The following is a 288,358-nucleotide window of genomic DNA, read 5'->3' as shown; positions in this document are numbered from 1 at the left end:
AAGAATTGCCTATTTTTCATGAGAGGTAGGACCTTGAAAGACAAGTAATGGTCATTCTGCTGCAAGATCATTTAACCACAAACTCTGAAAACCTGATATTTAGATTGAGCAATAATTTCAGGGATGCAGACTTTGGAAAATGGTTTGTGTTCCTCCATCTTACTGTGGCAAAATAAACCTGATGTACACACACATAAGATTCATACAGAAGAAATGCTGTAAAGGAGAAAAACAGGAGAAAAGGCAACATCTCCATCATAAGCAAACATGGGCCAGGAACAAGAAATATACCCAAACCAGTTCAGATGCAGGTAAAGCACTATTGTAAGTCTATTTTTGCATGTCCGTTTAAATTCTGTAAGGCTCCATAAATGCAGTTATCATTACCATTGTTGCCTTATCATTCTCGGTGATTGCTCTCTTTCAGTCAAGTACAAAGGCAGGCTGAATATAAATGTTTTGTCATAAAACTGCTATTCAAACAATAAAAAGGGTTATAATAGTACTAAAAAAATCACCCCCAGGGCTGCAGCACAGACTGGTAGTATGCATATTCAGGCAGCATAAAGAACTTTTAGCCACATACTTCTACCCATAGGACCCTTCCACTGAATCTGTACTTAATATCAGCATGCTGCCAAAAATGATCCAGATATTATCAGAACATTTTGGAATCTCATTCAATAAGAGGAACAAAATTTAATATTCTTGCATATTTGTACTGAATTCAGAAATATCAACAAATTTAGCTTAAGGATTTGTCTTTAATTTTTGAAAAGAAAACTGCTTCAACTATGTTTTCTGCTTTTATCCAAAAATGCTTTTGTTGGTCCCAGGTCTGGCCATGTAGTGCCACCCAGGGGCCAACTGCAACATGGTTCAACACAGCCATCTTGCCAAATAGCCTCAAAAAAGCATTATGCAACACATCCCAGACCATCTTCTGCACAGGCTTGAGTATTCTTTTTAAAATATCTTAGAGGCTTTGGTATCCTCTTTTTGTAGAAGAGAGACAAGAGAGGTAGGCTCAGATCAGGAAGTGAAGGGCAGAAGAACAAGTAACAAGCAAGGGACCACCAAAACAAAATAAATTAATTACTCCCATAGACTGACAGGATGATTATCTGATTAAAAAAAAAAAAAAAAAAAAAAAAAAAAGGAAGAGAATGAGAAAGAAAAAAAGAAAAAAAAAAGCCAAACAACCCCACAGGTAGAATTTAAAACAAAAGGTTTATCAGCATGGAAAGCCCACTGCCCTGGGTAAATGTGCTTCCTTGCAACAATAAAGACAAATAAAGTACTAAAAAAGGATAAAGCAGGAGATTACAGACCTAGCTGTGGTTTGATAAATGGCACTCTACTCCACTCTGCTTATTGTGTACTTCATACCTCGCTCTTGAATATGGAAGAGAATTTTATTAAAGATTTAGCCACGGTGGTGGTGGTGACTGGCTCACAGTAATTTTCCTACAAAGTAGTTTAATCTATCACAGGGCAGACAGTGCACCTTCTTACCATGTATCATATCTGTCTATTGAGTAAGTGCTATCCAAATCCAATTTCTTTTCATTTTTGGAACCCGTGATGCATATTCAAGATACATTTTCTTTTTGTCTGTGGCCTAAATTAGGTGCTGTATAAAGAAAAAAAAAGTGAAGTAATAAAAAAGACTGGACTCTGGAGGCTGTGTTTCTCTGTGGGCATTTTCTTTTTAATTCTTTTTTTTTTTTTAGCTTTATAGATTCAGTACAGTACTAATGATGCAAAACAATGCCATGTTTGGGTGCCACTGCACTCGTGACACTGCTGGTGTCCAAATCCTCGCCCCAGGTCTTACAGGTGAAACTTACAAAACCATTGCAATAAAGCCTTAACTTTCATTAACATTTCAATGCTTGTTTTCTGTATTTAATTAAAATAATGATAAAAATCCCTGTGCTTTATTTTACTGAATGAACCTTGGCAAGAAAAATTGCTGGTTTAGGCAATCAAAAACAGAGTCTAAGGATTTAGAAATATGGAAATTCCCTCCCTACCCCACCCCCCAAACCAAGCAGAAAATACAGCTTCTAACAGTCTCCTCATTTTAACTGTTGATTTTTACAAATAAAGACCCATTTTTGAAAACTACCATTAATACAGAATATAGTGTTGCTTCCAGATCTCAGCATAAAGCACATGAAACATAAAATATACAGGTACTTCAACAAACTTTCTAGGGGCAACTAAAGATGATGGACTTGGTCCTGTGTGGTTTGTATCGTCTGATTCCACACCCTTTGTTAAACCAACACCTAGGATCAATGTATGCATACCAAAGTAAGAACCTGAATGTTTAGTAACAGGTTTGAATTTATGCCTAATACTCTATGGGTGATTACCAGATGTGTCAGAGAAAATAAACTTTATATATATGACTAGCATTTTACCTAGAGTAGCTTTCAAACCTTGGAAATGGAAACTTGGATATGTGAGAGTCTTAGCCAATATCATCATACCTATTCCAGTTTGGGTCCATGGAAGGGTCTTTTCCACGTTGTATCAACAAGAATCTTTCTCTCAGCTTGATCCTTTTTGATATGCAACAGGCTGAAACCATTATTGCTAATGTGTTTGGGTTTTTTTCACTTGATATCCACAATATCACATTCTTTTCTTGAACTTTCTCATTCTTTTAATTAAAGCATCACTATCCTAGTGCCTATAGACATAAGCTCATGCAGGTCTGAGATTTCAGCTCCAGCAGAGACTACAAAATATGGTGTTTGCATACTCGGTATTAATGATTTTCACTAGTCTCTGCAAAATGTGTGCATGACTAACAATTTCAGTCCATATGTCATCTTAGACAAGACTATTGAAAAAGCATGTCAGGTTAGTGTACTCTGAGTTTACTGAGATCTTATTACTCCTTAGAAGTTGTTTTCAAGGTCTCTTAATCAGTTTCCTGCCTCTACAAAGACAAGAGAGGTTAACTGAAAGGATTGCCAAATTTTTCATTTGATCATGGAATTTCTTCCCTGATTCCAATAGAGATCATGTTTTTGACTAGTGAACCTTATACACTGTTAACATACACTTTGAATGAAAAAAACATACAGATTAACCCTTTCATTTTCTACTATTTCAATTTTTCCAATAATGTTAATGTTACAGAACCTCATTTATTCAGATGTAAATCACTCTGTGCCCTGTTTCTTCCAAGCTGACGGTTCGGTCATCTTTAACTGCTATGTCCACTACTGCTCCTGTGAAGGGAATTGTCCGAGATAGCACTTACGCAGTGTTGTCCTGCGAGAGCCTAAAAATACTTTCAATGGGGTTGAAAATTGGTGGAATTCAATTCTTGCCATTTTCCTTTAAATGGGAAATTCTGGGCTTTTTCTGGACTTTTTATGTTTATTGAGGTTACAGTTGTGGTGGTTTTTTTGGTCTTCTAGTGCCTTTCTGCCCAATGTCTTTTTTGCAGCAGCACAGATCCTCTACTATATCCACAGCTTCAGGGCATTGCCTAGTCTCTCTGAGCATCTTACTGGTCTTACTTTACTCTTACATACAAAAGAAAATTACTTTTAGTATTCGTATTGTTCAGCACCAGCTTTCAGAGAAAGGACTCAGCTCCCCAGACTGTAATATTTTAGCTTGCTTTTAAATATTTGCTCAGAAAAAGCTTCGGAAAAGCATCTGGTTTACATTTATATGGAATAGAATGCTCTTCAAATTTCTCTAAAACAACTAGGTATTTTTAGCAGATTTAACTGAAAACTACTAAAAACATCATTTGATTCTCACCTTATCAAAAGAAATAACACTACCACTTAATTTCTTTATTCTAAGGTATCTATTTCTTGCAGTTACTTACTGGAAGTGCTGTTTAAACCTTATTCTGTTGTCCTACACATCTTCAGAGAATTTATAATGGATAGAGATTTAACAACCTTCTTTCCCATCAAGGATATTTTCTCAGTTATTTGTGGTATTTTATCTCATTTTACTTGTGCTATTACATTTTCTTGAGGAAACATTCTGGTCTGTGGAGTTTGACAGAGGCCTGTATTATGTGAGTTGCGATCATTCTCCACTACACACTACTACCAGGTACTACACACTGTACTAACAAAGTACAATTTGCCATGGGCTTTCACATTGTCGAGATTTAACCCCCGCTAGCAACTAAGTACCACGCAGTGCTCGCTCACTCTCTCCTCCCCTGGATGGAGAGGAGAATTGGAAAAGGTAAAACTGGATCTCCTGCGCAGGTCCCTTTACCTTACTTTGGTTTATGGCAAAATGGGCCCTCAGAAGGATTTGGATTATTTTCTTCCCTTTCTCAAAAACTTCTGTTGTACTGCCCCACACAATGATGTTATTAATGTACAGCAGGTGGTCCAGAGCTTCACCCATTCCACTGCAGCGTGGATCAGTCCATGGCAGATAGAAGGGCTGCGTTTTCACCATTGGGACCACTGATTCCAATTGTACTGGATGCCCCTCCAAGTAAAAGTGAATTATGGCCTGCACTCTGCTGTAAAAAGGATTGAGAAAAAATGCACTGGCAGTATCAATTGTGGCATACCACTTGGCTGCTTTGACTCCAGTTCATACTGAAGTTCTAGCATGTCTGGTATGGCAGCACTCAATGGTGATGTGACTTCATGCAGGTCATCATATTCTACTGTTAGTCTCCACCATATGGGAGGTCATATGGGGCTATTAAAGGATGAGCGGGTCCTGCTGATCACTCCTTGGCTCTCCAGTCTAAAGATCAGCCTATGGATGGGAATCAGGGAATCTCAGTTGGTGTGATATTGCCGCCTGTGCACTGCTGTGGTTGCAATTGGCACTTAATGCTCTTCAACCTTAGCAACCCATAACAGAAGGATGCTCTGAGAGACCATGCAAGGTGGACAGCTTCTCAATTTCCTCCATCTCCAAGGCAGTTATTCAAAAAGCCCATTGGTACCCTTTTGGGTCTTTGAAGTACCCTCTCCTGAGATAGTCCATGCCAAAGATAAGTAGGGCTCTGTTGTTATGGGCCAAGCATGTTGTGGTTATTTGTACCTCCCTGGTATTGCCAGAAGAGCAGCATACTTTTTCCAAATAGTTTACTATTTGGAAATTATGAAATACTGACTTGTTTTAGCAGGCAGATAATATTTCTAAGAATCTGGTTTTGCATCCTTTGAGATGACTAAATTAATTTAAAGCATTTAGTTATTCACCTACTTGAGCTCTTCAAGATTTTGAAACCTAAGTTCCTTTTTCTAAGTTTTTCATTATGGAGTATTTAGAACTTTTCTTACCTCTCTGTTTTAGACCACTATATGGGTTTGGTCCTGAATCTCAGTTAGAACACTTATTTTCAATAATTAGATCTGAAGAATAAGTTGCATTATCTCTTGAGAGAGGACAAGAGGAATTAGAGCAATAAGAAACTATATTGCAGCAAGAAAGTAAGATTTACTGTGAAGGAATATCAACATTACCCATCATCAATCAAAGATTATACAAAATTGTGACTTCAATCTAGAATCAGCTATTAAACATTAGTCCAAAATTCAAACTGAACTTTAAAAAACCCAAGTGAAATACGGACATCAGATACCATTTCAACATAAAGCAAAGTTTTCACCATGGCATACATACATCCATAATACAATCATGTGAAACATGCATTACAATCTCAAGTAAGATTAAACTGATTTGACTATTTCACAAAGCATCTACAGGCAATAGATCAAACCCTGTAATTCTCCTAAATCAGAGCAGCTTTCTGAAAATCTAGGCAGCAGCACAAGTCCTCTACACAGGCTCTACCCAAGAAAACTTGCCACAGAAAAAGTCTTTCCATGCAAAAGTTATCTTTATAATAATTTTAATAGAAAATACTTGCAAAATATCTTTTTAAATTGTATTCATTTTCCCACTTAAAGCAAAAAAAAAAAACAGCTCTGTCAGAGATCTTATTTTGGGACAAGCATCAATGGATACGCCAGACATGTCCGAATAACGGGCTTCACACAGTCCTCATCTACTTAGGTCAAGATTTATATCTTGTCATGTTCATAGTGAACACATACTTCTTTATAACCCCCTTGCAGGATTCAGTTCTAAGTTTGGACCAGAAATACCAAGTAAGCCAAGCAAGACACTCAGGATATGACTGCTTAGCAGAGCATGCTGCCTTGAAGTGCGGGGGGGTCCACACTGCTCTCTAATTTTGATACTTCAAACTTCCAGTGAATGTTTGGAGCATTTAGTAACCAAAGGCTCAACATAATTAAAGAAATAAAATGCAGTAATTAAACATCACACACAGCCATCACACTTAGATGATACTCAAATAGTATGCATAATACACATATTTGTGTATCCCTCCGTGTTTGGTAGCCAAGATGGGCTCTTCACCATCGGAGTAAAAGCTAGGAAGAAATTTTAAAACACAAATATGTTGATGTTGCTTAGATTTTTCAAAGTTTTTTTTGAGAATTTTTAATATATATATTTTTCCCCTATAGGGGGAACATCACTCAGTTACACAAGCAGGATCGCCTTCTATGGTTACATATAAGCAAAACAAAAACATGCAAAGAAATTCATTCATGTTGAAAAAACTAATAAAATCAAGGAATTATTCACAGATGAAAGGAAGGTTCCTCTGTCCTTGAGCTCATTAAGAAAGTGAATAAGGAAATTACCTATTCTGCCTATGTATTCAATATCAGCTTTATCTAGAAACAGCATGGTTTCATTAGTATCTGTCACAACGTTACCATTATATTAGAAATGGCTTGAAGCCAGTATCCCAGGTACAACAGTCCCAAACCCTAGGAAATGCCAGATACAGGCTGTGCAACACAGGGCGCCTTTGAATCTTGTGAATGATGGTTTGCTGCTGGAAAATTTTACTTGTATTTCTTTGCCTCATCTATCTAGGACTTTTTCATATAACCCATGGCTAACAATGTATTTTATTTTTCTAGGCTAAATTACTGCAGACATAATGATATTCAGGAAAAAAAAAATCACTGAATTATATTATTGCTCAATATAAATATTTGCCCAGAAGTGTTTCTCTAATCAATATTTAAAGTGAGTCAAGGAAGTTTAATAGCTAAATCTTACTCTCATTACAAGTCATCATCCTTTATCTGATATCTTCTGAAGCTACAGACCCCTCAGAGGTTGGGAGAAAGCAAACAATTAATTTCACAAAATTTTCATAAGAAAAACTTCTAATTTGAAAAAAAATATAACAAAACTGGATTAACATTTTCATGCAGTCAGGATGGCACTTACATAATGCAGTTAATTTCTTTAATAATGAAATATGCTTTGATCCTATTATACGTTTCAGAAATAATTATATCCTGTCAAAATACAAAAGCAAGTGAAAATACAAAAGGTTCACAAACAAAAATCGTTGTAAATCATGAGCAACATCCGGATATCTATTTAGAACAAAGACTGTACTCAGGGACTGTGTGTATACAAGTAGTTGTGCACTCATGCACATATTGCTGTGGTGCCTACCAGAAATTGATCTGGTGTCTGTTATTTTTGCTCATATACCATTGTGACAGCCCTGTGCTGAAATCCAAGTGAAATCTGTATTTGCACTACAACTTTCAGTGTACCAATGAATAAAACATATTTCTGTTTTCTTTCATTTATGAAGATTTCTCCTATTTTGTAACAAGTGTTACCAAACCCTCCCATATAAATAAGATATTGAACACTTTTATGGCACAAGTCACTGATGAGAATAAGCATCAAAGATCTGGATGACAGACACTTAAAGTACTAAATAATTTCCTTATAGCTTACTTGCCTTTTTACAATGCCAGCTCTGAACTGGAAAACCAAAGCAGCAGGTGTTGCCTTAGGCACTGATGCAAACAAAGGCTTCTGCCCCAAACTGCTTACTAGGAAAGCACAAGACTAACAGAAACTCCTGGTACTGAGTGAAAGATAGGAAAGCAGAGGAAACAACAATATCAGTGGAATAGTCAATAGTTTCTAAATACCAGTCAGGTATTTATGAATTATTTATTTGTAATTTATTACAAATTATACTGTGAATGTGTTATTTTTAGGAACAAATGGTGAAAGTTGCCCAAGGGAATGAATGCCTAATTTTTGCAGAAGCTCTGTATCCAAATCAAGTTTTCTAGATAATTTTGTATAAATCAGCTGAATTTCTAGCTAAAACAGAATTATTTTTGAACCTACATAAATGCACAAACTATGATTCACTTCACTCTTTAGTAGATGAAGTTATTTTTTTTAAATTCAATGCAAAAATGTATCTGCATTACCTCCCCAAATTAAGAAAGCTGAAATGAACTTGAAAGTTCTAGATAAAGAAGTATTTTCTATGTAAAGCTTGATCCGCTGTGGTGACTTCTCCAAGATGGCACAGACCTCTCAGATCAGCAAAAATCAAATGAGCATTTTTAGTCTCAAGGGCCTTTTATTGTGAAAATGGGAAAAATACATCGGCACTCAGGTACAATTACTCCACTGCTTTGGATGACTACGAGAACAGTGACAAGCTTAACATAAAGACATGACAATCAAGAGTCAGAAAAACTAAATAATTAGAAAAAAATTATCTAACCCAAAACTAAATGCAACAAAAGCCACTTCATATCATCAATAAAGATAATTTTATTCATGTTCTTAGCACTGATTAATTATCGCAAGTGTGGTTTAGTAAAACATTTTAAGACGATCCTTTAAGAATCTTGAAGTAAATTATCTATAGAAGTAAGATGATGTAGTAGTGATATTACTAGACTGGAAACCTGGAAGAACTGCTGCTGACTACTACTCATTTTCAATGTGTTAAAAGTCATTTTGTATTTCTTAGTGACTGTAGCAGTTTTTACCTATGTCTTAGCAATGCAATGCACAGATTCATTCTTAACTGTGGCACACTTTTAGATGGTCCCATAAAATGTGCTTTGAAAATCTGAGTTCAAAACACTACTGGACTACAGTGACCAACATTGTTTTATGGCCATCTGCTTTATGGCCAACATTGATCTCACTATTTAATTTCCCATTGCTTAAATTCTCTGGCAATGGAGATAATACCTGCTTGCTTTTTTTCTACTTCTATACTTCTGTACAACACCAGACTTCCGAATATCATTACGTTGGAGGTTGGAAGGACCAAAGGACTACCAAAATATGTGTTGCAAAGATACATATATAACAGCATCATTCACCCAGAGCGTTAAAGTGGATCCCTGTTCTGTTTTTGACTCCCGATAAAGATGAGAAAAATCAATACTATCATCAAATAAGCATTATCAATTTTTTCAAGCTAACACCACTGAAATTTATTTAAATTTACACATCACAAATATTAGGCATGTTTAACTGCTATCCAGTTTGGCTTATGTTGATGTTTTCCAGTCAGACCACAGATGTCAAACACCAAAATAACTTTAGCTGTCAGAAACTGGGATGCAAGGCAGACGGAATAAGAGATTACACAAGAATATTATTTTTGCAATACAGGGAAGAATTAAGGGCTACATAGTAATATAAATGTACTAACAATACCAAGAACAAAGGAGGGAAAATAAAGGTAAACTTGGATTTTTGGCACCATTATTAAATTTGAATAAACTTCAAGAATCTAACTCAGTAAATAGTGACCCCAATAGTGAAAGACGCATACAGGACAAGGCAGAAAGAAACTTCAAGAGCAGAGGGGCAGAAAAGTGTCCCCTTGGTCTCAAACTATTAATTAGCAACTAGCAAAGCTGTACCACAGATTCACTGCTCCAGCATTCCTCCTCCAGAGGTTGCTGCTAGTCTGCCTCATTATCATCTGGATAGAAAACAACACTCTTTCCTGGGAGTTCTCTGAAACAGTCTTATTGATTAAGTTCCCACAGCGTTAAATCATTCTGCAGCTTTCACTCCATTCTGCCTACCTTCCCACCCCTGAATAATAAAAGCTTTGGTGGATTTATGGGGGTGGTGCAGTAGATGAAGAGCATTTGATAAACACCATTGCATAATATGGTTTCTATTTATGCAATGCCCTTAGATTCAGAACATTTCACGTGCCAGGACAGTATTTAAAAAAGCAAAATTAAACTAAACTGACTTTGTTCTTGTTTGTATACCACTTCTGCTACCCTTAAGAATCTCTTCCAAACACATCCAAATGTGTCTTTTCCTGATTGCAGTGAACTTGAAATAATGAGTTAAAAACCCTTAGTAAGGCAGTGATGGCTCCTTTCTCATTGTCCTTCAAGCTGGAGTTACCCAACAACTTCAAAATACATTTTGTGTTATTTTCCTTTGCAGGCATACATTTGGGATATGCAAATCTATGTAACACAATTACAAAAATAAAGCAAGAATGAAAGTTTAATTTCTACTAGAAATAAAACTGAATTACCTCTCATTGTGAAGGAACCTATCCAGAATCATGGATCCTTATGTCCCTTAAACAAGTTTAGGCTTAGATTAAAAGTTTAGGTTTAAGATTACAATATGGCTATGTTATTTTGGAACTTGGAGCTAACTGGGGATTTTTCTTTTTTAATAAATCACGCATTAAGGAGACACTAAGTGTTAAGTTTCCTTAGAGGACCCAGGCAAGGGCAGATGCAACTTATCCAAATGCACCCTGAGTTATCCTGAGGGGAAGCAGGGTGACAAATAAGACTCAGAAGAGATGTTCTTAAAGTGTAAAACTAATGATTATTATCCAGGAAAAAAAGGGTAAAATAACTGAAACCACCACTTAAGAGAAGGCTAAGACAGCATACGCTAGAAAGGAGGAAAGAGGAAAATGAGGCAGTACTTGTTTTTTTGTCGACATAACCAAGCAATAAAATTCAGTTGATAAGGATTTTCAGTTGAAAACAGAATGTTCCTCATTCAGGAGAAACAAACAAATAAACAAAAAACCCAAAAAACAAAACACAACAAACAAAGAAAACACAAAACTCCTCCTCCACTCCTCCCCAAAAAACAAAATCCAAACCAAACCCCACCCAGCATAATGTCTGTTATAATATCTAATCACTATGGCACTTTAAAAATCCTATTGCTATGCATAAAAATGTTTTTTAAGTGACATATTAACAAGACTTTATTATTAACTCAAACTCAAAATGTATTATTTTGAATTCAAATCTACATTTGTGAGGTGCAGATTTTACAAATCTATGTATTCACATGGACTAGAGTTCAAGATCTTTTTCATATTGCTGATCATTAACAGCCTCACTGATCAGTTTTTTTTCTGCCCATGGCTGGACATATGATTTCTAGTACTTTATTGCCAGCAGCAACTAGATTGACTCCCTCCAGACAAACAGCACAGAAACCTTTCTCTGTCCTACAATCACTTTTAAACAAGCTAGATGTTGTCATAAATGCACCTCTTAGGCATGTTCAGCTGAGGGAGGGCAGTGCCTGCTGTTCACCCAGCAGACCCAGGCCTGTAGTGCTAGGCGTGTGGTCAGGAGCAGGCAGCAGGAGCTGAGCCTGCAGCAGGGACAGTGTTCTTACTCTTCACCAACCGAAGGGATACTTTTACTTTCTGCATTTCTTTCTGCCTGGATATACCACTGAATCATTATTGAGAAGAAACATTATCAGAAAAAAGAAGAAAAATTGCTGATACTTTAACCTATCAGGCATTTACACTTTGTTTCATCAGATATCACTGCAGGAAAGAAATTAAAGTGAGCCGAAATAATTTCGTATGAAAAGTGTAACTCTGATCAACAATATGCTTTAAACACAATAAAATCTGTGGCAGAAACACGTATGCTATTTCTAATATCCCAGCTTATTCCGACTACAAATAATTACACCTTGCTACCCAATGATACCAACAGGTTTGATTATTTATTTGATATTATCCTAACCCTGTCCCCCACAAAAAACATTCTTGTACTGTGACCACACCATAAGTTATTAAATTTTAACCAGGACATATAGATTTACATCTTGTTTTCCATTTCATGTTGCTTGTGAATAGCATATTTTCTTATCTTTATCTAAAGTGCTTATTCCACAAAAGTTCCCCTAATATCAAACCAAATGCTCACAGAGTAAAATACTAAATAGAATTAATGAAAGCAAAACTTTTGCATTAGTTTATGCAGTTAGCTTTAAAAGGAAAACAAAAAAAAAATCCCAGAGGCATGTTCTGTACTTCTTGGTACTGTATGTATAGATGTATTCCTCTAGCATTTACAAAAATTTGTTGAAAATTATTCACTGGAAATATTTGAAATATTTTAAGCCGCTTGTTGTCTACCAAAGCATATTCACACTCAGCCCTTTGCAAATTCTTCTTTGTTTTATGAAGCAATATTACTGGGAAGACAGTTTTCAAAGCTACAGCTGTATCAGTGATGAAATATTTTCTTGATGAGTATGTCTTTTTTCACTTTGAGACATGCTCTCAAAAACTCAGTCTCTGGATCGGAAACTATGATTCATTATGGATTTGTCCTGGGACTTACAATAAGGTTCAGCAGAAAGTTCTATAGCCCAAGCTAGAGGTTTCAGTGGAATGCAATTACAATTTTTAGTAAAAGACAGAATTTACCAGGGGACCACCTAATAATTAAGACATGAAAAAGTCCATAAGGAAAAGATATAGTTTCCATAATTCTGTTCTAAGAATAAACATGAAACTGAAATGTTTCTGTTACTCTGCAGGACTGAGCATAATATTTACAATATTTGTCCATTACATTTTCTTAAATAACATTTTCCTAGTTCACAAATAAATAAAACAAGAAATGGAGAAACCCATTTTCAAACAGCAAGTACAGGATGATATTTATCCCATCTAATTTTATCCATCTAAAAGTTAAATATTTAGTGTAAGATAAGTTTCCAAGACCTGCTGAGCAGGCAGTGAAGAAAAACATGCCAGTGTTTAAAGAGCCAATTCTACAGTTTGTATACTGTCTGTGGAATATGACTATGATCTGTTACCAAACAGCAAGTTGTTCATTCTTTATCTCTTTCTCTTCTGGAGGAGTTACATGAACAAAAACATTTTTGGTTTGGATTTGCTTTTTTTTATTTGCTTGCTTTATTTAAATTTTGATCTGCTTTTCCATTGAAGTCAGTGAGACAGATTGTCCTCTGAACATGCCTCTCTCTCCATTGCCCAGTAAAATGCTTAAATCTGTGTAAGCCACTTAAGAGTCATTTTAAGTAACTAAAACATAGCGAATTTGACTCACTGACAAGTTCTAAAAGGCAGCAGTTTATTTACCAACATTTCAATTCATCAAATAGATCAAATTGACACTAAGTTATGCTGGTTTTAGTAGATGCCAGAAAGAATAGTTCTTGGTCAAATGTAATAATATCTTTAATAATGACCTTCTTAGGAAGTTAAGCTATCAGAACACAGTGAGGTCAACAGGATTATAAACAGTGAGCTCAGTGTGACTGATGCAAAGGACCACCTAGCTGAATGGTCACAGGCAGCAAAATGTACAGTTATAAATACAGTTATTTCTACATTCTAATGCAAGGAAATGTGTAATTGGGGAAAAAATCCCAAACATTTTTTATTGGAAAGCAGTATTATGGGCAATGATAAATATCTATCTCAGTATCATTTCTTCATGCAATGTTGTGACACTAACAGTTAAAAACATACTCATATACCACAAAACAGAAGCAAGGAAGAGACTTTCCATATGCAATATTTTGGTGAGATCACTCTCGTAACACTTATTCACATTGCAAAGAATGTGTGAAGTAGAAAACTTAGAAGAAAGCTGCCTAAGTGATGCAAGGTTATTAGAAAAAAAAAAAAAAAGCCAAAAATCTGGGACCAAAGGTGCTCTAAGGAGCTATCAAAAAGAAGGTCAAAAGTGTGGGTATCTAAATTTGAACAAAGTATATCAGAGAAACAGCTCAAAACATACTTTATAAATACTTTGAAGGACACTTTTTTATGCATAGGGAATGGAAATGAATTCTTTAAGTGTGAGCAGGCAGGCCAGACTTGGAAAGTTAAGGAAAACTATCAGTCGTATGATGCGTGTGCCCTAACGTGGGAATCTAATACTGCAACCAAGTTTAGGTTCTCTTTAAAGCTAATAGAAAGAACCAAGCATCTTCAGAGGTCAATCCATCTCATCCTAAGGAGAATCCTGAAATTATATGGAATGTATCTGTTCATACCTGTTTCTTTGCTTTCACTAGAATAGGAGCAGAAACGACTAGTTCGGACTGAGGTGTCTATGATTTCTATGTCCAAAATTAGGTGACATGTATCCCAGCCTGTATTACATTTTAGAGCCAGACTGAACACAGGATTTGAAGTGTTATCACCAGCAAACTGATAATCTGTATTTTTCTTTCTCCTGGGAAGGAAAGTTTATCCCCTTGCCTGGGTATGAGAGCGTAGAGAGAAAGAAAGAGGGAATCTGTCAGTAGCTTAGGGCAGTAGTGCATAATCACTAGATTTTTCATTTCAGCTTTCAACTTGAAATTACAGATCTAACTTCCATTTATGACTGCTATGACTGTACTGAGATTAGCATTTACCATATCACTTTCTACAGCTGGTATCAGTGAAAATATTTATGCACACAGTGAGAGGAGAAAAGTATCTGCCAAAACCTGTGGGTGCCACTAAAAACATTTCTTTCAAGTCTGTGCTTTTGTATAGTGCAACAGCACAATGGTACTCTGCTTACAGTTGGAAACACCAGGCACTTTCATAATCCCAAAAAGTTAAAGTAAAAATAATTATCACCCTGTTGTAGTAATTATATTTAGAGCAAATTAGGCGCTGTAAGTAGAATACAGCATCAGTCATGACACCTCAGTGGAGAGAGATGTTGACTTTCTAACGAGGACCCCCTGTAACAGATGTAGCTGTAAAATCTAGTCTTTAAGGTCTCCTTAGATTTTCAATAAACAGATATAGAGCACAAGAAAATAAAACCAAATAAAATATGAACACGCAGAGCTCCTCTAAGCTTAGCCTAAGGATAACAAACCAGTTTAGAGTTTTAAACGCTATGATGGTAGGAGTCCTTCTTAGATATTTGGAGATAGTGGGGTGCTACCAGAGCCAGATAACTAAAAACCAGTTGGACTGTGAAGTTTGGGCCAGGTCTTCTCAATATAAATTGCTGAACAAACTGTTTCTTCTTACCAGTATTTGGCAGAGAATACTTTGGGGGGGTTTAATTGCCATTGCTACAAGCTATAGAAAGGTTTGTGTGACAGTGATGGAATGCTGACCTCACAGAAGAAAGACCAGTTTTAGCTTAGTTAATGAATAATACTCACCATTTTCTGTAATTGTTCACCCCCTTTACTGTCACGAATGGTCTTATGATAATAATCATAGTATATAATCTGACGCAAGTGCTCTTAAAGAAATTTCTAGTAAAGGGCTGCAGCCTCTGTGGGAGGTAACTGTCGGAATTATCTTAAACCACTACCTGTCTTCCACTACAATAGAAAAGGCCTTTAATCGAAATAATCCTTTTTCAAACGAGCAACTTTTTTTTTCCCTCTGCAATTCACTCATCTTAAAAAGAGCACTATAGCTTTTGTGCATAACTTAATTCATTCTTCAAGACAAGTACAAAATTTGTCACTGACATTTAGCGCCAGCCGTAGGCAACGGATAAAATGAACTAGTTAGCAATTTAACCTGTAAAAAAAACAGAGTGGGATGAACAATTTTCTGCCATCAAAGCAAATGGCTAACATTTAGCAAGATTTTATTTTTATTTTTCAGCCCATCCCATCCTCAAGAAGAAAGAAGTCAGGCTAACATTTTTTCTGGGTCCTAAATCTTCCTCTCAGCCTATTTCTTTAATGGTTTAAAGTAAATGACTATCCAGAGGATAATTAGGCACTGTGCTGTCGCATCGTGTCAGGTCACAGCTGGATTTAGTCAGCATTAACCTTTGGGGAGAATTGGAATATCAGTATCATTTAAAATTAAAGACGTGTAAGCAGGCATTTCTGGAGATGTTAGAAAAGTAATTGTCTGTAAATTGTTTGACCTTGAGATTTAATTGCATGCACAACACATATTCTAGCAAGAACCCTGGACTGTGTTCATTCTCTTTCACCTCCGTACCTCTCACTTTGTAGAACCCATTAAGCTACCTGTAGATTTTTCTGTATAATATTAAAGATCGTTTTATACCAAGAACAAAAGCTTTTAAGCAAGACCTCTTGCAAACAAAACTGTTAAATTGCTTTAGTATAGACCTCACCTATTTGAATTTCAGTTGTTTTATATACTTAGAAATGTTTATAATGTTTGTATATACATAGAAAATACTTCTTTTAAAGAGCTATGCTCAATTTTTATACCATTTTTTTTTACTAACAAGTTTGCATATTATGCCTTATTCCTTTTTTCCCTAATGAGACAGCTTATGTTTTCAAAGTCCCTCAAGCTAGGCAAATCTCTCCATTGCTTCCACTGTTAATAATGAAACTTCATAATTATACAAATCCAAGGTGGCCAATCAGCTTCTCGGGCTGAGCCTTCGGGTACCTCATGCATTATTTATGTTGCACTTGGGCCTGTGAACTCACTTGCTTATATTAGAAGACTAATTAATATTTAATCACACATAGAGAGGGCACACAAAGCTGTGTTAGTCCCCCAAAGAAGTGCAAATAAGAGTGTACACAGGTGCTTGTTTGCTTGAGTGTGTGCATGCTCTATAATATGCACACTTAGACACACTGATCAGAAATACTCCCCTCAGACTGGGAACAAGACAAGTCTTTGAAGATGCTAACATATGATGCTAAAGATGCAGTTTTGATCCTAACTGCAAAACATTTTTCTCAAGTGATGCTGAAACCAGTTAAGACTCTCCATGAAAATGTTCAGGAATGACTTTCTACCTGTCTACAGACGTACTTCCTATACTCTTGGGGCTAGACTCTAGTCATACTGGCACTAAGTCATCAGCTTAAAGCAGTTCTTGTTTCTATTACAATCCATGAGAGAAAATAGTAATATCTCCAAGTACCCTCTCTTTTGGGTATAACCATCCCTTCCCTGGTATGGGAATGCTGGATAATCACAGCTGCCAACTTGTATGGACAAGAAAGGTCTTGAAACAACTGTAGTTATAGCAATGATGATGATTTAAATTGCAGAAGATGCCACTTGTTACTGCATTTTTTCCATGTAAAACTTGATCTCAGTTGATGCTGAATTAATTTAATTCTTACCTATCATTGTGCCTCTACCTGCAAAAGCCTCAGTTGTCTTGCTACCTTTTTGTTTACACAGACCATGACAGATCACACTACAGTATGAAACCTTTTTCATGGGAAAGGAGATCCATATCTGGAAAACTCTCTGAATAAACAATTCAAAGCAGTGAAAAAATTATGTCTTATTAAATTTCACTTAGCACAATGTAGTTTAATATTAAACAAAATGTTTCATCACATTGATACTACTATTATTTCAACCAATATTTCCAAAGAAGCCATTAACTTTCCTGAGTTACTATCCTCTCAGACCATGGCAATCTCTACCCACCATTGTGCTATAGCTTCTTAGGCAGACAATTAAGGACTTCATCTGAACTCCCTTTCTAAAATATTTTCATTTGTATTTTCACTAGCTTTGTCTCCCCATAAACAATAGAAAATAGGACATAAGACTTAATTCCAGCATCTGCCATTAAAGCATTACTGAAGCATTAATATGGACTCAAAATGCTTGATCTTATCAATAAATAAAATGGCTGTGATAACCGCAGCTGGAAGAAAACTAACAAAAAGAAATAAAAACAAAACAACAGAAAACAAAAATCAAAACCAAAACAACAACAACAAAACCCCAAACAAAACCAAACAAAAATATAAACCACAAAACACCAACAAGAAACCTTGGTGATCAGGAGAAAAAAATTAGAAAAACAGTGAGGACTCTGAAGGTCACTTGGAGTTCTGTGTCCAGACCTAGGTGCCACAGCACAAGAGGTGTGGTGCTACTGGACAAAGTCCAGTGAAGGGTCACTAAGACGATTAAAGGACTGGAGCATTTCTCCTATGAGGGAAGTCTGAGAGAGGTGGGACTGTTGTGTAGCTTACAGCAGAGAAGATGCAGGGGGAATCTTAATGTGTACAAGGTGCAAGGGTATGAAAAAGAGGGCACCAGGCTCTTTTCAGTGGTGCCTAGTGAGAGCACCAGAGGCAATGGGCACAAATTGAAACACAGGATGGTCCCTCTGAACAACGTAAACATCAGGAATCACTTTATTGTGAAGGTGTCTAAGCCCTGGCACAGGTCACCCAGAGAGGCTGTGGATTCCCTTCTTGGAGATACTCAAAACCACCTGGACAAGATTCTGGACAACCACCTCTGGGTGGCCCTGCTTGAGATGGGGAGGTTGGACCAGATGACCTTCAGGGGCCCTTTCCAACCACAACCATGCCGTGAGTCTGTGGCAAGTTTTAAGAAATTGTCTAAGACAAAATGTAGAATTTCTGTCTAATATTTGACACTTCATTTTTTCTCTATTTTCTTTTAACTTATAAATTTTACTTTTAAAATTAAAAAGTTTACACGTTAAAAGAAATACTAATTTTTGTTTTGCTGGGATATTTCATTTTGAAGACAATGCTGTGCAAAGTTCCTACTCTTCTCCCAACTTAGTTTTGGTTGAAACTATTCTTTCAACATGAATCAAAGATAGAAATGTTTTTAGTTACTCCACAAATCCATGTGAATAACATTTGTTGAAATAATATCTCATAGTTCTGGTAATATTGATCTAGGTTCAGAAACTTGGTTAAACTTTAAAGTGGTAAAGAATCTTTACAGCCTTGAATGAAGTGTGGTACACAAATAAAAAGTGTTGTTATTGTTAAACAATCAAGTGAAACTAGAAAACATTACAACAATTGTTCAAGTGAAGCAATCCATCCTTTTCCTTCTACTCTTACTTCTCTCTTAAATTCCAGATTCCAGATCTTAGATTTGTCATTACATCAACTTATTAAGCAAAACAGCCTAATAGTGCAACCTCAAAGCTCAGCTGGATCTCAGTGGTGCAAAATACTTCTTGTAAAACAACTTAAAAATGTAGGAAACTGTATGATTTCAAATGCTGGACATCAAAGTTCTTAAAATCAAACTGTTCTTAAGAAATCACAGACTGCATCTCGAGGCATCGCTTGTACTCACTACAGAGGACCTTCCATAGTAAATTGATAGCAATAAATAAGTTGGGCCACCATGCACTCCATACTGTTCCATGTATGCAATATATATACATATATATATATATATATATATATACATGATATATTGACATCAGTTTGTCAAACACCTCTGGCAACCACTGAAAAAACAGACATGCATATATTAGTTCTGTAATATGTTTTAAATTAAACCAAAATCAAAATCATCTTGATTTTTTTTCCCCCTTTCAGGGACAGAAATAGTGAAGGATTAAATGCATGCCAGGAACCTTTTACCAAACATCTGGCAAATTTATGGGGTTTTGCATCCATTTTCCAGTGCTACAGTCCCAGAGGTGCATGAAATGAGAAGAAACATTTGTTGTAGTTCCAGGGAGAGTTTGCAATTTCATAATCTTATTTAAGATACTTTCATTTTAAAAAATCAAACACTTGCAGCCATGTTTACACTATTTCCTTACAATGAGACACATGCAGATTTTGAAATATGTTTAATTCACTAATAAGAACTAAATGAATCACATTGATTTTCTTTTTTACATTTACCTTTCTTTTGCATTGTAGTTACTATTTTAACATCTGACTAAGTCTAAGGACAGGTAGAACACTGACTAATATCAACAGCTGCAGAGGTAAAATGAATTTCCTTTTTTTTTCAAAAGTCATCAAAAAGTGGGTTATTTTTGCAGTATTGTGCACAAATTATTTTCCAATATTGTGGTTGTTTGTTAATGCTTGCTATGCCACCACCTTCAAAGAACAAACTTGAACAGGTTACCTAAGACCTGTCTACCAAACAGGACAACAGAGGTGGAAAAAAAAAAGATTAAAAAACATCATCTAGCATTACTGGTTTCCATATTCCATTCCAGTTACAATATAGGATTGTTATATTAACTGTATTCTTTAATGGTCTGGTCAGCCTACCATTAACTTGACTCCCAGCTGACATACATCAGTATACTTTCATTGGTTTAAATATGGCCATACTAATTTTCATCTCCTGTGAATCTGCCCATCATTTCAATCAGAACAATTAAATGATTAGATTCCTAGTAGGAATGGTAGGTGGGTGAATACATAAGTTGTTGTCACATAGGCAACTGAATAGTGTTCACACACACACAGCACAGCCAAAACCATAGAAAAGATGTACGGCCTTTCTGAGTCTACAACTCACAATGCTCAAGAAATTCAAGAGAACTTTTAGCTGAGATTAAAAGCACAGATGTTGCTGGTTTACAGTAGTACAATATAATAATAATGCAACAAATGGTCTAGAATGGTATTAATTTTATGCCATAAAAAGATTAACGTACCTGTCTTTGAAAGAAAAACACCACTCCAGAAGCAGAATATGAGAAAAATACCATTTTTTAACAAAAAAAAAAGAGGATGAAATAGCAACCGCCACATTAAAGAAAACATCAGCTATAATACTACATGTGTAAACAAATGAAAACAAGTGAAAGCTCTTACTGTAGTTATGTTTTGTTAAAAATATCACCAGTGTTTTCAACTTGTCAAGTATTCTCCAGCTGTGTTAACAAACTCAGCGCCACCTAAGGGGTGCTTTTCTCCAGTCATTACTACTTTAGGGTTTCGGTGTGAAGAGGGATTTTAACTCTTTTTGCCACAAGGGGAACACTTTCTGCACTCTTCGGTAGTTTCAGAGCATGGCAGAGTCAAGAGTAACAAAAGTATCTGTAGCAATTCCATAAAACACTCCCTTTTAATAATGTTCCCAGATTTTCTTGGATATCAGTCCAAGGCAAATAAATTAACCCTGCCAATAATCAAAACCCATAACACACTCCCCTTTTGTTTTTTCCTATTTAATAGTCTTGGCGTACTGCTTCATTTTCTGTAACAACCTTATACCACTTAGGGGAAAAAATATATTTTAAAATAGTAATTTAATTATAAGATTTTTGCCATATAAATAAAAGTAGCAGAATATATATATATATATATATATATATAATAAAATCACACAGGGACAAATGCTCATCCCAGAATGCTCTGCATTCCATAGTTTCCTTATATTTTGTGTACTTCACCTTTTAAAGGTACAATAATATTGAAGAGATTTATCACAAAATACGAATAATAAATACTCAGAAACATCAAGTTATAGCTGCTCTGGTTACAGCTTGAAAAATTTCTTAAGAAGCTTAATAAAGAAAATACAGACTTTGAGAAGCATAAGTCAGTATGAAATCACTACAAATTTTGCTGGACTGAAAAAGGAAATTAAAAAAGAGAATGAGATACACAATGAAAGACAAAAGGCAAGAAAAAGAAGAGAGAGAAAAAAATGAAAGAGAGAGTATTAAACTAACTTTACTCATAGTCAAAATGTCATTCAGAAGTCTTGGTTTTATTCCTAGAAAGTATCTGTATTAAACCCATTTTTATTAAAAGTGGGGTTTGCTGCCCAGCTTGACTTTACCTTCTAAAAATATATATATGTAGACATACAATCAATTTTTGACTCCTGATCAGAATAATTCATTTCAAATCCTAATTTCATTCTTTTTTTTTTTTTTTTTTTAATCCAGGACCTATTTGGAGTTTCTATATAAATTTAGGTAGATCAAGAACTTGACTGCAGGTGCTCCCGGTGTGCATTATCAAGAATAAATTCTTAGACATAACTCTCAAACCATGGACCTTTTATATAATATTTTTCAGAGTTTTGCAGATAAAAAATAAATAATACAGCTAGGAAACTTTGTTGTAAATTAGATTTATAACATACTTGTATTTATACACTTGGATAAGTATGTATCAGGGAGGTGTGTCATCAAATCGCAAATCCTTAGAGTTGGAAGGGACCTCTGGAGATCATCTAGTCCAGTCCTCAAAGCATACACTCATCATGCATTATATATGTGCTTGTATTTATCAAAATCCTCAAAACTGCTTCAGCTATTAAACAGGGTTTTTTTCAGCAGTCAATACATCAGTAATATAATTGTCAGTAAACTTGATTTCCATCACTATCTACCTTTCCTAGTTTGAGGTTGAAATTCATCATTATGTAAAACGTTTACTAATCCAAATAAAGCAAATAAATAAAATCCATAGATAGAAAAACTTGGTTTATTTCTTTTGTCTGACTTCTGTAAAACTATTGACACTTCCTGATCCCTTTCATATTTGAGCTAAAAAGGCTGTCGATTAAAATTATCTCTGCAAAAGCCTTGTTTCTTTAAATTAACAGAACACAAACTGATTTCAGGCATAACTTCCCCAGTGTTTCATATGTTTATATCTGCTACACAGAAGCAAAATGTACAATAGGATACAAAAAAAACCACTTTGGAAAGTTGGAAGACTGAGATCAAATCTGCAATTTTTCACTGTTTTCCTACACAGTTGAAGTACCACTGATATTTGCTACTTGGATACATTTGCATAGAAACATTTCTTACTCTGCACTCCCTTGAAAGTCAATTGAAAGGTTTCTGTTGACTTCACTGAGGTAAGGATGAGGCATTAAACAGCCACAGTGTGCATGCACTCCCTTTTCAAGTTTCACTTTTACCACCTCCTTCCCTGAGAGTCTAGAGAAATGCAATAAAGTCTGTATCTTCTCTACAACCTCTGTCTTCAACAGTGGGAAAGGAAACAAGAATGAAACTGAAGTGGCTCAAACTATATCCTCTATTCCTGCCACCTAGCAGTACCATAAAAAGTCTTTTTTGCAGTATAGAGACAATACTCCTCTGCAGTTTACATTACAATAGTAATAAAAAAAAAGGAATTGAGCTGACTCAAAATACAACTGTATGAAAAAACCCTAACACATTTTATTCTAATGTACAACTCTGATACAACTGTATTTAATATCTGCTGTATTCTCTATCAAGTACAAATGCAAACCTTAGAACCAAAGCAAGTATTTCTTTGCAACATATTTTGTTTAGAACTGGTGAGACTCTCTTACACACTAGGCATAGCTTCACTGTATTTAATGTTTTAATTACAGAAACTTTCAGTCACTGTTTTTAAATCTAAGAAAAATCATAACAGTAAGGTTTAAAAGAACACTTTGCTTACACTGTTTCCATTGGTAAGTTAGCTGGTACAGAATGTGAAATGAAACGCTATTGCAATCAATGTCAAGAGTTGAACATTTTGGATTTTGTATACTAAATATCATTCAAGAGTTCCACTTTGAAGAAGTGCATTCCAGTGTGATAAAAACCGGTAGCCTTTTTCACAGTTAAAATTTTCCTACTTTGTTGCCAAGTATCTGCATATTAATAAGTAATGACATTTATTGAGAGGAAGCACTCCAAAGTAACACACTTAACTCACTGTCTTTATTCACTGCATCATAGTAAAAATGTACACTTACGCCAAAGGGAAGTTATTCCTTTAAACTGCAACCCTAAATTGCAACTAACATGCTGAAGCAAGGATGTCACAGTTATACATAATTACCATTTCTACAGGAGCCTGTTTCCTGTGGTGACAGTAGCATATTTAAAAGATAGAATTTTCAGTCTTTGATGTCACTTTTCTCATACAAAACTGTTTTCTTCACTAAGAGCCCCATTCAGTAGTCCAGCCTTATCCAGTAAAGCACTTAAGCATATGCCTACATCCTATTTATTTCAAAGGAACTTAGGCACATGATTATGATTATTATCCTGAAAAAGGATTGAACTTAAATATATGTTTCAAATGCTTTGTCATATAGGAACCTAATATAGGAGTATAACTGCTAGCTGCAATACTACTAATACTCCTGACTACCCAGAAATTTTAGTGACAACAAGCTTTATCACGTTTTACAGGTTTATTTTTCCAAATAATATTTTAGTATTATCTTGTCTTATCACAGAGCACATGCTGTAAGCTTATTACAAGCCAACAAAAACTTTGAAAAAATATTAAGCCTAAACATATTTGAATCTTTCATACTTTACCAGTGCTCCTTGTGGCTTAAAGACCATAAGCCTTAAATACCACAGAAGCTTTTTTTTTTCATATTTGAAATGAGAATGCTAAGAAAGGTATCTGCTGCTTGTACAACAGGTTAGAAACCAGAAATTCACAGAGAAGCCAGGAGAAGAGCCTTCCTATATCTGCATTTCTCTTTCCATCTTTTGCTTTTTCTTATTCATAACCACTGTAATAAAAAAGGTGTTTTCCTGGATAAATATCACAGAACAAAGAATACAGTGTGATTGGCTCTGTTATACTACCAATTTTTTTTCCAGCAACCTAGCTGTAAATACCACCCAGACTGTACAGCAATAGAAACTGTCACCTATTCCCCTTGTACAAAATACCTCTGTGCTTACCAAAACCTGAGGAAATCCTTTTTAGCAACCTGACATTGAAGTCAGCCTTTACAGGAATACTGAATGTCTAACACCACAGTATTGTTTGTTGGGGGGTTTAAATTAACATCTTCATTATAACAGACTCTGTTGATTTTAATATTTATACCCTAAGGTTGATACATCCGGAAGACTGTGTCGCCATTCTTGTAACAAAACTGGGTGCAGTTTTCCTCGGAGCTCTCCAATGATTTTCATGACTAAGGTAGACCATAGTGGCTGCTGAGGTATGTATAATGCCTCTTCTTCACAAGCTCATTATGTTTTCTCTCTTAGGATAATTTCTTACAGCTAGAGCACAAAATCAAAACTTCAGAAATAATTTTCCACTTCTCACTGGGCCACAGACTCCCCGTGAGGATCTTGAACTAATTGTTTTACTTAGTCTACTTCTGCTTTTCACATCAGAAAAGCAGAGATAAAAGCAACAGGAGCATTGAAAGGCTTTTAATTCATTAATATTGTCAAAGAACTTTCAGGTCAATGAACGAAGGCTGACACAGATTAACATATTTAAAAGTTTTCATAATTTATTTGTGATCTACATGTCCAGTTTTGAAGACCAGTAATTGTAACTGAGAGATATTAATATGTTTCCTCTACTTAGGCTGTGCACCAGAGTACTACATACACTTTAGGAACAACCTTCTTCTGATGGAAAGTTACAGCTAAATGGAATATAAATACATACCTCATATTTATACCCACAAACACAGTACACATACAGAAAATAAGTATTGAGATACCTGCCCAAAGAAAGAAAAAGATTATTCCCTGGTTGTGTTACAAGGCCATTAATTCCTCAAGATCAATGATATATGTTGTAGAAATGCTCTGAAATAAAATGCCTGTAATTAACTAAAATAGTATCTTATATAAGACCCTTTGTTTTATATATGTCTTCATATCAACGCACTGTGCTTAAAGGAAAATAAGATAGTTAGCAGAGGAAGAAAAGACATAATTGTATTTTTAAAAACAAAATCTGCTTTATTCCAGTTGCATTTTTTTCCTTGGGATTTTTTCCTTTTAAAAATAAAAATTCCATTTTCCTGCCTGAATTCAAAATGATTGACTGAAGCACAATATTAAGTAATAAATAAAACAGTCCCAGTGCCTGAAAGACTCCTGAATAAAGAGAAAATTATTTTTGGATTTTCCTTCTGATCAGATATGAAATATTCTGAAACGCCACCTCTATAATTTGATAAAAAGCTTGATATCCCCAAATGAAAATAGGATTCAGCACTTTCATTTTTCTGTCTCTAAAGGAACCTCTAGGTAAACTGATTTTAAAAAAATGAAAATCTCAAGCATAAAGGTGGGAGTAATGAAGCAAGTTTAAATATGCGCTGACCTTTGAAATGAACTGCATTCCATGTTGTTTGGCCAAGAAGCTGGCTGTGTTGCTGTACCCATCAATTTCCACAGTATAAAAGATGTGGGTTTTGGAGCTGCCCTGCTCTCTGGTGGATGTCGATAGGCATCGCTGCAAATACACCAGTGCTGATAGCAACAGCCATATGTTCATTGCTCTGAAATATTAAAAAGAAATCCACAAGGAATAAAAGTGTAAGCATCTTCTTTTGTTGTTGTTGTTGTTCACTGTAAGAATTTGCCCAGAGGTGACTGTATTTTATTTTCCCTTTCTTTGTTAAAAAAAAAAATAGGATCATACAGTCTTTTACTTAGTAGTAATATTAAACCAAAAAGAAGAAAGCAAAACAAAACATATTTCTGGAAGCTAGGGGTATTACACTGTTTGACAGTATCTAAAAGCAAGGTATTGTTATATGATTTTATTCATACAAACTTAAGAATGTATGCTATTTTGCTGCTTTAGTTATGTAATTATTTCCTTTTTCCACTCCTGCGTTATTATATAAGTTTCACTAATTTTAGTCAGTGATTTCCTAATCTCAAGCTGTTCACTAGACTTGAAGGTCAAATGACATTCTCTGAAAAACTTGAGTGTTTGATACCAAAATGGTAGACTGCTACGTGAATATACAGTAATTTTAATAATGACTACTAATCTAAATATCTGTATAGCTGTTCTAAGTCCTTCTGTAATATAATTTATCAAACACCAGTTTAAAAGAAAGTCTTATTATCTAATCATATATTGCCTAGAAAGAATGAATTCTAGAAAGATGACAGTCAAGATTATACATGTGAGAAGTACCATGGATATCTTAATTAGGCAACATTCATACCTGTATGAAAAATGATTCTGACCATGCTAACTCATAGTTCCTGTCTTTAAATATAGGCCAGTAGCAAGTAACAAAAGTATCCTGAGTGATATCCTGGTATTTCATCTGTGATGAAATAAGGGTATCTTTATAGTACCTGCGCTATTAAGTAGCAGAAAATCCAGCTAACTTTGCCACCTACATTCCCCTTCTTTTATGCACCTGTTAAGATCTGTATAATAACAGAATTTAAAACTAACTTTTAGATGGATGGGACAATATAGTTTTGCATGTTATAGGTGGTCATGTTCATTTATATGCTTGCAATATTTGCAACAATTAATATTCAATTAGTCTTTTAGAACAGCAGTCAGATATAAATTATCAGTGGGACCACACAAATATGTAAAAATAAACCATTGCATCAATCCAGTCTTCGAGGGTATACACCTGTCTTTCCTAGGCAACACCTTTCAATCACATCCTTCTTGGAAGTCCAAGAATTAACATAAAGCAGCCAGTGCATGAATTCAAACCCCAGACCCAGTAGCAGCTCTTTTTAATATTAGGTGCAAATTAAGGTGCAACAGAAAAAACAGTTTTTCTCATATCTTTCAGTGATAATAATATAAACCTATGAACTTTAATAAACACTGCCAGATTGAAAAAATATACTTAAGGTATCTGCACAGTTAAACACAGATCTTGAAGGAGATCCTACCACCTACATACTTCTGAAAAGGCCTAGTAAAGCCTATCTTATGGTGTCCTTATTAATTATGTTAAAGTGTTTCTGGATGCTGACTACTATCCAAAACACAGACAGAGCCTCACAGAGGTGGGGGATTTTTTTTTTTTAGCCAGACACATGCAGTCTAAATTTCTAAAGTTTTTCTTCAAATCTCAGTTAAATAAGTAGTAGGGTCACTACTGTTTTTCCACACCATGTTTTCTGGAACACCAAAGATTGAGGTTGTGGGAACTGCAATTTATTTCTACTTCCTAGCTAAGCAATCAGATTACAGCCCCATGAAGAGAAGCACAGCAATAAATGGAAAAGAAGCTATGAAAATTACAGAAGTTTCAGCTTCTGCCTGTAAGGACAACGCATGAGGCTAAAGGTTGTTTACCTTGGTGTTTCTTCTGCTAATGCAGGTCTAGGTCTACTTTGTATGGGCTATTTACTTAAGTGGTGACTGAGCCAGAAAAAGAAGACAGTGCAGCTCAGCTACTCTAAACATGATTCAGAATGGTTTTCAACCAAGGTCTCTTCCTACCAATTCAAGTGCAATCTGGAGCCAATTTGGTCTCCACAGCCAGCTTAGGGCAATGCTGGCCCATATTTAGAGTAAGCGAAAGGCTGAGGAGTGTACAGAGGAATTGGGGCTGCAGAGCGTATTCAGAAAACAAAACAAAACAAACTGATAGTTTATACCCACCCTGTATAATTCATACAGAATAAAACATTTTCAGAATAAAAGATCAAAATTGGTCTACCTAGAATGGCCCAGATCATATAAGCATTCTTTCAGGAAAAGAAAAACATAGGTTCATCTCCCTGCAGAAGGTCTTAGGGTAGAGCACCATATTTTTCAGTAAGGGAATGATAACTGGTATTGGTAAATGTGTTTTTTACCTCTTCTCTGATACTATATTCCTTAACATCCACTTTACAGCTTTTCGAAACTATTTTGCTAGTCCTAAAGTAGAGATCTGCAGAACTTGTTTTTTTAAGCTGATAGGTTTGGCAAATTTGACCTGACCTGAATGGAGCCACTCTGCCGTTTTCTGGGTAAAAAGATAGAAAAAAAAAATAGAGAAAAAAAAAATTATTTAGAGAATACAGTGTAAATATGACTGGGAGGCATTTCTTATATACTACTGGCTTATGCTACCTGTTACTAGAAATGGGGGGGGGGGGGGGAATGCAGGGAGATTTAAAGAGAAAGAATATAAAAGCAATAATCACTGAAAGCCTCTGCTATTCATATATACATTAGGAAGCTTCTACCACCAATATAAAATTAGTCATACATGACATCAAGATGATACTTACAAAACCACTTGATCAACAAATGGGAAAAAAACACCCTACAATTAGTAAAATTTTAGACGGTCATTTCTGAAAACAGGTGGTAATCCTGCAAATGTATATTTTCACAAAATAGTCAAATATTTAATAATTCTCCTTTCCAGAAAAAGAACAATTGACTGGATTCTTGCTCTCTAAGAAATTAGTAACCCAGCCTAGTAAGTGGAGTTGGTAAACCCACTCAAACACACTTCTAAAAGCAAAGTCAACAATTTAAAGAATATTTCATAGGTACAAGTAATAACTGGACACCTTCACAACCATGGTGCTGAAGTAAACCAAAACAGGTGTAGTTTCACCCCGGTTATGAGTTTCTGAAAACAAAGAGGGTGCGGAAAATACATCAGTTTGCCTTTGAAAAAGTTCTGTCTACTTCTTTGTGGAAACCTTTGGGTCTCACCCATAATGTGGAATAGGGACTTAAATCCAGCATGGGGTGAAAATCTACCCAAACTTGGACAAGATAATAAGGCTTTGAAAAGTGTGGTCACAAGGTCAGGAGAGGCACGTAATAGCTGAAACCTTAAATCGTGAAAGATTTCACCTGCACAAAGTAATTCCCACCCCAAGACTGATTCTATGGATCTCCCATAATGCAGTTTTTCTTGCTTTTCCAATTCATATATTGAGATAACAAAGAGACTGCCTCATCCAGACTCTCCAAAGGCAGTATTAACAGAAGGTAAACTGGACAGAGGAGGATCTGTGTGGCAGTAGAATGGGAGAATGGAAAGGAAGGGTCTGCTTTCAGCATGAGTGAAACTGATTTATGTTAGAGGCCTTGGATTAACTGATTAGGATTACTAGGATTGAGAACTAAGCACCAGGGAGGTGGGACTATTGCTTGAAAGCAAAAGAAGGTACAAAAGAACCACAATACCATGTGGTGAGAGACTTGAAATAACTTATTTGTACACCTGGACTCGCAGGGACCTCAGCTCATCTGAACCTAGCTGGTTCTAGTGATAGAGAGTTTGAAAAGGTCCATCATTAGATTAAGAGATCTGAGTGAAATACAGAGTGCTGAGGAACAGCTGACTGCAGAGAAACAAATGCAGCAATGGACCACCAGCATGCAACTGAGACTTTTGGGGGAAAGAGACCCAGGGCAAGACCATTAGCTCTGAAAGAGAAATGGATGAGAAAGGACACCTAACACTGAAAATCTTAACCAGCTTGTAAATAACAAAACACAAGACTCTAACCTTCAGACTAGCTCTTCCAGAGTCTGGAACCAAATCCTAACTTCCAAATCTTGTTGTTCCACTGAAACTGGAAGACACAAAGGAATCCAGTGTCTTAAAGCTACTGAGAAACAGCGACAGTTAAAGCCAAGAGCGTGTGTTCCTTCCAACAGCAGTGTTCTCTGCTGTGAACGTATTTCACCCCCATTTATGTCTCAATGAGGACATTACCAAGTTACAAAGGATGACATTTCTACCCATTTTGCTAAGAAAACCCTAATCACGCACACTACATATTACACTAGTAGAATTTTATCAAATCCAACATTAAAAATTTTCAAATTCAGATTACTGGTGTAAATTATAAATAAAGAATGAGAGGTATTTTTAGAGGCAGTTAAAGAAGAAAGGCAGTTAAAGGCCTGACTGCATACAATGTATCTTCAGTATCTGCCTTTATTCAACTTTCACAGTAAATACAATATATCCTGAAGTGGGCTCTCAAAGCCTAGTAACTAGTGAAATCCATGATTAATGTTATATGAGGTGACAGATCCTATATAGGTCAGTGCTTCAACTTGTCCTAATCTTCTGTTCGTCCAACAACAAATTCTGAAGAAAGTGCTTTGGTTTCAACAGGAAGGATTAAACTTTACTTACATATACTGGAAAGCAATTTAATTTCAGAACACATGATTTCACCTAACTTACCAAGGTAGAATATTCATAATAGTATTAAATTCTACAGGGAGAGGGAAAGGACGGATTTAAGTTTTTCCTCCTGGTGTGACAAGTACTGTAGTACTGTGCAACTGAAATTCCACATAATGAATGAAAACATAAAAATATTTTAAACCACACATATGCAAGAACAGAATAAACTTATTTTAATAGCATGATATAATTAAGGCCAAATAAAAATATAAATTAAATACACAATATCAATAAACCACACAATTTATTGTAGCCACCTCTCTCTAGGTAGTCAGTAGCTACTATAATACAAAATACTGGCAGGCTTTGCTCTTTTTTCAAATACAACTGAAGTTACCCCACAGGGTACTGCAAGCTGCATACTTGTTCCATTAACTGAATCTAAAACAAAAACAAAAAAAAACCCTCAATAAACCCCAAAACAGACAAAAACAAAAAAAGCCCACAACAAACCCCCAAAAACCTCTGATGTTATTTTGGTAGGATAGGAGTATGAGACACTATCAAATAAGGAAAAAAAAAAACAGTTTCTGTATTGATCGAAAAGTTAGAGGATTGATACTATGCTTATAACAGGTCTTTGCTCAGCTGACCAACTAGGATCATTGCTATCGCAGTAGTATTTCTATTGGTGTTTGTCACTTAATAATAGAAATTAAAAAATAAGGAATATTTTTAAATATCACTGAATCTTTTACAGTGTCAGTAGCAGATGAGCATCATGTTTTACAATTATTACTCTTGAGAGTATTCTGGGTTTGTTATATCAGAGATTTCAGTTTAAATTCTAAATGTGAATCATAAATCCTCCAACAAATGAGTAGCTTCCTGAAGTAATTACACAATGCATGCTTACGTTTCTGAATTATAATTTTACTACATAAGCCAATACACACCAAAAAAAGACTATTGGTGCTTACAGTCACACACAGAAAAATATCCCAATGTGAATCTAAATTTTTTAAGGTGGTTGAAGATAAATAGGTTTCAATAATATTTAATAGCAAAAAAACCCTCTAATTACCTCCAGAAACATTTCCAACAAAAGTTAAGGAAAAAAAAATTACATGTCCAGCAGAAGCAGATTTCCACTTTTTGTTAGAAGTGTCTGTTGTTTCGTAAAACAATGAAATCTAACTAGAAAAAAAGAAGAAATACTGAGGGTGGAGGGTTTTTTTAATGAAAACAATTGTCTTGCTTCTTGTAGATCCCCTTTAATTGTGGTGAGACATTCTTAGATTTTGAGGAAACATTGAAAAAAAGCTTAATTACATGCACCATTTTTAGAATTACAAACAGTTTTCTTACAGGCTTTGTATCATATGCTGAACAAGCCCAGTTTTGCTCTGGTTTATGAAATGTGACAAGACCATAGTTAAAGTTATCTGTGCTGCAGGCTATTCATGTTGTCTACTCAGACAATTGTCATAATGCCGTGAGTCCAGATACTGTACCTTCTTTGTTTTCTTTCATTTATTTGACTGAAGTTTTATAAAACCAGATACAGAGGCAAGATCCAAATTTATGGCAGTTTCTGCCCATTAAGAATAAGGACCAAACCATAAGGGTGTATTCAGGAGCATCTCCTGTGATGTCTTAGACCTGCAGACACAGTGAGTACTGTTGATTTTGAGTGTTTTTTCACCTTAGAGCCACTGAAGTGAAGAGTGTATAAAAATGTACACATTATTTTACTGCACTTTTACTAAGTAATACTTTTTTTTGTTTTAAAATGTATTGGTACTGGCAACCACTTTTTAAAGAATTATCTTAGAAACTGTCAGCATTTCAGCATTTTTCAGGTTTATCAAAGCACAACTGATTGTGCTAGAAACTGAAAAGTTCAGTTACTGATACAGTGTTTACCACACTTACAGAGGACATCACTGAGCAGAAATTAACAAATTCTGTAGATAGTTTAATCTTGAAAACAGGGAGTGGTGGAGTGCCTTTTGTCTCTTTAGTTGATACCGATTTTGTTGGAAAATAAGAAACACAATTACACACTTCTCAAAATATTTTACAAACCACATGCACAATAACACGAGAACAATAAACAGAAAATTAAATACAAAACTACAACTGTCTAGGATGTTTGGACTGGCCAAACTGTTTATTAAAGGACTGAACTAGTATAAAAGTTCTTGAACTGAAAGGGAGGAATTAGTTATGTCTAATCAGCATTTTACTGTGAATTAAGTAGTACTACTCTAGCCATGTGTTATAACAGTATAAATATGCACAGTTTATAAGAAGTGTTACTATCATCTATTACACTAAATGATATATTTGAGAGGAAAATGACAAGCTTTCAGGCATGCAGTCTGCAAGCAGAATTAGCAATCTTCCAAACCAAATAAAAGTTGAGAACAATTGCTTCAATTTTCATTTACTCAAACTTGCCAATTCAATTAACTAAAAGATCAGATAGTTCATAAATATGGGGTGGAGAAATATTAGAAAGGAAAGACAACACATTTGTTTGCTTCTATGGGGGGAGGGAAGAAGAGAAAGAGACATAATTTATTGTCTGTGCAGCATGGAAAGGTTATCCTGGGGTGGAAAAAAAATATAATGCGCCATAAAAACAATGTCTCTGTTGAGTCCATGTTTTTTAGTGCCCAGTAGAGTTATGAATTTTAGTTCCAGAGTTATCTTTTGAAGGTATTTTGTATGTTTCCCTTGAGCAGCAGGGCTGAGAGGTCAGAGATGAAGTGGCTGCTCTGGATTAAAGCTAATGTAACACAGCTATGTGAGCTGGAATTCAAAATTCAATAAGACCTGCATAGCTATCTTACTTCAAGGTTCTGTTTAATTGAAGAGTATGTTCATTCCCAGAAACAAAACTTACGCAAAGGCTCCACTAAAGCCATTTTCAACTGTTAGAATAGTGTGAAATAACCTTAAACCAGTCTGGAATGATACAAAAAAATTATTTAACTATGATGGTTATAGGACATTATAGAAAATGAAAAACTTATACCTGGTGTTAAGCACTTGCTTCTTTCTGCTCTGATAAAATTGAGAGAAAATTCAGAAAAACTCAAGACAATCTTTCACCCAGGGTAACGTCAATGAACTCCTGAGCCTGTTCTAAAGAACTTGCAGAACCCATACTAACCTCAGGGCCAGGAAAGATAAGGAATGGCTCAAAACTAGCTGTTGGTTTAGAAGAACATTTTCCTAGCTTATGCAGAGGAATAACTACGCTTTCAAACATGTTGAAAGAGTAGTCTGAAGGCTTTAAGATTTCTTTACTTAGGAACCACCAACACTGTTTTTGCGCAGGAAGTTTTCCAAGCTCACGTCCTCCAAGAGATCTTTCGGAGGTTTTTTAGCCAGTAAATTCCAGCTGCTAAACCCTGTCTCAAACATGCTATGCTGTAGAGGTTTAACCACTCACTAGGTGGTTATCCCACACTTAAAATTGCCCAAATTATGCTATCACTCAATGGATGATATAATAGATAAATTAAGTGTTCTAAATTACCTTGGCTGTCATGCTAGCTTCTGTGTGCTTCATAGCTAGTTAGCAATAAGGCTGCAAAAAAATCTTATGAAAAAGATACAGATACCTGATCGTAACAAAGGGGAGAAAGAACAGCTTCTCCCCTGAGAATTTAAAAAGACAAATTAATGTTACACATTTAATATATGGAAAATGTATCTGAAACTTTATATATGTATGAAAAAAGAATAAACAGAATAAATAGGAGGCACAGCAAAACTGTACAAACAAGGATCATATTAACAAGGAGAAAACATGTAAACGACTAAGTCATGCTTAAAGTATTTTTAGGTGGCTAGAACAAAGCGTCATGAACACTAACCATCATATCAAAAAATATATTTTCATCAAGCCCAGCAGTCTTAAAACCCAGTCTAAGGTGAACAACTTAAGCACTTCAAACAATCTTTTTGACAATTAAAAGAAGAAACTTCTACCTCTAAAGCCTCTTTCAAGGTTTTGGTTTGAATGTCAACCATGTATTTCTAGAATATCTTTCTCTTACCTTACAGTTCACAGATTTTTTGGTCTTCTTTATAGTAAGACTCAATCAACTCAGAGCCAGCTTAACTACTTAGATTTGCAAATTACTACTTTTCCTTTTTTTTTTTTCTTTTTTAAATAACTCAAAAATACTTTCGTGTTAATTGTCTTGGTAGTATGATATATAAGAACAATAAATGATTTCTACATTAGAGTTTGGGACATTCGTTGTCACTGGTAAGCCACTTGTTAGCATTAAGTTTTTAATAAGGATCCATCTATGAATTTTTTTCCCTTCTGTAAAAAAAAAAGATACTTAAATCTTTTTAAGAAGACAATATATTGCCCCCCATTTACCAAACAAAAAAATCTGGAACACCTCTTAAAACATTTATTTCTCTTACATTATTCCACCACCAAGGTGACAAGAGTCAACCATTCTATACAGTTCTCTGTGTGTGCTCCACCCCTGCAAACATTCAGGATCAGCTTGGACAGGGCTCCAAGCAACCTGATCTAGTTGAAGGTGTCCCTGCTCAATGCAGGAAGCTTGGACTACATGATCTTTAAAGGTCCCTTCCAATCCAACCTATGGTATGATTCTATAGCTTTCAGAAAACAGAGGCTGTGTGATATTGTAAAAAGTGTGTTAAACTTCCTAATCATCATTTTGAGAACCTGAACTTAAGTAAATCAGAGAGCATTAATTGTTACTTAAAAAAAGGAAACAAAAAGAGCAAATTTATTTTACATTACCATCAGTATGAGGAATGTCATCTCATTGGACATTCCATGGGAGATCCCTTTTTATATCTAACAAGCAAGGCAATAAAATTATATCCTTAGGCTAATAAAGAACCTCTTATAACTAGTTGCTCAAAACCAAATATACTTAAACATATTGGACTGGAAGTATAACTTGTATCTGGTCTGATCAACAAATAAGTGTTCCATATACAGAATACTTAAAATGTGATTGAAAAATATCAGAAAGGAGAAGATTCTGCAGGATATTAAGTGATTACTTAGTACATGAACTGGATCATTTGTCTGTAAGTCAGAAAATGAACTACAGGATACAGTTAACAAAATCAGAATGTGGATAAGAAAACAGGGATGTAAACTTATTCTTCTTTTTGTACAAAATACAACAGGAAAATACAAGTTAAAAAATAAACTGACTGGGTTTTGAAAATTATTGTAAAATAGAATTAGTAGCTCAGAGGGTTAGGCTGTCTAATTAGCAACAGCAAATGGCTTGCCAAGCCCTTCTTCCCTTAATGGGTTTACCATTATGATGAAGACGAGGACCTAAGATAACCAAAAATGAAAACTATGTGATATGGAACTTTTTAGCAAACAAAGTAATATTTTCTGCAAACTTTCCTATCATTGGTAAGAAAATTCCAAACAGAGGAGTATTGCTTTCTTGTAACAAAAAAAGCCCCAGAAAAACAACTTTTATTTTATTTAATAGACTCATTATTATAGATCATTCCCCTGAGAAATATTCTATATAATCACAAAGCATACCAAAATCTGATGCTTGCCTAAGAGTCATGAAGAGTTGGAAGTGCTTCAGAATCACCTTTAGCTCAACAGTGATTTCTACAGCCAATTAAACAGTGGAACTGATGGACTCTGAGAATGCCATATGCTGCCCTCTGCTGAAAAGATGATCATTATGACTTGAGGTCTTAAGACTGGAAGGCCTGACAGAAGGGAAAATTGAGTGGAGGATCCTGTGATTTCAGGGATATGGATAATTCCTTTAGGGAGAAAGGAAGATAAAATGCTCACCTGGGCAAGGAAAAATTTCACTGAACATATGGTGTATGTGTATAAATTATCTTGACAAGGACATGAAGTCAGCAAATTAGTTATTAGAAACATAACTATTGAGAATTGCATTGACTATATTCATAAATGTCTTTTAAATGGCTACCTGTCAAGTAGTTTAGTTCTAAGATGCGACTTACTTTAAAGACATTATAATACAATGAGAAGAGTCTTTCAGAGGGAAAATATTTTTTTCACCCTGTCCATACTGTATGTATTGATTGGTGCATATAAATGTAGATGTATATGTTTCAGAGTCACTGTGAGAAAGGTAGTAATAATGCTTGCTGTTAAATAAATAATAAAATGTTTACACACACTGTGGAATACGTTTTACTTTCCCAGACTCATCTTAAAAAGGGGGGGAAGATACATACTGGCCATTTTTCTAATGGATACTGTATCACAGCAGATACAGATGAACAATAAGGGAACAAGTGCTAAAGAAAAAAGTAAACTGTATATTACATTAAATAAAACTATCGTTTCATGGAGCAAAAGTCTGAGAATGGTATAGTTGAATTGTGAACTACAAGTCTATTGCTTTAACAGAAAAGATAATAGAAAGATCCTTAAATATAATTACTTTAGTAAGATTTTCTTCTAAGAAGCAATGCAGTGACCCTTCCTTCTAAGGTAAGACAGTATTGTGCAACAGTGCCATATAGCAAAGCAAATATAATTAAATGGTATCTCAGTAGCATTATAGTCATGTTTCTACTTTTATCTACAAAACAATATGTACCACCTAGACTAATGTATAAAATGAAGGCTCAAGTTCTGTCATAGACCATGTTTCACAGGATTTTATAAACACAGTTACCCATTTAGCCTAGATTTCCCCTGCTAGATCACTTTTTATTATGACTGTATTACATGAAGTTTTCTTCTGAATATTGTCATCTTTCTGGCACCATACATACTCCAGTATATGACACTAGAGGTATAATATACATCAGAAATTCACGTGTATGCTGTTGTCATGCATGTTGTGCAGTAGATTTTGAAGTAAACTTATAGAGCATACAACAGCAAAATTCCTGTATAAATGTTACACTCTATATCTGTTTCCCATAGATGACAGGTATTAATTGCTGTTCACTACCAGCATCTTAGTATGTGATCTATCTGCACACTATTCCCACTTTTACATATCTATGTAGATACTCTTAGATTTATACTCATGCTTCTCATTAAAATATTGGCATTTTTTCATAATGTTTTGATAATCAGGGATATTGTTTAATTTTCATATGTAATACTTTAAGAGGATTCTACTACTTGACAATCAAGGGAAAAAAATGTTGATGGATTTACCAGCAGCCATTTTTGGAATACTGTCATGTTTGACCATTCTTAGTAATACAGACTTGGTCAGACAGAATACTAATACATACAAGTAGAAGCTTTCACCTACATTTTCAACTGATAAAGTTTATAATGGTTATATTAACACAGAAAACAAGCTATTGTTGTTATATAAATTAATTGCAAAGAACAGTGTATATATATATGTGAGGTTGATGGGGATGAACATCATCACAAATCATGCAACAGCAGGAACTACATAAAATATTCTGGATATTGCTGTGTTACCCATAACTATAAATATCTCAGTACAAGGATGGAAATGAAAATAGGGGAAAGAAGATGGGTTTAAGCCATTTTTGTGCCCTACATCTGGTGACTCCTATAAAATTTCCAGTATTCATTAGAATAGCTGCATGACTGCCTTCATTTATATACTGCTTCTCAGAAGCTAGGTGAAGCAGAGAATAACTAGGGAGCCCCGACCTGTTTCAGCTTTGCAGAGGTAGGAAACTGAGGGATGGGCACTCTTTCTTTACAGAAAATTGCATACTAGGTGAGCTTTTTTAATTAAAGGACTAGAACAGGGTTATCTATTCAAGATTTTATATAGTTAAAATTATCGCTGTTTGGGCACTTACTTGGAACAGCTTTGCTAAAGATATGTTTTATCGTATTTCAAATAATAGCAATGATTAACAATCCTTTACATTTGTGTATACACGCATTTTAGATAGGTAACTTACCCCCCATCTTGAAAACATCCTGTAACTAGTGAGCTGTAGAAATAAATATTGTAAGATAAAAAGCAGGCTTCCCAAACTGAAATCTGAAGGCAGATTACTATTTTTAGTGGAAGGAATGACATGTTACAGTCAGGTTAAAACCCGCCTACAGCTTGATAATATCTGTGACTTCCAAGGTGCCACTGGCTCTTGGGTGCAGGGGGGCAGTGACTGGTCAATGCCAATGCTAGGAAGCTAGCAGTCTAAGAGACACTCAGTTATTCAAAAAAGAACACAAGAGCAGTCCAAAGGGAAAATGCTTATAGTTCTGGGAGAAACTGAATACCAGAAGCTCCATGGCAGCATTCTCCAAGATGTTCTCAGTACCAGCTATTAGCTCAGACATAGTGGAAATCTTCACACATACCTGAATAAATGATATCAGTGAGAAGGATATATTAAGAACTGGTGTCAGACAGAAGCTGTACAAGAGAACTTTTTCTAAAGTCAAAACAGAATGAGGCTGCTTGCACTTTAAAAACCTATTAGCTCCAGGAAAGTCAACAAGGGTTGCATCCCTTACAAGGAAAGCATCCAGGATAATGCACCTTTTAAGAATTGTTCACAGAATCCCAAGGGTTGGAAGGGACCTCAAAAGATCATCTAGTCCAACCCCCCTGCAAGAGCAGGGTAACCTAGAGTACATCACACAGGAACTTGTCCAGGTGGGCCTTGAATATCTCCCACGTAGGAGATTCCACAACCCCCCTGGGCAACCTGTTCCAGTGCTCTGTCACTCTTACAGTAAAGAAGTTTTCCTGATGTTAACGTGGAACCTCCTATGCTTCATAATAAACCCTGCATAAAGCCCTACTTCTTTGCAAAACCTCCAAACAATCAAAAGAGGAAGTATCAAATTCACTATCTATTAATTGATATTTGACAAAAGTTTCTAAATTATTCAAGAATAACAGAACTAAGCATGTTAGAAAACCTCACTCAGAATTGCTTTGGCACTAGGAAACTGAAAAATGCTAATATGGCATGGATTTTTGAAAGGGGATTTCATAGGAGCCCAGCAGAGAAGCAGACAAGTAAGAACAATGTCCATTCTAGATAAAGCGCTAATATTCTAAAACAAAATAGTACCAGTGGATATATTAATAACTATGACATAATAATTTCTTTTATAGAAAATTGGGCCTTACGAATCTACTAACTTTTTCTAAAGGAGTAGACGTGTATATAGACCAGAGAGGGTTGAGAGGGTTTGGTTTTTTGTTTTGTTTTGCAGGGAGGGGTGGTAAGGTGGGAGGGTTAGGGGGGTGGTGTGGAATATTGAGAGGGAGCATTTGTTTTTTGGGGTGTTGCTTTTTGTTGTTTGGCTTCGTTTTGTTCAATTCCAGGTTGGCTTTTCTTTTTTTTCTAATTTCTAGTCTGTACTCAACAATGCTGCTTATCAGAATTCTTGCAATTCCATTCAGAAAAATACCTGTATGTATTAATAATGAGGAATAAGGAGAAAGCAAAGGTAATGAGGCAGGTTAACCGTGGCTAACAGCCAAAATCCCACCCAGGGGGTCACTCATCTTCCCTTCTCAGCAGGACTGGGGTAAAAACATGAAGACAACCCAGGAATGAGAACACAAGTAGGTTGAGATAAAGACAGGGAGATTGCTTACTAATGAGCGTTGCAGGGGAAACAGACTCAGCTTGTGGGGAAATCAATTTATTGTCCATTGAAATGAAAAAGGAATTACTAATTCAGGTAGTAGAAAACAAAAGATAAACATTAAGAAAAAACCCACATTTCTCCCCACATTTTCAGGACCAAGTTCATTACTGTCCTCCAAACTTCTCTGTGCTGCAGAGGAGGATGGGAGGTTACTGTCAGCACACAGCAGTTCCTTTGTACTGCTACTTCTTTCTTTGTTCTAATGTGGGCTCTCCACAAGCTGCAGTTCCCATCAGGAAAATCATCTCTGATGTAGTTTTGCAGGAAGTATCTGCTCCAAGACCTGGAACATCTTCTCCTCCTATAACCTTGGTGCTGCCTTTGCTGTTTCTCTCTTTTTGCTGCCTTCTCTCTCCATCTGGTATTTTCTGCCCTATCTTAAATATGCCTTTCCTGTTAGGGTGATGAGGCACTGGAATGGGTTACCCAGGGAAGCTGTGAATGCTCCATCCCTGGCGGTGTTCAAGGCCAGGTTGGAGAGAGCCTTGGGTGGCAAGCTTTAGTGTGAGGTGCCCCTGCCCATGGCAGGGGGGCCGGAACTAGATGATCTTAAGGTCCTTTCCAACCCTAACTATTCTATGATTCTATGCCCCCAGCTTGAGGGGCTCAGCTTTGGCCACCTGTGGGTCCATTGCAGAATCTGCTGGAACCAGCTATGTAGGAATACACTGTCAGTTTTCACTGTAATAGAAAATTTAGAGTCTCACTGGGATTTGCATTGAGACCTGTGCTGTTCAAAAGATTCATAAATGATCTGATCTAACACTAAAGAATTACAAAGTTTGCTCACTTTGATAATAAAAATAATGATTGTTTCAGAGATCACGATACTGTGTGACGAGGCAATGAAGAGGCAGACTGAAATTCAGTCTAGACAGATAGAAATTGATAGAACAAAACAAAAAATAATTCTGTCTTTACATACTAGTGATAGACTCTGAAGTATTACAAATTAATAGCAAGACCTTCAAGTTATAACAGATCACTCCCTGTAAATATCAGGAACATGCTTAATAATAGTAAAAAGAAAGGCAAAGAGAAAAATGCAAGTTACTATGAAAGGAATATCAAAATCATAATGCCACAGAATAAATTAGTAGCACTATATATAATTCTGGTGGTCCTTCTTACCTCAAAAGGAATACAATATAATTGTAAAGGGTAAAGAAAACGGCAAAGAACGGATCAAAGTTGGTACAATTTCTGTACAATGACCAGGATTCATTAGCCTTGCAAAGAGATAAGGACATACCTTGTATTAGAAGTGGCATTAAGGAGGTGAACAGGCAAGTATTTTTTACTGTCTCCTCTGAGAAACAAGCAAGGGAAACAGAAGATTAAAAACAAACAAAAAGAAGATAAACCTTCAAACATCATTAAATTACACCTCTGGGCACAGAATCATAAATGCTAAATTTTACTCAAAAAAATCAAAATATTCATGGGGAAACAAAAATCTACCAATGGCTATTAAAAAAAAAAAAACAACCCTAATAATAAAAAAAAATCTCCCTAATTCAGGAGATCTCTGAGCTCCAAAGCACTCAACCATTGAAAGATATGCCAAGAAAGGATCACTGCCAGACGAGAACATGTACAATTTATTTCCAAAATGCACACCTTGGACATCGAACTATGATTCAGTGGCTCAAACGCAGCCAGTGACATTTCAGACACTTGAGGGTATCTGAGTCCTGGGGGTGAAAAGCATGAGATTAGAGGAAATCTGAGTCCTTTTGGAGTAACAGCTGGAGGCTAGGTTAAATGTGGTTGGGCTTTTCAAATAGCACTGGACACCTATATTTTGGTTATTAAGTCCTACCTTTAATGTTGAAAAAGACGCTCAGGTCTATAGAGGTCCAAATGTCAGTTATATATCCCTTTCCATTTATAGGAGTTAGGCAGCCAGTAAACACACTTGCTTTGTACGTCAATATGCTTGTTGGTGCTACAGCCAGTGGAAGAATCTCAGGTAATTTATGTTTATTGTCAAAGCCCTGCTTATCAGCAATCTATAGCAGCTGAATTTTATAATGATTACACCCAAATTACATCTGTAGTGATCCATCCATCTCCGCTGTGTGCCACTTATTATATTTATAAGTCCTCTTAGCATTTAATACTTTTCCAAAGCTTATGTTTAGAACAGTGAGGTACTTATTTGCAACAGATGAACATTTCAACTTCAGATATCACGGTTACCTTGATAAATTAATAGAATGCTAGTGGGATTGCATATCAAACATTCAAAATAGATTTATATCCACCAATCCAGAAGTAATTCAGACTCCCTTGTACCTTTAAATAACAGCACTGTGGTGCTTCATGAACATCCACTATTCTTTCCCAGGGAACTCCAGATTCATTTAATGCTCAGGATGAATCTGCTCTGATAGGAAACCATGACTGTAAGTAGAATTCTTATTTCATTTGCTGCAGCACCTGGAAATTGTGTAATAAAAACTGCACAACTGAAAAGAGGGTATCATGATCAGAACAAGTGATAGCTTCCCTGGAAAACTTCGATTGTGTCCTTCCGCTGGATGCCTTAACTATACTGATAAGGCACTTAAACCAAGCTTCTCTGTGGCATCATTAATTGTACCCCCATATATCCTGTCCCAACTTACTTCTTAAATATCTTTTGCAGAAATGCTGATAGCATAGCTGCAAATGTAATCCAGAAAAGTTCTACTTTCAACATACAGGAGTTAATACACAGCCTATAAGTAGCCTGAAGAAAAACTAGGTTCTAAGTTTTTCAGTTTGCATATGTGGAATTCTTTTATATGGATAACACCACTCTCTTTCCTCCCTTATTTCTCTATAAGATTGTAAAAATAGGATAATTAAGATTATGAAGACCTGGATAGCAAGTGGCATGAAAATGTAGCAATCCAGTTTTCAGAGCAAAAAATGAGCAACACAGAAAGCAGGTTACCTCTCAAACAACAGCACAACAAAGTTGAAATACAGTTCAACTGAGACCTGTATTTAATATATTTATATTTAATCTAAATTGCATAAATTGTGGTCTGGGAACTTTTACTGGAATTTTTTTAACTGTGAGGGAATGAAAAGGTCAAGACTGCCTGGTGAAGGAAAATTGTAAGAGGTGGACAGAAAAAGGAGTTAGGAAAGAGTACGCCAAAGGATGTGGATAAACTTGAGATTAGCTGGGCAAAAACTGGAAAAAAGAAACAAAAACAGGACAGAGATAAACACTCCTATTTTAGTACCTACACTAGATCAGGAAGCCTCTGCCACATAGACGGTACAGAGGGAAATTTGCTGAGAAGCCAGACAGGAAATTTGCTGAGAAGATGACAGGAAGTGTGCATGCTTGAAGAGGTCCCTGGGTCATGATGAGAAATAGGCCATAATAGGAAGCCACAGTAGTGGGTGAGAGATATAAAAGGTTTGGATTGACTGGGATAAGGACCCATGGCCAAGGTGATATGGGTGGAACAGACATGGACTGGGCAGAAAAGTCGATGCCACACAGGACTTTCCTCCAAAGCCCGAAATCAAAGCCAAGAATCTATATGTTTTGTCCTGTGCTGTCCATAAATATTTGTGAAATCCTGCTGGGAAGCATGTTCCTCTCTTACATTCATCTGTGTAGTGGTTGCACTGGCAAATGAAACTCTCATCTTTCTCATCTCTGTTTCAGCTCCTCAGCCTAAAACCAACTTCCAAAAAGGGTCTTTTTTCACAATTACTCTCAATTTCTTACAATTTCCAGTAAGTTTCCCTCACTCTCTTTAAAGTCTCAGTTTCAGAACATGCTCAGTTATCAACATCAAGCTTATCTAAGCACCAGCAGCCAGGCTATAGCTAGCAATGGCCGGCCCAACTGAAAGGAACTGCATTGTGACTCACAATTCCAATGCCCCACTGCTATTCTGGCTCAAAACTGCACTAAGGAGGAAATTTATTCTGAAGCATGCTCAGTAGCTCCGTAGGAACAGCAGAGGTGCTAGCAGTGATGACATAATTGAATGTCTGAGGTTGATGCACAAGGTCTTGTTGGATGTAGGAGATACAAAGGGAGGAAGTATAGGCCATTGTCATCTGTGACAATTACCCACTATGAGAGGATCAAAAATGCTTAGTGATGACAGAGTATTAGCATTTCAGTTCAAGGAATTCTGCTGACCTACACTGAGCTTATTTTTCAGTTTTTCAAAGGACAATAAATGTTGATGACAGGGAATAGGGAATAAAGAACCAAGTGTGGAAGCTTTGGATAGAGACCTTTTCTCCTGGGCAACCACGTAATATTACTGATATAGAAACTAGTCCCATGTCAAAGCACACAGACAATGAATTATTTAAATGGAAAATAAACAGAAAACAGGATCAATTTTCTTTCTTCTTCCTTTTGTTTATATTTTTTTTTATTTCTTTGAAATGATGGGGCCTTTTTAGCTGTAATGACTATAAGCTAGCTCAGGCAGACACCAGCATGCAAAATTTTGCTACAAATTCTTAGGCGAGTTGTAAATAACTGAAAATAGGCCAGTGATACTACAGGTTCTATAGTATACCTGTTGTATTCTTCCTTAAGAAATACTGTTCCTTTGCAAAGACCAAACTATCTGTAATCAGCCTATAATTCTGTCTTTTAGAAAGATAATATTTTGCCACAACATACATACGTATATACATATCTAACATTATCTCAAACACCATCCATTTCTAACTTCACTTCGATGCTTGTCTGTATTATTGGCATTCACTACAAGAGTTCTCAGAGATGGCATATTTGTACTGCAAAATAAGTTTAAAAGTCCTTAAAGTGTATTCTAAATATTAATAAGATCTATCTTTATAAAAATTTGTAAGTAGTCACAGTTCACCAAGAGAAAGAACACAGATGTGAGAATATTTTGTCAAGAAATGGGAAATTCTAATTTTTTAATACTGATCAGAAAAAAAAAGTGTAAAAAAAAAAAAGAACACAAAGGAAAAAAAAACCCACGCACAAAAAAACACCACACTAAAAATCTTGTCTCAGTGGCCAAGACACTTCAGAGAGAGGTAAGATCTCCTAGGTCAATGTGATTCTTTGCTTTAGTTAAGGAATAAAGGAGATATACTGAAGCACTCTGCTGAACTCATGCATCTACTCAGCTTTACATGGAACACTTAAATATACATACTGGCAGACAGCAAAATCACTTTCTGTCCATGCGGTACTCTCATGGAGAACAGGAAATGAAAGTTTGTCTTTCCTGAGACAAAGAAAGAAAGTGATCTAAGATCACAGATTTCCCACATCTGGGCTGAATGCTCTAACCATTGAATGCACCCAGAATGGATATGGATACAACTACGGTTTACATCATCAGACTAATCCTTCCCCTTCTTCCTCAGATTTTTTTTATTTTTTCCTGAAAGCTGCTGTTTGGATAAACTAATCCCAAACCATTATTTGCTTTAAACAAACCAAAACCAGAGACCCAAGGCTGTATTTATGTAAATAAAAAATGCAGTTTTAGGTCTCTTTTTGAAAATTTAACTTCTCCCAGAATTTGTGTCCTTAAAAGGACTTGGCATCAAGGAAGAATAGAATGCCTGATCTAGTATCACCAAAGGTGACAACAGAGCTGTAAACTATAAACACCTATAAGCTTACAATACCAGCTGTCAGGCAAAGAGCTCCCTGCAGTTTTTGACCATCTGGATAGTTCCAAACTTCTCTTAATCTCAGTCAAAAAAGAATGTGAACAGGGTTGTACAAACATGGGAATCTCAAGCAAGAGCAGAGACACTACTTAGCATCAGCTACTTCACTATTCAAATAATACATCTAATTTCTGCAGCCACAAGTCAAAAAATAACAGTGGTGAGCAGCTAAGTACTCACAAAATAACCATCAAGGTACTCTAAAACATAACCTACAAGAGAGAGAATCAAGAAATTTCACTTTCTTAGTATAATGTATAATTAGATTACAGTCTGTAAATATATATAGGAAGATAAATTTAATTTCAATCTCACAGAGAGAGGCATAACCCAGGGAAAAGCCAGAGAAGACAGACAAACTTAGAATTAACAGCATAATTAACAATGCGAAGCACTTCATTGAAAATTATGGTAGATACTCCTATCATTGAAGTATGCTTTTTGAAAAACAAGGTGGAGGGGATTTTTATCTTTAGAAAGACATGACCTAGTTCAAATGGGAAGAAACTAAGACAGCCATGAGGTCTCTGTTGTACAGTATGCCAGGCTAGATGATCACAGTACTCCCTTCTGGCTTTTTAATCCATGAAACTGTGTACATTTCCATTTCAATGAAACTGCATCTTTCAATGAGCATTTTTTAAAGGAACAGCTTTCCAGTGAGCTCTAGTTATGCCTTTAAGGCATAGAACTGTTTTGGGGGAGGCATGTGAAAAACTTCTGGATAGCACAATATGGTGTTACTCTGAATGGGGAAAGCATTCAGTCCTTTCTGAGCTGAAGCTGGGACCAAGTACAGTATACAGTAGAATCTGCTTTGTTTAACAGAGCTCATTTGAAAATTAACTATTTGTAGCATCACCCTGAATCAGTTTATGCATTCAGTTCCATCATTTCATTCATTTGACACTAGTTTGACGTAAATTAATTTTAACTTGGTTTCGTTTCCCAGACACTTTCCATTAAATCACTGCAGAAAAGGATGTGTAATGTAAAAGTGTTAGCACTGGAACATATTTGGATCAGGACTTCTGATTTAGTTTCCTCAAAAAGGAATTTTTGTTTTGTTTTGTGTACACTACTTGGAGATCTGAACTAGCATATGACAAATGGATAACACTGGGCAATTCATATAATATATTTCTTACTGTACCAGGACAAATCACTAGAGTAGACCTGGCCTTCAGAGACTCTCTGGCTATGCCAATCTAACCAGTCCACTATTGCCCCTCTGTGTTAAACCATCACTACATAATATTAGAGAGATTATAAAATATTTTTCAAAGATCCACCTCACTAATTTGAAGTTTTAAAGTCACTGATTTTGACGGCAATAAATTCAAAATAATATGGTTTTGGTATGGAACACAGAATGTTAATTATTCATATCTATTTCATTTTCTTACAGTAGTTTCCATTTCATTAATATCTTTCGGTGATTTTTGTTATCTTATTGCAGATGTGTAAGGAGTCAGTAAAAAAAAAGTTAATTCTGACAGCTGACACACAGAAGTAAAATTGCAGAACCTTTACAAGAAATTATTGTTTCTGCAGGTAATACAATAAAACGCACAGGCCCTCAAGTTCAATGACATAATATCAGTTTAAATGCAGTTTCTCAATAAACACAGTGTATAAAGACTTAAAACATGAGCATATCTTAAAGATAGAGAGGATAATCAGAGGAGTATACTACCTTTTGAGAAGATCTCATTATTTTGTCATTTAATCTCTGTCTTCAATTTGTATGTATGTGTGCACTACAATCACATTTAACCTTGAGAAAATCCTGTGTCTGGTACATGTTTTCAGCAGGGAGTCCTTATACTAGTAAATTTGAAAACCAGATCTGACTTTATACTTACTGTGATGCCAACAACGGTTCATGCAATTATTTGTCTGCTTTTAGCTTAGTGTTTATTAATAACTTCTTATACCAGCTATCAGTTGTTATCTTTTTGCTAATATTTTTCATCATCATGTCTGTAGAGGTCACTGTGATAGAAAGGGCAAATCATATAGAAAATATCTGCAGTCATGAATAAAGAGTTTGAAAATAATGCTATTTCCTCTTCATTGTTTCATCCAGAATGTTACCTTTCACAGTCTGACCTCAAGTGTGTAACAATACCTGATGAGAGCACAAAAATAGCAACAACCACATGTTTCTCCATAATTGCTGTTTGTCAGTCATTTCTTCAGCATTAACAGCACTGCAGACAACTCAAGGTCAACCATATCTTATGCTAAGGGACAAAGCCTTTTCTTATCAAAAGAAATGGGCAAGCCAATAAAATCTGTTGCCAGCTTCCAGATGAGTGCTTGATTCTGGCTCAGTTTTGTGCCCATGACTAAGGAAAGCAAACCAGTAGAGAATATTCTGGCAGTATAAACTGGCAACCAAAGCTAGTGAAAATTTCACTACTAGTATTTTCCCTTTTCATACATGCACAATCAACTCTGTGTGTTTGCACAGTATTTTACCACACAGAGTTAAACTAGTGCCCCAAGACGACCTTGCCTATAAACATGACCTTAACAGTGTTCTGTTTTCTATGAAGACAATTCCCTATCAATTTCTAGAGTGTATTAAAATGTGTAAAATTACATTAAGCATATTAGCAATTTTCCACCTTCAATCTTACTAAATTCACAATTGAAACTGATAAGAAATACTAGGACACAAATAGATTAAATAAGGTGTTGTTACAAATTTGATTAAGACCCTTATTAGGCACACAAGGACTGAAAAATTTAGGCAGGTATTGTCTTCGTATATGTGCATGCAAAAGAAACAGAATCAGGAAGAAACCAATTCAGAGAGAGTTTTGCAAAGAAAGTAGCCAGATAACACCAAGCACAAAGATAGCAACAATACATGTTAGGGATGTAAGCAGGAATTATCACTTGCTGTTTTCACCAGGCACTAGATAAAACTGTAGGAAAGAAAGTATTCTGTAGTTTCTCTTAAAGGCACTGGGATTTTATTAGTTCTTCATAATTAGGCATGTTTTACCAGAAAATAACTAACTCAATTTCTAAAACAAATACATGAAATAGCTATCAGCTCAGGTTAGAAAGGCATGAAAGTAGAATATTACTTTGTTCAAAGACAGGAATGCCAGTTTTAAAAGTCTTTACCTTGTTTTTTATGAGGAAAATAGTTTAAAATTTAATACTGAACTACTTATCCTTTCTGATGAGTAGTAAAGAAAAGCATTAATGTATTACAATCTTTTGAATGGAAGATTTTAAAAGAAAGGTTTGGAAGGGTCTAAGCCATGAAGCAATTGGCAAGAACATCAGCTGACCTTAGGCACCAATTGTTTCATCTCTTTTGGTGCCAAAATTGTTTTTCTTCGGATCCACAGTATGACCCCTGTCTCACTGCCAAAGCAGTCCTTGACATTAAGAGATGAAATTATGGTGGCAGCAGATTTTAGGGCATAAAAAATGGCAGATTCAACATCATAAGTCTCATAAGAGTAGTGGGCTAGGCTGATGGAATTTTCTCACCAAAATTGTTCAACATCAACCTACCCTTACTCATAAAAATTGAGCAATATTGCTTTTCTATTGCTAACCTCTGTGCAGACTAATTAATTCTAAAACTCATAAAAATTAACTGTTTTTTTTTTTCCTAGCTAAATAACTATCAGTAACAAAGATGTATTTCTCAACAGGCAGACATCAACTAATGAAACTTGACACCATGCTAAAAAAGTATTATAAATACCTTATGAAGTTCTACAGTGATTGTTTAAGTGATAAGTGCTACAAGCTCTACTTAGTCCAAGTTCTATTTTTAGAATTATGATGTGCATTAACCAATATTGTTTGGACTCCATACAACAGGTTTTAAGTTTTGTCATGATAATAATTCAGTCTACAATTAACAGCCAGATGAACTCTCAGCTCGCAGACTCTTTTGTGTATATTTAAAAAAAGAAAAAAAAACCTTCTGATGGGTGAGCATCTGGGTATCAAAGTATCATTACAACTTAATAATGTAGCACAACAAATGTATAACACATAAAATATGCTTATTACACGTGCATACTGTTTCATTTATTGTGAAGTGAGAATCTGCCTAGCAGAATCCTACTGTCCATTGCTATTTGACCACAGATCACTAAAGGTCTTAGTGTTACGTGAAAGGGAGTATAAATAAACACAAAACAGGAAGGATCAAAAAAGATGACAAGACAAACAGGAAAGAAAAAAGATTTAGAGAGAACAAAGCCTGAAACAACATTACCTCTAAAATTTCTTGCTTGTATAAAATTTAGTGCTTTGAAGTTTTGTTTATCTACATAGTACTCAGAGAAATATATGCCTAGAACCATGTATTTTGACTATATCTCATCTTTCTGTCACTTCTCTGCTTGGATCCCCAATTCACTGCAAAGACATGCTTAATTTTAATGTGTATGCAGTTCCAATGAAATTGCAATGAGGTGTTTGGTATATAGGTGGTTTTCACATTAGTTTCTCTGAAGAAATCGTCATGTCACATCTCTACACAAATATCTCCTACACTAAAGTAATGATTTAGTGTGGGACATTGAGGCACTTACATGCATACATTCAGTAGTTTAATAAATTAAACAACATGAGTAGCATGTTTATATTGTACTGCTAATCAGGTATGAAATATAGAATATCTTTTCTAAAGGACAATTATGTTTTTAAACACTTTCTATAACAGGAAAAAAACCCTAAATACAAAAAGCTTTTTTGTTACAAGTCTATTTAAACTTCTATGAGAAAATTCCTTCAGAAACAGGTAATGTAACACGGCTGTTCTCGAGTAAGACGAGATACTTGCTCAGCAGGGTGTCAGTTCTGCAAGGGGAGTATAGATTTCTCTATATGGCCTTTTTCACTATTCATTAGAAGTATGTAATACAACTACCTGATGGCACAGACAGTCCATTCAATATTTTGAATGGGAGGAATAGGAAAGCCATAAGGCCCAAAAGTATGATTGAATGATGTGATGCAGGGGCGTGCATTGCACTGCTAAACACTAATAAGAAGGTTTAAAGTCCTGTCTAGTCTCCCTTGTAGTTTGTTAAATACAGTAAGGATGTACCAGAATTCTTTCCTTGACTGCCTATTCACAATTACAGCATTAAACACGGCACAGCTAAAACTACAGGACTAGACAGTTCATCTACAAATGTTTTGCCTTTACAAATTTATTCTACAGCTAGGTAAGAGGCCATATGATTCTAACCATCACTAAAAACAACTTGGTGCTCTTACTGTCTTGTATGTCAGGTGGGCACCAGTGAGGAAGACAACAATGAATTAAGTACTCATGGTTTTATTCACAATAGAATATTTAATTAGGATGCGCTTAAAATATGTACAGCCATATATCTCTCATTATTTAAATAGATTGCTTTTTCATGGGTGTCAGTGTTTTTTTTAGACATTGACTATGAAGAAAATAATGCACAATTTGGGGTTCCCAAATATGTATTCCTTTTATCACATTAAAATATTAAATATTTTTTAGTCTGTGGGACTTAGATGTGGGAATACTACTGAATTTAATGGAACATGTATTAACTTTAGCTGATTTATAGGATCACAGAATGTTTGTGGTTGGAAGACACTTCTGGTTACCTAGTCCAACCCTCTTGCTCAGGCAGAAGCACCCAGACTAAATTGTTTAGCAGCATGTTCAGACAGCTTTTAAATACCTCCAAGAGTGGAGAACTAACAACACCCCTGGACAATGCCTGCAGGTGCCCAGGAACCCTTACAGTGTTTTTCCAGATGTTCAGAGGGACCTACCTGTTTCAGTTTGTGCTCATCACCTCTGCTCCTGTCACTGGGCATCACTGAAAAGAGCCTGGCTCCTTTTTCATTCCCTCACTTGAGATAATTGTACATGTCTATAAGATCCCCCTGAGCCTTCTCTGCTCCAGTATAAACAGTCCCAGTTCTCTCAGTTTTTCCTCATAGCAGAAATGCTCCAGTCCCTTCATCATCTTAGTGAACCTGCACTGAAATTTGTCCAGTAGCTCCACATCTATCTTGTACTGTAGTACCCAGAACTGTAGTGTTCCAGGTGTGGCCTCACCAGTACTGAATAGAGGGCAAAGATCACCTCATTGGACCTCCTGGCATCACTCTCCTAATGAAGCCCAGAATACCACTAGATCCCTTTGTAGCAAGGGTGCATTGCCATGCTCATGTTCAGCTTGACTGCAACCACATCCCCAGGTAACCTTCTGCAGACCTACTTTTATACCTCCAGTATGTAGTGGTTCATGGGATTATTCATCCCCAGATGCAGGATGTATCACTTGTCCTTGTTGAACTGCATGAGGCTCCTGTCAGCCCATTTCTCCACCAATGCTGATAACCTTTTCCTTCATGTGCCTGGAAATTATTTCCAGGATCTGCTATTCCATCAGTTTCCCAGGGATCAAGGTGAGGCTGACTGATCTGTAGTCCCCTAAGCCTTCCTTCTTGCCTTTCTTGAAGGTAGGAGTGGTGGTTGCTTTCTTCCCTTACATAGACACTTCTCCCAGTCACCATGATAATTCAAAGACCATTGGGAGGGACCTCACAATGACATCTGTCAGCTCCCTCTGTACTTGTGGATTCATGCTACCAGGATCCATGGACTTCTGTATGTCCAGTTTGTTTAAGCATTCTCTAACCTGAACCTCTTCCACCAAGAGTATGTTTTCCTTGTTCCAGACTTTCCCGTGGTCTCTGGGGTCTGCCACATCTGAAGGTCAGCCTTGCTAGTAAAAGACTGAGGAAAAGAAGGAATTTAGTACCTATGCTTCTTCTATGTCCTGGGCCACCAGATTCTCTGCCCCATTCAGTAGTGGGTCCACATTTTCCCTAGTCTTCCTTTTGCCATTTATGCGCTTACAGAGTCCCTTCTTGCAGCTTTTGGTATCCCCTGCCAGCTTCAGTTTCAGGTGGGTTTTGGCTTTCCTACATCTTTTCATGACTAGACAGTGCCTCTCTATTCCTGTCAGGTGACCTGTCCCTGTTTCCACCTTCTGTACGCTTCCTTTGTAAGTTTGAGCTTTGCAGGAGCTCTTTGCTGATCCATGCAGGTCTCTGGTATTTTTGCCTGACTTCTTGCTCATTAGGATGGACTGCTCTTGAGCTTAGAGGATGTATTCCTTCAACATCAACCAGTTTTCTTGGGCCCCTCTTTCCTCCAGTCTTATTCCATAGGTCTCTTCCAAACAAATTGTTAAAGAGCTTAAAGTCAAGTCTCCTGAAATCCAAGATTATGACCTTGTCTTTTACTCCACTCCCTCCTCTCAGGATCCTGAACTACATCATCCCATGATCACTGCAGCCAAGGTTGTCCTCAGCCTTCACATCCCTAGCAGAGCATCTCTTCTTATTGGCTCCTCTATCATTTGGGTGAGGAAAGTGCCACTGATGCTCTTCAGGAACCTCCTGAATTGGCTTATGTCCCACTGTGTTGCTCTTTCTGTAGATATCATGGTACCTTAAATCCTCAGTTAGGACCAGGGCCTGCAAATGTGAGGCTGTTTCTAGCTTTTTGCAGAAGGCCTCATCCATTTTTCCTTTCTGTAATCCTTACTGAAATGATAAACTCAGTCGTCTCATCAGCCATCCCTAAAAGAGCATGCATTCCAGCTGTTTTCTCACATAGAGTGCAATTCCACCTCCTTATCTTCCCTGTCTTTCTAAAAGAGCTTGTATTCTTCCACTGCAGTCATGAAAGCCACCCCATCACATGTCAATGATTCCAACAAGATCATAGCCCTGCAACTGCACAGACATCTAACTTATGTTTATTCTCTGCACTAGTGTACAGGCACATCAGAAAGGCACCTAAATCTCTCTCAGCATTCCTCAGAAAGGGTCTGGTGTTTTGATTTTTTTTTGTCATAATGGTGCCTTGTAGGCACTTCCTTGTTTACACACAAATGCTTGAGATAACCCCACTTAAGCTTTGTCTGGCAGAATTTGTGCTCCCTTTCATTCAAATCGCCCCAGGCATTTTGCTGTCAACCCTGACTATCACTCTCTTACAGGGCTGGCAGTAACTCTCACTCTCTGTGGTATGGTTAGTTGAAAGCCTTCCTTACCAGGTCAGGCATTCTGCTGGCAAAGATATTGTTGCCCTTCTTACAGGGGTAGGTCCCCATCTCTCCTAAACAGATGCTGATCCTCAAGCAGAGCCCCGTGATCATAGAAACCAAATCCTTGTTACCACCAACAGCTCTGTAACCAAGTGTTGATATGCAGTATGCTCACACCCCTTCCCCACAAGATTAAGAACAACATCAGGGTCCCCATACCCCCAGCTATTGCTTCCAGAGCTCTGTAGACAGTTTGGTACTGTCCAGGTTACCCCTGGCGGTATCATTGCTGCTTACACAGGAAAACAGTAGGAGGTAGCAGACACAGGTCTGGACAAAGCTTTGGCAATTTCTCCAGAGTTTCCCAGATCCCAGGCAAGCAGAAAAGTCTATACAGCAGGTCAGGCTGGCAGATGGTTGTCGCCTCCAACCCCCACTGCATGGAGTCCGAATACTATCACTCACCATTTCCTCTTGGTGGTCATGCACAGCTGGGGTCAATTGGCCCAGATGCTTTGCTTGAAAGCACATCTGGCTTCCTCTCAGCTTTGAGGAATTTATTTTTCGCTCCTGACAACATCAGTGTTTTCTGTAGCTGGGTATTCAGTGTGCACCCACATTCTTAACTCCAGAATTAATACACCTAACTTCCAGATGACAATTAGTTAATCTCCTATACAAAATCTGCATTTTTTTTTCTAGAGAAATTACATCACAGATTATGCACATGGAATATACTTAGTTTTTTAATTTTATTGATTAACAAGGAGTTATTAGGACACTTCCTGTATTATACTGACACTTTGAGTTACATTTATTATGATTTAGGATTTTTATAAAAGAGCTCCCATCACCAGACAGGCATTCATTATGAAAGTGTGAAAGTAACTGAAATAAACAAAATATTTTCCCTATGTCCAATATCACAAGCTTTGTTTTGTATATTGAGTATTCTAAAGAATTAATGCTTGATATATGAGTCAATTAGACAAAAAGAACCATTCAAATCACTTTATTATATATATGTTTTACTCAAAGTGCCCTTGAGAGCAGCTATAGACTTCTTGAGTGTTCCTTCCTATGTACTCTCAAATCCTTGCCAATGAAATTAGTCTTTATTGATTTCCTAGCTCACCAACAAAAATGTCAAAATAGAAGAGATAAATGAAAGTAGAACTGACCTCAGTTTTGTACGTTCTGTTCCTCTTTCCATATATGACAATTTTATTCACAAGGTAAGTTTTGTGCATTTTTCTTTATTTTTAGACGTCTGATTGTCCTCGGTTCAGCAATAGCAATAATTTTTCTCCTTCGTAGCAGCTGGTGCAGTGCTGTGTTTGACTTTCAGGCTGGGAACACTGCTAGTAACACCGACATTTTTAGTTGTTGCTGTTGTAATGTTTAGTCTGACCATGGACTTTCTGCATCTCATGCTCTGCCAGGGAGGAGGAGAAGCCAGGATGAAGCAGAGACAGGACACCTGACCCCAGCTAGCCAAACAGGTATTCCATACCATAGCATGTCATGCCCAGTACATAAACTGGGGGCAGTTACCCGGAAGGGCAAGATCACTGCTCAGTCAGGCTGGGTATCAGTCAGCAGGTGGTGAGTGGTTGTATTCTCTTCCCTTGTTATTTCCCTTATCATTATTATTATTGGTGGTAGCAGTAGTGGTTTGTGCTATACCTTAGTTACTGGACTGTTCTTATCTCAACCCGTGGGAGTTACATTCTTTTGATTCTCCTCCCCATCACTCTGGGATAGGGGGGGGAGGTAGGAGGCGGAGTGAGAGAGCGAGCTGCGTGGCTGGGCTTAAACCGTGACACTGATGCAGTATTTAAAGCACACTGGGATCTCACTAGAGTTTAAAGTATTATCTGCTGATGTTTGTCTTTTGTTAGTTTAATGCAAGGGCTGGGCACACGAAACCTTATCATACTTCACAGACCAGTGTGGAACAATCCTCCAAATTTTAGCTTGCATTATCACATGTACATTCCACATCTCAGCAGGCAATAGCAAGTGTAAATACATATGGCAGCCACCTTGCCCAAAGCCAGACAGAAAATGAATAATGATTTCTAGTAGTAGAAGAGCTATAGGAATACTGAACTTTTGCTGGCTTCTCTTGATGCGGAATGTCAAAGAAAATTTTAAGTGTAAGAATTCCTGGTGTTGATTAAATAATAAAGCAATAGAATAATGCTGAATTCACTTGAATTCATTGCCCTTATGTGTAAAGTACTCTATATTTTGTGATCTCACCATTTTGGAACTCATTCTTTCACTTGGTGCCATTTTTTTTGGAATTTGCACAGCTGAAGGAAAAAACAAACAAACAAACAAAAAACAATCCAAACCCAATAAGAACAATAAAAAATACTTTCAGTCTGAATTTATAATTGAACACTTTGCCAAAGGAAGCTGTAAGTTTTCATCTTTCAATTCCTGAACATGTATGGCATGGAATGCTCTTAGGAAAGAAGAAAGATGATGCAACTTCATTGGTATCAAACCTGAAACTCAGACATTGTTTTAACACATCTGAAGAAATGTGCAAAGAGACAGTGTATGGACATCTACAAAACAGCTTCCAGGGGGGAGCAAAACCCTGTTGTATTTGTAAAGCCAGTCAGTGTGTTTAAAATGGAAAAACAAAAAAAAAAATAAAACATCTTGCAAACACTAAAACAAATGACAGCACCAAAGCCTCCTAATGATATGCTAAAGAGAGACACCTAATGGATAAGGAAAATATAGCCAAACTCCTAAGCTTGCTTGGAATTTTGACAAACTATTTAATACCAGAAAATGACATATTAGACATGACAGATTTCTCAGCCTCTTAGAACTTCTGATCTAAAAAAAGAAAGCCTCAAAACAGCTGTCAATGCAATTAATAAAAAATGCACAATACTCAGATTTCATGTGGTAATTGTCTTGGGCACCACCTATCCTCCCCCTCATGCATATGCATATCACTTTTACTTAGCACAGAATACTCCACTTCTCATTCATGATCAGATAACAGACTGCTACATCTACTACACACACAGCAAGCAATACACCAGAGAAGTACTTAGTATGTAACCCATTTCTTCTTAAAGCTGAGGGCTTGAGAATGAACAGCAACATGTGATGATCATAAAGTTCTTCCTGGTTCACAAGATCGTGTACTGAAAATTTTGTAAAACACTGAAAATTGTATAATCAAAAGGAAAAGCATATAAACTTATTACAGCAGAACTGTTCTTACGACAGGAATGGGAATAAATAGACATGCACATACACAAAAAAGCCAGAAGTGTACAAAAAATATAGAACACACAAAAAAGCTTCTGCCTTTCCCTTTTGAAATAAAGGACTGAAGACAGTCTTATTTATGGAATAACATTATCATTCAGCCAAATGAATCAAGCAGAGGATGACCCTGAAAGAACTCAAGAGTTCTCTAGAAAACAACAATGTAACCAACTATACACAAACACATACACCCACCTACAAATATGTATACTCACCCTATATTCCTGCATATTCATACACTTGGAAAAATGAAGTGTTGCTACATTTTTTTTCCAAGAAAACAGCAATAAGTCTGGGTCAGTTCCCAGAGCTGCTACAACAACAACTTGCAAGTTGCTCTTTAAACAGTTTCTTCTTCCTCTTCCAGTACTGACTTTCTACCAACACTGTATCAAAACCAGAACAAACTTCGCAACTTTTGGTGTTTTTTTCCCCCCCACTGTTCCTTTTGACTCAAAAATACAGACTTCCACAGGCTAACGTGGTTATTTGATTCTATGTGTGGAAACATCTGAAACAGATAAAATCCCAACACAGATTAAAAGATTTACAGTTATCACCTTCCAATATTCTTCTTCGAGCTCACAGCAAGCCATCATCAGGCTGGAAGAGCTAGGGAAAAACCCAAACAAAATCACACTCGAAGAGCAAGAAAAGTAATTGTAGCAAATACACAACCTTAGGATTTTGAGGTCATAATGTCAAAATTATTTCTGGTAAATCCTTGGAAAAGTTAAAATGCATAAGATGGAAAATAACAGAAAGCTTAGAATAAATAGACTCTCCGTTAGAGTCTAAATTACATTTTTGAAAAAGCAGTGAAAAACTGTAAGTCCACTCAATGATATCCAGAGAAGAAAACATTAATTAGTCGATCACTTTCACCAGTAGAAGAGATAAGAAAAGCATCATTTTTCAAATGCACATTGCCCAAGAGCTTTAACTTAAATTATTTTGCTTTCTAACTAGAAATATTACTCTTTCTTTTGTAGAATAAACAGAATTGGAGTAAAAGCTTCAGCCAAACACAACTGACAACAAACAGAAGATATCACAAGAATAATCACAGAAATGCACAGGTATGTAAGAGTGCTCTTTTTCTTTTTTCTCAGAAAATTAATTTCAACATATAGCACATAAAATGCTTTCCCAAACCAACTTGTGACTGCCTGTTCTACTGTAAAGGGAACATTTATTTAACTGTTGCTTAGATGAAGAATTCTATAAAATGTGAAGAGTCTGGAACATGAGCAGATCTTTCATGTAAAGTTGTAATACATATTATAAAATCTATGCATGCATGTATCAGTAAATCAAATTTTAAATAAACGAATTCTCCTACCTGGTTTGTTTTTTTTTTTTCTTCTAGGACTACACTGTAGGCACTGCCTACAACAACCTGTGCAATTATAGTACTCTTTACCTCTGAAAAAGGAACTTCTATGTAAAACATAATAATGAAACAATGCTCAACACTTAAAACATCGCTCTGCATTTGGATCTCCTGGCTTCTATTTGAGGATGTCTGGAGTCTCATTCTCCTTGATGGATCAGGACTGGTACGTGAATTTCAGTTCTACGCAAATGGTAAATTTCTCTACAAGGTTATCAGATTGGGGTATTTAAATTCAGCCAAAGCAGCAGATGTTTTGTGTTAGTTCAGTGGCTATTCATGAGCACACATAACAGGTACCAGAGGACTTGTTATCAAAGATGATTCTAATAAAATGCTACTACCAACTGTCAACTTCTTACTATTTATCACTTCATGTTTCTAGACATATTCCAATTTATTTTCTTTTCCTAGATTAAGACAATTGATGACACAGCAATAATGTGAAATACTTTTAACTGAAAATTCTACAGATTTCTAAAGCAATAAAAAAGAAATCTGATGCTTTTAAAAAGCACACAAGATGTCTACTTGACAGTGACTTCAGGCTTTGGGGGGAAGGGGGAAGGTGTGGTGTTTTTGTTTGGCTTTGGTTAGGTTTGGGGTTTTTTGCCATTGATTATGAGGCACTGAAGGAAAGGAATGGATTATTTGAACCTACAAAAGTGAATAACCCCTTGTAAAACAATAATTTCAGAAAAAGATAAAACAGGGTAGACTATAAACTGTCAAATAATAGAGATATAAGGAACAGAGGAGAGTAAGGAAATAGGAATACAGTTTGTGCAGTGCAGTTTTCTAGGGTAAGAACAGAGAGAAGCAGCAGTAATAGCTTTCCATCAGAAGCTGTTACCCCTAGAAGCCTGGCTCCTGACCTGATTCTTCAGGATACAGAGCAGATTTCTACAACTAGGAAATAATGGCTATATTTAAATAAGTATAAATGAAAGAAACATCATATCTTTACTTAGACACCAAACTTAGCAGCATTTTTGTAGGCTTCAAGAGAACAAAAAGCTCCTTGGACCAGAGAATATTGTTCTTTTTTACATGGTTTCCTGAAAAATGAATACTGTTGCCTGCTCAGGTCCTCTTGATCTCTTTCAGTAACCAATCCCATCTAAGTCCAGTACATGGGAAAAGTTCTCAAAGCTTTAACATTACTATAAACTTTGTGAAAGCAGGCAGCTGGATAGAATAACAGTCTGATAGCTAAAAGAAAAAGAAATGAACACAACTTACACTTAGCAGTGCAGAATCTACTTTTCAGTCAATCCCTCTCTTTAAAACTGATTCTCTCTTGTCTAATAAAGGGTGCATTTATACTGCAACCTAAGTATTACTCAAAATATCAATTCTCAAATACACACCCAGAAGAAATAAGGATGCATTTAATCTTACAGAACTATTTCTTAAGCCAAAATCCTTTAATTCAAAGTACACAGACCAGTATGCTGCTTCTTCCCCTCCGTCTCTCCAGCAGGTAGACAGCCACTCTCTGATTTTCTCCCTTGCCCTGTGATCTGCCATGGCTGTCTGCACAGTGGGTAAGTACCAAAGAGCCCCAATACCTGCCATCTCCCGTTCCCCAGTCATCCTCCTCAGACTATTGAACAACCTCATAGTTAAAAGTGGCTACAGGAAAACAGGTATGTGATCATGCTTTGGAATTCACAAAAAAAAAAAATGTAATCCTGCCCATCTGCAAGGGGGTACCTCTCCCAAAACATGTCAAGCACTTCCAAGGATGATGCAGCATTGCAGTGCCACAATTTTTTATCTCTAGATTTTAACAGATATTATGCAGAAACAATGATTCAGTAGTCACACTGGGTAACTACATGCAGAAATGTAAATTTAAGTGTCCGTGGAAGTTAAGATCATAGTAACGTATATATGCCGAGTTTTAGGCACACACAGATTTTCGCAGCTGTGAGAGCACTGGGTTATTTCCTAGGATTTAGGCACTAAACTTCTACAAGTCTAGTTTTTATCATCAAGACAGGCAATCTAGTTCTCATTGCTCTTGATCATGAGGAACATGCACATAAACAATGTCCGAAAGATAGTATGAAGTATTTTGTGTCTCTTCTACCCTTACTAACATTGTACCAAGAAGAGAGAGAGGAAATGTACAGTGTGAAAGGAAATGTGCATTTTACTATTATGTTATTATTGTTTTCTTTGTATCAGAAAGTCAATCACCTATCCTTTGAATCAGATTTCAGGTAAAATTTTTTAGTTGCTTTAGGAACATTTGAATGGGATCAGATCAGAACTCCAACTGGTTCAATATCCTGCCTGTGAAAGCATTTCTGACAGCAGTCTAAGGGAAAGAAGAACATAACAAACATAGCAGAATTCTTTCTCTGGAATATTCTTCTAGCAATCAGTACTTGTGTTTGTGAAAGACTGAAATTTTGTTCATCTCCTGAACTTGAAGTTGTAGTCATAATATTTTTCCTATGAGCCTTACATTGCTGATGACTCATGGGGTACAGAAACGTAGCAGTTCTACACTTCTGCTTAAATGAGTGACCCCTCTGTTCTACCTAAAGGAAAGAACAGATGAGCAGGTGCACCAAAAACATGCTCATGAATAAAGCCAAGATGTTAACTACCACAGCCTTGAAAGATGACACAAGAGAAACCCATACTCAGGTACTAGAAAAGGTCAGACATTTTTCAATTTATTTCCCACTAAGTTACTTGGGGGGATGTGATGGAGGAAGAGAGAAAATTCCTAAGAATTGGACTTACCACTACCTACATTTTTCTTGATCACTCTGGAAGACATTACGCAGTCCTGTATACATGTTGAAAGCAGCAGTTGGAGAACAGTTATTAAAAAAATATGGATCATATTTAAACTTGCAAATTTAAATACAAAAAAAATCTATCAGACTGTGGTACGATACTAGGCTTGCACAATCTACTTAACTTTATTATCAATCTTTACATTTGAACTGGAATAAAAGCAAGTTCATAAGCAGTGTTAACACTAGTGAAAGAGATGACTACTTTGCTTTCCCAACTGGTAATAGTTTGAGTTTCCAGAATCTACTATTTTGGAACTCTATCTATTTCAAAACTAATATGGTGAGATACGCCAGTTCACGTTTGCAGCAGAGTACTAAGAAGATATCCTACAAATTTGGTCAGATCAAGGTAGCTCCTGAAGCACAAGTAGACAGCAGTATTGTGTCAGCACAAAACTGTGTCTATTTAACTGGTATGTTAAGAGGTACAACATATCAGCTTGGACAAAGCAATATATTAATTTAATGATATTATTTTCTGAGACCCCAGCCAGTGTCTTTGCACTTCAAATAATGACATAATCAGCCTGACTGACCCTCTTTTTAGGGTCAAGAAAAATCTTGTGGATTAATTATCACACTGTTTATTTATAATGGATAGGTAGCTTTTGTTATGATTATCTGGCATATCTAGCTGATTTCAGTGTTAATAATAGCTTGCTCTAAGAAGTAGTAAAATACAGTATTGATTTCAAAAAGACTATTATCACTGTGCTAATACACAACAATTCAATTAGTAAAGATGACTGGCAACTTTTATCTAAAAATGTTCCCTGCTTTCCTGTGAATATCTGAAGTATAAGTTTTACTTAATAAAAATCAAGATCAAAATATCCACAAGCAATCAGAAACATGAATTGTAAAACTTTAGAAACAAGAAAAATTTTCCAGAGAATAAATGCTCAGAAAGCTTGGTCACTTTAAGTATCAGCTGTTATTTTTAAAAAACTCTAAAATAAATCTATTTTTAAATAATTTGTCATATTTTTACCACAATTTCTCCTACCCATTCTGTTCCCCTATCCTGTCACATTTTTGTAGTCCATCTGCTTTACGGAGCAGTACAGAGGTATTCTCTATTGGCAAATACATAGGAAGTTGAATGACAGTTAAGCCGGAACATTTATTACCTTTTCCAAGTATCTCAGTAAGTTTCTTGCTGGCCTTTTTTTTTTTATGTTTCTTTATGCTGTATGCTTCCATTAAATAAAATTAAATTATACTTAAATACTTAAATAGGCCAATACCTCCTCCAGCTGAAGTCAAAACCATTTTTATCATTTCAACCAATGATATTGTGTCTGGTGTTCATTATGCTCAAGCCAAAACAAAATTTCTTCCTTCTCTTAGTGTACGAAGAATTTACTCTCAAATACCCGATTATTCAGATCTCTGTTCCAGTGAGTAGCCATCCAGCACACTAGGGTAAAACCATACATTTTGTCACAAATTTAAATGATTAGATCTTAGGGTTTGTTTGTTTTTTTTTTTTTATGAGAAGTATATTTTTCACACATCAGATCAAGGGACAATGCAAGAGCTTTTCCTGTCAAAGTGCAAGGGTGAGCCCTATACACTCAGAGTTGCAAGGGCTACTTACAGTTCATCCTTTGGTGAAACACATACCATTCATGCAATGCATCTTTGAAAATGCATTTTTTCCAGAAGGGATAATGATGAGAGAGGACCCTTGCATCAGTCGTTTCTCTCACATGGGCTGCCAAAGCCTCCTGGAACATTCAGCTTGTGTTGAACTGGGAGAGGTTATTTTGCTAATTTAGTCAACAAAGGATAGCCATATGCTAAAAAACACATCAATTGGAGCAGGGGATAAATTAGAATGTCTTTGCAGTGTTGTTTTACTAAATAAGGTTGACTAAAAGTGGTTACCTCTAAGCATAATTATAGAACAATTTTACAGCTTTTATCAACCTACTTGAAATTATTAGATCTAATATGCTGTATCATACCATTGCACAGTTTTAATTTTTCAAAAATAGCAGTTTCCATATTTTGGTAAGTACTGTTAACGTTATTAGAATATACAACATTCAATTAGACATGATTCATTACTTATACAAACTAATTTGATTTGATACACATGTTCCAATACAGTTTTCATAATAATCTATTTTCATTTCTGTAATTTAAGCTTTATGTGAGGCAGCTGTCAATTTACTTTTATTACTCCCTGCTTCCATTGTTCCAAGTTTAAACTTCACATGTCAAACTGACAACAAGGAAAGTTTAATGTACTTTTAAGTCATAGAAACACACCTGTCAAATTACAGTACAAAACTCTCATCAGGAAACCTAAGAAATCTCTAAGAATTTACAATTCCTTGAAGCTTCTGTGTGTGTGTGTGTGTGTGTGTGTGTTTACTAAAAGTACTATAGACAGTATGAAATATAAGGCTTTTTATGAAGTGGAAAATTACTTCAGTAGCAGACAGACAAACTTCCTTTCTTTTCTTGCCAGGCAGAAACTTGCCTCTGGAGATTTCAGATCTAGTCATCAGACGTGATCATCACTGTCCTACCTCATAAGACCTTCCTCTGCAGAAAGGACAATTCCTATTCAGATCATAGTATGGACATCCAGAGATAGGATCATCACAGCACCATTATTTTCAATTATTATGCAGACGTACTGCTTTAAAAGCTATATAAAGATACTGGGAAAAAAAAAAAAAACTTTTTTTTTCTTCCAAGTAGACCCTTCAGGATAGTTCATTTGTACAACCATGTCTGTTTCAGTGATATTTATTTAAGTGGTTGCAGTCAAAACAACGATTACATCATTTTACACCCAAGTCTTACAGATTAGGCCAGGGCATCTGCAAAATGAAGGTTAAGCTCATTTACTTCAGCAAAAGGCTTTGAGATCAACTGATGAAAAGTGGTATCTGTAGCCAGTACATTAATACAACTGTGCAATAGCTCATCTTCAGACAACCCGGGCTGATTTCCATATACATTTTTAAAAGCATTGGCATACTGGTTCTGACTAGATTTTGAAATGCCTTTAAAGAGAAAGGTCTTCCTTTCTTCACTATTCACATTTTTCTTAAGAGGATGAGGGGGGAACAACAACAAGAAGAAAAAAGAAGCAAAAAAACCCCACGAATCCAGAGCCATCAAACCTAATAGGAAATAGTTTTATGTTTATATTTTTAATATAGTTAACTAAAAAGTAGCTCTATGACACAGAGTCATCTCACACACTGAAGTAAGTATCATGGTTGATGAAATCTAAACGGATGAAGAAAAGCTTCAGGGCCATACAATTGTGCTGTTGCCAACTTCTAAGAAACAGAGCACTGGGAAGTCATAATACAGGTGTGCAAGGTAAACATGGTAGTGATAACATAAAATAAACAAGTTAAGAGAAACCATAGAACTCTATCCAAAGACCCCAGTGCAGAGCACCTTTCAAGAATGAATATTTTAACGTATTTCTCTTGCAAATCTAGAAGTACACTACAGTTATGAAAAGATTTTTCTTGGAGAGCATACTAAATGACCACTTTCACAGACTATCCCTGTTTTCTTTTAAAAATCAGCTCCTTCCCCACTGCTTTTCAGCAACCTCATCAGACAGATGCTCAACACAACTTCTTTTCACTGACCATTGGAAACACTTGTTAATCTCCACACTTGTTCATAACAACTTGTTTTTATACATTTGCTCAAGTCCTAGAGCATCTGAGAGTTTCCTGGAGATTTCAAATGAGAGTAAGATGTCACTGGTGTGCTTTAATGACATCCTAAAAGAGAAAACCTGCATTAGAATTCAAGAGAATTGGACTTCAGATTCTAAAAAAAGTAGGAAGATTTCCTTTTCTATTATGCAGTTGAGAAACAAGATACAAGGATGAGCCCAGCTCCTGAGATCATATAGATAAGCTGCGTAGAATGAGAAACCAAATTTGAGCCATTGCCTTTGTATGCTTTTTGCTAATGACATTTCCTTCCATTATATAAATATTACTACAAATTAAAAAAAAAAACAACAAAAAAACCAAACAAGAATCTGACAGATTTTTTAATTCAAAATACTTGAAGTCATGCTAAGTACCCAACAGTCATCCAAATTTTCTTTTTGGCAGTTACATTGAGGCAAAGAGCACAAAGCACTGAGAAAATGAAAAAGGAATATTACTGAAATGACACAAGAAGTATACTTTTGGAAACCACAGATGAAGTTTATTAGAAATCCACTTTCCAGAATTATTATTGTAGTTCTCAAATTACACTGGTTAAAGCTAGTATTTTGCTTTTCAGACACCTGCTTGAAAATGCAGTTTTCACTCAGAGTGCCTTTGCATGATATCCATATTCATATCCACAATTTCATTGATATGCTTTCTAAATTTACAGCCTCTGGACAAGCCAGGAGAAAAAGAGCATTCCTGACTAGCAAGGCAAGAGCCCAGCCTTGTTTCCCATCATTAAACAGTGTGAGTTGGAGAGCGATAGCTGACCTCAGAGAATTATACTCTTCTTTAATCAATCACCTTCATTCAAATACTGTCAGCTACAAATTCATGCACTGGTGGTAAAGCAGATACTCTGTTTTTAAAATTTCTGCACAAAAATGTTTGTGATATGGTTTAGCCAGAGGTTCCTGCTACACTTTGTATTGTATTTTGTAGTTGTGCCTTTCACTTCCCCAAGCATCCCTTCATATTTGATACTACCAAAACACAGTACACCAAAATATTGATAGCCAGACAACCAGCCTCCAACATGTAGAATATGTATCACAACATCTTAAAAGCACTGGTTCTTTCCACAACTATGCAATATCTTTCTCCCATCACTCTCTGAACAAACTCCTCCTTGATGTTTCTTAGTCTTTATAGTCTTCTCCGAGCCTGATCTTGATTCTAAAGGCTGTACACATCTGTGTTCAAGAGTTCAGAGCTCTTAGAGTCCTATTTATTTCAGTCCCATTTCTATGTCTCTCCTTGTTCAGCAAATCTTCATGGGTCTCCCTACCAGTCCCTTTGTCAGCAAGTTGCACTTTCAACTTTCTGAGCCCTGTTTGCAGTGTGCTGCTCCCCACAGCTTTATGACTCTTACAGAAATTTTTTGATCCACCACCACCACTCTCAGCTAAAGCTATTCCTTCTGGCAAAGAAACCCTCAAGTCTTAAGTTCTATTCATACAATCCTTCAGCCATACCTACAGAGTCTGTATGACCACTGTGTACCACCTCCGGAAAAAAAATTGATGTACCCAAGAGCCAAAAACCTTTCAGAACAACTGTTATTGGACCTGAGGTCTTTCTGATTAAGTATTCCACATAAGAAGCAAAGATAATAGAGAACACTGAACAGAAATATTTTGAGGATAAGTTCTGCTTTCCTTGTATTTGGCTCCCTTCTTCATCCATTTCCTACTGCCCTATCCTGTCAACTTCCTGGGAACCCAATAGAATTCTATTGCAAAGAAGTTGTTAGGAGTTGAAAAGTCCATCTGTAATACTAGGAATTAAAAGGGTAGCAGTTAAAATTATTAACTGCACTTGTTATTTGTATTACTACTGTTATGATTATTCATTGTATTGACAGAACCTAAAAAGCTCTTTATTTTACCCTCTTGACAAGTACAGAAAAAAACCCACACACAGTGATTTCACCAGATGTTGCAATCTTAACACTGCAAAAGACATGAGATACTACAAGAAAATAATGAAAAATGATAGCATGATAAGAAGATTTCAAGAACATCAGCAGTCTAACTGTTGGCAACTCATGTAGCAACACAGCAAAAGAGTTGTACGGAGTGATCTTTGGGAACAGTAAATGCTTTTGGTATAGTAAAAGCCTTCTGAGCTTCAAACAAAGCATGGGGAAAAGTTTAAAAAGAATGTCTGAAAAATTAGAAATTGAGCAATGAAAGCTTCAGTTTAATGACAATACAAAGTAGCCCTCAGGATGAGAGTCATACAGAATGTATAGATGATGAGGCACAAGAAAAGTCAGTTGGAAGCAGCAAGATGCCTTTGTGTGGTATTGAGTGTTCTTACTATTTTGTTGTTTTTTTTTTTCCTGGCGTACTATGGATGCAAAAAAGAACTGCAAAGTTTTATGAATTTTTGTTTTATAGATGATTGAATATGTGAACTTATACAGTACATTACCCTATTTCTAGTCTGACTTCGCCAAAAAAGCCCAAGCTGGGCTTACAGTATGAACATTTATTATTATTTTATTTTCTGTAATATATGCATAGGTTTATATACAGTTTGGAATTCTTGAGTCAGTTGTATGGAATTTTTCTGGCTAGAATGTATATGATCTACTTGTGAAATATTTCCTGGAAAGCATTAGTGAATGGAAATTCATTTGAGATTTCTATCAGATATTCTGATTACTGTCATTTCACTGGGATACATCTTTCAGTGGATAAACAGGTAAATCTGTAATTCAAATTATTATCAATAACTTTCCACTTGCAATACTTGTTGCTTTTGGCTAGCACTATTCTTTGTCAATCAAGTTAAAACAAGGACTCTAAAGGGAGACACCTTGACATATACATCCATTACCCCTTCTACAGTGTAACACTACCGCTGGCTTTCATGGGAATTGTACATATGAAAGGACTGTATTATTAGGTTAGATTAAAAGAAGACACTTGGAAATACTGAAGTCATCATACTACTTCAGAACCTAATATTTACAATGGTACTTCAGCCTGGAGCAATATAAATACAAGCACAAAATGCAGCTCCTGAAAATACATTATGGATTTTTCTTAACTTTTAATTAGATATCACTAAAAATCACACCAAGTTATAACTACTTTTTTGCTTTTTGACAGAAGAACAAATACAGAAATATGAATAAGATCACTCAAAAAAACTTGGTGCGATTTCCTAAACATGGGAAGCTACAAGCCAGTAAGAGGACAATAAAACGGTTAAAAAACAAATAGCTACCTGTGTAATCGCATAAAGATTCTTAAAGTTTTCTTTGGTAATCACTTCGTCTTCATGACCAGATTATATTAACTCAGACCCCCCGGAAACATCCAAAGTCATTTTTAATTCTTCAGAAACTTGAGTCTTTGATTTTGGCTTCAGGATTGTCATTCTCTTCCCATGCTATGACAACTCAAGGATAGCATGAACTGTCTGTCTTCCTCTGCCTTAGGAATGACATTGGGTCCTTCCCTCCTTAGGACTAAAAATGAACTGGCCTCCACTTTAACAGATTATGTAGACAACTTGCTCTTTCCCAGATACATGGTTCAGATGTAGAATCAATCTTCTAGGCTAGCTAGAATGGGCTAACTTTCTAATGTTTGAGCTTGCTTTTTTAATTTAAAACATACTGTTTACCTTTGTGCAGTTAGCCCTGGTCTTTAATTTGTGGTTTCCAGTAACACTACTACCACTTTCATTAAAAAGTTTTCTCACCCAACTGCTGTAGTGCCTCAAACAGATTGTACGATCTGGCTGGGGTTATGTGGAAAAGTTCAGATTTTAACTTCTTCTGGCCACCCAACCTGCTTTACAACAGGGACACAACCTAACATTTTGATTCCCCAATAGTGCTTCTACACCTTGAAACAGCCCTCTGAGGGCTGAAATCTTCACATACTCTTTCCAAGGTGATGACCTCACATCCAGCTTACTAGGTGACTGACAGTTAAGGCTACTGAATACTATATTCAAAGAATACTCCTACTAGGAGCATTATCCTTCTAATTAAAAACTTATTCAACACATGTTGTGTCTTTTCATATTACACTAGGTTGTACCCTGGACTAACAGACATCATTTTACCCACAAAAAGGTATGGAGCAGTGAATTTTAAGAAAGAAGAAATAACAAAAGGCCAGATAGCCTTTTTTTACCAAATGAACCAAAGAGAACACAGTGAAAATATTACTAAAAATCTCAAATATGAAAAGTCTGCTGCAAAGAGGAAAATTAATTGCCAGTAAGCACTGTGGAAAAAGTAATAGGTTCAAGTAATTTACTTTGAGAAAGTTTAAGATCAGAAAGCAGAAAAAACTTTCTAAAGGGAAGACCAGTGAAATACCGAAATAAATAACTTGGGTAACTTGTAAATCTTTACAAGGAGAGGCAAGTGTTCGTTAAAAAATACAGATTTTATAGATCCTGGCTTTGAAGGAAGAGTGTGAGAGTGGGCATGATGCCTTCTTGGAGTCCTTTGCAACTGTATGATTCTATATACTGAAGTGACCAAAGAAATGTAGCTATGTAGTGACAGTATCACTTCCTGTGGGATCTTGACTTGGAGTAAACGTCATACTCTGCAAAAGACTCAATAATTTTCATCATGTAGACAATTACCTGGATTCTGGATATAGCTATGGATCGTCTAGCCACATCGATCTAACCTGCAGCTTCTTTACTCAACAGTTTCATGATAATTACTTTCAGGACTGGACTATACATAACGTGTAATCCAGTCACAATAAATAGCATTCTGTTTACTAAGAGGGATTACATAGTAACTTGTTGTATGGCCTTAAGGAAAGACAACACTAGCAAAAGCTGCTAATAACACCAGAATTACAGATGTAGTCTTTGGTGGTGCTTTTTTAAAGGAAATAGTTCTAAAATATTTTGCTTCAAAAATCCAGATGTACTAAAAATTCTTAATCCAGTATCTGTACTTGACTATTAAGTTCGAATCTTTAGGGTTTTTTTAACCTTAACCCTAAAACTTACATTGGTAGATCATTAATCCTGTAAACATGCTTATTTCAGTCTAGTCTTGGGAGGATTAACACAAAATAAGTAGACAACTTTCTCTAGTCAAGATACTTTGTCTCCAGTTAACATTTATTATTGTTCTAATTGTGAGAATACAGGATAAAAGTATAGCTGTCAATCTGACTAGTGACTAAGTATGGAAAAAGTTAAATTTTCCAACTTTAATATTCTTGGCCTTTATTCTGTATTAAGCAGCATACAGAAGTAAAAAAGTTACATAACCATGCATATTCCCCACATTTAAATCACTTCATGTAATATCAGGTAAATTATCCAAGGAAAAAAGAACAAACCTACATTATGATTCACCTTTTGGATGGTGAGAACTAAACCGTTAAAAACCTAACTTGTTTTCTAAAATGCGTCTGTAGTAAAGACTATGGCAGCTGAAATAGGTATAAGAGCAACACAGCAGTCTGAGGTGTTCACAAAGTTTCTACGCATAACAAAGTAGCTCCCATTCAAAACATCGTAATTTGAGGAAGTTACAAACGCCTGTGCCTCGGGCGTAAAATACATTTAATCTCTCCTACAGATGATTGCTCTCTGACAGTGTGTACATTATTGCCCTTTTCACAACCTTTAAACACAGACACAAAGCTCAACTCCACCTCCACCCTCCAAGCCGTCAAGTTGCCAAAAAACACGGTTCCAAAGTGAAAAGAGCCCCCGGGTTGCCCCCTTGGGCTGTTCGCAGGGTACTCACCATGGCGGGCTAGTTTTGAAGACTTCCTTCCCCTCCCCCTGCACCTACGCACAACGAGGGAGAATGGTGAGCAGTTTCAGCATTAAATTTGAACTTCCCTGCTTTTGTTAGCATGAGTCACCACCTTAACATTATCTCAGCTGTAGACTTTTATCTGTGAATATCTAAGCCCTGTCTTGTGGAAAACTAATTACTGAGCCACTGAGAGGCTTCATAATGTCCTGCATTTAAGTCCTGAACATCATACATAATGCATAGGAAGCAGTCTCTGCACTCTGATTACAGAACACTGTCATTAAGAGAGCAAATTAAAGATGTGAATAATTCACTGCCTGAGCTTATTGTCAGTGCTGCATCATGAAATTAGAATTTCTAATAAGTACTGCAATTTTTTTAACCCAATTAACACAGAGAACATCTTGAGTCTGATTAGTACAATAAAAATTATTACCTTATTCTTTTGCTTCACAACAGCCAAATTAAATACTGTACTTAATTATGCAGCATTCATCGCTTCTGTGCTGGAAATAATAATAATAAAAAAATCTCCCTATCTCTTTAATAAGACTTCCAGTATTTAGAGTGCAACCGAAAATTAGAGCATATGAATCTCCAGCACAATTTCTTATGGCAAAGTTACTCTGGTTTTGGGCTTTTTTTTATGTTTATTTTTTTTTTTATTTTTAAGACTTTGAAAATCGGTTTTAATATCAGCAGCCGACCATGATGTCACTGCCGAAGACTTTTCTGGAAACAAAAACGTATTCGGAAAAATCCCCACAAAACGATCCTTCTGAGCAAGCTCTGAATATATATTGTGAATTAACTTTCTCTGTGTTGATGTGAAGATAGAAAAAAACCCCAAACCAGCATTACTGACTTGAAACCGAATACACAAACATACAAACATAGAAACGCATAAATACATACATATGTATAGGTTGTTTTAGAAAAGATGCTTAGGAAATATACTACGAAAAAGCAAGAGCCATATCAGTTCTCTTACCTCAGCTCCCTCTTGGCACGGGATAGATAACATCCTCTCATCCCAGAAAGGAGGAAAGTCCAATTCAACATCCAGTGCGTTGTTTTTCCCCCACACGGCTCCTGTTGCCATGTTAAATAAGGAAAATGATCACGGAGGATGCAGCTTTTGTCTCCAAATACTTTAATACTGCGTTTCAGTGTCAAGGACCCCAGGAACCCTAGCACATCTGGCAGCACACACCACTGGCTGCAGCTGCTGCAATGGGATTTTTCCTCAGCCCTATTTCATTTCCAGCTCCTCTTTCTTCCTCATCCTGGGAAAGTTTAATCACCGAGCACGGCTGGGGAAAATATAAAAAATGGAAAAGAAGAAAAAGAAAAAAGGGAAAGGTGGCATTGCAATCAGGAGCTGTCTTGGTTTTGTCCTAGAGACAGTGACTGCAGCAAGCACCTTGCATCTTTGTCTAGTTGTTTTAGCATGTGCATGCAAGAAGGAAGAAAAAAAAACAGGGCTGAAAATTATTCAGGCATAATGCAATAGACATAAAGAGACAAAAAGACAGAGGGGAAGAGGAAGAGAAGGGAAGAGAAAGAAGAGAGGGAGGGCGAGAGGAAACAGAAAGATTAAGAGACGGAGAGGGGGCTGTCAGTGCAGATAAATCTGCATATGGAAATCAGGGTTATCCTGGGTACAGTTTTATTTAACCATGATGTACTGTTTTTTTAATTAGACTGGAATTTAAAGAAGGAAATGAGGGATTCTTACAGACACAGGAGCAAAGGAAGCATTTTTAATCACAGGAGAGTTTTCACAGTAGGCAGTGGCAGCAACAGCAAAACTTTTAAGAGCAACTTTCTTACTAGAAACTAGTTCCATGCACTTGCTGCTAATTTACACCCAAAACTCACGCAAAACTGGAAGAGCATTAATTTTGAAATTATATCAAACCAAGGCCATCCAAAATAACGCACTACTTAAAAAAAAAAATATCCCGTCTCTGCTAGGTGCACGGTATGCATTTTAAGCAAGTTATGCCAGGTACGAGTTTTGGGACTTTCTCCCTGGCCTCTACTCTGTGGTGACTGTCATACCCAGCGTAGCTACTTCAGTAAATGAAAAGAACAATACCCAGATTGAATTTCAAGTCTACTAAACACCATTGTCCATGCCTGATGAGAATTACGTCTGTTTCCCACAGGAGCAGTACCTGACAAACCTGAGAAGGCTGGATCAGGCTCTGTAAGGCATCAGAAAAGACCAAGACCTCTTGCCCATGGAGCACAAGAAGACGAGGAGGTAGCAGCCTGACCTGGGGCACTCACTAGCAGTGGCAAGACGGTGGCGTTCAGATGAAAGGCAGCCAGGAGTCACCTGTGGTGGCTGGCCAGGCAGGGCACACCTGGAGCCTGGGAGCACAGAGAGAAGCTGCCTGAGCTCTACCGGCTGGCTGGGGGAGGCGGCTGCCACTAAACCCCACCTATACTTGAAGTATGAAGCACTAGGAACTAACAGGGTCCGGGGAATGCAGCTGCAGCATGGAAAGGATCGGTGAATAAGGGGCAAAGCTGGGGGTAGGCGGAGTTCACGGTGATGGAAGAACGGCTGGCCTGCCGGCAGACGGGGTCGTCCTGGGGAGGCCCTAGAGGCGGCATGCAGAGCCCAGCGGGAGCCGGAGGCACACACTGGTAGGACAGCCCCTGGTGGGCGGTCGGCCTGCCTGCTTCGCCGCTGCGGGGCGCACGCGTTGCTGCGCCCTGAGGTGGGAGGGCGGGCTAGGGCACGGGGCGGCTCCGGCGAAAGGAGCGAGTTAGCGAGCGGGCGGGCTGACGGCCGGACAAGTCCCGTCCTTCCCCTCCGGGGCGGAGGAGAGCCGGGTAGCGGGGGAAGGAGGAGCGGCCGGCGGCCAATCGGAACGGCGGCGCTTGCGCGGTGTTGGGGTGACGGTGGCGCGCGGGACGTAAGGAAAAGTATCCGGGCGCGGAAGCGGAGTGGCGCCTAACCAGCGCGTAGGTATGCGCTGCCCTTCTTACTCGCTCCCCGCTTCCCTATCCTGAGCTCGGCCACGGCCTGCTGCTCTCCAGCGTATCCCCCGGCTCAGGCCCGGCCCGACTCGACCCGGCGCGAGGGAGGAAGCGCTTCCGGGTAGAAGAGAGTCGTGCTGTGCTGCAGGCTTGACAGGAGAGGGTCGTGTTCGTGGCCGGTGCCCGGAGCCCGGGCTGGCGCCGGGGCTGCTGCTCCCGGGGCTGCTGCTTCAGGAGGCTCTGTCTCCGTTTTGTAGTTCCCGCTCACGGGTTGCAGCCAGGGAAGTTCTCTGGTATGGCCGGCAATGAAAGGTGTGGTACTTCGAGCCAATGATGGGTTCCGGTAGATCAGGATGTGGTGGACACAAGTGACGGGAACTGCTACCGTGATGAGCTACCTTTACTGCACTTCTATTCCCCGTGCTTCTCTCGTGTGGGGGGATTTTGGTACCCTAAACTGAACAGTCTTAGAAGCTTCTGAGTTAGGGTGTTCCCTTTGCTTATTTCTTAAGTCACCAGTTGTGCTAACATGCCTATGAGGGTCCTGCTGTAAACTGAAGCACTGAAGTAATTCTTTCACTTAAGAGTTGTACTGCTTCTGCTGCACAGCACCACAGGAATGTGAATGAATGGGGAAAAGTAGGACAGAAGTTGTTTTCTCTTTTTTCCCACTGAGCTTATTTTTCAGCCAAGCCTCTGTGTTACAAACTTCTAGCCATGGTGTAAACTGGTTTCTGCAAGAGCAGTATCAAGAACTGCCAAGTTAATTTAGCGTTTTAATTATATTGTGAAACCTGTAGCCCAATTCTATTCATTATGTTTTTTAAAATATTAATTCACTAATGTCAATTATATAGTTAATTTCTTTTGGACATGATCTTCATTCTCCTTTACTTTTGGTTGTTTTTTTTTTTAGATTTCTGAGGAGTCAGACTTTTTAAATATGAACTTCCAATTTTACCTATATCAAAATCAGCCATACAGTCGTTTTATGAGCTTTAAAACTTTAGCATTTCAGGGTTCTGTAATGATCCCATGGGATATATTTACTGCTTCTTTCCTTCTTAGAAGGACCTTGAGTTGTAATGTTGCCTTAAAGGTCTGGACAACTTCCAGCCTGTAATATATGATGTATTTTTTTTTTGTCATAGATACTCTGAATGTAGAATGAACTGTTGCTGAAAGTAGTTCACCTAGGCCTTGTGATGCATTCTTGCCTCTTATTTTACTCAGCGCTGGTCTAACCTCATGACTACTTAATTTAGAGACTTAAACCAGAAGAAAATTAACATACTTTGATCTTTTTGTAGTCACTGATATGTCTGCTTGATGGAGAAAGATACAATTGCACTAAGTGGGAGGATTGTGTGGCAGGGCATGAGACCTTGACTGCCTTTCTTGGTGTTATTATATCTCTGTTAGTTTGATGTTACAGTTAGTCAAATCTGTGTCCTCACTAGAGCTGAACGATTATTTGAAGAAACATTATGATTTTTTTAAAATTTACCTGTTTATTTTCCTGATCAGGTGGAAGCAATGGACGATGACTTCACAGCTTCCTCTACACCCCCATTTCTCACTGAAAGCTTGGAGATGGCAATGGAAATGGAGATTGAGAACTCAAAGCCGCCTTGTTTTTCCTGTGCTTTTGACAGCCAAAATGGAGGAAGGAGCTTTCCTGCAGAGTCTTATTTAGCAAGTGGGTCTCTGAAGAGGTATGGGGTTTTTTAATTACAAATATAATACCTTTCTAAGATGTGCTTTCCACTGGTGTTTGGTGCCTCTAAATGCTGTTTCCAAATCAGTTTGTTCTTCAGCTCTTATTATGATCCTGAGATCAATTTATTTGGTACCAAAGTGGGAAGGGCAATTGTGTTGATACACTTCTTTGAGCAGTGTTCTAGGTTCGCTTTTATTCACTTCTCTCTTTTATCCACATGATAGAAACAAACCTCCTCTGCCCAGCTTCCCCAGATGCTGGTACTGTCCTTTGTAGCTTTAAGAACCATCTTTCTCAAAGCATTCTACTTTTTTGCATTTATTCTGGATTTAAGGTTCAGAACCCAGATGAAAAGAAAGTATTTTCCATGAGATTCTAAAACGTTACTTTGGTTTAGTTAATACCTTCTTTACTGTCTGTGATCCAACTTGGTTTTCTGTGCCATTTGCTGAGCCTGCAGGTGTTGTCTTGTTTCTCCTACAAAAGCACATTCATTCTGTCTGTCCTCCTGTCAAGCCTCATATGTTGTGTTGTTACTTTGGGTTTCTTTAACCTTAATTTCACAGTCTTTTCTGTAAGCCTTAAAAGGGATTCCGGTTTTTATTGTTGTTGTGGTTGTTTTTTATTATATTGGGGGGGGTTGTTTTTTATTGTTATTGTATCAGAGCACATTCATTCAAATTTATGCCAGGTAGAGGAGTGAGAGAGCCTATGTCTGCATGAACATCAGGCATTTCATGGCAGAAATAATTTGAGTACTGAGTGAGTTGTCAGGAGCTTGTATGTAAACAGGTTTCCCAGGTCACTGCAGTCATGATAATAGTGTTCTCCAGTTGTTTATTCACCTTGTCTGCTTGAATTGTAATTTGGATAAGCCTGCACGTGGGGGACTCCTCTGTCTTCATTATCTAGAACAGGAGTAATTGGATGTAATTGCTAAAAGCTTCAAAATAGACCAATGTTTAGGCAGTTACCAAGTGAGCTACAGGTGTTAGGGGAGATTGAGCCAATTATTCAGCAGATGCTGTTTTTGCCTCTGAGAACTGAATTGTTAATAGTGTATAGTTCAAGAAGAATATGAATTTGGTTTACAATGTAATGAAAACCAAGTGCTTGCCCAGTCCATTTTTGTTGTTATTATTTTTTAAAATAGAAATATTTCTTGCATATTAGTGACTTCTTTTTCAGACATGCTCAAGTACTTAATGAAGGGTAGTGCGAAAATTCTGAAATAGTTTGCTTTGATGCCTTTGTTGATCTTAATATGCAGCTTGCTGTGATTTTCTTTTTTTTTTTTTGAAAGCACATTAATGAAATATTTTTATATTTACACAGTTCTGTTTTAACAGTCTATACAGATGTTTGATTTTTTCCACTTTCTTGTTTTCTTTATCTTTTCCTTAGCCAGAGCAAAAGGCAATCATGGTCTAGTGTTAGTTTGTTATAATAATGAAGTCACATTTTGTGACTCTCCTTAGTTCACCTGCGTAGAAGTGTGCTTTTATTAATATGCTTTTATCAATGTGTTCTGTATAAATACTAATAAATGTATATAAAGGAGTAATCATATATTATAGCATTAATCATCAGGCATGTCTCTAACTTGTCTCTAAATTGGAGAGACATCAATTTGATAGATGGATCACTTGGTGGATAAAGAACCAGCTGGATGGCTGCATGCAAAGAGTTGTAGTCAATGGCTCAATGGCCAGCTAGAGACTGAGTGGTGTCCCACAGGGATCAGTGTTGGGACTGGTCTTGTTCAACATCTTTGTCAGTGACATGGACAGTGGGATTGATGCACCCTCAGCATGTTTGCCAATGACACCAAGCTGTGTGGTTCAGTTGATATGCTGGAGGGAAGAAATGCTATCCAGAGGGACCTTGATACGCTTGTGAGGTGGGCTGATGCCAAGCTTATGAAGTTTAACCACGACAAGTGCAAGGCCCTGCACATGGGTGGGAGCAATCCCAGGCACAGCTACAGGTTGGGCAAAAAGGAAATTCAGTGCAGCCCTATGGAGAAGGACTTGGGGGTTATGGTGGATGAGAAAATGAAAATGAGCCGGCTTCAGTGTGCACTCACAGCCCAGAAAGCCAACCGTGTCTTGGGCTGCACCAAAAGGAGCGTGACCAGTAGGTCGAAGGAGGTGATCCTGTCCCTCTACTCTGCTCTCGCGAGACCTCACCTGGAGTATTGTGTGCAGTTCTGGTGTCTTCAACATAAAAAGGACATGGTACTGCTGGAACAAGTCCAGAGGAGGGCCACGAGGATGATCAGGGGACTGGAGCACCTCTCGTATGAAGTCAGGCTGAGAAAGTTGGGGCTGTTCAGCTTGGAGAGGAGAAGGCTGCGTGGAGACCTCATAGCAGCCTTCCAGTACCTGAAGGGGGCCTATAAGGATGCTGGGGAGGGACTCTTCATTAGGGACTGTAGTGATAGGACAAGGGGTAACGGGTTAAAATTTAAACAGGGGAAGTTTAGAATGGGTATAAGGAGGAAGTTCTTTGCTGTAAGGGTGGTGAGGCACTGGAATGGGTTGCCCAGGGAAGTTGTGAATGCTCCATCTCTGGTGGTGTTCAGGGCCAGGTTGAAAAGAGCCTTGGGTGATATGGTTTAGTGTGAGGTGTCCCTGCCCATGGCAGGGGGGTTGGAACTAGATGATCTTAAGGTCCTTTCCAACCCTAACTATTCTATGATTTTATGTAGTGTACACAAAGACAGATTCCAAACATAAATATAGATTGTGCTATCTAATGTAGCAGCTTCTTCTGTTAAGGACAGCCTGTATGTTATGTCTCAGCCCCCTTGTAAGGACGAAGATGCTTCAAGGTGGTATCTTGTTAATTTTTATTTGTTTCTAAAATATATTGTGCCCTGTGACTATATTATGGTTTTATCCTCTTGAAGCTAGGTGTTGTCATATTTTATGTCCTGTGTAACATATTGCTGTAAAACATATAATAGTCTTTTGAGAGCACTGCTCTTCCTTCCTATCTAAAGTATAGGTGCTGCTAATATATTGTTAAAACACCAGTGGTATGTAAGATGGCTGTAGATGTTATATTCTATGGGCTTATTACTGTGCAATATGAATATTGTTTGCTCTATTTTACAGGGTATTGCTGAGACTAGATCCTTCTCCAAATGATTATGAAGATGATGTAGTAGAATTGTTTGGCTTTCAGTTTGTTACTGAAATGGCATTAGTAGAGTCCTGTGGACTTCTCTTTGGATTACTTAGGTATGATAATGTATTTTATAATTAATTCACTTCTGTAATTATAGTCACCGTAAGGATGTAACAAACTTTTCAAGTTTCCTATAGTACAATTGTAAAAGACCGTGGGCTATGTAAAGCATCAGAAAGATCATGCTGTTTTTGTAACGCTCCAGTAAGTGGTGGATAAGACACAGATTAATTACAGAATGAAGTAAATTTTTCTACAGATTTTTTATCAGTGTGGTGCATCTCAGCCATCAGTAGATAAAAATTGGTAAGTATAGTTATTACAACAGTGTTGTGATTAATTTAAAAGGTTCTAGCTTCAGAATATGTGAATACACTATGTAAGATTTCCTTGAATGAGATTGTGCTACCCATATAATTGAAGTTGTCTTTTGAAGATTTTAAGTCCTTTTTTTTGTGTATAAAGAGAAGTGGAGGTTAAAAATCAAACAGTGTAAATGCTGGATGCAGCATTTCCTTCAATTGTTTGGATTAGGATAGCTTTGGCAATCTCTTCAGATACAGTTACTCAGTGTTTGACTAATTCAATGTAGATGTTTAATCTGGTCAGTGCAAATACACAGATCACTGATAATCCTCTTTGCTACTGATAATCCTCAGGATGTACAGCACATACAGAGAGTAGATGGGAGCAGAGCTTTTGTATGATTCCACAAATGCATGGTATATTCCATCATTCCTTTGATTGTAGTGGATACTTCTGTCTCTTTAGGGTATGACCAAGGGCATGATGTGAAACATCACCAATAGGGTCTGACTTACTGAAACACCATAGCATAGATCGCAGGAAGTATATCAAAACCAGTTTTATTTAGCTTTGCTTGTTTAATGCATGCTTTGACTTCACAGTGATTTTTAAAAAAAGTAATCTGATAATGAAGGAGATGGGAGGATAAGTTAGTAAAAGAAACACTGTATCTCTTTCAGCATTCAGTCTGATCTGTTTATTAACATGAAATCACTAGGCAGTTACACAGCAATGTGGTTGATCTGTTGAATTAAATTGATTTTTTTTTTCCCTTGTAATGTCAGCCGCTCTGTAATTGTAATAGAGATGAACATAAGACATAATATTTTTATTGTGATATTTAAGTTATTCAAGCTATACATGTTTTAAAACCACTGAACTGGTCTCAGTAATGGATTTCAGCTAACCGTTGTGTATGGGGGTTTGCTTGCTAAACTGTCTTTTGGTGTGACAAGTCCCTCTGCAAAGATATTCTCTCTTTCAGTTCATTTGTTCAGTCATGAAATGGAACACTTTTGTTTAAAGACCAATTGACAACTGAAAGTAGGAAAACTCATTTTTCCATTGTAGAAAATCATATGGGAGAAGTACAATTTGTAATTATTCTTGAGGACAAGGTGGTTGAAAACAGATATCATCTGTACTTCATAAACTGAACTATGTTTAAATACATGCTTACAGAAACCTAGTTTTTTTAATGTGTCTATAAATATTTAATGTGGCTATTTAGTATTTTAAAACATTTTAATTAATAACAATATACGGTAGAACAGCAAGTTAAAAACATGAATTGTGCAATAAAAAAAAATCTTACTTGTGGGTTTTTTATGTAATTGATGATGTGTGAGTCAAAATGGACAAGACCTATATAGCCATTTAAGTGGATTTACTAAGACAATATATCTTTGATTAATAAAGATCTTTGATTAATAAACTGTCAAAATATTTATTTGCAAACCAAATTATTTAATGATTAAGAGCTTTGAGGATCAATCTTTGAGGTACAAATGCATATTGAAATTAAGATGACTTATTTAACTGATGATATCTTAGTTATGCTTTGCATGCCCAGTTTGTGGTTGTATTTTATCAGCCCACTTTATTCTGCCTTTTGTTAATTCAGTGGAAAGTATTTCTTTTTCTTTCTTTTTTGTCTCCTTCTGGCTCCTTTCTGACACTGTCTCTCTAACCTTCAGCCTCAACAGCCCTCCTGCTTTAGACATCCTTCCTTTCTACATGGTTGAAATACTTGAAATTCAGCTTTGATTTCAAAATAAGACAAGCAAAGAAAACCCCACAACCCAACTAAATGGTTGAAAGTAGTCTTGGGTAGCTGACATGATTTTATCCCAGGGAGGGAAAAGCTAAGGGAGATAATTCTAATGTGTACCTGCCAGGTTATAACCTGGAGTTTTGGATCCTTGGGGGAATTTTCTGGGTTTTTTTTGTTTTGTTTTGTTTTGGGGTGTTGGTTTGAGGGGTTTTGGTTTGGGTTTTGGTTTTTTTTGTGTTTGGATTTTTATTTTTTTTTTTTCAGTAAGAACATTTGATGTGGGTTGGATCCAAGAATCCTTCAGTAGTTGCTGCTTTGACTGCATAAGAAACGAGGCAGAGAGCTTCTTCCTCAATTTATGCAGCATTTTCTCTCAAAAGTCTGTCTTGCACAGTTGCGCTTTTCATGTATTCAGTTTAGTACCATGTTATCTCTGTGGAGACTATACTTGAAGACCACTTGAAAATAACTGTTGCAGAACATGGCTGAGCACTTACCTATGTTACAGCTATTTTTAATTTTCATTTGCAGTGTCAGTTAGCAGGTCCTTTAAAAGTGCTTTCCTGCTCCTTCAAAACTCAACTGAGTTTTAATTTTTCTAGAGACACTCTCCTTTAGTATAATTTGCTGTTTTATCTTTTATGTTCAAGTTAAGCAGCAGAGCACCCTAAGCAGGAAAATCTGCTGACAGAATTTACTAGTGCTCATTCACAGTGAACTAATTTAGTGTATTCTGAGTGTATGCCATGAGGGCTAACTTTCAGGTTTATTCTGTGGTCAAATATAAAGTTGAGTTATGCTTGTGGAAAGGTCACCTACGGGCAATGGCTTTCAGGGATTTTGTGTGTGTGGTTGCTTTTTTCTTCCCCAAATATTTAACTAAGTTTATATCTGTTGTAACTGTGATTAATGTTTTTAAAACAAGCAAGAATTCTATTGCCATCACTTCACACTTGTATGTGTCTGCCTTCTACGAATACTTTCTCCTAAGGTACATTTCTGTAAGATTATTCAGAAATACAAAACAAGAAACATCTCTCATCTCTCATCTCTCTATTCTATTTAGACCTTACTAGAATGTAGTTAAATAACTTTTCTTTATATAAATATAAACTTCTGTATTCCTTTAATTAGGCAACAGATATACACACTGGAAGACTTAGTACAAACGAGTTCTTCTGATTTTGGTAAGTTTAACACATTTAGTTTGACACTGGGATAGGTATCACTGTCTTTTCATTACTAAAATATATTATTGCAGATAATGCTTGTGCTTTCTTTCGTGACCAAGGGCTCATGGACTGTGCAACAGAACAGCATATAACCAGCACAAACTTGCAGTAAAGGTACAAATACAGGCAGCCAAATGATGTAAGGTAGTGTGAAAATCGATAGTGAAAATGTTGAGAGTTGGTTTGGAACCAGATCTGCCTGTACAGTTGGTGGCCAGGGCAATCCTGACTCTTCTGACCTCAGTGGTGGGTTTTGCATTAATTTGACTTGAGCTTCAATGTCATCTCTAAGGTAGAATTTGGCAAAACTTAACTCATTTATAAAAATGGAAAGTTGTTTCAAAACTCCCAATAACTATTTTATTTACAGAAATAGTGGGTTGGGACTTTTTTCAGTGTTCTCTTGCTTACATTTAAACAAGTTAGTAATATTTGTTCAGTTTAAAGTTACTTACAAACTTAGTTTATCTTTGCAGCAGGATTGATAAAATAGGATTGCTACAAAATGCTTTATTTCAATTAAATACTAAGGCACGAGAAGTAGTATGTTTCTGAAGGATTATTGCAGCCTTGGGCTTATTGTAAGTTTGAAGGCTGAATTACTTAGCAAGTTGAGAAGTTCAGTAATTACTCAGAAATAAACTGACTATGGTATCTTCTTATTGCTGCAGTTACACTGCTACTATTCTAAGAGTAGGAGTGAATAATTTTATGCATTGTTATTATTTTGGTTTGATATTGGCATGCTCTGCCATGTAAATCATCAGTATGAATCTATCATCCAGCTTCTGTCATATGCTTTTGTTGACTGTATCTTGAAAGTCTAATTTTGCTGATGTTTAATACATAAGTGGAAATAACCTTATTTTAAATTACAGTTGAACCATATTTTTTTTTGGTAACTGGACACCAAGAAACTGTTCTGTAGTCCTTTTCCCCTTTAATTTAAGCATCTGCTTGGTTGTCTTGTCTGTATCCTGTTCGTCCTCTTGTCACATAAGCTGGTAAAATAAGTAACCGTTGGATTTTATGTTTTGCACCAGGCTTTTTTGTGACCTAGAGCAAGTCACTGATACATCTGTGACTCAGTTCCCCCTTTATACAGCAGGCAGTGTGATGTTAGGTGTTATTGATGTTGTAGATAAATGCGCTATTGCCACTGTTAAAGCCCCCAGGTTACCCCTCAGTATATCTTTGTTGTGCATATATATTTATACAGATATCGATATTGTACATTTAATTTCATTCCCTATCAGTCGTAATGAATTTTGGAGTCCTGGTACTAAGAACTGTGTAATGTGGAAACCGTATAAAATCTTTTCTTATGCTCTGTGTTGTTTTCTCTGGTTTTGAAAATGCCTGATCTGTTCTCAGCACTCTAGTGTTGCTGGTTTGTTCCACTTATTTCATTGTTCAATGATTTATGACACTTTATAAAAGATTTTGTAGTAGAATACTGTAATATAAAATCTTGCTTAAACAGATCTTCTGAGAACTTCAGATTATTTTTTTTTTACTGCTGCAAAGCAGTGGTAATGTCTATAAATAATTCAGTGATTTGAGTCTTTAAACCTATGGTTCATTACCATGGCAGATCCTATGGCTTCTGATGTAGTTGGGGGTAGGCTCTACACTGGAATATTATGGTACTTGTACCAGTTTATTTGCTTCTGTCAGTGAGTGTTGTTGCTTGAAAGATGTTGAGATAAGCATATATGCACAAAACTTTGTGGGGTCTGTAACAAGTGGCATAGATTAGCTTCAAGGTTACCTGGAGGGCATGGGGGGGAAATAAAGGGAACAGAGAGACCAATAAAGGAAAGACTCCCCAGTGGTGAGCTGGGGAGAGGAGCAAAGGCAACTGCCTTTCTGTGGACATGCAGCTCAGTGCAGCAGGTGGCAAAGGGTTTTTGCCACCCATCTCTTCTAGTGTGATAGACTTTCACTGAGGGCCTGCTCAAACTTATTTGCTGTTACCAGTTATGATGCTCCAGTGATTGGCATCAGAAGTGTTACAGGCTGACTGATTGCTAAGTATTGGGAAGTAGTCAGTGGGTATTTAAATGACTCTCTCTGCTTTGTTATGCACCAAATGTAAGCTGAAAGCTACATAGGAAGGTGTGGGAGTGTAAGCTGAAAGCTACATAGGAAGGTGTGGGAGTTAAGAGTGATTCTCACACCAGTGGCAGTAGCTTCCAGTGAATGTCTGCTGTAATAATGGTGTTTGAGCTTGCAGGTGCAAAATAAGGAAGGTAACATGAGAACAACAGCTTCAGAGAACAAAGGAAGAGAGACACATAGCTGCAATAACTAGCTGAAAGGATACAGAGCTGCAGGTGAAAGGCAGGCTGCAGGACTGTGAATGGATGGCTCTTGGCATTACACCATTTAAAGGGCTGTGCAACAATGCGTTGATTCTTAGGAAGAGAAGTTACAAAGCTTGTTTCCAAACAAATCTACCTGCTTAAGTCCCCCAAGAAGAAAGGATGCTGAGAAACTGTTTCACACATACCTTTTCTGAATGTGTCTTGGAAGCAGACAGAGAGCAGGGTGCTAGGGTTGAATGATTTCTTCCAGCACTTACTGCTTGCCTCTGGCTCCTTTCTTGAGGGACCGGATGCCTTCTTTTCTCTCTGTATGTGGATATGCACCTGAGATGATAAGATGAAATATGGATCCCTCTAGCAAGATGACATTGAGAACTGGGTGTTTGCCACCAGCTACCTCCCAAGTTGTGCTCAGGATAGGGTGGCTTTCCAGTGGTTTGGTTTGCTTAACGTGGAGAATGCATGCCCATGGCAGAGGGGTTGGAACTAGATGATCTTGAGGTCCTTTCCAATCCTAACTATTCTATGATTCTATAGTGTGGGCTCATCTGCTTTAAGCTATTGATCTCTTTTACTTCAGGTCAAGCTGCAAACTTGCATTCTGAAGCAGAGAGCATCAGGCATCAATGTATTCAGTTTTTGAATTATGTGAAAGTTTTCATCTTCAGGTAAGGTTTGAACACAATTTACTAACTTATGTACTGAACATTGTGTGGCTGCTTCTTACCCATTTTCTGATTGTATGTCTGTGTATGTATGTTCAGGTATCTGGAACCCCCTAAAGATGAAAGTGATGGAATACTCCATCCATATGAAGAACTGGAAGCACAGTTACCATCAACACTAGTGGAAGAGCTTCATGCTTTGACCATGCACATTGGTCACCTTTGTGAGCTCCCTAGTAGTGTCTTGGCAGCATTTACTATTCAACATCAGGCAAAGGTTAATGTCTCTTATAATATAAAATTATTTTTTGTGTAACAGTACATATTCAACTTGCTAAATTTTGGCTGAATAACGCTTCGTATTTCTTCAGGCTGAAATTTAAGTTACACTTTATATTGCAAGTTTAAAAAATTCCTCTGGTTTGTATTTACTTATAGTTAAAATTTCTGAGTTTCCCAGGGGAAGGGGTACTTTTTAAAACCTACATTCTGAAATCCTGACACAAAATAGGAAAAGATCAGGTATATAAAAAAGAAAAGTGGAGACACGGAAGCAGACACTGAAACATTAAACACTAGTGAAGTATACACCATTAAGATTTGTGCATACATATAATAACAAATGCTTTCAAATCTTTTAGAGAATAAAAAGGGGCTTTAGTCTTAGGTTATATAAACTAGTATCTGGAAGGGAATGACCTGCTGAGAAGCAGCATTTTGAATGTTCCTGTTTTGTTTAGCTTGTCAGTAGGCCCACTGTTGAACTGATGAAAGAAATAGTAATTTCAAGTAAACTGTGAGGAAGAGAATATTGACATTTTGGAATTATTAAAAGACACACTTTGGCATTTTGTGTGCTATCTAATACTTTTCTGGAAAGGAAAGGATGACTAAGGGTGCTTTAATCTGTCAAGCTTGTATCAAGACATTGTGTTTAAATTATAGCTTAGCTCAGATTCAAGACTTCACGAATATCCTCTACAGATAGAATTAGTTGTCATGAAGGTTTTGTAGTTTTGTTTGGTTTTGTATTTTTTTTTTCATTAACTTAATAGCATGTTTGTATGTTACAAAGTATTTGATCATAGATAACAATAATGTTCACTGCAGGCATAATGCATGCCCATCTTTGTGTGTCTCAGTAGAGGATCCAGAATTTGCTAAAGAAATGTGAAAAATAAACACGTCTATTTCTAATCGCAGCTCTTTCCCCCATCGTGGCATTTACTACATCTCTACTTGGATATTTATTGGATGCTATTAGAAATTCTTCATGTACTAGATGAAAAATTTATGAGTAAGTATGCAGATTTTTTTTCTTGAACTACTTCTTGTACATATGACTTACCTATATTTCTTATCTTCATTTATCCAGAATCATTTACTACTTTTGGTAGTTTTTAAGTACAGCGGTATTTGATGGGGTAAACTCAAATACAGTGAGGGCAGGTTCTTCATGAATCTTCATGTAATGAAGATGAAATTAAATCTTATTTAGGAATTTGTTCTTAACCAAGATGATGAAGTTTGTGCTCAACTGATGCTTACAACATAATATTTAATAGTACATTTTTGACATCACATTAAAAAAATGCCCTTGCAGAGACCCAGAATGCATAACAGTAAAGAAAAGTTTTATGAAAACAACGTAGGGAAAGTGTCAGAGGATGGACCAGAACAAAGAATCTCAGAAGAGAGAAATTGTATTGTTAACCATTTGGGACACTAAGAAAATACTGGGCAAAAGAAGAATGTTGCCTTAGTCAGAGGAGCTTGTAAAAATGCAGCAAGAGCTAAGGCAATTCCTATTTTATTTTTTTTTCTTAAAAAGCCTTCAAAAGAGCAAAAAGATTGGTAAGAGCAAGCTGTTCATAGAAGCTAGATAAAAAAGGTCACAGAGTACAATACAACTGAAGAACCCATCTTCAAAGTAGTTCAATTTGCTGAAGAACTGCTAAAATACAGAAGAGAACTTTGCTTTGTAAAGCATGCCAATGCTGGCAACATAAATTACAAAAATGTATTTTCTTTTATAATCATTCTGTCACTACAAACAGTCCCCCTTCTCCCTTATAATAAATTATCAACATAAGCTCCGTATAGGAATTGCAACAGTTAGAGTAATGTTGAGGTTTAGAAAGAACACACTGTATGTTTAGCCCAGGTAACTGGTACTGAATCTGAACTCTTGGATTAGCTTTTGCCTGCTCTGGGTGCTGTCACAACACAGCCTTGCTCAGATTAAAGCATCTTCTCTGTTTATGCATGTCTGTGCTAATGGATGATGTGTGGGTTGGCTGTTGGTTCTATAATTCTAAGTTTCTTGTATGATCTGTGGGATAACCTGTTTTCTTTTGCGGGGCCTTTTGGAGAAGGGATAGGGAAACTGTTGGAGGCAGTCTGTTTTTCAGAATTCTATATTGACTTCCAGATAAAGTTCTGAGTAATAGTGCAGTAATCTTGTCTTGTTGTGTAATGTATACTGAGTAGAAACTTCACACTACTAAGACAATGGTGGGATAGTAGGTTCAAGGCTTCACCCTGCATTTCCATGAATAAAATACAGGCTTCGTTCTACATATCTTCTATTTCACTGATGTGAAAGGAGTTGTACTGTTGAAAGCTAGTGGGATAAGATCTTACAGCCTTTTAATTTTACCATTTTATCTGTGATAATGCCTACAAATGCTCAAGTTGGAATATGTTCATGCCAGCTTTTTACATCAACACATCCATACGAAAGTGTTAGACCTCTCCAGAATTGTTTGTCATCAACTTGCATATCTGCAAAACATGTCATGATTTCAGAACATGCGCACTGGCATGTGAGAAAGAGGAACTTGCAGATAAATAAATCTTTATTCCACTGCAAAAACTGTGCCAATAAAGGGCTGTGCAGTGCCAAACTATTTTACTGTCAACCAGAATAATACCAGACTTCAGTGTAGAAAGGAAGGGACTAGCTTGAACTTTGCAATAACTTTCTCAAATTAGTTTGTAAATTACAATTACATACAGCTCAACATCCCAATTCTAAAATATATAGAATAAAAAAAAAATTCTTTTTTTTATTCATACAGCCAAACCCAGGACTAAATAGGTCTAATTTTCTTTTGTGTTTTAGGACAAGTTGTATATGCTAACAATTTCATAAATGTGACGGGGGAGAATTTAACCAGTATCAGTTTATTTGAAACACACTGTGGAAATCTCATATCTGATCTAATCAGCTTGTCTGTCAACAAGTATATGAAGGTAACTTTTTTTTGTTTATAATAGGACACGGGCAGTTATATGCTTGTATTAGGAACAATATGAATTAGATATTGCAACAATGCATAGATAACTTCTACTAGGTTTTAAATGTTATGTATGGCTTTATATCTCGATGTTTTAAAGAGTGTTATTTGTTAGGAGCTCAAATTGTGTTATATTTATTCATGACCATCTGGCAGTTGAATGAGAGAGTAATATTGAAATGCACTGTGTACAGAGCAGAAGTGAGTGCCACATTTCCTAAGTTCAGTGTTCCAGGTTCAGTGCCAAACATGGCACAGTGTAAAAGGTTTACAGCTATAGATGTAAAAAAAAATCTTTTCAAACTCTCTCAACAGGAACAGAAAGAGAATAGCTATAATCCTGGCAGTAAGCTAACTGGACACTTACAGAATGTCATATTACGATTTGTTGTTACACTGCTCCTATTTCTGCAACCTTTTCTTTCTGTTACAGTGCTTTTACATTTGTCAAGACAAAACTTGTCCTTCTCTTTTCTTTTTCATTCTTTCTATAGCTGCAGTGTTTTTCTCACTTGTTTTGAGCACTCCAAAGCTAGAGTCATAATAGCTCTATATAGCAGCTAGTAAAAAAGCTGTGTAATCTTTGTGTCATTATGAAAGCAGCTTTAGATGGACACAAGACTGAACTCTGAGAATGAGGAGCACTGACCACTGTATAATTTATGTTTTTTCTAGTACAAAGACATGGAAAATGGAGTCCCCTTTCTTTCATATTACTATTTGGGGGTGGGGCAGGAATAGCTGTGTTAACTTTTGATCACTGTTCTTTTAAACTATCTGTAGAGAGCTGTTATGGTTTTTTAAATCAGTTTTGATCTATAAAATTATTAGATAATACTGTAGCCTCCTCTCTTATCAAAAGGTAAATAGATGGGAGTAATTTTTTAAAAAGGTTCAAATAGCGTCTTTTGGCCATTATGCTTGACGATAGACAATGTCAGATGTTAAAATGGCAGATTCATTCTACTTCCACAGAGGCATGTTACAGAGAGATTGTTTTGCCACCACTTTTTCTTCAGTGCTTCCTGGGCTTAGGCCGATCTAGTTCTGTTTGAGATTAATTTCTGAAGTAGAGCTTGTGCTTGAGCTAGATTAAGTCTCTTCAGCTGGTGCCTCCTCTAGTATGCATTCATTGTTATAAGTGATTGAAATAATGTCACTCAAAATTTTTAGGAGCACAACTGGTACCCATAATAGATGACAGTGTCAGCTCATCACTAAAACATGTAAGCTTTTGGCTGAGAATATTCAGAAGTGTAGTTCTTAACATATGTGGGTATCTTTAGAAGGACGGAATATAAACACTGATCCTCCAGACTCATATTATCAGATCTGTTTCTTGAACAGCTTTGGTATCAAGGTGCATTACTTTGATCAGTAACTGAGGCCATTGTGCTCTGAGATACGTTTGACATAGAAATGTGTATTCTTGGATATCTTCTTTACATTTTCAGAAGGCATATATTTGGCACCAGAGCTCTATTGTCCCAAAAGTACTGCAATTTGAAGTTATCACCATTCTTACCAGGGTACTGAACTCAAGGATGTTGCAAGAGGAATTCAGACTATCTCTGAAGAAGACAATGTCTCAGTGATCCTTAGTCTATCCAGTACCTGTATAGTGTCTTACTTTGATACTACTAGCCAGTCTCTATCCTGGATGGATAGTGCACGTCTCCTGCAGAAGAGATCTTGCTGTCATTTAGAAGACCACAGTAGTAGATGAAGAAACCTAGATGCTGCAACAAGCGGTGCTCCATGTAAAAGGCCTAAAACTCACTTGTGAGATAGTCTATCTACCTAATACTTTTGTAAAACGCTTGTGTTACAGTGCATCTATAATAAGTAGACCTATCCTTTCTGAGGAATCTGTTTTGCTCTTTGGTGATGAGCCATAACCAGAATATTTTTGAGGTGCTTCAGTTTTGGGCAGTTAGTAGTTAAATAATGAATTTTTCAATAAACTTTAGTGGTAACACTGATGTTTATTCTTAAGATAATATTTGCATAAGATTAATTCAGGTTCTTGAGAGATTCTCACAACAGATCTTTAAGTAAAAGCATGGGGAGGTGTAGGCACATGAAGAACTCTTAAAAGCCTATGTGGAGTGTGAATAATAGAATTATTTTAAATATTTCAGTCTTCATGATACTGTAAAATAAATTGTCAGGGTTCACCCGGGCAATTTCATAGGCTAAGAAGGGCTCTTTACAGAGAGAGGAAAACTAATTATGTGTCACTTATAAACACATTCAATATTTATAATTAATTTATATTTAAACCTGATTTGGAGCTGTATGAAAGCAGTAGTCATGGATGATAAATAAAAGTTTGTGTACTTATAGAATATTGTACAGATTTGAAATTATTGTTGATATATTTGTTCTTCTAATTGTGGGAGTGTGGTTTTTAGTCATTTACTTGCACTTCTTTAATGTCTCTTTCACACACTGCTGCGGTCACTGGCATTGTGTATTTTGATTTTGTTTTTAATTTGCACTTTAGGTTTCCAAATTCAGAAATTATTTTAAGTACCAGTGTGATTTGAGAACAGCTGTACATGAATGGATCAGGAAGAGCATGAGGTTATAAAAATTCAGGTTTCACCTCATCAGATCTGGGTATCTAGGAGTCAGTTGTCTAAATGAGTCACCCTAGGTTCTTTATCCTGTCATGGAAGGATAGGAACAGTTCTTTCTCCTGAACGGGGTTAGATGAATTAGGCTCTCTAGGTGACTATTAGGAGTGCCTTAGAAGGGCTGATTATTCAGACTTGGACTTCTCATTGTTTAGGGATAAACTGAGTTTGAGCTGCCTTTTCTTGCTTCTTTCTACATTTCTGTCATTATGTCTCTGCTGAAACTAAAATGTGCTTAATTATGCAATTTCAGCAAAGCTTTTCTCAATGTTTTTTGCCACTTCTGAATACAGTTCAGTGGATCCATAGGTCTGAAGACAGCGCAAGTAAAGTTTTGTCTATACTATGATTAATTCAAATACAGTGCTGGTAGGTCTTAAAAACATTAAAGCACACAGAGAATTTTTATTTAGCAATTCCTTTTGCTGTTTTGTTTCACAATTCAGGGAATGTAAAGCTGAAGGATGAATCACAAGAAGACTGCTTTGCATTTGAAATGCATCAGTCTAAGTGAATTTTGTTAAATATGGAGTAGTAATCAAATAACGTATACTACTTGAAATATGCTGTTTTCTGCATATTAAAAGAATGCCTTGCAGTAAGTTTACTGAAAAGCAAATTTTGTGAAATGTTGTGGGAACATTAACATCCTCATGCCAGCAGAAACATATTTTACTAGCATTATGCCTAGTCATTAAGTATTTTCCAGTTAAAAATAACAACAATAATAACTATTAAATTATCTTAAATCTTTCTTATCTTCCAAGAACATCAAGAAAATCTCATCAATCATTTTATCTTTTCCCTACTGTCAGACAATGAATCAGTATTTATTGCAATTTCTTTTCATTTAGGTCTCAGAATTCCTTTTTCACACGCTTAAATAATTTTTGAAAGTGGCTTAGAAGAAACTAAGAAATAGCACACCTGTAAGTTACGTAGCATTAGGAGATGGTCTTTGTTGTATGAGATACATTAGAAATAATGCACCTTCTAATTTGTCATTTTAGCTGTATTATGTAACTGCAGCAAACCCCAAACAACTGAAATATTGGTACATAAAATGCAGTTTAAAAATTATACTTCTCTGAATAATTGTATTGCCTATTCTCTTTCAGGTGAGACCTTCTGAGGCTCTAAGTAGTCACCATTATCCCTGTACCTGCATTAAAGAATTATGGGTTCTACTTATTCAGCTGCTGGACCATAGAAATAAAGGGACTCACACAGAGGTAATGAAAGAATACTGTTACATATGCATGCGTGTTACGTATGCAATGCAGTTGCCAAATGTTCCCAGATTGCCATGAATGCATGACTTCACATATGATGGAACTGAAGTTCGTGTTTGTGTTAGGAGAACTGCATGCTAACTATGATGCTTTAGGTTTCCATCTTAAATGTGCATCAAGTCCTGAGTCTAGGTTTGGAGTGTACTGTTTAGTTATGATGTAGGGTACTGACAGAGCGCTCCTTGTGCTAAGGAAAGTAATGCACAGGAACAGACTCTGAAAGCAGTATGGTAGAACTAAAGGAAAGAATCTGCCTTTACCTATTGGAAAAAAGAAAAAAATATTTGCAATTTCTATGTTATGTCATGCAATGATTCATTTTCAGGCATTAGAAACATGGATACAGGCAGACTAATGATATATGTAGTCTCTGTCTCGGTCTTTGATACCCATACCTTAACTACTTAGACAAGAACAACCTGGGTTTTGTTTTTTGATCCTGTAGTTGCTGACTTATCTTTATGTCCATTATACTTTTATTGAAAGAGCCAATCACTATGTGTTCTCCTTCCTTATGTCAGTATGAGTTTATATTACTTTTTTTTTTTTTTATATCTCCTACCTTCTACCTTTTCTAGGCTGAAAACTCTTACTGTATCAGTCATTCTTTTTACAAGCACCATTCTCTACCTGTGGTCATCTTTGTCACCCTTCTCTGAACCTTTCTCCATACTAGTAGATCCTGCCTCAAAAGCAGACTACCAGGATTGCATGTAGTATTCCAAGTTAGGTGGCCATATGGCTTTATACATTGCAATAATGATGTTTTCTATTTTGTTCTTTTCCTTTCCTAATATTTCACTGTATTTTTCTTTCTTGACCTCTGGTTAGAATTGAGATGATGTTTCTCTGAATTAATACTAAGAAGTGTCAAAATCTGTTGAAATTTTTCTGAAATAATCTTTATAAAACCAGACCTGCCCTCTGTGCAATAAGTTCTGCACAGAGTTCACTTAGTATAGAATGAAGTAATTCACAGTAGAGTGTTTGTACTGATAGCTGTTTACTCATGAATGACAGATGTAAAGGTGGACAGCACAAGTGAAACTTCATAAGTGTTAAGTGTTTGCACTAGCACATTGAAGCATAAGATATCATCGATATCAGGACCCAGCTAAGGTAGGTGAAATGCAGGTGCAAAGAAGTCCCAGAGAGTTGCATATAATTAGGGATGATAGGTACAGTCTGTAAGAAGCAGTATGTAGGGTAGGCAGGGATCTGAGCAAAAAAGTATTAATCAGTTTGTCAGTGCTAGAACAAATTCAAAATAAAACAGGGATTCTGACCCTCAGTTTGCTGTTTTTCAGAATGATTCTTTGCTATATACTACTATATTTCACTTGGTTAGGTTAGTCTGCCACTAAAAGTTTTTCAAAACTCTGTTATGAAAGTCTTCATTAATGAACTCTAATTTCTCTCATCTGAGTGTTGGTGCACCATTCCATCTGCACATCAGCATTCCAAAAGCTTGTCTGTGAAGTTTTGCACCTTGTTCTTCCTTGTTACCAAAGCTTATATTTTCATGTTGCTTTCTACTGGCATTTTAGAGAGGACCTTCAAAAGTAGCTCCCAGTTTTCTCTGGTAATACTGAACACTGTTTTTTTGTTATTTTCTTTAAATGACTGCCATCTCGCTTATTCTCTATAAAAGCAAATTAATCAATAGGACAGTACTGTAGGCAAACTTGTTAACATAGGCTTTATTATTCAACACAGTTTAAATTTACTTTTGCGTTTTCTACAGAGTTTCTGGAGCTTGGTGAACAAAACTCTAAAGAATATCTTTGAAAGGCCAAGTAGTTCTGAAAGGATGTCTGGTTCTCAAACAGTTCAGTGTAAAGACCCTTTGAGTTTTAGCTGGTGGATTATTAGTCATGTGGCCTCACTCTACCAGTTTGACCGTAATGGAAACCTAGATGAAAAGGTAGGTATGCTTTTTTTCCTAAATATCTAAAAGTTGTTATAATTTATTGAGGTGTCTAACTTTGTTTATGTTTGTTGATAGACAAAAATTCATGTTCTAATAAAGGAATTTTCACACTCCTTAAGAAAGTCCTTTGAAGTCGGTGGTGTTAGGATGTGTTTTGTACAAGTCAGTAAACATTCCAAGAGCCCTTGACATATTGATGTTTCATACCAGATATTCAGTAGATTATTAAGACAACTTGAAATAACCCAGCTAGTTAGTAACACATAGACTTAATGATGTAGCATATGTTTTAAGACTGCCTGCGTGCAGGATAAATGGTTCACTGGTTTTGTTTTAGGAAGTGAACACATTAGATTATACCCCATGAAGTATAAACCTCAGACATTGACCGTGTAATTGTTAATCCTGCTTTTTTATTCTTTAAACCAGTGGCTTTGCTCTGGATAAACTCTAATAACATTCCCTTTGCATCGCAGCAATGGTATAGTGAGGCGTACATATATATTTTTGTATATAGTTTAATTTTCTGTGTTGGTACGAATAGACATTGTCTAGTAACTGTTGAATTCCAGCTTCAGTTTAGAAAGTTCTGGAAGTAGAGCTGCAAGTTATTTGCTTTTAGATGGCCTTATATTTTCCAACTAGATGGAGCAGGCTAGTTCTAGTCCCTGATGAATCAGGTTCTTGTCTGTGAACCTCACTGTAAGTGACTTGATGTTACCATGAATTCTGTAAGGGGCCTAGATTAGACCCACACATCACATTCCTATACCTGTAAGATGTATGAGGGCCATACTTGGTACTGATTTATTAAATTTGCTTCATGGACTTTGACATAGTTTTCTGCAATTCTATGGTCATGTAAACCTTGACTTTTAAGTCTCTTGCTAATTTTAAGTTTCATTCATTGGGAAGGAAATAGGCACTTGATGAGGCAGTTCATCCATTTTAAGAGATGTGAAAGCTGTCAATTTTTCTTAACTGACCACAGAGGGAGCTGACTAAAAGCCAAAGAGAAAGGTGCAGACTCAGAAATCTAGTGTTTTGGTTTATTGGGGCTATTTGTTTCATAGTGGTTTTCTCACTAAGGAGAATTAGGTCATGCTGTTGTCTGTCATCTGCCCTTCTGTTCTTTTATCTATTGCCTCACTGTAGTGTTTGGGGTTTATTTGGTTGGTTGGTTTTTTGTTTTGGTTTGTTTTTTTTCTTTTTGTATTTCAGCTGGATTGCTTATATTCTCTAGTTAGCCAAGCACCAGCTATATATTGCTTCTTCCGTGAATTTAGCTTAATTGCAGTTTCTTTTAAAGTGTTGTTTGTTATTTGTAATTTAATATTTTTAATTTAAAGCTGGAAAGGTCATACCCTTTTTCTGTTAAGATCTTTACCATGATTTCCTCAACTGACTTAGGAGAAAAGGTTAAAGTATTGGAACACATGTGTAAACTGCAGATCTATAAAAACAGAAGAGTCTGATCACATCAGTTGATCAATTTGTTTCGATAACTTAAAATCCTCCCCATCATCTTGGATCTTTAAAAGTATTAGTATATAAACAGAGAATGAAAAATGCTGAACTTCTGTGAATACTTTAAATCATAGGTAAAATTAGACTTTCTAATAAAGGATTACTTTCATTCTTTTTTAACTTGCAAATCCCCTAATTTGTCAAAAAAACAAAGTATAGAGAAGGTTTATCTCACTGCTCGAATACTTAGTTATAAAACTCATGACCATTCTGGGTAACTAGAGGACTTGGTGAGTGTGGGATACTTAATGCTTCCACTGCTTGCAGGTTGACAGATCCTTGGGATCCCACGGCAGGCTGCGCTTTATCATGTTGTTCAGACTTTTCTGATAATACCATGGCAAAATGAAGCAACTTCTTACGCATTCATATGGTGAAAAATTGCAGACCACATCTGGTGGTTACATTGAAGATTGTCCCAAGCTTCCCTTGCTTTTGCTCCCTTACTGTGGTAGTCAGAAAGGACCACAGTCTGTCATGTATTTCAGAGGAACTTTAGATAGAATTATTGCTTATAGAGGAGCTTAAATGGAGAGAAAGGTTATTCCCAGGTTGAATATAGAAACCAGAGTGAAGCAGATATTTATCCTGGGTTTCTTATATTTTATGCCCTAATCAAAATGCGGTGTTACTGTTTACTTTGATCATTGGAATTTTTTCCTGTCTCTTGTACTGATACATACTATGTATTTAGCCTCATGAGAGAATATATTTTGCCTCAGGCACTATATTATTTAAATAAGCTAAGCAGATGTAGAATGGGAAAAAAGAATTCCTGTTGTTCTTATTTTAAAGTAGGAATCTCGAGACACAATGACAGGAAGTAACTTGCCCAAGATTAAATAACAATTTTTCCTTAGAGCCCATTTGTGAAAAGGTAATTTCCAAATCTCTATCTGTAAATTGTGAGAACATCCTGTGCATACTCCTCTTGATGATTCCAGTAGTCTTTATGTTCAAACTGTTAGCTGCGCTTAGCATCAGAGTGTGATTGTGAATTTGTCCAGGGATCCCTGTTCTCTTGAGTGTCATTGGTGCTTACAAAAAAATTCTATCAGTAAGAACAGTGACTTCACACACAAGAATATAGTCTGTCCTAGGTAGTTGATCGTAAGCATTTCTTCAGGTGTTCTTCCTCCCTCAAATTACAACCTCAAACATTCTTTGAATATTTTAAGATAAAATAGTCTGATTATAAATTTGTGAAGTCAGTGGAATTACATCAGGGCTCAGTGTAGTCCTGTTTTGTTGGTTAAACATCTGATGTGATAGCTTCATGACACATGCTTTCTTTTAATTAACTGTGATCAGAGGTGGGAGGGTGATGTGTCATAATGATGGTTATTCATGTGCTGTGTAGCAAAAATTGCCTCTAAGCCTATGTCATCTGTGGAAGATTTTCAATTTTTTAATGTGGTCTGCATGGCCTTGAGGTTATGAAAGCTTTTAAAATTCTAAATAGGTTTCAGACTTTCTTCCTTTTATTTCTTACCCTTTAGCTCATATAATGTAATTTCAAACATGCAGTGATTCATATATATTGAAGATATATTTCATATACTTTAAACCATTTTTCTTAAAACTAGAAAATTTTGGCCAGGTTTCTTCGAGACTCTGTTCTAAGGGATATACGGTACATGTCTCTTTCCATAACCCCTCACTCAGGTCTCACTTCACTCTTCTGAAAAGCAAGATTTGTACATTTAAAAACCAAATGGGACCTGATGAGGAAATCCGCAACTTCTGAACATTGCAGGGCTCAATTTCAATATACTGGGGGCTAGGAAAATATAGGCAGAATTACCTGGGGCTAAGAATGCTTGCCTTGCGTACAGTAATGTGAAATGACTACATGGCAAGATATGCAAACACAGACCTCAAGATGAGAAGCCTAGTATGGCTCTTCCAGGTAGTCAGCTGTTAGTCCTTGAAAAAGTTGCTTCCTACAAACCCGTAGGGTCTTAGCTTACTTTTTTGGTTTTAGCAGCACTTTTATGCACTGTAAAGTCTTTAGGCTTAGTTTTAGGGCACCATGGAGGAGGAAGAAGGTTGTTATAAGCCAGCAGGTTTGGAGTAAGAAATGTAGATTCTGTGTATTCTCTGACAAGAATGAATTGTACACAGTTGCCATGCCATGTTCACAGTGTAACAGGGAATACTGTTAGGATGTAAATCTAGTGGGATTTGAATGACACAGGTCTGCTAAAATATCAAAGATGATTGAGGCTAATAAAAAAAAAAAAGAGTGCAGCAGGTGGTTGGTGTCATTATTTCCTGAGTTCGGCTTGAACCTGGGTGCAGTCTTGTAATAAATTCCTGCTGGCATCAGGAGTTTGCCCTAGATTACTCCAGGATCTTGTAAAGTGATCTGCATACTGCAGGTGAGCTGGAACTTTGGCAATAAACATCTTTTGTATAGATCCTGTGTCCTTGGACCATGTGAGTGCTAAAAGAATGTTATGAGCAAACTGATCTGGACATTAAGAGGTCTTGTAGCCATTTAGCATGACTCTCTAATATCTACTTATCTCTTATCAATCTGGCTTTAGAGCAGTTGACTAGATTTACTTGGAGTCTGCCGTATGACCATGACAGTGTATAGAAGTTCACATAATGTCAAGCTCTAAAATACAGTAGACAAAAATCTGATTAAAGTACTAGCTAGAACTGTCTGGGAATGCTGACTCTGCATTTCCTGGCTTTTACTCATTATTGGAGTGCAGCCTTTACTCCTTGGTTACTTCTTGATGCATCCTGTCAGGAGATGCTTCTCCTGACAGGATGCTAGCTCTGGTTTCTTGTTACAAAAGCTTAGGTGTCAGTCACAGCTTAAGTTCTGTGTGCCACCCTACACATGATACACTCTCCACTGCTATGGCACAATCATTTGTGTTCCTGTTCTATGACCTAGGTCAGGCTCTCCTCCCTTTTTCATTGTTTCTCTGCTAAACCTCTAGGTTGTTTCACTGATCTGGTTCACACTGTGTTCCACAAACAGAAGTATCAGAACAACTGAGCAGTGGCAGGCTGCAGCTGTGAAGGCAGGAAGAGCAGCTGGCAGGATGAGGAGGAAGCAGCAGAGACTCCTTAATTGATACAGCTCAAGTTCTTGAATTGTGAAATCACAGCTATAGTGTAATTTTCTGCAGATCTGTCCTTTCATTCATATTTTTTCCATAGATGGTCCATAGACTGCACTTGCTTCCATCAGTAAACTTTCATAAGTCTTGTGCAAAAATATAAAGTCACTAATAGTCAAGTTATCTTATGTAAGTGTTAGTACATCTTTTTAAAGAGTTAATCTTTAAAATTCTCTTGGTACTCTAAAGTTCTGTGTGGAATTGTCGCAAAGTCACAGCATTAATTAGTTCACTCAATAGCAGAGGAGGATGGGGCATGATGGTGTTGCCTGCTGGAAAGTAGTTATATTTCAATTACCAAAGCATAAGATGCTCTTTTTTGTTAACTATTCTGTAAATGTATAGAATTATCTTCAGAATAATTCATAAGGCTTAACAGTTGTGGTAGTTGAGGGAATGAGTATAAGGCAGGACACTGATGAAAGGTCTGTGTTCACACATCTAGTTATCTACACAAGCTACATATATGGCTTAGTGCAAGAGATGATTTTATTTTCTATTTTTTTTTTTTTACCTCCTAGAATTGGCAGCATGTTAGCTTGGTTGCCTTTCACATTTTTCCCTGGGAAGCAGTCTTAGTTACAAAACTTTCTACCATTTTCTTTCCTATTTTGCCTAAATATAGTTTTTCCCTTCCTTAATATACTTCACCTTGCAACTCTCTTACTTCACTAGCTTGGTCTAGTTGATTTGAATGGATAGATCTGTGTCTTCCCAAGCTGAAGAGTATGAATTATGGGCCATATTTGACATATCCTGTATTTTCTCTTATCTTTATAGGCCATTACCAAATGGCTAACTTCTTAATGAACTGGCTAAAAGAATTCTTAGTGTTTGGCATAGGGAAATATAAGTTAGAAGTGTTTTTTTCATTGAAAAGGGAAAAACAAGAAAAGGTGAGATTGTACCTCTTCCTCCTTCTTACCACTTATATCTTCCTTTTACAGAATGTTAAAGAAATTGTAAGATATACTGCTCATACAAATCAAAAATGCCTGAATGTTTTGCTTCTTTACTTAAAGCAAAGGTTGGGGTTGCAAATGAGTCAAGTTTAAATTGTATCCTCTTTATTTTTTTGCTCTTCATTTATTTTGAGGCCTAATTTTTAGGATATTTATCAATTACATTCATAAAACAGGAAAGTTACTTTCAGTGACGACTACAGTAAGCGGTCATGAAATGAACATTTCTGAAAATCTCTTGCTTCCTTATCTTCATGTTGTTATATAATGACTCCTGGGAGGAATACAAATGCTGTTTCTTGCTGATAATTATTATTTTTCAGAAACAGAAGGAATCCAACTGGAAATTTGTGGAAGAGCTCCTTAAAAAATCCACTGATGCTCAAGTAAGTGTGTAAAGGAAGAAATAATGAACAAGGAAGGTGTCAGGTATGCTTTCAGGAAAAGACAGTACATGAAACAAAGTCCACCTGATAAGTATATTTTGGGAATTCTAGTGTTTTTATCAAGGTAAATGAGCATCCTTGATGTAGGTAAACTATGGCAGCATACAGTTCCCTCCTTGTTAGCAGTTACACTTGCTTAAAAGTGGTTGTGCGTGATGCTAAATTGTCAGATAAAGGAAGAAGATAATTATCCTGGAAGGGTAGGTATATGGCTACTCAGACAAGATGTATTCAGAATAAGAACTGGATGCTTAGAAAATGTAAACCAGATATTGAATGTGAGGATATCAAGTTGAGGAGACATGATGAAGGCGATAGTCAGTTGCATTGAAAATTCAGCTATATCCTCATCACAGCAGGAAGGTGACTTGCCTTGCTGTGCAATTTGTCTTACAGGCTTGAATCGAGCTCTTACTGATAAGGTTCTAGTTTCTGAGCACTCATTTCATACCTTATCATTTTTCTTTCTGCAGAACTGTTAATGCAGTGCTTCATGGCCCAGAGGTCAGAATTGACCTCCTTTTAAAATGCTTTTAAATATGCTGTTCATCATGCTTTTAAATATGTTACGTTGCAGCTCTGTAAATTTGTTCTGAAGTTGCATGGTACAAATTGCAAATGCTGTATCAGCAACACCTATAAAAATAATTTCTTTAAATTTTGTATGCTTAAGAAGGGAATAAGCATCTTCCTCAGATGAAAAAAAATTCTGCAAAGTTCTGTTATTGAAAGTAGACAAGAAAACAGCTATTTCTTTTACTACTGCCTTGCTCATAGCAGCAACTGTGGTTGCAGCTAGAGTATGGAGCAATTCTTATTACAGCTACAGTTTTTACAAAAAGATATTTTGTAGTCATTTGGATAGTTATGTTAAAGTATTAAAAAGTTGAAAAATCCTGCTGTACATAAGCACATTTGTTTATGTAGTCTTTCAGCTTAAAAGGTTAACTCTTTTTGAATGATTTCACAGTATACAACTGAATATGCACTGTGCATATACATTAAAACTCCAGTGATAACATCACTTATTGGATGCTTACTATTTGTAAGAGAAACTGGAGAGATTTAGGCAAGAGACATGGAAACTATGAGTAGCTTATTAGATACCTTCCTTTGTTGCATTTTTTGTATGTCACCAATGTCAGAAACAGTAAGAAGACACAAAATATTTGTCTTGTGAATATTTTTTGAGTAAAGATTACTCTGAAATTGAGTATATGTAAAAGATACAGCTTTTTGATGCTTCTGTTAAACAAGTATTGAATTTTAGACAGTTTAGCAAGGCAGCTAGATGGCCAAGTTCAGAAGATTTGAATGAGTCAATCATGAAACAGTAATATGAGGGAAATACCTGGTTTAATTTCTAAAAACAATCGCTGTTAGAATGAAAACAAACCCTCATTTGCCAAGGATATGTTTGCAACTGTTACCAGTTGTCTTAAGAAGCCTTCTAGTTTATTTTCCTTGCTTGTGGGAAATGCTCCTTGGAGAGCATTAGTCCCCATTATGTGCATGCACAAGTGCATGTAGGTACTTCTGTTGAAAAATATATCTTGCTTCCTATCCCCAAACACCAGCCTTCTCAGGAGCATCTAGGAAGATTTTCTTTTATCAGTAGATAGTGCCTGTATCCTCTGCTGATCTGTTGGCTTCATGTGGCCAGTCTTACCTTTTATCTTATCCTTTTATACTCTGAGTATTTCTGAGACCAAAAATGTAAGAATGAGAAACACAATGGTATATCAAGAAATCAGTAATGAAGTGGAACATGGAGAAGCAGGAAAATGCAAAAGGGAGAATAGTGTGCTTTTGGATGAAAAGCAGGAAGGTGTTGATGATACTACCCACTAATGCATGACTTGTTTGTTAGTAAAACCTACCTGAGCCATACTTTTCAGCATATATACTACTGTTGCACAGTAATAGCTGTGCAAAAAATGCAGGATCACTCCTTTGCAAGAGAAGTCAGGAATTGGTGGTTAAAAACTTAATTTTTAAGTATATGAGAGCTTAAAACCTAATAATGTTTAGAACATAATATGTCCATCATCCTTTTAAGGCACTTGTGCTTGTTGCTCCCTATCTTCAAAAGTTTGTAGACTGTAAGTGTTCAGGAGGAGAATGGGAATATGGAAAGGAAGGGGAGGAAATGGATGTGAAATCAAGTATGCATTAATTCTGTATGTTCAAAAGCATCTGAAAAAGGTGCAGATCATACATTTGTAATGTAAATTGGTAATCTCTCTCCTACCAGTAAGTGTCAATTTCTCTTCATGTAAGCTTCAATCTCTGCGTTATGAGAGATGATAGACACTGTTGCACACCTGGGTTTTGAGGGTAAGGTAGCATTGTCACAGAGAAAGAATGATGATGAATCACCAGAAGCTGGAGTTAGTTTTCACATTCTTAGGACAGCCAAGTATTGGAATGACTAACCAGTATTAAACCTACAGCATATTAGTAGTTTCAGTAAAGCTGTTTAGTGATCCCTACCAGTTTGAGCCACCTTCATCCAACATATGCCCAAATTTGTGGGCAATAGACTTCCTGAGAAAGCTTCACTGTCCAGGTGAAGCTGACAGAGGAGTGCTGCAGTGCTTTCAGGTAGGAACTTTATAAGGTTATAGTCAGCCTGTTTCTGAGTAAGGATGAGATGTGAAGATGCTGTTCAGGTTAGGGGACCAATGGGGATGTGAAGCAAAAATATTCTATCTGTGATATGTAAATAAAGATGGGAACAATAATAGATATCTGGGAAAATACAGAGTGCTGCTTCCTTGGATACATCCTTTCAGTTTCAAACAGTTCATAGACTGGTGAGTTTCTCAGACAGAAACTGCTCTGTCTTTTTATAATTCTTGATGAATAGAGTTGAAGGCAATTGCTTGTTTGAAAGATCTCCCATTTGTAACACTAAAAAAGGGCATTTATGGGAAACTAGTTACATGAGGTATTCCCTACCTCTGTTGTAATTTGGATTTCTGTTACTGGGCTAATGACAAATGTATACCTGGTTTACAATGCTGTCTGTACTACAAAATGAAAATTATACTAGGAATATTAACAGCTGCATTTGTGTACTAGGCAACATCAAACTGACTAAATTCATGGCTTGTCAGTGTAAGAATTTATGTTTGCAAAGTTGTATTGTAAGTGAGAATCAAAAGCTTTTTTTGTTTGTAAGAACTAATAGCAGTCTGTCTTATTAGCCTTCTCTCATTTTAGAAAATAAATGCTTTGTGTTGTTTCATTTCTGCCTCAATTTTGTTACACCTTCACTATATTTTCTTCTTTAATTCTACTCTAAAGGAGGTACAGAAGTATTTGTTGGAGTTCTAGGAAACCAATTTTGTTACTACAGTAGGAGGTCATAAGAGAAAAATGTTGTGTTTAGATAGTACTATCATTTTGATGATATCTGGTGTTCCTCCCTTCTGTGATAAATTAAAAGCTGACTACCTCAAGAGTTCTGATAGTATATCCAGCAGTGCGAGACCATTTTAAGCAAAAGAGCAATGAGAGAATCTATTAATCCTAGGGATATTTGAAGTCTGGAGAACTTTCATATTAAATTTGAGATAAATCCTTCAGTACTATCTCGGTTTTGGAAACTTCTGAAACTATTGTTGGTTAGATAAATAATGGTTGAAATTTAAGCTGCTCACAATAACACTTTTATTGTTGAATTAATTTAACTGAAGCAGTCATTGTTTGTTGAATTAGATCCTAAATACAATCCTATGCACAAATTACAGCTTTAAGACTAAGCATTCTCTTTCTAAAGAGTGTATGTTTTGATTTGGTTGTTTGTTTTCTGAGGGTGGTTTTTTACATCTTTCATAACTAGGTAGCTCTCTAGAGAAATAGATATGTTCAGCTGCAGTTTTTTTGTTTTATATCATAACTTTTATTCATTAAAAAACTAGCTGTTGAAAATGGCTGAGGTTCTGACTGTTTTTTTTTTGTGTAATGTTATTTTGGGAAGACTACTAATTTAATAGTTACAGTTATGTTATACATAGAAACAATACTTGAACATCACCTCTCATAGGCATTTTTATTATATTTGCATTCTTATTCTGTAGGTCTTTTAACAAGTCTCTCTTGAAGAGGTTTTTTTCCTGTTTCAGTGGGGTTTGTATGTTATATGTGATGTCTTGTATATATAATTTTCTACGACAACTGAAACTGCCATTTCAATTTTCAAGTTGCAGAAATATCCCACTTTAGAAGCTATAAGCCCTATCTATATTAATTGTTCATGAGAAGGCAGGCATGTTTAGAAGTTATGTAGATGATTGGTGTAATTGTTTACAGTGTTCTGATAAAGTGTAGCAAATAATGTTTTCCACATGAATGTATAGCCAGGTAGAGATAAGTTGGTAAGTTATAACTGCTTTGTATAGCATGTGTAGTCTTGAAAACAAGGAAAGAAAGCAGCTCAAAGGCATTGTAAGCTGTAAGAAGTAGCATTGTGGGTAAGAGCTAAGTGACAGGTACTTAATGCTAGACTATCTTAAAACAACAGCAGCAAACAAGAACCCCCCAGACAAACAAACAATAAAACCCAACACAATGCAATGATACCTAATGATAACTTTCCCCATCACCTGGCATCAGTGATTTTTTTTTTTTTTTTTTTTTTAGCTGGATTAGCTTGGGGCATATAGTTCAGCACTGTAATCACAACTGAAGGGGAAAACTTCCCAGTATTTACCTGAGACATGGTTTCCTTCATTCCCCTCCCTGGGGCTATGATTTTGAGTCATAAAACTCATTCAGTATATACTTTTTTAATTAACCCTTTATTCCTCTAGCTTATTTTATGCTGTTAGAAATTCCAGGCCTGTATAGTGTTTAGGTGTATTTGAAAGCTAGAAATAGGTCACGGGTTTCTCTTGACGCAGAACAAGTTTGCTATTATCCTGGAGATGTTAGACTTACATGTGTAAAAGTCTTTTCTTAAGATAACTACACACAAGCTGGTCCACTAAACCATTTTTATAGCCAGTGGAGACAATAAAAGCCCTTCCAGAGTTTGTCATCCTGTATTTATCCCAATGTCTAAAACAGGCTAATTAAACATGTGATTTCAGTCTGAGCTGGAAGATCTTAATATCCTAGCTCCCATGCGAGTCCAGTTTTGCTGACATCAGAAGTTGGATGAGATGAATCCCACTCTCGGTATCCCACGATTACAACTTGAACACTTCACTGTGTTCAAATTGTTTGACATTTCCTATTTTCTTTCCTATGAGCCACTTTCCTTTTGTGTGCAAACCTCCCTCCTTCCCCTGCAGTGTTTAAGACTCTTATTTGCCCTTGATTTAGAGTTGTCTGGGTTCTTAGCTTTATAGCCATGTTGCACGGGGTTGAGAAGGAACATGATTCAGAAAGAAAAGATCCTTCTGTTTGGAACATTGTTAAGACAAACATGAGCTCTCAAATAGTTGCACTTTCTTTGTATCAGTGGCAAATAAGCTTTCTTTTGGACTTGCATAACAGAAGGGCTGAATTGTTAGCTTGCATGCAGTATAGCTAATGCCCCCCATATACCTTTTAGCAAGATTCTGCACCATGCAGTCATGTTCAAGTTAGATTCACAATATTGAGGTGGCTGTTATTTAATGTGTCTATAATTCTACGAATGCCTGAAATGGTGATGAACTGTTATATTGGCTGGATTGCAGGATGCAATTGTCAGCTTTTATCTTCTAGTTCGTTGCTTGTATTAGCAGATGCATTTACTCAATGTTATGTAAATTAAATTAAAGATTATATTAGGAAATTATTCTTCAAGAGTCTAGTAGTATCAGGTTTATGTGTAGACAAGGTGATGCTCCCCACCTACAATAAACTTCTTATTCCCTTTTCAAAGACTCCTGCGTTAGAGGAACACTTACGAATGCATCTTCAGTGCTGTTTAACTTTGTGTAGTTCCTGGGACTTGAACCTCTCTATTGTCACCATCCTCTGGGATCATTACAGCAAGAACCTGGTAAGTAGATGAATATATAAAAATGTATGTTGACAGTCCCCCATTTTTAGTAATTAATTCTGATTCTCCTCTAGCCAAGCTTGATGGCTATACTTTTGTAAAATATATTTACAATATTTAGTAAACAGCAGTGTCCCTAGATTTGCTATATTTGTTTAAGAAATCATGTTTAAATGTTATGTTCCATTACATCATGTAGCAATAGAATTAATTACAATATGGTTTTGACTCTTATTTTTTCAGCAAGACTACTGATTTTAAGATCTTGTAAAGATACTTTGCACATAGTTGCAATGGACTTTTTTTTTTTAATTGTGTGGATTGCATCTTATTGTGTTTGGGATATTAGTATTTATTATTACTTACAATCTCTCCTGTTTTATTTATTCTTTCAGAACAGTAGCTTTACTGTTCCTTGGCTTGGTCTGAAGGGTCTGGCAAGTATTAGTAAAACTTCTTTGTTAATGTTTGAGTTGGCAAAAAGCTGCTGTTGTGAACAGCAGGTCCCCACCTTGTACAAGTCCAGCAACAGTTACTTCATTTTTCTCTGTATTTTGGCACGGATGATGAAGGAAGCAGAGAGCAATGGCGTGCATCCTTGGAAACAAATTAAAGGACGGTATGGCCCCTATTTAGCTTGTCTTGTGTTATAAGACGTCTAGTCAGTCACACTGAATGTGGCCCTTCCAGCCACACAGCAAAGCAAGTGGGGGTACAGTGCTCATGAGAAAATAAAGGGGATGAGGGAGGGATCCAGGATAATTCATAATTTGAAGAAAGCAGTAATTCCCTGAAGTTTCTGGTGCCAGCTGAGGCTGTGACAAAGCCTAGGAGCTGGGTCCAAGAATCACCTTGGCATCCATAGCCTGTGGTAATTTACTTTGTCCCACAGGCCAGAATTTTGGTATACAGGCAACCTATGCAGTGGTACAACCCTGTTGCCAGACAGGTAATGTAATTAAAGCAAAGAAATTCTATTTGAGCTGCATGTAAGCCATGTGTTGTCCAAGAACATGCAGATTGGGTCTTGCTAGGCCTGCAGTTTAATTTATATTTCCATTTTCTTTGTTATGATTTCAAAAATTTCTCATTATATTCTTTTTGTGAGGGTTTTGATTTTTCATTTAATTTTGAAACATACTAATTAGGGTGGACACTCAGTCGTCATATAAAAACCCATAAAATATATATGGCCTAAGTCAAAATCCTGATGTTATATAGATTTATTGAATGCTTAAAACTTTTATTATAATAATGAAATTGTACTAATAATTAAAAGTGCTCTTTAATTTTACTTTTTTTTTATTGGATATAGAAGACTAAAATGTTTTTGTTTGGGGGGGTTTGTTTTGATTTTTAAAAATGTTAAGCATTAATAAAATCAGTCAAAGTTTTATTATGTGGTTTTTGTATGCAAATAACAAATGCAGAAAAGATACACATGTGAATGTACATCTGCTTACAAAGTTACTTGGTATATTTCTTCCAAGAGAGGGAAAATATACCTCATATTTATGTACGCTTCACAAGTTGCTACAGTCGGTAAAGTTTGGGTTTAAAAATTGTTACAATTACATATGAACAAACATGCTGTTGGATATAATTAGTAATTTTAATTAGCCTGTTCTGTTTTTTTTTCTGAAAGCAAACTATACTTATGTTTTTTGTGCTATTATAGCTTGTTACTTTCCCTAATTTAAGAGGGAGAATAATAATAGACAACACACACTGTGTCAGTCTGCTCAACCAGTATTCATCTTCTCTACCTTGAATAAATCAATTACACAAGTAGCAAAATTTAACAGCCTGCAGCTATGATTTTGGGATGAACTCTGTTTTCAGCAGCTAACCAAGCATTAATTGATGCATGAAGAATGTAAATGCCTGTCAGTAATAATTTACTATTAAACAAGATTAATTGGATTTGCTCTAAATTTTGGTGGCCAAATTTGATAACCTCAGCACCACTTCCAACTATTTTTTCAGGGAGCAGAATAGGAAAACGGCATTTATGGATGTTTACTTACTGTATGTGGAATGTGCTTTAAATTAAAGGTGAAAGATATACCCAAGGTTTTAAACACCGAAGTCAAAAAGTTAAGCAAGCTATTTTCACCTTAATCCTCTGTTGTAAGAATGGTGACATTTATTTAAAAGTTCGGATCTGAACAAAAGTCATAGAAAAGAGATATGTGTAAAAGCTTTGTGCTTCTTGCCAACCACTTTAAAGTTGCAAAGCAGCAGTGCTTCTCACCATCAACTATGTATGACTTGAGCACTGTCATATAAGCAATACAGCTTAAAGTTTCTTAATAACTTCTTGCTGGTGAGCAGATTCTCTTCCAAACACCTTAGTTTCCCTGTTTTCTTCCAAACTTGTGGTCCACACTCCATACAGTAGAAGTGCAGTACATGTCAGTAAAAAAAATAAGGGAATTTTTTATGGAAGAAGTTTGAGTACTCTAATTGTTTGCAGTTACAAAGAGATACCACTTAGCAAATTCCTTTCTTAGGAGCCCTTATGGGCTAAATTTCATTCATTTGAAGGCATGGTGTGGAGGACACCCATCAGAGGCAAGGTAGAGAGAGTCTGCTCATAACTTTGTGTGCAACTTTGTACTTTGTTGGAGAAGGGTTAGGCTGTACCTGTAGTTGAAAACTTAATCATGTACCTTGTATTAGGAGTAGAAAATAAAATAGCATTTTTGTTCCGGTAGTAGTACAAGAGGGGAGGGAAAAGGGGATGCTTAAAACTTAGGGGTTATTAAAGAGGATAAATGTAAACTAAAAGCATGGAAATAAAATTTTAATATATCAAGCAGATAGAAAATTGCGTAGTTTAAGAAAAAACTCTCATGTTTTTTGTTGGTTTGTTTTTTTTTTAATGTAGAATTTATTCCAAGTTCCATCGGAGAAGAATGCAGGAGCTGACAGAAGTGGGGCTGCAGAACTTTTTTAACCTGTTCCTCATGCTGGCAATTGTTGCGGAAACAGAGGATATAGTGAGTCGAGCGTTGGATCTTTTGGATTTCCTGACTCCATGCTCCCTCACTATGTCTCGAAGAGCTCTCATCTGGAGAGGTCATTTTGCTTTCATTTTGATTTATGTTGAGAAGAACATGGACATTAGTGTTCTAGCTGAGAAACTCTCAAATGCTTTCCGTGAGAAAGCAAAGGAGTTCTTAGTAACCAAAAATGACTACACACAGAAACAAAATCTCTGGACTGTACTTTCTACCTACATTGATGGTGTCCAAGAAGTGTTTGAGACCAGCTGCTACTTAAGCCTTTCTGAGGAGAAGTTGCTAAATGATGGCTTTACTATGCTGCTGCCTGCTTGTCGAGGAGCTGAACTGAGTATGGTCCTAAATTTTCTTCAGGTTGTTCTAGCCAGACTTCGGTAAGTTATTTAGTTAAATTGTGGATATAGACTGGTGTGTTGGTTTTGTTTTTAGGGTTAAATGGTAGTTCTTATTAACTTCTTGCTGAAATAGAGTAAAATGAAAATCTCTGGAGTGCTGTGCACGATACGTGTTAAATTTCCAAATCCAGCAGTACCTCACTATATTTAGAATCTTAAAAATGTTTTCTTACTATTTCAGGACACAAGGTTTGACATCCCTGATACTTTATTATGAATTAGTGGCTTTCTAGAAAATCATCCTGTTATTACTATTTCAGACAATACCACCTTTGTTTTGGCATAAGAAATGTAAAAATTATTATCAGTACTAAATTACTTAAATTAGGTGGGTTTGGTGTGGGTTTTTATTGTTATTATTATTCACTGAATTTATTCTAGTTTTCAGTCTCTTTTTTTTAATTATAATTTTTCACCAGGGTTGGAATAAAATACAACAGTTATGGAAATTTTAATACTTGTTTGGGGTTTGATAGGAAACAAGGAAATCATATTTTACCACTTTTAAACAGTTTTGCTTTGATGTACTTATTCAGTTTTCAACATCCACAGCGCCCTTCAATAAGCATATTTTTGTCTACTGATGCCTTTGAGACGTAGTCCTCCAGTTTGAAGCCCAAACTGCTTTTTTTTTTGTATACGATATTACGAGGTAGCTATTGATCTTCCATTACTTCAGATGTGCAAGACTGAAATACGTGGAAAGAGCTGTGAAAGGGTGCATAACAGGAATAGCGAGGCCGGTATGCAAGATCTCTCTTTAACTAGATTCTTTGTTACTGTCTAGTAGTTTGACTGCAGCTGTCAATAGCTCATAGATCCCAAGACAACTGTTTTTCTGGCAGTCTTTTGAAAAAAGATGAAGCACAAAACTAAGTTTAGTTGATTTATTATTTAGTATTTCAGTTCAACTGAATGTATTTACTGGAATAAATTGGAGGCTTCAAAAATGCTTTGACATTTCCTCCATTAGCTAACATACGGCATTTGTTGTGTTGTTTTTAAAGATGAAATGGGGAAAAATTTGAGACTGGTGAAAAAATTCCCTATATCATAACTTGACAGTATTTTGAAGCTTTCCAGAGCTGGGGGTTAAGTGGTCCTCTTGTAAGATAGGGAGGAGGGCATAGAAGTTCATTGCAGACTTCTCAGGTCATCACATACAAGGTACAGGACAGTATTTGTACCTTTTCTTACAAAAAGCAGGTCTGTTGAAATATTTGAATTGCTAACACGCTCAGGTACTAACTGGTATGAGAGAGATTGTTAGAGCCTTGTATTTAACAATTCTTTATTTCAACTTTTGTATTTATACACTTGGTTAATTTTACCTGCCTATTTATCCCATGTGCAGAGAAGCTTAATTCGTTAATGTTTATAAAAGGCTTTGATCTTCAGGTTGGATGGAACAGGAAAATGTTCCTGGTTCTCTCTCTCACTTTGACAGACTCACTGCAAATAAGCCTTTGTTGCTGTACAAGTAGAACAACACTGAAACCACTTTCTTGGTTCAGAAGGTTTGGATGACTTTGTGCCAACCAGATGTTAAATTACCATTGGCTTAACCAGACTGATTAGTCCTGGTCTGTCTGCAAACTTGCAGAAGGATGAAATAGTTCAATGCCACTCTCTCTCGTGCATTGGAAATCCAGGCAGATACAAGATAGTAGGCCTTTCATAAATGTAATTTTTCTGTACACTGCACTCTTAATAATTTTATAACTGCATGACAGGGAATTTGCAGGTAGGAAGTAAGTCAGATCACTGATTAAAGAGAGAAGCTGCTCCCTCTAGGCTGTTAGGAAATAATAACTTCATGTGCCGTTTTCTGCTAACCCCAGATGATGGCTCACAGGAGCATTCTTTATTGCTGATTAAGTAGCATTATGAAAATACTAACTTGGTTGTGTTAGCTGAATACCACAGTATTTAAAGCTTAAAATGACTGATAGTTTTAGTGGTCCCCTTTAACATCTTATTGGGTTGCTAAAATGGTATTCCAGGTTTCACAGTTGCTTTTATTTGAGGATATGGTAAAAATGGTATCTTTCATTTGTAAAGCAAGGTGTAGCCAAAAGCTCTTCTTTAATTATAGCTATTCATGCTGCTATGGTTAAGGGTCTGTCAGCATTTCCATTATCAACCTTTATTTTCAAGGGTTTTGTAACATAGCAGTGAAAACTTGCTCTGGGCTAAAACTTGGCATACAAGGTTTTGAAAGGATGCTTGTTTTCTTCCTGTCTTTTTTTTTACAAGGCATTTGAAAAGATTCCCTCACCTTCACCATTTTTACACTACTGTGTTTCGAAATAACCCTTTCCAGGTTTTTCTGGTATTTTTCTTGTCTGCTAGAAAAGTACTGGTAGCTTTTATTTGTTCTGGTTTTGATTGTTCTATTTACCCATGCTTAGGTGGTTTTAAATAAGCTTTTTTAATCAATTTCTTTTTTTGTTTTTTTTTTTTTTTTTAACTATTATTATTATCATTATGACAGTTTGGTGTCCATATATTGAAATAGAGTTGTGACTTGGCAGGAGGACTCATTTTTATTAGAGTTTGATACGTAGCAAGTTGAACATTGGAAAAGAGATGCTACTTGCTGGCACTTCCAAGTACTTGATTTTCATAGTGATATTCAGTATGAAGTGCAAGATCGTATTTAATACAGTCTCCTTTTTGAAAATGTGCAAAATAAACAGCAAGCAATAAAGAAACTCCCCAAAATAAAAATGCAGAGCACTTCTTTCCTATGTTTACTTGGAGCATTCAGCTTCAAGATCAGACATAATTTTTCACTTTATTTTTTCTGGTTTTAAGCAGTGTTTTAGAATGCAGGTTTTTTTGTTTGGTTGGTTGGGTTTTGGTGAGGTTTTTTGTTTGTTTGTTTGTTTCTATTTTTCTTCTTTAATGCAAGGTAAGTTCAGGGTGCTTGCCCATATGTGATTTTCATTTGTTCCAGATCTGTGGCACTAGTCATTTGAATGCATTATGACACAAAAAGAAACGCTAGGTTAATAAAAATACAGGCGTTTAATGGATTTGACAGAACTCACTGTAAAAATGGACACAGACTCAAAGAAATCTGTTGAGTGCCTGGAAACAGCAGGTTGTAGCATTGCAATATGTTATTCTTTAAAGAAGTGCTTGAAACATGTTCAAATGTCTCTTATTGTAATCTGGTATTGCTCTGACATGAGCTTTCTGTTATTGTCATCATCCTGGCATTTGAGTTTTGTAGCATTAGCACTGAGTTACAGGATTATAAAATGCTAGCACTTGCCCAGTTGTAAAATCATTGGTGTGCTCCAAACATTTTTGCCCAGTTTCAGGGAGACTTGCCACTGATTCCCATAGGAGAAATGAGAAGTATCACAAACATAATAATGTAATAAATGGTAATTATATTTTTAAAACATTTCTGGCATATTTATGCCCATTTGTACTATTCTGCCAGTGTTGAAGGACATGAAAAGTTACTGGAAAATTTGGTAAAATTCATAAGTGCTACAGGAATACTAATCAGGTAAAGCTGTCTCTAATTAAAAGTTAGTTTAATAATTGGGCTTTAGAGAACAGTGGAACTGGATGTTTCTATCTGTTAGAGTGTATCTAGCCTTGAGGTTGTGAGAGAAATGGCTATAGGAATGGATTATGCAATATATTTTTGCTATGAAAATTGATAGTAATTTGTAATTTTTGTGTGTGTTACTTGCCTGTGGGAAGCTTTCTGAGACTGAAAGAAGCCTCTCTCCCCCCCCTCTTACTGTGTAAGTCAGCAGATAAGCTCAGGAGGGGAATAGAAAGGTACTTCCTCCTCCTTTTCTTCCCCTCCCTCCCCCCTGTAGCTTTAGTGTCAGTCTTTGTAAAATGTATTTTCTTATGTTGAACTTCTGAAAACTGTATCTGGAAGAGTTTGGAAGAGCATGTGTCTTCTCTGAGCCATTCAGTCCCACTTAGAGCTAATGGAGCGTGATGTCCTGATAAGCACAAGGGGTAACTCTATGACTAAACCACTGAACTGACAGAGAGGAATTAGAAAGTCCTTGAAAGTTGCTATGAACTTTGTTTACCTGTGAGGGAAAAGGAAATGAGTCCTTCCTTTTTTACTTCACAACATGGACCTCATGCTTGGGGGACAAGTGTACCTTGCTGTGCTAACGACCTATGATTTAAAAATATTTTTAGGGTTGTTTTTTTTTTTAACCTATGGTTTAAAATATTTTTAGGTTGGGTTTGTTTGGGGTTTCTTTTGAAGTTCAGTTATTCCATTAATAAAACTGAGGTTTGAATGAGTGTAAAGAAAATGTAGTCTTTATATGCTTTAGAGCATGGGAAGAAGACACTGCTTTAAAATATAGCAGCATTTTGAGAGTTTTGCTGTATCTAAATCCTTAAAAGTAATTTGTTACCATCTTTGAGAACACTGGATATGTACTTAGCTACAGTAGCTGTCTCAAGGTGTGGCTCTGGTAATTAAACTGAATTTCTTTTCTTCGTACTTTATATGGGATTAAGGTTGGTTTTTTTTTTTCCCCAGGAATTTTTAGGGATCTAAGTTAAAGGTTTTAGACCTTTGTCCCTAGTATTCTGATCTTCGGAGTTGAATAGCTAAAACCAACATGTGTTTTGATTGTGTATGAAATAGTAGTGTGCACTGGAGCTGTGTACCTAATACTTTACGTACGGAAAGCTCCTGTGTATGTCTAGCATTGGTTCAGGTTTGCAAGAATATTTATATCTACTTCTCACTGTTTTCTTGAATTGGCAGGCAGCCATGTCAAAACCATGTGAATAATTGATTAAAATAATTTCAATATTGGTGTTTCAGATGTAATAAGAGAGCATCTGCCTTAGAAGGAAGGCAGCAGATCTGGTGAGTGCTGGAAGGAATGCTATATGAGGAGCAGTGAGGGCTTTGGGCTTGTCTAGTTTGGAGAAAAGGAGGCTGAGGGGTGGCCTCATTGCTCTCTACAGTTTCCTGAAAGAGGAATAGGAGAGGGAGGTGATGAGCTCTTCTCCCTGGTATCCAGTGGCAGGATATGTGGGGAGGGTTCAAAGCTGCATCTGGGGAGATTTAGACTGAGTATTAGGAAGCATTTTTTTTACCAAGGGAGTGGTCAGACACTTTAACACGATTCCTGGAGAGGTAGTTGATTCCCCAAACCTGTCAGTGTTTAAGAGGCATTTGGACAATGCCCTTCACAGCATGTGTTAGCTTGGTCAGCCCTGAATTGGTCAATCAGTTGGGCTCAATGGTCATTGTAGATCCCTTCCAATTGAAAAATTCTGGTCTATTCTAGAATCACTTGAAGACCAAACTGAAACAACAAAAGCTGCCAGAGGACCTTTTCTGACTGTTAAGCCCAAACAAAGCCAGTCTTGGTAGATGCCCAAAGCTAAAGAAACTCAAGTCTAGTATTCATACAGTGATCATGAAGATACACAGCTCTGTCCCCTGTTCTACAGATTAAAACACTTCTCTGTTTCATCCATTGTATCTATTTTATCTACCTAAAATTAATCCACATAAGCTTTCTGTGGCCTACCTGACAGCAGTACAAGACTTGCTGTTGTGAAGGAGTAAATCCACTAAAAAAGAGAGTAAAATCATACCGAGGTGTACAGAGAAACTGCTGCTTGGGACCCTGCAGTTGTTCAGGGAAATATATGTTCCCTGAAGGACATAAACTGCAGATTTGTTTTCTGATGGAAGTGTCACACATTTGAAACTATTTTCCCCATATTAACTTTCTTCTTAGTTTTCTTTCTTTTATTCTTCACACGAGGTGTGAGAATGGCTTTTCATATGGAATATTTTTTTTTGGTTGTGGATATTAAACAAAGAAATACTTTTGCCAATAAAAACATTATGTGCAAGTAGGCTTCTAATCTCTTAATTTTGATTGTTTCTTCGTTACCTTACAAGATATATATTTCTTCTCTCTTTAGGATATCTCTTGTCAGATTTAAGGCTTATTTAAAATGAACAGAAAGCTGAAGCAATTTTCTTTATTCCATTTCAGTCTCCTAAGGCCTATTTCCCCCTGGTGAGCTCATAGCAACAGGGGGGTTTAAGGGAATTCAGCTTTCTGCAAATTAATGTCTCACATCATGAAAATTCAGGACCTTTTTTTTTTTCTATATCTTGAAAAAGTAATACAGTGAGTGCGAGTATTATTTCTTGCCAGCGGGTGGAAGATGAATGATTTTGTCACAGTTTTACTGCTTGATGAGCAGTGTCCTGAGGGTCAGGCTTAAGTCTGTGTCACTATGCTGCTCATTACTCTTGAGCTAAATAAGGGCTGATTGGATCTAAATTGCCTAGCACATGGGCCGCAGATGAGCTCAGTGAGTAGGGGATGACCTGCTATTCAGGCTGGGAGTAACCCCGGTGTGCAAATGCTGCATTAGAACACCGTGGGAGAATGAGAGGCTACCGACCGCTGCCAGCAAAAGAAATCGAAATGTAAAAACTCTTTGATGCTGCAATGTTAGAATTTGAAATGTAGGAAGTGACAGGTTGATGGTACTTATCAGCTTTGGCTGGATTAGAGAACAGTGTCATCTTGCTTATATAATGACAGAAGAATGAAGCTAGCTCCCAACTACTTTGCAGCTCAGAGCTGCTGCTGTCAGAGTCAATGCTGCCTCCTACTGACAGTCTGTGCAGAAGGATATAGACAGTGTATGGATAGCTGGCTCGGGACAATGTTCTCAGGCTCTCTAGCATACCAAAGTGCACTTTGTGCCTCTGCCCATCTATTCCCATGTGTTTCTGGTCTATTCTCTTAGCAGAGAATCGTTAAGATGGACAAAAGAGTTAAGTGCATATTCTGGGACAAGAGTAAGCCATTGTCATCTTCAAGAATGGTTAGACAAGTCATTTATATACATATGTGTCTACTTTGCACAAAATATTTCTCTTTGTACTCTTTTCTCCGTTGCTAGCCCCTGTGAAAGGAGGTCATCTCTGGAGAGTAGAATTAATTTGTGTCTGTGTTTTTTAAAGGAAGTTGACCTTTAAAGAGGAGGAAGAAATCTGACCAAACTCAAAGGAGAATCCTTAATGCTAACTGAACACATGAATATACTTGTCTTAATGGAGGAAAATGAAAAGCAAGGAAAGCACCTGCCAGGTGCTGAATATAACAGCAGTAGTAGTTTGTGCAGCTCTGAAAGGCTCATTTCAGTGGTTCAGTAGAACAAGCTTTTGGGTTTTGTTCCCCCCACCTCCATCACTGGTGCTTTGGAATCTGGATTATAGCTACAATGAGGATAAAGAGCCAATTTCTTACTTTTTTCCAAATTAATTTTTTTAGATTCTGTTACTGACAGCTGTAACTTAACCAGTGCCAGCTACTCTTACTACAACTTATGGGACTGCCTCATTAGGAAAAGCAATTTGGTGCTCTCATGAAACCAGTGACTAAATGAAGGGAGCAATCTAAATACATTCTGTGTTTTCAGTTGACTGTTTTCAGATTATTTGGTTCTTCTTCCCCTGGGATGCTTTTGCTCATGATGAAATTTCTTCTGGGACATAAAGCAACTTCCAGTTTGCTTGTTCTGGGTATTGTAACAATAAAGTAAGAGAAAACAGTAGCCTTACAAGTACAAACAGTTTTTCTGTAAAATGATGTGAGTCTATGGGAATGAAGAGAAAATTTTCATAAATTACATAATTAGTATGAGGCTTCTTTTATTACCTTAATATTATCAGTGTTTGATGGTATCACTGAAACTAAGGAACTCTTTAGCACAAATAGTGAAAATGAGTTATAGAGTTTGAGTTTGTGTGTGGGCAAAATTATAGGATGTTTCTCTGTTCAAATGGAAAGCAGAATGAGGATTTGAATTACTTTGATATTTTGAAGCACAAAACAAACAAATATCATCTGCAAGAGAAATCGTGAAGTACTGAAATAGCTGTTTTTTTTTATTTCCCCCATTCTGTTTGGGGAAGGAAGTTGAACCTGTTTCATGCTTCTGTATCCTACTAGTTCTTGGAATTTCTGAGGTGGGAGTGTGAGGGTGGCTCATACTGTGTGTGCAGAACAGTGGCTCTGCTGAAGAGGGTGCTGGCTCTTCAATGGTTTTGTATTTGAGTCTTGAAATCTCTCTAGGAAACTACTTTGAAAATGCTTTTTAAGACATTTTCTAAAGGAAGCTAGTTAGTTGATACAGGGCACATAGCTGTGGGTTGTCATGTTTTATTTGGCTTGGAGCAAGTCCAAGTGTCATTAATTGCCAATATCTAAATGCTTCATCTTGCTTTCCAGTGGTACTAAACCAGGGACAGTGAAAATGTGCCTCCTGTGAAATGACCCTAAAATAGCAGACCACCTATCCCCCCTAAAAAAAAAAAAAAAAAACAAACAAAAAAAACCCAAACAACTGAAAAGAGTAGAGCATATTCTGAAGAGTGTACATTGTGCATCATCTTGTGGTCTTGTGGGGGTCCCTTCCTGATGTTACCGGGAGAGGAGCAAATATGGAAAAGTAAATGCAGTTTGTGGTTTACTTAGTTCTCTGAAAAGGTTAAGGTATTGTCTATTCTGTTTTTCTCACAACCAGAAATCCCTGTTTATCTCTAATCAGGGTTAATTAAAGCCTTAGGGCAATGCTGAGACCCTGCCAATGGCCGGAAGGTACAGGCATAATCAAGGCAGCATCCCCTCATGTAGGAAATGCAGAGGTAACTGCAACTGGGCTTGTTGCAGGCTCCAATAATACAGCTAATTCTTTCTGAAAATACAGGAGTGAACTTTTTTTTTTTTTTTTTTTGACAGATAGTTCTGTTCATTTATTCGTTTCTGGCTGTTATCAGAAAGTGGTATGAAGTTTCTGGTTTAATGTGTATGCTTGCAAATCCATGTTAAGAAAGAGAAACCTCCTGGTTCTCTATATGGTAATGCAGGGACTACACAGGCAGCCACAGCAGCCATTATACACTCAGCAGGAGCATTTGCTACAGCCAGGAGTGTGTGTCATCTTTTATTGAGGGGCAGGAGAAGGGAGGAACAGGCAAGTACATATGTGCTTGCCAGGGTAATAAGGTTTTCTTTTACTGCTTATTGCAGTCTTGTTTTCCTTACATAAAGTCGAGTATGAGAATAAAAACAAATATTTTCATTGGCATTCTTTGTTTTCCTGGACAGGAATATATTGAGTAGCTATTGGTGATGTGCATTTGAAAATACTTCAGTAAGTGTTCCAGGTATCTACTAAAAATATTTTAAACCTGCTAAAGATTTGCTCCTAGGGAATCCCTCTGATTCATACCACCCCAGTGTATTCAGTGGTGTTCTAAAGCAGCTTGACCTGGGGAGGAAATGCTTTGTGTGTACTTGTTCAGTGTGTTACATTCACATGGAGTTTTGTATTAGGTGGAAAGATGACATCAGAAAGTAAAGTACTGTGATCATCTCTTACATAATAATTAACTATAGCACAACCATGATTATCCATATGTCATAGGGAGAGTGATTATATTCAGGCAATCAAGGGATTTTACATTGTAATTATTAGACACTGGGGAGACATGACCCTGTTTAGGGTAACAGGGAGCTATGGTTAATTGATGTTAGGATAATCAAACTTTTACTGTTTCATTATTCTGGGACCCTAGGCTTTGTAAGAAAATGTGTGCATGTGCTTAGAAAAAAGAAGCCCCAAGCATATGAAAATATAAGCCTAAAAGTGATTCTTGGGGTTATGCTTTCTGTACTGAATTACTGCTATGATTAGAAGGGTTGAGTAATAATTTATATTGTCTGTAAATCATCCCCATTTTACATCACAGTGACAATTTAATACATCTTGGTTCTGAGCATTTGTAAAGGTATCTGTTTTCCTAAGACATCAAAAATTATTATTTTTTTCCGAGTCGAACTCAAAACTTGAAGGTTTCCTGTAGCCAAGAAATTTTTGTTGTTTTCTCTCTTAAAAGAAAGCCTTTGATATGTGTAAAGTCTGAGCATTGGGACAGAAAATACAATTGATGCAGTCCCCTTGAGCTTCACTGTTTTCTAGTTTAGAACATGAGACAAGAGGAAATGGCCTCAAGTTGCACCAGGGGAGGTTTAGGTTGGATATTAGGAAAAATTTCTTTACCAAAAGGGTTGTCAAGCATTTGAACAGGTTGCTCAGGGAAGTGATGGAGTCACCATCCTTGGAGGTGTTTAAAAGGCATGTAGATGCGTTGCTTAGGGACATGTTTCAGTGGTGCACTTGGCAGTGCTAGGTTAATGGTTGGGCCAATAATCTTAAAGGTCTTTTCCATCCTAAACAATTCTATGAGGACATAAAATAGAATTTCATTTCATTAGAGTTCATTATGAAGGAATTTACACTGCACTGCTGTAATACTGAACCTCTGGAATTTCTAATAGCCTGGATGATGTGCTGATTGAGTATAGCACTGCTACTGCCTCTAACTGAAAGTTTCTTTCTCCTTGTCACCGTCTTCTCCCTCTCCCTGCCTTGCTTGAAACAAGCAATTTCTGAAAACTGTTTAGCAGTCCTATCTCCATGTAAATTAATACTGTAAATTGTGCTTCTAGTGAGGGTGGAGGGAGTAGTTAGAGAGGGTGGGGGGAGAGAAGAATTAAAATCATTCCAATAAATGGTTTAATTTATGCCTCAGCAGTTAAGCATGCTCCTGGTTAACAGAAATACCCTTCAGCTACACAGGATTTGGGAGGGTTGGAGGGCACTCATTTGCACATAAATAGCCATTAACTGATAAATTCCCAGAGGTCTCCTGTTGCATGCTAGTGGTTCTGACCTACTTAGCTAGCTTAAATTTGTTTTACAGAATTATTATAATTCCATCCTTGGTACTTAAACTTTGTGATTAATGCATGCCTCACAATACAATTAAAGTATAATTACACAGTTTTACAGTTTGCTATCATAGTGTTATTATTATTAAAAAGAGCCGGATTTTGCAAATATTAGAAGAATTAGGGTTCTGATACCCATCACTTTGCTGTTAAGTGATTATGTTAAATAGGACCCCTTTATGTCTGAAGAATGAAGTGGAGAGAGGGGAATCATTAACTAACACATCAGATGGTTTCGATGTGATTGAGGAAGAGATGCGTGGTTGGGTTTTTACACATCTGTAGAGGATAGGTGCAAATACCTTTTGTTCATGGTTGCCAGCTGCCTGTGACATGCTCTAGCACATCTGTGCTTTAGTGCTTAAAAAAAAGTTTCATACTAAAATCTCATTTCTGCAATCTGTTAAAAATCATTTGCATGTGTTAAATATCTGATTTTATTATACTTCATTGAAGCTTTATATTACAGGGACAGATTTTTTCATATCTTATTATAAACACTAATGGCCAGATAACAGAGGTCCCATAGATCTGTGTAGTGTAGGTTAGGATGTGTGTGCAAAGATGATACAGATTTTTCTCTTGCACTCTGTAAACAGAGCACTGGTCTGTGAGGAATGCTTCATCTTTTCTGTTTGTGTGCATTGTTTACTTACACTGTTTGCGAATAACAGTGAGTCATAAATACTGCTATTTTTACCTCTGTTTTTCTGGACAAATTTGTGACTCCTGTTCATTCTTCAAGGAGTGATCCAGGTATCACTAATGTTATTTGACCCCAGAATCACTGCTGTACTGCATAATTCTTCTTACATCTTATTTTTTTCTTCTTTATCGATGCATCTGCACCAGAAAACTTAGGTCTTTAACAATAAATGCAATTAGCAAATCAAAGAACTTAAAAATATTTTAAAATAGTATTTCCCTGTTCCAGTGTAAATTACAAATCTAATTTTACTTTCTTTATCTGTGAATATGTGTTACTGCGTGCTTCACTGGTGTGAAATGGAGTGGTTGACACATTTTCTGAGCTACACTCTCTGTTCTTCTAGGGCTCTTAAGGTTACACTGTAACATTTATTTTTTTATTTTTTTAGCTATAATTGCACAATGAAAACTCCAAGTGGTGTACAGAAATTGAGTGTTGCACCCTGAAGTCTTATTTGATAGTGTCTTGGATTTAATTTTTGCTTCATTTAAAAAGACCTGTTGCTTTTCTGGTTTTCTGGTTTTATTTAGTTGGGCTGTTCATTTAACAATGAAAATATTTCTTATTTTTAATTGCAGAGACCACGAGGAGTAAAAGGCAAATAGAAATCTTTTTTCTTAGCATGACTCCTTTCACATTGGTAATTTTAGTCTGTATTTATGCAACAATGATATAATCTCTGCTTTTGCTATCATCATTTGCTGTCACTGAGAAAAGCACTGGTCATTATTACTGATGCATGGAAGCATGTGAACGGGTAGCCAGTAATTATGCTTGGAAGGATTTACTGCATTTCAAGGCTTCCTACTTGAATATTTGTGAATTGGTTTTATTTCTAATCTTTTAAAAAGTACTATATTGAAGTGATTTAAATCATTTTCATGTGGCACAGCAAAAAATGCAAAGGCACATTACCAGAAAGAACTGATCAGCAATAAGAGCTGTTCTGCAAACTTGGCTTGCAACAACTACCACACTATGTGGAGAAAACAGTTATCCTGTAATAATAAGACTAACGAATTCAGAAATCCATTGATTGAACTGGCTCTGGGTAGATTATGTGCAGGCTTGCTTCAAGGAGAGGAATTTATGAAATGTTTGCTGCATCCAGCAAGCACTGCTGCTATAATACAGCTGCCTCCTCAGTGGTTTGCTTTGATCCTGTGGAATGAAAGGACAGGAGGATCAGCTCAGGTCTAAATGAGATTACAGCTGGTTCGGCAGCTTATCTGGTCTAATGCCAACTAGTGTGGCTTTGCACGTCCTAAGGGGTTTACAACAGAAACTGTTTATTGAGTATCATCGGTTTACTCAACACAAGCAGGCTAATCCTTCCCAGCCTCAGCATGTTGTAGGATTGTGTATGAGCCAAACCAAAAGCTGGTGTAGCCAGAGCCTCCAGAGCCCTTTGTCTCGCTTCATATTGATTTTTTTTTTCACCTGTGTTAAAGACAGTAAAAAATAAAACCAATAGCCAGCCCTATTGTGAGCAAAAGGTTAATCTGACCTAAAAATCTTACAAAAGCATCTTTTAACCCTGGAAGGGATGGAAGCCTTTCTCTGACTTCTCAGTCAAGGGATTTTCTAGTTTAAGTTTTTGAAGAACAAAATAGAAAGACCATCTTAAACATTTAACTCTGCGTGTCTTGTGAGGTCTCTGAATTCTTCCAGCAGCTGCACAGAGAACTTTAAGCAGTTATTTCTGACATTATTAACAAGGTGTCATCTGTCTGTAGTAGGTTATGCTGTGTAGCAAAGGCATGACATACTAAACACAGGCAGAGTGCTAGGTGTCCCAGAGAGACAGGAGTTAGCAGGTGTCCCAAGGCTATTGCTGGTTTTTCACTGTAGTGGTTTTTGTGTAAAAACACCAGGAAAAGCCTTTATCAGCTTTTTCTTAAAAAAGCCACAACTCTCAGTGAGTGCATCTTAAGGAATTAAAAGAAATACCAAACCAGCCCATAGAAGCAGAATGTTTTAAAAAATTTGTGTGGCAAGACATCCCGTTGTGTTTTGATATGAAATATAATGGAATATTAGATATAAGATTTATTGAGCATGTTTCCTGTCTGAGGTGAGTCTTTTTTGGAAGACATTGCAGCATGTGTCAGACTATTATAAATCAAATATTTTTTATAGTATAGAGAAAGAATAGATTAAACTCTAGGAAGCCTTGTAGAGTAGTAGGAGTACATTTACACTGAAAAGAAACACAGTAAGATATTGAACCTGCATTGTTGGCATTATGTAAGAATTTATTAGATTCCTGCACTTGTATACTGTGCATATTATTGGGAGTAATTAAATCAGTTCTGCCCTGATGCGGGGAAGAGAGAATTTGGTGGCAGACCAACCTGTCATCAACTGCATGTGGCAGACTTAACCTGGGAACTGTCTTGGAGGCTGTTGAATACTATATGAAAGAAAAGACAGCACAAGTTGAGGAATTATGAATGGCTGTTTATTGTTTACTTCACCTAATTGGAATGAATGTTTTAAGCTATATGTAAGCAAAGAGGTTACCATGGATACCATGGGGGCTTTATGAGCATGATGTGGGGAAATTGCTAAAAATTATGTTTAAGGTAAATGTGAACTTTACTAATACTTCAGCCTAATGGACAAAATGTGTACAAGTTTAAGACATAGTATTTATCCAATCACTTGCATTTTATCAAATCCGGTCTTAAAGCAATAGGTTGCTCTCATATAACATTACACTTTTAGCACATTTGGAGATAAAAGCTATTGTTCATGATTGCTTAAATCTCTTTGTTCAATCATCTGAACAGTGCAAATCAAAGCATTTTGTCAGACTGTGAGAAGTTTTGCTGGATAATGCTTCCCACACACGCAGGTCACCAAATAAATTATCTGCACGATTTTATAGCATAGCTGGTGCTGGAAGTTAAATGGATGCCCAGTGGTAGAACTCGTAAAACATTTTCCTGTTAACACAACCAGGCAGAATTGACATTGTTGATGGTAGCTTTGATCTAATAAACTATCAGTTCTAACAGTGATTTTTACTGTGTTTCAGAAGGGATGATGATAAAAGTTTAGCAAGCCTACCATTCTTCCTGGATGACTGAAAATTAGCTCTACTGTCTGTATTACCAATGTTGAGAACAATGTTAGTAGGGGGTATTTTGTACCCAAAGTAATCTCCTTCAGTAAAAAGATGTATTACACAAACAGTATCCTTTAACACAACAGATACTCCATAAAGAACAAAATTGATTTTTCAGGAAGGAAATAAAATACTTTGTTTCAGAATTTGGAAACAATGTAGTTCATTATCTTGAGCACAAGTTTGCCTGCCTTCAAATCCGTTTTCTCTCTTGGAGAGAAAGATTTTCCTAAACCACTTACAGTATATGACTCCCAGCAGGTTGCTAGAGAGTATCCGTATGTGTATAGTTTTTTTCTTTTCTGCAAAGGCAGCTAGAGGAGCTGGAGCAATTCCTCTCTCTGATACAATCTTGTTTTAAATTAAGAGAAAGACAAAAAACGTGAAGTATTTTCTCAGGCTTCCTACCAGATAAATAAAAATGGCACGATAATGACAAAGTGTTACATGTGTAATGGTAAGGTTTGTTACTGGAAATTATATTTGGAATGTCTGAGGAGATAATTGTTGGTTTTAGTACTTCTAGTTTGTTTGTTTTCAGTATTTGGGGTGTATATTTTGCTACTGTTCCTTTGCATCCCCCTTGTGTAGTTAACCTCAGAGTCCATTTTACATCTCTTGGTCAGATCAAGAAACTTCAACTGAGATGATACCAACTCAACATTTGAATTTCTGCAGCCAGAATGCCTATTTTACCAGTTTCTCTCTGTCTTCTTGGTACTTGAGTTTGGGTAAGAACATGTTCAATGTAGAAAAACTGCAGTTCTAAAGCTGTGCTAGATAAAAAACCAAAACATCATTTGAGAGATGTGGTGAAGTTGACCTCAGTGAATTTGTTTCAAGCAATTTACCAAACTTTGATTTTATTTTTATTTTTGATTTATTTTTTCTCATAGTGTGGCTAAGAAGGGTTTAAATGTTTTTACATGGCCATAAATTTACCATCACCTCTCAAATTGTAAGCTTTTTCCAAAGCAGTCTGTACGCTTCTATCTGTTCAAACTGAAACACCATGAGCTTACACAGTGATCCGCTTTAGTACAGTATGTGAGCATCTGTTCTCCAGTATGGGGAGTCCATTAAACTACCAGGTTCTAAATTCTTAAGGAATCATCTGTTTAAGGTAAATCTATTAAGCTTTAAAATTTTTTTTAGTTATTTTTACTGTGAGGAAAGCTTACATTTTAAAAAGTGTAAACAGTAGCTAATACAAGATACTAACCTGTCCCATCATTATAGTTCCCTGTCAGCTGGTGTCATCCTGGTCTCAGAGTCCCACAGAAGAACTAAAGGCAGGATTTCTGAAATGACCATCCTTAAAAGTAGGTTTCAGTACTGGCCTGTCAGAACTAGTTGATTTGCCAGTCAGTCACACTGTGTAGTATATACTGTAGTATAAAATGTTTGTAGGATAGTCAAATGTTGGAACAAGTTTCTAAGGTTGTAGAATTTCCCTCCATAGGATTATTCAAGACTGGCACCACTTTGGGCACTCATTTTTTCAGTGCATTTCTACTTTATTTCAATTTCTCAGATAAACAAGCATTCTAATTCTTACCATACATTTTATTCATGTATGGCTCATAATGATGCAGAAGGTTTTGATATGCCTTCATCAGAGATTTGAGCTAGTAATGTGCTGTTTCAAATCTGTGATGACATCTTGTGCTGCAGTAGCCAGAGCCAGCAGATGGAGGGAGGTGATAACTTTTGTTCTGCTTATCACTGGTGAGGCCACATCTGGATTACTGTGTTTAATTCTGGGCTGCCCAGTACAAGAGAGGCATGGACATACTGGAGAGATTCCAGTGAAGGGCTACATGATTATGGGACTGAAACCTTTTCTTTGAGGAAGGGTTGAGTAGAGGTGGGACTGTTTATCCTGGAGCAGAGAAAGCTCAGGGGGATCATGTCAATGTATAGAACTATCTGAAGGGAGGGTGCAAAGAGGACAGAGACAGGGTCTTTTCAGTGCTCCCCAGTGATAATGAGCTAGAGACGATAGGCACAAATTGAAATGCAGGAAGGTCCCTCTGAACAGCAAGAAGCACTTTTTCACTGTGGGGGTGACCAGTCACTGGTACAGGTTCCTTGGAGAGGTTGTTGAGTCTCCTTCCTTGGAGATACTCAAAATCTATATGGACATGGTCCAGGGTAAACAACTCTGGGTGTCATTGCTTGAGCAATCCAGACAAGATGACCTCTAGAGGTCCCTTCCAACCTCAGCCATTCTGTGATTCTCTGATTTCTCAGTAAGAATGGAGAACATGGGTTTTGTACTCAACAGTATGTATTCAAGGCAGGACTGGTGCATATTATAAGAGGATATTGTTTCTTGTGTGCCATCTTTTTAGAACTTTGCAAACAAAGAGCTCACTTAGAAAGCCTAAGAAGGGGTTGGGTGGATCTTTTGAATATTTTAAAGAGAGATGGGCTTTAACAGAGAGTAAATGGTGCTAAGTCAGTTTATTTGTTATGACTCTTAAGTCTCTGGTTGTAACTCTATCCTGCTCTGATGGCAAGCAGGAAGAGCTGTCATGAGATACTGATAACAATGACCTTGTGTACCAGCAGTGATTTGCTGTTTTGAGCTAAATACATAACAACTAATGCTATATGTTCCCTATATGACACAAATTAGTATTTCTATTCCTAATAAGCTATAAACTTGAACAAAGGTCATCTAAAGTGATCTAGACTTCTTGTTCTTTCAAATATACTTTGTAAGCCAAATTTAGCCTTACATTTAGAAAGAATAAAAAATAATGATGTTCCTATAATTTAAAGTTAAGGAAATGCAATTACAATTTTTCAGTAATTTTCTAAGAAATCTGTTAAATAAAAGATGACCTCTGTTTAAAACAGACTAACAAACCCCTCAAAAAAAAAGGGTGAAGTGTCTCGTGGTCAGGGCTAATTGCAAAGCCTCCAGTTATTCCTACAAGCTCCCTGCCATTGATGGTGGACAGGGGTGTTTTGTGTTCTTCTTTTAAGTGCTCATCATGTGAGGTGATGTGCCCACAGTATGATAGAGGTTGAGGCATGTTTACTGTTCTGAAGTTTTGCATATGGTACAGAAATTTATTGGGGAAATTTGTCTTATTTTGGTCCAAAATAGTTGTAATGGCAGGCTCTTATAAAATTTGCTATTCAAAATAAGGCTTTTAAGAATTTAAATGAAGCTATTTTAATTTCTGTGAAATGGTAATGGTTTGGAAACGTTAGATTTTGTTTAGGTGGGATTTTTATATGCATGTGAACTAGGAAAGGGGAATAAACCAATTTAGGATAATATCAATTTCAGTGCAGCCTGTCCATTTTTTTCCTTTAGTTTTGACTATTTGTTCTTTCAGAGGATTAAAAAATTCTGAATCTGACCTGTGCTGGAGCTCTGCTTGGGCAAACTAAAGGTCTTTTTAACTGTTTGCTTTTTCTGTGTTGTTTCTTTGAAAAAATGAACACTGATTTACCTGTTCAAAGCAACAAGATGACTCCCAGTGCTTTGAACAGTGCAGAAGCTGGCAAAGCACTTGGCTGAGATTTGTGAATGGCTGAGCCCTGCTGCTGCTGAAGTCAGTTAGCTGGATTGGCACCCTTGGAACTTGAAATTTTGTGACAGCAGAGGGTCACTGTGTGTTTTGTGTGTTCTGGTTTATACTTTGTGTTAAAGACACAAGGAAAACTGCAACGGTAGTATATGAATTCATAGTACAGGGGAGAAGCTAACTGGCTGAGTACCGGTGAAGGTAATGAAGGAAAATTGCAGTTGGGCTCAAATCAGGTGTCTGTCTTCCCCAAGACTATTCTACAAGCTGAAATGGGAACTAGTTGCACTGAATTAAGGCAGATTGTGTTGTCTTTGCTGCTCTTGCAACCTTATCTTAGTTAAATATGCGTAGGAAAAAACAACAGCTCTCTGGCACAGATTTGCTAGGGTGGCTGAAGCGGATGTAATATCCCCTCCCAGCAGACCTGGCCCATGCAGGCTAGAGCTGTGTTGCTTGCATTTAAATTACGGTCATAACAACTTGTCTGTTCGGTGATGTAGTTAAACCCTTTGAGAAGGACTAAGGAGAAAGTGCTAAATAATATTCTGCAGCTCTGAATGTTTGGCTTTTTTGTGCCTTTGTGTTTAAGGGTTGTGTGTCAGTTCCTGTTAATGTCTTTACTTTGTCTTTGAGCGTAGTAGAGATGCTGGGGATTTCTTGTTCTCCCTGTATATTTTAAAAGTATTACCGAGCACACACAACATGCTGTCACAGTGAACACAGTGTTCTCTATTACTGTGCTTAGCTATTGAGAGGATTATATTAAACTCAGTAACCTTGCTGAAGCCCCTTTGTACATTGCTGCTATATTGATAATCTTCACATGATTCAACTGCAGTTGTGAACCTTTTATTCACAGCATTAACACTTTCCATCCCAGTGAAGTATAGAATCTTTGATATCAGGAGATGAGCTCTTTGATGTGCAGATATTGTATTTTGTAATTTTATTTTATTTTTGTGGTCCTCCAAGTTGTTGCCTTGGAGAGTTCTTCACTTGAGCATATATAGGTAATACTCATCAAGCCTAAACCATTCAAAAGAGGTAAAAAAATTTATGGATGAATGAATTAATGGTTAACTAAGGAACTGTTATACTACTTGCTTACAAAATAATTAATGTTTTAGGAAAATATTTGTGTTCTAAAAGAAATCCACAATAACATTTTAGATGAATTAAGAAAAACATTTCCTAGTGTTGCATCTAAAAACAAAAGAACAGTATTACCTACAAATCAGTAGATTCAAGGAACAATATAAGATGTGTTGACATTTTGTATTGGTGATCACAGTATAATCATAGAATCATTTGGGTTGGAAGGGACGTCAAAAATCATCCAGTTCCACCCCCCCTGCCATGGACAGTAACACCTTCCACTAGACCAGGTTGCTCAAAGCCCCATCCAACCTGGCCTTGAACGCTTCCAGGGATTGATGAATGCAGATCTATTCATGAAGAGCTTTCCTCTAAAATTTAGAGTTAAATGCATAGAAAATAATTGGAACTTATTGCTCCATGTTCAGATTTGCACATTGTAGAATCACAATTTTGGTGACACTTGTTTTACTGCTCTTTAAAGTAAATGGAATCCAGCCAGTAAAAAATAATTTCAAGCTTTATTTTCTTTGTCCATTATTTTATTTTATGCTAGTTCTTTTCTAAATATTTGTTGTTACTTGTAATTTAATAAGTGTTTCTGGTAGATTGCTAGCTTATTTCTCCATATATTCAAGACCTTCATCAAGCATCCAGTGGAAAATCCAAGTGTTTATATGACAGCTTTCACTTGCATCTTCCAACTGTGGCATTTCTGTGTCCTGGATCATTGCCAGTCTCACTGCATCCACAGTCATCTGGGGGAGTCAGATGGACAGCAGAGGCTGATGATAACACATTCCATGTCTCTCTTCTGCCATATAGTGCATGGGGGAAAGGTCGCTGCAGGAAGAATATGATGAAAGAGGTATAATGCAAGAGGGAGGGCTGCCTGTACTTGAGGGTCACTTCATTTGTGTGGTTTTGGGTTTGGGTTGGTTTTTTTTTTTCTTTCTCAATTAAACTTTTCAGCAGTTGCTGTCTGTCCACTTTCTTTTTTGGAGAATTTCCACATTTCTTTCTGCAACTCCATGAGTTAAAATAGCCTTTGTCTCTGCCAAGTCTGTTGGTGTCATTGTCAGAGCTTTTACTGCTCGCCAGTAAAGGGTGGAATGTTCAGGCTGGTACTGCTTTGGCCTTTGTGCAGCTTTTGCCTTCCTGTTGAAAAAAATAAAGGAGTATAATTAGTTTCAAGGGATTGCCATACTCAAAGATGCTGTGACCTAACAATCAGTTCTTACTTTGAACACTTGTTTTGAAAACTTTGAAGTGGATTAGCTCATGGTTAATTTTGCTAATTTTAGTGGTTCCTTGATTGAGCAAATAGATTAAGCAATGAGCAGTACCTTTGCTGATTATATACCTTAACATAATAATGTTTCCATATTGCTGTGGAAAGACAACTGTCTTAAATCCTGAGACTTCCAGTTTGGGGCTTTTTTTTCTGTGCTGCATGATGCTTGTAGTGTTACACTTAAATCTAAGGAAGAATTTAGTGAAGAACATAGATCTACCAAATTCCTTTGTATTTGTTTCAAAGAGCCACATATCTTGAATCATATTTCTCTAATGAAGTAGCTGCCAAGCTATGTATTATAGCATCTGTTGTTTAAAAAGAAATATGCTAATATTGGCTTAAAATTTGAATAGTGTATTTTTTCCTCTTTTGCTTATTGTGGGGTCAGTTGCAATGGTTATGTCGTGGGTCTTTTGTAAGGTTTTTATAATATAAACTTAAACTTGGAAAACTTGATAAAAAGTGCTTGTTTTGATTTACTTGTTTTAAATGTAATCAAATGCTTTTTAATTATGTGGTTGATGGACCTGCTTGTAAAAGATACATAAAACAAACAAAGAACCCAAACAGAAAACAGTAAAAATATAGTTGCATGTGAGATTAGTAAAAATTTGTAAGAGCGGGATTCTCGACCCATGGATAGTATAATTCTTTAGTTACTGACAACTTGCATTATCTGTACTAATGCACTTTCAGGTAATGTGAGGAATATTGCTGCTGCTTTACTTGCATTATAACATTTTAAAGGGTCTGTCATATTTTCCCTATCTTTCCTATTTTTTTTAGTGAATATCCCAAGTAATGTTTAAGAAATGAAACTTGGCTTTAGTCTTCAAAACAGTAGAAGGAAATAAAGTAGTTGTTTGAAGTGGTTAACTGTTCTTAAAATATTTGTGTCTTCAAAGAGCTTTATATAATTTCCTGAATAGGTTTAGTAATGGGTAAGGATCATTCAGTTTAAGGTATTTTCTGTTGATATTATTTACCTTAGGAAGGTGACCCTGAGCTAAATTGCACTGTGTGATTTGAATGCCCATGGGCTGCCATTTATTGGTTTGATTGGGGGAGATTATCTGGTTTTCTAATATACTTTAATTACTCCGCTTGTATGAATCGTCACATTAGAAGCTTCTTAACTGTTGAGTCTGTTCTGTCAATGATCTACTAACAATAGGAATATACTAGGCTCTTCCACTGAGATTTGAAGATTTATACCATCAATGAAAGAATTGGAATAGCTCTGTTTAAACCCACTGTATCTTCAATAGGAAAGAGTATGTCATCTGCTTCTATTCAGGCAACAATTGGTGTATGGTAAATTGAAAGGATCTGTGGCCTTTATAATTTGGTTAATAGGCATTTTTTTTTCAATTAAGGAAACATAATGCAAAATACGTTTTAGGATGCTTAAGGGCGATGTTTTCCTGATGTGTGTATGGGGAAAAGAAAAAAAAAAACACAATAAAATAGAAAACGGTATGATTAAGATTTCTGGGTGGAGAAAGGTGGAGTATCTTTTAGCAGTGATTAGCTAAGGTTTTACAGAAAAGCTGGAATAATTGCAATGGTGCCCTAATGTCTGTGTGTGTCTCTTGCAGCCTAAGCTAGATGCAACGGCATTTTTATTTACCTCTCTCTATATATCTACACACACATATAACCAAGCCCTTTAAATTGTGGTCTGAATCACCTCAGTCCTAGAGTGTTGTGGTGATTTAGGCCTCTTTTGACCTTTTTCTCCTGAGTACTAGGACATCTGCCTGCCTGCTACCTCTGGTCAGGTGAGCTAGGAGGATAGCAGAACTTGGAAAACTCCTTTCAAATGGTGTAGGGGTCCTTCATGATACAGTGGTCTGACAGCCTACAGTAACAGGCCCAGCTGAATAGAACTTGTTTGTCGTCTGCAGCATGCATGTCTTATACAACAACCCACTCTTGCCTCCTATGTGGGACTTTGTCTACTGCCAGCCTGCAGAAAATGCAAAGTGAAGAATTGAATCCAGTGTGTAGTGTGGGCCCAAAGATGTCTGATTCAATGTCAGGAAGAACAGAAATCTGTGTGCTTAGAACAGTAGAGTCCCACTGCTGAAGATAGGTACTTTAGTTTTTTTTGGGTTGGTTGGTTGGTTGTTTTTAAATGACCACAGTCCAGATGATTAGTTATCTGTTACCTAGTGACTAGGATATAATATGGGAAAGAAAGAGTGTCATAGGCTCCATTCTACTCTGCTCTCGTGAGACCTCATGTGGAGTATTGTGTACAGTTCTGGTGTCCTCAACATAAGAAGGACATGGAGCTGTTGGAGCAAGTCCAGAGGAGGGTCACAAGGGTAAAGGGGCTCTGTATGAAGACAGGCTGACATGTTTGATGTTGTAAAAGTCTGTGCTATAAAAAACTTCAGCACAATTGGATGAATTAAATCATTTGATTAAAATCCTGGATGTTAGAGTTCTGAAAAGCATCCCTCTTCCCTTGTTAGCCTTCCTTGCCTTGTCACACCAATCAGTGTTCATCATATTCATACATATCCAAGCATATTATTTGGACATCCTTTTTTTGCAATAAACATTTAAACATGCAGTTTATTGTGGATTATTGAAGCAAATTAAACTGAAGGAAGAACACTTAACCATGATTCAATAAATACTGATCTGATGGGGGTATGCTAATGTTCTATGATATTGCATCATGATTTTTCCAGTCATGTTTGTACAGCTAGCAGTACAGCTCTGTGGTGGTGATGATGCTCATTATGGCTTACACAGTGCAGACGATTTCGTTATAAACTGTGGGATTTTTTTTCAAATGTTGCTTTTAATGGATGGGAAAATTTATTTTTGGCTTTAAGTTTCTCATGTTGGTTGTATTTCTGAAAACTATTTCTGTATTCCATAAAGGTGGGTGAAAATTCTGTGCTCTTTTAAGTTTTGTTCGTTGGGGTTGGGTTTTTATAATTATCAAAGAGTAAAAAGGCTGTTGCTCAGATGTGAAGAAACTTCATATATACTTTGTGTGTGATACAGAAACTATATATACTTCATGTGTGTGTACTGGTGATATGGAAACAAGAGATTCGGATTTGAGGTGGGATTGCTGCTTGTCTGGTTCCTACTGCAGTCATACCAATGTTAATATACTGGGTGATATATAAAGGAATATAAGAAAGAAATTGTATCCCAAAGACCTTAGAAACAGATTTGAAAGGGGACTTGGATGTTTGAATCAAACTTGGATAGAATTTAGTCACCTTCCTTCATCCATGTTTCACTGAATCAGCCTGAGTGTGAAAGTGTCTGAAAGTGTGTAGGTGCCTCCATTTTAACCACTGAAGATCCCTAGGTACCTAAGCTTCTGTGCCCAGAGACACTAAGGCTATTTTCACAGGGCTTAGTTGTTATGCATCTAGCTTAGGCTCTTTGAGGCCATCAGCTAAATGCTTTCGGACTTAAAATTCTTGTAAGCATGCTGTCAGTGCACTTACTAAACATGATGATAACCAAGAGTTCAGTGCAGAGCTCTGCAACCCAGCATACCTGCATTTGTAACTGTGGCCAAGAGAAAGAAGGTTTACTTTTTTACACATTAGGTCAAGTGGTCACATCAGTCACCATTGATCAGGAAGCCAAAAGCTTTTACCATGAGATGCTATATCCATGGCTTGCCACCGGTTGCTGAGTATGGTTAGGATGGGGTGCTTTCTTCTTGGAGGAACTGGGCATTGTGGAACCACTGTGCAGCTACCACTTCCATGAATCCAGATCCATTTCATTTACATGAATCTGCATGTATAGGAGAGGTAGGTTCTACAGTTTGTTACTTGTAGTTTGGAACAGCTCCCTGATACCACATCTCTTAACTATGAGAGTGGGGATACACGAGCACAGGTTGCCTAGAGAAGCTGTGGCCTTCCATCCCTGGAAGTGTTCAAGGCCAGGCTGGATTGGGCTTTGAGCAATCTGGTTTAGGGGAAGGTGTCCCTGTCCATGGTGGTACATGTCTTTAAGGTCCCTTCCAACCCCAGCCGTTTTATGATTGCAAGCAGATTTGAAGCCAGATGCAACATTTTGTTATTGCCTTTGTGCATGCTGCTGCTGTAGTCCACACATAAACTAGTTTTTCTTTCTTAAACATTTTGAAATTTTCTGTATAAAATTATCTAACTAAAAATGTTTTCTCCTTCACACTTGTATTATGTTTTATGGCAGTATAAAAGGTTATCATTTCAGAAATGTATATTTATTTAATGTAAACTGCATAGAGAAGCACAGACATAAAAATAATTAAATACTTATGAACAAATTACTGAGTAGAAGCCGAACAGTGAGTTTGTCATCATGGGAGTTGGAATCCATATGGATTAACAAAGTAAGTGCTATAGTTGCAAATTTCTATAACTATCACGTAACTAAATGACATAATAGCCGACTAGTTGAATGTCCCTACTGAATTATTTACATAGGCATATAGAAAGCATGCAGGGGTCTTTTTCATCTTAAGCTTGGATAGGACTTGTTACTGGAAATGTGTGTGGCTTCTGCCAAAGCCTCCCTTCCAGTTCTGGTCATTGTGAGAATAACAATTCTGATGGAATGAAAAGAATTGACTAGTGGTATTCAAGAAGTACAGAGTTTTATGGCATTTGAAGAAAATGAAATTTGGTGAGTGCTTTTGAACTAAATTCTGAATTGCTGCTTGGTAGATACTGTTTGGTCTCTAAAGCTCAGTGGACTACTGCCTAGCAGAGATCCAGTTTTGTACTTGTAGCAGGCACAAATTTTGAGTGCATCACTGCAGTGAGATTTGTACAACCACGGAGAATATGACTAGATAGATTTCTAGAGGAAAGCCTGATCTTTTGCTGTGCAGTAGTGTTTTTTTCAGGTTTTTTTTTGTGTGGGAAAGGGAAGCAGAAACACCTTCTGAAATAATGTCAACTGGCACTTCTGTTCTGGATTTTGATTTAATGCCATGTTTCTTGTGTAACTTGCTAATCTTTTCAGCAGAAACAAATATGCTTTTCATTATATTAATGTGGGGTTTGATTATGGGGGGAGCTTAAGCTGATAACTTTATTTTTTTGTACATTTCCAAGTAGCTGACATCACTTCTGTGTCTGGGGCTTGTTGAGAAAATGTAAAGCTCTTCTGTCATCTTTGCTGAAATCAGAACTGTCATTTTATTGTTCATTGTGTCAGTTAATCTCCACATCTCTTTGGTTCTCTATGCTGAAATCTTCAAAGCTGCCCCACAGCTGAAGAAGCCTGAACTTCGCACAATCACTTCTGTTACAGTTTCCACCTCTATGGCAACATCAAAATAGGACCAAGGCACAAAGCAGCCTTTTGCTGCCAAAATATGAAAATGAGAAACAGCACTGATAATCTTACAGTAATGCAAAAAGGGAGTGTTTGGAAGGAGAATCTTAAAATTCAAGTATTATTCAACTTCCATTCATCTGCAGAGAGCACAAAGCCCCTATTACCTGTCTTTGAGTGCAATGACGCTTGGTTTCATTTCACTTTGCCTGAGTTTTCCTTGAAAGAACTGATGTTAGTAGTTGAAATTCTAAGCATCAAGGCCATTTATCATTTCAGAAACACTCATATATCTCTACTCAGTCTCCCAAGATTTATCCAGGGGTGTTGGTCCTGCAGGTGTTATTTTTTTTAATTATTTGCTTCAACATCAAAAGATCATTCAGGTCCTTTAAAAAGACTTTCCTGATCTTAATCTTGGCTATACTGGTGTCATGGTTTAAACTCAGCCTGTAACTCAGCACCACACAGCCATTCACTCCCCACCACCCTCCTCCTTTCCCCCTCCTGGGCTGGATAAGGAGGGGAATTTAAAGAATGTAAACCCCACTGGTTGAGATAAGAGCAATTTAATAACTAAAATAAAGTAAAATATAGTGATAATAGAAAGAATGCCAATAATAATAATAATAGGAAACAACAAAAGAAGAAATAAAAGCTCAGAAAATACAAGTCATGCACAATACAGTTGGTCACCACTGATACCCAACCCGACCCAAGCAGCAATCTGGCCTCCCTCCAGTTTATATAGTGGGCGTGAGGTGCTGTGGTATGGAATAGCCCTTTGTTTAGTTTGGGTCAGGTGTCCTGTTGCTGCTTCCCCCTGGCTTCTTGTGCCCTCCTCACTGACAGAGCATGAGACTGAAAAGTCCTTGATCAGGGTAAGCATTATTTAGCAACAGCTAAATTATCTGTGTGTTATCATCACTGCACCAGCTACGAGGAAGGAAAAACAAAGCCAACAAACCCAGCTGTTACAGCTGAAACCAAGACAACTGGCAGCTGACTTCTGTGGGTGCTGTGGCTGGCCTGGCATGACCTGAGAGCAGAGGAGCTGGGAGTACCATCCTGTGAAGAAACCAGTGTCTGTATTTACAGCCTGGGAGCCCTTGCCGTATGTGTCTTTAGCAATGCTGGTAGGAGGAGAGCAGTCTTTTCTCATGCTGAGGGGTTCTGAACCCTTGTAGATCAAATTAAATTACATTATACTAAGTCTGGATGCCAGTATGGAGCCAGTGCAGATTATAGACTAATAGTGACTTGAGTTTCCATTATATAGACAGGGTTCTGCATTTTATGTGTTTTACTTTTTCATCTTGACCTAAAGTTTCACTCCGTTTTAGTAATCCAGGCTTGCAAAAGCATGGTTTATGATTGTAAAAGCATGGTTTATGGTTTCAATACCTGCAACCAGATAAATGGCTGCAATTCCTTAGGTGTAGGATGTAGAAAATAGCACCTCATACTACTGCTATACCTATACATCCAGCACAATCCACATTCAGGTGGCACAAATATTCCCTTCTTTAATAAAACCAGGGTTTATTTGATCTGATGGAAAAATGAAAACACACACCTCTTTTTACAGAAATAGGAAAATCGTGGTTTAAAGCAAGTAAAAATCACACCAACTTACTGCCATTAAAACAAGGCAACTGGTGGTTCCAAAGCTCTTAACACACTGGAAAACAAGATGTATAGTTTCAGAAATGAAGTGATGTTTGATGATATGCTTGTCTTGTATTAAAAAGAATGTGGAAGCCTGCTGCATAAAATGTAAAATTTTATTTATCCATATTTTTATCAAATAAAAAATGTGCTAGTTGGTAGAAGTAGCTGGCTACATCGGCTGCAGCATATATTGATGCCTCATCGATTCTAAGCATTTACCTTATTGCAAGCATTTGTGTAGGTTACTATGAATAAACATAAATACTGATTTGTGTGAGTTGCCCTTCCACTGACACAGAGATATATTACCTTACTTTGGAAGTCTGTACACCCTTCTACTTTGCATAGATGGCTAAAGGAGATGCAAGACACTCGTCTTTGGAGAGGCAATTTAGAGGAGAGAAAAAGGTCTTTGTGCAATTTTGCAGCCTAGTCTGGATGTAAGTAGGGCAGATTCTGGTCCCAGAAGTTTTATTCTTTGCACATTCTTAAAATAAAACAGAAAAGCCCTTTGGTTTTGCTATTAAACTTTTTTTTTTTGTAATAGACAAAAATATATTTTTAACTTGCTTCTTTAGCCCTGCTTTTACTTTTTCTTTGTCCTCTAGACCTAGCTCACTTTTTCTACAGTCTTCCCTTTGTGCTTTTTGTAATAAGGGATACTCCCAAAGAATATTGCCTGACTTTTTATGCTAATCTTGCTTCTATTTCAGTTCATGTTGACTTGGAGAATATGCCTTGTAAATAGGAATACCAACTGACATACTAAATATAATCCTTAGTTTCTAAGCATTGATTGTTTTCACAGCATCCTTAAAGGGTAAGCTTCCTTACTATCCAAATATCATGGCTGGGAAACTGAGGCTCAAAAAGGCTGTATGATTTATGTGAAGCCACAGAGGGGATAAATGTTGCGTTTAGAATTCCTGGCTTCTGTTCCTGTGTTTGGATTCACACCTTCTCACAAAGAAATACTTGATTCCTCCTGATATTACATACCTTTCCATGTCCATTGAATGTAGCTGTTCGAAAAGTAGCTGGTACTCAATTCTCTCTGTCTGTCCTATTGAAACTAATGAATGCCTGGAGGTAGGCATAAGGTATCGTTACCTTTGACAGCCAGTATGTTTTATGTTTTAAATTATGTGTTAGGCAGGATTTTTGGATACTAATTCGATATAATGAGATGCGCTTCTAATATCAACCCTAGTTCAGGAAGGCCTTGCAGCCAGCCTACTCTTTATTTAAAACTATTCCATTTCAAATGTCCTAATGAGTGCTGTGAGTTTTTTCCCACATCCCCAGAAGGGAACTGGTGGCTGGAGTTTTTTCTGGTTTTGTTTTGGTTTATTTCAAATTAGGGTGAGTACAGAATAAAAATCTGGGGGAAGAGTTTTGTGAAACAGTTGCTACTGTGAGAATAGCAGTTAAGAAAGAAAATATTATAGTCTACAACTGTTAATGTTAAGGCAAGTCTCGATGCCTCTGCTGTTTGCCATTATCTTATAAATATCTTGACTCTGACTTTACAGTGCTGTTTATAGAATTTAATAAAGCAAATGTAATAATGCTGCCTGTGCTTTAATGTACAATCTCAATTGAGTTGACCAGAAGATAAATAGGAACAGGAATGATAGTGCGTTCCTACAGATTGTTTTTAATAAGCATGTTATTTAGTTGATCAGCCTGGTGCAGTAATGCCTCCTATCCTGCTCTACCAGACAAATTTATTAATGCTCTCCCCCCCATTTCTCTGAGAACATTGATTCCCTGCAGACATATCTCTATTAAACCTCTAGAAAGTCACAACTTCCAAATTAGATTAAGTAGCAGGAATGGTACTAGAAGAATCAAAGAAAATTGAGTGCATTATTGAATTCATGCCACATTGTCTCAGGAAGAGATGGGAGTTATGGGTAGTGGTAACTTTTGTCCTTACTGTACTAAAAAAGGTGTGGGCACTGCTGTCAAACCTAATTGTTTGCAGCAGGTTGCGATAAAGTGAATCTTTTCTCTTGCCTAAACTCATACATAGTGGGGTTTTACAAATGAGAAACAGATTTCAGAAAAAAGCTGTGCCATAGTTCACAATCATTTGCCGCTATTTGCTGGACACAGTTCTATTCTAAAAGCCCTACTGACAAAAAAATTAAGAAAGCATCTGGCTTTGGATTGTCAGCAGACTTGCTTGTCATGCTAGCAGTTGCAAAATGCAGATATTCATTTTAAAGCTGCCTATTTCTCATTTTGATCTGACATATTAAAAAGCATATAATTAATGGTTGACATTAGTAATTAACATTAACTTTATGGTGCTTAATATGCCATCATTCATCCATCAAATAACTGGTATGCATAATGTCTTTGCATGAAGGTTTTAATTGCACAAAATGATCCTTCAGTTCTCAGGCCCCATGGTTTAAGGTAGTTGTAAATATACTTTTAAAAGATGTGAAATTTTCACTTATTGAACGTAAACATTGTTTTTGTTTTTCTGTAGGAGTGTGCACGAACGTGTAAGCCAGGGACTTCAACTAGGGACCACGGCCCCAGACACACAGCTTCCATTAGTGGCTAAAGAGCACCACCTTGCTGTCGCCAGTGCTCTCTGGAGAAATTTCTTTCCCTACTTGAAGAGCCAGAGAATGTCACAGATGCCACCTTCCCCACAGCTTGCTGATACAGCTGCAGGTTAGCACTGACCCTCCCTACTACTTCCTGAACTTGGTCTATTTCTGGATCACAAACTATCAAGGGTTTTGTATTTTGGGATATTTCCACTTGTTACATGTAGTAACTTAAATTTGTGGAAATGCGAAAAGTAGATTCTCTGCTAAATATTTTGACAAGAAGGAATATTGTAACTGTGAATTATTTAATAGAATGCAAGCAGATTGAGAACTCCAAAGGGGTTTAAAGCTGTTCAAGTCTGAGTTCTTTTTCACTACTAGTCATAGGCTAGTTGTGAACTAGCAACTATGCAAACATTGCAAATTTTGTCAACATTGCAAACATTATACAATATAAATGAGAATAACTTCTTTACATCTAGAATTTACAACTTTTTGGTAAAGTTTGTTGCAATTTTATGTTGAACTGTTCATTATGGTTAATTTTTTAAAAATAATGTTTCATATTTTAAGACTATTTTTAAAAGGTTGATTTTTATTTTTTTTCCTGAACCCTTATGGTCATAGTCATAAAAATATTTTATAATTAACTGTAATTATTTATCTTGCTTTATACTGAAGGGTTTTAATCTTCAGTACAACATTTCATGTCTATGTGAACTCCACGTGCAACGAGTCAGCATGGTAGTGAATAGAAAGAAATACCTGTTTGATCTTTAACTTCAGTAGCTAGCATTGTATTCTGTCATTACAATGAAATCTTGTATCCATTTAACTAAAATTTAGAGAAGTGAAATATATAGTATTTTTTCCCATCGTGGTATAAATTAGGTGAAGCTACAAGCTCAGAACTACTGAGTTAGTAATAGAAAAGTGGCAAGACCCTTCATTTGAAGCAGCTCTTCAGTAGTTAGTAGGTAACATTAATGAAAGAGGCAGTGTGCAATAGTAGTGGCCTCACACTGGTGAAGCATGTATGGGAAACAGCAATACAAATCAAAGGAAGAGGTTGTTAATGTCAAAACTTTCATTCATTTCCTACAGTGTTATATCTTTTTATTTTATGTTAGCACAGTGAAACAGCAAGAAGAACAACCTATTATAAACTCCACTTAGAAGCAGGGGAGTGCAGTTGTGACCTTCTTTATAGAGATGTGTTAGGCAATACTACAGAGGAAGGCAAACCCTTCCCATGCTGTATGAGCTACTTGCCTTGGAGGTTGCAGCCCAGAGGAGAGAGCAGCTGTCACAGCTCTCCGGCTCCCCCTGCCAGGCAAATAGCCTGGGACTCACATTATCATTTCTGTCTCCTGTTTCTCCCCTACCCATGTCATGGCTGATGCTGCATAAACAGTGTGATAATCTGGAAGGAGGCTGGCACAAATTCCTTTGTCACCTAAGGCAGAGTGGGGACTCTGTACTACCCTTTTTTATTCTGAGGTACATAAAGAAATGTGAAGCCCTTCATAGCTTGAGGTAGTCTGTCCCTATATTATTAATAAAAATAGCTTCATTGTTGTTTCTGAAAGCCAATTTATTCTGTCTAATTCAAAGTCAGCTTCCCAATGCAGGCAGGTTTAGAAATCATTATTTTAATAAATTAATATTACATTTATATTTAACTTGAATTGGAGAATGTTGGAACAGGTGAGCTCCTTTATTTCATTGCCCTCTAAAGTCAGTTTTTCTGACTCATTCAATGCCTCTCATTTCCTATAACCTAATAACTGCTCAACATTTCAGATTACGTTTTCTTCTTGAGCTTAAATGCATTTATCATTTGCAGCATAAAGAATGTGCTATATCTTTTATTCTGGTAGTGTTAGATACAGATTCCATAGTAGAGCTAATAAAAACAGCAAAATTAGCAAAAACTGTGCAAAGTATTGTCCCACTTTCTTGATCTGCAACTGTTGTGTGAAGGTCTTTTTTACACAAATAAGCTTGCCCGTAGTACTTTATTTGCACAGTAACTTCTGATACATGAAAGTGTGTTCTAATAATAGGACAGGTACTGGCTTTTACTGAGTGAATTCTTTCCAGATATAGTTCTTCACCGCAAGAAGTGTATGAAAACAGCAAAGCAAATAAATAAAACTCAACCTGGTAAAGCACAGTAGTACTTGTATGTACAAGGGAAGAAATGCTGGATGGAGGCAAGAAAGAGAAGCTAAGAAGACAAAAAAAAAAAGCAAGTTTTTAGGATGTTTTGTTATTGCATAGGTGGTAGAGCTATGCCTTCAGGATTTATAATCTGTGGTTCCTTGAAGATATTTAAAATTGCGTATGTTTGGATCCGTTTTCTCTCCATTGGATGCAGTGTGTCATGTTGACTTACAAGCTCCTCAGGACAGTGACTACGTTTTAACATGTGTACAAACACTGTCTGTTAGAATAGTTGTCCAATTTTAATTGAGATTTCTGGTACTTCCAGACTGCACATTCTTAATTGTAATTAATTTAGAATGCTTTTCAGTGGAACAGGGATGTACTGAAAAACCATTAACATGGTGCAATGTTTTTCTTTCTTTAAAAATCAGGTTTTACTCTCTTAGCTTTGGATATACCCAGCAAAGCCCTATCGGATCTCCAGCCACAGCCCGTTCTATCAATGATGCAGCTGTTTGGATGGGATGACATGGTGTGGCCTCACCTGGTGTCAAGATATCTAAGTCACCTAATTCAAAACAGGTAAAAAACTGCCACTACTTGTTCTTCCAGTAACTTCGTTAGGCTTGTGGAAAATGTTGCTTCAAACAGTAATGTTTCATTAAGATGGTCCAGGTTCTTTGCATCTGCTTATGTTCTAGGATTCTTTAAATCATCTGTGATGTTTCACAGGGAACAGTGGGTGTTATGTGTGTTAGGGGGTCTGTTCAGGGTTTTATGTGTAAAGATACTAAAAATTTGTCAGGAAGATGGGTAAGTATTTTGAAAATGTTATTTGTCTTTTCTATTGCAAACCACTTATTTTTTCCCACTGGAGACAGCGGTGTTACTAACATCTAGAAAATGGGGACCTAGACAGTATCTTCAGAGAAGTACTTCCATGAAGAGTGGTAATGCCTCTTAAGTGAAATGCCTGAAGCCATAACCTATTTTTAATTTGCATAGTTATAGTTATCCACCCCTTCTACTGTTGCTATGCTTGGGCAAAGTTGTTACAGTGTGGCAAGGTAGTAGCCTCTTGCCCTGGCTGCAGTTGAAGTTGTGCTTGCTAAATTTAAAGGATTGGACTTGTTTTTCCCTTGTCGGTTACACTTAACACAAAAACTTAAATCTTCTCATAAAATGTCAAGACAAACATTGTCACAGAAACCTGAAGATGCTATATAGTAAGTATTCAGTGTTTAAATATCTTGACTTCTTCAAAACGAACAAGGCAGGAAGCCGAGGAGGATAGGTTGGGCCGAAATGCATGCATTAAAACTTTATTTTTGACAAGCTTGGAATGCTTTCTGAGTGCATATTAATATTCAGGTAGCTCAGGTTTCTGAGATCTGCTAAATGGATGCTTTAAATTAAATAATAGGTTTAGAGTATTTATCACATTTCTGTGTTTTACATGTCAATGTTGAATTTTCACAGAATTGTTTAGGTTGGAAGGGACTCTCGAGATCAAGTGGTCTAATTTGTCCAGTGCTTCTGTGCAAGCTTCTGCTTCAGTCAGCTAGAGAAGTTCGCCCAGGATGCTGTCCAGTCAGGCTTTTATATACCTGGGAAACTTTATTTACTTTAAGTGAGCCTCTAGGAACCTAAGATAGATGTATAGTGGTGGCAGTGGTTGTTGTGGTATTTCAGAGTCTTTTTCCCCTCACCCTGCTTCTTAATCAGGCTCTGAAAGCAGGGGAGGTGAGAGATGAGAGAGAAAGAGTGTTTATATGTCAGGCTGTATTTGAAAGTGAAAAATATTGCACATTTTTAGGGTGTGTATTGTACTAAAGAGCAAAGCTGTAAATCAGGATCTGGTAAAGTGATGGGCAAAGGTGAGGCTATGGCCGTCTTGCAGGGAGATGTGAAAAGGTTGAATTTGGTTGCTCATGTATTAGTTTGGAATTCAGGAGAGAAGTGTTTGGTCTTCTGATTTGCCGTATTTCTATTGTATGATCTTTTGTAGGGTGAGTTTCATGCAAGGTTGCAGATACTTAGCACGTGCTGAATGGAATAGGAGTTAAGCACATATAAATATCCATTTACAATTTGAATTTTGTTGCTCTTCAGGTGAGATCAAGAAAAACATTTTAATGCCTAAACTGGAATTTTGGTATCATTTAGGTGCTTAAGTCTAATTACCAGTTCCCCCAGTAAGCACTCAAGTAAGTGATTTAAAGTTACTTAAGTATTCATTAGCAACACTGATTAAGCACCTGCCATATTCTTATATATGTAGCCACAGATATATTGCTATGCTGGCAGAGGTAACGTTTACTTTGTTTGGAATCATGGCCAAAACATTCTGTTCCCAGGTGTTTAGGGGCACGATTGTATTACAAGTGCAGAGCACACACATGTAGCTATTACTGAGTTGCCCATACAGCCCTTCTGCCACAATTTCATCTAAAACTGCAGTTAGTGTTGGAGATAGCTCTCTGGGATACATTACTTGTTTATATTTGTAACACCCAAGTTAAGTGGGTCTTGCACTCTTAGGGAATTCAAACCTTTGTTTCCAAATAATGCTGTAGAAACCAGTAAGAGGCCCTTTCCCCCTTCTGGCAGGTTGTGCCATGGAGTAACTGGAAATGTGATCTTAAAGGTCTTTTTCAACCTAATTGATTCTATGATTCTATGTCAGGTTCTTGGATCCATGGTGAGAGAACTAGCAGGAAAAATCATGGCTCCATAGTTGAGGGTATTTGTCTTTTGCTTATATGTGCATGTTCTCATTGTTGCTGGTTCTCTGTCATATGTTCTCACTCATTTTTCTGAATCTCTTCCCTACTGGAAGCTTGAGACAGAAAGCACTCACAGAGAGGCAAATATTTTTGTCCCCTTTGTTGGGGTTGCGATTGTCCAGCCCCAAAGAGAATTGTCTCTTTCCCCTATCAGTTGCCTTAAAAACTGAGGTATTTGAGACTAGGCAAAGGTATGTTCCTACCTCATCATCAGAGCTGTAAGGTGCTAGGATTTCCTCATGAGTACCTAAAATAAGACTTTTTTGGTAGAATTATACAGAGGTATCATACTTCAAACACTGACATTTTCTTATATGCTAATAAGATGGCAGATTTTTGTGGCATGATTCATGTACTTCTTTACCTTAGGCAGTTGTAGAGCAAAAGTTATCAAAGTATCTAAGTGCTGGGATCTTAAGACTTCATTGTTACTGTGCTCTGATAATTTTCACATCAAACATTCTCAGTTGAAAAGTAAGAAGATTATTTTGTTGCTGATGCTGTTATATACCCTGAAAGCTCTGGGAATATGCACACAAGCATTGGCATTTCTTTTGCAGTTATGCCTAGAAGTTCCTCTCCAGATACCTGTTGTGTGATGTGTGATAGTATTATAACCAGTCTAAACTAACTTCAGGCATTTGTATGAGCTCAGTGGTTTAAAAGGACCACTTGCCATGATTCTGGCAGGTAGTTATTGTTCTTGCCTTTCTTAAGGATTAGGAGCATATTGCTCTCTAGTTTTAGGAAGATGCCTGAGTGGCTTACCTACCAGTAAGCAAGAGAAATGAGAGTTGAGACTACAGCAGGAAGTGATTTTGTAAGCCTTTGAGGCCAAGTAGACTAGCTGTGTACATCAAGATTACATAAGGCTGGAATTGTTTATATGTTCCTGCAAAGAGCATTAAGTCCATCCTGTTTTTTTGGTGCTGGAATTTGATTTTCATTTCTTATACTTTATTTGCTTGGATTTGGTCTATTTATTTTGTCTACAGTACCTTAGCAGGGATGTACAGTCAAAATATACAGTTGACACTGGTTTTAAGTAAATAAAACAGAAAAAAAAACTTTATTAATGTGAGAAGCAGAATCCAGTTTGGTTCCCATCTGGACCTGTGCTGATTTTCTGTTGCAAGCATGAGTAAAAATTCAGTAGAAAATAAGTAGATTTATATGTACATATATCAAGAAAAAGACTACAAGCATTTTTCATCAAAATTGAAGCACTTAAAACTGACCAGGGAGGAAATCTCTCACATGAAAGGTGTAACTATTTGGAAGAAATTTCACTGACCTGAAGCACACACGGAGCTTGTCCAATAGGAACTGGAATCAGGTTGCAGAACAGACCTGCTGTCCATTATCAAGGCATTTCTGCAGAATTAATGATGTGGGGCTGTTACGCTTGGGAGAAAGTGATCACAGCAGCTGCTCATGGTGGTAAGGCAAGTAAAGCTTTGGGAACACTGAACAGTAGAGTTCAGGGGTTGTGCACTGAGTGTTCATGGTGCCATTGACTCCAACCTGACACCTGTGTTTGACTGAAAGTATATGCAGCAAGTTTGCTGTGTGGGAATGTACATATATATGTATATATATACACACTTGTGTGTGTATGCATACAAAAATGCATACCTCTGTAAGTGTACGTCAAGTGTAGCAGTTTACTTTCTCGTTTCCCTTTTTGATCTGCTTCTAAGATGGCATATTGCTTTATTTGCTAAAGCAGACCTTCTCTTCGTCTTTTATGTGTTTAGAAGGAAGTAGACCAGCATAGCATGGGGCAGCTGAGCTAGCTTTGTCTGAAAGGATGGAGTAGCTAAAGCAGTGTCAATATGAAGTTCATGGTTGATTAAGATAACCATTTCCACACCAAACGTTGTCAGTTTAGATCATATTGTCAAATTATCCATTGTTAGAATAAGCGTTTCCCATTGTGTGAATATTCCCTTCTGTTTTTATGTAGTAAAAAAAACATGTGCATGTATATATATATGCTTTTATATTGCCATGTGTGGCATTACCAAATTTATCATGTTCTCTGTATTTGGGCATCAGGATATTGTGAGCAAAGTCTGTAGAGTACACAAAAGGAATGCCAGTTGGCCTTTCTGTTGCTTTATTTCTAATTGTTTCTGTGCCCTGTTTCTCTATGTCTGCAGCAAAATGAGCCACTCTGGCACTTTTTTGCATACTTTTGTTAGATCTCTACCTTTTTCTTCCTTTTCTACCCATGCAGTGCACTGTGTGAAGCTTTTTCTAGTATGGGATATACATCCTATGAAGCTTTGACAGTACGTTCTTGGTTTCGATGCGTTTTGCAAATGTTCATAGATCAACCAAGTGGTATGCTGGCCAAGACAGATGCTGAGGGAACAGTTGGTAAGTGTTCACATTTCCCTAATGTTTGCAGTAGCGATTCTATATTGCAAAACTGGCAAACATTTTCAGCTAATTACAAAATGTATTTTTGTTTGTATTCCTTTACTTTTACCTAATTACAAAATGTGTTTCTTTTCGCCGCTTGTGCTATTTATTGATAGTTTGCCTGCTCTGCATATGACAAATTTATCACAAACAAAGATAAAAGAGCTTGTTTCCTTGGAAGCAAAGAACAAAAACTTGCTCCCAAGGAGACAAGCTATTTTCCCCCCATGGAGAAACTGCTCTGAAAAAAAGTGAAAATCTGAAGTAAATAGTCAGAAATCATGCTGTGAATGCCCTAAAAGAAAAAAACAAGGAAAAAAAAATCAGTTGCAATTAATTCTTCCCTTTTTTGTATTGGATATTTTGCTTTCTTAGAGCAATACTTAATCACTTCTATAAAACAGTGCGGTTCTATTTATCTGTAGAATACATCTTCCAGCGACTGTTTTTCATACACATTTTGTAGATTCTGAAGAAAGCCATCAGTCAAATTAAAGACTTTGTTATCCATACTTAAAACTATTAATACTCTTACAACTGTATTAGAAAAATAACTAGTTTGGACACACATTCTTGTGTCTAGAGAGGTGCAGTCTGTTGCAGAATCCTTGTATTTTAGACATTTTGAAAGCATGTTTCATTTTATTATTTTGGGACTAAAATTGGAAAGCACAACTGTACGCTATATTTACTGCTGTGCTCTCTTGTAACAACCAGGGAAAGCCTATACGGAGCAGCTGACTGAAATGACAAGACTGATCTCCAAGCTCTCAGAAGTACAGAACATTCTTTCAAAGGCTCATGTAGAAGAGTCAGTTTTCAAGCAAGACCCTAAAAATGCTCTTGTCCAGTTCATTAAGGTACTGTACATCTCCTGCTAGCCTCACAGGGCAATTTTAGTGAAAAGGAACTTTATATCAGATTTTCACATGTACAGAAAGAAAATAATCACACAAACTTTGTAACAAATGTAGTGGTTTCATTTGTATTTATTTCAGTGTTTTTGTTTTCTTAGGCTGTTGGTAGAACTTACAGCAGCCTCCAGACACTCCCCGAGAAATCTGCCATGGTAGCAAAGACTTTGGAGTATTTAGGTGATGTATTAAAGAATGTAAAACCTTACCTCAAAGTAAAAGGACCTCCAGAAGGTCTGCAGCTTACATATCGGATCATAGGTAATTATTTTGCAACCCCTATTAGGAAACAGTTTTATGGAATCAATAAAATGTGACTTTTTATATTTTTATATATATAATAATTTTACATATATATATATGTAAAATTATTATATTTATATATATATATATATATAAATATCTAACTGTAACATCCTGGTGACTTTGCTTTTTTAAACCATTAGAATGGACAGTGTGTATATATGTATATATATGTCCATTCTAATGGTTTAAAAAAGCAAAGTCACCAGGATGTTACAGTTAGATATTTAATTTTCTTCCACTGATTTTCTTTGTGTTTTATTCTGCTATCTAATCTCCTTGTGGTTTTTGTTGTGTTGCTTTGCTTTTAATTATTCCTGTAAATCAATATTTAAGATGTTTTCATGTCTTTTACTACTGAAAACCACCTGGTTCCCCTAAACAAAAACAGAAACAATCACAAGACAGTGAAGCAGTGTTATGACAGGCTTTCTTTTTAGTTATGAAAACATAATGAAGGTTTAAAAGACAAAGAAAAAAGCCCATTCGGGTGTAATTCGGTCACTTCTTTGCCTTCTGTGGGCTTTTTAAATTATGAAGATAGAGCAAGAAATTTACCAAATCTAAACACCTCCCTCCTGTGTTCACACTGTCTTCTGCTGTCCCCTACATCACAGCAGTGATAGTAGAAGGAGTACTTCTAGCTGGAATGAGCAGATTTCCTTCAAAGCAGGAAGCTTTAACAACATTATTAGAAGTATTGTTAAGTGATTGTTCTCTTTCTCTGTGATTGATCATTGTGTTTTCTTTCACTCCACAAGATTAATGTTGTTTAGCGTTGGTTTTAGGGATGGTAACGAATTACTGTTACAGACTAATAATATCTTGTAACAGCCTACTTTTGCTCTTTCATTATTTTCAAAGTCTTAAGCATATTTCTTGGGATAATTCTGCATTTTCAACCCAACAAACATTTTCTTGCCTCTAATTAAATATAAACTTAAGATATCTGTGAGAACTGCTACATGGGAATCTTATTTAATCTGTATTTTGAATATTAACACTCATATGCTATATAGAGTTATTTTCTCAAGGAAAATTATATCTCACCTGCATTAAAGTTATTCCTCAAAGTTAGGGTATTTACATATCAATATCTTTTTACTTTTTTTTGCAACTCAGAAGGAAGATTTTAAAACTGGCTCAGAGCTATATACGTGAGAAGTTAATTATGTTGAAAACAAGATGCTCTTTGAGGTTCTCATTTTGTGAATTAGGAGTGACAAAGGTCTGGAGAAACCATACTGGTTTAAAGGAGTTGGCTGCCCCACATTCTTTTTAGCCTTCTGAATTAGATGCATTAAAGAGATTTTGAAAGATATATAATGTTTTCCTAACATTGAATTGCTGTGTGAGTAGTTCCTGATATGGCCACAGTGTTAGATGAATGTGAAGGGAGGGCAAAGGCAGTGTCACTGAAAAATGTGATGAACGCACACAGTAAGGTAAATGTTTTAAGTGCACGTGTGCTGATTGCAGTAGTGTTATGTATAAAGTTTAGTGATTTTCTCTGCATGGATGTGGGAGGCTATCCTTTCTTCAGCATTACTGTACTTTTCCTAAAGCAGCTTCACTTCCCTAGAAACTTGAATCAATTTAGTACTTTCATTTTGCTGAACTGTAAATGGACTTGAGTTATCTTGACTGGGATTTTTTAAAGGAATACTATGGAATTGGGTACATGGGACTTAAATTGCTTTGGCATTTCTTGCAGTTTTGGTGGTTTTTTTTTTTTCAACAGGTTGTCTGGTAAAGTTCTGGGCACCAATACTGGCTACTTCCAAAGCACAGCAACTCTTGTTCCGCATCGTGGATTGCTTACTACTGCCACACTCTGTGCTCCAGCAGGACAAAGAGCTGCCTGTGGCTTTGCTGTCTTCCATCCAGGAAAGCCTACCTCTTTATCTTCAGGTAAATGTCTGAACTCTCTTATCAGCAGACAAATGTGTCTTCAGGAAAAGATTAATATTGCAAAAGATGTTTTCTTTTTCCCTAATCAAAACAGGCGTTGACTGAATTTAAAGAAGCAGCAAGAGGAGCTTTCTCTTGGAGAATTAGAAAGAAAAATGCCACCCTTTCCTCTTGCTGCATGCAGTTAGGCTGTGGTACACTCCAGAGCTGCTAGTCTAATCGCTTTATACATAAAGCTTTTAGCCAGCCTGCTGTTTACACTGGTCTGATGTGAGAGATTTCTGAAGCAGTGGATCAAATAATCTTAGTATGTAGGAAGACACTTGTTGGGATGACAGAGCAAACCGATGTTTTAAATCATCCTTGACTTGGCTAGCTGTGGATAATTAAAGATGAACTGCTCTTTTTTTCATTGCCCTTAAGAACAAAAGAAACTTCTCTGTATGTCATGACACTGTTTTATCTTAATAGTTTGAGAATATGTTTTCCTGAATCAAGTTCCTGCTGCTTACATTTACATGACTAAAGCCTTGCCTGTTATTCCTCCTATTCTTCCCTCAACTTACCTGTCACTCTTGAAACTGTGAGGCTTGTAGAAAAAGACTCAATTCTTCTGGTAAGGAGGAGAAAAGAATATTTCTTTTTAAATAAATAATATGTTTCTCCTTGTAAATCCTTGGGTCTTTGCTTACTATTTTCCATTCGCTCTTAGTCTTCATTTTGATTGCAGTCTTAACTGATCATTTTACAGGATTGTATTGTGAAACAATACAGGGGTGACGGTCTAACCATCCCTTGGATTTATTCCTTTAAAAGTTGCACTGTGCTCGATGGCATGTCACATGGAAGTAAATATGATTATATAATGATGTGCAAAATATGACTTTCTTTGCTGCTCTGTAGGTATTTTAAGAAGCTATATACATGTAGGGCCATCTGGACACTGCTATTACTACAGTGTGACTGCCTGTTTGCTAATTTAGGATTTCAGTCAGAGAGCACTGTTTCTCTGTAGTCTGCACATACGGATGTAGAGTTAAGATGAAAGCACTCCAGTTGTTTTGAAGTCCAGGTGTTGTGGACCTTTGTTTCCTGTTTTCTTTGTCAGTCTCTGACTTCCTGACCTCACTGTCCTACTCTTCAGCAGTCTGCTGCATAGTCCATGTGCTTTCCGGCTAAGCTAGGTGATCTTACGGGACAAATAGTTTATTTTAGATAGTTGCTGCTTCTAGAAAACAAGTAATACTTTAATTTGACTAAAGCTATTGGGGAAAGAAGAGGAGAAGACTATTTCTCCTGTTTCAATATGGAACTTCTACATTTTATGAATTGTTTGTATTTACAAAGTTGCAACATTTTTAAAAGCTTCAAAATGCTTCATTCATTCCAAAATACTTTCTTCCCCTTTAATTGGGAAGTGGAAAAATTCTGATTTAGAATCAACTTGAAAATATCTTAATATCAGTTTTAAATTCTCTTAGGACTGCTTCTGAACTCTTGAGATCAAATGGATTCTAGGCTCTCTCTGACTTCCCAGGTTATTGTTTCACAGTTGGCTTCAGCTAAGTTGGCTTAGGGCTAAATTCATTCCCTTCCACCCTCATGTGCATTCCCATTTAATTTGCTTTAATGGTTCTGTGATTAGCAAATTGTGAGCTGATTCAAATAGTAACTAGCCCATCAAACAAACAAACAAAAACCCAAACCCCAAACCAGAAAACTGATAAAACACTGTATGTGGGAGGGAAAGCATGTAAATGTGGTGGGATTAAAAATTAACAGGGTTTGTTTAACTTCAGATTTATTTCAAGCACAAATAATTGTCAAATGCACTAATTAAGACCAGCCATTGCATTTCTCTCTCCTCAATTCACACTGACTGTATTTACTTGTTGTGTTTGTGTTTACTGTATATATAAATTTGGGCTATACAGGTCTGCCTTTTGACAGATCTTGGGCAACTGGGCTGTTCTCCACTGTATATTGAGCTCATCTAGAAGTTTTCTTCAAACTGAGTCACTGATGTTGCCTTGTCAAAATAGCTTAGTTCTAACAACTTTTAAACTAGTATTTTTTCTTTCTTTCCTAAAGGGTTACTGTCTGGCTGTTACTTCTTTCACTTGCATCATCTGTTTAGATAATATTTGATGACCTATGATCAATTTTGTTGGGATACAGTATCAAATTTGTCCTCAGAGTTGTTTGAATAATGGACTTCAGGATGTAAAGCATCAATAACATGAAGTAACATCCATTTTATCATTTTATTGAAGTGTTCTTAAATATGAGATAGTGAGATGTGTAAAATCAAAGACTGGGTATTTTGTCACTGTAAAAAGAAGTTGAGCTGATTTGTGTGATAGTGGATTGCTGAAGCCTACCATGGGAAATTTCAGATTGAGATTGAGCTTGGATGGATTTTTTAGGGAATTATTTTAAGGAATTTTAGGGCATATTTATTAGTAATATGGGAAAGAACAAAAGCGGTGTACAGGACTTATTTTGGAGAAGAAATAATAGTTTAAATATATCTTGTAGAATACAGTGTGGGTGTGTGGAATAAGTGTAATATACATAATGATGGGAAAGGTAGGATACCCTGCTTGATTTATCATCATTGATCCTGTCCAAATACAGATGGTTGATTGCTGTCTAAATACAGGAGAGTGTTGAAAGAGCTTAATTCTAAGTAGTGCTTGGCACATACATTTTCCAGTGATTTTAATGGGTCTGTGCAGGCTCAGCAGTTGTCAGAGATCAGACCTTAAAAGCCCTCCTGTGAGCCACATCTGTGGTCCGATATTTGAGCAAGCTTATTAATACATTTTGTGAATTATAGTATGTGTTTAATAGGAATTGTACAACATTAATTGGCGAACAGCAGATTTATTCCAACAGCAGGACTGATATTATAAGTCATCATTAGATAGCTTGGCATTTCTGCAGTGAATAGTTCCAGTAATCCATACTAATCGGTTCTTCGCTCTCCACAGGTGATTTACAGATATATGGATAAATCAGAAGAAAGAGGCAGCTCTGGCCACAAAAGGTTCCTGCAGTGAGCACACACAGGAGTCAGTTGCCTTTCTGCTAAAATGAGGAGCAGATGTTGTCATGCCCCTCTGCTCCCCTTAAAAAATTCTTTGGCTTTTTTTTCCCCTTCTCTTTTTAACCTCAGAAGATAGCTAAAGAACATAGTTAAGAAAAGGAGAGTGGCTCTATCAAGCCTTTAAAGTCCATCTGCTTTGTAGGGATTGTCCTAGGGGTCAGATGTGACTGATCTCAGATCTCTGGTCCAGAACTGCAGTCCAGTAGCATGTGTTTCTTTTCTGTCTCACATGAACAGTAGCTTCCTTTATCTCTGTTAATTACTGGTGGGATTTAAAAGAAGAAAGTTCCATGTTATTTCCTTATAATCACATCCCTGACCAGCACTGCCTTTGATGTTTTGCCATTATACTCAGAGATTTGCAGCTACTGTGCAGTGTTGGTAATTTAGAATCATAGAATAGTTAGGGTTGGAAAGGACCTTAAGATCATCTAGTCCCTTGTGCCACTTGGAATACAGCGTGGTCAAACCTTGTGCAGGTCTGTTGATCTTTGCGCTTTGTAAGAAAAAGTAAGAGTCCAAAATAAAGGACATGGTGTTGAGGGCTTTCTTGTCCAAAAGAGAAATCCACGTTCTTTTTCTGGAAACTTTTAGGGAACAGTAGAAGCATCAGGGTCAAATGTGTGATGATTCCTCCCCGAAGACCTTTGATGCTGTGGATGTGCCCTTCCTGTGTGAGGACTGATGTGTGGATTTTTCTACTATGTAGAAGAGAAGGATTTTTTTGCCTTGGGGGTGTTTTTATGGCTCCTAACAAAAAAGAAGGCAACTTCTATCACTGGGAAAAAGAACTGAATTTATATCTTGGAAGTTGTTAGTGCTAATCTTGTAACTTTCATTAAGAAAAAATGAGGATCATTCAAGTGAAAATTTTGTTATTACTACGTAGCTTTAAAAATTAGACCTTTTTTGAGAGGCAGCATCTCTGCCTGACCCATCAAAAAGGAACCTAGAATCTTTCCTAAAGAAAAGATTAGCTTACAGAAAAAAAGCTGGTTTCTTTTTTAATGTTTTTTACAAGTTAACAGCTCTCCTCACAGGATTTCAAGAGCCCTCTCAATCCTCATCGGATAACTAAAGAAAAAACATCACTGGTTAACTTGTGTCCTTTCTTAACTCTATAGTCCTGAAGAGTATCTCCCAGTAATGCTCTTGGCAGTGTGTTGTTTTGTGGGTGGTGGTTTTTTGTTTGTTTTGATTTTCCTTTAATCATTTCCTGCTTTTTCATGTTACATCTCTCCCAATCCCCCACCCTCAGAAATTAGAATCAGTTTACTTCAACTCAGAAAGTGAAAATGCTTTTACAAAGGGTTGGGTTAGGTTTGTTGCTCCATCTTCAGTCGAAACTATTGGAAGATCTGCAAAAATTATTCAGTGCTCCTTCAGATAATCTAAACTCTAATATTTTTTGCTGTTTATTGCACCTATTAAGGATAATTAGAATCATTTCTTACAGATAGTAACTCTTATTATTTAATAATAACTGATCTCTTCCCTCTTTTCTTGACACTGTGTGGCATTTGTTGATCCTCAGTTTGAAAAACTGTCTCATTTCAGTAATTGTTGTTCTTCATAGGTGTTACATTCTTCATGTATTCCTACAGGTGTCCTCTGTAAGGCTGTGATGTTCTTTGTGTCCCTTTTATCAGATAGATTCATACTCTTTCTCACCGATTTTTTTTCTTCCTGTAGTGTTAGAACAGTCTAAAGAGTGCTGGTTCTGATTCTTGGACTATGGACTATTTTCTGTCTTTTTTGAAGTGCTGTACTGTAGAAAGCACAGGCAGCAACTGTTCTTCATGCCTGCCGCAACATCGTATTGAAAACACCAAACAGCCTTACATACTAAATAATCTGTCATCTGTAAGTCTGAGCCTGCTTGCCAAGCAGTGTTTTTAAGAATTCTGATATAGTAGCAGCTGCTTTTCCCTACAAAATTTTGCCGCATGTACACAAAAGGAGAAGAGAACCTGAACTGTTGATCAAAGCCCCAGTTCAGGAAGTGTGGCTTTTATTGTTAGGACTCACCAGAATTACTCAAGAGGTCTAGAATTATGGGAACCTAGCCAGACCTGTCCATATTCAAGAGGGCCACCTATAGCAAGTCTTTAAGCATGTCTCAAAGCACCTCATTCTTTGAAAGCTCATATTTCCTGCGTTTGTTTACTGTGGAATCAAAAGTGAGAACTGCCCATTTCAAGGAAGTGCCAAGAACACCCTTAGCTGTGTCTCAGCTTGCTTTTTTTTCTGAAAGAATTATTCTGTCATGTGCATGCAGATAATTATAAATGAAAATGTTTTGGGGAAGGGAGTCCCATGTGAAAAGCTACAGAAATACTCCTTGTATCACAGCTTGTCGTGAGCTATTCATTCCTTCATTAGGGGAGTTAGCTTACCTCAGCAAGCACCAATATTCAGGCAGGTACTCCTCCTACCACAACTGGAGTCTGAATTGCAGTGCTTGTGGGAGTTTGAAGTACTGTTGAAGTTGCTGCCTAGGGAACTCTACGCTTGAACTTCTTTTATGCCATTATTCTTGTTGGACAAAACTACTGTGAAAACTGAATTCTCAAGAGGCTTCTGTTTGTGCCGCTGACTGTGACCCTTCTGATAGGAGATCACTGCAGGTTTTTATTTTTTCTTAGTGATTTGTTCTTCCTTTCAACAATCAAAGGAAGGGGAAGGAAACTCTTAACTTTCACAGCAGCTTGTACCAGTAACAAGAATACTCTTTTATCAGAGATGTACTGTGTATATGTGGTATAGCTACAGGTAGTGTTCAGCTAGGCACTTTCTGGGCAAGCACTTTCATTATAGATTTCTCTCTGGATCAATACAGCTTATATTGAATAAATGACAGCAGATTTAGCCTTATCTTAAACAAATTTAAAAAAAAAACTAAATCCCTTATAAATGGTGCCTAATTTACTCTAATTTGTTCGTGCTATGAGCGAGATTTTTCTTGTCAGACCACGATTCTAAGTGCTTATTTTTCTGCTATGTCGTTCCTGCAAAAAATTTCACATGGTGCTTTACAAACAGATGAGGTATTCTCTCTCTCTCTCTTCCTTCATAAATCTTACCTGTCTCGTGTACTTTGCTAGACCACATACAGGGTTGAAAAAGAGATCAGGAGCTCTTGGGCACAGAGGTTGGTTTCTCAGGTCTGAAATGCCAAGGTTTTATTTCAGATTTGAAGGGGAGCTTGCGTGTCCCAGAGCTCTTCGTTCGATGTATTAGTGGATCTGGTAGAAGATCTTGTTTTCTTTGCAAGCCTTGCCCTGGCTCTCTCTTCATATGTAGACTGTCATATCTGCAGCAAATTACTGATGCTTGTTTGTCTGTGTGCAGCAGTTTACAGAGTGTGTATTTACCCCACTTTAACAGCTTCAGTTATTAAAGATTTATTCAAAAGTATTGTTAAAAATTTATTTCTCATTTTCTGACATTTTCCTCTACAGGGCCTGTCTTTTATATGTTGCCAGTCCCAAACACAGGGTGCCTATTTAAACCAACTGCTTGGGAGCATTATTCAGCATTATTTTGGACGATTTCTCCCTTCCTCTCCATCTGTGCTTGGAGCCAACCAGCATCCAATGCTGACTGCTTTATGCAGTTCCATTACAGCTGCCCAGATGCTCCGTCTACGGAAGACCACTCTGCATGTCATAAAGTAAGGACCACTGAAGTAAAAAAGCATCACTTATTCAGATTTCACAGATAGCTAAGGGGAAAGGGAATGCCACTGTTGCCACTGTTTTCTTCTCAGTTAACTGATAGTTTGGCTGTAGGAAAGGCTTCCAAGGGTGCTGGGCAGGGAGCAAAGTACAGAAAGCATGTATACATTAGGAGAGTAAAAGTGGGAAGATCTGGTGACCAATGAGAGTGCCATTGAGGGTAAAGATCTTGGACTAAAAGAAAAAATGTTACATGGGATCACATGAAAAGCAAGTATTTTTCTAGAAGAGTTACACTGCAATATGGATCATCATATATTTGTGGCTCAGGCTGTATTTAGGGTCACAGGGTTGCAGTGCTTGCAGTTGGAAAAGGGAAAGGCAAAATTTGGTGTGTGGGAATGAAGAGGAAAATGTAAAGGCAGGAAGACAGTACTTGTTCGCTGTGCTGTCACTACTCGCACGATGTCAACAGCAGCTCTAAATGCTGATTCCCTGCTGCTGAAAGGCTGAAGCTTTGTTTTATATAATGCAGAATAAGGAGCAAGCTGTACTTTTTGTCTGTGTTGGGAGGCGAATTAAACCCCTGCTTTTATCCATGGTAATTGTATTTTTGTTGAAGAGTCTGTATACGTGTTGATTAAAAGAATTTCAGTGTTGATCTTAGGCAAATATGATAAGGAATCCTGTAAATAAAACCTGTCTTATCACTTATTAGGAGAATGAGTTAAGATATTGCAGTCTTAGTTCTGATGTGTTTTTAAATTATGAACACTCAAACTTCATCATCTTAATAAAGTTGGTTTGAATGTGTGCATGCATGTGTGGATTGAGAGTGGAAAGAAAGTTCTGAAACTGTAATGGCACCTGGTGACTTGTAAGACATTAAATGTTCCTTGATGATCTGGAGAGAATCTTGGAACTGAGCAGCAGTCTGATTTACAAACTGTTGGGTGCCCAGGAGGCAGCCACTAGGTCTGTGTGTAAATACATACAGAGTTCAGTAGCCACATATAAAAATATAGGAGTGTTACAACCTTCATTTGCCAAATTATACCAGTGCTCTGAAGCTGTGCAATGAAATACTCGTAACCCTGAAAGTCAGGTTTCTTTTGAAAGTTGTAGCAGCACTCCTCACTTTTGACAAGGATGGTGGGTTTTGACGCATTGCTCGGTAAATATGCGTGCCTTGCTTGAGTATTGGTGGAACCTAATATTCAATATCTAAAAAGGGTTTTTTTTAAGGTTCTGGGAGTGCTCTTGCTAACTGATGAATAAATGCTGTGTTCTTTTTACCTGCACTCTTCTCTCCTGAATGCTTCAATTTAAACTTACTGTCTTCAGATCTCAGTAATTTGTAATGTGAAATCAACAGTAGTTCAGATTCTTGTATCCTTTTGCCAAAAAATACCAAATCAAGCTGTTCAAATTGTAACCCTTACTATGCACGACATCAAAATTTGCTTTTCTTGCAGGTTAACAGGCCACCTTTCAATATTTGGGACAAATTTTATACTGGAAATGACTGTGTTAATTCTGGAGGAGGAAAAGCAAACATTGGCTTTCCTGTTACAACATACTGTTGACAAAAATAAAGTAACAGTACCAGTATAACAGCAGAGCTGTTACCACAAGTTGGGTTGTGAGTTGACAAAAGCACATAAAACTAAAAAAAGTAATTGAACAACAGTTGTATTTTGGATGTCATTTTAGGGTATTATAATCTTGAGTTCTCCCTTTACTCAATTATTTGATGAAGCTTTTCTATTTTAACTTGTGCAGTCAAACTTGGCTTTGTAAGTATAATTGATAGCTGTTATTTCTCACTTCCCTCTCCACAAAAGAGTCAGAAGGCATCGCTGTCCTCTGATATATTGGGAGTTATTGCTAAGACTAAGACAAAGAAGCCATTATTTGGGCTTAAAGACAGAAATCTATTAAAAAGCCTCCTGCTGAAATATCCCAGTTATTGTAAGGTATATGGTGCTTGCATTGAATGGAAATAACAAATTATAGACTTTGTTCTTGTTTGCTTTGTCTTCCCAGTGAAAACTACTTGCAGTTCAAAGGCAACGCTCCACCTCCTCGCTTGGCCTCAGTTCTTGCTTTCATTCTTGATGTACTTCAGAGAACCCAGAGCATTGAGCTATGTGACATTGAGTTGGTTCTCCCGGCTGTGTTGAAATGCTTGCTACTGGTTAACGAGCTACAAGGTGAGCTGCTTGTTTGCTTCACATACATCCCTGCACACCTGTAAGATTCTTGAACTGCAGAGCATCTTTCATACCAATATATAAGACTCTTAGAGGATGTGAATGGGATACTTCAGCCAGATAAACTGGACAAGCTTTGTTTTTTCATTAGCTGGGATATCTCTAAGAGGCAGAGAAATCCTACCTCTTTTTGCTCTCTAATGATCAATTTGTGAGGAGTCTGAAGAGCATTTCCATTCTTCCCATACTTCCCAACTCATTTCTTCCAGACTTAGTAACCATGGAAATTTTCTGACACCTAAAGGTTTGAGACCAAATAAGACTAGCATATGTTCTCCCCATAGAGGCATCATAAATGGATTAAAAGTAGCTTGTTGCTCTCTGAAGGCATATTTGAGTCTTCTTTCTTCTTTTAGCATGCTTTGTTTGGTAGTGAGATCTTCTTTACTTTTAGTTCCTTAAAAATGCAGCACTCTGTTCACCCCACAGTTGTATAATGGATGTGCATGTGTGCATAAGCTCAGAATTTCCACTTCTTGCTGCCAGCAGAGGCATTAAGCAAAATGGGGATTCACCTCTGACTTCTCCTGGGAATTTTATCTAATAAAGTACTTTTTGATTCTCATCTGTGAAAAGTTTCAAGGACAAGATATGCTTAGGAAATTGGCTGAATCATCACACACCTTTCTTCCCCCTTTTGCCATCACAGCCATATCTGCCTGAAGCTGTAAGAGTACCTTCTCTGCAATGTGCTGTGCAGCTGCAGCCACCAGCTCGTTGCCTGCCTGGGCAGGGCTCCACTGCAACCTTGTAGAAACATCCTTGCTGCCCAGTTCCAAAGGAAGGGCTGCATCTTGCAACTTAAATAATTATTTGGAAACAATTAAGGGGAAGAAAATAGTGGAGTTTTAGGAGGTTTCTTCCGCCCCAAAAAAAAAGGTAGGGTGGATTTCAGATCAACCCACCATTGAAAATAAGGAGTAGGTCTCTATAGCTTTGGGCAGGATATAATGCCACAACTGCTTTTCTTTCATTCGAATAGAAATGATTAAAGAATACAAACAGAACTGAAATTTAAATAAAATCTCTATTTCCACTAAGTGGTATCTCTTTGCTTTCACTTAAAGAGGCCATAGTGTACTAAAAAATCTGTGTGTTTAAATGATAATGGTGGTGAAAACAAGACTTTTGCATAAATCTGTGATTCATTCTGTTCTTTATAGCCAATCTAACTAACTGCTCTCACAGTCATTTCCCTTGCATCAAAGTAAGATAAACCCCATTTTTTTCTTCTCATTTAAAAATGTTAGTCTTCATGAAAGACATTCTCCAGATGGTCAGTTCAAGAGCTCTGTGTGAATCTTGTGATTTTTCTTTTGCAGTTAAAAAACTATCTACCGACATTGTACAGTACATGGTAGAAGGCTGCCAAGCAGGGTCAGGAGGAGAGCGTGCCACCCAGCTGACTTCTGTATTTAGGTAACCAGAAAATATGCCAATTGGCAGTGAAACTCCTGCAAGCCAATTGACAGCAAACATGTTTTTTAAAATAGCTAATTATCCTCAACATACTGCATTGTCACTTGTTTGTGGTATTTAAATAACACTACTTCTGGCACTGGTTTTAAACACAGCTTGGCCAAAAAGCCAGAGCAAAAAAAGTAAAAGAGAGAAACGTACCTGCTTTGTCATGGATCAGGTACTTTGTTGAAAGGTATGTAGTAGAGGTGTGGTGCTGCTGCAATGGGAAAATCTCTTCCTGAATGCTGATGATCAGTGTTGGGTACTGTGAAAGATGTGCATGCCTGATTTGAAGTGCATATAATGGAGCTTAAATCCTTGTATATTAAGCTTAGCTTTTGTTTTAATTTTTTATTATTTGATTTTGTGACCAATAAATAATAGATTATTATAATGTGAATTATACTTTTTCCTTACCTCTGCAAAATAAATCCTGTTTCTCACATGGATACAGCAGAGAATTTCAGAGTCAGTCTGAAAGACATTGAGCAAACTCAAACACTGGTGCTGTATTGGATCATGGCTAGATGAAAGCTCCAGAGGGACTCACTGAAAGAAGAATGGCTGTTTCTGGGCATGCCAGTCTGTACAGGATGTATCACTTACTTTCATGGGATGTGTCATCCTTAGGGTCTGTCTTCTGATTTGAATGTAATCTGTGATCTTGAAAAACCTCAGACCCTTGGGAGACAAATAGGTGCACTTCCATCCACCCAGTAGTGTCCCCTGCTTAAGATTCAGTGGAGATACATAAATGCAGCATTATTTCTGCAGACTTGAATCTAGATCGCTTGTTTTGTTGGTCATTTACTTTTTTAATTATTATTATTTATTAAATAATACGTGGCTTAGTTTTGCATTCAGACACATTGCCAAGTGAAGTGCTCTGGAACAAGGCAGCCCTGGAGAAACAGCAGCAGAGTCTGCCAATTTGCTTGAAAATAAATGTGTGGGGTTTTAGCATTAGCCTTCAAAAGCATGGGTTTGTTTAAAGAAAGTATTCCATGTAGAGTATTTCAGTGTAACAATATGAAAATTGCCACACAGCCAGATTGCTTGTTCTGATTAAACTCTTCAGTTGTTCTTGGCATGTTCTCTGCATCTAGTTTTGACCTCGCATTAAATGCCTCTGTGTCCCCCTCAGGCAGTTTATCCAGGACTATACTGCTGTGTATGATCACCGGGTTTTCAGCATACTAGAAACAGTGGCAGTCTTGGATCAGACATTAGTTACCAGCCTGATTTCCACAATCACACAGACTCTGAAGGATTCGGAGCACAAACAAGGTCTTGGAAGAAATACTGCACAGAGGTTTGATTTTTGTTATTGTTCTTTGACAATGAGCAGTAGAGGTTTATTCTCTTGAAAGGAAGCAGTGTTAGACAGCAGCACAGATACTCCAAAATGACTTTCAGGTGTATTTAGCCAGAGATCTCCCTTCAGTCAGGCCTTTCATGATTGTAAGCCATCTGTATGCTAAGTATTTTCAGTGATGTTTTGATACAAGGGTTTACAAGACCAGTAGAATTTATGAGAAGCCAGATTGCCACTGCTTACTGTACTGCATGTTGCAAAACAGACTAAAAAAGAATTCCTGCCCTGAAGAATTTTCCTGTCAGTCCCTGTTTTGGAGAACTTTATAGTTCTTATTTAAAATTACAGTATAATCAAGTATGTATGATCTGAGCTGACTGGAAAACAAATACCCATAGCTTGATTTCAAGAGTTCTGTCATACTACAAACATACAAGAGTTGTGGGCATCCAGGAAAGGCTGGCCTTCTCCCACCAACTGGCAACAGCAGGCTCACACTTCCTCTGTTTGCCTTCCAAGAACTTACTTAGGACAGGACTGTTTGACTTGTGAATCTGTGTAGCATTAGGAGGAAGCGGCACATGAGGTGGTGCACACACTAGGGCTTCTCATAGGGTAGATCCTAGTCCCACCTCAGGCTGGAGAAGCTTTGAGGCATATGTTGGCAGGGCCCAGGTTATGAAAATCCCAAAAGACAGAGTTGTGCAAGAATGCAATTCTTGAGACAGTAAAGGATAGTCACAGGGTTTTCCATTTAATGAAAAATATATTTAAATCAGGTGTAACCACACTATTCACTTCTTATTATCCTCTACCAAAGAATACATTTGCTTTTATTTAAGGGAATTCACCCAAGGTCAAACTACAGTACCATTATGTGCAGCATTTTCATACTACCTACATTTATATATATATGTGTGTGTGTATGAAAGAAATAAAGTTCAGAAGTTGTATTAGCTGCTTATAGCAGTGCTGTCCAGTGTTATTACTGCAAGGAGCTAGTATGAAAACTACAGTTTTGTTTGCTCAAGTTAATATTTCATGCCATAGATAGATAATTAGAATAGACCTAAATGTCAGAGGCAGTACTTTACTTTAACAATAATTATACTGTCTAGGTTGGAGAGTATTAGAATGAACTCAAGGTGAAAAGCCTTGTCAATACATATGCACTCTTCTGGAAAATCTACTTGAGTGACAGTCCCTCTCTGAATTCCAGGTTTATTTTAAAATAGTCCTTGCCCTTTGTTTGGAATGATGGTCTAAATCTGTGCCAGTGCCAGTCTGCAGCCCTGATGCCAGCAGCTCACATCACTGTGCTGTAGCATCAGTCACAGAGCTATTTCTCATACAGAAATTAAATAGCAAATGTGATGAAGTCTAAATGCCAATCATCTCATCTAGAACTTATTTGCAAACTCCATGTTTTAAAATAAAAATGTTCTATTTCACAGCAGTTTGCAAAGCAAGCAGACTTCTGAGCATCTTCACTACACTTCTAGCCATAAACAATGCAAGCCTTACTCTTATTCCCATCTGGTAATGCTGAAAATTTACAGCAAAACAAGTAGTTGAATAGATGGGGGGGGGAGTTACTGTGTTTTAATATCCCAATATGTAAACAATGCCTTTGGGAGTTATGTGCTTTTTCTCCTAGGATGTGTGAGATTGTTTAAATAACATGTTGCCTTCTTTTGGTTTCTTTTTTTTTTTTCTTCAACAGAGAAGCCTATAAAAGACTCTTATCTTACCTCGCAGAGGCTGGACAAAATGAGATACAAAAACTGGAAGATGATACAGGTTAGCAGTGTGCTGGTGACTAATCCTTTCCTCTTCAACATTCTGACACTGTCGATACCTAAAACTACACTCTACGACACACTAGCCAAGTCCTTTATCTTTACAATGGCAGCATATTTATCAATTCTGTTGGTTTTCCCTCCCAGGTTATGTATTAATTTTCATAATTTTAGTGTTATTTGAATGTTGTCGTGCATCTGAAGAGGATCTCTCAATAGACTATTGAGTGGTAATTGAAAGATACAGCAAATTTAACATGTAAACATGTTAAAATTTTTATATAAGCAGAGCTTGTATTGCAACTCATGAGAATCAAAGTAGTTTCACAACTCAATTCACACTGAGTGAGACCTGACCCTCTTAAAATTGTACTTTTGAAAATCTTATTCAGTATGTTCTTAAAGAAATCATAAATTTGTAATTTCTAATTTATTGTTTTAGTAGAATGAGAAACAACAGTGGTCTCTAGTACTGAACTTACGGAATGCAGTACATTCACCTGGAGTCGCACCAGTATGATAGAGCTGTTGTTAAGAGAAGGCTTGTGTATATGTTGCACAAAATGTATATAGCTGTCTTACCCTTCCACCTGTATTAAAACATTAAAGTATTTCAGATTCCAGTGTAAATCTCTTCTGTTGTCTGTGTGGGTTAATATAAGAAAAGGTAGGTTCATATTTCCCATTCTCTTCCTCTTCAATACTGTGTTCTTAAAACAAACCCATAATTTCTGGTGATCCCACAATCTTTTTATTAGTCATGACATTGTTAATTATCCCTTTAACTTACACCTAGTCTAAGTAAGTGGTGTGAGAAAAAAGAATTGAGGACAGACTTCCAAAGAAAGCAACTCGTTTGGGGAATTTATTCCATTTGATTATACGCTTGTAATGATTCCTGTTTGCCCGGAAAGCTGGATCTTTCAGATAGTTTGCTGTGTTATGGATTACCTTTTGGGACAGCTGTAGCCCCATAAAGTCTGGGTTTTTTTTCCCCTTAAAGTTCTCAGGAGACTTTCATTAATGGCTCTGGTATTCGGGTTTTTCACTTCCATCAATAACCTTATTTCTGTAACTGCTTACTGGACTTTGGGAGTGGTAAGTTTCCCCTTAAAGGGCAACAGCTGATGAACAGGCTGCCTGGTTTTTTAGTTATTCAAATTTCAACTTTACAATATTAATGGGAAGTAAAGATTCTTTTTGTGTCTAATAGCTCCACAAAAAATCACTGCGGATTCTTTCGATACAGTAATCTTATCAAGTTGAACTAGATAATCTTTTTGCCTAAATTGGCTATTGTTACTTCAGATAATGCAGTAACTAAAAGCCTCTTTAGGCTACTTAATAGTGCAGAACATGGACGTTCTTTTCATTATGAAAGTGACTTATTGAACTTGCATTGTAGCTGCTTGTGAGCTGCTGTACCTGGGAGGAGTTTTATTCATCTCAGGGGGATTGTGCTTCTAAAATGATGCTTTTTTTCTTTAAAAAAATAAAAAAGTAAATTAAAAAAAATAAAAACCTCTGCAAGAAAGATTAATACAGAGAGATGTCCTCAAAATTCAAGTCCCACTGCACTGTAGAATACAGAAGAGATGCCTGACTTTAGTATTAGTTCCCTAAAGTAAACTTGTGACTTTTAACAGATAGAGCAGATATTATAACAAAATATTTAATGATGTGTTTAGTACGTGTTTAAAAGACAAGGCTGAAATTGGGGGTGTACTGTGATACTCAGCACAGGACATTATACAGGACCCTGTAGGCAGAGCAGGAGACGTGTGAAAGCAGAAGCAACTCTGCTGTTTATTCTCTCAGGGATCAACATTATGGTGGTATGAAATTTGGCTCCTGGGCAGCTGAAAGCATCACATTAGGGGTTATTCAGCAGATAGTTAAGTGTGCAGTGACTTTGGACAGCAGGCAGCAAGAAGTTTGAGCAATCCCCTGATGTTAAACTTACTTATCCTCTTTGCTTCAGAGTTGTTTTCCTGCCAGTGTGTGTGTATAGGTGGATTGTAAGCATTTTAACACTGAACCAGAACCACAAGATGCCTCTGGTATTGCCAGGAAGTCACATACCCATCTCAGGGGCTCACTGAGAGATAGTCACCTCTGCACTGTGGGTGTGGGACTGGCAGTTTCAGACATCTGCTTTCAAGGCTGTACAGGGAGAAATCCAGGGAGCATCAGGACAGAAATTTTTGGCAGACCACAGAGTGAAGTTGTGTCACTGCTTTGACTGGTTTATTGTTTTTGGCACCTTTGCATCTCAGAAGCAAGAGGCCATGAGTTACCAAAAGCTTCCACTAGTGCTGGGAAGATGTCTTTCTCTGCCGACCCATTTACAGGATTATTTGCTCTGCACTAAGTGATATAGATGAGTTGCCTGTTTGCCACTTTACCCAGGTGAGTATCACAGCAAAGCTGTTAAGCAAAGCTTCCGTGAGTCTGGGACAAGATTGTTGATTACAGGGAAAGGATCATGCCTCAGATCTGTGATGATTTCCAGCAGATGAGGAAGGTATGTCCCTAGATCACCTCCCTGGAAATGTGTACTAAGCTTTACTCCATAACTACCAAGACTGGTAATTAATATGAGCTCTGTTACTGACTGCAGAGAAGACAACAGAAACTGCTGCTGGGATGTCACCACCCCTGAGCAGCAAGCGGTGTTGATCTTTGCTGGTGATGGCTGTGGTTCCAGGGGCACTCCAGCCAACCCTTGCTGTAGGGGCTTGCAGCAAATGGGTGAGGACTGTGCGTTTGTTAGGGATCAGTGACTCTTGCAAGCAAGTTAGCCTGCATAACGTCTTGGGAAGGCACATGCATTCCCTTCTTTCACCCAGCATCTGCACTACAATTTAACAACAATAGGAGGATATTTACCAGGATGGACATTTACTGCAGTTGTAACTGCTGTAATTGAAGGTGAAAAGATTCTGCAAATAAAGTACCTGATGAAACTGAGAGAAACCTCAACATGTACACATAGGCTTAGTCCTGCTCCCCTTTTTATATAACAAAAATTGGTGGTATTAAGCCATTCTGAACATTGATTAATTAATTAATTACAGGATCACTGTACATCAGTGGAGTTTTAACAAGTTATTACATTTCATTAAGCTTTTTCTTCCCCAAAGCCTGGTACATGGTCTGTGCCCATTACCTCCTTTCATTTAGAAACACTAATAATGTTGACAGGAGACCTGTTTAAAGTGCACTAGGCCTGAGCTTTGTCAGCATTTGTCTCTGTTGATGGCATTGGCCAGGGGACTGTTCCAGAGTATAAGAGGACTACTCTGCCCTTTCCTTTTTGCAACATATAGAAATAAGAGCTGAGTAAAAAGTATTTCATTTTTATATTGTCCTTATTCCAGAATTCAGGATAACACTCACCTCTGACCCATTATCATCCTTGGGATGTGAAACAGATGTCCAGTGCTTCAGGAACAACAGCAGGGTGAGGGAAGTCTGACTTATCTTTCCTTTAGTAACCTTAAAATGATAACTGAAAAAAAGACACCTTCTGTTCAACATTCACATGCAACTTCCATTAGTCTTGCAGAGCTGTCCCTCTATTTTATAAGAATTTCCCATTTCTTATTGTTATTAAAGAGCAGGAACATGGTAATTTAAATTACTCCTTGCTTTCATTTGCAATGACAAAAAAAAGGGGGGGGTTATGTTTCAATAAAAGAGCTTCTGAAATAGAAAAATTTATGCCTTTTATGCTGGAATAGAGTAGCAGACCTATGGAAAGAATAAGGTTCTGCATAGCTGTTGTAATTGCACAGAAGAGGAGCTGCCAATAGCATACACTACTTATAGTCATTTAAGGAACTCTGATAAGTGTCCACCTAAAAGCAATGCATTTCCCTCAGGAAACAGAAAAGAGGTTTTATTGCACTCTGGTTTTCCTCCTTTCAGTAGCTTTTGAAAATTATGTATGCATGGGTATTTCTACTGTAATCATATTTTATAATTTTTAACTATTACTTCAACCTCAAATTCAGTGTAATCAGCCCATCTGTTAGCAGTGGTTAGAAAATGATGGTGAAGATTAAAAATTTGATGCAGTGTCAAAATGTCCTAGCATAATTAAGCTTGTTTTGTGATGAATGACTAGGATATGGCTTTTGTCTACTTGAGCAGCTTTAAAATGGTAAACCTTTTGTAGACTTCATGTATGAAATGTGGAGGTATGTATAGCACAAAAAGAAATCATGAAAATTAAAAACCCAAATCCTGTATTCACAGTTGTGCTATCATTGCAGGCCTTGGGAAATGCCAGCAGAGTAATTCCACCTCACAACCACATTCCCATCAAACACTGCCTTGGCTCTACTCTCCTCCCCATACACCACCACCCAAAAAGGCATTAAAAATGCAAGTTTGCTAAATTCATTATTACTTTTAGAAAGGGCATGACCTGTGTGAGCAAAGGTAGAAAAATCAGCATGGCCTTCACTTACTTACATGGCTTGCAGGTATTGCTAAACATACTCAGTATAAAATACTTCAGTATCTGGAAGCACTGCAACATCACCTAATCTACCCACAGTAAGAAAGAGTTAATATTTTAAGCTTTTTAATTCTGGCATTACTGTGAAACAGCTATCTATAATCATCTCCATTGGAAAACCATTCTTCATGTGGACAGTTTTTATCCCTTTAAAATGCATCCTTGGGAAAGAGAAAATAGCAGCCCATTTTGCAAAAATAAAACTGGATAAGTAAGTCCTTTATATAGTCTATGTGCTAAACTTCCTACAAAGTCTTCCTCCTCTACAAGCGCTGCCTGCAGGGGAAGTGTTTTAACCTTGCCTGTATTCCACATTCTAATTTTCAATAAACAGATGCCGCCTCTTTTCACGCTTGTTTCCACATTGTTCCACATTCTGCCTGTGTTGTTTCTGCATGTGTGAATATTCAATTATCTATTTCTCCACGATTCTGCGACTGATGTACTAAATGTCTGTACAGGTTTGGGGGAGGGTAACGGAGAAGGCAAAACTTACTTAGAGGAAAAAGAGTTACACAAGTTTGAACTATTGTGAGAGCCAGATAGTTTCCCTGAAAGCTAAGAAAATCATGCACTGCCACTGGAAATGCAAGGATTACAAAACCACTAGCATGCAGAAGCACACTGGCTCCTAACATACAAAAAAGTATTTCTTTGGTCATCACTTGGATGTGAGCAGCTCGATAGAGACCAAACGGGCAGAAGAGGCTGTTGGTGCTGCTGCTGCTTCTGGCAGTTGTGTCCTTTTTGGATAAAATGCACAAAGCAGTTGATTGCCATTGTGGTTATTTATAGTTAAAAGAGGCTGATAACACGTCTTAGGACTTAAAGGTGAAGTATGCTATATAAAGGATGAAATACCACTCTTTCTGGAAAGAGCCCAAAACAGGAGCTCACAGCACAGCTCTCAAGACTTTGTGGCCCAAAAGCTACCTTGCAGATAATCTGTATATGTAAGGAATCCAGGGCACAGAACTGCACTGGCTCCCAAACTCCATAGTTAGTACCTGCTGCTGCATTATTCACGTGTTAGGATACCTCTTTCCTGGAGCACTAGCGAGTTCTCACTGGTTGCAACCTGCGCCGTGACTTGTGTTGACAGCTGCTCTCATGCTGTGCTGATCAGGCTCTAGTAATGGAACCATCAGATGTGCAAATAAATAGTCTTAATATGGGCAGTTTTAAGGCTCTGTGGAAGCCATTGCCTAGAGGACTCCTGCTAGCCCTTCTCCCCCGCCCCAGCCAGAACAGAGCCTCTGCTGGCACCAGTGTGCTCTGCTAACACAGCACGGGTCTCCTTTCTTACCTGGCAATAACTAACCGGTTTGTGCTTGCCTGGCAAGGGCTATGTGGCATTTTCTGACTTCAGGGGCAGCAAAGCACCCCCATCTGTCCTGTAGGTCCTGTGGCAAAAGCAAATAGACACAAAAACTTATGGGCTAAGAGGTTGCTGTGAAAGACTTCTCTGTAATCAGTGGAGCCTGATGATTAAGAGCTAGAGCAGAATCCTGACACCAATAGGAGCATATGTGTTATCCTGAGGCTCTGTGGCGGTGGTACCCTTAACTAATTTAATGCAATTGCACAGCTGTTTAAAACTGCTATTCACCAGTACAGACAATTGGGGGTAATAGCTGGAACAGTAAAAGCGTCTAAAGGGCCGGACAAACATGATAAATAACTTTGTTGCCATACACTCCTGCCTTTCAGTCCTTGTACTGAGGCACATGCTGCTGTGCTCTAGGAACCTGCCCCTCCACTTCTCAAACCCAGGCTTCTATTACAGTTTGCGGCTGGCACTCAGTACTCAGCCAGATCCATCACAACCTCTCCACTTCCTCCTCAGAAGGAGCACTTTAGAAATCATCCCATAGCTACAGCTGTGGTAAGCTATGAGGCCTAGGAATAAAGGCCTCAAAGCTAAGAAATACAAACCATACTTTGCACTATTGTCTGGAAGTGTGCTTGGCTTTGCAAAGGCTGAGAAATAATTCTCCCACCACCTGCAAAATAAGAAGTGTATATGAGGCCTGCACCGGAGTGAAAGCTCATCGCTTACCTGGTGTGGTATATCCAGGAGGAGGCTCAAAGCCCCAAGGATCTCTACACACATACTTTGATTAGTTTAGTCACCCTTCTCTTGAAAATGAGATATGCAAGTCACACATACGTACAGCTTTGAATACTTGCTATGCTTGGGCCCTGCAGCCCAGGCAGGGCAGCAGGCAGATTTTTGAACTCTAGGAGGACTGGCCCTTGCATGCTGATGTCCAGGAGACCAAAGAAGCTAAGACAAACAAAACATCCTGAGGTACATTCTAAACAGCTCCCATGGAGTCAAAGAGAAGTACTGCCTGCATGTAGGCAGAAGGGAGATGCTGTTAGCACTCAGTGTGCCAGGCAAACACTGGAGCTGCAGCTCCACACCATGTACTGAGAGTGAGAAAGGTCAGCAACAAAACCCCACAGAACTTTCTAACCTGAAAACTACTGGGAAAGGTGATGTTCTGCATGTACACTGCCCAGCTGGAGACAGAAATGGTGATAAAGTTCACCCCCCTATATCACTAACCAGCCCCTTAAAAGCTGCATTTGATTTGGAAACATTGCTCACCGGGCAAAGTCAAACCTGTTCCTGTCCAGCAAGTGCAGGTTACTGCTGCAGCACATTCTGCACGTGGCATCTACATGAGCGTCAGTAGGAATTTCATAGGTCTGCTCAGGCAGCACGGTGGCAGGGAATGGATCAGTAGGTAAAGCAGAGAAGTGCATAGTACCCATAAATCATAAATAGAGATTTAATTACATGCTCGGTTAATATTTACAAACATCAAAGTTGTTAGATATGTAAACAAAACACAGAAACAAGAGACAGGGGCTGCAGTAGCCAAGCAAAGCCAAAATATAACAGGTTGGAGTATTTATTGTGAACTGGCATATGTCTGGAGTAGGGAACAGAGACACACTATATAAACTGAAAGAATAAATAAATAAATATTGACATTGTTCTACACCTGTTTAGCCTCTGGAGACCAGTGATTTGTGGGACCATATGTTGGACAAAATGAGACTGTTCATTGATAATTGTAAATGTGGTGACCCCTTGCAAACTGGATATTAAAAATATTAAGTAAATGGCACATTTTAATTACACAGTAAAGAGGCTGTTCTCCACCATTAAAAGACTGCAGCTGTCAGGAGGAATTGATCATATGACAGAAGGTAACATTTATTTGATAGCAGACCTTGGTAAATGACATCGCAAATGATCTTTAGATTCTCAAACAAACACATTCAGTTGAGACTTGGTTCAACCATGAGGCTTCAGTGTCTCTGTCTTTCAGCTAAGACAATTTCTACCTGTTCCTTATTTACTATAGAGCTATTTTGGTTTTTATTTTTGTTTTAATCTGCTTTGCAGTATTTAAATGTCAAATGAAGTATTATTAAATGAGAAACTGTAAACGATGGAGTTTGGAATTGGAAGTCAATACATTTGTTATTCTTTTTGCCAAAGGTATCGAGTAAGTTGCATAATTACCACAGTATTATATCATCTTTGTCAACATAAACAGAGCTTTATATCAGCTTTGAAAGTGCCATTAGTGAACAACTGAGCGTGCGGACTCCAAAGAAGCGCAGCCCAGGAGGAGCTGAGAGTATTCACAATGCCTTATGAAGCTGCATAAGGAAATGAAGTAGAGACAGGTAGCAAGTAGTCACCAGCAGAAATGCCCAACGCTCTCATGTAAATGCTTCTATATCTGAGGCAAAGGAGAGAAACTGCAGAAAGTTTCTGTATCTTCCTTCCTGCCTGTGATCCAACTTTAAGACAAATGTGTGAAGGTAAAGCAGCAGCCCATGTGGATTGATTCTTCTGATGCAGAGAAACCCTTCTATATGCAGGGTTTGGTTTTCCCTCTCCTCCACTTCTGATTTTATGAAGTGCACATTGCTTGTCTCACATTGCACCGATCCTGTGATGAGGCACTTGCAGAGTCTGAAGGTTGGGGCATGTGAAATAAGGAGCTGGAAGAAAGCATGCTGCTATTCCATTGGAAGCGAAGGGGAGTGTAGGCCCATAGAATACTTCTTCCTTCCCTTCCTTGCTAACATCCAGCACCTGCAGGTCAAAGCATACAAAATATTTCAGGGATCACAGAAGAAAGACAAAACAAATTTGCTGGCACATACCACACGTATTAACCCCAACAGAAAGGTAGTTTCAGCTCATTTTTAGATGGTATTTATGGATCTGGTGATGTATTGGTGTCCTCATCACCCAAATCTTAATGCTAGTCCAGGCACTCAGCAGAAGACAAGTGACATTGGATCCTGCTTCCTGGCAGCAGGAAGTGCAGCTGTGCAAGTAAGGTACTCTGCAGAGGTTCTACTGTTACCACAGGGCATGAATCACTTGTCAGCTTGGTGGTATATAGGGAGCAAGGGAGCTCTGTGAAAGCTGGAAAGGCCAAATAAATGACAGAAAGAAAATGAAGATGTGTGGAAAACGTGGAATTTTTTTCTTCCGAAGTAGAGTGCAACCTCAATTTTGCTGTATTTGAAGATAAAAGGGTTAGTTTTGCTGGTTAAAGCCAGGCACACTGCCAACAACTGAGAAGGGGCAGCGCACACAGCTCTGCCAAAGCACTCATTATACTTCTTTTCCCTTTAATACATGGATTGTTTCGGCAGGCTGCCAAGTTCATGACTGGTTTGGGGATGTGGACAAATGTCCATTTAAGAAAGCAAGATCCCAGGACCATTAGCACTTGTCACTAGGCAGTATTTAAACCCAGGTGCAATACAACAAAGTACCTGCTGATTACAAAAGAGCATGTTGGTGTAGTACAGCCACCACCTCAATATTGTCTTATTACTCCATCTGAAGCATTGTATGTCAGCTAATGGTATACTGAGCCAGACTGAATGACTTTTTCTAATAACAATTATTAGGTATGATATCCAATAACTTTGTAAAACACAGTTATGCTATGACTAGAATGTGGTTTTAACTGCTTATCTATTCTTTACAAACATGCAAATAAGTATTTATTATAAGACCAGCAGCTCAACATCTAATACACTGCCTTTTTATGCTAAGTCTAACTTGTAGTCTTATGGGACAGTTTGGAGGTGAGATCCTAAAATCCAAAAAGTTGGAAGCTAATAAAAATTTTGTTTATCAGCAAAAGTGCAGAAACTGAGATGTAAACAAGAGTTTCTGTCTGTAACTGCGCAGCTGGTCACAAAGCGATGGCTGTGCTGCAGATTTGTTTCACTCAAACACTCAGGAAGATAAGAATTCCCAATTTCTGTGCAGGAATACCTGAAAGCCGTGGATCTGCAGGCAAGCTGCTCTTATGCAAGATGAGATAGCAGAAGAGTTTGTTGGATAACCTATTGCCTACCGCAGGGATAAAAAAACTTCCATTCAAGCTTTGAAGCAGTAAGCGCTAGGGCAGGTTGCAGGCTGACTGAACTTTGACAAAGAACAACTTGTTAACTCTGGCTGCTCTTCAGAAAGGCAACTTGGAGAGGAAAACAAAATGAAAACGTAAGATGTGCTGAAAAAAACTGTTAGCCTGTGCTCCATCATTCATTTTTGGAACCCTTTTAATTTTGGAGTTGATTGTTTAACCTGAGACTATATACCCATTATTTTATCCAAACCTTGCCAAAGGAGAGACTCCTCAATCCTGTTTTACTAGAATATAGTAGAAGAATTGCATCTATTGGCTCATCTGGAAATATTCTTAGTATCCGTAGTATTTCCTCTCTCTGTTTATGCAGATTCAGTTGGCTGCATGAGAAAAAACTTTAATCTCTCCATTTCACATGCATTTTTCTTTTTGAATAACCTCTGTGCAAAATGTATCCTTGTGAAATTATTGGAAAAGACTTTAAAAGAAACCTTAATCACTCACCTGGATACATGCCAAAGGCTCATTTGTCCAAATCGAATAGCCACCAACTAAATATATTCTACCATTGTGGACAGCAACTCCAGACTCATTTTGACCTAAAGCAAAAAAAGAAAATAGAAACCACTTTCAGTTTTTAATTAACCCTTTTAACACCAAATGTTGGAGTTCTGTAATAAGATGCAAATGCACCTGGCAGTAATTTGACTGTTTCAGAATTCACAACGTGGAAGAGTGAAGGTGAAGCATGAGGTCTGTTCTTTGCTCTCTGCAGGAGCCCCGTACGGTGCTGTCCAGAGAGATACCCCAGAAAAGCAATAAGCTGAGGCTGTGCAGGGGACCATCTGCTGCCTCCTCAATGACACAGGTTTTTGTACGTATTTCCTAGGTGATAAGCAAGCTCCCACCTGCCTCTCAGCTACTATCACACATGAACATCCTGATAGACACGCAGGCCGAGAGAGCTGAACGCTCCTCACGTTCTGCCCACACCTGTTCACCCCCCTGTTCCTCCAGGTACAAGTATGGTGACAACTGCAGAAGCTGCTGTGCAGCTCGTCCCCATAGCAACAGTCTCCTGAACAAGTTTAGAAGTTTTGAAGGATAAATGCAGCCTTAAGAAAGTCTGCCTTACACAGTGCAACAGGCACATTAACCACCAGCTCCAGAGATGCAAAGGGCTTACATGGCTTCTTAAGGTGCAGGTTATACAAACAACCCACCAGATTGTATCAGGAGAGGCTACTATCTCACAGCATTCAGTGTTATAAGATCAGCTCCAGAAAGAGAGTGCCTGCAGTGCCAGGGCCTTTGGAGTTGCAAATCAGATGATGTCTTTCTCAAAGGCTGTCAGTACCTCCAGATAGTAAAATAATAAGAATAACGTAAAATAAAAACTGGAAAGCAAAAGGGATATGAAAAAAACTGCTCTGTCTGACAGTGTATAACTCCCTTTTAATCTATGCCTCTCTCCCCAGTGTCCATCAAATATTCTGATGACTAAACTCAGAAACTAAGCAACCCTGCTCCACATCCCAGAGATTAAGAAAGCCAATGAAATATCTTACAGAATGAAGTTGCCAGTAGAACAGCTTTTCAACCTACCAGGAGGAAAATGACATAAGGTGACTGTCTTATTTGTCAGACATTCAAGGCTCTGACATGCTGTTTCTAGCTAGCCTGAGCTTCTAGTTATGCTCCTACATCCTTTGTATCCTTTTCAGTGGTAGATCTCAGAAGGCTATGCAACATGAAAACGATGAAGAGTGAGGCAGGCTCAGTCCTAAGACTGGCTGAGTAGCAGCCAGTACTGTTACTAATTGAGCTCCAATTCTGCTGCACAAGAGAACGGCCCCACCATTAATGCTGGCCTGTACTAGAAATCCACCCTTTTCTGCAAAGCTGAAGTTGGTGCTACACTGGGAATGTTTCACATGCCTGTCTCTCCCAGGGATTCAAGGTGGCAGTACATCTGGGAATTGTATCAGGTGGCAGTTTGGTAGATTGGGTGGCAGGAACAGTGCGTTGCAATGCTTTGCAAGTTACTGCTGTAACAGTTCTTCCTTCATAGATCCTATAGCTGAGCTGCTCAGCTCAATCCTGACTTGACAGAGTTCCAACAAAGACACCTCCTTTCAGGTAATTCATTAAAAAGGTACCGCTTAGAAATAAGAGACAGTTAATGGATTTCAGTGGAAGTTTTGTCCTACAATGTCAGCAGAAAGCACTACAAACTGATGTTATCATGGTAGAGACACATCTGCCTTTTGTACTCTCAAACAGGGAGCTAAACCTATCACTGCTGGCAAGCTTCTGAAGAATCAAAAATAAGTACTGGTAGTACTATTTTTGATGGTTTAATCTTTTTTCTTTTTAAATCTTTTTTTTACCCCCTTTTTGATGGTTTCATTAAACTGATGTGCACCTTTTTAAAAATTTAGTCTATGAGGTGGTAAAACAAATGTTTTGTAGAACGCTGAGTGCCAGAACAGTAATCAAGTGTCTTACTGGCCAGTAATGGTCCCTAAATCTGAAGCAATTGCAGTAAAGTCATGGGGTTCCACATACCAAAGGCATGTAAAGGAACAAGAAATTATGTTTTATTTTAATAGTAGGTATTTTCCCCTTCTGGTGTACAATACTCACCTGTCAACATGTTGAAGCTACAGCGTGTCCACTGGTCAGCATCTATGCTGTAGGAGTCTATGTGCCGAACGAGGATCCGATCATTGTTGTAGTCAAGATCATTCCCTCCTAAAACGTAAAGTTTCCTTTGGACAGCAGCCATGGAATGATACACTCTCCTCTGCAACATCGGGCTACGGGTTAACCATTTATTCTGTAAAGAGAAAGACAGAACTTGTCTCAGCACTGCTCAGAAACATAACTATAGTAGTAGTAAAGTAATAGTAGCATGTTGCTGGTGTTCCCCTTACCCTTGGCCAGAAATCACAAGTAATATACTTGTGTTGTTCACATGTTAAACATGTGTTGGTTATAATGCTGACTAGACATACTGGACTTTCAACACATAGTTACAGTTCTCGCATTTAAATTCACTAATTTAGTAGTATTTCTTGCTCTGTATTTTTTCTGTTTACCTTATTGTGTTTCAAAGCTTTTTTCCTTCTTTGTAATTCCGCAGTAAATTCTCCTTAAGGAAGACTATTAGATGTCTCCTTTTTATACAGTGCTAAAATTATCTGTACCAACTAGCTCTGTTATGAGAGAAGGGAGATTCTTCTACCTTTCGTTATTCAGAGGCTTATTTGATCTTATCCTTAGGGAACGAAGCAATCAGGAAAAATAATTTCCTAAAGAATCTTCTCAAATGATTCATGTATTTGGTTTAATGCTAACCCTTTATTTGTGGGCACTTACAAAGTAATGTCTTTTTGCATATTTTTCTTTTTGGTTAACAATGTTCAAGGATTATACCTGTTCAGGGAGGGGTAGGAAGGCACAGAAGAAGAGGGATTAAGGCACGACATTTTAAACCTAAGAAAACAATTGCTTCTGCTATGCTTACCAAATCAAACAACCTGACAACGGACGAGATTAATTGGTTTAAGTGAAGGAAGTTAAAATCTGTGACGAAATTCTTTGTGTTACATGTGCTACTGCTTGCGGTAACTCAAGAGCCTCTAATACTATTGCCTTTTAACCTCTGCAATATATAGCTATACATTTCAATGTCTAATAGTTGAATATTAGGCATTAATATTTGCATTAGTAGTCCGCTCTCTTAACACCAGACTATAGACACCATCTGCTTTGCAAAGCCTGCCTGCATCCCCTGATTATATCTTTAGCTTCCTCCACAGCAGTGCCTGCCAGGTGAGCCGCAAAGCACTGCAAAGGCAAAGAAACAGAGGGGCCTGGTGGGGTCATTTCTAATAAGCCGGCGTGTGAATACTAATCAGTGGTGGGGAAGCAGAGGTCACCCCAGCCGGCTTGTTGGCAGGTAGCTGTGTGCTCTGTGGCAGATGGCAGGCATTATCGACTCGCCACAAAGGCCTCGCACAGAAGCAAGCGCTGGTGCTGAATGATAGAGTTATTGAGATTCTGTGCGAGATGCAAGCAGATGTGATGGTTTCCAGTACCCACCGTAAACAATATGCCAGCAGAATTTTTAACAGAGCTTGTGTGTACAAACATGGAGCGGACCTCATTTGAAGAACGCAAGTGCACAGTTCCTCCGTAACTCTATACACGCCAGGCCAGGCTTCTCACTGTCAGCATGATGTGCTCAAGTAGCCCTGCCACTGGTATTGTGGGGTGCAACTTTCATGTCAGCACATAAAAAACCAAAGCCAAAGATGTACACAACAGAGAGTATCTAAACACATGTCCTGCTTGTAAGCAAAGTAAGGTTGCTGCTTGTAAGTACTACTTGGATTTAGGACAAATCAGCATTTGTACAATCGATGCATAAAACTGCATCTCAAAAAGAAAGAGGTGGGTGTGTCACTGCCTGCTTTCTGCTTCAGGACCTGTACGTTTAGAAAGGCAGTGGGAACCACACAGAAGTATCTCTTGGCACAATCTGGTTCCAAATACAGCAATCAAAGACCCTATCCTACAATCAGAAAAGTCAATACCCTTCCACGTGGGTGTAAATCAGGCTATGCAACTCTGATTGCAAGCTTAGGACTTTTAATTCCTAATACAAGCAAGAGGGCATAACCATGCCCTAACCCTCTGAAATGGTTACTGAGCCATGCTAACCTAATCAAAACACATACATAATGTATGAAATAATCCCTAAAAGATATTTTAGGTGCTTGGGTAATGAAATGAGAGGCACCCTTGCAGCCAGCAGACTAAGTCATAGCCAGGTAGCATAGTTCTGAAAGTATGCATAAAACAAAAAGGCTGTATATGAAATTTAAAGCAGAAATGCCAGTGACAAGGAGCAGTTTTGTGACACTGACTTTAAGTATACGTTGCCCAGGGCTGCTGGATTGCACAAAAAATGAACAAGCAAAATAAATACTGATAAATACAGGGTATTTAAAGCACACTTTTTGTATTTAATCTAAGATGTTTCTAATGCCTATGGGCTTAAAAAACATAAGAAGTCAGTTTCTTCATTACTCCGTTAAACGCACATATCCGTACAAAGTGGATTTAAAACATCACTAATTCAAATGGTCATTATTTTCAGCCTTACAAAATCACTGTATTTATTTGCTAAGAGACCTGACTAAAGCAAAACATGAGAAAAACACACACATAACACAGATACCCACCTGCTTGGGATCATAGACCATGAGCCTGTTTTGATACTGTGCAGTATTTGTTACTCCTCCTATGAAAGAGTTCATACAGGTTACACTTTTTCATATAAGCAAAATGAGGACCAAGATCAGCTACAGCAAAATAACCAATTCTAGGGCTCATTCGCTGACATAATTACATTGCATAGCACCACTTATGTTTACGTTCCATTGCACTTTTTAATCTGGTTACAAGAGAACAAGTGGCACATTTGTCAAACATCTAGAAATGCAAAATAGCAACAACACCCCCCCCACACACACACACACGTACACACTTCCTTTGTAAAGCTAATTCTCTGGGCTAAAACTGAGATAAAAATTGATCTGTTTATACATGACTGTGCATTCAGCTTTTGTCAAGACATAAAGATAAAACTCATCCCTACTCAAGAAGCACGCAGAGTGTGACACCACTTAAAAGAGGAGGAGGTGGGCTTGAGTCTGAGAGAAGGAAGAACTCAGAGAAGAGCTCTGTCTCACGAGGGCCATGATGTGGGACACTGCTGCCAGCTGGTAAGCATAATGCAAGCCTGTACAACTTTGCTTACCTGTGTATTTGAAGGAAATCCTGTATTACAGAGAGAACATCTCCTGCTTAGCTGTAGACTTAATATTACAGAATCATGGAATCACAGAATCCCAAGGGTTGGAAGGGACCTCGAAAGATCATCTAGTCCAAAACCCTGCAAGAGCAGGGTAACCTAGAGTACAATACTGGGAGGTTCCCCCATAGTCACCAGAAGCAACACTACCATTTACTATTTGATAATGTTTAAGCAAGATATGAAGCACTTCAGAAAAGCCCAGAATAATGTCTGACCCCAGCAAATGCCACAAACCAACTATTTTGCTCAATACAGTATACGTTTAATGCCCAATCATGCTGTTCTCCCTTGGTTTTAAATGGCAAATCTCACTGGTGGAAAAATTCTTCGGACTCAAATCTCTAATCTTCCCTGCATAAACATATTCCAGAGGGTGCTCAAGCCTCCTGTGGACATGGTGTCACTGCAGCATGGCCACAGGTCCCAGTCCCCTCCTTGTCAGCACCCTGGGCCACAAATGACACCTGAGAACTGCACCTCACTGTTCATCCTCCCAGAAGGGCTGGACATAACCAGGACATGCCAGTGGTTACAAACCAGTGAAACTCATATTGTCAAACCATTTATATTACAGTTTTAACAGCATGTGCTGATGACAGACAAAATCCACAGCAGTGAGAGAAAGGAATTTAATCTGTCATTACTTTTGCTGCTGTTCCTCTTTTTGTGAGGACATCACTTGTTTCAGACAGAGCAGTGGCAGTTGCATTCATTCCTGCTGGCTGACCTATGGCCCTCCTCCTACTGAGGTCATTGGGTCTTTTTCTAGAGTTAGCATGACTCTGTGCTGGGGAATCCTGACTTTGCTGGCTTCCATTTGCACCTTGCACAGCATTTTGGTTCAGAGCCATACTGTGATTTTGAAGCAACTCCCCATTTGGTGACAGCCAGCATAGCTTCACTAAGGGGAAATCCTGCCTGATCAATTGGGTGGCATTCTATGATGGGGCTACGGAATTGATGGACAGGGGTGGAGCAGTTGATGTCATCTACCTGGACTTGTGCAAAGCGTTCGACACTGTCCCACATGACATCCTTGTCTCTGAGTTGGAGAGACATCAGTTTGATAGGTGAAATACTCAGTGGATAAAGAACTGGCTGGAGGGCTGCATGCAAAGAGTTGTAGTCAACGGCTCAATGTCAGGCTGGAGACCAGTAATGAGTGGTGTCCCACAGGGATCCACGTTGAGACCGGTCTTGTTTAATATCTTTGTTGCTGACATGGACGGTGGGGCTGAGTGTGCCCTCAGCAAGTTTGCTGATGACACCAAGCTGTGTGGTTCTGTTGATACGCTGGAGGTAAGGAATGCCATCCAGAGGGACCTTGACACGCTTGTGAGGTGGGCTGATGCCAACCTCATGAAGTTTAACCATGACAAGTGCAAGGTCCTACACCTGGGTGGGAGCAATCCCAGGCACAGCTACAGGTTGGGCAGAGAAGAGATTCAGAGCAGCCCTGCGGAGAAGGACTTGGGGGTGTTGGTTGATGAGAAAATTAACATGAGCCAGCTTCAGTGTGTGCTTACAGACCAGAAAGCCAACCGTATCCTGGGCTGCATCAAAAGGAGCGTGACCAGCAGGTCAAAGGAGGTGATCCTGTCCCTCTACTCTGCTCTCGTGAGACCTCACCTGGAGTATTGTGTGCAGTTCTGGTGCTCTGAACATAAAAAGGACATGGAGCTGTTGGAACAAGTCCACAGGAAGGCCATGAGGATGATCAGGGGACTGGAGCACCTCCCATATGAAGACAGGCTGAGAAAGTTGGGGCTGTTCAGCCTGGAGAAGAGAAGGCTGCGTGGAGACCTCATAGCAGCCTTCCAGTATCTGAAGGGGGCCTACAGGGATGCTGGGGAGGGACTATTCATTAGGGACTGTAGTGACAGGACAAGGGGTAACGGGTTGAAACTTAAACAGGAAATTTAGATTGGATATAAAGAGGAAATTCTTTACTGTGAGGGCTGTGATGTTGGACGAAGCCTTGCATGGCATGCTGTAGTGTGAGGTGTCCCTGCCCATGGCAGGGGGGTTGGAAGTATATGATCTCAGGATCCTTTCCAACCCTAACTATTCTATGATTCTATGTTTGGTCACGTGTCATTTTAGGCTATAGGGTGGGAGTGGTGTGTATTCAAGTTAAACCAAAAGCTTTGCTTCAGATGTGCACCAGCTGTGCTCCAGTTCCTAATGGGGAGTAAGGACGTGATGGCTTTGTACCAGCTGAGTATTGGGGACATTTGGTCCAGAGAACCAGAGTAAATATAATCCAAATATAATCCAAAGCAAAAAACATTAACTGTATATGGAGTAGATAGATATAGAGAACTTGTCACCAAAGTTTTATCTGCTGATCTATTCCTACTGGACTGAGCTACTTGCTAACAGAGATGTACCCACTGATCACTGCAAAATTACTTGAGTGAAGCTAAGAATCTGATCAATGGAGAGTAGAAACTACAGACAAATCTATCCAAGAGTATTGTCTTTAACCACAGTAGCAGGGAGTAATACTATTGTTTGGGTGCATCTCTGCAAGCACCAGCCTTTACTGGGGCTACACTTGGATAGGAGCACAAGCTCCTCAAAGATGCTTACAGGCTAAGTGACAGCTGAGATGAGATGTACTCTTTCCAAACTGTTTCCATAATACTATGCCACACACAGCCCACCATAGTACCTGTGAAGTACACAGGCAAGAATATGCATTGGAAAGCAGTGACTGCTCCCATGTCTAATCCCACAGTCTGTTATTTGTCTCTGCACTGTTGTGCAGCCTTCACAGTGTTAGCAGCCATCAGCCACATGCACAATACAATCTTTTCTAATACCTGTTTTGTAGTTTGACCTTTTACATACTTATTTTCACTCCTAGCATATTGTTTAAAAATGAGACGTCAGATTAGTATTTTGAGAAACAAAGATCATAGTTATTTGGATGGTTACCTCCAGAATGTTAAATTACAGGAAATGCAATTGGAAACACAATGCTGGGTCATGTATTTCCATTCAGAAAGGACACCTTAATTTGGGGAAAAGATATGGAGGGAAAAATAAGCAGCTTGCTTTCTTGTGAAATAATGAAATAATGAAATAAGCAAAAGTATTTGCTTCTCTTCACAAAGAGCCCCTCATATCAAGTACACAGCTTACATTTTTTCCCTGCAATATTGCTCATCTGTGGTGTTTTATCATTACATTCCCTTCACATACCGCTCTTCACTTTTAGATTAATCTGCCAAAATGAGATGCTAAGGATTTGCATACAGATTTGACTACACAAAAATAGATCTGGAATTAATAACAGTCTCTATATGTTTTAATTTCTTCTAGACTCGAGTACCCTTGCCTCCAGCAGTATTCTTGGCTTTGAAAGTCATCAAGCTGATTTGTCTGCTCTTAGGTTATGATGCCACATGCTGCTACACTGTCCCCTGCAATCAAAGTGCTCGCAGAGATAGATTCCATGCCTTCCCCTAACAAGTATATTTTATAGATTGGCAGTTTTGATCTCCCCTCCCCAGGGGGATAATCTGCATCTTAACAGGTTTCTATAGATACATCTGTCATTAAATATGCCATCTTATATCTGCATCAATTTTCAAACTCAAGTTCCTCCTAACTTTGAAGTGCTATAGCAAAAGTTTAAAATTTTCTGCCAAAATTCAAATTTAACAAGTCTGCAATGCCCTCTTGAACTAATTTTTTTATTTTCAAATACTCCAGGCAGCCGGGAAAGGGCAAAACAAGAGCAGGCTCTTCACAAATAGGAAAAGGGCAAAAAAAGTTTCAATGGTACTAAAAATAATACATATTTTCTCGGTAGACAAAACTGGGGTAATCCCAAGATAATTTCTTAAACTTCTCTGCAGTGTTTTCTATGGGGAAAGGCAGAGAGGCATCATAACAACACTTGAAAAGAAGTATTTAAAAATACAAACTATGCTATTAAATCCGATGTCAAGCACGTGGTAGCAACCTATCAGCTAAAGAAAGGAAAAAAAAATGTCTGCCCGGGTAAATGACAGAAAATTAACAGCTTGGGCAGCACTTGCTGGGTTTTATAAACAGAGCAATGATTGCATCATATGAACAGCTTGCGTTGAGGACTAGAGTTTCCTGGAGGCAAGGAGCAACCTCAGGACAAGCCCGTGTCTCCCTTGCTCTTACAGACATGACAACATGCTCATGCAAAGCCCAGCACCCAACCTGTGGGCTTACAGTGTTTTTGCACTGCCACAGTTACTGCTGCTCACTCCCTTGCAGGCTGTAAACACTGCTTTTTAAGCCTTCCAAGATCCACAACTTCCCAACTCATACAACAGTGCCCTTCTACACAGGGAAGTTGCTGGAGGATTTCAAAATCCACTTTGTCCAGCCCTTCTCCACACATGGAAAATATTTTGGGTTGTTCCAGCCCCCCATTAGCCCACAAACTACACTGGAAAACACCTTCAATAAAGTCACTTCCAAAAGAGAAGAGTGGGAGGCAGTAGATTCAACACCACTTTCCCAATGGAAAATTTATAATCCATATTTATAACGTGTCCTAGTAAGACCCCCTCTATGACTCGAGAAATCTAATTCAGACCAAAACCCTCAGAAAATCTCCCAGCTCTCTGAAGTCCCCAAGTGCTAGGCTGCCTGCATGAAACAGTTCACTGGGAGACATGTAAAACTACATGTTGGCAAAGAGCTCCCATGTGTATTCTTTTCAACAAATCCAGGGAATATATAGAATCTCATGACATGTACCCCAAGGCACTCTCTTATTTTAAAATAGAAATCTCTTGTCTCTTACATGTCTGTGTGTTAAACACAAGATAATCCTTCCTCAGCATGTAAGCCCACCCTAATGAGTCCCCTGGAAGACACCATCTCTAATTAACACTGTTCCACCCCAGATGCAATCCAGTTTCAAACAACAGGGACACAAGCCCTAGTCTGCCTGTAGGTAGGTTTTCTCAAATCATTAAAGCCTGACATCTACATTCAATCTAGAAAGAATCAATAGCATCAAACCTATAATGTCCATGCTTGAAAGGGTGTGAGAACCATTATTATTAAACAGTATAACAATAATAGGCTGAGAGAGTTGGGGTTGTTCAGCCTGGAGTAGAGAAGGCTCTGGGGAAACCTTATAGCTGCCTTCCAGTATCTAAAGGGGACCTACAAGAAATCTGAAGAGGGACTTTTTATAAGGTTATGTAGTAACAGAAGAAGGGAATGGCTTTAAAATGCAAGAGGGTGGATTTAGATTTAGGAAAAAAAAATCTTCATCAAGAGGGTGCTGAGACACTGGCACAGGTTGCCCAGTGAAGCTGTGGCTGCCCCATCCCTGGCAGTGTTCAAGGCCAGGTTGGATAGAGCTTGGAGCAACCTGGTCTAGTGGAAGGTGTCCCTGCCCATGGCAGGGGGTTGGAAATAGATGATCTTTAAGATCCCTTCAAACCCAAACCATTCAATGGTTCTGTGATTCTATGAATAGTAATTATAAAAAAATACTGTTCTATATACAGACTAAGACTGGGCCACTGAGGCAATTTTAATGTACTACTTAATCTCCCTCTCCTAGTAATTTCTGTGCTAGCCACACTGCCAAACCTGCTCTGGTTAGATAGTGAAAATTTCTATTTATTCAAGATTGATTTTTGATAAAAGGTTTTTATGGGCATTTACTGAGAAAAAAAAAAAATCTTCTCTTCACAACAGCATACTGATAGTAAGGTGACACTTTTCACCCCAAACCACTTGCTAATTCAGAATAGTTCTCAAAGAACTATTGATGTGATCTCCATCCTTTCCTTAGTCAAAATCTCCACCATTAGCGGGAAAGTTGAATTTCCATGTGCAAGTCAGGATGTGATTTCACACATGCTGACACACTGTCAGGCAACTTGGACCTCTGCAAAACAACAGAATACTTTGCTTCAGAGAGGACTTTTCATGTGCTAATCTCCTGAGCATTTAAGGCAGAGGGGAAGCCTCCTTATCCCCAGCTGCAGATGTATGAATGGCCCAGAGCTGAAGCGCCTGGCAGAGGATGCCTGCCCTTCTCTGTTCCCAGGGGCACTACACCTATATGGGAAGAGGAAGGTTAATGTGTATAGAAAAGTAGGTCTCCAGATTTGCATGTGCCTGCCATGGAGGATGCAGGGAAATGGGCATAGTTCAAGTTTTCACCCGTATGGAAAATATTTCCCTGCTTTTATAGGGAATGATTGTTAGCAGTGTTGAACTCTAAAGGGTTTGATGCATTTTGTTTCTCTTTCACTCAAATACTTTGCTTTTCAAGCATGTGGCATACAATTCAGTTGTGAAATGGGTCACAGTGTCAGATGTTAACTGGGGCCTGTAAGATTCATTTTTCTATAAAATTTCCAAACCATCTGCCCAATGTTCTACTGTTATTATGGAATTTGTTGTGGTTTAACTCCAGCCAACAACTAAACCCCACACAGCCACTTGCTCACTCCCCCACTGTAGGGATTGGGAAGAGAATCAGAAGAGCAAAAGTGAGAAAACTTGTGGGCTGAGATACAGTTTTATTGGTAAAACAAAAGCCATGCATACAAGGAAAGCAAAACAAGGAATTCATTCACCACTTCCCATGGGCAGGCAGGTGTTCAGCCATCTCCAGGAAAGCAGGTCTCCATCACATGGAACAGTTACTTGGGAAGACAAACAGCATCACTCCGAATGTCCCTCCCTTCCTCCACCTTCCCCCAGCTTTATATGCTGAGCATGACACCATATGGTCTGGGATATCCCTTTGGGCAGCTGGGGTCAGTTGTCCTGGCTGTGTCCCCTCACAACTCCTTGTGCACCCCCAGCCACTCACTGGTGGGGTAGTGTGAGGAGCAGAAAAGGCCTTGACTCTTTTTAAGCATTGCTCAGGAATAACTAAAACATCCCTGTTACACTGTTGCCAGTACAAATCCAAAATATACTGGCTACTATGAAGAAAACTAACTCTATCCCAGCCATAACCAGCACATTATTTTAATGAATTCCCATCTCTCCTTTTTTTTTTTAATAAGAAAATGAAATATGAGGTCTATAAAAAAAAGACACAAATATAAAAATATGCCCCACAATAAATGGAGCTCAAAAAACTCAAGAGCTGAACCCACTTGTTCTGACCAGAGGGTCCAACTAGTTCCAGAGTGCAGAAGACTCCCTCTGATTCTTCTGGCAGGTTAAAAACCCCAAAGAGGTGGTGGCAGCTTAGGGATCCTTCTGTCACCTGAAACATCAGCCACGCATCTCCTATTGCCAGCATGTATTTACACTTGTACAGCATTTTGTTTAGCACATTTCCATGATTTTATGCTCTATAATTTTTTTATTCCTTCTCATACTTGTCCCAAAGGAGCAGCAAAGTAAAGCTGAAAATGAATTCCAATAATAACAATAATAGAAACCCCTTAAGTCTAGTCAGCTTTTGATTAGCAAAACCTTTAGGAGACAAGGGGCTGTAGCAGAGGCACTGATGCTTTGGCTATAAAGTAAATGGTCAATGTGCAGGTCATATTTTTCTGACTCTCTACACAAATACAAGGGCTAGAAACTTCTATTATCACTACTTAATTTAGCTACTTACTAAAAATCTGAGCACATTTTCATGGCTACCTTGCCAGCTGGTAGTAGCAGACTGACTTTGAGAACTCTCACTGGTGACCCGTATTTCCCAGAAAAAGCAGCAGGAATACAGCTCAGAAACAACCCTAACACAGACTAATTTTTTAATTAGTTAATTTTAGGCCACATACTTCAAAATTACATTGCCTCCTGCATTACTGATTACTTTTATGCTAACATCTGATAGTTGATGATGAATAGCGGATTTTTTTCAGCAGTAACTACTGATATTTTTTGAGCAATAAAACATCTCTCATAACTATTCCCCTGCCCCTGAATATACACGTACAGCGAGCTACATTCTGTCCCTAAGCAATTAATTAATAAGAGAAAGCTAGCTATTGTTATTGCATCTCCATCTACTTTCATTTAAAAATAACTCTATTCAATACACAGAAAACAGTTTTCAATCTGTGAGTACATAATTCAGATCAATAGCCTACTGAAGAATTGCATAGTATGCTCACGTACTTCATCATAACATGTCAAAATCTAGCAACTCAAAACTGCTAAGCATTTTCTCAAAAACTATACAAAATGCAACCAAAAAGTCCTGTCTATTTTATTCCACTGCTGAAACATTTCTCCTTCCCATGACTTTGCAACCAAAGTCATGTTGGTAGCATTTTCAAATCTAAATGGAAAAGTACAGATAAAATATTTTTTGTTGGTTTTCCAAGTTTTAGAGAGTTCACCTAAGACTCTTCCACTTACCTCTTCTCCTGATTCTACAGCTGTATTAGAGGCACATCCTTGGACACAATACCACACTGCTTCATTATATAAATGCAGATAGCATTTAAACACACAGAAAGGCATGCATTGTACTTATGTAACTAAGCACATTAATTAATCCTCAGCATAATTTTTCATGTACTGAAGCAAGGACCACACTCTGATGGATATCTTCAGTTCTCTTTCAATTATTTTATATGAATATACTTAACACAATTTCCTAAAAAGCCTTGATTTTCATAAATACACTGACAAACATAAACCACAAGAGGGAAGGAAAAAAACAAAATCTAGACACAGCATGGAAGTAGCATCCATGTGCTTGAATTGCCCATCACAGACACACATCTTTCTCTATTGATAAAATAGGAAAGGTACTGAATAAACACAGGGTAATGCTCTGAACACACCCAGCAGGCACCCTAAAGCAGAAACCCTGTTTCTGTACCATACCTGGGTTTCGAAGTCCACCTCGTGCACACTTCAGGGTGAACATGCAGCACAAACTCTACAAGACTCTTTCAATGCCTGCTGCTGAAGAAAACAGCCCAAAGCACCTGCCAGGGATTGTGGTGATTTCCTGTGTTCTGTCATGCTTTTAATTCCAAAGTCATTATTCATTAGTTTAGTCTATACATATAAAAATAGATACTTGCTACCTCCCTATCAATGCTTGGGAATCCATTCCCATAAAGCACTTAATCCATGTGGGCAGGAAGGCACGTCTGCAAATTACTCCACTAACTTAAATGACATACTTTGAGGAGCACAGTGAAGGCCTAATAGCTAACCTAATCTTTCATTCATAGACCATCTTTTCACTGGAGGCATCCCAGACCATATTAAAATCCCCAGAGGATATCTACAGTGAAGATGGCAATCAACGAACATTTTCCTCAAGGGCTGGCCTAATTTACTTATTAACTTCCTTGATAAATATTACAACTTTATAACCTTTTGTGACACACTCACTAAAATGTGGGTAATTTTCTGTCAAATCTCCTGTAGACAGCGTCAAGCTTATTGCAAAGTGACTAATACCAGAAAAGTCACTACAAAGACTGATGACACAATATCTTCAACTTCCATCAATGTGCACGTAAGTTTACCGTGCTATGTTGCAAATGATATGTTGGTTTAAGATTACAAGGCCTAGACTTACATCTGTGTGTGGGCCATAAAGCTACCCATGAAGTCCTGTGCACTTGTTATGTCATGCATGATTTTTAACAAAAGTCATCTTGACTTATTACAACATCCTGAAGAGCAGGTGGGAGCAATTCATACATCTGCCTTCAAGCAGATTGACACAAACAAACAAGCACTTAATTCTCCATTTCGTTATCAGGAATAAATGCAGTGGTACCAGACCATTTTACAGAAACTCAGTCTTGTTTTTTAGGAAACATACAGACCCTGTCACCTGAAATTTGTTCAAAAGTGCATTATCATTCCAAATCACTGTAATTTTTAAATAGCAAATAGAGGTATTACATATATAGCTTGAAACACAGATAATTAGCAGACAAAAAAACCTGTATAGGTATGTATGCTCCTATACTTCTAATAAAGCTCGTTAGTATGCTTCCAGGATTAAACTCTTTGAAATACCCAACTTCTAAGACAAAAGTTATCATGACATATAAACCAAAGGAGATTTATTAATTTCATTTGAGACAGTATTTTGGTATTTTGTTAGTACCTCAAACTGTGTGAAACGTTTTCTACCTGATATCCAAAGAAGACCATCCACCACATATCCTGCGTGGCATGAGAGCGATCGATCAAAGGACTGTACAAAGGTCCACTTGTTCTTCTTGGGGCAATAGCGTTCCACTGTAGGTAAAACCTGACGTAATTCATTCCTGCCCCCTACTGCATAGAGGTATTCATCCACTGCTCCCAGGACAAAGTGCTCCCGACAGTTCTTCATTGGAGCTATCTCAGCCCAAGAGTTAGTGCGGGGGTCATATCGACAGGCAGTTCTCACTGCACAAGTGCGCCCTGTGGAGTGCTCTGCCTCTCCACCAGCTACAAAAAGAAAGTCTCCCATGATAGCAACACAGTGGTGGCTTCTCCCTACAGGCATAGGTGTGAGCTCACTCCAGTTTGCAATCCCTGCGATATGAACGTTCTCTTGATCTACCGGATTGAAGTAGCGCAACTCCTTCACTTTACAGATTTCACGTTTTTTCCCACCAATAATGTAAAGAGTGTCTGACTGGAAGCGAGGCTTTGTCCTTCTGGTTTGCCAGACTGGCTGTGCATAGACGCTCTGGTGGTAAGCCAAGGCCTCATTAACAAGAGCTGTTGCAGTTTCACTAGCTTGGACAAGAGGATGAGAAAGGGCTACGGTATGCAATGTATCCACATCCATAAGGCCAAAGCGGACATACTGGAGAAGTTCATCCATGTACTGGTAGCGGCAGTTGTGCTCCAGCCACCTTACAGCCAGCTAAATGTGGGGGGAAGGAAGGGAAAAACAAGACACCGATTATTTGTGTACAATTCTATTGATATTTGGTCTTTTGAAAACTGCTTGCATTCCAAGAGCTGCTGTATACTTGCCTCAGTAGTGACACCTATCAATACAAAAAGCAGTTATGAAAGCATGTGAGTCAACATAAAATATACTTCTTAAAACTCTACCTACAATATACATAAAGGTATTGTACTGCTCCAGTTCCACAGAATTCCCACAGCATTATCAGATTGCAATACTGCTATGCAATACTCTTCATGCAACCTATTAGTAATGCTGTAGGAAACGACAAGATCCCAGAATCAAGCTGCAGGAGCAATAACATTAATGTAGGGACTATGTGGTCACTGGAGACCATGGGCACACTACCAAGGAAAGAAAGATTACCATTAGATGATTAGAAAGAAAAGCCCTTTCTCCCCTCCATCTTTCATTCTATTTTTGGCAAAATTTTGAAGGAATATAACAAAATACATACTGAATCCTTCAATTATTTTTTCATTCTTTATTTATTTCATTCATAAAGTGGAGAGGGGTGTAAAGAGACCATACATTAAGCAGAGAAGAGGCTCTATTGGTTGGGACTAACAGGAAGCAGCAAGGAAAGACTCTAAAACTGTTCAGCAATTACAGATGGTATTAATAGCCAAAACTAAATACAGCTTTTAAATTACATAAAGTATATCAAATCCATCAAGGCTCTGAGGCTAGGAAGGGCCTAAACCATTTCAAGAATTGCTGTGTAAGTTATTATTGAAAATGTCCACTGATGAAGATACCCAAACTTCCTCAGGAAAACCATTCCCATGCTATCTATCCCCTGTAGACAGATTTTCCATTTTGTTATCTTCCTTTCCCTCTCCATCTTTAACGCATTTTAATGTGTGTGCTGCACTTTCCTCTTCCCTGAATGAAAAAGAATCACAATCCATCCTGGGTCACCTTTTCTAACCCTCTGTTGCATGGATCACAGTTCTCTGTTATTGAAAGAAAATGCCCCTCTTTCTTAAAGTCTGCTGCAGAAAACTGGATATGAACTTTCTCTTAGGGCTGTAGTAGTAGCAAATAGATTAGAAGGATCTCTTTGACTGTGACGATCTATTGCCATTCTTGTCTGTACATCACTGCGCAAGACTCCCAGTTCACAATGTCATTACTGCTACACATTTAAGCTTATGGCTGAGTATTATTCCTACCTTTTTTTCTGCTAGACTTCTACAAAGCATTATGCTTTTTCTGTCATTACTGAATTCTATACTATTTATTTCAGACCACTGCTCCAATCTGTCGAGATCATTCTCAATCTTAACTAAAAACTGCATGAAGACCATTCCACCTTCTGATTGTCCAAAACCATAAGCCCCATATTTTTCTTTCATCCAAGTCACTAACAAAGATGTTGACTAGTTATGGATGAAGACAGACTCCTCTACTTGATACTTCATTTCATCCTGTCAAAGACCTTGGGGAGCAGGAGTTCCTAGTTAGCTGTGCAGTAACAACAATTTCAGCTAGAACTTACTGCCCTGTACTGCTCATGGGAATGTCACAAGAAGGAGCTGAAGAAAAGGGCTTCTATTTCTCATGATTTTCATATATGTGTAGTCTATCAAATCTATCATTACTTCTGCATTCTGTCAGAGAGGGAAGCCAACAAAACAAACACACCTTCTATGATTCATTTGAAACACTTTTTCTTCACTGTTCTATTCAACCCTTGTGAAATAAAGAACGAGGGTATAAAAAATTGCAACAGTAGTTCAGACAGTAAAATGTATTGAATTTCAAAATGTGCATTAATTACATGTGTTTAGACTTGCTAGTAAAAAAGGTGTTAATTAAATACATTTGAAAGTGTTTATGGACTTGAAATCAGGAGCATTATATTCATATGTTTTAAGTCCACCAGATCCATATATTGTCTCCTACTGAGTGGTTTTAGGCAATTCCCTACTCCATGCCTTGGGCCATGTGAATCATTCCTCAAAGTCTTCAGAAGCCCTAGCTCTCATCATTGACTAGATACTTGAAATCAAAGCAAAATTCCAGCTACCTTCATCATGATGAAGACCCTAAATGAATTCATGCCAACTGAATGAGGTGTGAGCTGCTATATTAAAAGAGAGCAATTTACAGAACCTGAGTTCTTATCTGTCATCATTTGCACTCAGCAGATTAGTTTCTTTTCCTTACAATTTATGCCTTCATTCACATCTAAAATGGCATCATGGAAATATCACTTGTGCTATAATGAATCTTCAAAGGCATTACAGACTGCATACACATACACCCATGTAAACATTTGTAAACTCTTGTTCTTTTAGAACGAGAGGAAATGGACTCAAGCTGCACCAAGGAAAGTTTAGAGTGAATATTACAAAAAAATTCTTTACTGAGAGGGATTTCAGGCATTGGAACAAACTTCCCAGGGAACTGGTGGAATCACCTGACATGGAAGTGTTCAAAAACCATGCAGATGAGACCCTCAGTGATATGGTTTAGCAGTGGACTTGGCAGTCCTGGGGTAATGCTTGGACTTGATGATCTTAAAGGTCTTTTCTAATCTAGTTGATTCTATGATTCTGTGATTCTATAAACCAGGTCTTGAAAACCACAAGGCCTTTGAAGGACATTCAACATTAATGCCTCTAGTATCTTAGAACTTCATCCTTCCTCTTTTCTTTATTTTCCTACCTCCTACCCCCCAAGAAATACTATATAAACACACAAGCAACACTACATAAAAAACCACAGTATTTGCATTCGGAATGTGTGATGATCTGCAGTAGAAGGGATAGATGTTGCATTACATTTTCTCTGCTCCATGAAGTTGTGTAAAAGCAACTTGGTTCATATTGAGTTTGGTCTGCACTGAAAATAGTCCTGGAATTGTAAAATTGTTTCACTGAAACCAGTAATGCTTAATGTTTCTCTAAAATCACAGAATTTCTGAACCACCACAGTGATAGCGCAAAGTGAATCTGGTGGTACTCATAGAAGATGTACAATCTATTCACGGTCTTGAACCAAAACTTTCTCAATCCTTTCCTACATTATTTCATCCCCACTCATCTGTCCTGCACATTTATGAAAACTTCTGAATCTTCCACAATTAAGTTTATTGCAACTTAACAATTACAATTATTATAATCCTCTATATGCTCTATATATCTTTGGTCTACACTGGTTCCATCTTTTCCTTCTGACAAGCAACTGCAACATGGAGGGTAAGGTGAATTCCAGGCTGTCTTTTGTGTAGGTTGCTGGTGGCTTTTACTGACTACCTGTCCGAGACCAGTTTGCAGCACAGTACTGCATTTTACTCTAATAATTTAGAAAGTGGGGCTAAGAAGCCTGCACATCACTATCACCTGGATGGTCTGTCAGCATTTGTTAATCAATAGGGAAGTTCTACCAGGTCTTAGGGAGGCATCTGAGGTCTGGGAATCACAATGCGACTAGAAGCTCCTGTCCAACTCATGCTACTGTTTGCACACAGTTTGACAACAGTATCCTGTGTGACCCATACCTAATCCATCGCACTACAGGGCAGAGAAAAGGCTTTAAGAGTTAAAAGCTATAATGTTTTCATCTCCTTCTCTTGCTATTGATAACACTGACAGTTACTTAATTTTAAATGCCATAAATTAATCTTGGGAAATTCTTTAATAATAATGGCTAGGAATTTAAGCTACAAATGTAGGTATTTTTATGTATATTAATAGCATACAGGACCAACTCCTAAATTATAACACAATGCTATGGAACAGATCATATGGTTTTAGGGACACTCAAACTGAGGCTCAGGCTTCTTCATTTGTTATGCAGCACACACTGTTACAGTGCTCCCTAGCAGAACGTGGTGTTTCACACTGTGGAGGCATGGAAAAAAATACAGTTATCTGTGTGGGTGATATTCTAGTCATTGGATGGTTTGGCAGCTACTGGAAGGCTGGAGAAGTTGAAAAGAGAGAAAATTAAGTTCTCAAGTTTTTTGCTTGTAGTAGAAATAGTCACTGATAGATTGCAGTACAATTCTAAATTTCCTTCTCTATAAAGGAGAAAAATATAACTCCCATGAACATATGGCAGATTTGCAAACTTCCGTGTAACATATCAGCAAACATCTGTATATTTATCAACACAAGTTCTACCATCTTTATTTAGTTTTTCTTTAATCTAGACTTAGAAACCTGGTGTCTACATAGAAACCCTCAAATTCACCCCCATCTACACACTAATTATAGGACCTATTTTTTAGCCTCTCTGGCAGTAGTGATTAGCAACTATAATCAGTATTGGCAAAATAAACTCAAAGCCATTATACGCTTTATGACACTGCAAGGAAAGACATTCAGGCTTCTCTAAGGTGATACCAATAGCACTTGAAATTACAACTGTGCTTAACACACAAACAAGCAAGCAAAAAAAAGAAAACCACCAAAAAACAACAAACCAGAGACCATCCACAATTTTGAGGTTTAAAATATTTGCATCACTGCTAAATAATTTACAAAAATGAGGAACGACTCCTAGTGCCATACAGGCAAATTCTGTTTAAACTGTTAGAAGCTTCTTTTCTATTAATTTTAATGTATGAGTGTGAGAAAATATGAAGCTTCAGCCTAGTGCCTATATCAACTTTAATAAATAATATATTTTGCCATATTCATCTTCTGAACTAAGCAAATGACAAAAGTAGACCCTCAGAAGGACAGTATTTTCAAATCAAATTAATTCTCTTACTCTAAAGCCATAACCCAAGGGATTTTTCTTCTCCAAGGTTACATTATGTTACTTGATATAGCAACGGGCTACATTCTCGAAACAGCAGAAAACAGATGGAAAAATATATTGTGGCACAGTTGAAGCATACTTGTAAGCACACCTGCATGTTGGATTGTGATTTCATTGCATTTCCAACAGCTGCTTCTGCTTCCAGCAGGGTACTTCAACAGTCCAATTCACACAGCCTCGGAACATGGGCCTTCCTCCCTGCTGTTAATGATGAATGTACCACACACATTCCACAGCCGGAGAGGACACAGATTAAAGCTGAATTAAGAGTTTCACTCCTTTTGAAGATAAGTCGTTCAATAAGTAGTTACCTGATCTTTTGGGCTGCTAGCTATCCCAGCTACCATGAGAGCCCAGCATGCCTGTGTCTTGCCTGTTCGGCATCCCCCTGCAATCCTTCTCATGCCACTTTGCTTGGAAATGTACCAGATCTTCATTTTACATCACAGCAAGTTTGCTAACCAGGAAAGCCAAGCTACTTTGTGAGTGCATAAAGCTTGACATACACATTTAGACCCAGGTTTGCTTGGAAACTGCTTTAAGTCATAAACTCAGTGGCAGGGAAAGTTTCTTTCCACAGTGCTTTGAGACAAAATGCTCTTCTAAGCTGAGCTCTGTGAGAGGCAAGGGTCATGGGAACTCCAGTGAAGTTATCTTGGTCTGCTCTTCTGTTGATGTATTCATGTTGTAGCTTCACAGACTGCAAAGGAATTACTCTAGTTTATACCACGTAAGGTCTCCAGTAACTGAAATGAAGCAAAAAAATGACAGTAGGGGGAAAAATTAGGGGTTTTGAGTCTGGGGTTTTTTAGCAACAACAAGTAAAAGGAAACATTACTTTTTATAAAGTTTCAAAACAATGAATTCACACTGTTTCATTAAAGCAAATGGAAATACTAAATAGAGTAACATAGTGAAGATTCTCATTTTAGGAGAAAGGACAATTCTAAATATGGAAACACAAGTGGAGGGATGCATTTTCCTGGACTGAGATCAGATATATTCAACATGTATTGTCTGATTTCTGCATGACAATCTGATGATGATATATATGCTAGGGAAAGAGAAAGAACATTTTTCAACACAAATCTCACCTAAGCAGTCCTTCTGTGCTTAACAGAAGCAAAAACATTTCAGAAAAAAAAAATCAAATTAATATCTTTGTATATATGTATATGTATAACATACTGGAAAATGCTACAGAACTGCTCCTGTTGATAAATAAGCCAAAGAGAGTAATGAAAACAACACGATAGCTACAGCAATCACTTTAAGGCACTACGGGAACTTCAAAAAGCAAAACCTGGACTTAACTAGTTCAGTTTATGAACACTAGAAATATGTATTTCGGAGCTAAACTCATACATGATTTAAACTTTAGCTGAATTTTATCTAACTCGCAAGCCTTAGGTGTTTCAGACTGGAATGTCTTGCCACAAAACTGCTGTCACTCTCAGCTGGCTATTGGCAGTACCATCTGGCTCTTCAAATATCAAGTCCAGGAGCAGAATCTATGGGTAAACCAGGACATTTACTAAAGCTCTAAACCAAAGCCCACTGAAGGCTATGGAGGATCTTCCACCTTTTCAGAATGAATGCAGTTTTACAAAGGGCCTGAATTTGGATCTCTGAAGGGTCTTAGTTCTCCTCTGTCTCTTTAGAGACTACAAAGGACATTTTAAGTAAAGTGGACCTAGTTGGTCTGTATCACCCATTTAAGAATAAAAACATATGGGTGAAGAATGGTTGTTGGGAAAAAAATCCAACAAACAAACCAACCACACACACACTTTTTCAAACCCATGAGTTACACGTGAACATTTTTAGAAGTTAGTAAGTAATCACATAGCACAATCTCCTTGCAATTGAATCAATCAGGTACTACTTTACAGTTGTGGGTAGCATGGAAAATAAGTGGCTCAAGCCTAGACGCAGGAGGGCCTTAAAGATAGAAATCTTTTTCTTTTATTTTGAATTAAAAATGTGCATAAAAATAAGACTGTAATGAGCTGCATGTAGAACAATCAAAATTATGAGGTATTTGCATTTCTTTTGCACCTGGAGCCAAACAACTACAAAATTATGCATAGGATTCTCTCAATCTGAACACAGTAAATATTAATAATCTCTGAATCAGCAATGAAATACCTTTTGCCCCTGAACCCTGAAGAGAGACTTTCCAATTCAAAAAGTTGTAGTACAGTGACTGAGACCATATTTACAAGGCACCGAGCTGAGGCATACGTGTGTAGCCTGTGAAAATAAAGCTCTGCCATCCCCCACCCTCTTTACACAGAGACATTTTAAAATTACCTGTTTGTCAGTTTTACAAATGTGTGTCTACATAAGCAGCCCCCTCTGTGGCACTATGTTAGCAAGCAGGCATGCTTTCATTTGCACATTCTGATTTTACAATCAGAATTAAAACATTTGCTCTGTTCAGGGTGAGTTGATAAACAGGGATTTTTAGATTTCCTTTTTTTTTTCTTTTTTAAATGTGAAAAATGAAAGAAAAATGTTCCTCTAGATGTATTATGCCTTTGGGCTCCATTTGAGGGAAGGGAAAAAAGACAGAGAAAGCTACTGTGAAGGTCACAGAGTGAAAGAACTTCCTCAGGGCACAGAATAAATTAAATCCCAAGGAAAAAATAAAATGTGATTTCCAGACTGTGAGGCACAAACTCAAAATGACAATGATTGACAGCCAAACTATATCCGTGCAATATCGAAGACTGCACGTTCTCATTTACCTCAGTGTAGCCAGCAAACGCCCATTAAACATCCGTCTGATGCCCAAATTAACCTTCTTGGCAAACTGAAAGAGGCACAAACTATCATAATCAACCTTTCATTATCACAGCAGCCTCTAGTTAAAGGGTCAGAATAATTGTGCCATCAGAGCCCTGATTGTTTTCAATCAACAGACGACTGGAGTGACAGCTCAGTGATGGAGTAGTTTGATGAAACCGCACCAGGCCTAATCAGAGCAGATGAAAGGAAGGCATGATTGGTGCAAATGAACAGTCGTGCCTCTCTTTTTCATTTACAATCTGAAATTACTCTTAAATTTACAGGGTTTTTTCTCCCTTATGAGTACCTCTGGAAGAATGTTTGACTTATTATGAGTTCTGACAGTGCAGAGTTATAAAACACAGGTAGGGTTTTCAGCCCAGGCTTTAAGTGGGTATTCGGCATAATTTTAACAAATTCACTCTTGAAAAGCACAAAATGACTAAAGACTTCCAATGACCTAACCTTTCAGTGCTGTTTGATTAGCAGAACAATTTGTCACAGCTCACATTCTTCATGATAAGAGAAGACCAAAAAAAAAAATTGGGCAAGGATCTCTTGCAAATATTTTCTCTTAGCCAATGTATTTATTGCGTTACTGCTCTCTCTCTCTCTCTCACACACACAAGAAAAGAATTAAAGAACAGTGCATTAATAACCTTTTTCCTTAGAATGAATAATGGAATCCAAGCAAGGGATTGTCTGGAGATGAAAGCAGAGACCAATTATCATGCCACTGACAGCATCAATATTTAGTTTTCTGGTGGGCTGTTCATTCCCACTTTTTAAAGGATGGGAAATTAATCAATCTCACTAGGTGTTTCTTACCATACTCATCAGCACAGAATCAGAGTGCCTCACAAATTAATGAGGGGGGAGGAGAAGAAAAGTTGCAGGCTGCTTAGACATTTGGAAAGAATGGAAGATTCAAGTTCCCTCCATTTCCTCAGCTACAGTCTGCTTCCCCTCCCAGCCTCACCCAATTCCAGCCACATGGCTTCCCATCCTCATGACAACACTGTACAGAAAGTGAAGTAAATCAAAAGAACTAATTTGTACCTCTGAAGAAAGCAAGGAAAGATAAATCATGCATCCTTTCAGACCCAACCATAATCACTGGCATCCTGTCACAGACCCACAGCTTCACAGATGGACAGGGTTTGGAGGACAGAGGGATTCAGACAATAGGCTCAGGCAACAGAGAGAGAAGCCAAGTATAAGTGAGTTATGACTTCAGCAAATACATGGCCCAAAAGGAAGATTAGAGAAACCCAAGGTCCATTAGATCTGGAGAATCAAAGTGTATGTGTCCTGATATCCTTTTAGTCTCTGCAGAAGTTGCAGTGGATTTGTCCAGAGTACTACTTTAGGAAGTTCTTGGTCTGGTAAAGAAAACTCTTGGCTGGGAGTTTTGCTGTTTTGGGATCCACATGATGTCAAGACAACTTGCCACTTTCAAAAACCAGCCCTGCAGTGTGTAAGCCACATTCCATTGATCTTCCAGCACTGAATAACCTTCAGCAAGCAGAGCTGTTGGCCCAAGTCTGTCTAGCAGCACAAATTATGCATTTCATGATACTATACTGTGATTAAAATAGAGGTACATAATGCAGCAGTATTAATAGCAAATATTTATCAAAATTAATGGCATTAAAGTAATTCAAAATGTATTAAAAATGCTTCTCAATTTTTCTCAAGTGCTGGTAAGATCTATCTTCTTAAAGCATTTAAGCCATAAAGCATCAATCACCAGTTCCCTGATTTCCTCACAGGGCTGCTGGACAAAGATACTGCCTAGCACAATCTTCAGTACTAGACACACAGTCTTCACAGGTCTTCAACAAGTACAAGGAAACTACATGTCTTTGAGAGATTTCCTTTTCATAATTAAACAGCTCCATTAGTAACAGTTTAATAGCTGTACTTCCATCTCAGGAATTTTCAATAAATGTTTCCACACAGCATCCTTGTGAATCATTCTTCATCCCAAAGACAAACTCTCCACCAACCAAATGTAGTCCATTGCATTCTCAGTCCAGTGCTTTTCTGCAAGCTTCCTTGTTCCCTGGTGCCACATAATGATATTAGCCTTCCCAAAAGGGACATTATTTTATCAAAAAGGTTGTCAGAGAGACAGTATTAGTTTCATTTTTTGTTTCCTATGAAACACATAGAAAATATCAGTTTTATCATAAGAACAGAAAGTACACTTTTCAAAACTGTACTAACTCCTTTTACACACTTTATCCAATGCATTTATTTTACCATTTCTTATGTTTACTGGAAATGAAACTAGATACAAATCTACCTAGAAGACATTGACTAACCTCAATTAAAATATTTCAGCTTTTTAGACTTGCAATAACATAACTATGATCAAAAATCAGCTTTACAAAAGGCTAGCTTAACAACATTAATATATACCATTATATATGGTAATGAATCATACTATATTAAAGCAAAGAGTTACTATAATGGAAAACTTCAACTTTTAATCTACTCAAGCTCAAAGTGAAGTAAGGTAGGGACAGAAGGTAAACTCTCAGCTGTTGTAAATTATCACAGCTCATGGAAGTTTGCCATTTTACACCTTCTGAGGAATCTGAACTTCAAAATTATACAGCACTTTCCTTCCAAGTATCTCAAAGCAATTTATAAGCAGTAAAACTTGAGCTTCTCCCAGAAAGTGTACATTTCAACCATTTTCCCAACATGGGAACTAAGAGAGAGAAAAATAAAATGATATGACAAAAGACAGCAACGGTACAGCTGACACAAACAAGATCTTTTGTCCCCTCAAGCTGTCCACAACAGAGTCTCTTTACTCAGTTACCAAAATCCTGGAGATTTCTGTGCTCCATTTCACAGACTGAAGTCTAGTGAGGTGCAAGTATCTGAAACTGAGGACAAAACGGATCTCTGAATATCACCTGACAAAAGTATTTGATACCTTTGCAGATGAAAAGTACACCTCCATATGGGCTGCATTTTTTCTTAATCTTATTGGGGCAGCAAAGACCAAACTATCCTGCACTATGCTTCAAGAGAAGTGCATTCTTACATGATCAAGTCCTCAAACCATAGAGTAGTTTCTTCTGCAGTCATCTGGAGTTTCTCTAGAAAGGCGGATCTACAGATGTGCTTTTTACACCTAACTCATTCTGCTGTGATGGAAGGAACAATCAAGGCCCAGTACAATCCCTAGGAATGACACTCCATATGTACAACTGTGTGTTTAAAACTTTTATGAGCTGTGCGTGTTTTCCCTGTTGCAACACACTTTACAGCTACCCCACTACAGACAACCACTATTTTCCTATGCACTGGAAAGACTATCACACCTGGGAGTGTGCACAAATAAAATAAATGAGCTGGGGTTGCTCACACTGGAAAGGCTCTACTTGCTCCTGCAATCAAAGTAAATTTTGTTTTAACAAGGTCATCAAAAAGGAGTGTGGAGGGTGACAACCTATCCAAAGCAAAGCAGTAAAACCAAAACAAAAATATGGCACCAAGAGACAGAACCTCACTTTTTCCTTTCAAACAGGTTCAACCATAGACAGTTAGAAACAGAAAGCAAGCCTCTGAATCATAAACATTCCTAAAACATAGCTTCCTGGTTCCTAAAACCTAAGGAGCCTAATATATCTGACTGTCTTTAATAACTGGATCAAAGGGCAAGAAGCTCCAAAGTAACAACTTCTTGCCATTCATTTTCTAATGTATCACAAAATGCTCAAGTTCAGACCCTCCATCGTTTGTCACGATGGTCAAACCAACATTGCCAGGTGCTTTATCTCTGCTAAGTTTTTCTGAAGTTGCAATGAAAAGAAGCTTATCTCTTCATAAACACAGCTCTCTAACTAGGGCTCCCAACTGTGACTTGATTTCCATCTAAAGAGATCAAAGTTTATGATGACATTTCTCTTCCTCAAAGAGGGTGAGGACAGAGGACATGGGAGGTGGAAGAAGAGACACTCCCCCCTTCCTTCCACAGCAGCCATCACTTAAAAAACTAGAACTGCTCATTTTCATTTTTAAAGGAAACATTCAGGCTGACATCAAATGCACTGAAACTTTACATAGCCACATTTAGCATTAAAATAACTTGCTGGTACGTAATTATAAGTGGAAATGACAATCTTTCACCATATGATACACATAATTTTTATTGCTATTCCTCTCTTGTTATTTTTCCCCCTGAAATATATTTTAGGAGTGGCTCACTATGGAGACAGAGAATCTAAAAGCTTTCATCAGTAAAAATTGTTACAGAATGAAATAGGCACAAAATTCTATAAAAATGCAATTCAGCTATGTGGAAATTAGTCTAAATGTTTCTTGAATGTAGAAAGATTCCTATTCCTTTCTTCCCTATTGTTAGGGTATAATTTTCTATGGATTTAATAGGCAAATCCAACAAATCACATAATAATGTATCATTTTCTATAATAATCTTGACAACAGCTATACAGGACTTGTATGTCATTAATATCTTAGGTCACACACAAAAAAGTGCACCAGAGTACATACTCTCCTTAGATGGTTTATATATTCGTAAGCTCTCAACATGCCATGTTACTATAAAATCACTGAGGTCAATTTTAACAAGTGAAATTACCAGGTGGTTTTATGTTACTATGTTACGGGTTTTTTTTTTTAAACAAGTGATATCACCAACACTTACAACAAACTAAGCCCTCTGACAAGGACAGTGTTTGCTTACCCTTCTGGCTCTCATAGACAAAAGCTATCCGAGTGTCTCCTACCTTCTACCAGCCACTTCGCCCCCACAGTTATCCAGCATTAGCCACTGAAGTCCACATTACACATTAGTAAACCTGATTCTTCAACTTTGAACTGCTGCTGGAACCTCATTTTAGCACGGATGAGCCCACTAATATTAACTGTGGGAACATCTAGGCCTTTTCCCGTCTGCAGACAATTTACTTCTGCCTTCTCAAATCCCATGAAGAATGTGCTTCAGAGGACAGCACAACAACAAAGTTACACGTGTATTTCAGGAGTTGGTACTTCTTTTGGCTGATTTTTCACAAACGGGTATCTTTTCCCCATTGTTTTTTAAATACTAGAAGAACAAGCAAGTACACTAGCTGAAGCTCACTCAGCTTTTTTGAGAACAGAATAGCTTCTGTTTTAATCCAATAACATTTTCTTAATTATGTCAATTGTATTGACTTTGTTGTAATCCCCACACGATGGGCTTCAGATTAATGCTGGGCTCATATTAATTTTTAAGTGATAAGTTAATTTTTCAAAATCAACTAATTGTCCTAAAAATTTTATTAATTTTTAAAAGAGACTTAAGGACTTAGAGCCACACTTATAAATGCATTTAATATCCCAAAATGTATCTTATAAATTGGGAACACGAGCTTTTCTACTACAAGATTAAAACAAATGTATTTATCATTTAAACCAACTAAAACATCTGGCGCAAACTGAAACAACTGCAGCTGCTAAAAGGTGAACCTCATGAAATTCAGACCTCTATGGTTTCACACAAATGTTAAAACAGGCTCCACCCTAAAGGAGCAGCTTGACAGCTTTTCAGCACAGATTCTCACTTCAGAGACTGATCTTTCGATCTGTCATTACTTTCCCACACAGACCTCTAGCTTGGAAGCCACCTAACAGTGAGGTTTCTTAAGATCTTTCTGACAAATGTATTTGTTGTAATTTCTTCCATTTCTCCCTGACATGAGGGAGTCCAAGGTGATCAAAGGAGTATAAGGACCCCTTTGTCATAAGGCAATGAAACCCCCAGCTCTGCAGCTCACTCGCATATCTGGAAGCTGCCAAGGGTTGCCCTGCTGGAATAAGCAAGGGCATGCAGGAATGTTCCTACTTTTCCATCTCCTTACCTCTTCACCTTCCTGGAGCCACAGGTGTCCTGGTCTCAGGACAGGAGTGATAGCAATGGACAACAGCTAGTCATATCCCAGGAGTTATGCAGAAGTAACCCATTTAAAAGCAGATCTAGCATACAAGTGCAAATTTACTTCATCTAACTTTACACATTTAATTTAGATACTTAACCCCAAAACTGGATTCTAGCTATCTTAACATATTGACGGACAAATTATATGGGTTTAGACAACCTGGAATTCAGTTTTTTTTCTCCATCTTCTTTGTCTCCATAGTTACAAATAGAGTAATAATACCAGCTCCCAAAGAAAAACTTGTTGAAATACAAAGCTGGGAATTCTCAAAGGAGCTTCTAATTTTCTATCATTTTCCACAAGCTTGAATCCATCAGAAACAGTGTTAAACAGCTTTACTTAGATTTTTGAATGAGTAGAGGTTACTAACATTACTATCCCTGAATGGAAGACATTAACACAGTAACAACAGACCACCTCATTTGATCATCCATGGTATCTGTAGGTTTTAGACTTCATTTATGCTGTTCTTTAAGTTGAAAATGGAAGTAATGTATATTTCCAATAAGGAAAGGCTCTCACTACAGCCTGAGCAATTTACCTTCATGTAACCACATAACCACACATTAACATAATTATACTTAAGTTAACCTCCAAGTGCCACAAAGAGCATAACAGTCAACACAGACCCCACCATAACAGACTAATTCAAATGCAGAATGCAGTATCACAGAAGTGGTCTTGCTGTGTGCACACAGTGCCCTTCTTTGGCTTTCTAAAACAAAACATACATCTATTGCTTAGCTGCAGAAGTAACCTAAATTCATGATCTGTTGGCACAGCAGCCTTCCTAAACACTAGTGGGATGCTCTGTGCAGTTCAGAAGTTAATCTGGGATAAATAAGGTAAGGCAATATTACTGTAGGACACTGAGGCAAAAGTAATGCCCTCCAGTAATTCTCTATTGCTCAAAGCAATAGCAGCAAAATAATCAGGTTTTCTGATTGGAACTGGCATGTACCAAAAAGAAAATTAGAAGAACACACAGTTGCTCCTAACATAAACCTAGTTTTAATACAGAAAATCCCTTTCTATACTGCTATACTTGATAAATAACATTAACAAGATTAGCTAACATTCAAGAAATAACAGGCAGAAACTTTCAAAAGTTCAGAACAAAAACATATATAAAGTTCCCAAAACTTTACTGTAAAGCACAAGATGAAGAGCCTATTAGATTTACATTAAGGCAGACAAAGGAGGAAGGTGTTTCATAAAGCAAGGGAACAGTGCCAACAGAGGCAGCATCCATTTTCACTGTAAGACAAAATGTCCTTATTATTACAAATGATGCAGAAATTGTATCAGGAAAAATGTGTGTGACTCAAGCACATCAGTAGAGCAGAACATCAGGTTCAGCTGCCTACATCCACTGCCTCAATTCACTGTAACCTGCATGAGCCCTGTTGAGTCTGCAGCTCCAGTGCACACTTATCTCCTTGCAGATCCTGTGCCACAACTGCCAGCCTGGCCTATAGATAATGCATGTCCTACCAAAAATACCCCACATGCCTATGTTTATAAAAATGAATCCCACCCAAATAGTCTGAAAAGGCTGTGAAGAATATTTACATTGCACACAGTCAATTCAGATGAGATACCCACGATTATGAGGATTAGTAAGAAAAGGAAACCTACGTTCTATCATAGGTTATGTTTTCACACTTTTTATTTGAGCAGAACTATCTAATCTAGCTCACAGTTGATTACGATATACAGTGTAACCATCACTGATCCAGCACAGTGGATACTGGGACTCAAGGGTGGCTCTTTGGCACTTTATGTAGACTGCTCATGAAAAGGCTACTAAAAAAGGGGTGAAAACACAGTAAAACTTGCATGGACAACATGCTAATTTTCCCATATAGCCTCACCAACTCACCTCAGCCTTGATATGATCAAACTCCTTTTTTCCCCTTCTATGCCTTTCCTGATGAGAGGCTGACAGCCACATTTTAACATGGTGTTTTTTTTACTTAGGGTAAATACTCACTAGGGACAAGCATTAGACCACCAGACCCAATATCAGTTATTGCCCAAGAGAGTACTCATGCTTATTTCTTGAACAGTGAAAGGCGAACATGTTGCTTAAATACATCGTTGATTACCGAGATGGTTTTACTTCATATACTATTTTATGTCATTATTTGTTCTGCAGTAAAACTTAAGTTCACGTTTAGCAAGGCACTCAGTCCACATTTCATCAAAACATACATATACTCCTGAGAAACATGAATTTTGCTTTCTCCATATTAAAAATTGCTCTGTAGAATCAAAAGATTGACAGCAAAAAAACCCAACAAAATCAAGTCCTGCATTGAAGGAATGGTAAGCTTGTACTGGAACATGACAACCCACTTTAGAAATTGCTGTGCGGCACAGGAAAATGTGGGTGTCACTAGAGACGTATGGAACATGTCTGTAGGCCTGCCTTCAGCAGAGAACTGTTCCATTGTAATCGCCTGCTATAACGTGTATGCCACACTATTTTCTGTAGTAACGAACCCTATAGTAATGAACCCTGTGGGATTTCTGCTGGAGAATAATTTTGGTCCTCCACAAATGCCACCAAGAGATTCAAAATGGAGCTCAAATAAAGTAAGCAAAGGCAGTTGAAAATGGGCCACTTTACTCTCTCTTAGAAAAGGATAAGCAGGACTCTAATAACTTGAATTTATACATTTATCATTTTTATAAAATAGATCTCCAGCAACTCATATCAATCTGTAATACCAGTCTTCCCGTCTTATTTGTCTATTTATTCAAGCAAAGATGTTTCTGTTATACAGAGATCAGAGTCTGATTTTGCATGTCACATCAACAGTAATAACAGGAATAACTAGGGCGACTCTCTCATACGTGGAACATCTACTTTATAAACACAAGTTCACAAGCGGCACACAAGGAAGTGAACAGGGCTGAAATATCTTGGGAGCTTAGCCCTGGAAAAGACACAATATAGTTGCCTACTTTTTAGCTAATAAGCTACTTATGCAGATTTATCAACCAGTTTTTTTTAGATTGCTTGCTTATCAGTTGATTACAAAGAAACTGAGTTACATGGCAAAGTATAAAAAGAAAAACCACAAAACACCACCAAGAAAACCTTAATTTTAGGAGATGTATTAGCAAATACAAAAACTGATCAATCCTTTAAACATTTACATAACCAGTAGCAGAGAAGGAAGAAACTAGTCTACACTGATCTCATGTTGAGATTTTTTTTGCCAAATATGATTCGAGAGCTCACTGCGTATCAAGTGAGTAGCATTTGATCAATGTACGTCTGGGAGACAGAATGATCCAGTAGGTATTTCTATCTGTAACTATTAGGATGATCCTTGAAATATGAATATTTAAGCCTCATGACACTGAAGTTTTTAATAACAAACATGATAAGGCATAACTATTACAACTAAGGCTAACATCAATTTTTTACTTCTATCTTTGGCTTGCTTTCTACTTGCTAAGGTTCTAACAAGAACCCTCTCCTGCTAGATTTCTGAAAACATGTTCTATCTTATAGGGTTGGTTACTTTTTCAATTATCAAGGGAAGGAATTAATCTGCTTCCTTAAAGTAGAGCCAATGAGCCTTTCTGGTAATGGCCAATTAGAAAAGATTCACTTTTCACTTCATGATAAACTAGACATTTATGGTTTTGTCATGACCGCTTCATGTGGTAAAATAAAGCATGCTGCACAGCTCATGATGAAGAGGAAAAATATAAAAGAATTTGTTTTTTTCCTCAACTTTCTGAATGAATCAAAAGGAATTATTGTAGTATTCTACAATAATCCATTTCCTAGTATACTGCCATTAATATTCCTGTTTAAGTTTCTCAAGCTTGGTTTTTGCAAGGTTATGTTTTATCTTATTCACTAAAATTGGGCAACTGTGAATTGGTCTAACACAGAATGTACCAGATCTGAGCTTCAGTCACTTCAGTTTAAATCACATTCAAGCATCACTGTGTCTGTATTTTGATACATTAAAATAACTGTCTTAATCTTTCTGTGCATTAGGATTGAATCACCCAGTAGACACTAGGAATTTAAACTAGTGAAAATACCTGTGCTCTGCAGACAGCAGCACCCTTTCCAGCTTCTCTGAGGGAAGCTTTAATTTGTGCTTAGGGATTCATGGGAGCCCTACTAGCAAAGGTGCCTCGGGGACACATTGAATTCGTATCACCATAACATGCACAGGTGTGGGTGCAGGAGGCCACTCTAGTTACAGGTACAACAGACAAATCAAATGGTAGCATCCTCCCATCAGCTCTTCTATTATCTGCCCCACTTTGTGCCGATTTCCTCCAGCTTTCCCAACACCACTTGCTTGGCTGTTCTTCCTTAAGACATGGGATGGGGATTTGTCAAAGTCAATGAGCACTTTATTATAGTGAGAGTGCTCAGTAATGAACAATTCAGCAATTTAATGAGATTCTGTAGATCTGTCTCCAGCCTGTCCATCAAGTTTCACTTCTATAAAGCACTCTGACACTAATCCTCTGGCATACCCAATCTTCACCCTGGGCTGAATATTAGATTCTTCCATGGTATACTGCATTACCACTATAACCTTAGCAAAAATGATGAACTTAACTACACTTGAGGCAATATAGCTGGTCTGATTTGATTTTCTTCTATTGGGTTGACTATGAGGGAATTACTTATTTACAAAGATAAAGCAAAAAAAAAAAAAAAGAGTTTCTTATTGCCTTCTGAATGCCTAAATTGGTAAATATTTATGTGTGTCTTTTAATTCATTCTGAGGACCTGTAATATTTATAAATATACATTCATTCCTGCTTGTACAGATGGAATTAAAAAGACACGTAGTTTTTGCCTGCAGCAGAAAACTAGTTGAAAACAATTTTTGGAACAGCATTAGTAACCTTTAGAGAGGCAATTATGATAACGCTTAGGTGGACAGTGTGGAGAGTTTGTTGACACTCAGAAAGCAGCACATTACCTACAAGTATCTCTCCTCTGTATGACCCTGCAACAAGAACAGAAGATTTGTCATATTTGCCTCATGAAGTGTTCTTTGACTGGAGTGCACACAATTAAGAAAATTATTTCTGAGTTCTTCTGGCAGGATGAGGCAATGACATAAGTTGTGAAAACTCTCACTTCCCAAACAGTTTCAGCAGGTTACAGAGGCCATATTACTCCCGATAGGCTTGCTCATTATTGAGCTGGCCCTAGGTTATCCTTGTATCTCTTTCTGCAGCCATTTTTCTGGCAAAAGTATACCCAAGCATGCAGCTAGGAGATCTCGGTGACTCTGCAGACAAATTATGATAAAACCCGATTGGTCAATCAGCCATGCCCCATATAGGAACTTGTACATCAAAACCTTTCCTGACAAAGAGAAATGAACTAGGACTCCAGAGCATTGTTCCTGAAAAACCCAAACCAAATCCACCATCATGGTTAGTGTGCTGCAAGTTCTGTTTCACAGACATCCTCCAAAGAATAGAGCCAGGTAAGGGTGCAACCTTACATTAATAGTTGCAGAAAATATAATCTTTGTAAAATACACCATAATCTAAAGCCTCAAAGTTTTGAGAGCAAATATGCCAGTTACCAGACTGCAGGGTTAAGTTGCAGCTGCATACTGTCTTTGTGGTTTGAAGAGTTTAACTTTACATTTTCGGGGGTTTTTTAAGAAATATTTTGCTCCCTTGTGACATTATCCATCCAAAGAACATGAAGTGCCCCACTTCCTGAACTGAACTTGAAATTCTGAACTGAACTGCTTCAAGTTCATCAGATGAACACAATTTTACACTTTTAAAGAAAGGTGGCATATAAATGAAACCAGGGATTCAAATATACCTGTCTTCTTGGTTGGACCAATATAACACAGTTCCTAAAAAGAAAGCACAGGTTTCTTTCAAGCAGGTTACATTCTACCTTGAAATACCAACATTGTACTGATGTCCTTTCATTGCATCATGAATTGCAATTTGTACAGACATATGATGGGAAAGTTTCCAAGGATAGATCTTAGTTTAGCTTTTGTTTCTCTTTACAAGTTACATGATTTTTTCATATTAGGTTTCACACACACACTAAAGGTCACAACATAATGTTTTTATTTTACTAATATTCTACGGCTAGCAAGCTGGCCCTTTTTTAGATCCAGCCTTTTAAAAGGAAATGATCACCATCTCTAGCTTCTTGCTGCAAACCTTCCACTGAAGCCTCCACTCACCTCTGAGCAGAGCAGCCTGCATGATGATTCTCTAATTTGCTTGAGGGAAAGTCACCTGTGGTGGCCTAAACAATTTAAATGACAACTGAACTTACACAGCTAAATTTGTCTGAAGTGAACAGGAGAGAGTGCAGAAGCAAGTTTGCCACAAGACTTGTAGCACTAGCTGCACCAGGAGCAATGATAACTGAGTTACATGTATCAGCTTCCTCTTCCCACCAACAAACTTGGATCTGGAAGAAAATCTCTGGCCATATCTGAGCAACACAAGTTAAGCAGTAAGACAAATTTATCTTTCAAACAAACTAATTGCATTAACACAACACAACGTTTTTTGAATTTCATTTAAAAATTTCCCTCAGTTGTTATTCACAGTTTTTGCTCAAGTGCTTATTCTCCCTCGAGATTGCTCCAGGGTTTCAAAACAACAGATTACTGCTATGGTTTATAGAGTATCACGCATTCTGCTTATTCACCAGTCTCCTTACCTGCCAGATTTGTTCTTCACTGAGTGAAGTGAGTCTATCACTTTTAAAAACCTCTCGAAGGAGACGGTATGGGAGTGCCAGGACTTCTTCTGGATGACTCTTCAATAGCTCAGAGAGATGTTTTACTAAGAAGTCAACGACTGCATTCTCCAGCAAAGTGAGGTTGAAGAGGTCTGCAAGCTTATACAGGTCCAAGTAATTAAAACTATTTAATTCCTAAAAGGGTGAAGCAAACAAAATATGTCTCACAAAAAAACCCAAACAAAACAGCAAAGAAAAATCCCTACAGGTCTCAAATAAGGGAAAAAGGTTATTCTTTTGGAGCGGTGGAGAAGGCAGGCAAAATAACTTGAAATTAATTAGCACAGTCTCATTTAAAATGTATGTATGTATGTTACCAGTACACATATATATATGCAAATATATATAATAGTACTAATTTATACAGCAAGGCTATATATGCATAAAGCATCTGTAAGAAATATGGATTAGTACATAATATAATAAACCAGCATGATTTAGACTGTATGACAAGAGCTTGCAGCAGTTAACAACTGGATTACAGTTAACTACAATGGTTTGTTACAGAGCAATTATTTATTTATTATTTACAGTTTTGATTGAGCTAGAGCACTGTGTACTGCAACTTTTAGTTCCATGAAACCTCCCAAAATACGAGATGCTGAGCTACATTTTATTACATACAAATTTGTCTTCAGTGAACAAACATTTTTTTTTTCCTACCACTGACATCAACCTATAGTGCATGTTAGCTTCCCTCAGTTATAGCTTCCCTTCGTATAGCTTCCCTTCATATACTTTCTCTCCCTCCTTCTAGCAGAAAATCTGCAGAGACAAAAGCTACAGTAACTCAGGGCAGGAAGTTTTTCTCCATCCTGGTGGCAGATAACCTGTCTTTACAAGCTATGTTTTCAACTTGGCATCCTTTCTAAATCAGTGTCTGAACAGTTAACTACTACTGTTCTAGAGCATAATGGTGCTTTCAGGGGAGAGGCCAAGAATTCCTCTGGTATTAGAGAAAAGTACCCAGGACATCTCAGCATGTTTAGCCATCTTCCCTGTTCTTGCTGTATGCTCACACCTCTCTTCCTCTCTCCTCCGCAGTCCTGGTTTTCATCTTCCAATTTATCGCATTGCTCCCTATCAGCCTCTTCCTCCTTGACCAGTTCCACATGCGAAACTGACAAGAAGTCTCGTCAGTTTCACTTTGCTGGTTAGTTAACATAGGGACTAGAACAGGAAAGAGAAACAGACTAAATTAAGTCAATTTCACTTTCACTGCTCTGCTGGATGGCATGGCAGCACCAAATGAAACTGACAAGAAATCTTGTAAATGTCAAATGAGCTGCGCGGCTGGCAGATAGAGCAGAGCAACAGGGAAGATGGGAAAGTGCGAAGAGAGGGTTTTTTGGAATGTTTTATGGACTACATCTTGAACGTGTGAATTGGGTGGCTGTCCCAATGACTGTGGAGCTGTTTATGCATATGCAATGGAGAGTGGAGAAAGAATTTTTTTCACCTGCATAGAGGAGTCAGTACTGGAGGAAAGTGAATCAAATTCCTGGGGAGGCTCCTGCTTGTTACAGTCTCCCAGTCTGTGCACATTCCCCAGCAGAGTTGTACACCAAAGAGAAATCCCATTAATTATCTACTTCAGCTGCTGCATAGGAGGTTCAATTGTTTTCTTCAAAGAACAAAGAGAAATTTCTGTTGTTGTCAGGCCAAGCCCTAATAGCCATCATCCCAAAAGCCACAGATATTCTAGAGCCAGTTCCTCTTCACACTACTTAGATGAGTTAAGGATGAATCTTCCTCAATTGCAGAAAGATATAAAAAAGAAGGAATTTTACAGGAGAAGTATGGGTGCTTGCTCAGTGATTTAGTATTTGCAGATCAAAGATGGTACCTCACACCTCTACTTCTGTGATGGCTATGCAGTGGTGGCAACAACACCTGGGAATATAATTGAAGTAGATATCACAGCATGTACCAAGTAATAACTATGATTTATTGTCCCTGGTTTGGAAGACTATCCTTCCAAAGTACTCTCCAATTGAATGAATGCCAAACATCCAGAAAGAAATTTAGAAGAGGTCAGTGTATATTTACCAAGCTATTTGTAGTCAACAGCTGCATGTGGGGAGGAGAAAAATAAACAAAAAATCAAGCATTGTGATCTGAGAATCAACATCCCCACCAAGATACAGGCCTGACTGAACCCTGCTAAGTGGCAGTAGAAGAGAACAGATGGCTTTTGGTGGACTTCAAAATAGGACAATACTGGAGATAGCATAATAAAATATTTCTTCGTTGGAGAGAAACAGTAATCTGACACACAAACACTGTCTTCCCCTGAAAAATCTTTACATTTTCAGTGATATCCAAAAGACACTGGTAAGGCTTCATTTTTGGTTTGGGCATTTTTTTAGGATCTCCCAAACATCCTATCCTCTCAAATGGACATTAATTGAAGTGTTTTATGAAAGCTACCATACAGTGGAAGAGGCTAAATCTACTTATGGATGGATAAATAAACTCTCACCAGTTGTTTATTTACAATGATTTTTATTTATATTTCAGATGCTTGCTTATTTATGTGTCTTTATTTATTTATTATGGGGGTCTATTTGTTTAGTTATTTTGATAGATAAGCTTCAGGTGATTTTTTGATGCTTCACCTAACCTAACGTGTTATTGACCTGCTGGAATTATGGTTTACTGCTTGGTGAATACCACAGGTATATTTTGTTAAAACGGTCCTGGCCTGTAATCAGAAACATTCTTTTCTGGTTTTGTGAGGTTAGAGTTGATCTACAGGTTTGTATTTCACAGCCAAAGCAGCAAGTAGTGCATTAACTTTTACAAATGAAAATTATCAGACTGTCATACCAATATTCAAATCTAAATTATAGTCCTACACATTACTGTCTCTGTGATGATACTAGAGGGAAAAACTGTCACACTGAGATTGCAACATGTAGATCACAAATCAGATGACCACACTCTTCATACGTGGTGTGGCTTTCAGAACAACAGACTAAATTGCAGTGTGTGAGTAACAAAAAAAAAACCCCAAACAAAACAACCCCAAAACCCCAAACAAAACAAGAAACACAAAAACAGACAAACAAAATCTATCAGGCAGTATCAAAGCTATCACTGTCAACTCAGTCTGATTTTAATAGACTGTCAAACTAAACCCGTAATTGAATTTAAATACTTGTTTAAAAATTAAATAAGTCACTAAATAGGAAATAGATGTATGGTCATGAATAAGAGTTCTGGCAGTCTCTGTTTTCCACAGGTTTTATTATACTATGTTAAAAAAGCAAGTACAAAATCTAAAATTTGTGTGCAACTTCCTTCTGGTACTGTATTGTTTTAAAAAGATACAGTACAAACCAGTCTTATGTAAATTACTGAAAACTTCTAATCTTGTTTTTATAAACTTTTAAATACATGCCACTTTTCTTTTTTTGAACTGAAGGATGAAATATGAACACAAGCAGCACTGTCACTAAGAGCTGAAGAGAATTAAGGTAGTGATCCTATCTCTTCTAATGTGATGTACATTACACTGCTGAGACACATTCAGACTAACAAAATATGTGTAAGTTTATATATACAGATCTTACAGCTGAAATAGCTCTAAAGTCTCACAGTAAACTCGAAACAATTTAATGGCCGAATTATAAGTGTCTACTTCTGATAAGCTATCTTTGATCATAGGCATGCTACTTACTCCACATCCCCCCTGCTTCCTCCCCTCTCCCTGAAGTAAGAGAATCCATTGTTCTACACTACTGGACTTCTGACTCAGTAGTATCAACCTTTAAATGCAAAACCAATTTAACAATGAGCTAATGTTTAAAATCCCCATAAAAGAAAATCAATTCTCTGAAAAAGCATAATCTGAAAGATGACAATCTTAAATATTCAAAATAAATGAAGTGACATTGTCCATATTTTAATCCAGAGGTGCATTTTAATATGGAGAGATGATAAACTGACAAACAGGAAAAATAGATATAAACATTGTCTTTAAATTGCTTCCAAGTCTATTCTTATTCATTTGTACTTTAAAGAATAATTGCCTTGCACAAGCCACAGAAAAGGATGTAACAGATTGATAAATTAGAGTTAATCATAACCAAGTACACAGCAGACTACAATAAACCTCTATTCCTCTGCTCCATGTTATAAATAGCAGAAAAAGCACAAGGAGAACTAAGGGGAAAGAATGCATTTCTTTATGACCTTATTTGAAAGATAAACTCCTTGGGGAAATACAATTTATTCAGATTATCAAGACCCTGCTGTGCAAATCTACAGTCTGGGAGCACACTACAGAGATCAAACAATATTTACTTTATTCTGTTGGGTATAAAAGCTTTTAATGAATGCATAATTAAGACAGAAATAGTATATACAGCTTTAGAATTCCACTGCCAAGCCAAGCCATTAATATCTGAAGTATCATACACAGTTGTAACTCCACCTGCTTCCTATTTAGATTACAACACTATTATAAATCAAGGTATTAAATTACTAGCCCTGCTGCTGTAACAGAGAAGACACTATTTCCCCTTTTCCTAAAAGGGCTTCAGCCTCTTTAAAGCAAAAGGGGAAGTGCGAGGTCTCTGGGACAGGGGCCTGATTACCCAAAATCTGTAAGCAGCATCTAGCACAACAGGGTCTCGGTCTTCCAGGTTCTCTTCTATGTTAAAGTACTCGGAACCAGCTGCACCATTCAGAAAGAGCCTTGACATAAATCATAGCAAAGACTATCTAAATAGATAAGGTACTGTGCCAAATGAAAAACTGTAGTGACAATTTTTCCCCTGACAACAAAAAGGATCAACATAATTTTACGAGAAAAGAAAGCTGGTTCTGTTGGTTCTAGCTCTTCCTTTCTATATCAAGGATCCAGTTCTGCAAAACCTCACACATTTACATAAGAACTAACAGATCGTGCACATACTAAAGAGCACAGCAACAGACATATATAGTTCATACTAAGCATAAGCACAAATCCTTCAAAACCCATACTTTAGATCTAACTCGAAATTCACCTCTGCTAAATACCAAAGACTTCCAGTTGAACCATGAAAAAACATTTTGTGGAAGCCTGGTCACAGTTAAATATCTGAATCAGAATTTTGCAATGAATAAATCCACGTTTACATTTATTACTAGATCAATGCAGACTGTAGGTGTATTTACAGGCACAGTAAAGAATGTCTTTTTTAATTACTTATTTTATGAAATTATTTTTTTCTGGTAGATCACTGCTTTCTCAACACTTTCTACAATTCCTGCTTTTGTTTGCCCTTAAAGCATGAAAAGTTATTTTGCATCCATGTTATCATTTCAAAGCAGATCTGGGGCTAAGTAAAATAGCAACAAATCAAAACATTTTAGCCCTATAACTTTTCTTTCTGCCTTATAATTAATTTCTCTTCTCACTTAGTGTTTCCCTGTACCTGCTTAGTTTCCAGGTGCAACCTGCTGGCTGGTGTTAGCAAGCCACCTCTTTGAAGGCATTGAAGAAGCCTGAGACCTTCAAGGTGGAAAGACATGGCATTCTCAGATTGCTCATGTGATGAGACATCTGTGCGGCTTCCAAAAATAAAGTGAAACATGCCATATGCAGATACACAAACATAAAACCTAAAAAAGTAAATGTTTTCTAGAATCTCACATAGATTAATCTAAGTTACTAAATAGTACAAATATTTTCAAATGGCAATCCAGTTAAGTATTGTAAGCAACCCTGGTTATATATGCCTATTATATATCGCATAAATGATGATGTGTGTTATGGAAAGAGATACAATAATGAAACTTTATACAGTTAAAACTGCTTCTAGCACAGAAACTCCCCAAATGAAAAGCTGCACATCTCATCGGACTTCACATCTTGCCAGGTATTCCTGGTAAGATAACGGCAGCTATCAGTATTACTTAAGTAAAAAGACAAGGATGAAACAGAACATTGAGATCATCTAACCTCTCACCTGGCCTTTTTTACACCATTTCAGACTGTCGAAACCCAAAAGGAGGGTTTTATCAGATTTATCAATGTTTACACATTTTGTCAATTCTGAAAGCCTGTCTTTTCTTCAAACACTAGGAATGGCATTATCCTGCATTCTGTAGTCCAGCAGAAATCACAGAATATTGTTACCTAGCCTTTAGAGATATTTTATTACTATATTTTTTTGCAAATCCTTCAGTTACTACAGTGCTTAAGGAAAGCTGAGAACTACTTGGCTAATCCATCAACCACCCATAATCTTCCATATTCCATGTTCACTTTTTTTTTGCTAATATTATCAAATCAAGAAAGAGCAAGTTTTGTCCTACAGAAACCCAAAGTTCACACGAGTAGCAGTTACAAAACTATAGACAAGAATAATAAACAAAAATAAGACTGTACAATACTATTTCTTCCAATTCTTTTTCAGACTCTAATAACAGTTTAAGGCCATGAGAATACAGGAGTGGAAGCCTATTCCTTTGCTATACTGGATAAGCTCATCAGATCATCTTCATCATAAATTAAGAGAGATCCATCTTAAAACTCTTTTCTTGCTTCAAACACTACTACAAGAAGTTTCATCTGATTCTGAGACTCCACCTCCTAATTTTCATCTTAATTTACACAGTTTATATGCATTTGCTCCTGTGCCAATGCTTTTAGTTTTAAAAGCACTGACTTCTTCCCTACTCCCTCCTTGTCCTTCCCTTAGTATTTATTATATCATAATATTTATTTATTCCCTTGATATATTTATAGAAAACAATCATATTCTTCCTCAGACCTCATTTTCCTAGGCTAAGCAAGCCAAGCTCTTTTAATCTACTCATGTAAAACAGGCCTTCCTGATCATCTTAGCTGCTCTTTTCTATACCTCTCCCAGTCTGACTTAATTTTTAATTCTGTGCAGGCAAAATCTTCACAATACTCTTATGTTTTAGCAGTACCTTGTACACCAGCAGTAATATTTTTTTTACCTTTATAAATTACCTTTCATGAAATATCCTAGATTTAAACTGCCTTTTTCTTGATAGTATCATGTTAGTAGCTCAAAGATATCATATGATTTAATGCAGGACAATTCTTGGTAAACTTGATCCTCAAGTGAAACACATGACTGAGACTGACAGGAAAAGACCATTGCTCTTCCACGTTAAAAATATTCAGAATGGAAGTAGCTTGGTATGAGTTGCTGCACTTTAAGAACTTCCATTGCCACCCCCTCATCAGCCTCTAGAAAAAAGAAAGTCTGGACATTCTCAGTAATGCCTTCTTTAAGCTTTGCAGCTAAAAAATTTACATCCCATTCTAGCTACACAGTTCATAATCCATTCCACAGCTAAGCAAGATCTTGTCTGCACTACTGTGGGCCAGATCATAGTGACAAAACCTGAAGGCTGGAAGTCTGTTTCTGTTTTGCTGCTTAGGATTCACTCTGGAGCCCTGGCAGGCCAGAGAAAGACAACACCACTTTCAAACGCAGAAGCATGGAAAAAAGCCCAGACCAAAGATCAGGAATGCAGATCCAAACAAGAAGCCCAGAGAAAACAACTGTACTGAAATGCAGCAGCACAGAGCTTGAATCACAATCCAGAGAAGACTCTGTGTTTGATAGTCCTTCCAACTGCTTGCTTAAATGTAAATGAATAATGACAAAGATGGATAATAGCATGATAGTCACTAACTAAAAAAAGAAGTCGATACTCAATGTTGTGCCAAAGAGCAAACAGTATATTCCCAAATTATCAGCATACTAATGTTAACACTGTAGGTATAAATAAAAACAGAGGAAGTGGTTGTGTGCAAAGAATATATAATATGATTCATACAATTCTTTCATAATCTTTTTTATGCCATTTATTTCTAGAACATTTAGATAGTGCATACATGTGCTCTGTAATAAACCCAGCAAGGGACCACTTTTCTTGAAAACCTGTTTCTGCTTTAGAACCCCAGGTAACAGCTTGTCACCAAATGCTTAAGGATTACAAAGCTAATAAACACATCTGAAAACTGGAAAAGGGTAACTGTAGTAAGCCGGACATGTAATATCACCAGAGAATTAAACAAACAGTCTAAAATGTGTGGAATGATGAGTTAATTAACACAGACAAATTCAAATCTCAAATGTATGCTAAACAACCCAAAGCAACAAAACTTTCTCAGAATTTTAAGGCATTATGTGATACTGTACAGAAAGGCCGAATCCAGTGCAGGATAACAAGACTGATTATAATTGATAGACAACATAGAATCAGTCACCAATTTGAAATCAGTAGTTCCTAATGCGTTGTAAAAATCACATCACCCAACTATCTACTAATTGTTGACTTGTGTGAAAGGAATAAGGGATTGGTAGGGGAACTCCTTATTTGGAAACCTCAAAAGAGCTAATCTTCATAAATTTACAAGAAATATTGGCAGAAAACAATGGGAAAAATTTAACACAAGGAGTATTATGAAAAATTGAGTGTTCTCATGTGTCATAAATTTCATGCATTACATACTTTTAGTAGGATGGATCAAAGATCTGTTCAATGACAATCTCAAAATGAAGTTATTAATGTAAAGTTATAAAGAAGTTTAACTTTTCACAGCAAAGTCCTCAATGGATTAGTTCTTGATCCAATACTGGTAACAGTTTAATTGAACTAGAGAAGAGAAAGTTTTGCCTGCAGAATTTACAGAAGGCTCTTCAATAGCAGTGGAATAACAAGTTATGAGAATGACAATATTACCATTGTCTGGCTTTCCTGGCAAAGTGGTCATAAATGGCAGCATCAGTTCTCTGACTGAAAAAAAAGGCTTAGAAAATGCACAAGTACTGTCTAATAAAAGAAACAACCCCCCCTTGCTGCTTCAACACTGCAACAAGCTATGGCTCAAATACTGGTCCCAGTTCTGAAGTCCACACTTTAAAGCTACAAAAATATTATAGGCCGGAAAAACAACTTTGCAAGATTGAAGGTGCTCAACTTAGGTTTTTAAAGAAAGACTCCTGGAGAGTTTGATCTTGAGCAAAAATATTTATAAATGGAGAGAATATATAAAAGCAAAAAAATTCTGGCCAAATTTTCAGAAAATGGTTTCTGCCTCAAAGTTATCCTGGCCACTGGACTAGGAAGTACAGGACTGTTTGCATTGCTTTTGTCTGATGATGAACATTTTGCAGCTCTGCAGTAAAAACAAACAAACAAAACATTTACTGCAATGAAAACTATTTTTTTGCCAACTGTCTGTACAGTAAAGGACGTACTTGCACAATTTGGTATCTGAGGTTACATGCTTTCACATCCCTCTGAAGAGCAAGAGACTTGCTATAGCTGCAGGAAAATAGGAGGGTAATCAGCTGTATCAAACAGGGTACAAGAACCTGATTGTAAGTATGTGAATGTTAAAAAGGCAACATTTCTATTTTATTTGGAAAACTCATTTCCTCCGGAATCTCTATGTTCCTGCAATATCTGACCTCAACTCAAAAATCACCAAGAAATTTTTTGCTCACAGAATTAAACCAAGGCAAATTCTTCTTTTACAGAGAAAAAAAAGGAGAGGAAGAGTAATTTCCCATGATGCAGAAGACAGAAAAAACAGAACCTCAAGTGCTTGGAACCCAGTCCAGTGCTCTAGCTCTAGCAGTTAGAGAATTCTGTTTCTTCTTCAGCACACCTCCAACTTTAACACAATTCATTTATACAGGTCAGCATATCAGCAAAATGTCTGTAACATGTTTTGTATAAGCATTATTTCTCAGTAAAATAAAACCCTCTACAACACTGTCCTAAATTTATGCAGTGAAAAGAACATCTCTCCCTCCCCTGACTATGAGCTGTGCTGATTAGTAGGTTTACTACATAATAATCAGAACTGATTTCAGGAGGTAAAAGATAAAAATACATAATAGTAGTTGACATAGGGAAAGAAAAGTAAAAGAATGTAAAGAATTCTGGAAACACCACCAAATTAAAAAAAAAATCCACTATATATGAAAATCAAGGGGGATTTGCTTCTGTACTAAATATTGTTAGGGATTCACTTATCACTCTCAGTCAGAAATTATTATAAACATAACCCTCAAACCCAGAAAACCTAGAAAGAGCAAAGCCCAAATGTAAAAAGAGGACATTGGCTCAATGTCCAGTTCAACATTTCTCACATTGGATCTTCAGTGGTGCCAAACAAGTCATATGTCTTCCCAAAACTAACACACGTGAATGTTCACACTGCTGAAGATGCCAAGTATCAAGAAAGCATGAGCATGGTGTAGAATACACATGCAAGTTAAGACTCACAACAGTATCTAGGTAGTCAAATACTTTAAAGTATTTAGTTATAGCAAACACTCAGTATCAGTCTCTGGGTGTCCTTGACATCGCCACTGTATACAAATACTTCCTGCATACTTCAGTGGTCTATGAAGATGGTAATGCTGCAAGTATAAGTAAAAATATTGTAAGGCAGGCAAAACCAAAATATAAGCACACAAACACTTATTTCATGCCTGGTGTGTGACGCTGGGCTTGTGCCCCTAGCTTTTTCCATGTCTACACTACTCGATTTTAAGACAGTGGGAATTCCTATTGCACTGTATTTTGGGGGCTAAACATACCTGAGGTTACTACAGTACTTTCCCCATGAAAAACAGGTGAGCTTAGATGCTATGGAAATTCCAGGCTTTTTGCATATATAATTAGAACACATGTGGCTTATAGTAAACAAGGAGAAAACACTGAAATTGAATTTAGAGTAAACCTCCTTTGAGTGGGTTTGGCAACTTTCACAACGAAGATGGTATTGCAGAGCAAGTCCAGACAAAGTATTACTACCCCTCTAATCAAGAGGGACATGACAGTTCCTACAAGTGTTACTGTAGAGAAAAATCCATGCATTAACAGCTCAGTTCCCACTGAACCACAAATAAAAGTTGTGGTTTCAGTCATCCAGGATCCAATGCCACCTTATGCAGCTAAACATACACTGTGGCAGACATCAAATTCTGTAAGCCACTGTTGAAACAGATGAGAAATCTAGCAGCAACTTCCTCCAAATTAATAAACAGCTGTTTAGAATAGATTACACAGGAAAACAAGAGAATAAAGTTGCAAATATTACTGAGTTTGGAATAACACACTTGCAGGACATTACTGATGGTTAATAAAGTTGTTGATACCACTAATCTTTAGGCTTGTACCTTTTCATTTTCAGAATTAGTGACATGAATGAGGCCAATTTATAACTTTGAAAAACTCTGATTACATATTGGCTGAAGATTCAGTAAGACAGCATATATATATTTATATTCATTTGGGGCTCAAAGCCTATTCAATACACTGGACAGAAATGAGGATTTTGTTTTTAATAGAATTAATCTTCATCACAATTCTAAAGCAAGATACTGGCTCCCTGTCACAGTCTACTCTGATGCAGTTGTGCAAATAAAACACTGATGATGGAATGTGCAAAAATGCTGTTTTCACTTACTGCTGCTAAGAGATGTACTGGAAAACACGAACAGCTTTATGTAGAACTTGCTTCCTTCTTTGTGCTCCCCTACAAACCGAAATGGGTCTCTATGAAGTACTGAAATAGTACTTAACAGTAGTTACAACTAGATGTATATTTGAGGTACTTCCACTTCTTATACTATTTATATATATTTGGGGCTTTCATTACAAATCTTCACACTCAACTTGTACGTTGTGCTACTTAAGGTGGTTGTGAGCAGTTCAGGTAAGTGAATCAAATAGCAATGATTACTGAAAAACATAACATATATCAGGGTGGGTGGGGAAACAAATACATAAATTATCAAATTCAGACTTTTTGCCTTTAACAGAAGACAGTCTATGGAAAAGTCTAAATTGCAAACACTGCCAAATTGGGGGTATATGAACTTTGATCCCTAACTGAGTTCTGAAAAGACATTCTCATCTATTAAATTGACTGTAAAATTAAAATAAAATTTACTGAGTCTTTTTAATAGCTTTTAAAGATGAAGCAGAGAAAGTCATTCACTATTTTCCTCAGTTTAATATTTCAAGTGCTGAGTTGCCTCTCAAATTCCATCAAATAATACATTTTCTCATTCATTTTCTTAAGAAAGATTCTCCTCCTGCTTAACATTTCCAACCTGAAATTGATTATCATGAAAATAATATGTTTAAAAATACAAAGTGTAGAGGAGGTAACTTCACAATTATAAGGAAATTAAAAAAAAAAAAAAGTTTATTTTGGCTATGCCAACAAGATGGACAATTAACTCCCTACCACAGTAATACTTGTGAGATAAAATCAGATTGTAACTCACTTCAGGCCCAGTGTTCTCTTCAGGTTCACAGGTTACAAATGATTTATAGTCACTGTGTGGTACTTAACATTCTGGCTTTTCCCACACTGGTAAATACTTTATAGCCGAAGCATTTACATGTTTCAGAAATACCTTTGCTAAAATGGCTTAACACAACTAGAAATGCTTTAGATCAAAGCAAAATTAAATAAAATGTCCCTCTGCTTCTTTACAGGACGTAAAAAAATAAAAATGCTCTGTATTATCTGGTGCCTGTGTTCCTGTTCTTTCACATTAGAGCTGTAAGTCTCCTCTTTCAGGTCACGTCTTCCACATAAAAGTGCTAAACTAATGCCGCTTAATGACAAATTAATGTCCATGAATAAAAAATACACCTCTAATAGCATAGAGTAATTTGCCATTACAATATCATCATTGGACATGCCCCTGGTTTAATACGATGTATTTAATTCATAACTTAATGAGTGATATATAAAAAGAGAGAGATGAACCCTGCAATTACATTTATGTGAGTCTGTCACCTTATTTGTAAAACCTTAGAGTCATTTACATTCAAATTAGAACAAATGAGTGATTTCACAAAGTGCAGTGATAAATGACCATTGCAGCACAAGACAGAACTGTATTTCCTGTGAAAACATTAACAGTTTCCTATTATTTGTTAAAAATTACAATGCATATTGCCCAGTGTTGTGTGAATAATGACTTTTTTACTGATTAGGTCAGAAGACTAATACGGAGTAAAAATAAATAATTTTTCTTTTCATTTTTTCTGATTTTCCCTTGAATTTATCTGCTCAAACTGTTATGGACTCACAGTGCCACCTGCTGCCCACTCCTGGGGAGGAATTGCTCAACTGCCTGGTTTCAAGTCCTGTTCAGCCTTCAGCCTTTTGGGTTTCATCTTTTGCAATCAAACAAATTTTCCTGCCAGACTGCTAACAGGGCATGTCGCTGAGGACATCAGCGGTTAAGAAGGGCTGCTCTACCCAATTATAAATATTGCCATTTCTGGGGTTCATGCTTCTAAACTACCTCAATTAGTAAGGGGAATTAAAAGCCAAAGACATTGGGGGGGCAGGAGGGACAGAGGAACATAAAACATTAGTATTGATCAGATGGTAATAAAACCAAAGAAGAATTTTGTGCACTAAGCATTCCGGGATTCATCAGCCTCTGTTTACAACTTTATAAAAATACTAGAAAGATTCAAGGCAGTAATCTTTCAAGGGCTCAGGGACAGAAAAGGTCAGGTAAGGAAGGCCATATTGGCTTGAAAGAGAACATTAGAATGGCAGGGAGGGAAACAGGGAAGCAATTCCGCTTCTTTGTTCCTATTTAGAAACACACACCACAAGCTGCTCTCCCTTCCTGACAGAAACTGCAAAGAGAAGGAGATGCAGCAGTATCTACCTCTTCCCAGCTTCTGACCCCTTCTGTGATTCATGCAGAAGAGCAGCAGTGTGTATCCATACAAACAGATAGGCAGCTTGGAAGCTTTAATCTTGCCAGCAACAGTAAACTTCAATACTCCAGTATCATTCTTCACACATCCATCAGCAGTTCTAATTTGGTTTTATCAATTATTACTTCATTGCAAAAAGCAGAACACACACACAAAATCAGCAAGTTCCCCACGATAGCTGCACCACTTTCTTCAAGAGTTAACACTGCAGGAGCAGAATATCCACTACCACATTACAGCTAAATAGCAGCAAGTGGGTTACAACAAGAATGGGATTCAAGGTGATGGGGTTTATAATTTTTATGCTCCTCATTGGAACCAACTGAAAAAAAGGAGAAAACCCCCATCATTTTTTTTTTCCTAAGTGACACTCTAAGTTGAAATCCTCAGTACTCCATTAACATTCTATACATATAATAATATTATATATATATATATATATATATATATATAACATTATATAACAATAACATTTTATATATATATATAAACCTGTATCTCTGTAATTTAACATATCTGTATGTCAAAGAGAGGAAATAAATTCCTGAAGTTATTTCTGAGCTTCATACAAAAACTTTTCTAATGTCTGTCAATGGCTCAATGACTCGACAGCTGACAAAACATGCTCCTTCAAAAATCAGCAGGCTAGCACGGCAACAACTGACTGGCTGCATAGAACTGAAAACCAGGAAAATGCAAGATGACATTATTTCTGTCTACTTTGTATTCTTAGTATGGGAAGGTCCCTCTTTCTGCCATGGGACAAAGTTGGTAGACTCAAGTTTGATAGTGGTGGCTTTATAAAACACCTCTCTAACTCTGGAGGAGTGGAGGGCTGGAGAGTGTGCATGTGTGTACTTCGATTAGAAACTCAGTATTAGTTAAAAAAGGAAAGCCTTGGTTGCTACATGACCTTTAGGGGTTTTTTCCAGCAGTTTAATTTGCTCTATATTAAAAACCCAGGAGCTAAAATTCCCACTGAGCCGGGGCTTCTAGCAATGCAAAGGTGATGCTCTCAATCTCAGGTGTAAGAATTAATTCATCTCTGAAAGAGTGCATCTTAGTGAAAGTCGGGACTGTGTTGTTGGCACTGTCCAAATGGAGAAGTCGCATTTAAAAAAAAATAAAGAGCTTTGAAACCCTCTAAACCATGCACACTCCTTTTAAATCCACAGGCAGGTTCATTTGTAGCTTTTTCCTTTTAAAATCAGTTAACGTATTTCAATCTATAAACACATTCAAATAGTTTAAAATCAGCAGAAGAAAAGATCTGGATCATTAGGTGTTCATGCACCATAAAAATTCTTGGTTTATAAGCCTAAATTGACCATTACAGTAGAAGGTTAAAAATCAAATGCCCCTACCCAAGACAATTTTCCTGCTTCACTTATTACCAAGAATTATTCCAGGAGGTTTTATTTTATCATCTGAGAGTTAATTAATTTTTGCATTCCAAGGCTGATCCTGCTGTCTGCTGTATACAAGAATCCAGAGCATACAGCACAGAAGTGGCTCCAAGGAAATTCCAATTGACTGCTGCTATAGAGTGCTGGATTTTTTTCAAGCTCATTTTAATCACTCACCTAAAAATATCCTGTTCATCTTAAATTAGCCCTCTTTAAAGACACTACAACTGACATCAGCAGCAAGAGGCAGCTATACCTGTGGCTGAGTTCTATCTACTCTAAAAGGTAATACAGTACATTTATGATTTAGCAGGGAGTTCAATGCAGTTAAAATTAACAGGAAAATTGGCATCAAACTTTCAGTTTCCCCTGACACAAAAACATTTATGATCCCCAGAGCAATTTTTAACAATCAGGGTAACTTTAATGGCAATCAGGGTTGCTGCTTATGTCTACTATACTTGCTGCTCCTAGCTACTGTGAGAATAGGAAATGAATTCCAGCACTGTGTACGAGGGCAGTCAGCTAACACCCCTTGTAATAAGGCTGCATTTAAAATATGCAACTGTCCAAACAATTAATATATATGATATCCCGGACTCTGTCCAACATGTGAATTTAATTTGTTTTTCACAAATTGTGCCTGACCTATCAGCAGGAATTTATAGGGGTAAATGCTAACAATTCTGCAATGCCTTGCCTCTCAGAAACAAGTGCATTGCTTTGGGCAGTTGTGCAGCTTTAAACCCCTCACTCACACCTGTCACCCTATTAACTTGAATGTAACTCAGGTTGTATATAGAACTCCATTGAAAGCAATAATACTGGATTTCAGAAAACATGGAAAAATTACTTAGCTTTAAGATTTCAAATATATACAGTCTTAGTCCCAGATCCCTGATTGCCAGTGAAAATCAGCCTTTGGTTTTAAAATCTGATTACTAAAGCTACATTCACACAATATTATGTTGATCACTAGAAGGTAATTCCATTGAAAACACATATTCTCAATAGTGTTCCCTCCTTATTAAGACTCTGACTGTTGAAACAATTTGCAGTTTGTGTCTCTCTTTGGTACTGAATACACAAACAGCTGAAGAAATAGACAAAACTTCTTACATCTACTGCCAGTTATATAACTCAGACATATTCATGAAACAAAGATTTATATGTTCTGAATGAATTGTTTAACACATTTCTTCTCTTGCATAAGAATAAAGTTGTCATGTACCCTTCAGAAAATCTTATACAGGATTTAAAGTGCAAAATAGGTCATCAACAACCAACAACAATCAACAACCAAACTACCTCAATTTAAGCCCATTCTTGGATCTCTATCACATTCAACACCTTCAACTAGCTTTCTCCTGCCCTTTCAATGTCCAAATAGTAGGACAGTTAAGTCCACTGGAACTCTCAAGGCTAAAACTTCATTCAAAAAGGAAACAAGACATTCCGATAACCTGTTCCAATTATACTTCAAAATCTACCTGTTGGCTACAGTTGTCTGCATTAGCCTCCTTTGAAAAACCTCAGCCAAAACTGACAGTCTTAGCTGGAAGGGGAACTAAGAAAAAAAGAGTTTTAGAGAACTGGATCTGCACTCTGCAAGTAAACGCTGTGCGCAATCACAGACCACAGACCTTAGTGCAATCCAAGACACAAAACTCAAGTCTTCAGCTTAACTTTTCCACACCTATGTAGCAGCAATACAGCTATGAACAATCACACTGTCTTACTGTTTGTTTATGTTGAGACAGATGTATGACAATTCAAGCCTTATTTCAATGTTTAAAGTACCTGAGAGTTATGCAGATGACATGATCGGAGAGTGTCATGAATATGTATGCATCTCAAACAAAATACATCAGCATGCTTCAAAAAAAAGTTCCTCTCTACAAATGAAGCTAAAAACAAGCCCCCCCCCCCCCAAAAACAGTAAAGGCTGGGGAGTAATCATAATTCAAGATATGACACTGTTGAAGCAAGTGAGGAAGTCTGCAAAACACAAAGCTAAAATTTAGACCTAGAGTAACGAATGTTTGGCATTTATCTTGTCGGCAAGTAAAGAAAATATGATCTACAATTGTTTTAAAATAAAACCCAGTAAATTTTCAAGCCAAAATGAGAAGGAGTTTTCCAGTGAGAAAATGTAATCAACATTAGATGCTACAGAACATTTGATAATGTGAAATTTATAGATGATAAAATGCATTTAATAACTAGCAGTGTTGTCAGAAACCTCCATTGCATCCTGCTATAATAAACATCTTAGAAATCAATATTACTCAATTAGGGTGAGAAGAATGTTCCTTCTCTTTTTTTTCTGTCTTTACTTTGATCAGAAACTCTTCATAAAAATAAAAATAGTGATGCAAACTATTTGTTACTGACATTTTACTGAGGGCTCTAAGCTGGTTGGTCCATAAGTAAGAGAACCTGTCTTACAGCCAAAACAACTTGTTCATTCTGAGACAACTAGGATGAAAGTCCTTAAAGATCAGTGAATATGAAAGGCAGCATTGGCTGGACAAGAATGTGCCCCAGTGCACTGCAAGTCACCTTCAACAATTAAACACTTCAACCACCATCTTCAATGGATTAGATCAGTGCAATCTACTTTGAAACCTCACAGACTACAAATATGTTTTTGAATTGATATGCTGTCATGGTTTGAGCATGTTTTGAGGGTGTTTTTGTTCAAGGTTTTTTCCAGCCAGGTGGAGGAGGGGAGTCCGGGAGGAAGGAGAGACAGGACACCTGACCCAGGCTAGCCAATGAGGTATTCCATACCATAGCACGTGATGCCCAGGATGGATACTGGGAAAGAGAGAGCTGGAGGTGTAGAGCTCGAGAGGAAAATGGAGGGAGGGAGCACGCGGTGCTCAGCCAGGCAGGGTGGAGTGAGTTATGGGTCGGTGGCTGGTGGGGTGTTGTATTCTCTTCACTTGTTGTTTGCTGTATCATTATTATTTGTAGTAGTAAATGGCAGTAGGGGTTTTGTGTTATGCCTTAGCAATTAAACCATTTTTATCTCAATCCATGGGGACTACATTCTTTGGATTCTCCTTCCTAACTCTCCGGGAGTTGGGGGACAAGGTGCCTGTAGTGCACATGAGAAATTTGCTAGGGAAGACAGTCTGGGTTACTCCTGTTTCAGGCCAAGGCAAACCCACTCGTGGGATTGCTTTTGCTCAAGGACCCAGATATACTTGGTGGGTAATGCAGGAAGATGGGGAAGTCCGATATATACCTCAAGGGGATTTGATTTTAGGGGAAAACAGCCAATGAACTTAATTATACGTTGTTGCTTGCTGTGTAATATTTTTTATAGTCCATCAACTAGATGCCTTCAGGTCACCAACTTTATATTTTGGGAGGTATATAATAGAAATGCTTGGGAATTTCACATCTTTTTTCTCCTTCTTGGGTGGTCAACCTGTGAAGGAGACATGCTGCTATCCTCCCAGTGCTCTCTCCAGATGGTCTACAACATCATTTGAGGGTTTTGAAGTTTTTGAATGGCCTTTTAATACTGTTGAGACTTGTATGCGTGCTACTATGGTGATCCCCATCGCAATCAGCATACAAGTCTCAAACCACGACATATGCATATGAGCCGTATCAACTACATTTGCAGCAAAAGAAAAAGTCTTATTGAAATCCATAGAATAATTACAGGCCCCAAATAAAAGTAGCAAGAAGCGGTGAAACTGTCTTGAGCTCCAAAAACCTGAGAAGCTGGAACATCTAGTGAAAGAGCTGGAACAAGCTCTAACAATAGGAACAGCACTATTATACAGGAAAAGCCTAGTCCTAAACAATCCTAACATATTTAAAATTCTATGTTGTCATTATGCAATAATAATAAGCAACAGCTAGATTCCACATACTGTATTTCCTGAATTTATGCTAAACTAAGTTCATGATACCTGAACAACTCAAAACAGCAAGGAAGAAATTAACTAGTATAGTAAATGTAGAACTCTGCAGCACTCAGATTTCATCAGAAAGAAGAGAAAGGGCAAACATTATTCCCTTACCACCATCCTTATCATAGCATGTGGGCTGACAAGATACTCCAGTTACCAACTGCAGGAAGCATAAGTGACTTCAAGGGAAGCCTTCTTTACCTACTTTGATATTATTTCTAGATAGTACTAAAATAAAGCTATAAATACTTTTTTAATTAACCAATAGTATGTAGAAAATTAACAGATATTTCATATAATTAAGTTGAACCCTGAAAGATATCACCGTCTTTATGTACGGTACCTTATTGACCTCTGCTATAAAAAAAATTACACAACTATTCAGGGTTGAATCGCATGGACTGCAACTTTGCAGAACAAGACATTAATTCTTACTGTGATCTATTTCAACTGCAAATCTGCCTGCAGATATGCCTTGTTGTGATGAATCTGGTATTAAAAATACTGCAAAAAGAGTAAAATGCAGTCTAGAGACTGACAGGATGTAAGTTACAGTCATCCCACAGATGTCCATCCAGATCTGATACCTTACAAAAAGGCCATGACTCAAAAATCCTCTACAAAACTACCACTGCTCTGTATCCCAAGAAATACTCTCCTCCTTATTCCCTACCTCCATCACTGTAAATCTGGACACGGGGTCCCACTTCCTCTTCATTCTTATACCAGCGTAGCTCCAGCTACCCTATCTTGACAGGCTACTTGGAGTACAAAAGAGCTCTTGCACGTTATTTGGGTAATCATGTTGACTGTCACTTCCAGAGAAATTTTACTGTCTGGTTGGCAGCAATGTTTGCTCACCCTGTTTTTGTTGGGGTTTATTGTTTAGTAGGTTTTGTTTGGCTTTTTGGGGGAGAAGGGAGGGCGTGGTTTTGTGGTTGACTTTTTGTTTTGATTTGATTGTGGGTTTGGGGGGCTTTGTTTTCAGAGTTAGTTGATTTGGTTTTGTTTAGTTCGTTGGTTTTGTTTTAAGTTAATTAGTAGTCTGCTCCTAAATACTCAACTATGGCTTGCACATCATGGGCAAGATCTAAAGCACTACTAATTTTACAGTTGTCTCTATTTCCACTGCAGTGATTTCAGGATTAGAAGTATTAAGGTGGTGCTAAAGGAAAATCTGCAAATACCAGAGGTTACTCAGCATAGACCATGGCAAAAGATAGCACAACAACTTAAGGTGGGCACATACCTGGTCCTTTCTTAGAACCCCCTCATGTCCCTGCCTCACCAGCACTACAATACTCAGATTCTTCCCTACTCTTTAACACTTCCCCTAGCTTCTTTGCTATAATGATCTCTTTGGTTTAATTTCTGACAAAGACATTGCATGTAAGCAGCAGAGACATGCTCACACTGACTATTCAGGGGGGCATTAAATATACTGTATGACTATCAATGTTAGGCTTGCATCTTCTTTCTCTCCTCTTCCCACACCTGCCTGACAACTGGTAGGCCAAACGGTTTCATGGCTTTTTTGGTATCTCGTATCTCTCAAACCAACCATTACATTCCATGTCTATTTTCTCAGAAAAATTAAATCCCTTCATGCATTATTGAAAACAAACTGAAACCAACTGCCAGCTCCTTTAACTGTTTAATCAATTTATAATGCACATATTAATACCACCATACTGAACACACATTTTGAAGGCTTCCCTCAGGCTGACACTCAAAGAACAGATTCTTTCTCCCTAAGACACAGAGCCTTCAAGTACATCCTGGAGCTCTTAACATGAGATCCTGCATGCCTAGGGTACTCAGTAGCTCAGTGTGCTGCCAAGCACACTCAGACTGTTCAAAGGCAGTTACGTTGTTGGAAGGCAAGTGCATACAGAGAGGATTGTGTTGACATGCACTTCCATGCCCAACTGTTGCACAGATACAGCCAAATGTATCTTATTTCAGAAATGATACTGAAAAATTACAATGGAAAGGAAACAGTTCTGTAGAATTGCTATTGCCTTTTTTATAGAAAAGGCTTTTCATAGACACACCTCAAAGCTATGCTGTTGCTACCATCATGAGCCATCTCATATACAAGCCAAGTACAAAAAATTAGTTTGCTGGAGCCAGATTTTGTGCTTCATAATGACAGCCCTAATGTTGATAATATTATCAGAATTATGGGGGGAAGGGGGGAGGCGTTAAGCACAAGGTGCCATTGTAATAAGGCCTACCCCTTCTGTGACAGGTAGTGCCCTGGAACATGCATCAATATTCTATTGTGAACATGTATTTATCTGAATGCTTCACAATACACATGACTGCAGTAGGGAAACATTTAATATTTGGTAAACTGAGGCAGAAGAAAGTAAATTCTCTGGTAAAGGAGGGAATTAAACTCCCATGTGCACGATCAGTGGACCATCCTTTTTTTCAGAACTCAAATGGACAAAATGGATGGGAAGAGAAAGCATCTACCACAAACTGATCATCGAATTACATTCAAAATTCATGTCTCCTGAAATGCATTTACTGCCATTTAGGTTACACCAGGTATGGTAGTAATACTCTCCCTACCAAGATTAAACTTGAAACATATGTTTACCAAACAGAAATGGCTGATAATAAGGCAGAGAAGCCTCACCTGAATGAGATAGTGAGAGCACAAACTGAGAAGCTCCAGCAGCTGCAAATGACTCCCAGCTGCTAGGACATCCTGTATAACTCCTGGTTCCAAGAGGATCTGTAAAGAAGAAAATGGAAGGTTTGCCATGTAGAATCCAGAGTACGTGTAGAAAATACTAGCAGGCCTTTGTTATTTCAGACATTCAAGTTAACATAAAAGAACAGAAAGAACACAATTAAGCATATGGAGAAATCTTTGCAGGATGGGTATGGAGCTCCCATCCTGCAAAGTTCACCTGAATTAACCAAAGGATTTTTAAGCAGATGCTCCTGTGAAAGTCCATAAACCACATTAAGTGGTACATTTTTTTAAAAGTAAATGCTTGTTATTTATTTATAAAGCAGAATTTTCAAAGTAACACAACGTCCTTTTGTTATCCATATACCTGGATGCTTCCATATATACTGATGAATCAGGTCAACAGAATTGACTCAGAAGCCTCCACTATTAATATTATTCATGCTTATAAAAGTATATATAGACTAGGAACACCCTCCCCTTCTGCATGGTGCCACTTCATGATTTTCCTAACCACTGCGTTCATTTTACAGAGCAAGGTTGTGATAGCACAGAGTGAGCATACTGCTGGGGAAGTGAGGGAAAGGGCTGAGAAACCAAGACCGATTATTCTGGCACTTGCTCGCATGAAACTCCCACTCATTTCAATTAAAATCATGCACAGGCAGCAGCCAGGATAATTGGGCTTCAGCGCCTGGTCTGCTGTCTCAAGGTCAGCTTGTTAGAGTACCCCTTTCAGGACACAAACATCAACTTTTTATCAGCAATCACATTACAAACTATCCAAACTAATGTTATATTTAAATACAAGTGGTTCAACACCCAAAAATCAGAAATGCATTAGAAAAATTAATTTTTCAAAGACACTCAGTTTATTCAGTTTTATCCTTGTTGTCCTTTGCCTGGCAACACTGGTTTCACACCACATGAGGTCAGTCTCTCACTGCTCCACAGGGAAGTTAAGCTTTTTTTTTTTTTAACTGCTTTCTCTTTTGCCCACACAATTTGGTTTAATCTCATGTATCATTTATATGTCTCAAATGCAGTGCAACAGGGAGGATGGCAAACAAAAGGGAAGACACTGCATCGTTAGCAGTTAGACTGTTTTTGAGAGAAAATAAAAAATCCAGACAAGTATTCAATTCCTCAAGCAAAACCACAAAAGTACCTTTAACATAATTGATATATTAGAAAGAAGCAAGAAAAGATTGATTCTTTTTTATATCAAGAACTCATTTACATTGAGTCCTGTTAGTGTATGACATGCTTAAAGCTTGTGCAAATCATTATATATAGTCATACTAGGTTTTAAGTGAACATATATGCAATTTACATACTGTATAAAAGTTCTTTATCTAGTCAGAAAGACATGTAAGGATCTTAATGTAACTGAGAACCAGGGCCAGCACAATCTGAGTTTTTGGCTGCTGCTAATGAGGCTGCTATGCATGATGAGTGGCAGTTCAAATGGAAAGCTAGAGAGGATTTCAATTACAAAAATATCTCCAAGAGGTATATTGAAAAAAAGAACAGCACTGTCAAACATTTTCAAGTGAGAATTCAAGGTCAGACTGATGAAACAAGCTGCTTTAGACCTTGCAGTGTTGGTTATTCAGATATCATTTACACTAAGGAAGTTGTCATCCGATGTCATATTACTTACTAACTGCTGGCCACCAGCTTAGCATTGTCAAAGACGAAACATAAAAAGAACCAGAACCCTAAGCAGATTACTACCTTGAAGGCACAGACAAACTATATTTAACTGTGATAATAATGTATTTTATAGATACACCAATCCATTTACAAATAATACCAGTAATATTATGAGATGAGAGGTAGGACAAGAGACAAGGAGGGTGACTGGTTACTAACTAGAGGTGTATTTGATTTGCACAAAGTAAGCAAAAGAAGTTCATTTCAAGGTGACAGACATTTCTTAGATGTTTTTCCACTTCTTACACCTTTCCTATGCCCATGCAATATTTTTTTCTGCTGAGATAACATACTCACCTTTGTCTTTCCCAAGATAATTGAGAAAAGTCTACTTTGTCTCTTCCTAAGACTTTCCCTTAAATGGAACTGAGTATTTATTCAATACACATTTATGTTTATGAATTAGCTCACCATCAGCAAATGGCATGCTGGGGAAACCCCCAAGAAAAAGAAAAGTAAGTAAAGATGCAAGAAAATACTGCAAGCTTCTTTTCTATCGAAACTGGGATAATTAACAATTATGCAACAGCTCTTATTTCCTATACATTAATCAATGACTTGATTTTTATTACTTACCAGCATAGCTGTTCATATGCTACAAAGGCCAACCAGCTAAATTTTAAGAGTAAATGCACATAAACACCATCATATTCACACAAGTACACACAGTGACTGACTCTCCTGTGTGTCTAACCCTCAAAGAGATAGCTCTGAGGTCCTCAGTGTGATACTTGCAGAAAATTAAGAAGAGGGAAAGCAAGATGTACTTTGGATTCACACTTTAAAAATTCATCACAAATTATTAATGTGTAAACTAGAGAGAGAAGCTTAATAATTTTCCCTACTCCATCCTTAACACAAAGGTTACAAGGCATAATTATAAGGGCAGAAAAAATAATATGGAACCATCAACAGCTTCAGACAAATTTTGCAATCCTCACCAGTGAAGGATGTGCTTTGTATGACACATGCACTCTTCAGACCAGTTTCTCTGCTAGATTTATGTTAAAACTAATTAGTGGGAATTCAGGTATTGCACCTGGCTGCATCTTACAATCAGTCCTCTATTCAACCCTTATTTCTGAGCGTTAATTTTCATTATGCTCTCAGCTTTTCTCTGACCCATGAATGCTACCCAAACTAGCACCTCCCTGAATGCAAAGGGCAGGTCTTGCAGTTAGTCTGAATAACTTACTTTCCTAAGCCACCAGGTCTGATAAGCTGTTTGTTTCCAAACTGATTTCCTTTGTCAAGCTCTTTTTATCCTCCCTCACAATAACTGTGTTTTCAAACAGGAATCCTGTTCTTGAAGGCAGCCATTCTACACCCCATCCTCCCAAAACCCGTTCAGATAGCGTGCGCTAAATTCAGTTCACTCCCTCTTGTGGTCAAATCCATAGACTCAGAGATAGAAAGGATGCAAAAATGTGTTTCTTTGCAACAGAATGCTGAGTTCACAAGAGCCAGCAAGTCAGATTAAACAATTTCTTAACCACAATTCTTAAACATATGATTTAAATCTATCTGGAAATGCATCATTTGTGCTTCTTTGATAGACTGAGGAAAGCTGCATGATAAATGCAAGAACTAGAAACTTTTGTAAATTAAACCTGAGTTTCTGAATCACAATTCTGAGGCAAAAATAGGAATTGCATAATCTGCCCCATGGTCAAAGGTCACATATACACACGGCCCTGATAACTCTATCCTGTACATCTACCCTATGGTCAGCAGTTTTAAAACTGGAACCCATTTCTCCTTCCCCTGAGATTTCCCTCCTCCTTTCCCAACTCTCCCTGCATCCCCTCTAACCCAATACATCTTTGGGGTCTGGATGAGCATGGAAAAGATTAACTGGGATCACACATCTTGCCTCTCAAATCAGTTTTCTTTTGGAGACTTCCTGGAAACACAGAGAAACTAGCAGCTATGACCTCTTGGGCTAGGAACAGTATTTGAGCCACTATCCTTCCTCAAGAACAACTACTCATGCCTCACCTTCACACTGCCCAGACTGAGAATATCATCTCTTTTAATGCCTCTCACTCTCCTACAACCAACAAACCAGTACAGGCCAACAGAAAAATTGTAAGGTCATTGCAAAGAGGGCAGTAATGGACAAAAGAGAGTGAAACTCCTATGACTGTCCCTCCCAACAAAGAAACTTGTAGCATGAGGGGGAAGGTAAAGCACAGATTAACTATCACCTCTATGAAGTGTCTCAAGTTTTCTATCTAGAAAAAAAACAATTAGATTTTTTAATCTATTCCCTGTATATTGCAGGGCATTATATTTCATCCAGACACTTTTAAAGACACTAAGCTAAAGCTACTTTAGGCCCAAGGAGCATAAACTGTGTGCCCAAAGATGGAGTGATGGAGAAAGTATTTTTATCACCTTCATTACAGCTATTCATTTAAACACCTCTATTTCCTTCTCAGCTGTTTGTGGGGGCACAGAATAAGTGAGATGGTGGCACAATTCATATTAAAAGTAAACTTCCATTATGCTATGACAGTAAGGAAACATGTAATGTCATGTCAGAAAGTTCTAGAAAGTAATCCCTATGGAATTTAGCGCAGAAAGAAGAAAAAAAATAAATAAAATAAAATAATTCTAAAACTCCTGCCAGTCTGATGCAGAAGAAAATTCCTTCCTGACTCCACTTGCAGTGATCATCATTTCCAATGAGACGGGAATCTAAGAAAAGTACCACTTGTTTTTCCCTGCTGGAGACCATTCTGTGTGCTTCAGAGCAATCAAAAAAACTTTAACTTTTCTTTTAGAGCAATTTAAACTGCATTTCACTGGCAACCAGTTAGCGCTTCTGCCCGTCTCCCTGTTTATTTGGCTTCAGTGGAATCCTGAATTCCTTGCACACTGAAAAGTGGTCAGAAAAGTGTGAGCAGGGGAAGAATGTTCTAGGCTGGTACAGGCAACTGCCCAAAGCCCTGACTTATAATGCTTGATAGCACCTGTTACAAAATCCAGATGTCTCATTAGTTAATACCAGAAGGAATCCTGAAAAGCCTTTCTCTGATATGTCATAATATTTTTCCAGAAAACTAAATGAAAATCTGTATTAAATGCACAGCATATAAATCATAGAATATCTTGAGTTCAAAGGCACCTTTAGGGATTATAGAGTCCAAGTCTGTGCTCCTTGCAGGACTACCTAAAACTAAATCACACAGCTAAAAGCATTGTCCAGATACTCCCTGAACTAACAGGCTTAGTGTGATGACCACTTCCCTGGGGAGGCTGCCTCTCTGATTCTTTCTTTTCAGCTCTGGTAATTCAGAATAATTTTATAACTTTAAGAAAACTTTATTTCTATTAGTAAAGAAACAAAATGTTATGGTTTAGAAAAAGAGAGACAGCAGGACTTGGTCAGAACTTGGTATTAAGCCCTAATAAAGCTGTTGGTTTGCTGTGTTTGTCTTTAGAAAGTTATTTTTCCCAAAACAGTTTCCTGTCTATGATATAACAAATGAAAGCAATTACTTGCTTTTGTAATGCATTTTGAGGTCCTCAAATAAAATTCCAGCTAAAGGCAAAATATTTCTATTACTATAAAGACATATGATAGAATATAATTACAAAGAAAAGTTCAAGTCATTGAAACATTTCAGTACACACAGGACTCCGACTGTGTATTTGTATTTTTGTTGAATTAGAATCATTATCATCTACTGCAAATTAAATCCAGTGTTCTTGCACAATTCTTTGTTGAAACTATGATGCAGGGCCTGTCAGCTGATTCCAGCAATGGTTAGCATTTAGATTTTGCATATGTATATGAGATCAACATAAATTATGTAGCTTGCTGGACCCAAATTTGAGGAGAAATTCAAAATCTCCGAAGGCTCAAAATTTGAGTTTGAACTGTAGCCCCCCAACACTTGTTTATAAAAGCCTGTTTTCAGCACTGAAACTTTTTAGATGCCTAAAGGTTTTCCTTTGATCAAAAGCCCTTTTCTTACAATGATGAGCGACTTGCCATCCAACTACACTGGCCCACTTAGGGCATATCCCATTCCCCCCAGATTTCTCTCTTGGAAACAGAAAAGTTAACCCCGCCTCCCCCCACCAAGATAGTGAAAAAGAGCAGGGAAGTGTCCACAACATTCTAAGCCAGTGGTTAAGACTTACTTTAACAGAAAGAATTGTGAAGTCTAAACTTTTCACCAAGAACTGTTTCTCTACATTAACAAGGTAAAATATATAGCTCTGTATTGACTTTACATCATCCATCTCCCTTCCAATACATAACTGACACCTGCAAAATACCCCTGTGAGAAGGAAGGGTGAGCAATCTAGTCACTGAGAATCCAGCCTGGTGTTACTGCTGCCAATTGTAAAGTAAGAGAATGACCTTAAAGCCCTTTTATGAAGAAAGGATATGTCAACTACAACAGGTAAAGAGTCAACTATGACAGGAAAAGAGTTGTATCTCTGAATACCATAATGAGGATTATATGGTAAAATGCCTATAACCAAGAGGGAATGTATTTATGATATTTTTTGCAAAAGATTTCATTATTAGAATATTACCGAGAGCCTACACACATTGAACAAAATTGAATTCTGCTGCTATTCCTTTTCTTACTTAGTATTTATTACCATGCCAACATTTAATTCTTTGTGATGATTAGGGACCATAGTACTGGCTCAATTCAGTTAAATTATGATATCAATTATATTTAACTTGAGCTTTACAACAATATTTTCTTCTGTTGGACAATAAATTTTCTCTTAAAAGCAAATATTTCCAGCAGTAATTATGCTAAGGCACTGTCTGTATAAGCAGACAGGAAGATGAAGTTTGTATTTATCCTGGTTTGAGCAGTAGCAGTCATTTTTCTCCTTCTTGGTAGCTGGTGCAGTGCTGTGTTTTGACTTTCGGGCTGAGAACGGTTGCTGATAGCAAGCATGTTTTGAGTTACTGCTCGGGTGTTTGGTTTGTTCAAGGCCTTTTCTGAGCTCATGCTCTGCAGGGGAAGGAGGGAAGCTGGGAGGAAGGAGAGACAGGATACCTGACCCAGGCTAGCCAAAGAGGTATTCCATACCATAGCACGTCATACCCAGGATGTAGCCGGGAGAGACCCGGGAGGGCTGGAGCTCTGGGAGGGATGGAGGAAGTATCAGTCAGTGCTCGGTCGGGGAGGGTGGGGTGAGTTATGGGTCAGTGGCTGGTGGGGTGTTGTATTCTTTTCACTTGTTATTGGCTGTATCATTATTATTTGTAGTAGTAATGGCAGTAGTGATTTATGTTATACCTTAGCCATTAAACTGTGCTTATCTCAACCCGTGGGAGCTACATTCTTTGGATTCTCCTTCCTAACTCTCTGGGAGTTGGGGAAGTGAGGGGGGGAGTGAGTGAACGAGCTGTGTGTGGACTTGGTTTAAACCACAACAGTATTTTAAGTCTTCAGGAATATTTCAAAGGAAAAAGAAAAAGGAAAAAAAAACCCTAGCAAGGATGGCCGTCTCATTTCAGGTTGCAATGTCATACTAAAAGTTACATTTCTTCATTTTAATAACTTAAACTGCAGGCATCCAAAATTGCCATCATGCAATATGAAACATTTCCACCAGATGTCTCCAATAGATTATTTTACATAGAAAGTTACATTTGCGATACTACACTTCAAACTGGATGCAAGTTTAGCAAAATATTAAAGAAATAAAGATAAAAAAGTTCACACTGAATATTTATCTTGTTAGGCATGGATACCTGTTGTATTTTAAACCTAGCTGGTAACTCAGCACCACAGAGCCGTTCAACTCACTCCCTTCTTCTTCCCCTCCCTGCTCCAGATGGGACTGGGAGAAGAATCGAAAGAATGTAAACCCCATAGGTTGAGATAAGAACAGTCCAATAAATAAAGTACAATATCATACTACTACTGCTACTAACGATAATGATGATAAGTGAAATAACAAGGGGAGATAATAGTAAACTAAAAGGGTAAGGGGGGAAAAAAACCCCAATAAACACAAGTGATGCACAATACATCACCTGCCAATCAATACCCAAACAGTGATCTGCACTTCTGGGTGACTTGCCACAGTTTATATACTGGGCACAATGTCTGTGGTGTGGAATACCCCTTTGGCTACCTTGGGTCAGGTGATCTGTCTCTGCTTCCTCCCAGCTTCCCTTCCTCACTGGCAGAGCATGAGAGTCACGAAGTCCTTGATCAGAGTAAACATTACTTAGCAACAACTAAAACATTAGTGTGCTATCAGCATTGTTCTTAGACTAAAGCCAAAACACAGCACTGCACCAGCTACTGGGAAGGAGGAAAAAAATAACTGTTAGAGCTGCAACCAGCACAATACCTTAGAACTGGCACTAAAGTGTTGTCAGTTCCATAGCATTATCTAAAAAAACATCCACTTTTGGAGCAAAGATTTTGGCCAAACATGTTAAAAATAGACACATCAGATCATGTCTTGATACCTGCATTTTTAGTGTAATATCAGGCTGTAACTGGCATAAGTGAGTTTTGGGTTAATAAGAAATATTTAGTTTCTGCTTCTTACATTAGAAAGAGTTCACAGACTCGAACTAAAGGCAACTCTGTTTTCAGAACTCTGATGTAAGCATGCAATAATCCCTTATTTATCAGTAGCATTTGTGGATTACTCCCACTCACTTACCTTGAAACATTCACCCAGAGTCTGTCAGCCTGAGTTAGTACGTAAGCAATGCTCAACACATATAAAACCAGAGCCAGAAGAGAATTTTAAGGACAACGGAAAATTTGACACTGCAAATTTTCAGACCTGCATATCAGTGAGATGTGCTTCAAAAGTATCTTTATGAGAGAAGTACTACAGAATCATTCTTATTTCTCTGTGTTTCAAGGTAGTACTTGCTGTATCTGATAGACAGGACAGTGTAAACCTTCCCTTATAATCACTTACATATATGAGCAACTGTACATACATGCAGATCTATGTTTAACTCAAGCACACTCGTTTATTCAAGGTAGATTATAGCTGAAAATGAAAGACTCCACAGTCTCTAAAAGGTTGAAGGCACATATTATTTACTAGTGAGCTGAGGATACTGTCCTGGAAGCAACATGGGGTGAATTCTTGGCTTACATAAAAGCCAAATCCATCCTTTCAAGGTTCTCAACGTATTTTGCACAGCTTTATCAGACTTTGAATTTGGCTGAATTATAGAGAAGTACACCTCTATTCATAACAGACAGGATGGGTGAGACAGAAATCAATTACAACCCATCTTCTCAAAAGATACTTCCATTTAGCAAGAGGAATTCCCTCTTCAGAATAATTGACCTATGAAAACTTTCAAGTGGAAAAAATTAAAAGCATACCAATAACAAGTCATGCACTGAGATCTTCAGCCTATTCAGTAATACAGCATGGTATCTCTGTCTTCATTTATACCAAAGAAATCTTTGAATAAGTGATCTACATAACAGCAGAAACACAGAAATTTCAAGTGCTAATCTCTAAGGCCAATGCTAAAGTATAACTGTTGTGTGGGCTGGTGAAAAAAAGTAGCTCCTATAAGACAAGGGAAAAAAATAGTGTCTTTCCTTATTTCTATCTAATTTCCTTTGAAAAATGATAAGGCCACATACTCAATCCACAGTATGGAAGCAGAGGCCTTAAAGCTGTACAATCCAGCAACTCTTACAGAGTAACATAAATATAAACTTTCCTTTTCAAAATTAGATAATAAATAAATATACATCAATGGATTCAATTGTTGTAGCAATATTTTCAGAAATAGCTTGGTTATCCAGAATTTTAGAGTCCAAAGCAAAAGTAGCTCAATGTTCTGAACTCACTATGCATGAACTCTGAACTGAGATGAAGTCACCCAGCAACATTGTCCAAGCGTGCAGTGCAGAGATATGGCAGATCATATATACATTTGTTTCTTTTGGTGGGGTATCAGAGGGAGGAGAAGCATCACTTTGCATTTTCTGAAGTAACATGATACATAACCTGCTATCATAAAAAATACTACAATAAACATGCACAGTACCTATAAGCATTTACAAAGATTCTTAGACTGTATCTTTCCAGAGAGTAAGACTACTTACTTAAGACTACCCTTAATTATATAATTTGTCAAACACAGTAGAGTTTATAAATATTTATTATTAGAAAACCACCAAGGGTATTTTTCCTTTCTGTCCATGTAATTTAGCATGCAGAATCAATTCACACTATGGTTTTATGAACAGCCCAGCCACCATAAAAGGGACATACAAGTCCTACATGGTTCACTAGCTGGCAACAATGCACATAAACAGTGTTTTATTAGACAATCCCTCTAAATAACAGCAAAGAAATCAAGCCAACAAACAGTATAGGAAAAGTAATATCTTAAAAGACTTTGTACTGAACAGCATACAAAAAATTATTTCTAGTACTTCTGTAGAGGTCATCTTCAATTTTTATTGCCATTTGCTTTAATTTGTATCTCTTCATTCGAAGAGCTGTACAATACCTGTCCAGTATACGCAAAGTCCAGGGCTTGTTTTAAACCAAGGCTTGTGACACCATGCAAATTCACCTCATCAGCTTCACTTTCAACCATGCAGAGACTGAACATTGCCTATGGAAAGAAAAGAAATGTTACTAACCATTAAAAACCAATGCCCATTCAAGATACAGGAAGAGAAGTGTTGATTTTTCCACCTTCACTAACCTTTATTTGTCCTTGGATAGAATTCTAGCAACAGACTTGCAAGTTAGAATGAGATCTATACCAAGTTTTGAATAGTAACCCCATAGCAATCAGTCTTGCAACCAAGTCCTTATAACAATAAAGAAATACAAAAGCTTATTGTAGAAAACCTGAAACAAATCCCTTTAGTCCATGTATATACTTCTTAACTAAGTAATTCAGGTGAAACCAATAGGAACAGTCACACAATAAGGTGACATTAAATAAAAAATGACTGGACTTTATACAAGCACCACTAGAAAAAATACTTAGGCTTAATGTCATTATATGTAGGAAGGAACAATAAGCCCTACACAATTACTCTTATGACAAGGTGCAGTTATTACAGCATCTTTTATAAACAATCATTTCCAAATAAGCGTCTCAGACCAGAATGTGAATAATACTCAATTTATTGAATGAGAAGGATGGATGGAGATGCAGTCACCTAAATTTACAACCTCCCCTTACTTCTTACTGCCCTAGTTTCTCAGATCATAAAACCTAAACTGAAGATTGACAAGGTGCTATGGAACTTCTCTGAAATAACATCGAGGAGAGACACAGTCCTTTTCACCCAGTCTTACTTTCCAGATTATCAGTCTTCAGTGCCCTCCTGGGCAGAAGCAACCCTACTCAGTCTCTAGATCCTCATTGCAACTTTTTTTCTTCCTATCTCTGATAAACTTAGATGGCCGTTTTTGCCCTTTGCTCTTTCTTCTCAGCCTGCATTCCTGCTGCAGTACCCCTACTTATCACTCCTTCCCTCCTCTTATCAGTCCTTTTCTCCATTCTTTGTCACTTTCCCACACGTTTTTTAACAAAATATACTACTCACAGTCTTTAGACAGTAAACTGTGAACAAATAAACCGAACAGTTCTACCATCTGTCATGAGCAGAGTCTAAACTTATCCCCAGTGGGTTTTGTGCCAAACTTAATGCCTCTATGGAGGCTACCAAACTTTACTTTGGAGATCTCTCATAAAGAAACACTTCTTATGAACGTACCCTCTGTCTCTACTCTGACTGATACCTGCAGAAACTGAAGCAGCCAACAAGCACACCGGATTTCATATGCGCAGCCTGTACACCAAGCCCTGCTGAATTTAAAGGAAAAAGAAAAAATAAGCCCTACTCCCTCTAACAGTCTAGCACATAGCATCCACCTAGACCCAGATGACTTTTTTAAAGAACCAAGTGTTTCCTGCAAAAAGTAATTTCTTCTGAAAATGCTATTATCTTCATCATTAAAACACCATAATTTTATAATAAATCTGTTGCCTGAAAATCATCCAGTATAAGCAAAAGTCACATTTATCACACAGTTGCTCCTTGCATTTTTGCAATTTCTATTTCAATAAAATGATACCAGGTCTTCTTCCAAACTGTCAACAGAAAAGAAGCTTCAAATAGTTTAAAAGATTTATCAAACAAACGGAAAGCTCATGAACTATATCTAGATAGGAAGAAAGAAAAAAAAAATTCTAGCAAGCTCAGGCAGTTTTCTAATTCTATTAAAAATGTAATCAGAGTTGGACATTGCATTATCATTGAGCTGTATCAAAGGAGCTCTAAGAGGTACCATGAAGCTTCAGGGCTTGCCAGAAGGTATAAGGTACTGTCAGCCACTTGCTCCTTGCAAAAGCAGACCTGCAGTTTGTGTCTGGAATAGACAAGCTTCTCAGAATTTCAATAGTAAATTAAATTTCTGGCTAATATTCCATTCACACACCAAAGCATGAATAAAGAGAGTGAAGTCTCAAAGCAATGCCTGTCTGGGCGGATTTGCACACCTTCAGTATACTCAGCTCCATCACAGACTGCCTGCACTAAGGCTGGAAATGTTCAGTGATACAAGATCCTGCATTCTCTGACTGTGCTGGAGCAACTGTCTGTACACTAGCTATGGGTACACAGGATCCAGTGGTTACTAATAAAGTTTCTATACTGATCAGGGGCTGACATCCCGTACTATCAGTTAAGCTTACAGATACAAAGAAACAACCTGATCTGTAGACCACAAATCACTTCTGTGAAGAATTAGCTTGCTTACTAACTTTACCTTTAGGAGGCTTTGTTTATTATTCCTCTATTGTAGTACAGAGACTCCATCATAGTTTTATACATTACTATACCTAACTTAGTAAATTCAGCAGGCTCAGGCCGCTGTCACTGTAATCATCCATGGTGTTTGATGAACAGATCCTCCAGCATGGCTTTGACCTGCTGACAATTAGCACTCTCCTAGGGAATGCCTAAGCCATATCCCATTATGGTTCAGGGGATAGCTCAAGCCATGGCTGTTCCCAATAAACATGGGCATGAGCCATGCTATGCAAATCACTCCTGGGGCCAGAAAAACCCTTACCCATCTTATTTGCCAGTACAGGCATAGTCTAATAGTGCAATTGGCTATCACATTTGTAAGACAATGGCTTTGTGCGCCATATGCTATATGGAATTTTGTCTCATACTATCCTCTGAGTATTCTGTGGAAGTTCTTGATAATGTGTATGAGCTACAGTTTGTTTTCTCCAGGGGCAGGTGCAAGGCCAAAGAATATGATCGAAAGATAAGGTCTGCAATAGTCCTCAGACAGTTCACATTCAGCTGACCTGGATTAGCCTCCAGGAAAGCAGTCTCCCACACAGATGAACCTAGTACTGCTCAGTGATCCACACTGCCTTCACCAGTAGGCAAATTTGCTATTCAGCCTGGTGGTTTAAAGGTTTAATCCACCATGAAAAAGGCTGTTCAATCATGGGCAGAAATTAAGCTCAAACTCAGTCTTTAGTTTGCACTGCTGTACTTGCCTATTGTAGTTTTAAGTGTAGAAACGTGCATCATTAAATTCTGGCTTAAGACTTCACCAATACCTGTAGAATGAGTTACATTTGGACTGTCAAACTCCAATTTCAGATGCATCTCTGTAAGTGGTCTGAGGTTTTCTGAGCTTACATAGATCCATCAGTCATGCTTTTAACACAAGGCTAGTACTCTACTTTTTGCTTGGGTGCATTAAAAACAAAGCAATAAGATAAATATTTCAATGGATATATTCTATTTGTGGAATATATCACACTTGTTTACGCCACAGCTTAGGATGGTCTCATTTTTGCGGGGCAGGCAGACACTTCATTAGTTGTAAAAAAAGAGGCGGAAGGAAGGAAGGAAGGAAGGAACAAAAATAAACAACTCTCAGACTCTTGAAAGTTTGACTTCAAAGTAACATGGCAAGTAGGTGGGCATATAACAGACAGAACACTTACAAATAGTTTCACTACTTTGCCCACAGCAGCCAAAGGCACCTTTATAAAATGGTTTCTTCTGCAAACACAGGACACAAGAGACAGCAAAAGTTCATAACTGAATGGCACACAACAAGAGAGTGACTACACTAAAATGTGATCAGATCTGATATTACAGGGCAGAACAGCCTGAGTAAAACATGTTGAGCACAGTCACTGGGTCTAACTTTCCTTGCTCAGCTTCTGCTATTGCTTACCTTTCAAAAAAAACAATGCAAGATAGGTATAAAAAATACCACCAAATAAGAATAATATCTTACTGTTAAAATAAGTACAATTAGATTTAAAAAAAAAGTCTAGATAGATTGATTTTTATCACTCAGGCAGTATTGCAACAATATGTACAGACTAATTCACAACATACAACTTCAAGAACAGACAGCGGGGTCACAGAAACACAAGATGATATTCAAAATCCCCAAAATAAAAATTGCTCACTGTCACAATGGTTAGGTACAAAATAGCTCCTTGCCTTTGAGTCATTTTCTTACTTACTCAGCTGTTCCATATCCATGAGAGTAATGAGCTTGTCCTCATTTTTACATATCAATCTTACAGCTATGTCAGGCATAACAAGCAGTAAATCATCACAAAACAACCAAGCTGTATGGTATTTTATACAAGTAAACTCCTTCAGTGAATTCCACACAACTTGTGGCCTTTTGAAAACAAGAAACAGAATCAAGATATACATAGCCTCAGGAGACTGGTAAATGCATATAAAAAGAACTACTGGTTATGCTGTTAAAAAAAAAAAAAGAATACAGTGACCAAACCTGTAAGTAGCTTACTGCTATGACCTGGGGAAACAAACTGGAATTCTTATTACTATTCATAAGCTTTCTGCTGGGAGTAGAAATAAATATATCTATACATCATATTTGAAAAATGTCCAGCATATTTGAAAAATCCTGGCAGTCAGGTGACACTCCCAATGACTGGAAAAAGGGAAATATAATCCCCATTTTCAAGAAAGAGTAAAATGGATGACCCAAGGAATTACAGACCAGTCTCCTGGAAGGCATGCTAGGGCACATGAAAAACAACAAGGTGCTTGGTGACAGCCAGCATAGCTTCACTAAGGGGAAATCCTCCCTGACCAATTGAGTGGCCTTCTATGATGGGGTTACGGAACCGATGGACGGGGTAGAGCAGTTGATGTCATCTACCTGGACTTGTGCAAAGCGTTCGACACTGCCCCACATGACATCCTTGTCTGTAAATTTGAGAGACATCAATTTGATAGATGGACCACTCGGTGGATAAAGAACTGTCTGGATGGCCGCATGCAAAGAGTTCTGGTCAATGGCTCAGTGTCCAGCTGGAGATCAGTAATGAGTGGTGTCCCTCAGGGATCGGTGTTGGGACCTGTCTTGTTTGACATCTTTGTCAGTGACATGGACAGTGGGGCTGAGTGTGCCCTCAGCAAGTTTGCTGATGACACCAAGCTGTGTGGTTTGGTTGATACGCTGGAGGGAAGGAATGACATCCAGAGGGACCTCGACACGCTTGTGAGGTGGGCTGATGCCAACCTCATGAAGTTTAACCATGACAAGTGCAAGGTCCTACACCTGGGTGGGAGCAATCCCAGGAATAGATACAGGTTGGGCAAAGAAGAGATTCAGAGCAGCCCTGCAGAGAAGGACTTGGGGGTGTTAGTCAATGAGAAAATGAACATGAGCCGGCTTCAGTGTGTGCTCGCAGCCCAGAAAGCCAACCGTATCCTGGGCTGCATCAAAAGAAGCGTGACCAGCAGGTCACAGGAGGTGATCCTGGCCCTCTACTCTACTCTCATCAGACCCCGTTTGGAGTACTGTGTGCAGTTCTGGTGTCTTCAACATAAAAAGGACATGGTACTGTTAGAACAAGTCCAGAGGAGGGCCACAAGGATGATCAGGGGACTGGAGCACCTCCCATATGAAGACAGGCTGAGAAAGTTGGGGCTGTTCAGCCTGGAGAAGAGAAGGCTGCGTGGAGACCTCATAGCAGCCTTCCAGTATCTGAAGGGGGCCTACAGGGATGCTGGGGAGGGACCCTTCATTAGGGACTGTAGTGACAGAACAAGGGGTAATGGGTTAAAACTCAAATAGGGGAATTTTAGATTGGATATAAGGAAGAAATTCTTTACTGTTAGGGTGGTGAGGTACTGGAAAGGGTTGCCCATGGAGGTAGTGAATGCTCCATCCCTGGCAGTGTTCAAGGCCAGGTTGGATGAAGCCTTGGGTGATATGGTTTAGTGTGAGGTGTCCCTGCCCATGGCAGGGGGTTGGAAATAGATAATCTTAAGGGCCTTTCCAATCCTAACTATTCTATGATTCTGTGATTTATATATATGTATATATATATTTATATATATTTGAACACTGAGGTAACCACTGGCTTCTAATTTAGAGCTGTACAAAACCTGTTTAACATTTAAAAGATATTTAAAGGAAATTAATAAAAGCATTAATTGAACAATAATATGGTACATGGAGTAAATACTGGATATAAGGGAAACTGATGAAGTGCCCGGAAACTTGACAGAAAAGGGGAGGAAATTGTCATCAGGGCCTGTAATGACAGTATCTGAAGTTAGGTAGCTATATAACAAAAATAAGTAGAAGTGTTTTCTGGGTAATGAATAGATAGAAATAGGCATATTTAGGACCAAGTTACAGAACTTCTTGGGATGAAGTATCTTTTATTCTCTAATTGAACAGGAAGCTTAAACATGTAGCCTAGCCTAGATGCCCAAAATAGGTGAAAACAGTTCACTCAACACTTTACACTTAGGGTTAAAGAAGAATGAAAGTCAAAGAGGTAAGATTGAACTGTGTTCTTCTAGTGTATTATCTATTTCTCTTTAATTCAACTCTAAATGCAACTTTGTAAAGAAATGTAAGCTTTTAAAGCCAGAAAGTAAGCTGAGCTTACTACAGCAATCTTTAGTAACCCAAAGAGCAACATTTCCAAATTCCCTCCCTCTTTTTCTTAAACATTTTTTGATAATCACCAGCAGCCCTGGTTCCAAGACCACTACAATATAAAATGAACATTTGGTCCTCCCACCAAGGCATAGCTATGACCTATACAAATTCTGTTCAACCACCAACTTAGCAGGGAATAGCAAGCACAATGATAAAGTTCTGGGATATTTTAGAATTGCCTGCATTACAAGCTGCATTCACATGATGTTCATAGGGTTTCAGCAAAGCTTTCTGCCTGTTTTGCCTAATATATCTTAACTCAGTCCATCGCCCACTCAGCTTACCCTGTCACCTTTTGTCCTTGACTAACTGGCAGTGGAAAGCTTTTGCAAATGATGTGAAAGAGCTTGCCTTTACCTCCAGCTGTTGCTCTTGTGTGCCTGTCCAGGAATCGGGCACATTCTCTACTGTAATGTGCATAAGCATTTGCTGCACTTCCTTACAATCACCACCAGATAGGGAGAGTGGAAATCTGGCACAGTGAACTAGCATTCTTGTAGATACTTTCATTGCACCACACTCAAAAGGATGAGCATCCAGGAAGACAAGAACTAACAGCAAGTTAAGCTCAACACACATGAGCTTTCTCATCTCTGAGTCAGTACAGAGCACCATGTTAAAAGAATCACTTACTTTTCCTACTAGTTATCAACTATTTTGTACTCTATTATTATGGGAAGTATTCAAATATTATGGGAAAAAAATCATATTAGTCTTACCATAAACTAAACCTCAAGTATGCCATCCCACCCAGCCTCTTATTACTAAGGATGAGCTCAATAGGAGAAAATTAAAATGCACCAAGCAACTTGTTTGGTAGTCATGTTAACTATTTAACAAACTTTCCTACCCAATTCAGAAACATGTCTGAAAAAAAAAACCCAAAAAAGAATGATGTATACTTACAGCTGAAAAAGAACACTACAACAATTCTGAAAGTGATTAAACATCTATCTATCCATCCAGCAAACTAATTGGTAAATAACTGATCAATGACATTGCCAAGGTTTTCCTTAACTATATATCTGCTTGCACTGAATTCTGAAAGTAACTAACACTACCTAACATTGCTTTACTGGCTTAGGAGAACAGAATTGTAATTTCAAATTTCTGCCTCCACAATTCCACAATTATGTTGCTTGAGATCTCTTTAAAATTATTTTTAAAATAGATAGGCATCTTCATTAAGTGCAGTGTTTTATTCAAATTCACTTCCCAAGTATATGCACTTCTATATTCACCTGTTTCACATCTTTTTCTTTACAGAAAATTGATCACACTTATGCATCAGAAAAACTATGAAGAAAGTAACCTAATACTTCTGAGATCTTGGATCAATTTCTTACACTGCTCAGGGAGCTCAGTTATGATGTGATACTTCAAGACATTTTTACTCTATATGTAATTTTAAGCCTGTGAGAAACTGGCATCAATGGAATGGCTCAGTCTTGCATTCTTCCTAATTTGGGACCTAAGCATATCAAGTATCCTGTCCTGAGGCTATCTTATCTATTTGGAATTTAAGGTCAGGCCAAAATGTTCTCCTTTGCACTTCATACTAAAAACAACAACTCACTGTTTATGTAATAGAAATAAATAAATTATAATCTATTTAATCTCTTTTGTTGTGCTACTATTAGGTGTTAACTTCATGTTCTAATGCTTCATTACATTAAGCAATATTTCCTCTTTGCTGTTTTCATCTATCACAACAAAAAGGAAAATATTCAGAATGTATCAACAGGAGCCAAACTCATTATCATCATGGCTTGACTTTGAAAACAAAGGTTTGGGAAGGGATTTTACCCGTGCTTACTACAGGCGTGCAGATGATGATGTCCACATTGAGTATCAGCTATGTTCTAGACATGTAATAGTAATGTATCCTTATCCAAATAACTAATTTAATATGTGAATGTTTCTTTACCGCATGTAAAAATGTGACTTGTTCTTCTCTTAACTAGGCATGTCAAATTTTGCTTTGTTTTCCTTCCAGTTTAAGCCTGTCTACCTAAGTCAATCATCAGCCATACCCTCTGGAGCCTTGCACACTGAAAAATGTATCTATCAGTGCCAACGGCATGAAATGTGATTAAGAGGCTCATTACATGATTCTTCTCAAAAAGTTCTATATAAATTCCAGGAGAAAATGTCACATAGTCTCAGTCACTGATAACTGAGCCTGCCGTAATTTATCTGCTCAATGAAATCTACCTAAATACTGGTTTTTAAGCATTTGCCAAGCAACTAAAACGAATCCTGTAAAATGAAAAGGTCACATATCATTCACAGTTTAAAGACAATATATAGTTATAGAAATGAGAAGAAATAAGAGAAAAGCTCAGCAGCAAAACGTACAGGTTTATGCACATACTGAAGTCTCACATATAGTACTGTTTGCAAAGAAAATTCCACAGAACCTTTCGTGTTTCTTTAGTACATCACATTGTCAGACAGTAATATATGATTACACAGTCCCTAAGAGCTTACCAAATCAATGATGCATGCAATGCATTTATTGCATTGCACTGATAATACAAAAAAAAGATATAATTTTCTTAGTATCTTTAGAAATAAGTAATGAAAACCGAAGTAAAGATCTAGCCTACAGTTTAGAGGGCTTAAGGATGCAGGGTTTTTTTCTTTTCCTGTTTTGGGGAGTAACCCAGCAAGGACAAAGTAATTTTCTTGGTTGTGGTAAGGCACAGGATCTTCAGTCCCAGTCAAAATAAAAACAATATAAGCATTTGTCTCTAAGAAGTTGCCTTCTTGGTTAAACCTGCATCAAAACTTGTTTATGTTTTGACAGTCAGCTTAATACCCAGTGTAACGTGTCTTCCTCAAATTGCTGCTTAGATGCATAAACATTAATTTATGACACAAAGAGAAAGGATACATTGTAGCACACTACTACTGAGTTGCTGCCTCATCACTAGAGACATATTCAAAAGTAGCTGAAGTTGTGCGGTAGAAACTCAATAATTCCACAATTTTCATGTTCAACCCCATACCAGAATAATTATAGAAAAAAAAAAGTAGGCTGCTGCAGCCATAGTAACCTTATTAGTTCCAATATTTCAAAATAAATCAGTCATCACAGGTGGTCCTCAATACTAAAATAATTGTTTTCATTGTGACAGATGCAAGAAAACAAAATTGTAAAGACAGTGCCATGCAAAGCACTGTATAAACCCCCACTAATGTACAGTCTGTCCTAACAACAGTCACTCTTAAACAGGCCTGTCTTTTGGTATATAAAGGAAGCAGCACAACTAAAGCCACAGTTTTTTCAGCATCTCCAGTCAAGTACAGAAAAGTATGAGTCACATTTGCAAATTTTGGCTTAAATTGGTTTAATGCTTCCCAGTGAATGCATAATCCTATTGTTCCTGTCCTATGATGATTTTAGCAAGTGATATCAAAAGCAAGCCCAAAATAAAACTGGAAAAAAAGTCAGCTCTAGAATTAGCATTTTAACTACCACAATACATTTCATTCAGGGAGGCAAAGCTTCTTGTGATTTACTTTTGCAGGGAAAACCCATGATCACTGACACCTTTAAGAAGCTTATTTTTTAAAAGCATACTTTATATAGTACCACCAAGACATATTTCTTAATAACTAAATAATTGTACATTAAGGCTTAATCTAACAGAACTGGAGTAACATAATCTTAGTTATTATAATTAGCTTCTTAGGAAGCCATTTATAGTGTGATGTAAATGTCATTAGACACTAGCACCCAAATGTTCTAAACAACAGTAAACTATGTCAATTTTCCATTCTGCACCCTAATTGTAAAAGCATACTTGTTATACGAACATCCTACTGTTGAAATTTGAAATGGTTTATTTTATGAAGGTTTGAACTAGATACCTTTCATATCCTTTAAAAAAAATTCCTATTTTACATTATTACAAATCCTGCTTTTCGGTCAGAATATAGAATAATTTTGATAAAGTAGTACCCATAATTCTCACTAACTTATTTATTAAATTGCTTCATACTAAGACCAAAGAGTAAAACCATCTCACTGACCATTTTTCTTCAGTTTTCCACATCCTTTTACTGATAATACAGCTAAACACTAACAGTATAGATATACAATCCATGGAGACATTCAAGGCCAGGCTGGATGTGGTTCTGAGCAGCACGATCTAGTTAAAGATGTCCCTACTTATTACAAGGTGAATTGATGAACATTGCGTGTCCCTTCCAACCCAAAATGTTCCATGTGATTCTGTGAATATACTAAATAAAAGAAGGATGATTGGGCTAACCAAGCTTGTGTTAATATTGGCAGTCATTTGTCACAGTAGCTTTCCCCATCAGCCGAGCTCTGTCCCTCATTAGCTATCTCTCTGTAAAATCATATCTTCATTTTATTTGTAGTAGTCTTTGGCTCTTCTGTCATGTCCAACAAACAAACCCCCTCCAAACCAACAGACAATGATTACATCAATTTAATTATTCTCAGATTCTATAGTCCTGACACATCCTTCTTGGTTGAAATTTAACCAAGGTAAGATCCTTAGGTGGGAGGTTAGGTAAATCCTTCAGGGGCAGGTATGACAGCTTCTGAAGATGCATTTTACAAGGCACCCTAATAGTCAGTAATTTTCATTTCACATGGGCATTGTGTACATTTGTTACCTATTTTTATAGCTGGTACCCTATGACTTTGGAAAGCCAGGTTCTTTTGACACTACCTGAACATGCTCCACATGTCTAAGATGGTAAGTGATAATTTCATTTTTGCACACATACACACACAAACATAAAATTGTTCATACATTTTTGCAGTAGCTGCAGCCTACTGGTGAAGAGTATGTTATGCTGGGCTCTAAAGATACTTTTCCACAAAGTGGATACCAAAAGCTTTTGACAAAGGCCTTCAAAGGCCTTGAAGACAACTAGGCAAGAGAAAAAAAGAGATCTTTTCCTTTAAGTGACTGAACACATAAAAAACAGTGAACAAGAGAACAGCAGACCAGTTTTCACAGAAGTAATAATTTCAGTGGAACATCTCAGTCTGGTTGGTTTAATATATGAAGAGAAGATCTGTAAAAGGGCAAGAGCAGTGCAGCTAGAAAGTCCATGGAGGCAAAGCTATTGAAAGGAGTAAGGACACAGGCAAAATGTGATAAACAGGACTGTACAAGATGAGGGGTTGGTTTCTAAAATAGTAGCTATAAAACTAGCATATGAGAGTTTCACAAAACAGTCATCCCTGTACTCAGCTATAGTAAAAAAAGTAATCAAAGCTTAGAAATTGTTAGGCAAGAGAGAACAAAACCAAGATCAAGCCTATGCCCATGCAGAAATCTACGCTCTGCCTACTGCTGCATTTCTCTTAGCCTCATCTCACAAAAGTTATACTAGAGCTGTAAAAGCTTCAGAGAAGGACAAAAAGGATCATGAAGCACATGGAAAAGCTTCCATTTGAGTGTCATGTGAATATCAGGAATTTCAAGCCTGGAAGAGAGATGATTGAATAGCATGAGAAGAACACTTAGGAACTGATGGTTCATTGTCTTTTCCAATAGAAGAACTAGAAGGAAGCAAAGGAAACTGGGGGAAATCAGATTCAGAACAAAAAGCAGTTCTTCACACATCAGGCCACCTTGTTAGAGAGTACAGTGGATGGCAAATCTTACAAAGACTTCATGGGAAAGAGGATAAAAGCTTAGATGAGAAATATATTTAGGGTTGCTGAATAGACAGGAAATGACTCCTGCTCAGGAAATGCCTCTGAGCTGAAAACACCTGGGGAATTTTCAGACACATCAAGTACGCTTAGCCTGGATTTATTCTTTTTCCCCAGGCATCAAAACCATTTACTGCTAAAGCAACTAGCTAATAATCCAACACAGTTCTTACCCAATGCTGTTAAGGGTATATCTCTCTTTTGAGGCATTACCTATTAAGTAGTAGAATGAGAAGCAGTTTAATTCATTCACCACTTGCACAGTACGTCATCCAGTAAGAGTCGATTGGCACTTAGAGAGGTTTTAGATGACTAAGTCTGAAATCAGGTTGACTTAGGAAGATTAACTCCTGCCAAAGAAAAGTAACCAGCAGCATTTTACAAAGCAGTTCAAGACAGTCAAATGTAGAGGTTCCACTTCTTCAATCCAACCTTTTACTAGATTAAGGTCTACAGTGACATGAATTTAACTAGCCAAAATCACATTTCAGTATACTAAAATGAAGTTGTGAACAGAGTGTAGAAATAATAGCACTGTTGACAAACAACTGAAGGAATTGCTTCCAACCAGCATAATATGCAACACAAGAGGTGGATGTATATGCATTGTGATGGGATTCTCCTTATACAATTGAAGGGGAATGGAAGAAACCCAAGGGAGCATCCAAAAGAAAGCCAGCAATTTCAGTAATGTTAAAATATCGTAACACCAGCTATATGTACAAAGCGCCCCTGACCATGGCAAGGTGTTGGAACTAGATGATCTTAAAGGTCCCTTCAAACTCTAGCCATTCTATGATTCTATGATACGGATTGTGTTTTTAGCTCTTCAGCAGTCTTGCCTCTTCCTTTGGATACTTCTCATGTTATGAAAATGGTACATCGGTCCTAGTCACTGATGCTAGAAGCAACATGCTGCTCAAATTATAGAATGGTTTGGGGTGGAAAAGACCTTTAGAGATCATCTAGTTCCAACCCCCTGCCACGGGCAGGGGTACATTCTACTAGACCAAGCTGCTTGAAGCCCTGTACAACCTGGCCTTGAACACTTCCAGGGTTGGATGAGGCCGCTACAGCTTCTCTGAGCAAACTATTGCAATGCCTCAGCACACTCATAGTGAAGAATTTCTTCCTAATATATAATCTAAATCTCCCCTCTTTCAGGTTAAAGCCATTACACCTTGTCCTGTCACTACATGCTCTTGTAAAAAGTCACTCCCCAGCTTTCTTGTAGGTCCGCTTTAGGTACTGGAAGTCTGTAAAAAGGTCTCCCTGGGCCCTTCTCTTCTCCAGGCTAAAGAAGCCCAGCTCTCTCAGCCTGTCTTTATAGGACAGGTGCTCCACCCTCTGATCATCTCCACTGCCTTTATCTGGACACATTCGCAACAGATCCATGTCCTTATTATGCTGGGGGCCCCAGAGCTGCACACAGTACTCCAGGTGGAATCTCACGAGAATGATGTAATGGGGACAATCATCTCCCTCAATCTGCTGGTCATGCTCCTTTTGATGCAGCCCAGCATACAGTTGGCTTTCTGGACTGTGAGTATACATTGCAAGGTCATGTTGAGCTTCTTGTTAAGTAACACCGTGCAAGACTTTCTCCTCAGGGCTGCTCAGTCATTCTCCACCTAGCCTGTATTTGTGCTTGTAGCCTGTGCTTGTGTATTTGTGCCCAAATAATTCACTATGATGCTTTCAGCTTCACTACACCCACAGATTAATAGCTTTAATTTCTCCTGAGGTTGTGTAGGAAGACACTGATGGAGACTGCAAAATACAGGAGTGTCTACTGCATCCGACAATGTTCTAAAATATAAGACTTCTTCAGCAGACTATAGGGACTGAGAAGAAAATAGGCAAGAAACAGTTCTCTACCAGAGGCCTGCCCCAAGAAATTGTCTTTCCATGAGCAGACACTTAGCAACACAGAAATTGCTGCTGAGTCCAACCCAGATTCAGAACACTTTGTTTAGCAGCACTGCAAAATTGAACCAAGGTAGCCTGGAGGAAGCAAAGAAGATGGTAAAGAAAATTGGTAATTACAGCAATAGGGCTACATTGACTCCTTTCTATCCTGCTTTTAAACTGCCAAAATATATCAACTGAATAGTAAACAAACACCCCATGCTTTTATAACACTAAATTAATTTGAAGCAATGAGATAGTCTCCTATGGCCTATCTCACTAGCTGCAGGATTGATTCTGCCTTACTTACTCATGGTGCACTTACTTACTGTATAAGGACTTCAAAAAAGAAAAAGAATAAAAATAGTCAAGAGGATATCTCAGAGAGTCAGACATCATTTTGTCTACCATCCAACACTGGCTGAACTGCAAATACTTCATTTACATTCAATGCAAAGTGCAACAGAAACATATTCACTCCAACAGCATAACAACTGTTGGGAATTCAGAAATAGAATACAGAAGAGAGAAGATCTTGTAAATGGGTTTGATAGCACCCACATTGGTGGGCTGTGGGAATTCTGTCTGCAACAAAGGAAAATTGCTTCATAGACTCACAGAATAAAAACCCATTAATTGCAGAGATAAGGATGAACAAAGTAAAATAATACAGATATACTTCCCTACTTTGTCCACTTTCAAAGAATATTATAATACTTATTTACAAAGGTTTACAATATTTGCAATCCATTTTTGTGTATACTTCAGATGTAATATTTGTCTAAAAATTTTTTACACAAGCCACCCCACACTTGCCCATGCTCCATTGCTTCCAGTGATTTGATTAAACTTAGCAAAACCATTGACAGTGCCTACAATAAAAAAATCTTTTAAATGAGGGACTGTGTTGTTTTATTTACATTCAATTGTAACTGGATTACTGAATAATAGTAACAAAATTCTAATTTGTGTTTAAACCTTTGCATCATGCTAGGAGTACAACTTTGAAAGAGAAAAATAATAGAGGCCTCTTCTTGTTTTAGGCAAGTTTATGTTTTTTTTTCCTCCTAATGAAAAGCAACAGCACCCAGTTCTCATTTCTCAACAAATGAAATTAAAATGATCCCAAGGAAAGTTTAGACATATAAGAAGAGGATGTATTTCTCAACCTACAGAAACTAAAAATGGGGTATGAGCACCTTTTGGCACAAAAGTCTCAGTAACGACTTGATAATACTAGAAGAGGTAATTTGGACCAGTGGAAAGAAACTTTTTTAAATGTTATCTGAAAAGACAATTTCGAAGTAGCAGCACTCCCAGGGTATAATAGCAAGGAAAATGCCATTTGTTTGATATGTGTACATCAACGGTAAAATACTGAAAAACAAAACCACGTTATACTGCAAAAGTAGTTTTGATCTCTCAGAGCCAAGTCCTTAGATCTAACCCTAAGATGTGTTAGGGAGAGCCTTTTCCTCTTTATGATTCCTGTCAGAAGACCTCAAAAGCTATTGCATCATACAGCCTTTCATACCTCAGGGATTTCTTGCTAAACATTAGTTCTCTAACCTTATCAAGAGTCACGATATATTGCAAGCACAAACAATCAGCAGTGTTGTGTACACAAGAAGAAACTATCTGTTGACAGGGAGGAAAGACAGCAAAGAAAAAACCCTGACAAGAAATCACTTAAGAATCAACTACCTAATTACAAAGTCTATATGCAAAACTTATATCTACTAGTTCATCTCAGAGAAGAAAGATTCTTCTAAAAAGAATCGTTGTGGAGGAGGGAAGGAAAAATATTATTGACATTTTATAATCTATTCCACGTATTGATACAATTTTGTTCATCCAGATTACATGGAAAATCTGCATCTTTTTGAGAAAGATCAAAATCCTGTGACTATAAACCCACTCAAATGAAAAATAAGGAAGAAGAAAGTTGTTCTGACTGGAAAACCAATGCATTTTGTACAAGAAAATCTTGAGGTTATATAATCACCTGCCAACACTGTAAATGCCTACTAATGAAGTCATGCAGTAACATTTCATTTTGCCCCCAGAGGGGAAAAAGAAAAAAGAATCTTTTAATTGGAAATGACTTAGCTTGCGAGAGTTATCACAATGCACACATACTTGCTAACTCAACTGCCTTTGTCTCACTGCAATAGACAGCATGTCATATGGAAAAGGTTGCCTAAAATGCTGTTTCTTGCTTAAAAAAGAATTCATAAGAATAGCTATGTTTACTGTTCTTCATATGAATCTTCCAGGGCATGGAGCTAACTACTGCATTCCTTAGCTCATTTTGAAAGAAGAGTTCCTTCTGAAGAGAAAACAAATAGAAAACCCTAATTTTCAGGGGGTTTCTAATCATGCAGTTTAACTTTTAGTGCAGTCTTTCTATGCAGTTTCCTAAGAGATTTTTTCTTACAGAAAAAAACCACACTATTTTTGTGTACAAATGTAACAAATTCTCAAACCAGGTGCTATGCTTAGGATTTAAATTCCAATTTTTCTGCATAGCTGGAACTACAAGGCTAACTAGATCAACTGGAAGAAGGGAGGACAGGCTGTTATCCGAGAAAGCTGGCCCTTAGTGTCTTGCTTAAGTTCAGGTCTGCAGCTTGTCTTACTTAAGCAAAGGAAAATTTTATTCCAGACTATAACTTCAAAGATGAATTGATAAGGCAAGCTGTGTGACCTTCTCTGCTCTTCCACATAAAATGGCTCCGATTCCCTCAATCTGTAACATGACACATATTTAGTTACCCTTCTAGTGTTAACAAACTTTTCTTTGCAGTAAAAGAAAGTGGTAATTTGAAAAACAAGTTAAAAAAAACTGTTGTTCAGCTCACTTGTTACTATCATCAAGAAAAAAACCACAATTCCAGAAGTAGCGCTATCTAAATCCAAGTAGACAACATGTAAAAATCCTTCAAATGCTCTGTAGAAAGCAGATATCCAGTCTCATGTACAAGCAGTTCTACTGGCTAAAAAAAAAAAAAAAAAAAAAAAAGAAAAAAAAAATCACTATTCATTCTGATGGAGCCCTGTGTAGAATTAATCATATTTCTGGAGCAATCTGTGAAAACATAAGAATTGGATGACAGCCTCTCCAGATAGGGCTGAAGATAGGCTGGTATACTTATCAAATCTTTGAGCCACAGTAAGCACAAACTATGGTAGGCACGTTCTACGTGTCACACTGATGCATAGTGGTATCATCTTAGTTTTATTCAAGGCAACTCCAACATCTGATCTTCCCAGAATCTCATCTACTGCAGTGGGTGAGCTTGCATCTCACAAAAATTAGTGAAAGGTAAGCTTCCTATGGCAGTTCTTCATAAATTACTTCTGCATTAGAAAACCTGCAAGGTTTGGCCAAAAGTTCCCCAAGAAAATCCAGGAAAAATTAAGGATAGAAATCATCTTATGTAATATTAGCAGCTAAGTTTGAAACATGGGAGTCTGGTCTTTATAGCCAGTGGAGAAAGATCTGGCGCTTCCAGATGGTCATTCATTTCATTCTACATAAATCTTTTATCCTCCTTTATCATCCTCTGGAAATGCCTGTTTCTCTTCACTGACTGAATGAAGCTTGGCATCATTCTCCTAAATCTTTGAAAATGAATACTCGGATAGCCCAAATCAGACAAAATCTTCCTAGATATAAAATCTTTAATAATCTCAGTTTAAATACAAAACACTACTACTTTTTAATCAACTCTTGCTTTTTCTACATTATTAGAATTAGGAATAAAGCATATAGCAACTTTTATTGCTATCTTCCTACAGAAGATAAATCTCAATTCACAGTTTTCTAGCAAGGCTTTTTTGCCCATTAATAATAGAACTGGTTTGGCAGATTTCAGAAAGAATGAGTTCCGTATTTGTAGACGATATCTAAAGTCTAAAGAATATGTCCTAGCAAATTATAACAATTTTGAGGCAGATCAAATTACTAAATGCTGCACTGATCATTCTCTCAGTATTTTTTAATAGGAAAAGGTTTACTTAGCAATTAGCAATCTGATCTACTGTAAAACTGTTGGGTTTGTTTTGTTTTTTTTCTTTTATGTAGGTCATTAAGATTTTAATTTGCAGTAACTGTCCAGCAAATACCAAGTAACTCAATTGGAAAGAACAAGGTGAGTCACAGTGCCTCAAATCTTGAGATAATCAGTAAGTGACCAAGGTAGAAGCTGTCCTATTACACTGCTTGAACAGTGGGTACAGCTGCCCACTTTATGATGTTTTTGTGCACAGGATATGATGACCTCTTGGAAGCAATATGCAGATGCAGAAGAATTATATGATACCCTTATTAAAATATTCAAATCAAACCAGAACAGCAGCCCTGTAGTATATCTATCATCAACAAGTATATAGAGCACTTGCTAGAGCTAGAAAGCTTCCAAATCCCTCTCTGTGCACTGGAGTAAAAGGAAAAAAGTGGTAAACAATCTGTGTTACAGCAGGCCAGGACACCATGACAAAGCAACATTAGCAGCTATGGCAGTACAAAGTCACCAGCAGCAGAACACATAAGCATGCAGACAGGCTTGAAAAACCAGCAATCAATTGGCTCACCATCACCACAGTGAAAGTAACATCAAGGTTAACAACATTTCTGAAGTACACAGAATAAATTAACTCTCAATTCTAACCGAAAGAGAGAGGCAGAGTTGACAGCAAGATGAAAATTCTGCTCAGGTAATTAAGGATATAGAACAGTTGCCATACACTGCCTTACTAATGTAACAAAACTAAAAGGTCACCATAAAGAAGTTTGTAGCAGGCAATTACAGTGCAGGCAAAACATTAAATAAACTTACTTTGTTAGAGAAAACAGACCTTTAAATTAATTTCAGCTTTAGTCTCTGAATAACAATAAGATGACTCATGCTTAGAAACACCAGTCAACTGAAGAGCTATAGACAGTCCAACATTTTGCACTGGTGCATTATAATGAACGTTAGTACAATTGCTTCATATAAAGAATATTCTTCCTATTAGAAACCTCAATTTTCCAGTTACCCCAGTTTTAGCACCTGGGTTCAATATTCCATGCTGAGTGTTTGAATTAGATTTCCCATAGAATATTTTAATCTTTACATTTCAAAAATGCTTGTTTTTGAAAATAAGTTTTACTACCCTTAAGAAACTACTGTGCCCCCCTTGTTGAGAGTAACCATTTACACCCCTACAAAAAAATCCACTTTCGAGCTTACTTAAATTGCATTTATTAACATTTAAACTTCCTTTTGCCCATCCTTCCATGCTCTATTTGCAACCATCTCAAATGTCTGCACCCTAAAAATAAAAAAATAAAAAAAAGTTAAAAAAAATCATAGAATAGTTAAGGTTAGAAAGGACCTTATGATCATATAGCTCCAATCCCCCTTTCATGCACAGGAACATCTCACATTAGACCATGTTGCCCAAGGCTCTAAAAATCTTCCACTTTCTGACTTGATTAGCACATAAGATTTACATGCAGATGTGTACTGCCCATCTCTATTAAGTGATGAGGAAGACTAAACATAAATAATAATAAAAAATCCTTAATAATCTTAACATCTCTTTCCTATGACATGCATGTGGATATTTGAAGTTGTGCATTTTACTGAATGTGCAATAGTCCTGACTTTTCCATAGGCTCAAATTTAAAGCTTGTTCAGCATGGTATCTATACCTTCCCTGCCCTGCCCCTCCTAGATAATTTTAATATCATTATAATAAAAGAAAAAAAAAAAGAAAAAACATATCTTTGTACTTACTCGGAAGTAGTCACTGCAGGCTGCCAGGACTGCTTTATGTGCGTGGAATTTCTGTTCTTCAGCAATAAGGGTGATATCACAAAGTATGCCATCACTTCTTTGTTGGTTCAGAGCTGCCAGAACAGCATCATTATGGGAGCTGGACTGACAAAGCCTCTGACCTGTCAGCATTTCCTGAACACTGAGATGTGAAAAGAGAAAGATTTTGTCAAAAAAATAAGTAGGAAATAAGCAGGCTCTGTCTTAGAAAAAGTTCTTCAATATTTCTGATAATTCTTGGAAACAAAAAAAAGTCATGAACCCTGTCAGGCAAAAACATTAAACAGCATAGACATAACAAGAAAAGCTCAGTAAAACAAAGTATTATGAAACCTGATTATATACTTGAATTTAAAAATCTCAACTGTTACGATTTTCATCTGCTGCACTGGAAGCCAGCTGGACTCATAGCATTAATTCAGAATAATTTTAGAATTAAGTGAGAAGAATAAAGGGCCTAAGTGCCAATGGGCTGACAGAAAACTCAAACTGATGCATTAATGGAAAGCTGTATATATGTATGTCCTACTGGTCTTACTAAAAAGGATGAAGACTAATGTTAGATGGCCTGCTTAGGTCTGATACACTGCATTACTGATTTCAGGTCATTCACGTTTATGAAGTGTTGTGGGATTTTTCCTGTTTGTTTGTTTTTTGTTGGAGAAGGGATGTGTGCTTGTTTTTAAAATGCTGAGGCTTACCACCTCTGAATATGTATGAATACAAATTTCCATGTCATCCAGCCTAAGACTGTCTGATAGCAGTTTCTTATTCTACAGCAGAAGAGACAATATAACTGTTGATGCAAAGAGAAACAAATCAAACGAACCTGCAAATCCTCTTCGGCATGAAACAATGCAGCTTATTTGAAGTCCGTGAGACTAAAGCAACTTTTATTACCCAAGAATCTAGGTTTTCACTAAAGGTGTTTCAAGAGAGTGATTCCCAAGAAATCAAATTTTTTTTTTATTTTTTATTAAAAGATAAATAAGCTATTGTCTTTCCACTACACTCATGTAACTCACTCTGCATATATGCTATACAGCAGCTGTGTGGCTGCTATATTCTCCTTTTCCAGCAACACACACTGTCTGTACTGCCTACTCCACTCCTGCAACTTGGGCATCTGTAAACTAATGCAGACCTGCCTTGCAGATTGTTTGCTCTAATCTAATCTTCAACAAAAACCCCGAGGACTAAGACATTACTTCTAGAAGAAGGAAGGCCAAAGTGGAAATACAGAGGAAAAACATGTATCTGAATTTCAACCCCCTCTTCAATAGTTTAGGTTTCACACATGGACAAACCCTACATACATTTCAAACTGATGGATTCAAACGATTCTTTTTCCTTCAGCTGTTCTGTTTGTGGAATGATACTGATATTCTAAATGACAATTATCAAGAAATGTAACTTGTTAAAATACAAGGGTATTATTTCTAATGATTACTTCTGTAATTTCTATAGCAAAGTGACTAAATCAAATTGGCACAAGTACAAAAAGCTAGGTATAGCTAGAGAAGGCATCTCTTTATTTCTGTTTTTACTAGTTCCTCACCCAATGTTGTGAACCAAGACCTACATTCTTACACTGCTTTTTTCATCATCATTCAGAGGTCAAAATCCTTTTCCACAAGAAAAGAACTATTTCACTCCACAGAAAACAGATGAGAGGGACAAGGTACTAGGGTAATTTTTTGGGAAGATTTTATATACATATGTGTGAATATATCCTTCCATATACACACACATAAAAAAAAATCAGGCATCTTTGGTTTTAAATGTATCATAATCTTTTTTTCAATTCAATGACCAAAAAAATCAATTTCCTGTAACCCTTGCATTAACAGCGTATAAATAATATATACATATGCAAGGCAATTTAACTGGAATTTATGAATGAGAAGGCATTGACTCATAAACATAACATAGCCACCGTGTAGTGATACTGCTAGTTGATAAACTTGACAGCTATCAAATGCAAGGAATTCCTGATTCTCTTCTGCTGCAGAAACATGGCAGGGAGAGCAGAACACAACCGGAATGATATGATTCCCATTAATATCATCAGGTAGACCAGGTAGGTGTCTGAGCGCCCATGAGTGTTAACTACTCAGTAAAACAGCAGCATATCAGACTAGTGCAAGGTTCTGCAGAAAAGCAACTAGACTGATAAATTCTGCCTGAAAGTGCTCTCAAAACCTAATTAAACTATAAATAACAAATTATCTGATGACACAATAGACAACACAAATAAATGAGAAAGGTTACAGTGACAAGTACATATATATGAGGGAAGAGAATGGGAGATTCTGGAAGGCAGGAAGATGAGTTTTGAAAGAATGCTTTGGAGCCATTTCAAAGAACTGAAAGAGCAATACATGTCTTAAATAGTTGAACACCACACACACAAATGATCACCAGTCACCAACTCAGGTGCATGAATGCAAAATGCCAGTTGCTACCACAATAAAATATTCCAAGTATAGATAATGGCATAAAGAAGATAACATATGAAGAGACTATGGGTCCCACATCAGTCCCAGGCATGCTTCCCCTTGCTAGAGATAAGTGGTTAAAAAAAAAAGTAATATTTTGTAGATTACAACATGGATAAGTATTTAATAATGTGAATTCCTATCTAATGAACAAAATCATTAGTTCCACATTTCTACTTCCTGTTACCTGATTTGGTAAACATTATCCTACACGTGAACAACTTCTTACATGCTACCAAGTACTATACCTCAGGCACCTCTCAGATGGCATCTTTCAGTCTTGCTCTTCTGAATATCAAAGTTTATAATCCTGCAGGGAAAGCAGCAAGCATTCCAGCTAGAAAGAGGGAAAGGAAAGGCACATTAAAATTCAAAGCATACACAGCCTCAGCCTTACAAATCAATACTTTTCAGGATGTGTAATTCAAAAGCAACTTTTTTCAATTCTTCTGTTGCAGAAAGACATGCCATATAGATTAGATGAAATTTTATTGCCTAGATTGAGTACAGTCTGAAAGTGGCCTTTCCCCTAGTCTTTTCTAGAAATTCACACCCTACCATCTGAACTTCCTGCACCTACTGCCCTAGAGGCACGTCTCCTGTCTGTAAACTCTGGGACATATATTATTTCAAGAAAGTAGAAAAGTGGTGAGGAAGGAAATATCTTCCCCAAAAATCCCTCAATTTGAAGAGTCAGCCAGAATCATCTATAGGTGTTTGCTTGCCTACCAGAATAACATACAACTATAAAGAACTTACATCTCTTTCAGTGTAATCTCACAAGCCTCTCTAGGGTCTAGGAGGTTTGCCATATACCTGAACTCATGCTTTGACTATATTAAATTATCCTGAAAATGCAATTTAGTAGGGGAGAGGGGATATGTTTACTGTATACTCCAAAAGGCAGCTCTCACTTCCCCCAGAGCAACACTTTCAATTGACTAATGGGTGCTATGACCAAGTATCTCTGTTAACCTGGATGAAGGGCAATGAAGCTGGCAAAGGGTCCAAAGCACAAGTCCTGTGAGGAGTGGCTGAGGAAAATGGGGTTGCTTAGCCTGGACAAAAGGAGACTGGGGAGATCTTATCACTTTCTACAACTACCTGAAAGGAGGTTTGTAGTGAGGGCAGTGTTGGCCTCTTCTCCCAGGTAACAAGCAATAGGAGAAGAGAACATTGTCCTGTGTTGCACCAGGGAAGCTTTAGATTGGATATTAGGAAAAATTTCTTCACCAAAAGGATTGTCAAGCATTGGAACAAGCTATCTAGAGAAGCATTAGAGTCATCATCCCTGGAGGTATTTAAAAGCTGTGTAGATGTGCTGCTTAGGGATACAGTTTAGTGGTGAACTTGGCAGTGCTAGGTTAACAGTTGGACTTGGTCATCTTAAAGGTAATTTCCAACCTATGTTACTCTATTACTCTATAAACAAACCTTCTGGCAAATACAAACAGTCCAGTACATACAAGCGATATTATCAGACTTATAAACTCTATAGCTTTTTTTAAAAGGCAAAATTTTAAAGTCACCACATAAATTAATCCATGTTGTTTAATGACTACTGAAAGTTACTTTGTAACAAAAAGGATAAAGGATATTGTAAAAAATAATTATTCCCCAAAAGTTGCCATACAATTACAGGTCTTACGCCAATTTCCCAGTACCTGAATAAGGTGACACTACTGGTTGCCAGTGTTTCCTGGTAAAAGTAGTCATATTTGCTACAAGGGGGTTTTTTTGGTTTCCAATTTACATTACACCCTATTCCAAGTGCTATCAGAGGCTTCCACCAAGATCAATACTGAAACACCACAAACACCCCTTTATAGTGTTACTAATTAAAGTTCAAATAATCCAGTTCTTTGATTGTATTAGTTTGTTGATAATTTTCCCTGTGAATCTTACATTGACTGGCAATTTTAGTTTGAAAGCCTAATTTCTAATACTTTGAAAGCACTAATTTCATGGAGACTCTGCAACAGATATGTGAAGGCAGAATTAAGCCCTTAGTTGTTAGCCAGTGAACAAACAAACAAACAACCTGCAAGAAAGGACAATTAATCCTTTTCTTATTCCCCTCAATTACAATTCATTCTACAGGCAAAACTACAGTTCTTACTCACCAGAGAGGCACTGCGACATGTACCTCTAGGCAAGTGCTGTCACCTGCACCACCACAGTGGAAGGACCACATAAGAGTTTTAATTTTGGAGTCTGGTAACATAGTTTAGCTGATTGTATAGGAACACAGCTGATTGTATAGGAACACTCTTGAGAATTCCTTGAACACTTCAAGTCCTTATTCTAAACCACAGAAGGAGCAACAGCGACTTGGTTCACATAACATTGTGTGTTTACCTAGGTAAAACGCACTTTTTCTTCATCTCATTCTCAAAAAGAGCAACTCCTAAAATTTCAACCTGGAACAAGTACTTGGCATAGAAAGCTACATCTTCAACAGCTGAAGTGTCCAAAGAAATAAGCTCTTGAAGACAGAGTTGTATGGCAAATTATTAACCGATGTAACAGCCAGCACAGCCAACACATGACATTTCAACTCCATATATCATGGATAAAAGTAAAAAGTGGATTTTAATGGAATAGTCAACAGAAAGGTACACTGCTTGCTTTGGCTGCTTATTTAAAACATATGTGGATCATTTAATGCAATACTTCACTGTCGTTGAGTTACAATTCAACAAAATTTGAAGAATGGAGATGTTTCCTATTTTCGACCCTTTTCCAAAAAGACCGTAATGCTGAGCAAGGCGATGAGGTCATTGAGAACTCATGCTGATGATTCACCTGGATGCTCAGCAAACTGGTATGGAGTGCTTCCCAATGATGGTTTCAGAACATTTCACTCTCACCATCAATTTCATTTCTAGTTATACTAAGACACTTCACTTCATCCTGGCAGTAACGTGAAACTACAAACAACTGGAAAAAGGGAAATATAAACCCCATTTTCAAGAAAGAGTAAAATGGATGACCCAAGGAATTACAGACCAGTCAGTCTCACTTCTGTGCCTGGCAAAATCTTAGAGCAGATTCTCTTGGAAGGCATGCTAAGGCACATGAAAAACAAGGTGCTTGGTGACAGCCAGCATGGCTTCACTAAGGGGAAATCCTGCCTGACCAACTGGGTGGCCTTCTATGATGGGGTTACGGAACTGATAGACAGGGGTAGAGCAGTTGATGTCATCTACCTGGACTTGTGCAAAGCGTTCGACACTGTCCCACATGACATCCTTGTCTCTAAATTGGAGAGACATCAATTTGATAGATGGACCACTCAGTGGATAAAGAACTGGCTGGAGGGCTGCACACAAAGAGTTGTAGTCAATGGCTCAATGTCAGGCTGGAGATCAGTAACGAGTAGTGTCCTTCAGGGATCGGTGTTGGGATTGGTCTTGCTCAACATCTTTGTCGCTGACATGGACAATGGAATTGAGTGTGCCCTCAGCAAGTTTGCCAATGACACCAAGCTGTGTGGTTCCGTTGATACTCTGGAGGGAAGGAATGACATCCAGAGGGACCTTGACACGCTTGTGAGGTGGGATGATGCCAACCTCATGAAGTTTAACCATGACAAGTGCAAGGTCCTACACCTGGGGGGAAGCAATCCCAGGAATAGATACAGGCTGGGCAATGAAGAGATTCAGAGCAGCCCTGCAGAGAAGGACTTGGGGGTGTTAGTCAATGAGAAAATGAACATGAGCCGGCTTCAGTGTGTGCTCACAGCCCAGAAAGCCAACCGTATTCTGGGCTGCATCCAAAGGAGCGTGACCAGCAGGTCAAAGGTGGTGATCCTGCCCCTCTACTCCGCTCTCGTGAGACCTCACTTGGAGTATTGTGTGCAGTTCTGGTGTCTTCAACATAAAAAGGACATGGTACTGTTAGAACAAGTCCAGAGGAGGGCCACAAGGATGATCAGGGGACTGGAGCACCTCCCATATGAAGACAGGCTGAGAAAGTTGGGGCTGTTCAGCCTGGAGAAGAGAAGGCTGCGTGGAGACCTCATAGCAGCCTTCCAGTATCTGAAGGGGGCCTACAGGGATGCTGGGGAGGGACCCTTCATTAGGGACTGTAGTGACAGGACAAGGTGTAATGGGTTAAAATTTAAATAGGGGAATTTTAGATTGGATATAAGGAAGAAATTCTTTACTGTTAGGGTGGTGAGGTACTGGAAAGGGTTGCCCATGGAGGTAGTGAATGCTCCATCCCTGGCAGTGTTCAAGGCCAGGTTGGACAAAGCCTTGGGTGACATGGTTTAGTGTGAGGTGTCTCTGCCCATGGCAGGGGGGTTGGAAGAATGTGATCTTAAGATTCTTTCCAACCCTAACTATTCTATGATTCTATGATATACTGCCTTTTTTCCACATTGTTGGACTTGTTCTCATGCCACCCTGCAGTCACACACAAGGGTACCTCAAAACATGGGCCTGACTGGGCCCTTGAGTACAGACAGTCTACTAAGGGCTTTTTCTCTGTTTCTGTCCCTCTCATGATCCAGAGTCAACACTACTAGAAGTACAGCTCAATAAACTGTTAAGCTTCTCAATCAAATCATCAGGAATTACAGCAGGCCACCCTCTTCCCTACTCATCATGGCACAGTGGAAGCAAGTATTTTCATAGTGGTAAACTCCCCTGAAAACATCAGAGCCCAATTTACACTTTTATAAGCAGGAGTAGGAAACTTTAATCGATTCATTTTCCTCATCTTCTGCAATCTGCCAATTTTTTAAGTCAAGACATATCCAACACTCCTGATATTGCTGGCTGCATTTGTGAAATCCTACGCCAGCCCAAGACTAGTAGGGAAGAAACTCGAGCTTTTTCTGACCTTTTCAAGAAGTCCTAACTCTAGCCTGCAAAAAAAAAAAAAAAAAAAAAAGCAAGCAGCAGTGAAAGCAAACAGGAGAAGGGCCAAGACAAGGGAAATAAGTAAGGCCTATTCTTCAAAGAATTGATAAAACATTTAAACAGTTCCATACTAAATTCAATGTTTTACCCAGCCAAATCAAGCTTTCTTAAGTTCTGCCATACAACCTTTCTCCTCCCCAGTGTCAGTGCACCATGCCTCACTTTTATTAAGTCTACATCACGCTATACAAGAGTACTATAACACTGTAACAGCACCTTAATAATTTAGTCTATACTGCACTGATCTTTTTTAGCCATATAGAATTATTCAACTTTTTAATAATTGGAAATTTTCATGTATTTATTTCTCCTTGTAAAAAAAGACAGGCACTTTGACCCGTTGCCTGGATACACTGAGTGTGACAATTCCAACATTCTGTGTACTAAGCGTTCTGTTTCAGATAGTTGGATCTCTCTTCTTTATGTAAACTGTCCTATACATAAGGAAACTCTTCGCATTAGAAAGTTTAAGACATTTTATTGTCTTTCTATTTAATTCCTTTAAGTAATTAAATCGGTTTAAAAGATTAGTTTATAAATTTAAGGATAAGACTTTTAGTTTGAATGGAAAACTTTAATTCCACCTAAATCCTTTTGTTCTAGTGAAACATCCTTACACTGGAGATTAACAGCAAAAATATAGGCCAAACAGAAAACACTTTCTAGACCTTAGGTTTGATATACATGCTAAGTTTGCCATTAAAATATTTATTTTACATATTTCTTTGAGACATTCCCTTCTAAATAATGAAGATCACTAACCACTGATCCTATTTTATTGCTTTTATTTTCTTATTGCTTAATTATTTTGTTCACATCCTAGAAAATCACAAAAATGAAAAATCTGAAAGATTTAGTTAATGCTGAAAGAATATAACAATGATTTAATGGAACATGGGGGGAGACCAGTATTTTTTCATGAAAACACAGCAGTGTTCAGGGCCACATGGGACAGAGCCCTGGGCAACATGGTCTAGTATGAGGTACCTCTGCCTCCAGCAGGGGGGTTGGAACTAGATGATCTTAAGGTCCTTTCCAACCCTAACCATTCTATGATCTCAAAGATAAGCAATTCTAAAGAAATCACACTGCCCATGAAAATGATCAGGTCCAGCTAACATATCAAACCAGGGTTTGTTCTGTGGCAGCCTCACAAAGTGCTAGTCCTTCTATATATTCTTTTGTCTTATTCTTAAGATGAACCAGAGTAAAAAGCAAGTTTTTTACTCTCTCAGGAAATCTTGGAACAGTGTGTCACTCTGCTGCATCCATTGCATACTGCTAGGATACGCTGCTTCTCCAAATTAGCAGTGTAGCTCAAGAACTGTTTGTTCAAACATTATTAAAACAGTATGTAAGCAAGCAGTATTTCATCCTTTAATTTTGTTGATTGCAATACTGGTTTGGGAATACTAGACAAAGCAGTTTCTTTCCAAAAAGCATTTACTGGCAGAATTCCTGTGTCCTTTTTCAGAAAAAGCTCTCATTCATTTAAATTAATTTAATCTCGAGGAGCCAATACCACATTCAAGGTTTACACAGAATCCATCTGAGGCACTGAGAGAATTTCAGTTACACTTTTAATCTTTTTTTCGTTTTCCCCCCTTTTTATCTTTTAGAAATTATTTGCAGGAAAGAAAGTTCTTGAAACTACAAGACAACAGAATATGGATTAGATTAAGGCAGGAAAGGGAACTGGAAAACAAAATGAAACTCATTTAGTCTACTTCATCGCTGGAAATAAACTTGAATGCCACAAAATTCACTATTTATCCCTCAATAAGCTTTTTTTTTCCTAGCTCATATTTGCAAATTTAAATAGGGACTTAAGCCATAGCTCAGACTATCACAGGACTAATTCTGTGCATAAACATGCTCTGTATTTCACATTTGGTGCCTCAGACACATTTCTTCCCCTCTAATAATGCTTGCTTTGTCTTGAAAGCTAGTAAAAAAAGCATATATTTTCATAATGGAAATGTCAATAATGACCTGAAAAAATGTACCTTTTCTACATAATTCAAGTTTACATAAAATAAATATCACTTTGACAGTTTCATCAACAATTTTCATATTTCCTTTATGCGAATAAGAGCCAAGCTACAATCACCCTCAATATAAACTCACAGAACATAAGCATTATTTTTGATTATAAATCAGAAATGAAGCAACTTGAAAAATCCTGATTTTAAATGTGTTCTTACTGCAAAAATAATGCTTTTAAGCAATAATAAAAAATGTTTTAAATAAGAAATAAATTCTGTCCTCTTTACCAAGGTAATTACATCATAGGCAGCAGTTACTAACCTAGCCCTCTTGTCAAAACGTTCACTCCTTGCCCATGCTCCAAACCCCACACTGGGTTTAGAGGAAAGCGGAATGTCTACTGACTATCTATAAGTCAGAAAATTCCATTTTAACAGAGCTGTACAGATCACTTAATCGTTGGTCATTAGCTACCGCAGTTTACAGAGGAGGATCCTCTTCTACCATGGCTGGGCTGCTCTTCCCATCCACTTGGTTTCTGCTCATCTGCCACTAGTTCTAAGTAACACTGTGCTGCTGTGTGAGAAGTGTGACTCTGCCCTTCCCAGGAATTTGGCAAAGACAGACAAATTGCAATTTGAGAAAAATCAAAGTGAAACATGGGCAGCTACCAGTTCAGGGTGTTCAGCTTAATACAATATTCAAGAGATACTCAAAGATGGCTACAAAGAAGACAAAGACTCTGTATTTACAAAGAGTCACATGGAAAAGACAAGGGTAACAGGTACAAGTTACTCCTGGGGAAATTCCAGTTGGACACAGAAGGAAATTTTTTCACAATGAGAACAATCTGCCATTGGAATAATGCCCCCAGGAAAGTGGTAGATCCCCAGTGTTGGGCACTTAAGATTCATCTGGACAGTGTTCTGGGACACCTAGTCGAGGTCATGCTTTGTCTAGAAAGGTTGGACCAGATGATCCCTGAGATCCCTTTCCAAGCTGGCAAGCTATAATTCTATGATGTTTTTGTAAACAGACAAGATCCTTTCTTGCAATCATGGCCAGCATCAGAACCCTTTTAAAAGACAGGTCATAAAATTACTCAGCAAATTATATCTATTTCCCCCACCAAAGAGTGTAACTGTGAAATTTTGTAACACAAAATTTGAGACAAATATCCTGCAGACAGCTCACCGAGATCCACACAGCTATCATACAGAAACCTTCATTGCAACCAATTTGCCACCAGTGCTCTTCTGACGATTCATATTTGGAGTGAGGTAGGAGAGCAGGTTGCCAAAAACCCTTACAGAGGTCTTCAAGTGGAACAAAGTAGGTATTGCTTTGCTCTCCACCACTCCTGCTACTTCAGACCCATTCACACAGTGACAGAAAGACTGGCTTGCCTTTCTGGGCAGAAAGACTTTCTTGCCTTTTCGTTTCCATGAATACAGATAATGTATCATTCAGTTAGGAATATTTCATTTAGATATGTTTATTAATATTCTTAATTCTGACTCTTCAGTTATGTTGGAAAACAGTGAATCAACATTACTTTCATTAAATTTGCAGTTTGCCAAACAAGATTAGACAGAAACATATGAAAATTCATATGCAAAAAAATTGTTAACAAGACTAGAAATACTCAATATATAAAGAATTCAAGAGATTTTGCATTTTCAAGTAGCTATCTTCAATTAGTTATCTTCTTTCCCTCAAGGCTCTCTTTTTCAAATTATGTATTTTAAGTACTGAAAACCAATTTCACTTGTTCCACACTTCTTCATTTTAAGTTCAAAGAAAGAACATCATAAACCGGGTGCAAAAACGAACTGAAGGAATCATAAGTATCAGGTTACTCTTTCCTATAGGAAAGCAAAATTTCAATTCAACTAGATATGTCCTGACATAAGGCACTTGTATTCTGCTACGTGTTATCTTCCCTTTGACAACTTCAAATATTTGGTTTAAATCTGGTCTTTATTTAAAAAGAAAATACAACATTTAAAACTATCAGCAGTACACTACATCCATTTCCTTCCAGAATGACTTCATAGCAGATCTTGAAGAAAACTGTCACAGACACTGGGATAGACCATTAAGACTTACCCATGGCAATTTTTGTCCTAGTTTAGATCCTTATTTGTAGGAGCTTTTTATTTTATCTTTAAAGTACTCTGGGTTTAGTAAGTCAGAATAAATCATCTTTTCAAGCTACAGTTCACCTTCTCTGGGTAAAAGTCATTTCAGAAAAAGGAATATATGAGCTTATTATTCACAGAAAATAAAAAACCTAGAAGATAATGCTGTCCTTTCTCAAATTAATTTGTCAAAAGGGAAACAGCTAAAAAGAAAGTTTGACTGCAAACTTGTTCTTCTGAGCACTTCTCCCCCTTACCTGGAAGACACTACTTTTTCCCTTTTTTGTTGAGACCTTTGAAGATTGAAAGATTTTTTTTCAATCCATACAAAAATATTCAAGAATGTCACAAGTGTGAGGAAAACTGCCACTTCCCACTGCTGTTAGTGAAATCATAACTCAGCTCAACCACAAGCTTCTCATCTAATGTAGTGCCTTAATATAGTGACTTTCAAGAGAAAGCATTCATAGTAGTGAAAGAGATATCTTAGATTTAATGAACATAATACCAACAAAGTAAAAAAAATGGAAAACCTAGATTATTTAGAAAAATAGGAGTCAGTCAAAAGATTGCAAGAAAACATCCAGCAAAATCAGTTATAAAGTAAAAAAAAGAAAAAAAAAACAAATACAACAACAAACCAAAAACCAACCAAAAACAAACAAACAAAAAAAAAACAAACCAAAATCAGCCTGTTCACTATTCTGATTAGTTACAAACCATTTTCTTGTGAGGCTGGAGAGGTCATTATTGTCTTTGGGCCATAAGATACAGTCATAAGTTTATTGTCTATGATTACCAAATTGCCATCTGACGTCACAGCATCATTAAGATTATAAACCACAGAAATTTAAAATGAAACCACAGGGATAAAGGATGCATAAGCAGAACCAGATCTTTACATATTCATATCCTCTTTGTAGCTTTACATCTTCTGTGTACCTGGATACATCAGTATATGGAACAGTTTTTTCTGAAGAGGCATTCAGATTAAAAAAGAAAAAAATAAAAAGCCAGGTTTATGGTCATCTGTGTGACTTCAGGCAAATTTTACCTACACTACCACTTGAGCAAAAGGTTGTTGCATTCTACTGATAAAACTGCATGTAATCATATAACTCAATGCAGTAGCATACTATCCATGAAAGGAAAAAGTCCGCAGTTCTACTGGAAGCCACACATTTGGAGTCTGATGACTTTCCAAATACATTTATTTCCAGGATGTATGTATACCGTTTAACATTTCTCATTTGAAAAAAGATCAGTTTTATACAACTGTAATAACATAATATTGTACACTATCAGCTTAGCTTGTCAGGGCTACTCACTGTTGCCATAATTTAAGCTATGATACTAATTACTCATGTGGCAAAAGAAGTCCATTCCTTACAGCTGACCCATGTGTCATTGTTAGGGAATGGCTGGGAGAAAAACATCACATCTTGATCCTGATCTAATTGAAAATGTTCCTGCTCATTGCACGAGACTGCACTAGATGACCTCTAAGGGCCTCTTCCAACCCAAACTATTCTATAATTCTACTAACTAATTTTCTCATCTTTCTGGAACTTGAACAACAACTATACAAAGCACTCTCAAAGTGAAATACCTAAACCACACATTGAGTCCCCAGTCATTATAAAGCAACAGGGTGAAAACTCTCTGGTATTTTAATTTTAAGGCATATTGCTGCTGGTATGAACCCAAATCTTCAGTTACTTTGCTAAAGTATGCTTTCAAGATTTTTCCTGTAGACGTCAAGAAAAGACAAGACAGGGTGACTTAAGTAGTCTGTAATTGAACTTTTTTTTTTGGTATTTCACTTGCATTTTCACTGGATAAGAACTAACAGAATAACACCACCACCACCACCTGTTCTTTAAACCTAAGCATTTTTCTTCTGGGAAATTTGACATGTTTGTTGCAAAATGTTGACGTTTTCTCTAAGTCAGAATGCTTTATAGTAGAAAGCAATATAGATTTAACTAGAGAGATCATAATTACTTCTCCTGATAACTCTAGAAATGAACACTGAAGTTGTCACACAAGAGCGAGGCAAGCTCTCAAACGCTGTCAACTTCATCAAGGCCTCACTCAGATAAGCCTTGGAGTTTTAGCTGTCACAACCATCAAAGTATTTTTACTGAACACAACCATCATTCTTTTCTAGAATAGTAAGAGTCAAAAATACATGGGTATGTTTTTGAAACCTCTTTAGTTTTATAACTAATGGCATTGCCAGTGAATGAGTATTTATATCTTTCAGTAAAAGCACAGAGTTTATATATCCCCATGGGACCTACAGTAGTCCTTCAACTTTCACCACAAAATACTGTGGAGAAAATATTCATATTCAAAAAAACCATTAATCGATTTTAAAGGAAAAAGGCTGTGAGTACCAGTAGCTAAGTAATAATGTATCTTCTAAGAATGACCTTCAGTAGCCACGGGGTGGCAGAACTTGACTTAAAGATAATTACCTTCAGGACAGTGACCAGGCTATTTCAAGGAATCTTTTCCCTCCCACTCCCAGCATAATTGCAATAGCACAGACTACTTGCTATTCTGTTGGTGTTTTTAACAGCAGGAATCAGGAAAAAGAAAAAAGCCTGTACACAATAGTATGACCAACTGGCAATTCTCCAAACATCACGCCACTGCAACAGATTACTGACCTCCATGTTTCTGTTTTGACAGTTTATTCAAGTGATACAGTAACTGTTCACTAAAATCACTATCAATTTTATCATATATCATTAACTGAACACAAATTTTTTTCATATACTTTAACAGGCCAAAAAAAACCCTAGACACTTCTTCATTGGAAGTGTAGATAATTTCACCCACATGCATCTTCAGAAGGCGGGAAAAATTCATCAGTATTAACCAATTTAACTGAGCCAGTGCCAGTTCCATTGCCCATGCAGCCAACCAGGCCACATTTTGTCCCTTGTGGCTCCTAAAACAACATAGTCATATCCAACCAACCAATTGGGGAAAACCCCTAACTCCCAGGCCATGCCTGGAAATGTTCTGGGAGAGCACTAGATGGCTCAGGACAAGACCTTGCTAGAGACTGCTGTAATGGTTTGACTAAGAGGGATGTCTGAGTTTCAAGCTCTGGCCTGGAACAAGCAAAGTTACTCGCACAAACAAGGCTTTTGAATCGTCACATCAAGCACAAGTGGTGTGCTAGAATATTCAAAGTTGTAGCAAACTCCTAACATTGGAACCATCATAGGTAGGTTTAGAAAATTTGTTTTTCTCTATTACATTTTCCCTTTCATAAATAAACGGAAGCAGGAAAGAACCTTATCTCAGTAATGGAAACACATAGAAGTACTCAGTGAATGCAGATACTCTAACCAGAGAACCCTGAACATCTGTATTTTATATCAGCTCTGCTTTACAGCTGACCAAACAAGAAAAAGTAAACACAAATCTCCCATTTCCTTAATACTTGTGCACCAGCCTGTACATGCAACTTGCAGTACAGCCCTGTTTTCAAAACACCAATTCGACATTCTGATCCCAGCTCCCAGGACAGAACCAGGTCTCCCTATCCCCAGAACACCACCTCCATCACTAGATAATGGATATACCTGTTCTTACTCTCCTTCTGACCCAAAGTGCATGTTCTTCATTGGACAATAAACCACAACGGCAGGAGGGAATCAATCATTCCATGTGTACTTAATTCTGCCCCTAGTCTGACAGTTATTTTACTTACTGTAGGAAGTGAGAGAAACAGTTTCAAACACCCATCACAGCAAGGACAACTGAGCTCAAAGCCATTATTAGGTGGGTGTTGCAACAAGTCTTAGATTAAAAAAAATAACAAGATCAAAACAAACCAGGAGAAGCTGAATTTCAAAAGAAATAAGTAAATCACTTCTTTTGTGAAACAACTTGCTGCTGAAATTCTTAAGGGCACTGTGAACATAGGCAGCCACTAAAGACTGCAAGGCTACAGTTAAGTGCTTACTTTAGGAAGAGTGAGGAATTTTAAACACATATACCATTTAGTTTTTTCCTATAAGCTAAAGTGACCTTCTGTTCTTCCCTTCATGTACATGTAAACTTCTTGCAGCTTGTTGTGAATCTTCATTCTCAAGAATCTGTCTGCCCAGACAGTAAACTGGGAAGGTCAACAAGTCTCTGGGGTTTGTGAACACTGCTCCTAGAACCAAACACAAGATGATTTGTGGAGACAGTCCCAAATGCCGAACTGAAGTTTGTGAACTGCATGCCAATCGCTAGAAGGCCACTGTATTTAAGAAACATAAAACAGTGCCAAGCCTAACTCCCTGAAGAAAATTGGAGCTCAGCTTTTCCTGACAACATCTGTATACATGACAATACAAAAAAAGAAAAAAAAATTAACAAGGTTCTAGGAACGCTTGTTTCCAAAATAACATTTATATTTTAAAAAATTATTTAGTCAATAATTACCATGTTAAAAATCATTAAATGCTACAAATAGCTACTCATAATTCAAGCTAAAACATTGCTTCTTCTATAATGTAATAGGCACAAATTAACACACATGATATTCCACCTGAACACAAAAAAACACTTCTTACTGTGAGGATGGTTAAACACCAGAACAGATTGTCCAGGGAAGTTGTGAAGTCTCCATTCTTGGAAATCTCAAATCAATTCTGGACACAATCCTGAACAACCTGCTTTAGCTGACCCTACCTGAATAGGGGTGTGTTAACTAAATGATCTCAATAACTCCCTTCCAACCTAGATGATTCTGTGCATTGTATGATTCTCTATGATACAGCAGAGAAGATTATGAATATACTATATGCATGCATTAACTTACACAAAATATATCGTATCCCACTACTTATTTCAGGTCAAGCCTTGATATTTTCAAATTCATCAATAATTTGGTCGAGGTCTTCCATGAGAATAAGACTAAATTCACAGTTTAACAGCCTAAATTTCTGTGAATTTTTATTGTAATGTTTCCTACTTTGCTGGGAGAAGTGCTGCTATATATTGGAAAAAAGTTAGTGAAATATTAATGCTAGATCACTCCTACAGATGCAGATAGGCAAATTATGAAATGCTTAGCTATTGGCAAGCAGCTCTCCAAGGGTAAGTGTAGAACATTCCCACTAGTGAAGAAAGAGAAATATAAATTTTTAAATAATCAATCATGCATATTTTAATCATCACCTTGCAGTAAAAGGAACTGAGCTCATTACACAGTGGGAGATAACTTTTTACACTCCTCCCTGATACCTAGGATTTCAGCATGGAACAGATCTTTGGGTTTGAATGGGAAGAGCTGGAAAGGCAGTCAAGGCAACTGGCAAGCCACAGCTGAGCAAAGTGAGGGCAGGTGCAGTCCCTGGAGAAGATACACTTTATTCAGCACCAAATCAACGGTGTTAAGCATAAAGCCAACCTAGCCAGTAGTTGCATCTTCCTGTGGGTAGGCTCCAAGATGGGATTCCTAGAGGCCCGGGTGGACACGTCTATCAAAAACAGCAAATAATAAAATTTAGATTTATCAGTGCTAGTATGACTCCAGAAAAATCAACAAGACAACATCACCACTAAAAGCAACTGACCCTCTAAATCAAAATTTGATACAGACTGATTTAGGAAGAAAAATGCTAATTCAATCTCTACCACTAGAGAAAAGCTTTGCTGCAAAAACAAAAAAGGTAAGCAGTGATCAGAAAATAAATACATTTTAAGGTAAGGAAAACCCAAATTAAAACAGTTGTGGTGGTTTCCTTCTCTGTCACCAAATGTATCTCCTGGAATCAAACTGCACCTGGAGCATTCTTTTCAAGCACAGAAGAAAGTTTATAGGTCTGAAGATTACCAAGAGAAGCTTGAAAACATAATCTAGTCCCAGACTTAGGACTTCTAATGAAAAGTGTCTGAGTTTATTTAATTTCTGATGCCTGGGAACTGACTTCTGAATGCTTCAGGCTGACAACGGTAAAATTAAAAGCCACTGAATAACAAATGGAAGCTATTCATCAATGTCTTGAGCTGGCAACAGAGGCACACTGGCCCCAAAGGTGCTGACTGGAATAGAGATGGTGCGAAGTACCCACTCATCTCCTTCAATGACTAAGCCTAAGGATACTGCAGACAGATCCAAGGGCTAAGAGGATAATTAAACAGTGTTTGATTTCTCTCTTTACCAAATGGCACACATAAGAACCTGGATTTGAATCAGAGGATTTGCAGGGGACAGACTGCTCCTCATCTTGCCAACAAACTGAGCAGTTGCATTGTACATGATCCAGCAGTCCAAGCACAGACTCACTGCTTCTTTTCCATCTTTGGACAGCAACATACTGAATGCAGCCAAGAAATGCAGGACTGCATCTAGATGACCTGAGTCAACTATAACCAAACAAAGGGTTGACTTCTAGCTTTCGCCAGGTTCATTCATTTACCTGGCAGCACTACAGTCACCTGTACCTAATCAGGAGATACTTGTTCTCTAATAAATAAATAAATAAATGGGGGGCGGGGGGAAAGAATAAAATAAAATAAAGTTTGAAAGATCTCCTTCTACCTTGCAGCTCTTTAACCCTTTGATCTAACAGTGTTGCCAGTGACCAGACAGAAGCTGTTGCATCACCACTATGACAAGCTTTGCAGCATGCTTTCATGCAATTATTGGCTATATTTTAAAACCAAATGCAAGCTTTTACTTCTGAATTTATATTGATTCTGAGATAACCAGATAAAGGCTCTTCCTATATACTTCCAGGAGAGAAAGAGCACAGACTACAGACCAACTAGAACTAAAAGAAGCTATTTGATCTTAAGTATTTATGAAATTCTGTCAGTAAGCATTACTGACAGTACAAACCTTCTCAGACATGACTTGCAATCTGATACAGCAATACCACTAGGATTCAAGTATTTCCTCAGTTTACCCTTGTGTAATTGTGATCTTTGAAGTCTCTTTCTCACAGAGAATAAAACTTCTGAATCTGAATTGGAATTTACTAATCTGCAATTCCTAAAAGATCATCACCTCACCTGCATTCAACGCAGCCCAATGCAGAGGCTTGCAAAGACATCTGGGTAGTTTCTCAACATGTTACTCACACAGTAAGCACAGTACTAACAGTACTGCTCCTATAGGCTTTGCTACTTTGTTCAGAACTAAGTGCATACCTCTGAATAGTATAGTCAACTTGTATGTCCCGATAATATGCTTAACTGGAAGGTTTCAGCTCTTCCGTAAAACACTATTTCTTTTTCCTGCCACCAGTCACAAAACCATTTGATCTGTGGTTACAATTTTCCAGCCTACTTGGTTCCAGCAGAACCCTACAACCAAGAGGTTCTTTGTGAAGACTCCAAGGTTGCTTAAGACAGGTTTCTGCTCCACAAAGGGAATAACTAAAAGGTGCAGCTTTAGGCATGATTTTTACTATCACTTCATCAGCATCATTTCTGGTCTGAGCCTACCCTTATCCTTTAGGGCTAGTAATTTTCTTTGTGGTAAAGGTGTGGTTGGATGAAAACCACAAAAGAGTTGCAAAAAAGCCAATGCAAGTTATCAGCTATCAAGATACTTAGACATTTCTGAGACAAAAAAAAATGAATTTCAGTATAATGTAAAAAATGGAATATCGATTTTGGGATTTGGTGTCATTTAACAACTCCTGCTCAAAAAAAAAACCACCCCAAAACAACTCACAAATCCATCCATACTTCAGCCGCACAATTGGAAATGAATACTCCACTCATCTGAGCATTGCCTACCTATCACTTTGGACAGTAACATTAGACTGAAAAATGACAAAACAAAATTACAAGGAAAATAATTTCAATGTACTGAGTAATAATCTCATTAATGTAAATACTAAAAGAAAAGCTTTCCTTTATGAAAAGTTTTGTTAGAAGAAAGGATTCTTTGCTTTAGCTAACTGCTACATTGTAAGTGACTGCAAGATTGTAACACTCAAAAGCAGGAAACGGTCTTGGAAACACCTTGGGGAGATTCAAGACTTCTAGCAGTATTGAATGCAGTAATTGAGGAAGATTTCCACACTTCTTTAGGGCCAGCCTTGGTTAAATCATTGCCTTTGGTTTCACAACATCTTCTACAGACTAAAACAGGAGAACAGGAGCTGTTACTGAAATTTGTCCCAGGTTTGCAAATAACGGTTTTCAGTGTTTGCAAATAACTTCCTTCTTTTATGCACAATCTTTTCTGCTTTGTAAACCATGAGCAACAGCTCATCTTTTATTTGTTTGCAGTTTCTCGCAGCACCAGTTTGCTATGATTGCTCTCTCCTACACAAAAGCTGGTCAGGATTTCCAAATACTGCTTCTTTATTTATGGCAAGCTGCAGTAAAAATATTTACTTACTCCAATTCAGTGCAAGAATTTGGTAAACACTAATTTTACACCTATTACCTTCTTGTATATGAAAGAAAACTTACAGTCACCGTGTTTTTCTTTAGTCTGCATGTATGCATTACAGGGTAAAGTAACTGGTTGCTCTTTTTTTTTTCCAACGGAAAATGGGTACAAGCTCAGCAGCAATGCTGGCCTCTATACTTTCTTCTCTTTCCTGACCTGGCTAAAGAGTGTACAGAGACTTCTGTGAGGTTGTTTGTCAATTTTTAGGAAGTTTTGGTGAGTTTCATTTCCCTTAAATCTTAAAGAGGCATACTGGTGATTCAGTCCATAGTACACCTCCACAAACAGTGATGCCAGCAAAACACAAGACCAATAAACTGCAGTAGGAGAGCAGAGGGATCATAACTACCTCAAGCCAGTATTGCTGTAGGACATCTGTCCTGTGTTCAGCTGTAGCAGTCATTTTTCTTCTTCTTAGTAGGTGGTGCTGTGGTTTTGACTTTAGCCTCAGAACAAAACTGAGTTACTGGCTGGGCTTAAACCACAGCATCTTATATCAAACCATGACAGAAAGGCAAGGAGACCAATTCACAGCTTGTTGTTCTCCAGGTATCCAGACAGGGTGCATGAGGGAACATAAGTCCATTAGATTGAATGTTCTGATAAAGCCTATTTCTTCTGACAGTTTTCAAACATGTGCTTCATACAGACAAACAGATGGAAAATAATCCTAATCGAGAACAGCTACAGGGACTTCTTTTTGTTCTAAATTTATAGCTCAAGATTTTCTTCAATATTTCCCTGACCTCCTTAGTCTGAGACACAACTTTTCCTTATCTGGAGAAAAGCCCCGTTCAAGCAAAAATACCCCAAAAGAGGATCTTCAATTATTTTAATCTTTGATCTTTAATTAGGATCAGAAATTAATTAAGAAACAGACAAATGTTTAGACTTCTAAGCCCTCTTCAAGTTTATGTGAAAGAAATATTCCTGTTTGGAAACCTTGTCCTTTTTTTCCTCCCTCCCACAGACTATATCAAGTGGCTTAGGAAAAAAACAAAACCCCACCACATAAAAAAACCTCAAACAAGCAAACAACAAAAGGTCACCTTTCACCTCTCTCCTATATTTAAGTCTCCTGTATTTAAATCACCATAGCTAAACCAACAGGGGTTTATCATCTCCTTTTAAATGTTCAGGGCTTCGTCTGGTTTGCTATGAGCTCCTTGTTAATCACATTGTAATCTCTCTCACTACCTGGACCAAAGAATAAATCTCAAAAATTAAGTATGCAGCCTGTGAAAATTCAGTCCTTGTGTGTCCAGCAACAACCTTCAAAATTCACAGCACACAGACCCATGACAGGATAAAAGGTAGAAACAGTGCAATTCACTGAAGCAGTCTACGCCATTGAAGATGCTTTCACTCCCCTTCCCGAGTGCACAGGCAGTGATTGCACTGCTACCATCCCATAGGCATTACAGTACAAACCCATACTGACATTCCATGATGGTGCCTACAACTAGCCAAAATGCAGGCACGTGTTCTACTCTACCAGACCTGTTACACAAGAGGAGGGAGGTGGAAAGCTGGAGATATTTATGTCTTAAACTGTCACAAAGTACAAATGACAAGGCTCAGTTATTACAGCCTTAGTTCTCTTCACTTATCCAGCAACACCACTAAAGATCAATGCAAGTCCACAGAGCAAGAGTAAAGACAGTAAATTAAAGTGGCCTTTCTAGCAGTTTTCCTCCCTTTAAGGTAGTTAGAGTTGCACTATGCCAGACTTGGAATCCTGTGGAAACGTGAAGAGCTGCAAGAAGAATAAACTACATTGTTTTGTGTATGACATTCTCATCTTCAGTCTCTTCTGTCACTGCCTCTATACAAACACCCATAGTATGGGGAATAAACAACACGAATTAGAGATGTGTACATGTCTATGGGGATATGATATAATAGGTATCCCAGAAAAATGGTGGGATGGCTCCTATGACTGCGGTGTTGGAATGGAAGGCTACAGGCTCTTTAGAAAAGGCAGGCCTGGCAGATGGGGAGGGAGAGTTGCTATTTATGTTAGGGATAGGCTGGAGAGTATGGAACTCTCTCTGGGGACAGGTGAGCGGTTAACAGAGTTTGTGGGTCTGGGCTAAAGAGAGAGCAGTGATGGGAGACATTACTCTGAGCTTTCTGTTACAGACCTCCTGATCAAGAGGACTGTAAGCGCTCTATAGACAGCAAGAACAGTCTCATGCTCACAGTTCCTTGTCCTCATGGAGGACTTCAACCACCCTGATACCTGTTAGAGGGATACTACGGCCTGGCACAAGCAGTCCAGGAGGATACTCTATTGTGTGGAAGACAAATTCCTTCTACAAGGAATAGAGGAGCCAACAAGGAGAGGTGTTATGCATGACCTCGTGCTCACCAGCAGGGAGGTGTTGGTTAGAAATGTGATGCTCCAGGGCAGCCCTGGTTGTAGTGATCATGAGATGGTTGAGTTCGAGATCCTCAGGACAGTGAGAAGAGCGAGTAGCAAGCTCACTGCTCTGGACTTCAAAAAAGCAGACTTTGGCCTCTTCAGGAACCTGCTTAGTAAGGATCTATGGGATATAGCCCTAGAGGGCAGGGGGGACCAAGACTATTGGTTGATATTCAATTATCACCTGCTGCAAGCTCAGGAGTGTTGCGTCCCAAGTAGAAGGAAGTGCAGCAGGAGGGCCAGGAGACCTCCTTGGATGGAAGAATAGCTGCTGAGGAAACTTGGAAGAAAAAAACAGGCTCAAAAAAGGTGGAAGCAAGGGCAGGTGGCCTGGGAAGAATACATGGATGTTGTCTGGGAAGCTAAGGCCCAGTTAGAATCAAACTTGGCTAGGGATGTGAAAGATAACAGGAAGGGATTCTATAGGTACATTGCGAACAAAACACAGACTAGGGACAATGTGCCCCCTCTCTGGAAGCTATCAGGAGAAATGGCTACCCTAGATTTGGAGAAGGCTGAGGTTCTTAATGACTTCTTTGTCTTCACTGGCAAAGGCTCCGACCACACCACCCGAGTCTTGGAAGGCAGATGCAGGGACTGTGAGAATGAAGAGCTTAGGCACTGTAGGAGAGGATCAGGTTTGAGACCATCTAAAGGAACTGAACATGCACGAGTCCATAGGACCTGATGAAATCCATCCGTGGGTCCTGAAGGAGCTGGAGAATGAAGTTGCTAAGCCACTGTCCATCATATTCGAAAAAAACCTGGCAGTCAGGTGAAGTTCCCAATGACTGGAGAAAGGGAAATATAACCCTTATTTGCAAGAAGGGGAAAATGGATGACCCAGGGAACTACAGACCAGTCAGTCCCACTTCTATGCCTGGCAAAACCTTGGAGCAGATTCTTCTGGCAGGCATGCTAAGGTACATGAAAAACAACAAGGTGCTTCATGACAGCCAGTAGGGCTTCACTAAGGGGAAATCTTCCCTGACCAACTGGGTGGCCTTCTATGATGGGGTTACGGAACCGATAGACTGGGTAGAGCAGTTGATGTCATCTACCTGGACTTGTGCAAAGCGTTCGACACTGTCCCACATGACATCCTTGTCTCTAAACTGGAGAGACATCAATCTGATGGACTGACCACTCGGTGGATAAAGAACTGGCTGGATGCCCGCATGCAAAGAGTTGTGGTCAATGGCTCAACACCCAGCCAGAGACCAGTGGTGTCCCTCAGGGATCAGTCTTGTTCAACATCTTTGTTGGTGACATGGACAGTGGGGCTGAGTGTGCCCTCAGCAAGTTAGCTGATGACACCAAGCTGTGTGGTTTGGTCGATACGCTGGAGGGAAGGAATGACATCCAGAGGGACCTTGACACACTTGTGAGGTGGGATGATGCCAACCTCATGAAGTTTAACCATGACAAGTGCAAGGTCCTACACCTGGGGGGCAGCAATCCCAGGAATAGATACAGGTTGGGCAAAGAAGAGATTCAGAGCAGCCCTGCAGGGAAGGACTTGAGGGTGTTGGTCAATGAGAAAGTGAACATGAGCCAGCTTCAGTGTGCACTCACAGCCCAGAAAGCCAACCGTATTCTGGGCTGCATCCAAAGGAGCGTGACCAGCTGGTCAAAGGTGGTGATCCTGCCCCTCTACTCTGCTCCTGTGAGACCTCACTTGGAGTATTGTGTGCAGTTCTGGTGTCCTCAACATAAAAAGGACATGGAACTGTTAGAACAAGTCCAGAGGAGGGCCACGAGGATGATCAGGGGACTGGAACACCTCCTCTATGAAGACAGGCTGAGAAAGTTGGGGCTGTTCAGCGTGGAGAAGAGAAGGCTGCGTGGAGACCTCATAGCAGCCTTCCAGTATCTGAAGGGGGCCTACAGGGATGCTGGGGAGGGACTATTCATTAGAGACTGTAGTGATAGGACAAGGAGTAACAGATTGAAACTTAAACAGCAGGGGTTTAGATTGGATATAAGGAAGAAATTCTTTACTGTAAGGGTGGTGAGGCACTGGAATGGGTTGCCCAGGGAGGCTGTGAATGCTTCATCCCTGGCAGTGTTCAAGGCGAGGTTGGATGAAGCCTTGGGTGATATGGTTTAGTGTGAGGTGTCCCTGCCCATGTCAGTGGCGTTGGAACTAGATGATCTTAAGGTCCTTTCCAACCCTAACTATTCTATGGTTCCATGATTTGTATCCAAAGATCTAAAGCATGGAATGACTCCATAAAGCATCTAACAGAATGGACATGATTATGAAGTTTCAAAGAAACTAAACAATCCTAGTAAAATAAGTAAAAAATTACATGTTTCAAACTAAGTATATACTTTAGCTTTCAGTCACATTGTTATAAGAGAACTCCATGTATTAGGCAGCCAGCCCTGGGTACAGTAACATTGTTGAGGTTGACTTGCTCTCCCTAAAGCTGAATTCCTACTTCTGTAGGAATTCATCTCCATTCACAGTTATCCTGCCTAAGTAACCAAGCAAAGCACATCCAGTCCTCTTACATTTCAGCAGCTCCTATGGTTTTGCATTTCTGTAATTCTCTTTGGAGTATGGAGCACTTATATGAAAAGTAAATGCACACGTTTTCATAGCTGTACCACATCATTGAATTTCCTATGCACT

The 288,358-nt window shown here is 37.6% G+C and overlaps 2 protein-coding genes across 9 annotated transcripts; one reads left to right on the top strand and one right to left on the bottom strand.

Annotated features, from left to right (window-relative positions):
* Positions 1–74,065: 74,065 nt before the first annotated feature.
* On the top strand, positions 74,066–164,967 carry MMS22L (MMS22 like, DNA repair protein). Its single transcript, XM_031045457.2, has 25 exons — positions 74,066–74,135; positions 75,674–75,861; positions 78,986–79,111; positions 82,273–82,325; positions 85,278–85,365; positions 85,462–85,639; positions 86,566–86,659; positions 88,487–88,617; positions 92,419–92,532; positions 94,337–94,516; positions 100,475–100,537; positions 106,476–106,595; positions 106,991–107,214; positions 109,486–109,995; positions 140,127–140,317; positions 142,797–142,947; positions 147,391–147,533; positions 148,296–148,438; positions 148,594–148,753; positions 150,537–150,706; positions 157,277–157,488; positions 159,539–159,705; positions 161,088–161,184; positions 162,371–162,538; positions 164,265–164,967. The coding sequence occupies exons 2-25, from the start codon at positions 75,683–75,685 to the stop codon at positions 164,344–164,346; spliced, it is 3,744 nt and encodes a 1,247-aa protein (XP_030901317.2). The 5' UTR covers positions 74,066–74,135; positions 75,674–75,682; the 3' UTR covers positions 164,347–164,967.
* Positions 164,968–172,073: 7,106 nt separating this feature from the next.
* KLHL32 (kelch like family member 32) lies at positions 172,074–266,152 on the bottom strand. Of its 8 annotated transcripts, XM_005145096.4 has the most exons (10): positions 266,064–266,086; positions 263,279–263,459; positions 243,381–243,488; positions 233,105–233,203; positions 211,287–211,502; positions 190,274–191,000; positions 179,541–179,599; positions 176,935–177,127; positions 174,793–174,887; positions 172,827–172,988 (listed from the first exon to the last, which is right to left on the bottom strand). In XM_005145096.4, the coding sequence occupies exons 1-10, from the start codon at positions 266,084–266,086 to the stop codon at positions 172,827–172,829; spliced, it is 1,863 nt and encodes a 620-aa protein (XP_005145153.1). The 8 variants fall into 8 exon arrangements, with proteins under 8 accessions (XP_030901310.1, XP_005145153.1, XP_030901306.1 ...); XM_031045446.2 differs by lacking the exon at positions 211,287–211,502; XM_013128053.3 differs by lacking the exon at positions 233,105–233,203.
* Positions 266,153–288,358: the final 22,206 nt, after the last annotated feature.

This window comes from Melopsittacus undulatus, chromosome 3, assembly GCF_012275295.1.
Source record: "Melopsittacus undulatus isolate bMelUnd1 chromosome 3, bMelUnd1.mat.Z, whole genome shotgun sequence".
In the NCBI taxonomy this organism is placed as follows: Eukaryota; Metazoa; Chordata; class Aves; order Psittaciformes; family Psittaculidae; genus Melopsittacus; species Melopsittacus undulatus.
The sequence above is the reverse complement of the archived record's forward strand: the minus strand, read 5'-3'. Positions and strand labels throughout refer to the sequence as shown.

Excerpts from the sequence above, each read along its gene's own strand:
- MMS22L (XM_031045457.2), top strand. The coding sequence starts at position 75,683 with ATGGACGATGACTTCACAGCTTCCTCTACACCCCCATTTCTCACTGAA. Across the intron at positions 85,640-86,565 it reads CTATTCAACATCAGGCAAAG|CTCTTTCCCCCATCGTGGCA; the intron begins GTTAATGTCTCT and ends TTCTAATCGCAG. Across the intron at positions 107,215-109,485 it reads TGGAAACAAATTAAAGGACG|AATTTATTCCAAGTTCCATC; the intron begins GTATGGCCCCTA and ends TTTTTAATGTAG.
- KLHL32 (XM_005145096.4), bottom strand. The coding sequence starts at position 266,086 with ATGCCATCTGAGAGGTGCCTGAG. Across the intron at positions 191,001-211,286 it reads GTGAAGAACAAATCTGGCAG|CTGGCTGTAAGGTGGCTGGA; the intron begins GTAAGGAGACTG and ends CCCCACATTTAG. Across the intron at positions 179,600-190,273 it reads TGGTCTTCTTTGGATATCAG|GAGGAGTAACAAATACTGCA; the intron begins GTAGAAAACGTT and ends ACTCTTTCATAG.